This window comes from Hemitrygon akajei, chromosome 4 (genome assembly GCF_048418815.1).
Source record: "Hemitrygon akajei chromosome 4, sHemAka1.3, whole genome shotgun sequence".
Classification (NCBI taxonomy): domain Eukaryota; kingdom Metazoa; phylum Chordata; class Chondrichthyes; order Myliobatiformes; family Dasyatidae; genus Hemitrygon; species Hemitrygon akajei.
In genome coordinates, this window is record NC_133127.1 from 154,797,923 (window position 1) to 155,041,715 (window position 243,793).

Below are 243,793 nucleotides of genomic sequence, written 5' to 3' on the forward strand. Positions count from 1 at the left end.
CAATGCTCTAACCATGTTAGTAACTTTCCTGTAATACCATGGGCTCTTATCTTGGTAAGCAGACTCATGTGTGGCACCTTGTCAAAGGCCTTCTGAAAGTACAAATATACAACATCCACAGCATCCCTTTTATCTATCCTACTTGTAATCTCCTCAAAGAATTCCAACAGGTTCATCAGGCAAAATTTTCCCTTAAAGAAACCATGCTGACTTTGTCCCATCTTGTCCTGTGACACCAACTACTCCATCACCTCATCCTTAACAATTGACTCCAACATCTTCCCAACCACTGAGGTCAGGCTAACTGGTCAATAATTTCCTTCTGCTGCCTTCTTCCTTCCTTATAGAGTGGAGTGACAATTTTACAGTCCTCCGGCACCATACCAGAGTCCAATGATTTTTGAAAGATCATTTCTGATGCCTTCACAATCTTTTCATAACTCTAGGGTGCAGTGCATCTGGTCCGGGTGATTTATGTACCCTTAGGTCTTTCAGCTTTGAGCATCTTCTCCCTTGTAATAGTAACTGCATTCACTTCTCTTCCCTCACACACTTCAACAACTGGCACACAGCTAGTGTCTTCCACAGTGAAGATTGATGCAAAATACTCATTTAATCTGCCACCTCCTTGACCCCATTATTATTTCTCCAACCTCGTTTTCTAGCTGTCCTATATCTACTCTCATCTCTTTTATTTTTTTTTAATATATTACTATCCACTTTGATATTGTTTGCTAGCTTGCTTTCATATTTCATCTTTTCCCCTCCTGATGATTCTTTTAGTTGCTCTCTGTAGGTTTTTTTTTTAAGAAGGTGAGAGAGAGAAACAAGAATGGGGAATGCTGAAGGGGGACTAGTGGTTGGCCATTACAGGAAGTTTGAGAAAATCAATCTTCACGTCAGGTTGGAGACTACACAGATGGAATACCCAGATTTGCTCCTCCAATCTGAGTGTGGCCTCATCCTGACAGTAGAGAAGGCCATGGACTGACATGTTGGAATGGAAATGGGAAGTAGAATTGACATGGGTGGCCACCAGGAGATCTGCTTTTTTTGGGTCAGGAGTGCAGGTGCTCAGCGAAGCAGTCTCCCAATCTACATCAGGTCTCACCAATATACAGGAGGCCACATCAGGTGCACTGAACACAGTAGTTGACCCCAACAGACTCACAGGTGAAGTATCGCCTCACCTGGAAGGACTGTTTGGGGCCCTGAGTGGTAGCAAGAGAGGTGGTGTAGGGGCAGGTGTAGCACTTGTTCAACTGGCAAGGACAAGTGCCAGAAGGGAAATCAGTGGGTAAGGACAAGTGGACAGGTGCAGGGGAGTTACATAGGGCGCGATTCCTGCAGAAAGTGGGGGGGGGGATGGGTGGGGAGGGAAAAATGTGCTTAGTGGTAGGATCCTGTTGGAGATGGCAGAAATTAGACAGGAATATATGCTGGACATGAAGGCTAGTGGGGAGATAGGTGAGGACAAGAGAAATCCTATCCTTAGTGTGACGGTGAGAGGATGGGGTGAGGGCAGATATATGAAAATGGAAGAAATGTAGGTGAGGGCATAATTGATGGTGGAGGAAGGGAAGTCCCTTTCTTTGAAGGAGGACATCTCAGTTGTTCTGGAATGAAAAGCCGCATCCTGAGAGCAGATGCGGCAAAGGCAGGGGAACTGAGAGAAGGGGATGGCATTTTTACAAGTGACAAGTTGGGAAAAGGTATAGTCCAGATAGGTGTGAGAGTCAGTGGGTTTATAGAAGATATCAGTACATAGAGATGGAGACTGAGATCGAGAAAGGGGGAAAGAAATGGACCAAGTAAATTTGAGGCCAGGGTGGAAGTGGAGGCAAAGTTGAAGTTGACGAGGTCAACATGGATGCAGGAAGCAGCACCAATGCAGTCGACATAGCATAGGAAGAGTTGGGGAGCAATGCTGTTGGAGGCTTGGAACATGGACTGTTCCAAGTAGCCAACAAAAGGCAGGCATTGCTGGGACAGATGCAAGTGCCACGACTACACCTTCTGTTTGAAGGCAGCGGGAGGAGCCAAAGGAAAAATTATTGAGTGAGGACCAGTTCTGACATACAGAGGAGAGTGGTGGTGGAGGGGAACTAGCAGCGTCTGATGACCAGAAAGAAATGGATAGCTTTGAAGCCTTCTTGATGGGGGATAGAGATGTATAGGGACTGAATATCCATAATGAAAATAAATGATCGGGGCCAGAGAATTTAGTCATTGAAAAGTTCAAGAGCCTGTGAAGTATCATTGATGTAGGTGGGAAAGGACTGAACTGGGGTGGGGGGTGATAAAACAGAGTCAATGTATGCAGGCACAAGTTCAGTGAGGCAGGAACAGGCAGAAGCAATGAGCCTACCTGGACTATCAGGTTTATAGATTTTGGGTAGGATGTAGAAATGGGAGATGTGGGGTAAAGGAACTATGAGGTTGGTGGCAGTGGATAGAAGATCCCCAGAGTCAATAAGGTCAGTGATGGTGTGGGAGGCAATAGCCTAATGCTCCTTAGTGGGGTCCTGTTCAAGGAGTAAGTAAGAGGTGGTGTCTGAGAATTGTCATCTAGCCTCAGCAAGGTAGAGGTTCTGACAGCCAGTATAGATTCAATAGGCCGAAAGGCTTCTATGTTGCAAGAAAATAGGATAAATATAAATGCAATAAATACAAGACTGACTAATAATGTAGCACTTTCTTTCTAATTTGTAACTTTCCCGCAAAACATCTATATACCTTTACATGCTGTTATTTGAACAGTTTAAAAGATATCTGGTAAATAGAGTGAGGGAAGAGACAACAGCTAGTCTAGTCAAGTCACTTTTATTGTCATTTCGACCATAACTGATGGTACAGTACATAGTAAAAATGAGACAATGTTTTTTGAGGACCATGGTGTTACTTGACACAGTACAAAAACTAGACTGAACTACGTAAAAAAACACAGAAAAAAACTACACCAGACTATAGACCTACCCAGGACTGCATAAAATGCACAAAACAGTGCAGGCATTACAATAAATAATAAACAAGACAATCGGGCAGTAAGGTGTCAGTCTAGGCTCTGGGTATCGAGGAGTCTGATAGCCTGGGGGAAGAAACTGTTACATAGTCTGGTCAAGAGAGCCCAAATGCTTCAGTGCCTTTTCCCAGACGGCAGGAGTGAGAAGAGTTTGTATGAGGGGTGCGTGAGGTCCTTCATAATTCTATTTGCTTTGCAGATGCAGCATGTAGTGCAAATGTCCGTAATGGCGGGAAGAGAGACCCCGATGATCTTCTCAGCTGACCTCACTATCCGCTGCAGGGTCTTGCGATCCAAGATGGTGCATTTTCCAAACCAGGCAGTGATGCAGCTGCTCAGGATACTCTCAATACAACCCCTGTAGAATGTGATGAGGATGGGGGGGGGGGGGGGGGGGGGGGAGGGAGGGAGAGACGGACTTTCCTCAGACTTCACAGAAAATAGAGACATGACTTGGCTTTCTTTGCTATGGAGCTGGTGTTGAGGGACCAGGTGAGATTCTCCACCAGGTGAACACCAAGAAATTTGGTGCTCTGAACGATCTCTACCGAGGAGCCATCGATGTTCAGCGGGGAGTGGTTGCTCTGTGCCCTCCTGAAGTCAACAACCATCTCTTTTGTTTTGTTCACATTCAGAGACAGGTTGTTGGCTCTGCACCAGTCCGTTAGCCGCTGCACCTCCTCTCTGTAAGCTGACTCGTCGTTCTTGCCGATGAGACCCACCACGGTCGTGTCATCGGTGAACTTGATGCTGTGGTTCGAGCTGTGTGTTGCAGCACAGTCATGGGTCAGCAGAGTGAACAGCAGTGGACTGAGCACACAACCCTGGGGAGCCCCCGTGCTCAGTGTGATGGTGTTGGAGATGCTGCTCCCGATCCAGACTGACTGAGGTCTCCCAGTCAGGAAGTCTAGGATCCAGTTGCAGAGGGAGGTATTCAGGCCCAGTAGGCTCAGCTTTCCAATCAGTTTCTGAGGGATGATTCTGTTGAATGCTGAACTGAAGTCTATGAACAGCATTTGAATGTACGTGTCTTTTTTGTCCAGGTGGGTTGGGGCCAGGTTGAGGGTGATGGTAATGGCGTCATCTGTTGAGCATTTGGGACAGTACGCAAACTGCGGGGGTCCAGTGAGGGGGGCAGCAGGGTCTTGATATGCCTCATGACAAGCTTCTCAAAACACTTCTTGATGATGGATGTGAGTGCAATGGGACAATAGTCATTTAGGCAAGACGCTGAAGACTTCTTCGGCATGGGGATGATGGTGGCGGCCTTGCAGCACGTTGGAATGGCAGCGCTGCTCAGGGAGATGTTGAAGTTGTCAGTGAGAACATCTGCTAGCTGGTCTGCACATCCTCTAAGCACTCTACCAGGAATGTTGTCTGGTCCAGCAGCCTTCCGTGGGTTGACCCTGCACAGGGTTCTTCTCACATCGGCCATGGTGAGATACAGCATTTGGACATTTGTAGGAGGGGTGGACTTCCTCGCCGCCACATCAGTTTCCGCCTCAAAATGCGCATAGAAGTTACTCAGCACATCTGGGAGGGAGGCATCACCCGCACAGTCAGGTGATCTTGTCCTGTAATTGGTGATGTCCTGGATGCCCTTCCTCATGTGCCGCGTGTCGCTGCTGTCCTGGAAGTGGCTGTGGATTCACTGGGCATGTGCACACTTTGCCCCTCTGATGGCCCGGGACAGTTTGGCCCTTGCTGTTGATAGGGCTGCCTTGTCGCCTGCTCTGAAGGTGCAGTCACGGGTCCTCAGCAGCGCACGCACCTCCGTGGTCATCCATGGCTAAACAACATTTTTACTATTGCTTTCACCAGCTAAATATTTTTACTATTACTAATTTATTGTTTAGAAAACTTTTTACATTTCTACTGCCTATTTCAAGTTCCTAGATATGAACTTTTAATAAGCTCATTAAATAAGCAGCAGCTCAGGGAAGAGGTACAGGAGCCAAAAGGTACACACTCAAAGTTTTAGGAACAGTTTCTTCCCCTCTGCCATCAGATTTCTGAACGGTCAATGAACCCATGAATACTACCTCACCATTTTGTTTTCTAGTCACATTCCACACACAATTTATAGTACATTTTATGTATTACACTGTACTGCTGCCACAAATTTCATGACATAGCTTGTCCTGGCTTAACCACATTGATATCATGGCTAAGAAAACTCCTCAATGCTTAACATCCTCAGGAGGCTAAAGGAACATGGCATGCCCCTATCGAATTTTACAAATTTTTATTAATGCACCATAGAAAGCATTCTGTCTGGATGCATGATGGCTCTGTATGTGACAGCATGAACCTGCAGAATTGTGGACACACCTCAGCACATCACAGGACCCAGCCTCCCTCCATGAACTCTGTCTACACTTCTCGCTGCCTCAGTAAAGCAGCCAACATAATCAAAGACCCCACCTACCTTGGACATTTTGTCTTCTCCCCTCTCTCATCCAGCTGAAAATACAGAAGACTGAACACACGTACCACCATGCTGATGAACAGCTTCTATCTCACTGTTATCATAGAAACACAGAATACCCACAGCACAATACAGGCCCTTCGGCCCACAAAACTGTGCCGAACATGTCCTTACCTTAGAAATTACCTAGGGTTACCAATAGCCCTCTATTTTTCTGAGCTCCATGTCTCTGTCCAGGAGTCTCTCAAAAGACCCTTTCGTATCTGCCTCCACCACCGTCGCCAACAGCCCATTCCGTGCACTCACCACTCACAGCGTAAAATACTTATCCCAACATCTCCTGTGTACCTACTTCCAAGCACCTTAAAACTGTGCCCTCTTGCGCTAGCCATTCCAGCCCTGGGGAAAAGCCTCTGACTGTCCACATGATCAATGCCTCTCATCATCTTATACACCCCTATCAGGTCACCTCTCATCCTCTGTCACTCCAAGGTAAAACGGCCAAGTTCACTCAACTTATTCTCATAAGGAATGCTCCCCAATCCAGGCAACATCCTTGTAAATTTTTTCTCCACCCTTTGTATGGTTTCCACATCCTTCCTATAGTGAGGCGACCAGAACTGAGCACAGTACTCCAAGTGGGGTCTGACCAGGGTTCTGTATAGCTGCAACATTACCTCTCGGCTCCTAAACTCAATCCTACGATTTATAAAGGCCAATGCACCGTATGCTTTCTTAACCACAGAGTAAACCTGTGTAGCAGCTTTGAGTGTCCTATGGACTCAGACCACAAGATCCCTCTGATCCTCCACACTGCCAAAGTCTTACCATTAATACTATATTCTGCCATCATATTTAACCTACCACAATGAACCACCTCACACTTAAGGGTTGAACTCCATCTGCCACTTCTCAGTCCAGTTTTGGATCCTATCAATGTTCCACTGAAACCTCTGACAGCCCTCCACACTATCCATAACACCTCCAACCTTTGTGTCATCAGAAAATTTACTAACCCATCTCTCCACTTCCTCATCCAGGTCATTTATAAAAAATCACAAAGAGTAGGGGTCCCAGAACAGATCCCTGAGGCACACCACTGGTGACCAACCTCCATGCAGAATATGAACCATCCACAACCACTCTTTGCCTTCTGTGGGCAAGCCAATTCTGGATTCATAGAACAAGGTCCCCTTGGATCCCATGCCCCCTTACTTTCTCAATAAGCCTTTCATGGGGTACCCTGTCAAATGCCTTGCTGAAATCCATATACACTACATCTACTGCTCTACCTTCATCAATGTGTTTAATCACATCCTCAAAAAATTCAATCAGGTTCCTAAGGCACGACCTGCCTTTGACAAAGCCATGCCTAATCATATTATGCCTCTCCAAATGTTCATAAATCCTGCCTCTTGGGATCTTCTCCATCAACTTACCAACCACTGAAGTAAGACTCACTGGTCTATAATTTCCTGGGCTATCTCTACTCCCTTTCTTGAATAATGGAACAACATCCGCAACTCTCCAATCCTCCAGAACCTCTCATGCCCCCATTGATGATGCAAAGATCATTGTCAGAGGCTCAGTACTCTCCTCCCTCGCCTCCCACAATAGCCTGGGGTACATCTCGTCCAGTCCTGGTGACTTATCAAACTTGATGCTTTCCAAAAGTTCCAGCACATCCTCTTTCTTAATATCTACATGCTCAAACTTTTCAGTCCGCTGTAAGTCATCCCTACAATCGCCAAGATCCCTTTCTGTAGTGAATACTGAAGCAAAGTACTCACTAAGTACCTCTGCTATCTCCTCCGGTTCCATACACACTTTTCTTCTGTCACAATTGATTGGTCCCATTCTCTCACGTCTTATCTTCTTGCTCTTCACATACTTGTAGAATGCCTTGGGGTTTTCCTTAATCCTGTCCACCAAGGCCTTCTCATGGCCCCTCCTGGCTCTCCTAATTTCTTCAAGCTCCTTCCTGTTAACCTTAAAAATCTTCTAGATCTCTATCATTACCTAGTTTTTTTTTTAACCTTTCATAAACTCTTCTTTTCTTGACTAGATTTACAACAGCCTTTGTACACACTGGTTCCTGTACCCTACCATCCTTTCTGCCTCATTGGAATGTACCTACGCAGAACTCCATGCAAATATCCCCTGAACATTTGCCATATTTCTTTCATATATTTCCCTGAGAACATCTGTTTCCAATTTATGCTTCCAAGTTCTTACCTGATAGCCTCATATTTCCACTTACTCCAATTAAACGCTTTCCTAACTCTTCTGTTCTTATCCTTCTCCAATGATATTGTAAAGGAGATAGAATTATGATTACTGTCTCCAAAATGCTCTCCCACTGAGATCTGACACCTGACCAGGTTTATTTCCCAATACCAAATCAAGGGCAGATTCTCCTCTTGTAGGCTAATCTACATATTGTGTCAGGAAACCTTCTTGAACACACCTAACAAACTCCACCCCACCCAAACCCCTCACTCTAGGGACATGCAAATCGATATTTGAGAAGTTAAAATCTCCCACCACAACAACCCTGTTATTATTACACCTTTCCAGAATCTGTCTCCCTATCTGCTCCTCGATGTTCCTGATACTATTGGGTGGTCTATAAAAAAACACCCAGTAGAGTTATTGACCTCTTCCTGTTCCTAACTTCCACCCGCAGAGACTCCGTAGACAATCCCACCATATCTTCATTCTTATCTGCAGCCGTGACACTATCTCTGATCAACACTGGCACTTGAAGTAATCATTCCTGCCCCTGAGCCATCCAAGTCTCTGTAATGACCACAACATCATAGCTCCAAGTACTGATCCACGCTCTAAGCTCATCCGCTTTGTTCATAATACTCCTTGCATTAAAATAGACACACCTCAAACCATCAGTCTGAGCGCATCCCTTCTTTATCACCTGCCTATCCTCCCTCTTGCACTGTCTCTAAGTTTTCTCTATTTGTGAGTCAACTGCCTCTTCCTCCATCTCTTCAGTTTGGTTCCCACCCCCCCCCCCCCCCCAGCAGTTTAAACTCCCTCCAATACCCTTAGCAAACCTCCCCGCCAAGATATTGGTCCCCCGGGATTCAAATGCAACCTGTCCTTATTGTACAGGTTACTACTGCCCCAAAAGAAGTCTCAATGATCCAGAAATCTGAATCCCTGCCCCCTGTTCCAATCCCTCAGCCACGCATTTATCCTCTACCCAACTCTATTCCTATACTCATTGTCACATGGCACAGGCAGTAATCCCAAGATGACTACCTTTGTGGTCCTGCTTCTCAACTTCCTTCCTAACTCCCTGTAGTCTGCTTTCAGGACCTCCTCCCTTTTCCTGCCTATGTCTTTGGTACCAATACGTACTTCCCACTTCAGGACATCGTGGACTCGATCAGAAACATCCTGGACCCTGGCACCTGGGAGGCAAACTACCATCCATACTTCTTTCCTGTGTCCACAGAATCACTTGTCTGACCCTCTAACTATAGAGTCCCCTATCACTGCTGCTATCCTCATCCTTTCCCTATCCTTCTGAGCCACAGGGCCAGACTCTGTGCCAGAAGCGCAGCAACTATTGCTTCCCCCAGTTAGGCCATCGCCCCCCCCCCACCCCCAACAGTACTCAAGCAGGAGTACTTATTGTCAAGGGGTACAGCCATTGGAGTGCTCTCTAGCCTCTGACTCTTGCCCTTCCCTCTCCTGACTGTTACCCACTTATCTGTCTCCCTTCCCGATAGCTCCTATCTATCACCTCCTCACTTTCCCTGACCAGACGAAGGTCGACGAGCTGCATCTCTGGTTCCCTAACAGTTCCCAAGGAGCCAGGGACTCTTGAATGGATGTCTTATACAATAAGATGGATTCTTGGCCTCACAATCTAATTTCTTATGATCTTACACTTTTATCATTTATCTGCATTGCACTTTATCGATAACTTTTACACATTGTTCTGCTTTTTATTGTTTTACTTGATTCTAGCTCAATGCACTATGTAATGATTGATCTGTATAAACAGTGTGCACAACAAGCTTTTCATTGTATCTTGGTACATACGCTGTTAATAAACCAAAACCAATACATATGGATATTATAGCTCAGATTGCTCAGTTTTGCTGGGTGTTCTGCTTGACTTACTTTGTTTACCTTTTTAACCACTTTCAATTGTGATTACTCACCTGAATACGGATCTTAAGCTCTTCAGGTAATATTATGGCTGTGCTCCAATTCTGGGCTCCACACATACTCTAACGGAGAACCAGGAGTATTTTGGAATTCTCCAGCATTTTGTTCAAATTTATTGCCATTCAACTGTGCGCATATACACTGCAAATGAAACAAAATTCCTTCAGACCAAGGTGCACAACTCAGTACCCTTAACTCACACACAAGTAATATCACCACAAATAAATTAACAAATAATAAAACTGCCATTTAGATGTGTCATAAATGCACTTTGTACTAAATGACAAAGCCCAAAAGAAAACAATATAATGCTCTGGTACTTCAGAAATGATGACCTGAGCGGTGGCAGGAAGTTCAGTAATCTCACTGCCTGGGGAGGAAGTTATTTCCCATCCTAACAGTCCTTGTCCTAATGCTGCAGTACCTCCTGCCTGATTGTAGGGGGTCAAAAAGACTTTGGGACAGATGGGAGGAATCAGTGACAATGCTAAGGGCCCTGCATATGAAGTGCTCTAGATAAATATCTCAGATGGGTGGACGAGAGACACCGATGATCCTTTCAGCTGTGCTCACAATCCTTTGTAGTGTCTTGCTGTCAGGTGCCTTGCAATTCCTGTACCAGATAGTCATACAGCTGATTGGGACATTCTCAATGGTACTCCTGTAAAAATTGGTTTGAAGGGAGGTGGGAGAAGCCTCGTTCATCTCTATCTGTTCAGGAAGTGGAAGTAGAAACTGGAAATTTGCTGCAGGATCAGGAATCAGGTTATACACAAGCCAGTTAACTGATTATAAAGTTATAGCTGCAGGGAATAAGGTTAGTAAACTTACAGAATTTTTTGGGTTACTTTAAATTTTTAATGACTTAAAATTGATTTGATAACTTTTAAAATAACTATACCATTTCTCTGCCATCCAATTTCTAAATGACCATTAAACTCATGAACACTACCTCACTACCTTTTTTTAAAAAATCTGCTTTTTGAAATACTCGTCTTAATTTAACAATTTATATACTGCACACACTGCAATTCAGTTTTTATTTTATCCTTTGCTACTGCAAAGTTAACAAATTTCATGACATATGCCGGTGATATTAAACCCGATTCTGAACCAAAATTTTAATTATTCAGTTAACATTTTATAGTTTTTGGAAGCTTCAGAAAATCTTTGAAACTCTGATAGTTGACAATGTCAGGAGCCATTTTATGGCCTCAGGCAATGATCTTCCAGGATAATTTCACGAACAGTTATTTTACTTGTCTCGGTTACATTGCAAGGGTCTACTGATGTCAAGGGCAGTGTCACTCAGCTCCGGAGCAGTTCAGATAGCAAGATTATTGTTAATGATGCTGACAAGGTTAAGTGTGGAATACTAATGTACCTCCGTGGCAAGTACAGACTATGGATCGAATGCTGGAAAATCTATGGCCATTGCAGCATTGCATTAATTGCAGCACAGAAATAATTTCCTTTGTTCATTTCATGCCTTGCTGATCTCACTGGGAAAAATGAAATATGTTCTCATAAGGAAAAATTAAACACTAGAGGATAGGTTACTGCTGGAAAATGGCACACGCACACAAAATGACAGTATCATCTATTTCACTAGGTGATGTGTGTTGTGGCAAAGCTCTGCAGAGAAATAAATTAAACTTGAGAAACCATTAAATTTAAATTTCTAATAACTGCAAGATTCCTTTGGTAAGCTTTGCACTTCATTGCTCAAGACTTAACTTGTTAATTGCACCTTCCGTTCAAACTGCTAAATAAATGGATCATAATGCATTAAAATAGATCATGCAAAAAAGTCCTGTGAACATTAATATGCTATTTGGAAATTTTTAGGCTATCTAAATGATGGATAAGACTATTCAATCAGGCAAAAGAAACCTAATAGCTGATACAAAATCTACTTTTTAAAAATCGTTTTCAGTTTGGACTCTGAAATACAGATAATTCTTATTTTCACACCAGGTATTTAACAAATGCAATGATTTATTGGAGGTCAGTGAAGCTTTCTACATGTTCACATTCAAAGATAAGAACAGATTTCTTTTTAAAAAAAGTTATTTGTGCTGTAAATATGGTAATACCTCCACCCTGAGGGTGGCCTCATCTTGGCACAAGAGGACCCATGGACTGATATGTCATCTCTACTTAGAGCCCCAAACAGTTCTTCCAGGTGAGACAACACTTCACCTGAGAATCTGCTGGTGTTGTCTATTGTATCCGGTACTCCCGATCCAGCCTCCTCTACATAGGAGAGACCCATCGTATATTGGAGGACTGTGTTCTCAAGTGACCTTCGCTCCATCCACCAAAAGTGGAACTTCCTTATTTCCAGGGCAAAGAGACAATTTCGAATGAGGTTGGAAGGAACATTGGACGCATTGACAACTGTAGCGGGGCTTGCAAAACATTACTTTCTACAAAGTGAAACCCAATATCATGAATGGCAGCGATGCTTCACTATCAGGTGAACTCAATACCTTCTATGCCCACTTTGAAAGGGAGAATATGACTACAGCTGTGAAGAAATCTGCTGCACCTGATGACCCTGTGACCTCTGTCTCAGAAGCCGATGTTAGGCTATCTTTAAAGAGAGTGAACCCTCGCAAGGCGAAAGGTCCCGATGGAGTACCTGGTAAGGCTCTGAAAACCTGTGCCAACCAACTGGCAGGAGTATTCAAGGACATTTTCAAACTCTCACTGCTATGGGTGGAAGTTCCCACCTGCTTCAAAAAGGCAACAAATTTACCATTGCCGAAGAAGAATAACGTGAGCTGCCTTAATGACCAGGGCCCGGTACCACTCACATCTACAGTGATGAAATACTTTGAGGGTTGGTCATGACTAGACTGAATTCCTGCCTCAGTAAGCACCTGGACCCACTGCAATTTGCCTATCACCACAATAGGTCAATGGCAGACGCAATCTCAATGGCTCTCCACAGAGCTTTAGACCACCTGGACAACACAAACATCTATTTCAGGATGATGCTCATTGACTATAGCTGAGCATTTAATACCATCATTCCCACAATCCTGATTGAGAAGTTCCAGAACCTGGGCCTCTGTACCTCCCTCTGCAATTGGATCCTCGACTTCCTAACCGGAAGACCACAATCTGTGCGGATTGGTGATAACATCCCCTCCTCCCTGATGATCAACACTGGTGCACCTCAGGTGTGTGTGCCTAGCCCACTGCTCTACTCTCTATATACCCATGACTATGTGACTAAGTATAGCTCAAATACATGAGGATACAACCATTGTTGGCAGAATCTCAGATGGTGATGAGAGGACATACAGGAGTGAGATATGCCAACTAGTGGAGTGGTGCCACAGCAACAACCTGGCACTCAACGTCAGTAAGACCAAAGAGCTGATTGTGGACTTCTGGAAGGGTAAGACAAAGGAATCCTCATAGAGGGATCAGAAGTGGAGAGAGTGATCAGTTTTAAGTTCCTGGCTGTCAAGATCTCTGAGGATTTAACCTGGTCCCAACATACTGATGCAGTTATAAAGAAGGCAAGATAGTGGCTATACTTTATTAGGAGTTTGAAGAGTTTTGTCATGTCAACAAAAACTCTCAAAAATTTCTCTAGGTGTACCATGGAGAGCATTCTGACAGGCTGCATCACTGTGTGATATAGGAGGGGGGCTACTGCACAGGACCAAAAGGAACTGAAGAGGGTTGTAAATCTAGTCAGCTCCACCTTGGGCACTAGCCAGGGCATCTTCAAGGAGCAGTGTCTCAGAAAGGCAGCGTCCATTATTAAGGACCTCTAGCACGCAGGGCATGCCCTTTTCTCACTGTTACCATCAGGTAGGAGGTACAGAAGCTTGAAGGCACACACTCAGCAATTCAGGAACAGCTTCTTCCCCCTGCCATCTGATTCCTGAGCGGACATTGAGCCCTTGGACACTACCTCACTTTTTTTTAAAGTATGTTTTTTGCATGATTTTTGATCTATTTAATATATGTATACTGTATAAAGTATACTGAATAAGATTTACTTATTTATTATCATCTTCTATATTATGTATCGCATTGAACTGCTGCTACTAAGTTAACAAATTTCATGTCACATGCTATTGATAATAAACCTGATTCCGACTGTAGCCAAAACATTTTAATTCTGATTCCCATTCCTGAAATGACATATCAGTCCACAGCACCCTCTTGTGCCAAGATGAGGCCCCCCAGAAGGATAGAGGAGCAACACTTTATAATCTGTCTAGGTAGCCTCCTATCTAATGGCATTAACACCGAGTTCTCCTCCCAGTTAAAAAAAAAAATTCCCCTCGCCCTACCCTCTTCTTCTATTCCCCAGTCTGGCCTCTTAACTCTTATCACCTGCCTATCACTTCTCCCTGGGTGCCCGCCTCCTCCCCTTTCTCCTAGGGTACACCTTCCTCTTACATCAGATTCCTTCTTCTCCAGCCTTTATCTTTCCAACCCACCTGGTTTCACCCTTCACTTTCTAGCTATCCTCTATCCACTTCCCCGGCTTTTTATTCAGGCATCTTCCTCATTACTTTCCAGTTATGAAGAGTTTTGGCCTAAGACATTGTCTGTTTATTCATTTCCATAGATACTACCTGACCTGCTGAGTCCTTCCAGCATTTTGTGTGCAGTGATTTTACTCGTCTCTTCAATTGGGAAATCTAAGCGGATGGAGCGTTTGGCTACTCTGTTACATGTTCCTTTGGCCCTCCAAGGAGAATTGTTTGAGACACTTTAAAAGTTAATCACAATTGATGGGTCACCCACTAAGACTTCTGATGGTCATCTTAAAACCTGTTCTGCCTGTGCATATTTCAAACAGAATGAGGATGTTTCCTTCAAGTGTGGCCATAACCATTATCTCTCACATTATGAATGTGGACAACACCATTCAAGTGACATTTGCCATCCATGTAACCAATACATTTTCCAGTTGTGAAATTGGAAAACACAATAACATACAGCTCCTTTATCATAGTTTTGTACAGTGTCTTCCTGTCACTCAAAAGTGTTAGACTGAAGAGACTCCAGTTCATGAATAATTTAAGCATTTAATTTTCTCCTAAGTTCCCTAAACACCTATCAATCTTTTCTTTCTCATTTGATTTTAAATTCACTTTACTAATCTTATCAATGCTTAATCTGTAGCAATTATATAGAACTTTGTCCAATGTCAGAGAATTTAAGCAATAAATGCCATGAGATCTAACCTACAAAATATGATTGATCAAGAGCAGAGCTGATTTTACTCAAGCAGCACACAAAAACTTTTGAAAGTGATGCATAATGATAAAAGGAAGGCAATCACAATTAAAGTAATGCAAGAGAACTTTACTGTCCACATCTTCAAATATAATATTAACAAACAGACAAGCTAAATTGCAGTTTTTGCTTCTGCCACAGTTTTTATTGGCGGAGGGGAAGGGGAGTTGGTGGTAATTGGGGTGGAAATTCCAATTAATTATGATCCTTGATCAAAGGTTGGGCCAGGTCAACCCTATACAGCAGCCTGGTTAGGTAATCCAATAACTGAGTCAGGCAAGTCCCAGGCCCAAGACATTGATGATGATTGATGAACTACAATTGTTTATTAATAGACAATGCACCAGTAGACCTAAACACAATGGCCAAGTTTATATTGCCAGTCAGTGCCTTAATGACCAAATTGAACCAAGCCAAAACAAGTAGAAAATTATGCAGTTGAGTTTTACCAAGATAGCCGGATAAAATCTAGCCATATTCCTGCTGACATTTTATGTTTCAAGTACTGTTTTTTCAGCCTTGCTTGTGTACCCTTTCCACTATGTCCTCTCGGGAAGAAAGCATGCACTTCATTTTCCTCATATAGTTATCAGGCCTCTTGTTAGTATTTTTGAAACCATAAACATCTGTATATCAGTCATCAGGTCATTAAGTAAAAAATAAGAATATAATTATACTTAGTTCTGAAATACTATTCAAAGATATTCTGGATATGTGGTGGTAAGAGTAATGAAGTTTCATAATACTGCCATCTTGTGGCTAATCATTCCTAACAGACTAACTTGCCTTCATCCTGGAAGTACACAATAAAATAGAGACTGGAATAGGCCACTTGCCCTCAAGCATACCTCACCATTCAGTGTGATCATGCCTGACCTACGCTGGAATCAACTCCTCTTCTATGCCAGGTTAATTCTTTGATCTTTCAAATATTTATCTCCATTTGGATCCTTCCATAACAACATGAAAGGGACTGTGCAGTACAACAGCAGCTCTTTGGAGTCCTTTAACATAAGCAGTGCTGCCAAGCAAGGCTGTGTTCTTGTCCCAACCTTCTCCTGAGGCACACATTCAGCTTTGCAACAGAGGCAGGCTTTTAAACCTCACCCGCCTAAGAGCCAGAACCAAAGTGTGTGAGGCTATGATGAGGCGTGCAGTTTGCTGATCATACAGCATTCATAACCCACAATCTGCAACTCTTCCAGTGCTTGAGGAATCACCTCCCAGGCTTGCAAGGAATTTGGTCTGACTATCAGCCTGATAAAACAAACATTGAGGCAAGATCTGGTGGCAACACCAGGCTTTACCACTGATAACTACAAACCGGATGTTGTTCTTCAGCTCACATACCTGGAGTCCATCATCAGTGACAACCTTTCCTTGGATACAGAAATTGACAAGCACTTCAGGAGGGCTGCATCAACTCTTGTCCATCTCACCATGCGAGTTTGGGAAAACAAACTCTGTCAAAACAAAGATGGCAATGTTCAACGCTTGCATCACCAGCACACTGCTGTATGACAGTGAAATCTGGAAAACATACACTAAGCAGGAGAGAAGGCCCAATACCTTCTATTTAAGGTGCCTTCGTCCTGTCTTGGGATCTCCTGGAGAGACAAATGCTGAGGTTCTCTCTTGTCCGGCCCCTCTAGCATGTACGTCCTTGCTCAGGTAGCGTAGGCTGTGCTGGCTGGGCCACATCCCATAAGACATCCTCTACGGTGAGCTGGCTTCAGACAACTATACTACAAGGATATCTGCCAATGGGACATGAGGGTGCTGAACATCAACATTAAGTCCTGGGAGGAACTTGCAGCCAGCTGCACCAGGTGGAGAATCACCCTGAAACAACACCTTAAGTCAGGCAAAGAAAAATTCCTGAAAATAGCAGAAGACAAACAGGCCCAAAGAAAGGAACACTGCAGCTCCAGAGTTGAAACCACTTATAGTTGCGACCTTTGTAATGGAGACTGCCATTCTCGCATTGGTCTGGTCAACCACAGACAACGCTCCAGCAACAATGTAAGCAGCTATAATGCAAAATTCATGGTCATCTCAACCAACAGATGGCCATTCCAGGAATGATCAGACCTGCATAAGTGTCGACAACAGAGAATCCCTGAGATGCAGTATAACTGAGAAAATAAATTTCTATGCATCTTCCTTTGTAACCATGTCCTCTTGTTTGTGACTCTCCTACTAGAGAAAATATCTCAACATCTATCCCTTCAAACCACTTTGGCATTTCAAGTTTGAACTAGGTCACACTTCATTCTTCAGAACTTCATGGAATACAAACTCAAACCATCTAACTCCTCTCCTTCAAGGAATTAACCTTTGAACTGTCCCCAATGTTACCAAATGCTTTGTTTTAGGTAAGGGAACCAAAACCATATATAGTTCAAAGTAAATTTATTATCAAAGTACATATACAGTACGTTGCCATAAAAATGCTACCACGAAATTCATTTTCCTGCAAATATTTACAGGAAAAGATATACAAAAGAATTTATGAAAAATTATACATAAACAGATAAACCCTAACTACCAATGTTCAAAAGACAAACTATTTTTTTTTTTAAATGAGAACACGGGTTGCAAGTAGTCCTTCAAAATGAGTCTGAAGGTTGTAGAATCAGTTCAGAATAGTGGGAATTAAAGTTATCCACCCTGGTTTAGGAGCCTGATGGTTGTAGGTTCATAACTGTTTCTGAACTTGGAGATGTAGGACCTAAACTTTCTGTATCTCCTGCTCGAAGGGAGAAGGGAAGAGGATATTGACAGGATGCTGGGGGTCTTTGATGATGGATGGTGCTTTCTTGTGACTGCACTCCATGTAAATGCATTCAATGGTGGGGAAGGATTTGCCCGTGATGAACTGGGACGTAATACCACTTTCTGTAGCCTTTTTCATTCTGGGCATTCGTGCTTCCATGGGAAGCAGCGATGTAACCAATTCAGACACTGAACACTGCACAATTTATATATTCAGTGGATTCCAGTTAATTAGAACACATCAGAACCAGTACATTTTGGCCCAATTAAGCAACTGTCCCAATTAGCTGAAGTTTCATGGAAATAGTTAAAAAGACAAACTGTCATTTAAATTAGTAAACAATTATGTAATTAAACAAAATGCAGAACAAATTAGAACACTATCAATACTAAGTTCAAACTAAATTATCATTCAACCATACAATACTTGAATACCTGTGAATACAGTCAACCAAAATAGCTACAAGAGTCCTACAAAGCCATCTATTAGTTCCTAATAATTATTGAAAGAGAAGTTTATCCAGTCCACACTGCCATGCATGTGGTGTCCAGGGAGGGATAGCACTTCGGGTGAAGGAGTTTGTCTTGTCCATTCTATGTCAGCTCATTCAGCTTTGGTCTCCACTTGACACTCAGCTCTGATCTGTGGCTCCAAGTATCTGTTTGCATGAGACAGTGTCCAAGACCCCGGAACACAGCTTAGACTTGCAGGCTAAACCAGGTGAGGATAGCCATCCCGTCTGTCCTCGCATGTAAGTTAAGCTCCGGCAGACTGGCCAGATGAGATCAACAGTAAAATCCAATGGTCAAGAAGGCAGTTCTGCAACACCTCTTGGACAGCGAAAGGCATGATAAGGCACAGAAGTACTTATGGTTATCCACTGCAACCAGGGAAGACCTCAGTTTATGATGACCACTTGTACCACTGGACCTGGACTTCCAAGTTCAAAAGAGTGGAACTGTCCCAGTGCAATGGCCTTAAAAACTCTCCCTCACGTTCCACTGTCATTGTTGGATAAGATGGACAACTAACATACTACCATGTTCTTTTGACTGACTGTAAATGAACAAAATTAGGGCAAACACCTAGTGCAAATAATGGACTGGCTTCATACAATGCTTTCAACGATTGCATACTCCAGATCTTCATTTTTATTGTAGCATTCAAGATAGTGTCAATCTTCAAATTCTTCGTGGTTCCCAACTTGAAGTAGTGAAATAGTTTCATTTTAATTCCCAGCCATTTCTGGCATCTCCAAGCCTGAATGCTTGAAATTACAGTGAGCAAAACAAATCAGAATTGTCTTCCTGCTATTTCTCACCAACTATCACTGCTTTGTGGACACAAACACACAAAAATGATGCTATTTAAAAACTGTTCTCTCTAAGCACTGTGTAGTGTCGAATGGCCACAAACATTCATGTGACTGACACTAGTTAGAAGCTGTTTGCTATATATAGTTCTGTCTGATCTGTGCCTATCACAATGATGTTGTTGAGTTAAGCAGCAACACCATCAATACCTCTCAGCATGGTGTCTATAAGCTGCTGGAAAATTGAAGAAGCTGCCTTCATCTCAAAAGACAGGCGGAGGAATGAAAACAAGCCCTTGAAATGGTGAGAAGCTCCTGTGAATTTTCTGTCACTTCTACTTGGAAGTAGGCTTCAGGTAAGTCAAGCTTCGCAAAATAGTGGCCTCCATTCAATTTTGCAAAAAGATCTGCTGGTACTGGTATTGGGAACCAGTATGTCTCCAGAGCCGCATTGAGACCAGTTGAGAAGTCTGGACACAACCTCATTGTACTATTGGTTTTCTTGATAGTGACTATTGGAGCTGCCCAATGCGAGTAGTTGATGGCTTTGTTCACACCTGCTCATTGCAGCTGATCTAACTCTTGCTCCATGATTGGTAAGGCTGTGTATGGTACTGGTCTTCTGGGACAGAAGACTGGCTTTGCAGCTGGATGGAGATGGAATTTTGCTTGCAGTTTGGTACAGCAGCCTAAACCTTCAAGAAACTCTGCTGCATAGAATTGTTGCAGTATCTCACATACTGATGGTGTTATGATATCAACTCGCACGATTTGAATAGCCTATGTCTTTTATACAGACTTCATTCAAAGGGATGCTCCAGAGATCAACCTTATCCATCCAGTCAATTCCAAGGACATTCAGACTTGTCTGGCTGTTAGATAGCACACACCATTGACTTGATTACTGTTCAGCATCACCATGCAATGCAGTTCGCCATTTAGCTGAAGGTTCCACCAGATGCACTATAGGTGGAATGATGAGTTGATCTGGCCCAAGTTTCCACCACTTGCAATTGGAGATAATGGTGATGTCTTACACCATGTTGAGTCGGACATTGACCAACTGATTGTCGATAAATATGCTGACGCAATGTCTCTTGGAAGCAAAGTCCACGGTAAATGTGACCATTAAATTCTTTGTAAAATCTGATTGCTTTTGAAACTTCTTGTCCTTGTGTTCCACTGGCCTTGGACATAGTGAAGGGCAGCAAGCGCCTTCTTTGTGACTATGTCAATGGCATTTGCTGCAAATATGTTTCTTGTATTGGCTGTTTCTTGCTTAATGCCATGGACCACAGTTCCAATAAGCTGTGGTTGGCTGCTTGGAGACCTGCTAAGTGATAATATCTGGCTCATCAGACACTGAATCGACCTCCATCTGTTCAACCAAGCTTCAGGTTGATCAAACACTGGTGTTCTTGAGTGATAGCTTGTTGAGTCATATCAGGGTCTTGCTCCAGTCTGGCCAGGAGCCGTTTGCTGATATCTGCATCGCCAGGTGCCAGAAGTTAACAAATATCAGACATTTGAACTGTTATTCAGTCATGGTACCCAGCTTGAACTGTTCACATTTGTGATTTGGTGAATCTGGAATTTGTGATAAAGTCACCAGCATCTTGTTTAATGAGTTTTAGGCAATGGTAGTGAATGCTGAAGAGAGAGGACTGCTCTCCAAAAATGCTTGTTAGCTGTTGGACAGATTCATCAAATTGTAAGCCCTGCAGGTTCGTAGGCAGAATGAAGTTGAAATAGCACTCATGTTCAACAGTACCCAATTTTCAAATGCAACTCCTGAAGCAGAAACTAACTAGAAGTTGGAAATGAACACAACAACTGACTAACAGGAGTTCTGTTGAGTGAGTGACACTGACAACCTACTAGTTAAGATTTCGATTAACTTCAGGTGTGCTGCCTCAAATTGAGCTAGCTGCTGTTATAGAATTGCACACAAGTCTTCTGCTGAAATTGTCATGTCACTATAACACAGTGCCTCGGTGCCAATTTTTTGAGCTCACTCACCGATAGCTATTGATGAGACCCAAAGCCAGACAAGCTGGAATTCAAAATAACCCTTTATTCAGTAAAACACCAGTTGCAAAACTCAACACAAACTCACTTCTCTTGACTTTTAATGGCAGTCAGGAGTCCAACTTAAAGGTGCATTACTGCCACCAACTGGACTGGAGTGTGGTGTAGAGAAATGGGAAATAAAACCCTTACTACTACTTTTTCAAATGAAAGCTAAATTACCCCAAAAGCTCTATAGATTGTAAGTAGTGGAAGACTATGCTGCGAATTAAATTAAAGTCACTCCCAAAACTTACTTTTTAAATGAAAATTATCAAACCCCAAAAATTGTAATGAAGCCTGCATTTGACCTCTTTTAACCTTATATGCTCCACACTAATAATACATGTTCAATTATTTCACACTGATGACAAAACTTAGACTACACAGAATTATGCTTTCCAACAAGATACAAAGAATAATTAAGCATAGCTTGTCCAGTTCTAAGTCAACATAATTCCTTCCCTTCTTGTTTACCCCCTTCTCCTATGAACACAACAGCTTTATGTATTTTAATGAAGGTGTCTCCCCTTATGTCTATTATCCCACAAGTCTTGCCATCACCCTCCTAATTCTTAACCCTACCAACCCCCTTAGTTTCTGATTTCCTAAGTGGAAGATTTATATACACAGTTGAACTTTAACAGCTTTTTCAGCTAAACAATCAACCTGCTCATTTCCCTAAACACCTCTATGTGCAGGGACCCATAAGGACCAGATGTGCAAACCAATACTTTGAATATGAAATAAAATTTGATGAGCTTCTAACAATATATTTGACTTACTGCTGGAATGACCTGTTTTAAGACTCAGCAAAACTGAAAAGGAGTCTGAACAAATTACAACTTTGCAAGGATATATTTCAGATTCAGATTATTGTCATTTAGAAACCACAAATGCAATGCAGTTAAAAAATGAGACAACATTCCTCCAGAATGATATCACAAAAGCACATGACAAAACAGACTACACCAGAAAATCCACATAACGTTTGGCAATCCCCAATCCAGAGTCCGGAGAGGCTGCTGCGTATTAATATCGCGCTGCCATCTTAGCGCATTCCCCGGAAAGGAGCTCCAGTCCCACCAGACAAAACAAGACCAAAAACTAAAGCTACAAGACCTGCACAAAACCACATAGTTACAACAGTGAAAACAATAGCATAATTGATTAAAAAAAAAGACCTTTCTTCTTTTCGGTCCCTTGCTTTCAGCTCCCTTTTTCTTTTTTTTTCTGGTAGTAGGCATTATTATCCTCTGTTACTAAGTGTATTCACAGTCTGGGAGTTTGACTGTCCTGACTTATACTCGCTATATTGTGTTGTGGTTGGTCTGGAGTTGTTGTTGTTTTTTTCTTGTGCTGTGGGGATTGGGGAGGACACTAAGCTCACTTGTCTTTAATTTAGGTGCTTTTTTGTTAAATTCTCTTCGTTTGTAGCATATTGTTATTGTATGTTTAATCTTGCACTGTATTAATGCTCCCCACTGGGATTTGGGGCTTTTAATTTTGTAAAATGTTTTGAAAAACTAATTTTAAAAATTTTTTTTAAAAAAGACCATGGGCACAGTGAAAATAGTCCAAAGATGTTAAAAGACTATAAGTTCAAAAGAAACCACCACACTGTTTCCATAAGTCCTCAGGGTCCCGATAGACTCATCACCCCACGCAGGAGGCAGAAGGGAATACCCCCGCTATGGACTTCCACGGCGCCGCCCAACTCAGCCTCGCAGACGCAGCATACAATGAAAGCTCCGTCGAACCCAGCCTCGCAGACACAGCACACACTGAAAGCGACCTGACCGCACTGGACTCCGAATCCATCGAACCTCCGAGCCTCCGACCATCCCTTCCAGCACAGCTTCTCTGAGCACCATCCTCTGCCGAGCGCATTAAGACACCCCCACCAACGGCCATCGGCAATGCGACCTCGAGGACGGGGGGCCTGTTCTTCCCAGCAGAGAACCGGACCTCACAGCAGCAGCAATGAAGAAGGTCTTCCTGGAGATTTACAGATGTTCCTCCGTGCTCCCACGTCCGTTTTTCATCCGATTATGATTGCACACAGCACCCCACTTCACAAATAACAGATAATCAGCTCCGGAGTGGCCGCTGCAAGCTGCGTCGCGCCGCCACCCACTGTAAATCCAAAACGATGGAAACCAATTCTGCTATATACTGTATACTGACAAATGGTTAGTAAGACATTTCTTTATTGTTACCTGTAATTCAGGCACACCAACATTTCCAGTTAAATTATCTTTTGATCCATCAGTAAAAATGGTTAACATATCATAAAAATTTTCCTTAATATATTGATGGACCAACAGTCTCTCAGGCATAACAGAATCCTTAGACTTTATTAATGCATGTAACCTAAAATCAACTAAAGTTATTGGGGAAAAAAACAAGGTTGGGTTAACAAGAAAGCTACAGTAGGACATATTGCATAAATCAAAAAAAATTAGCATAAGAACCCAGCTATCCAAAACTAAAAACACTCTCTTGGGATGCTCCCAACAATCCTGCAAGACACCTTTAACAGGATGATCATTTCTATGCCCAGTTTCAAAACTCAACACAAACTCACTTCTTCTTCTTGTTTTACGGCAGTTGGCACCCAGCTTAATGGTGCATTACTGCCATCTTCTGCTCCAGAGTGTGGATCAGACGATAGACTTACATTCTAAATCCCTTCACCCATTCACACACACATACCCTAATCTACACTTTATCCTTCCTTCTTTGGCCATCCTAGTACCCTATTCCCACTTATCCATCATATCCTATAAAAAACCCCTGTATCCCTTAAGAAAGCTAGAAGTACCCTGACCTGTGCCCTCTCACCAATGCCCAGTAACTCTTTTAATGTGAATTCCTGCACCCCCAATTCCCTTAGATTAATTCTCATCATCTCTCTGTATCCCATACTTCCTGCAACTCAGAATTACATGTTCTACTGACTCTTCTTCCTGACATTCCTCACACAATCCTGTCTGGTGCTTCCCTATCATTTTCAATGTTTTGTTTAGTGCACTGTGCCCCAGCCTTAACCTAGTCCACACAGTTTCCACTCTTCTGTATCCACTGCCTACCCTAGTACCTGTAACACTCTTTTGTATTTGATATAAATGCCTCCCTTTCCCCTCTCTGTCCCATCTTTCTTGCCACATTTGGATGATTTCTTTCTCCAGATTACATACTTAGCCTCTACTTTACTGATACTAATGTGCATTTCTATATTTTCTTTCTTTAACATCCTCTTTACCAACTCATCCACCCTCTCATTTCCCTTCACCCCTACATGAGCTGGAACCCCTAGAAATTTTACCCAACCTCCGTGATTTGCAACTCTTGTGACTGACTGATGTACTTCATAAAGTACATCTTGCCGGCTGTTTGAGTGAAAAGACCTTAAACTTGCTAGAACAGAGGATGAATCTGAGCATATCAACACTTTGATTTGTCTCGCTTTCTCCACCCATTGCAACACAACCAACACTGCCAGCATCTCCACTGTATACACCCCCCTAACTTATTAGATGTTCTTCTGCTGATTCCAATTTCTTTTGCTGGTATAGCCACCCCAAACCCCGTCACTCCTGTTTCAGATTCCTTAGCACCATCCGTATAAACCCAAGTATAATCACTATACTTTTCCATCACATGATAGTTAAATGCACTTACCAAATCAGTTTTATATTTTTCTTTCCTTTTTACCTCTAACAAATGCCAGTCTATGTCAGGCCATACAATTTTCCATGGAGCTACAACCAGATAAACTACTGAAGGACTTATCCTTAGATCAAACACTCCATATTCTTTAGCAATATCATTCCCTACCTGACTAAAGTTTTCTCTCTGAAACCTCCCGTTCTCCCAGCATTCCTGCAACACTCCTCTTGCAGGGTGAGAATCATTGTGCCCCTGCAAATTAGCCCAGTAGTTTGCCATCAATTGCATCCTTCTTAGTTCCGAAGGCATTACTCCCAATTCTACCTGTAGGGCTGATACTGGCGATGTTTTAAAAGCCCCACTCAAAGCTTGAGCCTGAATCACATCCAGTTTCCTTACAAGAGACTTAGCTGCTGATCCATATGCTATATTTCTATAGTCCAACACAGATCTTACTAAAGCCACATACATTCTCTTCAATACTGAACAACTTGCTCCCCATTCCCTGCCAGTCAAACATCTCATCACGTTTATTACTTTTTTACATTTCTCCTCAACTTTCCTGATATGGTCTGCCCATGTTAACCATGAATCAAATATAACTCCCAGAAATTTAAATGATCCAACCCTTTCTAATTCTATCCCATACGTCCTTAACTTCTTCCCTACTTCAGTTCTTTTCCTGATGAAACAGTCTGTTTTTTCTACTGAAAATCTACATCCCCAATCATAACCCCACTCCACCAATTGCTCCTTGTAGCTTCCTGATTATATGCTCCATGTTCCTACCTCTTTTCCACAAGGCCCCATCATCCGCAAATAGTGACCTACCTATATCCACTGGTACCTTTGTGAAGACATCATTGATCATAATGATGAAAAGTAACACGCTAATCACACTACCTTGAGGTGTGCCATTTCCCACTATGTACTGATTTGATAACTGATCCAATCCGAACTTGAATTTTCCTACCAAACAAAAAATCTTTTATTCAATTAAAAACTCTCCCACCAACCCCCATCATGTGCAGTTTAATTAACAATCCTTCCTTCCACATCATGTCATAGGCTTTTTTCTATGTCAAAAAACACTGCAACTACTGACTCTTTATTTGCCTGGGCTTTTCTTATTTCAGTCTCTAACCTTATCACTGAGTTCATGGAATTCCTTCCCTTCCTAAAACCACTCTGATAACTTGCATGCATTCCCCTCTTCTCAAGCTCATACGATAACCTTTCTGTTATCATCCTTTCCATTATCTTGCATATATTTGATGTTAATGCTATTGGCCTGTAACTAGTGGGTTTTGACACATCCTTGCCAGGTTTCCTAATTGGAATTACTACTGCTTCTTTTCATGCACTTGGTAATCTTCCCTCCTCCCACACTCTGTTGTAAAGATGCAGCAACTTCAAGAGCGCTCCTTCTCCTAGATTTTTTAGCATAACGTAGCATATCAGATCCTTCCCTAGGAAGGTTGGTCTCGATCTCTTTATTGCTCTTACCACCTCTGCTGATGTAAATGGTTCATCAATTATATCATCAATTTCTTCCTTCCTGTTTAACACACCTAGGTGTTGACTCATTGTTCTTTCCCTTCTCCTCCATTCTTCAGCCAAATTTTCTGAGCTATGCATCTTTACCAATGACTTGGCCATGATCTCAGCCTTATCCCTACTGGAGACTGCTGTTTCCTCCTCAGATATCATTACTGGATATTCCCATTCCCTTCTAACTCCTCTCATCCTCTTAATCATTCCCCATACCTCTCCCACAGGTGCTGTTCTTCCTATTTTGTTGCAAAAACTCTTCCAACTTGCCCTTTTAGCTTGACGTATAATTCTTCTCACCACTGCCTGTGCCTTCTTGTATTGAATCAAATGCTGCATATTATGGGTTCTTTTAACTAGTCTGAATGCTCCATTTCTGTTTTTTTACAACCTGACAACATTCCTCTGTCCACCATGATACTAGTTTTCTATTCATCCTATTTTTACCCCTGGGTATAGATCCTTCTGTTGCCATAATAATTGAAGTCACCTGACTGTTTAATTCATCTATATTTCCAGAAATGTCAGTCCTTGTCAATGCTTCTTCACTCAACTTCTGGAACTTACCCCAATCTGCTTTTCCAAACACCCACTTTGGGATCCCACCACCTGATCTTACTTCAACTCTTTCACCCACTGAACATGAAACTGGGTAGTGATCTCTGCCTACTGTTGAAGCAGTCCAAACTCCCCAGTTACTAACCCTAGCCAAGGTATTAGACACTAACGTAATATCTAATACCGACTCAGTTCCTGTTGTTATGTTTATCCTTGTTCCTCTACCATCATTCATACACACCAAATCCTTTTCTTCCATCAAATCTTCAATTACCTTTCCATTTGAATCTGTAAACAAATCCCCCCCCCCCATATTGTACTGTGAGCATTGAAATCTGCACAACACACTACTTTATGAATGTTTTGTCCTTGTATCCTTAGTAGGCTGTCCAAATCCAACCTTTTACATGGATTATAGTAGTTAATTATAACCACTTCCTCCTCTCTCTCCCACACTTCCACCACTATGTATTCCTGATCATCTCCCTTTTCCAGTACCCCACATGGTATACCTTGTTTGATTAACATAACACAACCCCCTCCTTCCCCTAGATTTCTATATTTCCTGATTATTGTATATCCATATACCACAAAGTCTAAAGTTGGTTTCAACCAAGTCTCCTGAATACACACTACATCCAGTTTTACAAGTATTTCTTTAATAAACTGCCTGAATTCCTGGCTATTGGCCAGGAAGCTCCTTGCATTCCATTGCAAAATAATCACTATAATTAGTATTAACCAACCCATGACACTTCCTGGTTTGACTGATTAGTGAGGTTCTCCCTCACTTCTTCCCATGTCAATCCTACTAACCTTAAATGGTTCATTGCTGTTTTAACATCCAGCTGAATTTTTTCACTTTTTTACTTTATCTCAGCCATACTATTAATCACTCCTGCAATGAATGTTACTAGAGCCTTTTTGTCTACATACATCCTGTCATTTGTTCTTTGTTGCATCTCTCTTGTTCCCTGTTCATGAGGAGCATTATTCTGTTCTCTTGACATTTGTACAGCTTCTGCATCTTTCTTTTCACTCTTATTTCTTGAATTTTATTCTCCCATCTCATAACCTCACACCCCCTATATGCCACATTATGAGCTCCTCCACAATTACAGCATTTTGGTTGCACTCCTGTTCCACACTTTCCATCACCCCCACATCTAGCACATTTCCTCTGCCAATTACAGTTTTTAGCTATGTGTCCAAACCTTTGACAATTATAGCACCTCGATGGCTTTGGCACATACACTCTTACTGGGAAACTCATGAAACCAAGGAACACCTTCCCTAGCACTCTTTCTTCTTCAAATTCAATCAATATTATTTCACTCCCTCTTTTGTTGTTTTCAGTCTTTGAACATTCATTATTTTTCCCGCTGATATTCCTCTTTAACTCCTCCATATTTATACTCTTGGTACCCCTGTGAACACCCCTTTACATCCACCACCATTTCATGCTCCCACCCTCCCTGTGTATTCCACCTTACATTTTCCTATCTCTCTTAATTTGAGTGCTTTCTCAAGCTGTTCCTCATTTGCACATCTTACCAATAGGTTGCCACCATTAAGGACTTTTGCAAATACTATTTCCCCTATCTTATTTGCCATTGTTGTTGTTAGCACAAACAGGTTAATTTTCTTCACATTTCCTTGATCCTTCTCATTAAACCTTATTATGACAACACCTTCTCTCTGAACTTGTTCATCTTCCTCACTTTCAGATCGCTCTCCAATATCATTTCTTATTCTTTTACTCCCTTTGTCTCAGTTTTCATTCATCCATCTCCTCACTATCTCCTCATTCCCTTTATTTCCCCCTTCATAACCATCCATTTCTCCCCAGCTACTTACCTCTGATCCATTCACCTCTCCACCCCCAGTAGTTCAGCCACAAATCCTCAGGCCTCCTCAGGGCACTGCTCTCAGTTCCAACTAATGCAACCCCCCGCCCGAGGCTCCAGCCCAGTACCCTAACCTCTTTGGTCATTGTTGATTGCTTAACCTCCACAGACCAAGACAAACTCACACTCCCCAGTATGACTATTTAAATGGGTTATGCCAGAACAATTGAATCGTTGATGAGAATGGCAACCAATCAGTGAAAGTCAGCCTGAGATTGGTTTCAGCTGACCATTAGGTACTGAGTGTTTTAACTCAATGAAACATTATGATAATAAACTATTTACAGCTTTGGCATAATTATCAGCCAGGCAGCACTAAAGTCCAAGCAAATTATCATGTAATTGGATTAATGTTTATGGTGTGAATGCTCTCTTTATCAGGTATATTCAATCTGACACAAGAGGAGATAATATGGCTCATTTGCCTGTGCTCAGTCTTCTAAAAAAAAACACTTACATTGTTGTTGCTACTTATGCTTAATCTGTAACCCTGTAAATTTCTCATGTTCATTTGCTTACAAATCTTTTCTAAAATTATGAAATTACTTCTTCAGATTGAGTTTTCCACATTTAAGCAAAGCTGAATGTATGGTGTCTTCCATGAGAGCGGAGTCAGCTTCCATCCACTCACTTTTGGATGGCATTCTCAACAGAGTGTCTGGTGTTGTGAAAGATTTGATGGGGCCATGTTCAATGTCATAACTGTCGCATAAGCATCATATTGAATCTTGGCAGACGTGGAAGTAAGTCAATCAAGAGCTTTGAGCTGAGAAGGCTGACAAAAGGTCTGTTTCAGGTCGGAATTTAGTGTCTATCAAGCAGCAGCTGAAGCGTTCACCAGCCCATATGAGAGCCAACATCTCCTTTTCGATTTGGGCATAATGCTGTTCAGTAGGAGTCAGTTCTCTTGATGCATATGCCACCGGTTTCCATACAGCACTGCAGTATTTCATGTGCACTCCACTAGGCCAAAGGAAGAAACATTTGCTGAAACCTTGGATGTTTTGTTCAGATCAAAGAATGCCAACATTGGCAGAAAGATAAGCTCCGCTTTAAGTGATGAGAATGACTTCTCTGGTGGTGCATCCCAGGACCAAAAGTTTTTCTGAGAGAGGAGGTCATGTAGTGGCTTTGCTTTTGCTGTCAAAACTGGAACGAACATTCCAGCTATTTTACCGTGCCAAGGAAAGTGCGAATCTCCGATACATTCGTAGGTTGTGCCATGTTCTGAACTCCTGCCAGTTTGCTTGAATCTGGTTGCACTCCTTCTGAGGACAGTTGGTGGCCTAAGAATCTCACCTCCAATTTCGCAAATACAGATTTTTTTGTGTTCAGTGTGATTCCAGCCAGTTTCAGTTTCTCCAAGGCAGCTTCCACTCTTTTGTCATGTTCCTCACTTGAGCCTCAACAGATGAGTGTATTGTCCATGTGGCAGTCTACTTCTTCCAGTCCCTCCAAAATCTGGTTCATCCTCATCTGAAAGAGTTCTAGAGCTGATGAGATGCTAAAAGGAAGTCTCTTGAAGGCCTAGCGTCCATGTGGTAAAAGTTGTGAGTTTCTGTGACTCAGGTGTTAAACAGATCTGCAAGAACCCTGAGCTTACATCCAGTTTGGTGAAGAACTGTGCTCTACCAAGTATACCCACTGTGTGCTCAACAGAGGGCAAAATACATTTCTCCTGCCTCACAGTATTATTCAGTTTTGTTAGGTCAACACAGATACTCACTGTGCCATCTGGCTTGGGAAGAGGAATAATGCCTGCACACCAATCAGTAGGTCCATTCGCTCTTGTTATGATGTTTAGAGCTTCCATTCTCTCATGCTCAACTTTGACTTTGTTCATCAATGGGATTGGTGTATGCCTCCCTGTGGTCACAGAGCAGACTGTCACTCCTGGCTTCAGTTGGATAAGGTATTCTTCTTTCAGTATCCCCAGGCCTGCGAACAACTCCAGGCACTTCTCCTGTCACTGAACATTGTTTAGTGAATCCAACCTTGCAATAGGTTCAGCTTCTCACTGGCATATCATCCCAGAAGTGGTGGGAAGAGATTCTGAACAACATAGACATCATCGTGTAACTGTTTCTCAGTTTTAGATGTTTATCTGGCCCCATGAGGATTTCCTCTGTTGAGCTTGGCCTAATGCCTGTTTTCTTCACTAGTTTTGGTGAACAGACATCCGGGGATGGCTGTGACATCTGCCACAGTGTCCTTTTTGAACGCTACTGCCTTATTTTGCAACTGAACCGCAGTACACTAGCCTTGTTTACTTGAATCTAGAGCCCCAAGGAAAGCTCTCTCTTCATCTGCATCTGGTCTTCTTTGACCTCCTGAAGACTCCTGAGTGACACTGGCTTTGATAATGGCCAACTCGATTGCATTGGTGGCATTTAGCTTCTTTTGCTGGACAGAGCTTTGACTTGGAATGGAGACTTGCCGCATCTCCTGCAGTTGGACATTTTACCTGCTCTTTGTTCTGCTCATCTGTTTTGTGTGAGCTGAGCTTTGCTGTCACCTCTTTCTGACTGCACCTTGTTAGTACCTTTCTTTTTGTACAGCTTCTAGCTTTACCTCAGCATCATTTTCATGCCCGAGTTCGGCCTCTTGCTGACAAACATTCTCACTCTGCCTGACCATAGTAAGAGCTTTCTCTCGTATGAGATTTGCCTGCAACTGAACTTCCTCTGACAATTTGGTGTCCAGTAGCCCAACAACAATCCTGTCTAATAACTCCATCTCAGATTTCCATATGTATAGTTGTCTGACAGGACATTCAATGCTGTGATGAAGTCACTTACACTTTCATCCGGCTCCTGTTTTCTAGAGTTGAACTTTGCTCTCTCATATATCACATTTTGCTTTCCTGTGAAATATCCTTTGAATTTGTCTCACTCTGTTTTGCACTTCTTTTTCTGAGCATCTGTCAGTCCTTATCCACCCGTGATGTCATCTGCTTTGTCACCCTTGCAGTATGTCAGTGTGCTTGCTTGATGCTCTTCTGTTGCCTGATTGAAACTGTATATGAGCCATTTCTCAAAGTCCCCTGGTTTAGAGAATTCAAATGTCTTGGGGGAGGGGGGCTTTATTAGGTAAGCAGATTAGGTACAAGTATTTGCTCTATTTTACTGTTTGTTTATATATTATTTTATTTATTTGGACTACAAGAATCTCTTTTTCCCTCTCTCTCTCCCTGAGAGTTTGACTGACTTCTCTGCTGTGTATGTGTCTCTGTGCCCTTGCCCAGGCTAGTGACCCACAGGTAATTACAATGTATCCACTTTCAGGTGTTGCCCAGTAACCCGGGCCCTTTCTCAGCTCTGTGCCTCATGGTGCATACAGTTAACACAGGCAGTTCAGGTTGATAAGTCTCTGGATATTTCTCATAGATATATGCAAAAAAGAACACACTTACTGTAAATTCTTTTTTGTGGGGGATCTCACTTGGTCCATGGCATCAATTACAGTCGACCCTCCATATCAGCGGGTTCCACATTCGCCGATTCAACCAATCACGGATCGGGATTGAAAAAAAAACCCGGATGTTCTCTATCTTTCTTCTTATTCCCTAAACAATACAGTGTAACAATTATTTACATAGCATTTCCATTGTACAGGCTCCTCCCGCTATCCGAAAGTAGAGCGTTTTTAAGCGTTCCCAGACCCAAAAAGTAACCTACCAAATCATACCAAATAACACATAAAACCTAAAATAACACTAACATATAGTAAAAGCAGGAAAGATATGATAAATAGCAGACTATATAAAGTAGAAATAATGTATGTACAGTGTAGTTTCACTTACCAGAATCGGGAAGACAGTGAGCACACTGGAAGGGTCGCGCATTTTTCTATCATACAGTTCTTTGTAAGCACTCAAAACATCCTGCAAACGTCCCCTTTCAAAATTAAAGTCATACTTCTCTACAATCATTGCAGCACTGTCAATTGTAGTGAAAATCTCACGCAGTTCAAAGCTATGGCGGCTTGATGCCGAGATACTGAGTGTTTGTTTTGCTGAGAGCAAAACAAATGTTGAATGCTATTTTCGCTTTTCTCCACTCTCGCTGCTCAGGGAGTGCGCTGCTTCTATAACGGCTCGCTGCAAAACAAACGCTGAACGCTGTTTTCACTTTTCACTCTCGTTGCTCAGGGTGCGCAGAAGAGCTACGATGGTTGCGTCTGTACTGAACATGTACAGACCTTTTTTCCTTGTCATTATTCCCTAAACAATACAGTATAACAACTATTTACATAGCATTTACATTGTATTAGGTATTATAAGTAATCTAGAGATGATTTAAAGCATACGGGAGGAAGTGTGTAGGTTATATGCAAATACTACACAATTTTATTCGAGGACCTGAGCATCCTCGAATTTTGGTATCTGCGGGGGGTCCTGGAACCAAACCCCCGCGGGTACAGAAGGCCAACTGTAATTGACAATCAACCACTGCAGACACCAAGTTGTGATTGATTTTGACGAATGGTGCAGAGCACACCAGGACACCAGCCTTGCAGGATATTCAACTGAGCTTTATTGATAAAAACACAAAATGCTGGCAAAACTCAGCAGGCCAGACAGCATCTATGGGAGGAGGTAGCTTATTGATAACCCTGTTTGGACAGCATGTGAACTCCTCCTGTGTGGGAGTGGCTGAGTGGCATAGGAACACTACTATTAGCTACCACAAAGCATCATTAGTTTTATTGTGCACTACTTTGATGTACTATGTAATGATTTGATCTGTATGAACAGTGCTCATTTCAAAGTTTTTCACAGTATCTCACTACACATTACAATAATAAGCTAATGTATCATTAACTGCCTCAATAAACACGTTCCCTTGATAATATGAATGATTTTCTTCTTCTGTCTAGTACACTTATAAGAGTCCAAATGCAAATTAAAAGAGATACATCAGACATAGTTCCTATTCTTCTTGTAAAGTTTACTAGCAGTGGGCAGACCAACTTAATATGCTTTACCGCCACCTATTGAGTTGGAGTGTGGAGCAAAGAGGCAGGAAGTATACCCCAAAAATCCCAAATAATATCTTAAAGTATCTATGCTTTTTACAAATACACAATTATATACATTACGATGGCAGTGATAGCCTGACAAACTTTCCATGTTAAACTGTGTCTCTCCTAAAGTTCTTAATTTAGCAATTACGGTAGATGTTTCCCTTGCACCTCATAGGAAATGCATTCAAATATATGCTGCAGTTTCTTGACAAGTGCATGCATATTAATTCTGAACAAGGAATTATTCAACTTAGTATGTCCAATACGTAAACATGCAAGTATAACTTTGTCCTCCTTTTATACCCAGTTGAGTTCCCATCATCTTCTGAGTTTTGTATAAATGCTATCTTTTCCTTATCCCAACTTTGTTGCTGCAGTGATTGAGTAGACTTATTTAGTTATTGCTTTCATCCCTTTATGCAAAAGGCACCACTACATTTATTATCTTTAATTTTAAGTGATTGCTTTGGAGGAATGTCTGCCACCTCATTTTCTTCAACCTCAACATGGGCAGGAACCCACATGAAATGTACACACAGACTCGACCCTGCAGCCTCGATAGACATAGTCCAATCTCAAGAAGAATGTCTGGCCTACAATTTGAAATACCTGTTTTAATAGATGTCGAGACCGGGATCGAATCAGAGCACAGAAGCGCACAATCAGGGTGTACTTCTACAGTTACCTCGCGACTGCCAACTTTCTCTCCACAAACAAAATCGGGAAGTGTTCTAAACTCGCCCCCTCCCCAATTTTCTGTATCGTACCTGGATCTCTTCCGCAACGCCATCACAGTAAGTTCATTGCCCTTCTCACTATAGCTTGAGTTCTTTTATATTGTATGAAAGATGAAGCACTGCCTAGAATTTCTAAAAGCTTTGTTCCGCTCCTTCACAGTTCTTTTACAGTCGTCCGACCTCAAATTTAATTTAAAAAAACAAACTGAGATTTATGACTGAACACTAACGGGCGAGTCTGGAGGGGCGGCGGCGCGCGAACGGGCGGGAATAACTTGCCACGTGGTGTCAGTGTGCAAACGAAATGGCGGAGGGCCGTGAAGGCAGTGCGAGGGCCGCCGCTTGCTCATTGTGTCAGAGACGGTTTCAGCTGCTTGGTATGTACCACAGACAACGGCTTGAACTAGGTTTTAGTTTTTAAAAAGTGTACTTATTTCTTTGAGATCTCTTTTGCCAAAGTGTGTCATGGTCATCTTTGCGCAGATGGGTCGGGGGCTTCAGCTGATTGTAGGTTTGCAAACGTTCTCAAGGGTCCGAATGTAGCACCCTGATGCAACCCGTTTCGTCAATTGATTGATCAGAGAGTTTTGTTTAACACTAAATAACAAAGTGGATGAGTTCCGGCACGATTATCCTTCTCCGTTCAATTTAGCAGGTGATTGACAGACTACCAAGCTCAATGTTCTCAACTACCTCGGTTAAAAGCGCATAAATACAAAGCAAATGGGACATTGCTTGGGAAAAAAACAAATAAAGTTGTGATTTAGGTAAATAAAATTTAGGGCAAAGAAAGAATTTGCTTTATTGGTCTATCGGTCGTTATTCCCTAACTCATAAATATGGCTTCGCCGAAGAGGGGTATAATAGCTCCGTTGTCCTTTCTGCTGCCAACAATTCCTGTTAACACAAAACCTTCTGTAATGTTTGGTGACCCAATCGAATGCGTATTTAAGGGGAAACTGAACAACAGGCTGCAACGCATTTCATCCAGTTGCGTTGCGTTTCTGCATTTTATGGTAGTTCCCAAATATATAAAATAGCCCATGTGTAGACAGGACGCCTGCAAAACGTAACCCTACTTGTGTAAGCTGTGCAGGAAAAACTATGCATTTGTCTTGGCTTTTCGCCACTAGTGGTTTTTACTTTGTTTCGCTGTGGTTCTCTTGAGTTGTTTTGCCTCGAAGGAATGTGTTTAAAACAGCTTTGTAATGGCAAAAATTCATCTTTTGACCTTTGTCAGTCTCTCCATGGGTATTTGATACTGAGCTTATAGATGTGATTTTGGGCTTTTTTTTATTGAGGAGGCACTCAGACAATTGACAACTTTATTCATTATTTGCACGCACACAGATGGGGAGCCCAAGTTACAATTCCTACACAGCTTTTGCCAAGCTATATGCGATTTTGAAATTATTTCACTTAAATAATGACTTCTAAAAACAAATTGATGTGTAAAATAGCATCTGAGGAGAGAAGAAAAGATGTTAACCTGTTGGGTCAGAGACCCTTCAACTAATGAAGGGTAATTGACTTGAAATATTAACTTTCTCTCTCAGCAGATCCTGGCTCTTTTACTGGATATCCCCAGCATTTTCAGTTTTTATTAGATTTCCAGTATCTGCAGTTTTTAGTGTGTCTCAGTAGAAGTCCTTCAAGAATCAGTTGTAGGGAATGCCTGAAAATTACCTTATGTACAGTGATCAATTACATAATCTGTTCACAAACCTGTTTGTATGTTCTATTGCTAAGTAAGATCAGGGCTAAAAGTTTATTGTCTTCATTTTTCTGCTTATTCCCTCGAATAACTTCACCCAAACTGAATAAGGATCAGGGTTAATATCACCAGCATACCTGGTGAAATTTGTTGACTTAGTGGCAGCAGTATGATGCATTACATGATAATATAGAAAAAATAATAAAGGTCATTCATTACAGTAATTATATTTGTACATTAAACAGTTAAATTAAAAATAGTGCAAAAGCAGAAATAATATTTTAAAAAGTGAGGTAGTGTTTATGGGTTCAACATCCATTTAGGAATCGTGTGGCAGAGGGGAAGAAGCTGTTCCTGAATTACTGAGTGTGTGCCTTCAGGTTTCTGTACCTCTTACCTGATGGTAACAATGAGACGAGGGCATGTCTTTCTGAGGTGCCACTCCTTGAAGATATCTTGGATACTACAGAGGCAAGTACCTAAGATAGGACTGGCTGATTTTACAACTTTCTGGAGCTTCTTTTGATCCTGTGCTGTACCCCCCCCCCCCCAGCCCCACCCATACCAGATAGTGATGCAGCCTGTCAGAATGCTCTCCACGGTACATTCGTAGAAGTTTGAATGTTTTAGTTGACAACCAAATCTCCTCAAAGCCTTAATGAAATATAGCTGCTGTGTTGCCTTCTTTATAGCTGCATCAACATGTTGGGACCAGTTAGATTCTCAGAGATCTTGACACCTGGAACTTGAAAGTGCTTGTTCTCTCCACTTCTGATCCCTCTATGAGAATCAATTCGTGTTCCCTCATCTTACTCATTCTGAAGTCCACAATCAGCTCTTTCATCTTTGTGACATTGAGTGCAAGATTATTGCTGCAGTACCACTCGACTAGCTGGTATGTCTTGTTCCTGTATGCCCTCTTGCCCTCCATCTGAGTTTCTGCCAACAATGGTTGTATCATCAGCAAATTACCGTAGATGTCGGATTATAAGCCGCTACTTTTTTCCCACATTTTGAACAGCTTTGAACACTGCGGCCTTTACTACGGTGCGGCTAATACATGATTTTTTTTCATGCCGCCAAAAACATTTTGCCTGGTAACAGTAGACCAATAAAATTGATGAGTAGTTCACAGAGGTCCAATGAAATTGTACGATAAATCAAGCGCACTTTCACAATTAAATTATTGTAAATCAGTCATTTGTACTCACCCTCATCAACATGGAAAACACTCGAAGAAAAGCATTGTGCTGCCTTTATGGCAGTTATTTAGTTTATAATATTTTCGCTTAGTAATTCATTTTCTAGTTAAAGTTAGAAGTGTTTTAACTATATTTGTTTTCTGTACTACATCGCGGGATGCTATGGCGTCACACCCGGTTTCGCCGCGTCTTGTGGGAAATACCGGTTTGCGATAAACGGGAAGGAGGGGGCGAGCGCATTACGCGAGCGGCATTAGATCTGAGCGAACGCTGCTTTTAAGTTAAAGGCGATCAATAACTTTTCCTGGTAGGCTGCAGTATATATATTTTTTACCAGTCGTTAGGAGATATTGGAATGTTGTTCAGTAAAAAAGTATACGCAACGTATATTTAAAAGTAGCCGCGTTACAGGCACGGTTCGAAAAAAAAGCATTTGCAATATGTATTTGTTTATGTTACCATATGGATTTAATTAAAAGTTAAAAAATCCTCACGTGTAATATCTTTCTGTGTAAATATCTCATATTACAATGTGGGACACCTGCGGCCGAAAATCCGGTGCGGCCTGTACAAGTACAAAATTGATTTTCTTTCTAAAATTAGAGCCAGCGGCTTTTAATCAGGTGCGCTCTGTAGTGCGAAATCTACGGTAATAAATGGCATTGGAGCTATTCCTGGCCATACAGTCATGGGTATAGAGAGTGTAGAACAGTGGGCTAAGCACACACCCCTGAGGTGCACCAGTGTTCATTGTCAGCGAAGAGGGGATATCATTACCAATCCATACAGATTGTGGTCTTCCGGTTAGGAAGTTGACGTTCCAATTGCAGAGGAAGGTACAGAGACCCAGGTTCTGTAGTTTATTGATCAGGACTGTGGGAATGATGGTGTTAAGCGCTGAACTATAGTCAATGAACAGCATCCTTACATAGGCCTTTGTATTGTCCAGGTGATCTAAGGCCGTGTGAAGAGCCTTTGAAATACTGTCTGCTGTAGACTTGTTGTGGCGATAGGCAAATTGTAGTGGGTCCAGGTTCTTGCTGAGGCATGAGTTGGTTCTAGCCATGACCAACCTCTGAAAGCATTTCATCACACTGTGGATGTGAATGCTACTGGAGAATAGTCATTAAGGTAGCTCACACTACTCTTCTTGGGCACTGGTATAATTGTTCCCCTTTTGAAGCAGTTGGGAACTTCTGACCATAGCAGTAAGGTTGAAAATGTCCTTGAATGCTCTCACCAGTTGGTTGGCACAAGTTTTCAGAGCCTTACCAGATACTCCATCAGGTCTTGCCATGTTGCGAGGCTTCATCCTCCTGGTAGACAACCTGATATCTGGCGAAGAGCTTTAAAAACCTAGTCTCTATGAAAGAGTGGTACCACCTAGCTTAGCGATCATCATTGGAGTAGTCTAAGTCAGAGTAGTAAGGCTTTGGCTCAACGAGGCTTCGTTGAGAACAGGCAGAGTCAAGGTAAGTTCATTCCTTATTTCTTATTTCTTTTTCTTATTTAACTCAAGAGAATAGGGGGTATGTTTACGGAGCGAGTGTTCTGTTCTGGATGTCAGATGTGGGATGTCCCGGAGACTTCCAGCCTCTCCGATGGCCACATCTGCACCAGATATATAGAGATACAGCTCCTTAGAAAATGTGTTAGGGTACTGGAGCTGCAGCTCGATGATCTCTGGCTTGTTAGGGAACGTGAAGCATTGATGGACAGGAGCTACAGGGAGGTAGTCACCCCAAGACTACAGGAGACAGATACATGGGTGACCCTCAGGAGAGAGAAGGAAAAACGTCAGATAGTGGAGAGCACCCCACTCAACAATAAGTACTCCATTTTGAGTACTGTTCGGGGGGGAATGATCTACCTGGGGGGAAGCAACAATGGCCGTGCTTTTGGCACTGAGTCTGGTCCTGTGACTCAGAAGGGTTGTAACTGGTGAGGATTGCAGCAGTTATAAGGGACTCTGTAACCAAGGAGACAGATAGGAGATTCTGTGGATGCAAAAATGAAACACAGATGGTAGTTTGCCTCCCAGGTGCCAGGGTCCATGCTGTTTCTGAATGTGTCCACTATTCCTGAAAAGGGAGGGTGAGCAGCCAGAAGTCGTGGTACATTTTGGTACCAATGACATAGGTAGAAAAGGGGGGGGGGGGGGGAGGTCCTGAAAACAGACTACAGGGAGTTAGGAAGGAAGCTGAGAAGCAGGACCTCAGGTGTAGTAATCTCGAGATTGCTGCCTGTGCCATGTGACAGTGAAGATAGGAATAGAATGAGGAGGCAGATAAAGATGTGGCTGAAGAATGGGAGCAGGGGACAGGGATTCAGAATAAGGGTTTCTGGATCATTGGGACCTCTTCTGGGGCAGATGTGACTCATTCAAAAGGGAACGGTTGCACTTGAATCCGAGGGGGACCAATATTCTTGTGGGCAGGTTTACTAGAGCTGTTGGGTGTGGTTTGATCTAATGTGGCATAGGGATGGCAACCAGTATTTTAGAGCTGAGGATGAGCCAGCAGGTTTAAAAGTAGATGATGGATGTAACATGAATGTAAGAAGGACAAGTCAATGATCAGGTAGAACTGCAGACAACACAGAGTTAAATTGTACAAGAGGCAAAATTGAAAAGGGTGAAGAATGCAAGACTGCAAGTGCTGTATTTAAGTGCACGTAGCATTTGGAATAAGGTGAATGTGGGCATCACTGAATCATAGCTGAAAGAAGTCTATGGGGGGGTAGCTTAACATCAGTGGATATACTTTGTATCAAAAGGACAGGCTGGAAGGCATAGGCAGTGGTGTGGCTCTGTTGGTAAGAGATGGAATTACATCTTTAGAAAGAGGTGACATTGGGTCAAAGAATGTTGAAATCTTTGTGGGTGGAATTAAGAAATTGCAAGGGTTAAAAAAAAAACCTATATATCATATATAGGCCTCCAGATAATGGCCTAGATGTAGGGTTGAGATTGAAAAGGGTAATGACACAATTGTAATGTGAGACATCAATAAGCAAGGAGATAAAGTCAGAAAGAGAGTGAGATTGAATGCCCACAAGATAGCTTTTTAGAGTAGCTTGTGCTTGAGCCTTCTCAGGGAAAGACTATCTTAGATTGAGTGTTGTGTAATAACCCAAATCTTATTAGGGAGCTTAATGTAAAGGAACTGTTCGGAGTCAGTGATCATAATATGATTGAATTCATACTGCAATATGAGAGGGAGAAGCATAAGTCGCATGTATCGGTATTGCAGTGGAGTAAAGGGAATTACAGAGGCATGAGAGAAGAACTTGCTCAGGTGGATTGGAGTGGGATTCTGGCAGAAATGACAGCAGGACAGAGATGGCTGAAGTTTCTGGGAATAGTTCGCAAGGTGCAGGATAGATATGTCCCACAGAAGAACTTCTCAAATGGCAGGAGCAGGCAACCGTGGCTGACAAGGGAAGTTAAGGACTGCGTAAAAGCTAAAGAAAAGTGGGTGGGAAGTTGGATGATTGGAAAGCTTTTAAAATCCAACAAAAGTCAATTAAAAAGCTACATGAAAGGAATAGATGGAATATGAGAGTAAACTAGTCAATAATATGAAGCAAGATACTATAAGTTTTTTCATTTGTATAAAGAATAAAAAAGAGGTGAGGGTTGATACTGGACCAATGGAAAATGATACTGGTGAGGTAGTAATGAAGGACAGAAAAATAGCAGATGAACTTAATAGGTACTTTGCATCAGTCATCACTGTGGAAGTCATGAGCAGTGTGCCAGAGGTCTGTGAGTGTCAGGGAGCAGGAGTGAGTGCCATTGCTATTACAAAGGAAAAAGTGTGAGGCAAACTCAAAGGTCTTAAGGTGGATAAGTCACTTGGACCAGATGCACTACATCCCAGAGCCCTGAGAGAGGTTGATTAAGAGATAATGGATGCATTGATCATGATCTTTCAAGAATCACTTGGCTCTGGCATGGTCCCGGAGGACTGGAAGATTGCAAGTGGAAATTGTCACTCTACTCTATCAGAAGAGGAAGGCAAAAGAAAGAAAATTATAGGTCAGCTTAACCTCAGTGGTTGGGAAAGTGTTAGAGTCTATTATTAAGGATGAGGTTTCAGGGTACTTGGAGACTAATGATAAAATAAGTCAAAGTCAGCTTGATTTTTGTAAAGCTAAATCTTGCCTGACAAGTCTGTTAGAGCTCTTTGAGGAAGTAACAATCAGAGTAAATTAAAGGAGAGACAGTGGATGCCAATTATGTGGATTTTCAGAAGGCATTTGATAAGATGCCACACATGAGGCTGCTTAACAAGAGAAAATCCTATGGTGTTACAGGAAAGATACTGGCATGGATAGATGAATAGTTGACAGGTAAGAGGCAGTGGGTGGGAATAAAGGGGGCCTTTTTGGCTGCCAGTGACTAGTGGTGTTCCTCAGGTGTCACTGTTTGACCTGATACTTTTCACATTGCTTGTTAATGATTGAGGTAATGGAATTAATGGCTTTGTGGCAAAGTTTGTGGATGATACGAAGATAGGCGGAGGGGTAGGTAGTGCTGAGAAAGCAATGTGATTGCAGCAGGACTTAGACAAATTGGAAGAATGGGCAAAAAGTAGCAGATGGAATACAGCATTGGGAAATGTACGATAATGCATTTTGGTAAAGGGAACAATAGTGCAGACTATTATCTAAATAGGGAGATGGTTCAAGCATCAGAGATGCAGAAGGACTTGGAAGTCTTCATGCAAGACTCCCAGAAGGTTAATTTACAGGTTGAGTCTGTGGTAAAGAGGTAAGTGCGATGTTGACACTCCTCTGTTTTCGGGGATGTTAGTGAAGAAAAATATTTTCAGGATATATAGTGTATATATTTCTCTGACATTAAAAGTACCTATTGTACCTATTTCAAGGGAAATAGAAGGAAAAACAAGGGAAAACGAGATAATGCTAAGGCGTCATAAGACACTAGTCAGGCCACACTTGAAGTATTGTCAACAGTTTTGGGCCCCATATTTCAGAAAGGATGTGTAATTGGAGATCGTCTAGAGGAGGTTCACGACAATGATTTTGGGAATGAAGGGCTTAACATGAGTGTTTGGCAGCTTTGGGCCTGTACTCACTGTAATTTGGAAGAATGTAGGGGGATCTCATTGAAACTTAACAAATGTTGAAAGAACTAGATTGGGTGGATGTGGAGAGGATGTTTTCAGTGGTGAGGCTATCCAGAACTAGAGGGCTCAGCTTCAAAATTGAAGAGTGACCTTTTAGAACAGACGTGAGGAGGTATTTTTTTATATAGCCAGAGAGTGGTGAATCTGTGGAATGCTCTGCCACAGACTGCGGTAGAGGCCAAGTCTGTGGGTATAGTTAAAGCCTGATTGGCCGGGACATCAAAGGATATGGCGAGAAGGCAGGTGTTTGGGGTTGAGTGAGGATCTTCACAGATGTAGTTATGTTCACCCTTTCAAAGAAGGCATTGAGCTTCTTTGGTAGTGAAGCATCACTGCCATTCATGCTATTGTGTTTCGTTTTGTAGCGAGTAATGTCCTGCAAACCCTGCCTGAGTTGATGTGCATCGGATGTCGTCTTCACCTCACTCAGAATTGTTTCTTCACTCTTGAAGTAGCCCTCCGCAAATCATATCTGGTTTTCTTGTACATACCTGGGTTACGGAACTTAAATGCCACAGATCTAGCCTTCAGCAGACAACGTACCTCCTGGTTCATCCACGGTTTTTGGTTTGGGAATGTACAGCAAGTTTTCGTAGGTACACACTCATCCACACAGGCTTTAATTAAGTTGGTAACAACTGCTGCATACTCATCCAGATCTGAAGATGAATTCTTTAATGCAGTCCTGTAAGCGCTCCTGTGCTTCCCTTTTCCATACCTTCTTGGTCCTCACTATTGGTGCTGCAGTCTTCGGTCTCTGCCTATACTCAAGAGTAGAAATACAACCAGATGATCAGACTTTCTGAAGTGTGGGCATAGAATAGCATTGGTAAGCACTCTGGGGGTGTAACAGTGGTTCAGTGTGTTGTTTCCTCTAGATTTGTTGATAATTATTTGGTAACATTCTCAAGTTGGCCTGGTTAAAGTCCCTCAAAATGATGGTGGAGGTGTCAGGGTGTGCTGTTTCGTGTACGTTGATCACATTGCTCAGGTCATCTAGAGCAGGGTTTCTCAATCGGGGTTCCATGAGAAATCATGATTTTTTTTTAAAGCAAATTTTTGTTTGAACTTTGCACTACGCATGATGTTGGCACTCACAGTGGTGGGCAGTGACTGAGCAGGCCCATTCACAATCTCATTAGAGGTCTCTCAGCCCAGTATATCAGTGCGCAGTAGGACCAGGTTTATTCTCAGTTTTTGATGTGAGATGGGAAAAGCCGTTCATATTTGGTCAGCACTGTATTGCACAGAGGGGAAGTTGGAAAGCCAATGGTGAGCGCTGTATTGCATGGAGGGAAGGACAGTAGGCTGATGAGGAGTATGTTTTCAAAGCATTGAATGGACTTGCCCAACTTAGGCTGTGATGTCAGCCTCTCCCTCCAGACTTAGCTGTTGTAAATGTTGCAAAAGGTATATTGTGTATGTTAGAAGTGAATTGTATTGTGAAGTTTTTGTATTTTTTTGCAGTTTTCTCTTTCAGTTATTTTTTATGCCGTTCTTTTTTTTTGTATTTAATTAACCCCGTTCCGTTGTGCCTAGTCTGGCATAACAAATTATAAATACAGCAATGACTCCAGAAACAACAAACAAGAGAAAATCTGCAGATGCTGGAACTCCAAGCAACACACACACAATTCTGGAGGAACTCAGCAGGCCAGGCAGCATCTAAAGAAAAAAAGTACAATCAGAGTTTCAGGCCATAACCCTTGCGTGTGTTGAATGGCTCCAGCAAAATTGAAGAGATAGTTAACTGCAAATCACCACCATATGACACATAGAAGTGCTGATTATTTTAATCTGTTATTGGAATCTCAAAACGAGCAGTAAAGCTTTTAATTAAAATCAAACTGTAAGCTTTATTTAAATTAAATCTGCCAAGCCTACCTTTAGAAAAATTAAATCCCATTTTGGCTTAAGCCAGTTATTTAACAGAAATTTATGTTTGCCTAATGAATTTTTAATATTTATGAAAGGGGAAAAAATAGTTTAATTTCAAGAATGGTAAGCTAAGCTTGACTACCTGTTTTTTTTCTTCAAGAAAGGTTGGCTAAAAATTCATTCTCTTAAAAGAATATTGACAATCATTTTTAGATTATTATATCTACAACTTACTGATCACACTAACATATCATGAGCTGTCAATGTAATAATTTTTACGCAGGGTTTCCCTGAGACCTGAAAATTATTTCAAAGGCTCCTCCAGGGTAAAAAGGTTAAGAAAGACTGATCTAGAGCCTGTTTGACATTGGCCTGAAGTGTAATGTACACTGCTACCGAAATGATCACTGAAATTTCCTGTGGCAGGTAAAATGGCCAACACTTCATTGCAAGGTTTTCCAGGTCTGATGAGCAGAATCAGGACATCACTGACACATTTGTGCACCAAGGAGTCAATCGTGAGATATTCATCTCCACCTCTTCTTTTGAGAGCCTTAACAGCCCTATCCTGACGGTGTATAGTGAACCTGTCAATCTGAATCACTGCGTCTGGTAGGGAAGGAGTTAACCAGGATTCAATGAAGCAGAGGACATAAGCATTCCTAATGTCCATTTGATACAGCACCCCAACTCAGATCATCAGTTTTCTATGCTAGAGACTGTATGTCTGCCTGCAATGTAATTGGTACTGAGAGTTGAAAGCCCCAAGCAACAGCCATGTTTCCTTTGAGGAATCCAGTGGCGAGAAGTATGGCTACAAGAGGCATTCTTTCCATCGGTTTTAAGCAGCAATAGGTTGTTCAATCACATTAAAACATCTTTACTAACCATACAGACCTTGAATGCAGTTGTGATTCTCAGCTGTAGTAGGCTGAAATGGGAATATTTTAAATTGCATCCATCAAGTTGTGCCACAACGAGTTCACTTCGGATTCAACTGAGGAATGAAAGGTTCTTGTCTCAACTGTTTACCTCCTGACTATCCTTTTGGGCTATTATCATTTCATGCAATCATACTCCGTTATTTAAATGCACACACAGTTTTGACAAACTTACCTGCCTAATTTGATCAGAGCATTGAGGTATATCTGAAAGTCACGACCAGTTGCTAAAGTGCAGTGACGCTGTGGCAGTTAATGAAAGTAAACTAGCACTGTAGTGGGGGTGGGGGAAGAGGATGAAATTCTTCACTGAACAATGATTATTTTACACATTCTCTATCTTGGTGTTGAAACGTGTATTCAAGACTGAGATGGATAGATGGGGTATGAAAAGTTATGGAGATCTGGCTGGAACGTGGAGACGATCTAGATGGCTAAGCAGACGTGAATGCCCTACTCCTATTTGTTATGTCATCTTAATTATTTATGCTGTCAGCCTCAAATTATTTAATCAAGGAAAATATTGATGTGATTTAAAGAGCTGTTACATTGCTTCAAAAGCTTCATGATACCAATATTAGTTTGGCCTTATGGCAAGGATGACCAGTTAGGGTTGGACTTGGCTTAATAAAACAAATTTAAAGTTAAAATATGATCATAAAATATAGGAGCAGAATTAAGCAATTCAGCCCACCAAGTCTGCTGTGTTATTTATTCATTCCATTTATTATCCCTTTCAAAACCATACTTATGTCTTCTCCCATAACCTTTGACGATTTACTAATGAATCTATCAACTTCCGCTTTATATATACCCAATGACTTGGCCTTTACAGCCCTCTAGTAATGAATTTCACAGATACACCGCCTTCTGATTAAAGGAAATCCTCCTCTTTTCTAAAGGAACGTCCTTCAATTTTGTACTCTTTGGTCCCAGACCTCTCCACAATAATTTGGGATTCTTGCAACTGTTAAAGAATAACAAAAATAAAACTGAAGAGTACTCTAAGAATATGAATCGCTCATGGTATGTGTGTGTTTGTAAAAACCTGTAGTGCCCCACCCTGCTATGGTCACTTTTTTGGGTGGCAGCACTGGATAAGTATTGGCCAGTCCAAATGCTAAATAAATATAGTTATTTCAATAATATGTGAAAACCTTTTCCTCAACCATCTACATTTGTATTTCTCTCGTTGGAGTGCAAAAATAATACAAGTTCTTTTCCTGTATCACTTATGTGAATGAATACCATTAATAAACGAAAATTGTTAAAATGTCATGGATCCAGAATAGTTAACTGTGTCACTTTCCAGGATGCTGCATGCTTTTTCTTTTTAAAATTTCTGATTGCCTTAAGTATATTAAGAATTAGTAAAAATATTAACAGTTGCTTAAAATTTTTAATTTTTAGAAACAAAGTTACAGCAGAAATGCAAGAATACAACAGAGGAGTTAGGTGCTATCTTCTTTGAATGGGTAAGATATTTATGACTGAACGTATCTTTTCAGTCCCCGTACGTTAATTGTAGCTGTTGAATAGTACTGTTTACATTAAATTGAAGATTATTATAGTTGAATGCTGAGATGAGTCAAGTTCTATTTCAATTGGAAAAACATCTAGATCCTGAGATTTTCTTTAGCTTCTTGAAATGTTGTTTTCTTAGTGACTGCATTTGAATGCAGTTTATATTAATGCATAAGCACATTAAATTTGAAGTGTTAGTTTTAGAATCGGAATTCCACAGCACAAAAACAGAATTTTTAGCTGACTTACTAATTATCAAGTACTCACCTATGCTAGCTGCAATGAAATCCCACCACCAGCCATATCATCTCCCCACCCTTTTCTCTCTTCTGCAGGGACCACTCCTGTGATCCACTGTTCTGCTGTTTCTCTCCACAGTTATCCCTCCCTTATCCTTGACACTTTCCCTTGCCCCTGTAGTAGATGTTGACATTTGGTCGTGCACCAGCACCCTTGCCATGATCCGGGGGCTTAAACAGTCTTTCCAGGTGAGTCAAAGGTTCACATGCATCTCCCCACATATCCCCCTTCTCCAAGTCTGGTTTTAAATGTCATTCATTTCTCCCAGTGTCTCCCATCTTCCCTTCTTATCCAAATCCAACTCTGATAGTACTTCCATGTTCCCGCTTGTCTCCTTCCAGCAGTGGTCTCCTATCTTCATACTCCCCTCACCCCACCTGCTGCAGAACTCCAACTCTACCCCCACTCATCTCCCCTACCCAGCACTATCTGCCTGTCATCTTACACCTTTCCTCAGTCCACCAGTTCCTTAGAATCCTTTCTCACCACTCTTTTCATTATGTTGGCAATCTTGCCTCTCCACTCTCTCCTGATGCAGGGTTTCAGTTTCTTTCCACTCACATGTTGCGTGACTTGCTGTTAACAACTGTATTACTTCCATTACCATCGTGTGGTCTATGTCATCTTGTGCTGTGGTAGTCAAGGGCTCATCTAGATACTTCAATATTGAGAGCACCCACCTCCACCACACACTCAACATCCTGAATTGTGGATTCCAGCCAATCTCTGAGTGGAAAATTTACTTTTAATCCTTCTGCCCTTTAAATTTACATCTTCTAGTTTTAGAGGCCTGTTAAGATATTCAACCTATCAATGCTCCTCATAACTTTGTATATTTTTCTCCAATCCCTTCGGTCCTCTGTCACAAGTAAAGAAATTAAACCTATCTAGTCTCATAATTGAAACGCTGCAACCCAGGCAACATTCTGGTGAATTTCCGGCATACACTGCCAAGCATTTTCTTCGTGTAGCAACCAAAACTCTACACAGTAGTCCAGTGTGTACCATGGCATCCTTGTTCTTGCATTCTGTGCAGGATTAAATCTCATCTGCCACTTCTCTGCTAATTTTACCAAATTGTATTGCATCTGTAATTATCCTTCACATGATCAACAGTACCAATATTTTGTCTAAAAAATGGATGTGTGTGTGTAATATGGATTATTAATCCCTGTAGATTACCACTGGTATACCACCATTAGAATACAATCTTCTAATCTCAAGCTTCAGTATTTCACCGTCATTCTTAATAAGCCAATTTTGGATCCAGTTTGCCAACTTGTATCTGATCCTGTGAAGTCTAATCTCTTGAACTCGCTTTCCACTGGTACCTTGTCAGACACCTTACTGAAGTCCAGACTGCATCATCACCATTACCATTATCAATACATTTTGTTACCTGTTCAAAAAACTTGCAAAGCAATTGGTCAGACTGGATTTCTTTATTAATGAGGCTAGCTTAATATCTTTAATCCCTGCCTTTCTAAGTGTGGTTTAGACTTTTTCCAATGATTTTTTTCAGTAGTAATGTTAGGCTTACATGCCTGTAATTATTTGGCTCATCCCTGCTGTCGTTCTTAAATGAAAGTACCAATTTTCTCTTTTTCAATCATCTGGTATTTTTCTCCCTAATGTGCCCCAATCTTTCCTAGACTACTATTGCTCTTACTAATATAATACAGTCTGAGATCACTTTCTTTTGTTTTTGTACTCCTTTTATTCCTGGAACTCATACAAAGCCATGCTTACTCTATCTAATCAGACCATGCTTCTCCAAATGCTTGTGAATTCTGTTTTAAAAAATCCTCTCCAGTAGTTTGTCCACCACTGATGTAAGACTCACCGGTTCATCTCTCTTGACAACTCTCTTTACCATCCTTGTCTCAGTGGGACAAACTTATCAAGAATCCCATACGAGTGGTCCCTAAGCAATGTCCACATTTCTCCAGTGGCATTTTCCTGAGCCCATCACCAATTAAATACTTTCCTATATTGTCTGCTTGTCTTTGGCTAAATGTTGGTGTTATGTGGTCTCTACCTTTGAAGTGCTGTCCTACTAAGAGATCTATCATCTGACCAGGTTCATTGCTCAGTACTGGATCCTGTATGGCCTTTCCTTGAACTGACCTGTCCACATACTATGTCAGGAACACACAATAAATTCTGCCCCATCTAAATCTTTTGTACTAAGGAGGTGCCAATCAGTGTAGGAAAGTTGAAGTCACCCATGACAACAAAACTTATTTTCGGACCTTTGCAAAATCTGTTTACTTACCCACTCCTCAGTGTCCTGGTAGCTTTTAGGGAGATTATAGAATACTCCCAATAGAGTGATTGCTCCCTTCCTGTTTCTGACTTCTAACACTAACTCAGTAGATGATCTTTCCATGGTTTCTTCCCTTTCTGCAGTTATGATACTATCCCTGATTTGCAAAGTCATTCCCTTTCCCCACCCTTTTCACCTGCGCCCTGACACTTTTGAAACATCTAAACCACTGAATATCAAGCAGCCAGTCCTGCCATTGCATCAGTCAATTCTCTGTAATGGCCATAACTTCATAATTCTATTTCCTGAGGTTCTTTACTCTTATTAATACTGCTTGCATTGAAGTAAATACATTTCAACCCATCCAACTAACTGCATGTATGCCCTACCTACTGCCTGTCCTTGCTCACAGTTTCTTTGCATATTGTAACCTAACACTCTGTTCCCCATCCCTCTGCTGACCTGGTTTAAACCGTCCCTTAGAGTTCTAGCAAACATGCCCATAAGAACATTGGCCCCTTTTGAGTTTGGTGCAACCTGGTCCTTTTGTTCAGGGCATACCTTTTCCAGAAGAGATCTCAATGATCCATAAATCTGGAACTCTATCCCGTGCACCAACTTTTCAGCCACATGTTCATCTTCCTATTCTTACCCTCACTGGAATGTGGCAAATGCAGCAATCCAGAGATTACTACCCTGGGGTTTTGCTTTTTAAATTGATTTTTTAACTCCCTATATTCATTTTTCAGGATCCCCTTAAGAATGCCTACCACCTAGGAGTCTCATTCTCATCCACAGAATCTCCACTTTGTTCCTGTGGGTCAATTAATCACTCTCACACTCTCCCCCCCCCCCCCCCCCCACCCGAGTCACAGAAACAAACTCCGTGCCAGAGACCTGGCTCTTGTGCCTTCCCTTTTAGGTTGTACCCCCCTCCCCACATCAAGTATCCAAAGTGGTATACTTGTTATTTGAAGGGAATGGCCACAGGATACACTACACTGACTATCTATTCAATTTCTCTCTCCTGATGGTCATCCAGGTACTTGCATCTTGCAAACTAAGTATGATTGCTACCCTATAACTCTTGTCTATCAACCTTCAGCCTCCCAAAAGATCCATAGTCAAAGTTATTAATATATCTGAACAAAGGGTCCTAGCACTGATTCCTACAGTACACCACTGTTCAGACTTCCTAATCAACCTTCTATGGCTTGCTGACACAGAGCTAATTTTGTGAGCTTAATCACCAAAATCAGAACAATAAGTTTGAGTTTAAAATGCAGTATTTGAAGGCAGAAGAATTAATGGCATAAATTGATCTGGTAGATATTACTGAGATGACCAAGTTTGTGAACAAAATATTCCAGTGAAGTGGCAGTGGAAAAAGAGAGAGAATCTTGCCTTAAATTCAAATGTTTGATTGGCATGAGTGGAGTTGTAAAATAATTGTGGAGAACAATGATAAAAAAGTAAAATGGTATTGATGTTGGAAATTTGAAATAAAGTGCAGGAAGAACAGCATGTGTGAAGAGAGGACAAATCAGCTTTGTAAATTTAAGTTTTTATTGTTATGAATGAGGAGCAACTCTGATGGGCAGAAGGGTGCAAAGTCACCCCCCCCCCCTTTCTGGAGAATCGCAAATGGCTACTATTCCGATGCTGTTATCAAGGGAGATGAGAGAGACACAGGAAAGCTGCCAAGACAGTTATTATTGATAAACACTCATGTCAGTTAATGAGAGAGAGACAACTCAGAGATACACAAAATGGAATGTCTCCTCCTAACAAAAGCGGAACGGAACCACTGATTACTGCTATTGTCTCTTGGAGAAGGATTGTTTATTGAGTACTGTTCTATTCATTGAAACCCCTCAGGGGGCAACTAGAGTGGGCTGGTTTGATGGGTTGCATCATCCCAACCTGATTGACACCTGAGACCCCGTGAGTGGGGATAAAAGTAGGGTCTGGGGCAACACCCCTCAGATGCACCAGGAGAGACGCTACGAGACCGGTGGGGGCTTGTGTGTGTGTCCACCCTTGCCTGGGTGACGAGTCCGCCACGGAAGAACGGTCTAGCTAAAGGATGGAGGGGTCATACATGAATGGCCACAGCAACAACGCATCGACGGATCAAGATCATAAAGGAAAGTTGGCAAGTCAATAGCTGTTACTTCTCTCTCTCGCTCTCTCTCTCTCTCTTCAACAATTGAAACACTGCGACCAACAACTACCGCAGCCTGCATGAACTGAACTGAACTTTATATTTCCATCTGACAATTCATTATCCCCTAGACAACGATAGAGCTTATTTCTTATTGATTATTATTATACCCGCACTTTTAGGTTTAGTATTGATGACGTATATTATCTGTATATTTGCATTGATACTATTTTTGTGTATTTTTACTAATAAATACTGTTGAAAATAGTATCACCAGACTCCAACGGACACTTCTATCTTTGCTGGTAAGACACCCAGTTACGGGGTTCGTAACATTATCATGTAAGAGGTAGAACCTCCCATGTATAATACCCTGTTTCTCTGAAGAATCCAATAATTGATATACTTGTAATGCATCCAATTTATTAATTGCATTAGGTGCTCATATTGTGATCTCTCCACATTGGAGAAACAATGCAGGTAGGGTGACAGCTTTGTGGAACACCTTTGTGTGCCCCCAGCTGTCTGTCATATTAATTCTTCATCCCACTTTGACTTCTTTCTTCTCTTCCCCACCCCTTTGGTCCCCTCTTCCCCTTATCCCCCCCACCCCCACTCCTACTTAGCCCCTCATTAATTGCTATATTTCTGTTTTTTTCTCAGTCCTGATAAAAGATCATTGTTGAAATTTTAGCTTGTTCTATTCACAAATTCTGCTGAATATTTTCAATTATTTCAGATTTTCAGATTCTATAATATTTTAGTCCTGGACAAATAACTTATACCAGCTTCCTATTGATTTATTATTTGATCAAGTTTAAAAACTTAAACAAATATACATTTAGTTTTTTTTGTCCAGATGGTATTCTTAAAATTGTGGTATATTGTTAATTTAATTTGAAGAATGGTTACTCTTATTAAGTATTTGGATTTTTCTTTCTCAGGAAAGCGGTGGAATTAATGATGGACTTTGTAAAGTGTGTGAACGAGACCAGTTGAATAACTTACTTCAGGTAAGTTATGTTTCTTTATATGTTGTATCACTATTGTAAATTATATTTTGTTTAACCAAGAAATAAAATTTAAATAACGCACAAGATGTTGGAGGAACTCAGCAGGCCAAGAGGCATCTATGGAAAAGAGTAAATGGTCAACATTTCAGGCCGAGACCGCAGGCCTGATTAAGGACCTCAGCGCAAAACGTCAACTGTTTACTCTTTTCCATTGACGCTGCCTGGCCTGCTGAGTTCCTCCAACATTTTGTGTGTTGCTTGGATTTTCAGACAGAGATTGATAGATTCTTGATTTGTCAGGGCATGAAGGTATTTGGGGAGAAGGCAAGAGATTGGGGCTGAGAGGAAAATTGGATCTGCCATGATGAGATGGTTGAGCAGACTAGATGGGCCAAATGGCCTAATTCTGCTGCTATGTCTTATGGTCTTGTGGTATAATTAAGATGTTTTATAATATGCAAAGTGCTGCAAGTAAGCATATATGTAGACAGTTTTTTGAGAATTATGCTGCAGATTTGCTGTGCTTTTTAAAGAGTTCAAGTTTCAATGCAATTGATCTGAAGGTGTGTATATGATTAGACAATTTAAAAACCTATAGTGTTTTTTATTTCTATTTTAGCTTTTTAACATTAGACATTTAATACGTTAAAATTATAATAAAATACAGTGGCAGCTTTACTGTCTAAAGGATGCTGCTTTTCATGCTCCTTTCTGATCCCCCTGAGGCACTTGCCCAAAGCAGAATTTTAGCAAAATAATGGCAGAGTATGGCAGAAATACTCAACAGGTCAAGCAGCATCTGTTAAGGGACAAATAGTGATGATGTTAGTGTTCGCAGCATTTTCTGTTTTCTATTGCCATTTGGGTTTCTTTGTTTTCTCTTCATCCCACCCATCTTCACCTCAGTGTATTACATTTTAATATTCTGTTGACCTTGAGGGTACACCAAGTCTGATATTCAAGTCTATATTTTGGATATGAGGGAGAAATTGCATTAATGTAGTATCTGGGAAAAGGATCTAGTGCATTCCCAGCATATATGACGAATGAACTCTTCGTGGGCTTCCAGCGATTTTATCCATGGCCTCTATTGTCAAAATGAATCCAAACTCAGGTTGGAGGAACAACACCTTATATACCGGCTGGGTAGCCTCCAACCTGATGGCATGAACATTGACTTCTCTAACTTCCAATAATGCCCTTCCTCCCCTTCTTACCCCATCCCTGACATATTTAGTTGTTTGCCTGTTCTCCATCTCCCTCTGGTGCTCCCCCCCCCCCCCCCACTTTCTTTCTCTTGAGGCTTCCCATCCCATGATCCTTTCCCTTCTCCAGCTCTGTATCACTTTCGCCAATCACCTTTCCAGCCCCTAGCTTCATCCCACCCCCTCCGGTCTTCTCCTATCATTTCACATTTCCCCCTCCCCCCACTACTTTCAAATCTCTTACTATCTTTCCTTTCAGTTAGTCCTGACAAAGGGTCTTGGCCCGAAACATCGACAGCGCTTCTCCCTATAGATGCTGCCTGGCCTGCTGTGTCCTACCAGCATTTTGTGTGTGTTGTTCAGCGATTTTAACCATTGTTTTGATGACAAACTCTGCTATGTTCATCAGGGATGTTCCCTAGGCATGTCTAGTCCAGTGGTATGTATACCCCTGTCGTTCGTCCCTCCTGATTGTTTAGTTCTCAACCAATCAGGTTTCCACTGTCCCACCTTGTCTACAATTGAATTCCAGTTCTTAGAGCAAGATCTTCATCTTTGTTAAAATTCATTTTCTCTAGTTTTATTTCAATGGCTTCCTTCACCAAGTAGTCCCAAAAGCCATTGGTGCTTCAAGCATAGGAAGTGTATCCGTTTGAGTTACCCAGAGAAATCAACGATAGCAGGTGTGCATTCACAATGTCCATAGTCTTGACCTCGCCACAAAACTACAGTGTTTTGTCAATATCTTTCAGGACTGCCTAGTGAAAGAAGCCATTTGAATAAAACTAGAGAAAAAGGATTTTAACAAATGGTTTAAGAAAGAACTGGAATTCATTTGTAAACAAGATGGCACAGCGGAAACCTGATTGGTTGAGGACTAATCAATCAGGAGCGACGAACAACAGGACCATTATACTATTGGACTAGTAGACATGCCTAGGCAGTCAATGTTATGGGCAAGATCCTTCAGTAGGAAAGGAAAGGGGCAGAAATAGAATAAGATGGGGGGAGAGGAGGAGGAGTACAAGCTGGCAGGTGAAGGGAAGGTGTGGTGGGGAAAGGGATGCTGTAAGAAGCTGAGAAAATAGGTGGACAAGCTAAAAGGTTGAAGAAGAAGAACCAAAGGAAGTTGATTGTCAAGTAATGAGGGTGGAGGAGAAGGAGGAGGTGAAAAGGTAGTAGGAATGGGGGATGGAAAGGTGGGGGGTGGTGAAAACAAATTACTGGAAGTGGGAGAAATTGAAGTTCGTGCATCAGGTTGGAGGCTACCTAGATGAAATATGAGGTGTTGCTCTTTCAGCCTGAGTTTGGTTTCATCGTGGCAATAGAAGAGAAATATCAGTATTGAAATGGGAAGTTGAATTAAAATGGGTGGCCACTGAGAAATCCATTTGCTGCAAAAGGCAGTAGTATGTTGACAGGTTTGGTATGTGTGGTGGAGAGTATATTGACTAGTTGCAAACACAGCCTGGTATGGAAACACAAATACCCTTGAATGGAAGACACTGCAAAAAGAAGTGGATACAGCTCAGTCTTTCCACAGGTAGAGCTCTCCCCACCATTGGTCACATCTAACAGAACATTGTTGTAAGAAGATGTATCTGTCATCAGGGACCCCCACCACCCAGGCCATGCTGTTTTCTCACTGCTCCCATCAAGAAGAAGGTACATGGGCCTCAGGACCCACGCCACCAGGTTCAGGAACAGTTATTTTCCCTCAACCATCAGGCTCTTGAACCAGAGGGGATAACTTCACTCACCCCATCTCTGAACTGGTCCCACAACCTATGAACTAACTTTAAAGGACTTGATATTTCATGTTCTTGATTATTTGTTGCTTGCTTGCTTATTTATCTTTTTGTATTTGCACATTTTATTGTCTTTTGCATATTGCATGGGAGTGGTCATTCTTGGATTCTGTTGTGTTTCCTGTATTCACTGTGAATGTCTTCAGGAAAATGAATCTCAGAGTTGTACATGGTGACGTGTGTATTTTGTTAATAAACTTATTTTGACTTCTAAGTGTACAATGTCCTGTGTGTGTTACTAAAAAGGGCTTCTTTGGTTTGTTACGAGTAGGAATGCTTCTTTGTCTGTTAAAAGTTTCTCTTGCCGTTGTTTCGCTTTAGAATAGCTGATATGGTAATTGTATTCATTTGTTAATCAATGGGGAATGTTATTGTGTTTTGTGAGGCTGGGAACTTGGGGGAGGGGTTGCGCGGGCTTGGGGTGTGAGGGGAGTCCGGAGGAAGACGCCAAGGAAGGAGGACGTGCGCTCGGACGACCACCGGGAAGTCCGAAGTGGGAGTTTCGGGAGGACGACCACAGAGGAGTCGAATGGTTCGCTGGATGAGCTCCACCGATGTGCACTAAACTGACTGAACTTTGATAAGTTGGCGCCTTTTGTTTTTTTCTTGTATATTGTTACGTACTCGTGACACGTGACAGTGGTACCCTTGTCACGTGACTGGGGTTGAAGTTATACTGGACATGAGGTAATGGTGGAGTGATGTCATTTTCCCGCCAGTAGAGGTCATGTGACAGGTTTTTTCTACAGGGTATAAAAGGAAGACCCACCCTGTCAGGTGGGGCAGTTCGTGGCAGGATTTGCCAAGATGACTTCATGTTGCTGCGTGATTTAATGTGATGACGCAGTTTAGTTAAAAATGAAGTTTTATATAATGCCTAAAGTTTAAAAGGTCAGAGCCAACGGTTTCTTTGCTAATGGAGAGTGAAGTTTGGAAGACAAATCGAGAAAAAATCGATTTTCGATGGATTGACTTCGACCTTGTGTGATCCTCATTCGGAAGGATTTCGTTTACTATTCTCACGATAGTCTCCGCGGGAAAAAGCGGGAGATTGAGAATATTGTGGAAGGAAGGTCAGTCACTTTAAGCTGTTATATTTAATAAAATTCGACGTGGGAGTTCGACGCTGGGAATCGAAGGACATCGACGTGGAAGAGAATTTAAATCGCTTTAAAAAGTCTCTCCTTTTAAAAGTACCGTGAGCTTTTGAACTGTCGGCATACCGTTCTTTGAACTGTTTTCATTCGGCAATTCGCTTTAGAGAACTGAGTTTTTTTCAATACTACTTTAAAGACTGTTTGAGACTGCAAAGCTATTAAGAACTGTCTGAGCAGCTGCCAGCAGCTGAGCTCGGACCATTGTTTGGGTTTGTTTACTTTTGAAGGGGGTTTGTTATCTGTGTTTAATAAACGTGTTATTCGTTATAAAACCCCTTGCCTAACTCATCTATATTATTGTTGCCCGAATACGTAACATAATTATGGGGGCTACGTTCGGGATTGAATTATTTGATTTTAAAAAGTTTTTTGAATTTTGAATCGGTGTTTTGGTAACGGGGATTGCTCTTTTTTTTTGTTTGATTGGCTTGTGAGTGGTATTCGGCAACGATGAATATTGATGAGTTTCTGGATTCGCCAGACGCGGACTTGTTAGCGAAGGCGAAAAAAACTGAAGTGTCTGAGATCGCTAATCGGTTGCATCTTAAAGGGATTTTGCAAACTACATCAAAAGCTGTAATACAGAGAAAAATCGCGTCTCACTATGTGGCTTCGGGTCATTTTGAAGAATCGATTTTAGAATCGTTTCCAATAAGTAATCTGGAGATGCAGTTGCAAATTGAACAAATGATGTTAGAAAGGTGTAAAATGGAAGCTGAACAAAAGCAGAGAGATTTTGAATATGCAATGGCTAAATTAAGGTTTGTAGAACAGTCTGCTGATTCTAAAAAACCGTTTGTTGCTAGCCAAGAAATTAAATTGGTCCCTCCATTTAGTGAAACAGAAGTGGAAAGATATTTTCAACATTTTGAAACTATTGCTCGGATGTCAGAGTGGCCGAAAGATAAATGGTCAGTGTTATTACAGAGTGTGATTAAAGGCAAGGCACGACACGTTTACACAGCTTTAACTGCTGCGCAAGCATTAGATTATGATATTGTGAAAGAAAATATTCTCAAATCGTATGAATTGGTCCCAGAAGAGTATAGGGAAAGATTCAGGAGTTTGAAAAAGTCTGCGGAAAAGACTTATGTGGAATTTGCCTATGATAAAGCTATGTGTTTTGAGAGATGGGTTTCTTCTAAAAATGTAAATGGGGACTATGAGACATTGAGAGAGCTGATTTTAATGGAGGAATTTAAAAGAAGCATTCCTGTTGAAGTAAGGACCTACTTAAATGAGAGGGATACTGATAAATTGCAGGACTGTGCTAGATTAGCTGATGAGTATGTTTTAATCCATAAGAATAAATTTCCTCAGGGTAGAATTTTTAAGAGGAAAAATAATATGGAGACTCAAGGTAAATCAGAAATTAAATCAGAGGTTAATGAGAGAGGTAAGGAGGAAGGAAAACCTGTGAAGGAAAGACAGTTTGGTCTTATTTGTAACTATTGTAAGAAGCCTGGCCATGTAATAGCTAACTGTTTCAAATTGAAAAAGAAAGAGAAGAAAGCAGTTCCGGATGTTTGTGTGCAACATACTGAAGCACCTGCAAAGTTACAGGGTTTGGTAAACACAAATGAGGATTTGTTAGAGTCTGACAAAGTTAGAAAGGGATATGATCATTTTATAACTGAAGGGTTTGTATCCTTGAAAGAAGGATCTACTCTGGTGCCAATAAAGATTCTTAGGGATACTGGAGCTTCTCAATCACTGATGTTAGATAGTGTGTTGAAGTTTAATGAAGAGAGTGATACTGGTGAGGTAAATTACATAAGAGGTGTTGGAAGTGATTTTATGCCTGTACATTTACATGAAGTAAATTTAAAGTCAGGGTTAGTTACAGGATTTGTTAAGGTAGGATTACAGCATAGCTTACCTGTGAAGGGTATTTCTTTATTGTTAGGTAATGACTTGGCAGGTGGACAAGTTTTTCCTGAAGTGCATTTGACAATGGAATCAGAGGAACCAGAGGTGAATTCTAACACAGATTTTTCTTGTGTTGTGACTAGAGCTATGGCTAAAAAAATTGATGTGCAGAATGAGGTTGTTACTCATGACTGTTCAACTCAGGATTTGAGTTTTGAGGATGTGTCAGAAACTTTCTTACCTTCGTTGTTTGAACAAGGTTCTGGGAGTAAGTCTGACTATGAAGATTTATCTTTGTCTCGGAAGGAGATGATAGCAGAGCAGAATAGAGATCCTGAGATTGTAAAATTAAGGGAACAAGCTTTACTAGGTAGTGAAATTGAGAAGGTGTCAGTAGGATATTACTTGGAAAAAGGAGTGTTGATGAGGAAGTGGAGGTCGCCTACAATTCCTGCAAGTGAGGAATGGAATGTTGTTTATCAGGTAGTTGTTCCTAAAGTTTATCGGAATGAGATTTTGACTTTAGCTCATAGTGTGCCTTTAGGTGGACATCAAGGGGTAAGGAAAACTGTGGACAAGATTTTAAAACATTTTTACTGGCCTGGTTTAAGAAAAGATGTGGCGATGTTTTGTAAGACGTGCCATACTTGTCAAATTGTGGGTAAACCAAATCAGGTTACACCAGTAGCTCCATTACAACCTATTCCAGCATTCGGTGAACCGTTTTCTAAAGTTATTGTAGATTGTGTTGGTCCATTACCAAAGACAAAAACTGGTTATCAGTATTTGTTGACTATCATGTGTACTTCGTCTAGGTTTCCAGAGGCAGTACCACTTAGGAATATAAAAGCTAAAACTGTGACGAAGGCTCTTATAAAATTCTTTACTTATTTTGGATTGCCTAAGGAAATACAAACTGATCAAGGTAGTAATTTTATGTCTGGATTGTTTCAACAGATAGTTTATAAATTGGGAGCTAAGCAAATTACTTCGTCTGCATACCATCCAGAATCGCAAGGTGCCTTGGAGAGGTTTCATTCTACTCTCAAGAATATGATTAGGACATATTGTGTGGAGAATGAAAGTGACTGGGATGAGAGTATAAACTTACTTTTATTTGCAGTAAGGGAATCGGTACAGGAATCTTTAGGTTTTAGTCCATTTGAACTTGTGTTTGGACATAGAGTTAGAGGACCTTTAGCTTTATTGAAGGAACAATGGATTAGTAAGGAAGTGCATACTAATTTGTTGGACTATGTTTTGAAATTTAAGGACAGGTTACATAGAGCTTGTAGCTTAGCCAAGGAAAATTTAAAGTTGGCTCAGGAGAAAATGAAGACTTGGTATGATAAGGAAGCTAGGATGAGGATGTTTAAGCCTGGAGATAAGGTGTTGGTTCTTTTCCCAGTGCAGACAAATCCTTTACAAGCTAGATTTCATGGACCTTATGAAATTGTGTCTAGAGTTAATGATGTGGATTATGTAATAAAAACTCCAGATCATAGAAGGTCAACACAACTTTGCCACATAAATATGATTAAACCATATTTTGAGAAACAATCTGATACTGTGACTGTTGTGGTTAGGGAGAATGAGTTGGATTTAACTGGGAACATGATAGATGATTCATCTGACTTTCATTCTAAATCTAACATTGTTTCTGTTAGGTTACCTAATTCGACTATTTTGGAAAATATGGATGAGAAATTAGCACATTTACAGCTAGAGCAGAAACAACAGATGAAGGAATTGATTTTTAAGTATAAGGATTTGTTTCCAGATGTTCCGAGAAGGACTACTATAGCTTCACATGATGTAGATGTTGGAGATGCCAAACCTATTAAACAACATCCATATAGGATGAACATGGAAAAATGTGAACTTGCTGAGAAAGAAATTGAATACATGTTAGAGAATGATATTATTAGACATTCTAACTCGAATTGGAGTTCGCCATGTGTAATGGTGCCAAAACCTGATGGTAGTATTAGGTTTTGTACGGACTATAGAAAGGTGAATGCTGTAACGAAAACAGATGCATATCCAATTCCTAGAGTAGATGATTGTGTAGATAAGGTTGGAAAAGCAAAGTTCCTTACAAAGATTGATTTATTGAAAGGGTATTGGTGTGTTCCATTAACGGACAAAGGTAGAGAGATTTCTGCATTTGTAACTCCATCTGGGTTATATGAGTATAATGTTCTTCCATTTGGGATGAAGAATGCCCCAGGTACTTTTCAGAGGATGATTAATTCTGTGATTCAGGGTTTGAAAGATACTGATGCTTATATTGATGATTTAGTGACAGGAAATGATACTTGGGAAGCACACATTATTGCGGTGGAGAAATTGTTTGAAAAGCTTTCAAAAGCTAACTTGACTATTAATTTAGCCAAGAGTGAATTTGGACATGCTACTGTGACTTACCTTGGTTATGTTGTAGGTCAAGGTAAGGTAGCTCCTGTTCAGGCAAAAGTTCAGGCAATTTTGGAAATTCCCACTCCGACGGGGAAAAAAACTCTCAGAAGGTTTTTGGGAATGGTAGGATATTATCGAAAATTTTGTAAGAATTTTGCTAATGTTGCCCTTCCATTAACTAACCTTCTGCAGAAGAATGTGAAGTTTGTATGGACAGTGTTTTGTCAGGAAGCATTTGAAAAATTGAAAACAATGATATGTGAACAACCTGTGCTTAAGGCACCTGCCTTTGAAAAACCTTTTTCATTAGCTGTGGATGCTAGTGATGAAGCTGCGGGAGCAGTATTGATGCAAAGGAATGAGGGTGATGAGGTTGATCATCCGGTAGCATACTTTTCTAAGAAATTTAATAAGCATCAAAGAAACTATTCAACAATAGAGAAAGAATTGTTATCTCTTGTTTTGGCTTTGGAATATTTTGAGGTATATGTTGGTACAACTCAAAAACCACTTATTGTTTACACTGATCATAATCCGTTAGTTTTTTTGAGTAAGATGAAAAACAAAAACAGAAGATTGTTAAATTGGAGTTTGATGTTACAAGAGTACAATATTGTGATAACTCATATTAAAGGTAAAGATAATGTGGTTGCTGATTGTCTATCTCGATGTTGAATGTACAATGTTTTTTTTTGGAGTGGTTTTTTTTTATTGTAACACTCCTACTGTATTGTATATTGTGTATGTTATATAATTTATACATTTGTTTTTCTTGTAAGTAATTGTTAAAAATTTTTGTTCTTGACAGACCAAAAATGTTTTTTTTGGAGGGAGGTGTTACGTACTCGTGACACGTGACAGTGGTACCCTTGTCACGTGACTGGGGTTGAAGTTATACTGGACATGAGGTAATGGTGGAGTGATGTCATTTTCCCGCCAGTAGAGGTCATGTGACAGGTTTTTTCTACAGGGTATAAAAGGAAGACCCACCCTGTCAGGTGGGGCAGTTCGTGGCAGGATTTGCCAAGATGACTTCATGTTGCTGCGTGATTTAATGTGATGACGCAGTTTAGTTAAAAATGAAGTTTTATATAATGCCTAAAGTTTAAAAGGTCAGAGCCAACGGTTTCTTTGCTAATGGAGAGTGAAGTTTGGAAGACAAATCGAGAAAAAATCGATTTTCGATGGATTGACTTCGACCTTGTGTGATCCTCATTCGGAAGGATTTCGTTTACTATTCTCACGATAGTCTCCGCGGGAAAAAGCGGGAGATTGAGAATATTGTGGAAGGAAGGTCAGTCACTTTAAGCTGTTATATTTAATAAAATTCGACGTGGGAGTTCGACGCTGGGAATCGAAGGACATCGACGTGGAAGAGAATTTAAATCGCTTTAAAAAGTCTCTCCTTTTAAAAGTACCGTGAGCTTTTGAACTGTCGGCATACCGTTCTTTGAACTGTTTTCATTCGGCAATTCGCTTTAGAGAACTGAGTTTTTTTCAATACTACTTTAAAGACTGTTTGAGACTGCAAAGCTATTAAGAACTGTCTGAGCAGCTGCCAGCAGCTGAGCTCGGACCATTGTTTGGGTTTGTTTACTTTTGAAGGGGGTTTGTTATCTGTGTTTAATAAACGTGTTATTCGTTATAAAACCCCTTGCCTAACTCATCTATATTATTGTTGCCCGAATACGTAACAATATATATAAGTGTATTGCCTAATACTCTTTTAATTTTAGTAAACTCTTTAAAGTGTATTTCATACCGGTATTTGTTGTGGGTTTGATACTGTTGGCGGGCGCGAGGCATAAACGCGATTCTCACAGCACCTGCATGTATGGGAGGTGGGTTGGTGTGTGGCTGGATCTCTTTTTCCTTTAGACATATACCAGCCTGTTGGGTAAGTGTTACATAAGGTTTGGAGTAAGCTTGTAGTTGGATGGAAATGGCCCTCAGCTGAATATTTAAGTGCTTGTCTTAGTTTTCCATTAGCTTTTAGTCTTAATTTCTATGATAAAGTAGAATGCATTCTTTATGGAAGTGAGGGTGAAAAGTGAAAAAAAAACAACTAGGTTATGTTATACCACAAAAGCTAAGTCCTTATTTGTAGATGATACTGGCAAGCAATAGGAGGTAAATGAATAGAGTTCTGGGCTAGCCTGGCAATCACTATAAAAGGAAATCCATTGTAGATTTTGGTCACATAAAAATAGAACTGTGTGCTGAATTGTGGTTGAATGTTCAGCTTGTATTATACTTCACAGTGAAGTCCAGCAGGTGAAGGGTGCCATAATGACAGTAAAGAAAATAGGTGGATCAAGAGTTTTCTGAGTTTAAAGTAATGCATTTTGTGTATGAATTTACGCCTATCTGGACAATGAAATAATTCAGGTGTGCTGAATGGAGTGGTGCTGCTGAATAGAATGGAATAATGTGCCATGAATTCAAATGGAGCTGCACAATACTTGGGAATCGGAGCCTGTTTCTTCCGAAGCTTGTATTGGTTCTGAATGTTTACACTGCATGGGTAGGATATTATGTCTATTGAGGTATCATTATTATTGTCTATTAGTATTGAGTTTTGAGATAAAGGCTCAGGCTCCAGAAACTTTGCAAAATCTTCGCTACCACTTTAGTGCAAGTTTAAGAGAAATTTACATTGCCAAGGATACAACTTTTCAAAAACAAGTTAAGATTGCTCAGTAAGATGTATGTAAAAGATTCTGATGCAGTATTTTGAAAGAGAAGGAAAATTATTCCTGGTGACTGATGAATTTTTATCCCTTATTAACATTTCCAAGTGAAACTGACTTGACATAATGATGTTGCTGTTTGCATTCCCTACAAGAAGAACAATACTTTAGATGTATCTTATTGGCATTTTAAATGTGTCCGAAAATAATGTGAAAGATGCTGTTTAAATGCAAGTTTTTAAAATTAAATGTTTGAGATGGGGAAGAAGCTTCAACATCATTATCTTAATTATTGCCTGTCATGAGGGTAAAGGAAGAACATTTAGGATAAAGGAAGCAATGTTTGTTAAAGTGAAATTAATTTTGAGTTGCAAATTTATTGTTTGTGATGAGAAGAAAATCTGAAACAAAAATAAAAGAAGTTAATATTGGGTGCCAAGCAAGCTTATTTTGTAATGAATTTGTGTTGTGGTTAAAATTAGTGATTTACTTATTTAGAGATGCGTTCAGATTCCCCCCCCCCCCAAAGTTCATTAATGATTTGCTATTTGCCTTGTACTATATTCTACTAAAAACAGTTATGTTTCATTTTTTAAGGATTATATGTGTCAGCACAACATGGAGGGCTGAAGGGCCTGTACTGTTCTATGGTTCTATGATTCATTTACTTTAGTAAGATAAATGAATATTGGGTTAAATTCAAGGTGTGATTAAGCATGTCTTTTTATCTCATGGACCAGGTTTAGGTGAACATAAAATAATTTTGACAGTATAATCTTATTTTGTATTGTGTGCAATAGTGATATTTGAGCAATAATGAACTGTTGTAGTATTTGTTCTTGTCATTGCTTTGACTAACAGATTAGTAATTTATTTGTATAATGTTCAATAGGTTTACATAAAAGTTACCAAATGCTTTATATGTATAGAAATTGTATATAATCTTCTGTCTCCTTGGTAGTGGCCTGAATTTTATTCTTCTGTGACTCATCAGTTGCTTCATTGCTTATAGTTTAAATCATACTTTTCTTTTGTGCAGAGATTGGAACACATTGGCATTTCAATTGACAAAGAACACAAAGGAATTAGAAGTGAAATTCATGAAGGTTTTGGAAAAATAGAGCAGCTTGCTAAGAACAGGTAATCTTTGAGATAACTGTGCAATGGTTTCTTTAAAATTAAATAAAATGGAAGTGTAGCTTTGATTAATTATACAGTTTTAAGAAAAAGATCTGGATGTTTATTTAAAATTTATAAAAATCAAGTCCCAGTTTTCTGTTTTCATCCAAATACTGTTTGCTTGTACAAAGTTATTTTCCACTGTACAAAATTACAGTAACAACATTTAGCTCTGTCATTATTATCATTCTTGGCTCCCTCCATTTGTCACTAAATTGTTTATCAACAGGCAGAAAGGTTCTCAAACTAAACGGGGGGACTGAAGCCATCATCCCTGTATCTCTGTGGTGAACTACATATACCTGTCTGGACACGCCCATTCCCTAAACACTGATTTCCATCTCTTTCACTTGCAGTTGAACCATGTCTTTGTGACATGATGAGTTTTGATCCATATATCCTTGCCTGTTTCCCATCCTGTGACAACTCTCTCTTTCTCAACTCATCTTTTAAAATCTCATCATCATGGTTGTTAACCATTGGCCAGCATTTTCACATTCTGCCTTTAAGTATGGCATTAAGTCATCAGTTACTCATGCCCTGGGATCTGTAGATACCTAGTTAAGCAATGCCTTAATTTTAAAATGCTCATCCTTTTTAGACCCTTGTTTGTCCTCCTCCTGGCTTTACATCCTCTATGATTGGTCACCCCCAGATTCAATTGCTTCATCTTTGGCAATATCAAAACCCTAAACCTTGGGATCCTTTACCTAAACCTTGTTGCCTTTCTAAAGCACCTTCTTCTAAGATTCTCATTGAAATGTTTAAAGAGGATGTTTCGAGTATTTACATATTGTTAATACACAACCAACAAAATGGCAGATGATTAGTTGGGTAGACCCAGATCATTTTGTCAGAAGATCATGTTTTTTTTGCTATCTAAGCCAACTGTATAGTAGCAATCTTTGGTTTTGCTTCAGATCCAACTCCAGTGATGTGAATACATTATTTAAAATGAATATACATATAAGTATTGTGTAACAGAGAAAATACTGCACTGTCAAAGACCTTTTGAGTGATGATAGTAAACTGTGGTGCTCATTTACTTCTTCCTTCCTATAGATGTACAAGATTCTTTGCCGCTTCAGAGCATAACTCGAGTTCTTTTTGAACTCTTGTTGGAGGAAAAGTTTCCCTCCATGAAAATATTATTGGGTGTTAGCTCATTGGTGTTCCTAAGCAAATTGTTTGTCGAGTTTTCTATATTTTAACTTTGGTGCTTTTAAGACTACTTGTAGAAACTTTACACTACCAAAAGGCTTCTTGAATCCATAACCATGCAGATTGGTGGGTAAATCTGTACCTACTGCTCCTTTAACCAGTGAATTTCAGACCCATGCCACAGCATCAAGGGAAAAAATCCTAAATTCCCTTAATTTTTCTGTATTTTATATCAATAGTCCCTGATTTTAGGCTCGACGCTAGGGATATCAGTCTTGTCAATTTATTCACCTCAATTAATTCACTCCCTCCTCCCCCCCCCCCCCCCCCGTCTTATTTGTTCCAATTTAAACAACCCCAGCATATCTGGTCTTGCTGCTATATTTTTCCAATCTTGGCTTGTCACTGTAAATATCCTTTGCACTGCCTCCCTTACAGTGACTGTATTTGGGGAAGCATAAAATTATGAAAGCTCTAGAGATAAAAGGTATTTTTATTTACAAGCAAATGGTTATAGAAAATGTTTATAAATTTGTTGATGTAGATAATGTGTGGGTTTAGAATTTAATTAACTTTTGATTAAAGAAAAGGGTTGGTAGTTTTCTGAAACAAAGAAAGCATATTCTTTTGGTGGGTTCATGGTTTTATGGTTGTTGCAAAATGAACCTAACAAATCTAAATAAGTTGAAAGCTAGGATGTCCCACTGTGTAATCAAGATTACCATAATCCTGGCATGTATAATTCAGGATATGTAGAATTTCTTTGGATTACAGACCAAATTTTAACTATTGACCTTGCATTTTATAAAATATATTTCTTGGGTCAAAGTAGAATGAAGCAATTTTACTAAGTGATATATTGAGTATACTGAGCAGTTGTTGTATTTTGGTAGATTTCTGTAAACATTGGTTTTCTTATGTCTACGTGGTCAAATTGCCTTGTACTAAGTTCACAAACCTTCATTTGCATTCTTTGCTTTCTCTTGTGTTACTTTCTCAGTACATTTTCCTTCATTTTTCAGGACTTTCCTGAGTGATTGCTGCTACAAAGCAATACCTGAAGCTGTTAAGGACCATAAAGCTATCGTAAAACTCTAATAATCTGGCATCTTTTGAGATTTGGAATTAGGCTAGCATATATTACAGACCATTGGATTTTATACTATTATTTTCAACAGGCTCTTCAGTCACTTTCTTAAAAATGTTAAAGGAGTGTTAGAAATTTTCCAGCAAGTTTAAAGAGCATGGGAAATGGGAGCCCAGGAATTTCAAAGGAAGAGCATTAATCCAACAAGATGGTGCCAATGACATGGGTGATATCCTGCAGATAGCTCTCATACTAGATACTTATTCTAAATATGCTTCTGAACTATGATCAATTGCAATCTGTAATATCCCTTTTAAAGATATATTTTTGAGCCAACTAAATATCTGGCAGTTCTCTGATCTTTTGGGGGATTTGGTGTGGCTGAGAGCAGAGAGTGCAGCTATGGCCATGGCTGGGGTGTATGCCATGTTGATTACTAATGGTGGAACACAACCTGTGGTCAGCTCCATTACTCTGTGATGTTTAAAGCATCAAGGCAAGATTAAAATCATTGAGGTTGAGAGTGGAAAACAAGCAGGTGTTCAGCACGGTGTACCTGCGTTTTGACTAGTCTCCTCCCTGCTGCTGGTGGGTGGAAGACGCAGGAAGGTGAAGGTCCCACTCTGCTGGGTTCGGGAGCAGCTGCTGCCCCACAGCCATCAGACTGGATGGGTTTTACTCACTTCAGTGCTACACACGCTCTGTGGCTGTGGACTGCCTTTTGGGGGCTCTACAATTCATGTTCCTTGGGTTTTTGTTTACTTTTTTATTCCTTGCGTGATTTGATTAGGGCGCTTTAGTGCGGAACTGACTCTACAGCTATTGGCCCAGCACTGAACTGATTCTGCAGACCTGGCATGAAGCCATTCGCCTCTGTAGCTGTGGACTCACTTTCGGCGACTCTGTGGTTAATGTTATTTGTTCACTTTTTATTGTTTACACCATTTTTTTCACACATCGGATGTTTGATGGTCTTGTGTGGCTTCTTTCTTTAAACGAGTTCTTTTGTGCTTTGTTTTGTGGGTGCCTGCAAGAAGACAAATCTCAAGGTTGTATACTGTATACATTCTTCGATAATAAATGTATTTTGAACTCCGAATTTTACCCCAATGTTCAAAGATCCTGATAGCTGGCATCTGGCTCACTCAATTTAACTATACTAGGTTCAGCAATGCTTTCTTGGTGTCTTGCCTGACTTTCCTTTGTAGAATTGATGAAGGAAGAGGTGAGAATATATTAGTCATTTAAACACAAGACTTTTGTCTTTTTAATGAGAAGATTTTTTTTAAAACTACTGTTGATTCGGATCTGCACATTAGCAGATTAAGTGAGTTGATTGAAGTGAAAACATTGGTTGACAATTGGAATTCCAAATCTATGATGTAGGAAGGTCTTCACAATTCTCTTCAATGTGTTCCCTTTTTGGCAGCTTTAAATGATGTCCAGATGACCCTCACATAACAGAGTGTGTAGTTCTGTCTGTAGAAAATGGTCGGTAAGGCAATCATCCATATTGCAAAGCTGCATCATCTGTGCATGCTTTAAGAACTTGAGTTGGGGAAAAAATACATTGTGTTGATGTATTTACATTTTACATACATTCTGTGATAACTGGGGGTCTCAAGTTTTTGAATAAACTGAACAGTTGTAATGTGGAAGATGCCTATACTGAAAATACAAAAATAGTTGTGACTTAACAAAAATCTATTTTGGTGTCTTTACATTTTTTTAGGAAAGATGAATTGTTAGAAGAGCTAGAATTCATAGTTCAAGAATATCTTGTTGCAATTGGTAAAGTACAAAAGATACTTGAAGAGAAGATCAGTGCTTTAGACTCTGCCATGCAAAACGAAGTGGAGACTAAACATGAATTTCTCTCAGCGTATTGTAATAAACAGCAGGTAAAATTTTAATCTACTGTGGCATGTAGACTGCAAAACAAAAAGTATTTTTGAAATCAGCTGAAATATTTTACGAAGTGTTTCTGATTAGCCTATCATTGATTTTGCATTTAGTTTGAATAATTGCCAACTGCGGTACGAGTCACTACTTTGAATAACGTATTTTGCTTTTTTTTTTATCTGTTACTGGAGTGATTGTTAAGATTTCTTGAAGGAACATTTATTTAAGTAAATGATTTGATTTTAATTTAATCTAACTGCCTCATGTGGAGAAGTGTTTTAATAGCTTGGGTAAAAATTCATGATACAGATTAATTGTAGAAGATCCATTTTTAGAATATGAATATTATTAAAGAGTGAAAATGGCTATCATACAAGTGTTATGAAATTTCCTTTTGTCATGGATCTCTGAAGCATCTCTGGTCAAAGCACCATAAACCTTCCCCCACTCACTCTCCCACCTTCACCCCTCACCTATCACCTACCAACTTTTACTCCCTTCCTTCCCTTTCTCCTTTTTATTCTTGCTTCTGCCCACTTCCTTTCCAGTCCTGGTGAAATGGTCTTGGGTCTTGGCCTGAAATGTTGAATTTTTTTTAAATTTTAATTTTATTTCTCTCCATAAGTTGCCTGATCTGAATTCCTCCAACATTTTCTGCCAGTTGCTCAGGATTTCCAGCGTCTGAAGAATCTCTTGTGTTCATAACCTACATTTTTGTGTAGTATTACAAATTGTCATGTTCATTCCCAGCATTTTTCCCCTTGTTTTTAACTTCAGGGAATTGAAAATTTGAAAAGCTTGGACCAAGCAAAACATATGGTTGAAATGTTAGAGTCTAGAATTAGTCTCAGGTGGGTATTTTAATTGTTCTTAAATTTTTTTGATCTGAAGCATATTTCTATTTCAGTATGGCAATCTTAGAGGCTTCTGCAGTCAGGCTTATGAACAACCTTCTGACTCCATCCATAGTTAGATCTTAGGGTTGTCTCTTACAGTATGTGTTACAAGTACTGAAAACTCATCTTGATACAAGCGCTGTCTTTGCCTCTGACTTTCCAGCTGGATGGCTGAAATTTAAAATTACTGTCATCTTCAAATTTCACATGCATTCTTGTAGCACTTTTAAAATATGATACATTTATTGTTTACAATTATAAAACATGACTAGCAAGAAGAAACATGTTCAATGTCTTGACTCCGAATGCTGTACATTCATGTCAATATATAGTGTATGTATGCTTTTGTAGAAGAGGTCACTTGTCAAAAGTTGAGTTACGTCGTAATACTTAACTTTCATCTGAGAGTAGAGGAAAATAATTGTTTCAGATTCACTCTATTTTTCTATTTTTACTTCAGGTTTCAATTCCAGCCTGCACCTTTAATAATGTCTCTTGAAAACTTAGGAAAAGTTGAAACGGGAACAGAAAAGTAAGATGTTCAATTGTTTTTGAATATATTTGTTCATTTCTTATTGTGTGCCATGAATCTAATGTAATTGTAGAGTTGTAGAGCACAAACAGGCTCTGTGGTCCAATAATCCAGGTCATATAAGATTCCCATCAAAGCTAATCCCATTTGCTGGATTGTGGCCCATATCCCTCAATTTTTCCTATCCATGTTAATGTACCAGCTTTATCCACTTCCTTTGGCAGCTGTGCCCTGTAGTCCACTCTTTGGGTGAAAAAATTACCCTTCATGTTTGGATTAAATCTCCTCTGTCATTCTAAACCTACTCCATGTCCTCTATTTCTTGATTTCCCCAATCCGAGGAGTGAGACTGTGTGCTATCTCTCTTTCGCTGCCTCTGTGTGTGTATGTGTCTGTCTCCCCCCCCCCCCTGTTCTCCCCCTCCCCTCCCCATCTGCCCCCCCTCCATCTCTTCCTTGCCCACTCTCTCTCGCTCTGTGTGTGTCTCTGTAGCTGCAATGTGAATACACCAGTTAAAGCCGTTTCCTGCATGCGTGCTTTTAATTGATATGTAGTTGCACAGACACAACAGTAGTTTTTGACATTGGGAATGTGTTAAGATAAATCAGTTTAAACTTTTGTATATTGATTATTTATGTTGCTTTAAGGTTGTGTTTTAAATTTGCTATCTGTAAACCATAGTTCCCAGGACCCCCTCCCCCCCACCCCCCCTATTGTCATTTACTTTGCCTGATTGAACTAGATTTGAACTTTGGTCTTTACTTGTAAATAATGGAAATTATTGACAACCATATTGGAAGAGTATAGTTCCCAGCACGAAAGTGGATGCAAACCAATTCTGATTTTAAACAGCAGCTCTTGACTAACAATTTAAAAGGATTAACAGCCAGCAGAAAAAGAAAATAATATAATACTCCTATATCTTGGAAAATTTTGGAGGAACATATGTGCTTTATAATTTCCCTTTATACAGGGCCAATTGCATTGTTAATGCAGGTTTGTACAAAGAGAAACCCCACAATATTGGTAAGTACTGTGATGCAGCAAGTGGTGCTGTGCCTCATGGATACGAGTCATGGGCTTGATCTTAACCTCAGCTGCTGTCTGTGTGGAATTTGTACATTCTCCTTGTGCTCATGAGGGTTTCTACTTGGTGCTGTGGTTTACACCAAGTATATGTTGATGTAAGTTAATTGACTGATGTAAATTACCCTTTCACAAGAGGTGCTACCTCTCCCTGGTCACTCCATTCAGCCTTTACATTTACATTTACAGTTGCTCTAAAAACAGGTTTAAATACATAATTTGCTACTCAAATGGTGATTTGTCTTTTTTATACCTATTTAATTGTTTAAATTAGACATCTGTAATGCATTTTTTTCAAGACTGCCTAAGAAATTGATTTCTGTAATTATTTGAAAACACAATAAAAAAAGTTTTTAAAAAAAAGACTGCCTAAGAAAGATATAAATCAGCTACAACTCATTCAAAATGAATCAAGAATCTTAATTTTAAAAATCTAGCACATTTCACCAGTTTTGGCATCATTATACTGGCTACATGTGTCCTTTAGGATCAATTTTAAAGTATTCTTTATGTATATAAGGATCTGAATAATCTAATTCCTCCGAATATTTTGGAGTGTATTCCCTTACAACCCTAATGATAATCTTAGATCCACTATCACTGGTTTACCTGTTGTTCCTAGAGCCAAACATACAAGGACTGGTGATGCCAGCCTTTTACTTTTATACACCAATAATTTGGAATACTCTGCTGACTGTGATATGCCAAGCTAGTATTGTGAAATGTTTCAAAACAATTCTAAAAAACCTTTTTTAAATGTGGCCTACTTATAGCATTACTTTTATGTCTGCTGATGATTACATTTATACAATTTAGTGTATTTCATTACATTTTATTGTCTATAATGTTTGTCTTATTTTTAATTTTGCCTCTTATTTTTATGACTATATTGATTTATCTTTACAATATATGTGAAGCACTTTGACCTTGCATCTTGATGTATTTTTTTTAACAATACATCTCGTGTTACTCGGAACACCTCATCAGTGATGTAACTTGGGGTCATTGGCTGTTCAGGTCTTTCAACATCAGACACCCTCGACCAGACAACCCACCTGGGGTTGATCAAGCTGTGACTTGTGTTAAGGTAGAGTGTACTGTGGATTCCCATGATCTTGCCCTCTTCATTCAGAACCATCTTGAGGCTTTCTCTGCTGCCTAAGTGATATTGCAGATGGCTCTCTGCCTTGTACCAGCAATACCCAGTGTGCTGAGGGCTCTGTGAAGAGACTGTCCCGCGAAGACCTGGCAGCCACTTCAGTGGGCATGCACTTTCCTGTCCATCTGCCTCTGACAGTCACTGACCAGTTCCTCATATCTGACAAGCTTCCTCTCATGGGTCTCTTCCAGGTGCTCCTCCTGCAGCTCTGTCAGTTCCAGTAGGATGATGTGTTTTGCTGCCTCTGAGAGCAGGAGGATGTCTGGTCTCGGCTCCAGCAGGATGATGTGTTTTGCTGCCTCTGAGAGCAGGAGGATGTCTGGTCTCGAGGTGTTGGCAATGTGCTTTCGAAGCTTTAGTTGTTTCTTCAGGTTCATTGTGTCTGAGTGCCAAAATCCCTGTGGATGGCTTTACTTTTGCTTCTGGTTGCTCTCCAGCTCTCACAAACATTATGGTTCAGTTGCAGGGTTGAGCTTGTTTGCTATTACTTAAGAAGATTGCTTCTGCAAGGGTCCTTAATACTTGGTCATGTCTTCAGTGGTATCAGCCCTCTCCAAGAGTTTTTGGGCAGCGACTCAGGATGTGCTCCAAGGTTCCTCTTCTGGAACACAACAGACAATCTAAGGCATCAACCTTCCCCAGCTATGCAGGTTCGATGGGCTGGGCAAGATGTCATACAGCACCTGGACAAGGAACTTGATTTGATGTGGCTCTACATACTCTCTCAGTACAAGAGGACATGGCTTTAAGGTAAGGGGAGGGAAGTTCAAGGGGGATATTAGAGGAAGGCTTTTCACTCAGAGAGTGGTTGGTGCGTGGAATGCACTGCCTGAGTCAGTGGTGGAGGCAGATACACTAGTGAAATTTCAGAGACTACTAGACAGGTATATGGAGGAATTTAAGGTGGGGGGGGTTATATGGGAGGCAGGGTTTGAGGGTCGGCACAATATTGTGGGCCGAAGCACCTGTAATGTGCTGTACTATTCTATGTTCTATATACCAGAGATCAGCCCATGCTACTCTTCTTTCCATGGCCTGGTCCAAGCTTCATGCTGACTACTTTAATGGATCTGTGTGTACCTGGGGACTGAGAAGCCTCCCAGGCCAGGTCTTCCTTGAGTCATCATTTCCACCAGGACATGGTGGCCCAACGAGATTCAACATTCTACACGGCCTCTTCCGTTCTCTATTTCCTCCTGGTCTTCACAGTGACTCCTGTCTGTGGCCACCTTTGGGTCACTGGACTCCCTATACTGCATCACCTCTCTAGCTCTTGTCACCTTGAACTCTTTCTGCAAGGGTTTCAAGGGCAGCCGCAATTTGGTGTTCTTTCCATAGAGGGTGATACTGCTGAGAGTCCTGGTCGATCCCAGCCAGCTCTGGTGAAAGCTGACCTTTCTCTCTAGGTTCTCAACTATGGAAATTGGAAATTCATAGATGAGCAGTGGCCAAAGAGTCCTTGGTAGGATGCCGTGCTGGGGTATCCATGCCTTGAACTTGCAAAGTAGTTGCCAACCTGCTTTCAATCAGCCCTTCAGCTCTTGAATTGATGGTGCGTCTTTTAGGCTACTATTGAACCCTTTGCCAAGACTCTTAACTGATTTTTCAGAGGTGATTGGAGTGAGTGGCCCTGCAATGTTAAAGTGGAATCTGTCAGTGATACTGGCCTTCCTCAATGTCAGTGATTTGTTTTTGTGCGCTTGAAACTTATCCTTGTATGAAAGATGCTAAGTAACTAAAGATATTGTTACTTCCATGAAACTGGCTAATTGGGGCAATGGTTTAATGCAGCCAAAATGTACTGGTCCCAATTAACTGGAATCCTCTGTATATCCTATCCCTCGGATTGTTAAGTCTATAGTTCATAAGTGAGTAAAGACAGAACATTGGCCACCCTCCAGTATTCCAGCAATATTACTCGTTACTAACAATGATGCCTATATCTCAGCCAGTGTTCTTGAATATACCTGATCAGACCTTTGAGACTTAGCCGTCTTCATACATTTAAGGACATCCAGCACTTCTGCTGTAATATGACTTTCCCAAAGATGCCCCCATTATCTGTCTCAAGTTCCAAAGTTTTCATGTATTTCTCCATGATTTAAAAACAATAAATATTCATTGAGGACCTCTGCCATCTCCTGTATCTCCACACAGACATGTCCACTTTGTCTAAGCAGCCCTTTTGTTTCTGTAGTTACTCTTATTTCCTTAATGTACTTCAAAATATCTCTTTGGATTCTCTGTATGTATGAAGGTATATGAAATATTTCAGTTAAAGCTATTTCATGCCCCCCCCCTTTTCCCCTTTGATTTCCTTAAGTATATTACTGCATCCCTTGTACTATCGGAATTCACTTGATTCCAGCTGCCTATGACTTTTTTTTTCATGACCATTTCTTCAGTAACCTTCAATATTTAGTGGTCCTTGCTACTGTCAGCCTTGCTTTTCACTCTGTGGGAAGATGCAGACCTTGAACTCATTCCTACTTTGAAAAGCCTCCCACTTGCCAGAAGTCCGGTTGCCTGCAAGCAGCCTACTCCAATCAACTTCTACAACTTTTTGTTCAACGCTGTCAAAATTTGCCTTGCCCCAGTTTAAATTTGTAACTTGTGGGCCAGATCTGCTCCTTTTATGACTAATTTGTCCTGCCCTTTTTCCCAAGAGTAGGTCAAGCTTTACACTCTCCCTAGTAGGGCACTCTATATATAGCCTGAGGAAACTTTCCAAACCACACTTAAATTCCACCCCATATAAACCCGAGTACCATATCAGTCTCTATATATATTTGGAAATTTAAAATTTCCTACGGAGGCGGAGTTAAGATGGAGCTAAATGGCAACTCCTTTGCTTGCATCTTCAGAAACAGCTCTATTTCCATCTTTAATATCTCTATTTTTCCCTTTCAGGGTTCTTTTGAAGACCCTGACCTGGAGTTACACGCTGACTTCAGTTCTTTGCAGGAATGGGACCCATTCTTGGGGTTTCAGGACCGGCCGTTGTTCGGCATGCCAAGGATTTGGCCTGTGACCCCGGCTTGAATTCAGAAGCTTAAGATCTCGGGGCTCTGGAGATGGGCAGATCAAGGGTCCGTGTTATGACAATAGACCCACGTGTCGTCAAGGGAATCAGGATATCTGCTGTGGTCCCGAAGACCTGAGATCTTTGCAATCTTCGGGCACAGAACTCAAAAAAAGCGACGTAATGGACTTCTTAACATCGTAAATCAGCAAGTGGTTTGTTATGTCTCCCCGCTCGCTGGATTAATAGAAACACCTTTTTCTCCCTTATTAGGAAGAGAGAATCTGCAGTATGTGGAATGCCAGGTGTAATGCGAAGCCTTTGGGGTAACTGCAAGTCTGTGTCTTTGCTATTGCTTTGCTCACACTTGAGTGCTTGGTGATGGTGCTGATGCCTGCTTTTTTTTACCGGTGGGCGCGGGAGAGATTGTTGCTAGCTGCCACTTACACATGGGAGGACCTTAGGGTTCTATCGTTTATCTGTTATTCATTTTTTGGGGCACTTCTCTGTTTTTGTGGATGATTGCAAAGGAAAAAGCATTTCAGAAAGTATATTGTATACATTGTCATTAAATTGGACCTTCGAACCTTTGATAACAACCCTATTGTTCTTGCAACCTTCTGCAATCCCTCTGCATATTTGTTTTTCTAATTCCCATTGAGTATTAGGGGACCAATAGTACAATTGTAGCAAGGTGATCGGAGAGGCCCTCTGTTGACTGGGGTCTATCATGGATGTTGCGTCCTAGCTGTCTACATTGTTGGTGCTGTCAATATGCAGGGCAGTACGATATGGAGAGCAAGCTGTTGCCCATGCAGCAGGCTCCCCCTCTCCACAGCTGATGAATCCAAAGGAACAGCAGAAACCGATACAGTTTGGCACCAGTGTCATCACAGTAGTTGCCATTCAGCGTTGAACTCTACATAGCACTGCCTTAAGGACTCCAGCTCTGGCCTTTTCTTCTGGGTTTACTCCCAACAGATTCCCCATGAGTGGGTACAGCTGCAAGGCAGCGGAGGTTTGTGAGCAGAGCTTACCTTTTCCTAGATGAACTGCCAACCACAGATGACAAGCCTTGTCTGCCCAGACTGACTAGATTTAAGGCATCAGTAACCCATCTTTTCCCTTTCTCCTATCAGCAGAAATGGTTCTGCTAGGCTTCGTAGTTAAGTCACATGTAAAGGCCAGAAGCTGGACTTGGGTGTTAGAGGCTATTTGAGACATGCCATTAATACAGGGTAAAATACAGCCTCTGTATTTTTCATAATGTGTGAAGTTTATGGACATCAGAAAGATAAAGATTAGAGTTTTGAAGAAAATAATGTCAGTTGGGAAAAGGGTTTTCAACTGTGATGGATTAACTACGTAGATCTAGTCGATACTGCGTGAGCGTCTTAAATGGTCAGGTGAGTGAGTGTGAGGTGGGATTTAAAATTGCATTGCAGCTTTTTTTTCAGGGATGCCAGAGAAGAATATTGAAAGTTCAAGTGCCACTCCAGGAATTTAACACGTTGTTAAGTTGTCCATTCTTTAAATAAGATAAATCTGTTCTGGTAGTCTTCATATAGATAAAAGGTTTTATGATGCTAAGGAAAAGCTGTGAATTACATCTATTATTCTTCTCAAGATGGCGGCTGCATACAACACTCCTTCAGTCAACATCTTTTAGATAGATCATGAAACCATATACAAGGGGTGATTGATAAGTTGGTGGCCTAAGGTAGACGGAGGCAATTTTAGAAAACCTAGCACATTTATTTTTCACATAGTCCCCTCCTACATGTATGCACTTAATCCAGTGGTTGTGGAGCATATGGATCCCTTCTTTGTAGAAGTAGTCCACAGCAGGGGCGATTGATAACTTCATGGCCTAAGGTAGAAGGAGATGAGTTATACATCTCTTGATACATGCACGTGCAGTTCAACTCTGAATGAAAATGCAGAAAGTTTGAAGTTAACAACTCATCTCCTTCTATCTTAGGCCACAAACTTATCAATCACCCCTGCTGTGGACCTCCTCTGGAGATCCAAGATGCTGACTTCTACAAAGAAGGGATCCATATACTCCATGACAGCTGGACTAAGTGTGTAAATGTAGAAAAAATAATAGTGCTAGGTTTTCTAAAATTGACTCCTGCCTTAGGCCATGGACTTATCAATCACCCCTCGTGCTTCACTTCTTTTGTGTCTTTCATGTTTGTTTTTCATCTTGAATGTGATTCTGGAGCTGTTAGAGTCTGTGATTTGCTATTGGAGATTGTGCTGCCTTTATGGCAGTTATTTAGTTTATAATATTTTCGCGTAGTAATTTGTTAGCATTTTTTAGTTAAAGTTAGGATTGTTTAAATCAATTGATTTGTCTGTAATACATCGCGGCTGCGATGACGTCACATCCGGGTTCGCCGCGTCTTGTGGGGAATTACCGGTTTGAGATTCACGCAAGGGTGGGGGTCACTCACATGTGCGACCATAACGCTGACTAGGGTCTCTCTATGCACCAAAGACACAGTGAAAGCAACGCTGTAAGTCATTAGATAATCGGTATTTTGAGTTAAAATGTTAACGCCGATTCTGTTAAAAGTAACGACGGTCGGTAAGGTTTACCTTTTCGTCAGTTAAAGAGTCGGGATAGTTTGTATTGAAGTGTATCTAAAGCAGCCAATGGAGCAGCTAGATTCTGACTGTATGCTGCACTTTAATGTAATGTAGTTATTGTAGTTTTACCTTTGCAAGTATTCACAATGTAAATGTGATATTTAGAAGGGAACAAACACTGTACCAATCTTGTATTGTTTTTCAACAGTTTTCACCATGCGTTAATGTGAAGAGTGAACAGTAAATGGTTAATCTTACTGCGGTCTCGTTTGCATTGATTCTGGTTTATCTCGACGTTTACCTCGGCGTTACTTCACACCCGAGCGAGAACGTTACAGTGAAAAAGCGGCATTATCAGGTGTTTAAAGTGCAGCCATGTCAACCCGATCCAGCATCAAGTCGTTGTCAAAGTCATCGTCATCCTGCGATAGGGGCAGTAGGGCATCAAGTAAGGCCACCCAAGCAAGAGCGAAAGCAGAAGCCGCCAAGGTGCGAGCGCGCTTTGCCAAAGAAGAATTAGAAGTAAAGATGAAAGCGGCTGCCAGAGAAGCCGAAAACCAGAAGGAAAAGGCTGCCAGAGAAGCTGAAAACCAGAAGGAAAAGGCTGCCAGAGAAGCCGAAGCGGCTGCCAGAGAAGCCGAAAACCAGAAGGAAGCGGCTGCCAGAGAAGCCGAAAACGAATTGGAAAGGAAAAGGGTAGAGGCACGGTTAGAAGCGCTGAAGCTAGAACGAGAAGCAGCAGCTGCCGAGGTGAAAGCAGAGTTAATAGAAGACGCCGAAGAAATGCATGATCCGAAGGACGGAAAATCTACCTCAGAAAAGATCGGATTGGAACGTACAAGGGACTATGTCCAATCTCAAATGGAATGGAAGACTCTTTCTTCCTCTCCTTACTTATTCGATAACGTCCCACTTCACGAGGAGTCTTGGAGAGGCCCGACGGCATCACGTCCATCCGAGGAAGATAATTTACCCTCGCAACTCCGCGATGAACCCAGGAATGCAAGGGCTCACGACAAGTACTTCTCGACACCGAACTTACCGGATTTGGGGAGAAGAGAGGCAAAGACTGAGTCCAGACCAGCAAATCCCATAACAGATGTACGCCCTCAGTCATGTACCTGTGGACATGTTCCCTCAGCCCGCACGCCACCTGCAGACGAATCCGCAGCACGGTATTTCGCACGACGGGATCTCGTCACTTCAGGACTATACCGGTTCGACGATAAACCTGAAAATTACCGTGCATGGTATTCCACTTTCACCAACGCTATCGACGGATTCCAGCTCAGAGCAACCCAGGAGTTGGATCTTATGGCAAAATGGCTGGGAAAAGAATCATGCGAACAGGTGAGACGCATGCGTTCAGTGTACATCAACAAACCCGAGCTAGCATTGAAGAAAGCATGGGAGAGACTTCAGGAGGGCTACGGAGCCCCCGAAATTATTGAGGCGGCGCTATGCCAACGTTTGGGAAATTTTCCTAAGGTGTCAGCCAAGGACCACACCAAGCTAAGAGAATTCGGAGATTTACTCATGGAGATTCAAGGCGCCAAAGAAGATGGCCACTCAGCTGGTCTAGTATACCTAGAAACTCCAACCGGGATTAGACAACTCGTGGACAAACTTCCATTTGGGCTGCAGGACAGGTGGTTGTCCGTTGCCTCAGATTACAAGGAAGAACACGAAGGTCAATTCCCTCCCTTCGAGTATTTCACCAGGTTCGTGTGCAAGGAGGCGAAGAAGCGAAACGATCCTAGCCTCATAGGTCCAGGAAGCAGTACAATTTACACCAAGCCAGATAAATCCACTTCGAATAATTCCAACATTACTAAACCAGTCTCAGCGCTTAAGACTGAAGTCCTTACAACTAACAACGACTCTAGCAAGAATTGTCCATTGCATAACAAACCCCACCCCCTCAAAAGATGCAGAACGTTTAGGGAAAAACCCCTTGAAGAGAAGAAGGCCCTCCTCGAGGAGAAAGGAATATGCTTTAGATGCTGTTCCTCGACCTCTCACTGTGCGAGAGAGTGTACGATCGCCGTGAAGTGCCTGGAATGTGATAGCACTAATCACGACTGGGCCATGCATCCTGGCCCGTCACCGCAAACCGACAACGCTCCTTCACCCCCACAACAGGACGGCGGGGAGGGAGAAGCTCACTCCAGGACAACTGTTGTCAGCTCGAGCTGTACGGAAGTTTGCGGTCAAGCTCAGGCAAGCCGTTCTTGTTCAAAGATCTGTCTCACTAAGGTGTACCCTAAGGGAGCCAAAGACAAGGCCATCAAAGCCTACGTAATTCTGGACGATCAGAGCAACCGCTCGCTAGTCAGTCCAAAGTTCTTTAACTTGTTCAACATTGAGAGTGAGCAGTTCCCATACTACCTTAGAACTTGCTCAGGCAACATGAAAACTTACGGAAGGAGGGCCGAAGGCTTCCAGATCGAGTCCCTGGATGGTAAAGTCCTCATCTGTCTCCCCCCACTCGTAGAGTGCGAGAAAATCTTGAATAACCGCACTGAGATCCCGACGCCAAGTGCGGTGCTACACCAACCACATCTCCACCACATCGCCAAACACATCCCAGAGCTGGATCCAGAAGCAGAAATACTCCTGCTATTAGGGAGGGATGTTCTCCGGGTACACAAGGTTAGGCAGCAGGTCAATGGACCACACGACGCCCCCTTTGCCCAACGCCTGGATCTGGGCTGGGTGGTGATAGGAGAGGTGTGCCCTGGCAACGAACACAAATCAACGGCTAACACACTCAAGACCAATGTGCTAGAGAGTAGCCGCCATATGATTCTTCAACCCCGCACAAGTTCCATGTGCGTCCAGGAAGCACCACAAGGCTTTAACAAGCGCAAAGTAACTGACGAGACGCTCGGTCAGTCTGTCTTTGCTCAAAAGGAGCATGATAATAAACTCGCTCCATCGGCTCAAGACGCCACCATCTTAAAAACGGAGGACACCAAGGTCTTCAGAGACAAAGCAAATAGTGGGGTCGCCCCACTAGCTTTCAGAGAACCACGCCAGTGCTTGCCAAACAACAAAGAGCAGGCAGTCAAGCGGTTCACGCCCTTGCAAAAAACCACGAAAAGGAGACCTGAGATGCAGCAAAGCATCCGATCGACCCACGAGGTACTGGGCACACCAATGGCAGAGGTCACAGCCATTATGAATGCACGACCACTCCTACCCGTGTCTCCTGACCCGGAAAACCCCTTCATACTGTCGCCATCAATGCTCCTTACGCAGAAGGCAGGAGCTGCCCCTCCACCAGGGGACTTCTCCGATAAGGACCTGTACACAAAGCAATGGAGAAGGGACCTTCAAGTTGGAGATTTAGTCCTGCACAAGGGCAAGCAAATCGCCGGCAACTGCTGGCCAATGGCCAGAATCACTGCCACATTCCCTAGTAGGGATGGACATGTCAGGGAAGTCGAGTTGAAAACTACCGACCAAGGCGATGGGAAAATTTACCAAAGGCCTGTTACAGAAGTCATTCTACTTCTACCTAACGACTGATTTAGAGGCTGAAGTTCGTATTATGTTCATTGTGACCTTACCAAGGCCAAGCGGGGAGTGTGCTGCCTTTATGGCAGTTATTTAGTTTATAATATTTTCGCATAGTAATTTGTTAGCATTTTTTAGTTAAAGTTAGGATTGTTTAAATCAATTGATTTGTCTGTAATACATCGCGGCTGCGATGACGTCACATCCGGGTTCGCCGCGTCTTGTGGGGAATTACCGGTTTGAGATTCACGCAAGGGTGGGGGTCACTCACATGTGCGACCATAACGCTGACTAGGGTCTCTCTATGCACCAAAGACACAGTGAAAGCAACGCTGTAAGTCATTAGATAATCGGTATTTTGAGTTAAAATGTTAACGCCGATTCTGTTAAAAGTAACGACGGTCGGTAAGGTTTACCTTTTCGTCAGTTAAAGAGTCGGGATAGTTTGTATTGAAGTGTATCTAAAGCAGCCAATGGAGCAGCTAGATTCTGACTGTATGCTGCACTTTAATGTAATGTAGTTATTGTAGTTTTACCTTTGCAAGTATTCACAATGTAAATGTGATATTTAGAAGGGAACAAACACTGTACCAATCTTGTATTGTTTTTCAACAGTTTTCACCATGCGTTAATGTGAAGAGTGAACAGTAAATGGTTAATCTTACTGCGGTCTCGTTTGCATTGATTCTGGTTTATCTCGACGTTTACCTCGGCGTTACTTCACACCCGAGCGAGAACGTTACAGAGATCATTTGGTGTTCCAGCACTCTGTGTGCTGCTATGCCTGGAGAATGTTGTCCTGGTTTTCTGCATTTTGAATATGGACTTGAACTACAGAGTTTTTTCAGTGTTGGCTTTTCTTTATATTGTGTTTATTTTGGCCGATCTTATTTTTTTGTGTGGGGAGGTGCGATTTGGAGGTTGACGATTGTGCTGCCTCTCTTTTCTTTCTTAGTTTCATGGCTACCCAGAGAAGAATTTCAGAATTGTATATTTTGATAATAAATGAATCTTTGTACCTTAAGTAACTCTGCCAGAAACAGGTTATCAAACAGTTTATCCAATTTACTGCCTATATAATCATGAGCCCTTCCAGTTAGTTAAAGGGCTGAAGCTATCGCTGGGATCTAGTGAGATGCTACAATAAATGCAAGGTTTTACTTTGTTTTGTGGCTAAAGCATATAACTGAATGTATAGTATTTTTGCCAATTTATCATTGGTAAGCATAACATCTTTGTAGCGTCAACAAGGACAATAAAATAGTTTCAGTTATCTACAGTTTGATCTCTCCACAATCCTCCCAGAGCTGGAGCTTCACGAGAAGGGCAAATGGATAATTTTATAGAAATGAACAGAAAGCCCTCATTCCTGACAGTTTACTGAAGTTTGACTAAATATTTTGCATGCGCACTGTGCAGTCATAAATGCTCTGTTTCTGTTTAGTAATGAAATGTTTTAAGGAGCATATGGTTATTGTTGTTGCATTTGTGAACTTTAACTTTTTTAAATCCCAGTTGCAAGAATGGTTTAACCTCCTTTAGAGCAGAATATATCATATGGCTCCTTAAGTCTGTAAGGGTCATAGCTAAATGGTCACATTATTTCTCTTTCTTACTTGATCCTGACATCCCTCGATCCTCTCAAAAATATTCAAAAATCTGTCAATCTCTGATTCGAATATATTTGACAGCTGAGCACCCAGAATCCTAGATAAATTAACTATCCTCCAAGTTAAGAAATTTCTTACCAGTTCTAAACACCCAACACTTTACCCTATGAAATTGGCCTAATTCTTGATTCTCTACTTGGGTATAGTTGTTCAGTGCTAGCCCTACCAAGCTCAGTGGTAAGGAAGGCAAATACAATATTTGCATTCATTTCAAGAGGTCTAGAATGCAAAAACAAGGATATGATGTTGAGGCTCTATAAGGCATTGGCCAGACCACACTTGGAGTGTGCAGTGTTGGCCCCTTATTTAAGAAAAGATGTTGGAGATGGTCCAGGGGAGGTTTATGATAATGATCCCAGGAATTATGGGTAGTGTGTGAGGAGTATTTGAGCTTGTACTTGCTGGAGTTTAGAAGAATGAGGGGTGGATCTCATTGAAACCCATCGAATATTGAAAGGCCTAGATAGAGTGGATGTGGAGAGGATCTTTCTTATAGTGGGGAAGTCTAGGACCTGACAGCACATCTTCAGAATTGAGGAACATCCATTTAGAACAGAGATGAGGAAAACGTCTTCAGCCAGAGGATAGTGAATTTGTGGAATTCATTGCCATTGACAGCTGTGTCGACCAGTTCATTGGGTATATAGAAAGCAGAAGCTGATAGTTTCTTGATTAATCAGGGCATCAAAGGCTATGGGGAGAAGGAATGTGAATGGGGTTGAGAGGGATACTTAATCAGCCATGATGGAATGGAGGAACAGACTTGATGTGCAGAATGGCCTAATTCTGCTCCTATGTCTTGCAGTCTAAACTTTCTAAAATGTGTATATTGTATTCTAAACTGAGAAATCATGCCCTTTTTAATCTTTTTTTCATGACAACCCTTTCATTCTAATAACTAGTAAATTTTCATTATATCCTTGAGACAGATGCAACCCTCCTTAATAAATGTTATTTGATATTTTTACATAACAGGTCTCTTGCTTCACAGACAGAAAATGGTGTTATTGAAAAAATTGTACAACAACCCTGTCATCTTGGAGAAGGACAGAATCTTGCAAGTTATAAAAATGAAGCGTCTGAAATAAAGATGGATTCTGTAATGGACTGTAATGTGAATGAACGAGCCGTAGTTGTTTCTCAGCTGGTAAATGGTGATTCTGTGATAGGCTGTAATGTGAATGAATTAAGCATGGTTTCATCTCAGCTGGGAAATGGCTCAATATTCGAGGAAAAGTCTTTATTAAGCAATCAAAGCAAATTATGCCTTACAAGAGGTACAGACATTGATGGCAAATTTGAAGATTACACACCAAGTATGTATACTGCTGTTTATTTTTTAAATCGTCTTAAGAAACTACATCAATTTCCTTTCACTGGACCTTTAGTAAAATATGGGGAAATTGGTCCTGAAATTGATTTATTTTTGTGCGAACAGAACTTTGAGCTGCCTTCACTGGATTATGAATAAGGGTTTCTTGTATACAAATAGAAACATGACAACACTGGATTGATTTGAAGTTTCAATATGTCAGGGTAGTGGCAAGCTTTTTTAAATAATTAAAACAGGAGGATATAGTTAAATGTAAACAAAATTGAATTGTAGATCTCCAGTTTTATACTGCCTAACTCTATTAAATATAAGTATTAATCAATATAACCAAATTAAAGGCTAAACTATACTGCCCGGCAACTGAAGTTGCAATTGTTCCAATTTTTAAGAATGGGGTTTACCGTAAAGGATGGTAGCTCTGGTAACTGGAATGGAATGAAACTGGAAGTAGGAATGCTGGTACAGACTGTTTGTTATTTCTTCTCTCTAGATCCCTTGTCAAATTTCTAATCCATATAAGTGGTTAACATTTAAAGAGTGATAATCTCAAGAAATCATTTAAATTTCTTTACATTAATTTAGGGGAAAATAGGACTAACGTTGTTCTTGGCAAGACTTCAGATGCTTTAGAAATAATTATTTGCAAAATTTGAGATATCTGGCAGAGACCAAGTGCCAATAGCAAGATTACATGAGACATGTAGGAGAATCAGCTTTGTGGTGTACAAATGTTGGTATGAACAATTTTGCAAACTCTACATCTAGCAATATCTTGAAGAGTAAAGGAACACCATAAGATTGAAGATAGTTAAAATTACTGTGAAAACATGTTTCAGAACTCAGCTACTGTTGTCATGATGTAGGTTGTGAGTATGTGTACTCCTTATTTGCTTCATTAAAATGTTTATTTGGCTTTGTATTCAATTTTCTTCAATCTATGGCACTTCAGGTTTTCAGGGATTGGTTTCAGTCAGTCATGTGGTAAATCCATGTCACTTCTATGTGCAAAAATCTTCAGAGAAAAAGATGGCTGCTCTTTTGGCTGCAGAAGCTGATAGCCTCTACAGTAGTTTGGATATGAAAATATGCCCCACAGCTGTTCTGGAACTCGGTAACTGATCTATTGTTCTTTATAATTCAAAACATTTTCTTAAACTTATAAGATAGCTAGTAAACATTTATGTTGGATATCACAGCTGGATCTTAGAATCCTGCCTGTATAGCGGAAGTTGCTTGTGCTACATATGAAGCTGAGTAGCAGTTGGATAATGTTTCATTGCTTTAAATTTTGCAAACCCTGAGGTAAAGAGGATCCATAAACTTTTTGTTACGAACAAGAATTCTGTATGGTATCAGTGGAAAAGTCGTGATTAGTCAACTTCTGACTAGATAATTGGAAGGCATTTCTTCTAGGGTTACTAAATATTGGTTGCTCATAAGTGTCTTAATATAAAACCTAGTTAGTTTTTTCTTTGCAAAAATATAATGCATTGCAAATCTATTTAATAAGAATGATTACAGTTACTTAATTTCCATTTTTAAAATCTACTAATTTTAATATTTTTTTAAAGATACTCTTGTAGAGAACAGTTTGATTAGAGAACAGTTCACTCTGCCTTTTCAATCATATACTTCGAACAATTTGGAATAAATTTATTGAATGTTGACAGTGTACTAAATGTGAAAATACTTGTAGATTTAAACATTAGGTCTGACTATAGAGCGAGTGCCACATTTTTTAAATTATTTAACAGACAAGTCTCTGGCAATTTAGTTTTCTCAAATTCACCTGCTTTTTAAACAGCAAGTTATTGAATCAGTGATAATTACAAGGGAGCGGTTAGAGTTCTATTCCATTGTATGATTTACTTCTGGTCCAATTTTTTTTGGCATTGGCTACTATGGCTTTTGATATGTTTTATTAACTATAAGTGATTAGCTTTCATTTTGTTTACTCTACCAGATATTATTGCTCTATATTAAATTTTATTGCCTGTAACATTTTCCTTTCTCATGCAGGTGAAAGAATTATTGTTAAAAGCAATATTTTTCATGCATGGCGCAGAGGAACTATCACAAAACTGGTTCCATCAGGAGAAAAAAAAATATTTGATAGTTCTACAAATTACAAAATAACTGACCTTGTAATGATCCAAGTGTTTTTATTGGACTTTGGACATACGGAAATCCTTTTACTTCTGGGGTATTGTTTTATGTCTTCATTTGGCCATGAGTTTCCTGCATTTCTTTTTGTTTTTTTTTAAAGTGAATGCCAGATACCCTCAGATTTTCCCTTGGTGGCCATGTGAATGTAGATCTGTAGGGTACCAGCAACCCTTTGTAGATCATTTGCAAGCTTGGATCAGAATGTTGGCAACATCAAAGATAAGATTAACAAGCCCAGCCCATTTGTACAATGGTTATTATTTATTTCTATATATTTTGCAGTGAAAGTTACAAGTTACCTATCCATTAGTTTTGATACTTTCCAGCACTGGCATCTCAGTCTTTTTTTTTGGTGGTGTCTCAAATCTGTTAACTTGGCACAGAACTAGGAGCAAACCTGATTTTTGATGTTTTGTAATACAGTTTTATTGTAAAAACTACCAAATAGTGCATTGCAGATAAATGATAAAATGCAAGATCATAATGAAGTAGATGGAGGCCAAGAGACCATCTTATCATACCATAGGTTCATTCAAGTGCATGGTAACTGGTAACACTGGGATAGAAGCTGTTCTACTTACTGGGAGCACTGTTTAAGAGCTCACTTTAAACTTCACTATAAAATGTAATACTGCCTAGCATCTGAAAATGAATTCAAGTTCCATTAGAGTATTAATAGAAATAAAAGCTAATAATCCTGAAAATCTGCTAGTCTGGAAAAAACTATTAAATTCTCAACATGCCAGAATATCATTTTACTTAGGTGGGCTTTTCCTAGACAATGAAACAGAATAACTTCTGAAAAATTCAAAAGTTAAATGCTGAAAATACTCAAAATGTGAAAATGGAACAGGAAATGCTGACCATCTAATGAAGAGGAAACGAGAGTTAATGTTTCAGGGCATTGTCATTTCAGATGCTGCTCCACTGAAGTATTTCCAGCATTTTGTATTTTCATTTGCATCCTTCCATTCACTGAAACTATAGTGGGGAATCTTAGTGTACAAGTTTGTAGCTCCTAAAAGTGACAGCACAGGTGGGTAAGGTGGTGAAGAAAGCATATGGGATACTTGTTTTTGTTGGCCTTGATATAGAGTAAGAGCTGGAACATCATGGGGAAGGTGGGCAGGCAGAGGTTGTGATCCATATAAGTACCAATGACATAGTCAGAAGCCAGAATGAGGTCCTGTAAAATTATTTCAGCAAACTAATTTGAAAGTTGAAAAGCACAACTTCCAGTGATGTAATCTCAGTGGCATGTGCTAGTGATGTGAAAAATCGGTGCATTTCAATTTCCAGCTAAGGAGCTGGTGAAGGAAGGAATGTTTGGATTTGTGGATCATTGGGCTCACTTCCTGGGCAGGTGGGATCTGTATAAACAACTGAACTGAAGGGAACCAATATCCTCACCAGGAAGTTTTCTAGCACTACTCGGGAGGATTTAAATTAGAGTGGCCAGAGCAACAGAGTTGAGGGCAAAAAAGATGGTATGATAAATCAGACTGAAAGAAAGGACACCCAGGAGCAGGCGAATAAACATGCTGGGGCTGTTGGGCTGAAATGTGTTCATCCCAATACTAGGAGTTTTATAGGTAAGGAGAATGAACTTGGAGCCTGGATCAATGTTGCCATTACTGGAATGTAGGGACAAGACTGGCTGTTCAGTGTTCCTGGGTGTTACTGTTCTACACATGATAGAGAAAGTATTAAGAGGGAGAGGGGTTGCACTACTGGTAAAGGAGAACGTCACAGCAGTACTCGGAGAGGACGTGCTGGAGGGCTCATCCGTAATGCAGTTTAGTAGAACTCAGAAATGGGAAAAGTGCAATACACTGATGGGATTAGATAGATAGATAGATAGATAGATAGATACTTTATTCATCCCCATGGGGAAATTCAACTTTTTTTCCAATGTCCCATACACTTGTTGTAGCAAAACTAATTACTTACAATACTTAACTCAGTAAAAAAAATATGATATGCATCTAAATCACCGTCTCAAAAAGCATTAATAATAGCTTTTAAAAAGTTCTTAAGTCCTGGCGGTAGAATTGTAAAGCCTAATGGCATTGGGGAGTATTGACCTCTTCATCCTGTCTGAGGAGCATTGCATCGATAGTAACCTGTCACTGAAACTGCTTCTCTGTCTCTGGATGGTGCTATGTAGAGGATGTTCAGAGTTTTCCATAATTGACCGTAGCCTACTCAGCGCCCTTCGCTCAGCTACCGATGTTAAACTCTCCAGTACTTTGCCCACGACAGAGCCCGCCTTCCTTACCAGCTTATTAAGACGTGAGGCGTCCCTCTTCTTAATGCTTCCTCCCCAACACGCCACCACAAAGAAGAGGGCGCTCTCCACAACTGACCTATAGAACATCTTCAGCATCTCACTACAGATATTGAATGACGCCAACCTTCTTAGGAAGTACATTCAACTCTGTGCCTTCCTGCACAAGGCATCTGTGTTGGCAGTCCAGTCAAGCTTCTCGTCTAACTGTACTCCCAGATACTTGTAGGTCTTAACCTGCTCCACACGTTCTCCATTAATGATCACTGGCTCCATATGGGGCCTAGATCTCCTAAAGTCCACCACCATCTCCTTGGTCTTGGTGATATTGAGACGCAGGTAGTTTGAGTTGCACCATATCACAAAGTCCTGTATCAGTTTCCTATACTCCTCCTCCTGTCCATTCCTGACACACCCCACTATATACTATAGGCCTCCCAATAGCCATCAAGAGGTGGACAAAGAGATATTGGACACCCCATGAAAAGGTGCAGAAACAACAGAGTGGTCATTTTACTGGACTTTAAACTTATCCAGGATTGACTGGAATATCCTTAATATAAGAAACTTAGTTGGGGTGGGATTTCTACAGTGCATCCAATAGAGGTTATTCAAACAATATGTGGAGAGTCCAATTAAGGACAGAACATACTAGGTCTAATTTTGGGAAATGAGCTAGGCCAAGTGACAGACCTGATGATGAATATTTTGGGAATAGTGACCACCACTCATTGTATTTTAAGATAGCTATGAGTAATAATAAAACTGGACCTTTTGGGAATGTACTAAATTGGGAGAGGACCTGTCACTACAGGATTAGTCAGGAACTAAGAGGAATTGATTGGGAGCAGCTGCTGTAGGACATGTTTACATCTGACGGAGGAGTTGTTTAAAGACTAAGATCAGGATTGCCTTGTTCTTATAATGATTAAGGACTTGAATGGTAAAATAATGGATCCTTGGATGACCTCTGAGAGGTCCTAAGTTTAGTCAGGAAGCTGAAGCATATCTAAGCTTATGTGCTGAAGTCAGACTAGGCCTTTCTTTAATATAAACATGCAATAAAGTGCTCAAGCAGGTGATTATTTTAGCCAAAAGAGGCTGTGAAATGTCCTTGGTGAACAGTCAAAGATGATCCCAGGTACTTTAGACTCGCACTAAGGAAAAGAATGGTACTAAGGAGAGGATAGGTCCACTTGTGCTTGGGGTCGGAGCAAGTGGCTGAGATACTAAATAAATACTTTGTGTTGGTATTTACTGAGGGAAAAAAATTGGACAATAGTACAATTAGAATGGGACATGTTAATGTGCTGAGACATCTTGACAAAGAGGGGTAGTGTTTGTCTTTGGAAAAGTATTAAGGTGGATAAGACCCCAGGGCCTGATGACATATAGCCCAGAATATTGAAAAAAGCTAGTGAGGGGATTGCTTGGTCTTTAACAAGGATCTTTGTGTTCTCACTGGCTATAGGTTGTTCTTTTTTTCAAGAATGGAAATGGAGCCAGTGAACATCACATTAGTGGGATGAAAATTATTGGAGAGGATATTAAAGTATAGGAATAATACACATTTGGAAACAAATTGCCTGCTTAGGGACAGTTGGCATGATTTTGTGTGGGTCAGGCCTTACAAACTTAATTTGAGTTTTTGAGGTGACAAAATACCTTGATGAGGGTAAGGCAGTGGACATTATCTGGTACATGGACTTCAGTAAGACATCTGATGTTCCCTTACAGTGGGCTGATTTCATAGGATAAAGGTGCATCAGATCTAGGGTAAATTAGAAGGTTTGGATTTGGAGCTCTTTCCCACACACTTGAGATTAGGGGTGGAAGGCTGCTATTCTAGCACAGGGATCAATGCTCTTTGTGATGTATACCAATGATTTTGTTGAAAAGGTAAATGCAAACTTACTAATCCACCCAGTGACACCAAGGTTGGTAAAGTTGTAGACACTATAAAGGACTAAAAAAAATACAGTGGAATATAGGTTAGTTACAGACATGGGCAGAGAATGACAATGGAGTTTAATCTGGGCAAATGTGAGGTTTTGTACTTTGGGAAGCCAAATGGAAGAAGATAGTATACAATTACTGTTAGTTACCTTAATACATATATGTCAAACTCAAGGCCCACGGGCCAAATCCAGCCCGTGGTGGAATTATCTTTGGCCCGCGAGATAATATCTAATTACTATTAAAGCTGGCCCCAGTAATCGAAGCGCCTATGGCGTATGATATGGCTAATGCTGAGTTTATTCAGGTACCAGGTTTTCAGGGTTTTTAGTGTTTATTCGGCAGTCTTGCTGGGCAGTCTTCTTCATAAGAAACGGAATTTGTAAAGTGAAACACTTTGTAGTTATAGCAGAGACTGAGACACATGAGAGCAGGCTGAAAAAACGGAGGCAACGAAAGCTGCGTTTGCACGCGTCCGACTGATCCGGCCCGCATGAAGCTGCATTTTGCTCAATCTGGCCCGTGACCTAAAATGAGTTTGACACCCCTGCCTTAATAGGACCGAGTTACAGAGGGATCTTGAGGTCCAGGTCCATAGTTGACTGAAAGTGACTACACAAATGGATAAGATGGTAGAGGTGCATGACATGCTTGCCTTCAGCAGTAGAGGTGTTGAGTATAAGAGTAAGGTAGTCATGCTGCTATATTAAACTCCTGTCAGTCCACACTGAGTATTACATTCGGAAGGATGTTGAGATTGTGGAAAGGGTACTGAAGGGGTTTACCAGGGTGCTGCCGGATTAGAGGGTATGAGCTATAAGAACAGGCTGGGCAAATGGTTTATTCTCCTTTGAGTGCTGGAAGGAGACCTGAGTGTTTTTTTTAATGAGAGGTATATATAGAGTAGACAACCAGAATGTTTCTCCCCAGTGTAGAAACATCAAAGACCAGAGGATGCATTTTTAAGGTAGGGGTGGGAAGGTGTAGTTTAAAGGTGATGAGCAAGTTTTTTTTAAACAGGTAGGTACCTGGAGTGGGTTACCAAGGGTAGTAGTGGAATCGGGCAGTTTGATGGAGTTTGATTTTAGGTAGACACCTATATATGAAGTGAGTGGAGGGATTAAGATAATAAACAGGATGAGAACATGGTATAAATTGGCATCAAGAATGACTCAACATTGTGAGCTGAAAGCCTTACCTTTTGCTGTAATGTTCTATGTCCATGCTACTGCGTTATAAAACCATGCTTTCTGGGGGTGAAGAAAACCTATTTGTGACTCCAGACCAGGGGTTCCCAACCTTTTTATGCTTGGACTTCTGCCATTAACTGAGGGGTCCATGGACCCCAGGTTGGGAACCCCTGCTCCTGGCCTACCAACATGGTTGAGACTTAACTGCCTTCTCAACTCGGGCTGTAAGGAATGGACAATGACTGTAGGTCATCCCAGTGAAATGAATGTCCTGTGATGGGATAAATTGAAAACATATTTATGGGTCCTGATGAGCCAGTACTTTCATTATTTAATCAAAGAGTATCAATATTTTAATATGTACAGGAAAGACTCAATCAAACCATGTTTATTACTGCTTTACAGCCAAGGTTAAATTTAAACCTTCAACTCTGTGGGCTTCCCACATTGTCCAATAAGGTGATGCCTAGTTAAACCATACATACCATCTCTGTTCTGTGCTGAGTTTTCTGATTTGTGGGAGGAAAAAATATCTTTATTCTTCTTGAAAGGAAAATTAGCCGAAATATCTAATTACTTATTCAGTAAGTCCTTCTGGTACTCAGCATGTAATTGGCTGCCACCATATCCCTTTCCAACAATGATCTGTGGTTCTTCTCTTTGTATTCTCTGAATACAGGTTTGTGAGTAACTGAAAATCAAATAAAATATTAGAGGGTATCTGGTATTTGTAGAGCTATAAGAAGCAGAATATTTTTCTTTCCAATTAAGAGTGATGCTTTTCTTAAGCTAAAATGTGGGGCTAGTGGTCTGTGGTGTTGTTCAGAAATCTATTCAGAAATCTCTGCACTTACATTCTCACTCAAATTATTCATGTACACTAGACAAATGGATGTTTCAGCAATGGTCCCTGTGGGACACCACCTATTACAGACATCACATCAGAAAAATAGCCCTCCTCCATTGCTGTCTGCCTCCTATCACCAAGTCAAATTTTGATCCACTTTTCAACACAACATGGATTCTGTGTGCTTTAACCTTCTGGGACCATCTACTGGTAGGACCTTGTCAAAAGCCCGGTGAAAGTCTATGTCTACTGTCCTGCCTCCATCAATGTCCTTAAAATTTCCTTTAAAAAAAACTCAGATTTTTTGAGACAGGATCTCTCCATTCTTTTGCTATGTCCTCCTAATCACGTCCTACCTTTCCAACTGAACATCAATCTTAGACCATAAGACATTGGAGCAGAATTAGGCCATTCAGCCCATCAAATCTGCTCCGCCATTCCGTCATGGCTGATTCCAGATCCCACTCAATCCCTTTTCGCCATATCCTATGATGCCCTGACCGATCAGGAAACAATCCACTTATGCTTTTAATATATGCATGGACTTGACCTCCACCACAATCTGTGGCAGAGCATTCCACAAATTTACTACTTCCTGGTTTAAAAAAAAATTCCTCCTCCCTTCTGTTCTAAGGGTCGCCCCTCAATTTTGACCTTCTAGTTCTTAATAACCCCACCTATAGTTCTTAATAACCCATAGGAAACATCCACCCTATCTAGTCCTTTTTTAACATTCAGTAGGTTTCAGTGAGATCCCTCCGCCCCCCCCCCCCCCCACATTCTTCTAAATTCTAGTGAGTACAGGCCCAAAGCTGTCAAATGCTCCTCGCTTGTTAACCCCTTCATCCCCAGAATAATTGCTGTGAACCACCTCTGGACTCTCTCCAATGGCAACATATCCTTTCTGAGATAGGGGCCCTAAACTGTTGACAATATTCTTAAGTGCAGCCTGACCAATGTCTTATAAAGGCTCAGCATTATCTCATTGTTTTTATATTCTATTCCCATAACCTTATAATCTTGCCCCTAAGTATTTGAAATGTATTATCAAATAAATAGTTTTACTTCTGTTATTTGCAGGGCTGACTGTCCTGTGAAGAAGTTGGAGGATGGTGAGCATGTTTGCATATACGTCAGTGACTTCAGCTTGCACGTACGAAAATTAAACCCTCAACTGAAAGGACCATTAAATAATATACCTCCATTAGCAATCAAATGCTCATTGAAAGATATTGTGCCAGCAAATTTTGTAAGTCATGTGTTCTTAAACCAGCTGTATTGCAGATGAATTTTTATAAACTGCTCCTTTTTAACTTGCCTTTACAAGATGAACAATTTTGCTTTGACCTGTTCATTTGGAGCTTTTAAGTGCTGTTTAATGTAAAATATACGTAACTATAATCAATATACGGTAGATGAGCAGGCATATTTCTTTGGATTAAAGGACATTTGATCTTACTGGCTTTTCCTTGTGTAATGTAAATTTTCCTTATTTTGTCCTCTTAAATATTAGCTGTGCAACTAATCTTTTCATTTTTAATTTTGATTTCCTTTTTGGGAGAATTGTGTTCTGTAGTTACATTGCAACTTCATACAGGATAGTTTTATTTAGTTGATAGTTGTCATGTCATTGTATGTTAAGTGCACTTGGAAAAATATCCCAGAGATAACCCATGGTAAAAAGTGAAAAGTACTTTTGAGTTTTGCTTTCTCATCAGTCTGGTTCTTGCCTTTGGGAATAAATTTCTGAAATTGGCTCCATGGTGACTTTTTTGTTAGCTCCTTCAAGATGATTTTGAGGATATTAACTTAGCATTCCCATATACAGCTTTTCAGAAAATATGGGTGGGAGTAGCAGAATAACTTGGAAAGTTGGTTTATGAGTCGGAACTCATTTCGGATAGTTTACAGTAGACCTTAAATAGAAAATTAAAAAGTAAGACCTTGAAAATGATACTTACTGAGCTATTAACCAATGTTATATGCAACTACAGAAAAAGAGCAATGTGTGGCTGGAGAGAGAGAGAGCAGGAGTGAAATGATTTTTGAGGCAGTAAGCCCAATTTTGGAGAGGTAAGATCTGTGCAACTTAGCAAAATCAAATATTGTTGTTATGAGATTTGCCAGTGCTCTGGATAATCAAGTTAATGGGAACATAAGCATGGTGTCAGAAAGGAGATTGGCTGGTTGACAATGTAAGTGAATTTGGGAGACAATGAAGTCTGGAAAAACAGAAACAGCACTAAAGTAGAAAGTATTTCAATGTAATGAATATAGGCTGAGACAGATGAACTTGATGGCAAAGTTGTATATGTCAGCTTTTCCTGAAAATCAAATTACTTTTCACTGTAAGTACACCAGGTCAGCTTTCCCCTTTATTGATTTTCAGGCAATAGTGAGCCTCAATACAATTTAGAAAATGTTTTAATTGGAATGTGAACAGCAAAGTTCATACCTAAAAATTCAGTAAAAAGGCAACATTTTTAGATATTTAACATTTAAAACAGAACAGAAACTGCTGGAGATATTCAGCAGGTCAAGCAGAGCCTGTTGAGGGAAGCAGTTAATAGTTTGGATCAAAAACCCTTTAGACCTTGAAAAACAGAAAACTGATGTTGAGAACAAAGTGGCTAAATGGGGGAAGATGGTTCCTATAGATGTAGGAAGAGGTAGGGAAATTGTGTTAGTGTTGGAATTTCATTAAATATGTGAAAATTATAAATGATGTTCTGTTGAATATGGAGCTGTTGGGATGGAACATGAGGATCAGGAGAAACACCTATCCTTGTTCTCTGGGAGGAGAGCAGTAATGATCACAAGTTCAGCATGTAGCTCTGACATAGTTGAATTCCTTGCCAGCTCTGGTAAAGGAAAAGCCATACCTTTGGTGACGCCCAGTGTTAGCTTGAGGAACCACACTTTATCTTCTGTTTAGGAATGTTTGAGATAACCAGCCTTTCCTTTGTGTCAGAACTTGACAAATCTGATACATGATCCTCCACTTTTAACAACACCTCAATATTTTTTCTTTCTATAGAAGCTTCCTGATTTGGGAATTTCCAGCATTTTCTTTTATTTCACGCCTTTATGACTTGTAATGTTCTGCATCTCATAGTTTTAGTATGATGTTTTCTTGCTTTCTTCAACTTCACTCATTCATCTATTAATTAGCATCAAAAACAATGTCACCCAGACAGCTCCTCTTCATCCTATCACAGATTCGCCCTTTGTTCACTCTGCAGCTTAATGTCTAGCATTTTTTTCAATTTCCAGCATTTACGATTTTTTGCATCAAAAGTTTATGATAACCTAAATTAATCAGTTTTTGTTAATCACTTTGATAGAGTAACATTTGGAACGTGGAAGTTAAGAATCAGTTTATTCGAATTGTGTATAATAAGACTGTACAGATGATTGTTTTGGGAGAGGATGGAGACAGACTACTCGTGGATTTGAAAAAGCCTCCACTGGATAATATGGAGAATGATTTTCCTGTATCGTTGAGGGATGCTCTCGTATTCTTAAAACTGGCCTGGTATGCCTTTGAGAATATATATCTAAATGCCTTTGATTTTTTAAAAAATTGGTTATTAAAGCCTATTTGCTATTTTGCAAGAATGTTAAGCAGATTTACTACAATGTTACCATTATCTTCCTGATGCAGTACTGTATTATAAACTAATGTAATTAATAGCAAAATAAGTAGATATAAACATTCTATTTTCTGTGTTGAAGACAGTATGAACCTCCTGTAACTAAACTTACAAACAGCAGTCAATACCTAAACAAGTGCTTTGTATTCTTCTGATCATTGCAAAATTGTAGTAATTCCCTTAATTGCAGATTGATTGATGAATCATTTTTGTGTCTAGTCTTGGCATAATGTTGGCAAAGGGCAGTGGAATGAGATCTCATTTAAACATAAATCTACTAGCAAGATCAGTGCAAGGATCAATGGTTTGTCACTCTTGGTGCATAGTAGTCCTTAGCATAATAATTTACCTGCATTTGAGATGAAGAAAACAAGGGCATAGTTTTAATGGCATTACTCTGACCTGGTCATGCCACCAGGACTAAATACCACTTTAATCGTGTAGTCTCAGACCCATTCATAAAACTGTGGTTATTCTGGCCACAAGGTGCAGCTCTGTGTTTTTAAAAAGAAAAAAGAAAAATTGTAGATACAAAGTAGAACTTGGAATGCCACACATAAGCCCATACTCCATCTCCCTTGATCCGAATATTCACAATCCCCCCCCCATATTATTTAACATTAATCGGAAGAACACAGGTATCGACTGCTGAATGTAAGTTTAATTTCCAAAAGGTCCGTACTGTCTTCAACATGGGAAGTAGAATATTTATATTTCATTGCTAATTGCCCTCAGGAAAGTGGAGTTGGCCACTAGCTTGACTGCACTCTGGCGTATTTCCTTTGTTGGATAGAAGGTTGTAGGATTTTGACCAAGCATAATGGAATTAATGATATATTTCAAAGTTTGGATTATGTGCAGAGCTTGGCGGATCTTGGAATTTGCAAGAATGTCAAGCTGAGCAAGTGCTGTTCTTGTCCTGGGTAGTAGAGTTTCTGTGTTTGCAAGAACAGAAGTATTGTCAAATATCTTTAAGGGATTCTTTCATCACAGCCAGTTTTTGCCTAAAGTGATTTAGTATGTGACCCCCTAAATTGTTGAACTCAGAGTCTTGGCCAATACAGTTTTGTTGAATGTTGAACAGGTGGGAGATCATTGTTGCCCTTTGTTTGTATGATGGCAGCCCAACTCTGGTCAAGCTACATTTTCTGAAAGGTTGTGATTGAAATTATGCAGTCAGTAGTGAAAATACCTGCTTCCATTAGAGGGGAGGTAATTTAAGCAATTGAAATTAGTTGGGTCTAGGACACTCCTTCAGGGATATCCTTTGGCATTTGACCACAGAATGTAATGAGAAACTGAGATTCACTAAATATACAAAAGCAAAATAGTTTGAAAGCTGAAACAAAAATAATGGAAATAGAAGAGAGAAATAGTTAATGTTTCAGATTAATGACCTTTCATCAAAACTGATGAAACATTAGATATGGCCCTTGTGGCTAAAGGGATCGGGGGTATGGAGAGAAAGCAGGTACAGGGTTCTGAGTTGGATGATAAGCTATGATCATACTGAATGGCGGTGCAGGCTCGAAGGGCCGAAGGGCCTACTCCTGCACCTATTTTCTATGTTTCTATTCATTGTGAAATATTATCAAATTCTAATAATATTATTGATGTTATTAGAGACTTTTATTGGTGAGTTTCACTTGATGGTCCTGTCATTGATACTTCCAGTTATTGATGATGGTTAGAGTAAATTTGTCCTGCTTGTAGGCAATTTTCCAATTGATTAGTAAGTGCTTTAACTAGTCCAAATGCTTGATTAAATTGTGCTTGTTATGGAGTGCTGATCTTCAGCTCTACAACATTTTTGGTACATACTGCCCTTTATTTTGTGATTACGACGTGGAGGGGTTTGACTTGGTTGGAAACTGGCTTCTAAGATATTGAGGCTGCAGTGGATGGTTAAAATTCCTTTAGCTCTGTTGTCTTACTGCCATTGTTATGGATGGAAACATTCTTTATATTGCCACAAAATGCAGCCTCAATAAAGTTTTTTGCTCCTGTGCTTGTGAGATCACTTGGTCTGTCTTTATGTTATTACATGCTGCTTACCTGCCATGAAGTCCTAGATTATTGTTTCACTAGATGGGTACCTCTTTAGCTGTTTCTAGATGCTGTTATTGGTATGTTGTCCACAGTCATTTATACAGTCTGAGCCTCTTGCTTGATGGTATAGATAGCGGGAGTGACATGTTGGACTATGAGGTTGGAAATTGTGTTGGACAGTTTCCATTTTGTATATCCTGTCCTTTGGACCCATACTGTTAGTCTCAGTGTTTCATTTTATGTAAAACCCTTGCAATCAACAGATTATTAACGTCCCAACTAAACTATCTTAAAATTCAGTCAGACCGGTTTGTTAACTGATTGCATTGCTAAATTGGCACCACTTAGGTGTTGTTAAAGTAGCTGTAACCATGCTGATAATGTCATAGCTGCAAAAACTGTCTAGTTTCAAGCATTGGCATTGCTGTCTATTGTGTAATTACAGAGGCATGCATAAGTTTTGGCACCCCTAGTCAAAAATTCTGTTACTGTGAATAGTTAAGTGAGTAGAAGTTGAACTGATCTCCAAAAGTCATAAAGTTAAAGATGAAACATACTTTTCAACATTTTAAGCAAGATTAATGTATTATTTTTGTTTTGTACAATTTTAGAGTGGGAGATAAAAGGAAAGGAGCATCATGCAAAAGTTTGGGCATCCCAAGAAATTTGAGCTCTCAGATAACTTTTACCGAGGTCTCAGACCTTAATTAGCTTGTAGGGCTATGGCTTGTTCACAGTCATCATTAGGAAAGGCCAGGTAATGCAAATTTCAAAGCTTTATAAATACCTTGTCCCAACAATCAGCAGCCATGGGCTCCTCTAAGCAGCTGCCTAGCACTCTGAGAATTAAAATAAATGATGCCCACAAAGCAGGAGAAGGCTATAAGAAGATAGCAAAGTGTTTTCAGGTAGCCATTTCCTCTGTTCATAATGTAATTAAGAAATGGCAGTTAACAGGAACGGCGGAGGTCAAGTTGAGGTCTGGAAGACCAAGAAAACTTTCCAAGAGAACTGCTCGTAGGATTGCTAGAAAGGCAAATCAAAACCCCTAATTGACTGCAAAAGACCTTCAGGAAGATTTAGCAGACTCTGGAGTGGTGGTGCACTGTTCTACTGTGCAGCGACACCTGCACAAATATGACCTTCATAAAAAAGTCATCAGAATAAAACCTTACCCGCATCCACACCACAAAATTCAGCGTCAGAAGTTTGCAAAGGAACATCTAAACAAGCCTGATGTATTTTGGAAACAAGTCCTGTGGACTGATGAAGTTAAAATAGAAATTTTTGGCCACAATGAGCAAAGAAATGTTTGGAGAAAAAAGGGTGCAGAATTTCATGAAAAGAACACCTCTCCAACTGTTAAGAATGGGGGTGGATCGATCATGCTTCGGGCTTGTGTTGCAGCCAGTGGCACAAGGAACATTTCACTGGTAGAAGGAAGAATGAATTCAATTAAATACCAGCAAATTCTGGAAGCAAATGTCACACTTTTTTTAAAAATGCTGAAGATGAAAAGAGGATGGCTTCTACAACAGGATAATGATCCTAAACATACCTCAAAATCTACAATGGACTACCTCAAGAGGCACAAGCTGAAGGTTTTGCCATGGCCTTCACAGTCCCCGGACCTAAACATCATCGAAAATCTGTGGATAGACCTCAAAGGAGCAGTGCATGCAAAACGGCCCAAGAATCTCACAGAACTAGAAGCCTTTTGCAAGGAAGAATGGGCGAAAATCCCCCAAACAAGAATTGAAAGATTCTTAGCTGGCTACAGAAGGCATTTACAAGCTGCGATACTTGCCAATGATGGTGTTACTAAGTACTAAGGGTACACAAACTTTTGCTTCGGGTCCTTTTCCTTATTTGTTATTTTGAAACTGTAAAAGATAGAAATAAAAAAGTAATCTTGCTTAAAATATTAAAGAAATGTGTCATCTTTAACTTTATGCCTTTTGGAAATCAGGTAATCTTTTACTCACTTAGCTATTCGCAGTAACAGAAATTTTGACCAAAGGTGCCCAAACTTTTGCATGCCACTGTATATGTATATTGCATAGGATTCTAAGCATATATGCCAGCATTCTCCACAGTGAGAAAATTGTATCAAAAATGTGTCAGATAAATCTGAGTTGTTAATATGCAATAGATTATTCCCAAATTTGAGTAGTTAACACGTCAAATGCCTGAATTTGCTGAAATATCTTAAAACAAAATCAATTACCTGCCTTGGATGAGATGGTGAATATTTTAAGATAAGTAGCATTCTTTCTTCCTAGGTTTGTTGGTGAATGTTCTGTTACATCAACATTGGAAACCAACCCATTATCAATGCAGTATTATCCACCGGTTATACCACCCTTCTTAAAAGAGATTCCGATAGTGGTAACTCATATCAATAGTCCACTGGATTTCTACATTCAGTTGGTAAATATAAAATGTTTTGTATATTTCTCAACTCTGTGCAGTTTCTTGTGGTCATGGGCAGAGCTTTTTACATACCAACTATGATCCAGCTGAATAAGATGCTTCTGGGGAGCATTGATGAAAATTGGTGAGGATCCAATAATCATGGCAAATTTCTGCAGCTTCCTAAGCAGATTTCTTGGTGAGCTTTCTTGGCCAAGGTATCAATGTGTTTGGACTAGGACAGGCTATTGGTAATGTCAACTCCTTGGAACTTGAAATTTTCAACCCTTTAGACCTTAGCATTGTTCATGTCAGATTCAGATTAAGATTCAGTTTATTTGTCATTTAGAAACCACAAATGCAATGCAGTTTAAAAAATGAGACAACGTTCCTCCAGAATGATATCACAAAAGCATATGACAAAACAGACTACACCAGAAAATCCACATAACGTTTGGCAATCCCCAATCCAGAGTATATGGGAGTAAGTGCAACACCTCCTTTCCTGAAGTCAATGACCAGCTCTTGTTTTGCTGACATTGAAAGAAAGATTGTTGTTTTGACACCATGTCGCAAGGCTCGCTATCCACTGGGCAGAATCTGTCATGCAGTTGTGAGTAAGGGGCTCAGGACACAGCCTTGGTATACCAGCATTGAGGATATTTATAGAAACAGAAAACTTACAAAGGAATACAGGCCCTTTGGCCCACCAAGCCAAACATGTCCCTACGTTAGAAATTACTAGGCTTACCTATAGCCCTTTATTAAGCTCCATGTACCTGTCTAAAAGTCTCTTAAAAGACCCTGTCGTATCCACCTCCACCACAGTTGCCGGCAGCCTATTCCACGCATTCACCATTCTCTGAGTAAAAAACTTACACCTGACATCTTCTCTGTACCTACTCCCCAGCACCTTAAACCTGTGTCCTCTTGTGGCAACCATTTCAGCCCTGGGGAAAAGCCTCTGACTATCCACACGATCAGTGCCTCTCATCATTTTATACACCTCTATCAGGTCACCTCTCATCCTCCGTCGCTCCAAAGTGAAAAGGCCGAGTTCACTCAACCTGTTCTCATAAGGCATGCTCCCCAATCCAGGCAACGTCCTTATAAATCTCGCCTGCACCTTTTCTATAGCTTCCACATCCTTCCTGTAGTGAGGTGACCAGAACTAAGCACAATACTCCAAGTGGAGTCTGACCTGGGTCCTATATAGCTGCAACATTACCTCTCAGCTTGTAAATTCAGTTCCACAATTGATGAAGGACAATACTCCGTACGCCTTCTTAACCACAGAGTCAACCTGCATGGCTGCTTTGAGCATCCTATGGACTGGGAACCCAAGATCCCTCTGATCTTCCACACTGCCAAGAGTCTTACCATTAATATTATATTCTACCATCATATTTGGCCTACCAAAATGAATCACTTCACACTTATCTGGGTTGAATTCCATCTGCCACTTCTCAGCCCAGTTTTGCATCCTATCAATGTCCCGCTGTAACCTCTGACAGCCCTCCACACTTTCCACAACACCTCCAACCTTTGTGTCATCAGCAAACTTACTAACCCATCCCTCCACTTCCTCATCCAGGTCATTTATAAAAATCACAAAGAGTAAGGGTCCCAGAACAGATCCTTGAGGCACCCCACTGGTGACTGACCTCCATGCAGAATATGACCCGTCTACAACCACACTTTGCCTTCTGTGGGCATGCCGGTTCTGGATCCACAAAGCAATGTCCCTTTGGATCCCATGCCTCCTTACTTTCTCAATAAGCCTGGCATGGGGTACCTTGTCAAATGCCTTGCTGAAATCCATATACACTACATCTACTGCTCTTCCTTCATCTATATGTTTAGTCACATCCTCAAAAATTTCAATCAGGCTGGTAAGACATGACCTGCCCTTGACAAACATGCTGACTACTCCTAATCATATTATACCTCTCCAAATGCTCATAAATCCTGCCTCTCAGGATCTTCTCCATCAACTTACCAACTACTGAAGTAAGACTCACTGGTCTATAATTTCCTGGTCTATCTCTACTCCCTTTTTTGAATAAAGGAACAACATTTGCAACCCTCCAATCCTCCAGAACCTCTCCCGTCCCCATTGATGCAAAGATCATCGCCAGAGGCTCAGCAGTCTCCTCCCTCGCCTCCCACAGTACCCTGGGATACATCTCATCCGGTCCTGGCGACTTATCCAAATTGATGCTTTACAAAAGCTCCAGCACATCCTCTTTCTTAATATCTACATGTTCGAGCTTTTCAGTCTGCTGAAAGTCATCACTACAATCACCAGGATCCTTTTCCATAGTGAATACTGAATTAAAGTATTCATTAAGTACCTCTGCTATTTCCTTTGGTTCCATACACACTTTCTCACTGTCACACTTGATAAGTCCTATTCTTTCACATCTTATCCTCTTGCTCTTCACATATTTGTAGAATGCCTTGGTGTTTTCCTTAAATCTGCCCACCAAGGCCTTCTCGTGGCCCCTTCTGGCTCTCCTTCTTAAGCTCCTTTCAATTAGCCTTATAATCTTCTAGATCTCTAACATTACCTAGCTCGCTAAACCTTTTGTAAGCTTTTCTTCTTGACTAGATTTATTACAGCCTTTGTACACCACAGTTCCTGTACCCTACCATAACTTCCCTGTCTCATTGGAACGTACCTATGGAGCACACCACACAAATCTCCCCTGAATATTTGCCACATTTCTTCTGTACTTTTCCCTGAGAACATTTGTTTCCAATTTAAGCCTCCAATTTCCTTCCTGGTAGCCTGATAATTCCCTAAGAGATCTGACACCTGACCAGGTTCATATTTGTGGTGGAAGTGTTGCTGTCTATCCTTGATTGCCATCTGTTGGTCAGGAAGTCGAGGATTTAGTTGCAAAGGGAGATGTTGAGTCCCAGGTGAAGAAGTTTGTAGATGAGTTTACTTGGAGTTGTACTGTCCAGGTGTTCCAGTGATGGATGTCCAGGGAAATGCCATTTGCAGCAAGCCTGATTTGGTGGAAGGCAAATTGCAGTGTGTTAAGGTTATCTGGGAGGCTGAAGTGAATCCGTGCCATGACCAGGCTCTCAAAGCACTTCATTTTGGTAGATGTCAGAACCACTAGGGGGTAGTCATTAAGGCTTGTTACCTTGATTTTCTTAGGTTCTGGGCTGATAGTAGTCTTCTTAAAGAAGGTGGGGACCTCATCTTGAAGCAGGAGACCATTAAAAATGACAGCCTGTTTTTCTTATTGACATCTGTGTGACCAGGATAAATTTGTTACCACCAATGCTGTATGGACTGTTTACTATTTTGAATGCCAGTGTGTGAACTTGTTCATTAAAGATCATATCTGAATGGTCAATGTATCTTCATGAGGGTATTTTTGTAGTTGATATTTTCTGTTCTCATTTCCAGGTGGATAATGAGGATCTTCTCACTCTTACAAAAAACATGGTTGAATTGTACGAAAGAAATGATGTTAATTTGGAGATATTGTGCCCAGTAGTAGGACAAGCATGTGCAGCTCTATTTGATGATGGAGGCTGGTACAGATGTCAGATTAATGGTCGGTATAATCTGAAGTAACTATTTAAGGAATTGTTCATTACCGTATGTTTTTTCCTGCTACATCAAACAAGAAACATTTTTCTTTAAATTGAATGTTTATTAGGCATGCAATATAAGTCAAAGAGTAACATAAAATATTGTGCTTATTGTCTCTGGGTGTTGTGCAGATAATAACAGTTAACTCAGTAACATCCATAATTGGGAATCTTCCATGTGCCCAGAATTTCCATTACTGTTTTTTAAGAAACTGATTAATTTCTCATGATATTGTCACTGCTACTTAAATATGCACTCAGGACCAGAATCAAGAATATAGCTAGATTATGTTTCAACCGAGTTTAGGAAGCTCAAAAACAGTATTTTCTTTACTTCTGAAGCCAGAATTTCTAATTTTGGAAGAGAATGTGTACCTGAGAGTGTCGGTTCTTTATGTTTTAGGTTATTAGTAGTTATATGACCGAATGAAAAGATCCAATGGCCACTCCAGGCAATCTTTTCAATGTATATATGACACTCCACTTGAAAGTTGTGAAATATCTTGAGAAAGGCAGGAATAAGCTAGGCCAAATGGAAAATCTATTTGCACACTGATACCTGTGGTGGATGCAGGTTTGATTGCAGCATTTAAGAGAAGTTTGGATAAGTACATGGATTGAGGGGTATGGAGGTGCTAGTCGATGTGATGGGACCTCCTTTCATTCTCCTATGTTTCAGGGAATGAAGATCTAATCTTGGGTCTCGTGACTTATGCAAAACTGTACTCAGAACATTCCTTACTCCTGGTAGAATCAGTTTTTCTCCAGTTATATGGGGCTTTCGAGATTTAGCAGAGAGCAAAGAAATGTTGTATGAAGCATGCAGACCATCACTATTTCATTGTGAAGTGCTGGCAAATGTTTTGCAGTGTTTTTAGTTTCTGAAAGCTTTCGTGAAGTGATTGGAAAATAAGCTATGTTCTTGTTTGCTTTATCAGAGTGTATTCTTTTCAAATGTTCAAGAGTCTGGATGGTTTCATTGCTTCATTTGAAAAAGCCTTCTCACCCAACAGACACATTGGTTGCTTGGTGCTGGTATAAACCCATATTTCAGAAGCTCCACACTATACTGTCTAGTTTTTCATTTGGTCTGCTTCTTCCATTTTCCTCGTGGATTAATGACCACGATCAATCAATCACCTGTTGTTTAAGTCCATCCTCAAGCACTGTGATCAATAAAGGGGAAAGTTATGATGTCATCGTAGCTCAGACAAAACCTGACTCTCTGCATTTAAATATATAAAGTAGGGCAGTGATATCTTGGTTAGGTCATGAGCTAGAGAAATGTGGTCAAGACCATTCAAAAGGGCAGATTCTGAACTTTACCCCATTGAACGCTGTGCCCTAATTCACGGGAATTTCATCACTGTATGGATTAGAGTATGAGAATCATACTAGCTAACATTGTACTACAGGAGTGAACAGCATTAATGCATGGGCCAGGCCCAGAAATAACACTATTTATTTAGTCCATGTTTCTCATGACATGCCAAATACAGAAGTGTCACTTTGCTTTTCATCAACTATAATGTCAAACAGAATATTTAGTTAGCAAGAGATTAATCATTGTGAGGCACGTAGGATAAATGCTTGTTTTAAGTAATTAATTTCTTAAATTAAGCCTGTACTCTCTCAGCTGCCCTCCTTGCTACTGAGCACCCTTCCACTGCCCCCTTTATCTTTATTGCCACCTTAGAAACTCCCACTGCCCTCTGGGGGTAGGGGAGTAATTTTGCTCACCTTGGGAACCATTGATCTTAATCATAGATGATAAACAAAATGGAGTCCATAGGCACACTACTAGTCACTTGAAGCCAAATATCCTCAGCTGAAAAATTTCTTTAACTCTTAAACCTACGATGGTGGAAATCTCCCTCAAGCTAAGTCAAATATCATCTGTCAACCTTTCTAGATGTCATTTCTAAGTTAGGTGCCACCATCGCGCTCCTTGCCTGTCTCGACTGAAATTTGGTATCAAAATTCTTTCTCACAACTCATTTTTATCTTCCATATTCAATTTTTACCATATTAAGACTCATCTGTTTGCCAGCTATCCACATTTCATATACACTTAGAATGTTACAATTTTTGCCCTTGCTCACACTTTTCCACATTACTGAGCTCTGCTATTACTCCCCCATCTGTTGAGAATTGATTTGGGGTCCCTTTTGTTTTCATGTCTACTTGGTACTCTTCTCCATTTACACAACTGAAAATTTGGTGTACTGTACTTCTGCAGATTAATCTAATTCGTTTTTACCCTTGCTAAAGAATGAGCTCTCCCAGCTATTTCATTCTATTTTCTCCAGTTCCTTCTCATAAATAGCCACCTTGCTTCTTAATTTTTCTTTTGGTTTCTCTGACCTCAGGTTTTTTTAAATTTTAAAACAAACATGCTAACTTTATACCGCATTTTTCTTATGTAAAGTACTGAATTGATGGTATGTAATTGAATGCTAATTTTTATTTTTTTAAAAAGTCCAAAAATTTGCTTTTGAAATGTTTTGGTATTTTAGCTACACTTTAATTTGTTACTCTAGTAACAACTTTTGTCTTGTTTTTTGAAGGCATCTCAAAATTTAGAAGACTTAGTTTATTTTTTCAGGATTGCCTGGACCTAGAGAAGTTGATGTCATATATGTAGATTATGGAAACACTGAGAGAATACCAGTGACAAAAATACGAAAATTAAAACAGAACTTCCTGACTTTACCGATACAGGTATGTGCTGCCTTTAATGTACTAATTTTTAAGGTAGGTTGTTTAGCAAAGCATCCCAAAAAGTTTCAGACTCTAGGTTGCAATTTCTTTTAGTCTTTACTCAACAATTATAAATAGCATTTTGAAAAGCAAGGAGCCAAAAATTAGAGACAAACTCACAGAAATTAATCTTTCAGTGTCGTTGGATGATGAGATTTAATGACTTAGATATGGATGGAAAACTCTGGATTAATGAAGTACCTGATATAAAATGATTGGCTGGCAAAAACGTGGTAATTAAGGCTGATCCTTTCCCTCTGTTTGGATGTGAAAAGCTTAATAAAAAGTTAGGCTTAAGCAGAATGGCCATTGTGAGAATAGCTATAGTGTGAATGGTCAAGAGTTAGAGTGGGGAACTGAAGCTTTGGCTAAATAGCCTAATGCAAGAAGGCTGACGCTAGGTGAGGTTTCTGTTTCTTTTACAGTGCCCAAATAATGCCACGAGAATGGACCCCTAGGCAGTGGTGTGCCCCTCTTGCAAGATGTGAGAGATGCTGGAGACCTCCAGTCTCCCTGATTGCTACATTTGGGTGCAGTTCCTTTCTGAGCATGTTAGGGAACTGGAGCTACTCAGTCATTCTGGAGAATTGAGAAGCAATAGATTGGAACTACAAGGAGGCAGTCATACCTAATTTGTAGGAGGCAATAGCTGATTGTCAGAGAGGGAAAGGAAACAGGCAGATAGTGCAGAGTATACCTGTGGCTGTTCCACTCAGCCATTTTACAGCTTTGGATACTGTTGTGAGGGGGGAGGTATTGCAATCTACTAGGGGAAAGCTGCAGTGACTCAGAAGGGGAAGGGAGGAGAAGAGGAGAGTGGGGGTGATAGGGTATTCAGTAGACTGAGATTAGACAGAAGGTTATTGAGACATGAAAGAGACTCTCAGTATGTTGACTCCCAGGTGTCTGGGTCAGGAACATGTTCTGTCAGGTCCACAGCATTCTTAAAGGGAGGGTGAGCATCCAGAAGTGGTGGTACATATTGGTAGCTATAGCTCTTGCATTACAACGGCAGTGTGCTGGGACACAACTGCCTCTCTGGGTCCAGCTAATGGTGTGATTGTTTGCCCTTTACATTTCCACAATTCCAAGACTGCTGGTTATCGAGGACATCAAGTACTGCAGGTCTACCCACTAGTGAGTTGCTGATACTGATGGAGCTGGACTTGTCAGTAGGGTATTCCGAGTATCTTGGAGAACTTGCCGCAGTTCTTCTAAAGATTTTGGGTGTCTCATTTGCTTCTGTCTGTCCAGGTTATCCTAGACAACGTCAGTGATGTTGATATGTCGAGGCCATGCTGTCTGTTGCAGAACTCTTTGTTCTTTTCACTGAAAATAGTTCTTTATGGCCCTGGTCATGGGTTTGGGGTCATTATCCTGAGGCAGAATGAAGTTGGGACTGATCAGATGCCTCCCTGATGGTATTGCGTGATGGATGAGAATCTCAGCATTGAGGATTCCATTAATTCTGACCAGGTCACCAACTCCATTTGTAAAAATGCAGTCCCAAACCTGTAGGGAATTTCTGCTGTACTTCACTGTTAGCTGCAGACACTCACCCATGTAGTGCTGTACAGCTCTTCTATGCCTCCTCCTTGAGCTAAAAATGTCAAATCTTGACTCATCAGTCCAGAACACTTGCTGCAATTCTTCAGCACCCCAGTCCTTATGTTTTTGTGTGTAGGTGAGTCTCATGGCTCTGTTTCCACATCAAAGGAATGGTTTTTAGGCAACTGCTTTTCCATGAAGACCACCTCTGACATGACTTCACCAGACTGTAGAGGTGCTGAACGACTTCCAGTTTAGAAGGGACGTCAGTTTGATATATCTCATCTGCTGCATTCAGTTTTCGTGGCTGACTGCTGCATTTTTGGTCCTCAGTCTTGCCTGTTTCATTGTGCTTCTTCAGAAGAGCTTGAACAGCACATTTAGAAACTTCTGTTCACAGTGAAATTTCAGCTTGGGAGAGATCTTACTGATGCAGGGTGACCAGCTTGTACCTTGTTGGTGTAAGAATTAATGATTTGAAGTTTAAACTATCACATCTGCCACCCTCTCACCTTTAGTTTGGTTGTCCTGTTTCTGTTTCAGTTAATTAGTTAGTTCATTCATTCAACTCATTGTGTCATTGATCATTAGCACCTGTTTGTTATCTTTGTTTAATCATGCACTGGGCTGTATACCTACAAAGTAATCAAGTTTTTATTTGAAAGCTGGTCCATTACTAATGTTACTTACTTTAACAAAATATTAAAAATTCTTATAACATTTAATTTTTTAGAAAATGACTGTTTAGAAATCTACAATTTGCTCATTTCTACTGACACACCAATGCAGAAGACAAAAATAAACATCTGAAACAAAATTTATATTAAAGAATCTACAGTGCCTAAGACTTTTACACAATGCTGTGGGTAGGGAAAGGGATGAGATCCTGAAGAGAAAATACAGGGAACAAGCTTAGGAAGCTGAAAAGTAGAAACTCAAAGGTAGTAATCTCTGGTGCCAGTGAGGGTAAGTTTACTACCTTAATTCATGGCTGAAGAGTTGGTGCAGGAGGCAGTATTTCACATTTGTGGATTATTGGGATGTCTTCTAAGGAAGGTATGACCTGTACAAAAGGGGTGGGTTACATTTGAACTTGGGGGACCAATACCTTCATGGGCAGGTTTACTAGAGTTATTGTGGAGGGTTTAAACTGTGTTGGCAGGTGGATGGGAACCAGAGTGATAGGTCAGAGGTTGGTGTAAAGGTAGATGCAACATTTAGAGAAACTGTAAGGAAAAATAGAGAATGGATAAGGTATAATAGCAATCAGTTGGATGGGTTGAAGTGTGTTTGTTTTAAACAAGAAGTGTCAGAAACAAGGGTGATGAACTTGGAGCATGTGTCCAGTACATGGGACTTGGACATTATGCCCATTACAGAGACTCAGCTGTTTCGAGGGGAGGAATGGCTGCTGGATAACCCATTGTTCCGATGCTTCAAAAGGGATGGGGAGGGAAGTAAAAGAGGATGAGGAAAGGCATAATATCACAGCTGTAGAAAGGGAGGATCTCAGGAGGACAGCAGAAAGGGATGTTAGGGTGAATGGTTGTTAAGAGATGTAGAACATCTAGTCAAGACAAAGAAAAGAACACTTAAAATTCAGGGAGCGTTGATCAGACAGGGCTCTGGAGAGTTAAAGTAGCCAAGAAGAAGCTTAAGAAGAGAGCTAGAAGGGGATATGACAAGGCCTTAGCAAGTAGGATTAAGGAAAATCTCAACTGTTCTACATGTACACAAAGAACAGGAGTATGACTAGAGTGAAGGTGGGATGACTTAATAAAACTGAAATTGTGCCTAGAGTTGGAGGATGTCGGGCAAGTCCTTAATGAATACTTTGCTTCAGTATTCAGTAGTGAGAGGGACCTTAACACAAAGTACACTGCAGATGCTGTGGTCAAATCAACACGCCGGAGGAACTCAGCAGGTCGGGCAGCATCCGTGGAAATGAGCAGTCAACGTTTCCGGCTGAAACCCTTCGTCAGGACTGAAGAAGGAGGGGGCAGGGACCCTATAAAGAAGGTGGGGGTGGGGGTGGGAAGGAGAAGGCTGGTAGGTGCCAGGTGAAAAACCAATCAGAGGAAAGATCAAGGGGTGGGGGAGGGGAAACAGGGAGAGGGTAGGCAGGAAAGGTGAAGAAGGGGAACGTAAGGGGAAAGCACTATGGGTAGTACAAGAAGGCAGAAGCATGAAAGAGGTAATAGGCAGCTGGAAGAGGAGGCAGAGTGAAAGTGGGATGGGAGAAGGGAGAGGGTGGGAATTACCGGAAGTTGGAGCATTCGATGTTCATACTAAGGGGCTGGAGACTACCCAGATAGTATATGAGGTGTTGCTCCTCCAACCTGAGTTTGGCTTCATCATGGCAGTAGAGGAGGCCATGTATGGACATATCCAAATGGGAATGTGAAGCAGAATTGAAGTGGGTGGCAACGGGGAGATCCTGTCTGTTGCGGACGGAGTGGAGATGCTCGACGAAGCGGTCCCCCAATCAGCGTCAGGTCTCGCCGATGTAGAGGAGGCAGCATCAGATGCAATAGATGACCCCCAACAGACTCACAAGTGAAGTGTTGCCTCACCTGGAAGGATTGTTTGGGGCCCTGAATGGTGGTAAGAGAGGAGGTGTAGGGATAGGTGTAGCACTTACACTTGCAGAGATAAGTACCAGGTGGGAGATCTGTGGGGAAGGACGTATGGACCAGGCAGTCACAGAGGGAATGATCCCTGCAAAAAGCGGAGGGGGTAGAGAGGGAAAGATGTGCTTAGACCTTGTTATAAGAATAACATAAAGCAGGCTGAAATGCTGGACAAGTTGATGTTAAGAACGAGGATATGCTGGATCTTTTGAAAAACATTAGGATGATAAGTTTCCAGGGCCAGACTGGATATACCCCAAGGTTACTTTAGGAACAAAAGAAGAGATTGCTGCAGCTTTGTGCCCTCCTTAGCCACAGGAGTAGATTGGAGGATGGCCAGTATTATTCCGTTGCTCAAGAAGGTAACAAAGATAATCCTGGGAATTGCAGGCTAGTGACTCTTGAGTCAGTGGTAAGTAAACTATTGGAGTGGATTAAAAAATAAGATTGAGCTTTTGGAAGAGTATTTATTTAGAGACACAGTGTGGAATAGGCCCTTCCAACCAACTGAGACGCGCCACCCAGCAACCCACTGACTTAACCCTAGCTTAATCACAGGGCAATTTACAATGACCAACTAACCTACCAGGCAGTACATCTTTGGACTTTGGTGGGGGGAGGGGAGAGACCAGAGCACCTGAAGGAAATCCACACAGTCACGGGGAGAACATACAAACTCCTCAAACTGATACTGTAAAGTGTTGTGCTAACCCCTAGCCTGCCATGCCGCCCCCAAAGTTGTGGGTTACGGACTTTTAATATTAACATAATACATACCAACAGTTATTTCAGGCACTCAAAAGGGTTTCCTCTCTTAGACACTTAATAGGGTTTGGATGTATTTGATGTTGTATTATAGATTTCATTTTAGTGACACTTGATTTTAAGCAACAAAACTTGGATAATACACTAGTTCCTGTCTTTGTGTGCTTTTTGTTAGTAAAGATTAATTATGTTTATTAAGTGACCTATCCTCTTTGGGAAACCTTAAACTCCTGCTTGGGTGTTAAGGTTTTCAAATTTTGAACAAGGTAGTGAAATATAAACTTTAGAAGTTACCATACAGCTCAGTTTAATCCATTTTTGTTCATAATTTTGGCTTGTACCTTGAGATCTGTGTTTAAGACTGAATGGCAAGGGTCGATTTAAAAATATCAGTTACAATATATATCATTTGGTGATGGAAAATTGGCATAAGTAGACTAGACCATGCTGGCAAATTTCTTCAGCTTTCTCAGGAAGTAAAGGTGCTGGTGGGCCTTCTTGGCAGTGCACTCTGCTTGGTTAGACCAAGTCAGGTCATTTGTGATATTGACCCCGAGGAACTCAAAGCTTTAGACCCGTTCCACCTGCGCACCACCGATATAGATGGGGTTGTGCGGACTGCTACTCCTTCTGAAGTCAACACCCAATTCCTTCGTCTTGCTGACATTGAGGGATAGGTTATTGTCTTCACACCATGCCACCAGGTTCTTAATTTCCTCTCTGTACTCAAACTCATCATTACCCGAGATACGGCCTACAATTGTGGTGTCATCAGCAAACTTAATATATTGAGTTCGATGGAAACTTGGCTACACAATCGTGGGTGTACAGTGAGTACAGCAGGGGGCTGAGTACACAGCCTTGTGGGGCACTAGTGCTCAGAGTGATTGAAGAGGAGAGCTTGTCCCCTATTTTTACAGCCTGGGTCCTGTCTGTGAGGAAGTTGAAGATTCAGCTGCAGATCTGAATGCTAAGACCCAGGTTCTGGAGCTTAGGAATCAGTTTATTTGGAATGATGGTATTAAAGGCAGAGCTGTAGTCAGTGAAAAGGAGCCTTACATATGTGTCTTTATTCTCCAGGTGTTCTAAGGAGGAATGTAGTGCCAGAGAGATGGCATCTGCCGTTGACCTGTTGCTCCAGTAGGCGAATTGCAAAGCATCGAGGTTGACCGGTAGGCTGTGGTTGATGTGTACCATAACCAATCGCTCGAAGCACTTCATAGCAATTGATGTCAGAGCCACAGGTCGATAGTCATTCAGGCATGCCACCTTACTCTTCTTTGGCACCAGGATTATCGTTGCCTTCTTAAAACACGAGGGGATCTTAGACTGAAGCAGGGAGCAGTTGAAGATGTCAGCAAACACTCCAGCTAGCTCGCTTGCACAGGCCCGGAGAACCCGTCCCAGGATGCCATCTGGGCCCGTCGCCTTCCTTGGATTTATCTTCAGGAAGGCTCTTCTAACGTCTTCCTCAGTGATGATGAATCTCAATGCCACCAGGTCCGGTTCATCCGGAGGGGATGGGACGCCCCTCTTCTGTTCGAATCTTGCCTAGAATACGTTAAGTTCGTCAGGAAGAGAAGCACGACAGTTATTGATGTTCCCAGCCTTTTCTTTACACCCAGTGATCTCATTTAGACCCTGCCATAGTTTACTGGCATCCCTGTGGTTAGCCTGGGCTTCCAACACTTGGTTCGATATTGCCTCTTGGTGCCCTTAATGGCTTTCCTGGACCTAAAAACCGCAGCTCTAGCCTTCAAATGGAACTGGAGCTCATAATTCATTCAAGGTTTCCGGTTAGGGAATACCCGGATCGTCTTGCGAGACACACGTTCTCTGTGCATTTCCAGATAAAGTCCATGACAGCTGAGGCATATTCATTGAGGTTAGCTGCCAAGCCCTTGAATACTAACCTGTGTGTTGGTGTGTCTGCGTCGCTCTGCAACTCGCCGCCAAAACGCTAGTTGGCGGTAGGGTTTCTATGCCACTGTGTAGAGTTTCTTCGTGTACTGAGCGCATCATGTTGGAGTTGGAACTAATAAATGTTGAACAAGGGTTACTTTTATTGAAATTACTGCAATGCAGAAAAGAGAGAAGACGTCGGAGGAGATGGTATGTATGACCATTGAACAGATTGAGGCAGAAGGAGGGTGAATTTCCTGTGCTTGGCCGGCCACTGAGAGACATGGATGAGGAAATGCATTTCAAATATTTTCATATGTCGGCAGGTAGATTTGATGATTTGGTTCATCATTTCCAACCATTTACTTCGGATCAGTGTACGCACAGTATGCCCATAGACAGGAGGAAATGTGATGCTACCAAGTGGACCAATCACAGTTGTTGGGGTCTGCGTCGCCGCAACGCACAGTTACATTTTTGGAGAGGCGCATGTCATGCTATGGCATAGGGTACAGCATAGGTTACACAGCTATGCCGTACTTACGCCGTTCATTTAATGCAGAAGTATAAATCAGCCTTAAGGTTTAGTTGAAATGGTGGAGAGAATTGTGTATAAGTAATTATCACCTCAGTTTTGGGTGACTTTGTGACATGGATAAGGAAATGGGAGTCATAAGTTAGAAATTAGAATGATAAAAGCCTATTAACCTGAAGTACAGGTAGACCCCGAGTTACGAACATCCAACTTATGAACAACTCGTGCTTACGAACGGAGGAAGGAGAATGCTGTCCGCCAATTTAAGTCGGATTGCGACGCCTTCCACCATTTTAAGTCATCGTCGTTGACACTGCGTTGAGTGTGTAACTTTGTATTTGGCTTAAATTTTTCTTAGCAAGATTAACCCTGATCCCCCCCCCCCCCCCCAAACTTTTCCAGTTGGCTGGTGGCGCAGTGAGATCAGCGCTGGGCTTGAGGACGGAGGTTCCTGAGTTCAATCCAGTGACAGACCGCTCCTGAGCGCGCCAGGTTGATGTCGAGCTCACAACTCGACCTCATTAAAAAAAAACTGCTAAGTCCAGTTTAAATTCCCACGCGGAATATTGAGGAGGATCAAATACCCAAACCCAGCACAGCCCCCACTTGTCCCATTTAACCTGGCTCAGTGCGGTGGACTTTAGGACCCAGGGAATTCAATGCAGTGGTCCTTAGGACCCAGCAGACCTCAGGAGCTGGCGTAGTGTTTCTGTTCCGTTGATGGGAAGCAATCACGATTGAAAATAAAGTGGAAATAAAAAGCGTTTGGAAAGAGGTGAAACATCATCGGTCATTGGAAAAGCATTAGGCTACAGTCGGTCAACAATAGGAACAATTTTAAAGGATAAAATGAGAATAATGGAGCATGTGAAAGGCCCTGCCCCAATAAAAGCTACAATTATTACTAAGCAACGCAGTGGTTTGATTATTGGAATACGTACATTTCTTGTGTTTTATATGCATAGAAAGGTAAAATATACTATATACTATGACAAAAGTTTGACTAACTGATGCTAAATAATACCGGATGTACGTGTTCCGACTTATGTACAAATCCGACTTGGGAATGGAACTCGCTCATAACTTGGGAAATGCCTGTGTGCTGTTTGATCCTTGAAATCTATGGGAAAGTGTTGTATTTATGTTAGTGTTAACAATGGTGCATTCTTGGCTCCTATCATTTGAGTTTTCATCTTCAGTTTATGGTGAAATTGTTTATTTTGGAGTATAACTCACAACTAGATAAATAGATTTGCATTTTAGTTCAGTACTGTGTGGCTTATTACAGATGATGAAAGCAAGTCTGGAATATCTATTAAAGTAGCCATTGAAATCTTGTAGTGCTTTGAACTTGTTGGAGTCTTCTTTCATCAGAAGAAGTAATCAATATCTAGTCACTTGATGTCCTTGGCTGCTTTTTAAGATTTTTCTAAAGCTTTATATCAGTCATCATTTCATCCTTTGAATTTATTCCATTTTAAATTGTGTTTCTTAAACTGTCTCTGAATGTCATGGCTTTCTTATCATGAATAATTATCCATAACAAGATAGTCATTTAATTAAAGTTTGACTTTAGTATCTCAATATTAATGATGAATGGTATTGTTAAAGATGTCAGGATCAGTATGAGGATGTGGTAATTTAAATATGCAAGGAATATGTTCATTGCTGCCATTGTTTAGTTTTCAGAAACTGAAATAATGTCACATTTATTGTATTTCAGGCTTTGCACTGTAAGCTGTCTAATATTGAACCTGTGAATACCACAGAAGATTGGAATGATAGTGCAAAAGAAAGATTTGAACATTTGACACTGAACAAATGCATGTGGTGTATAACTTGTAAGTGATCTCCTAAGAAAAATGTTTTCTTGTGTTAGAGCATTGGCTCTCTGCTGCTTCCTGATCTGCTCCAACAAATTCATCTTCCACATATGATTAATTGCCTGCTTCCATGGTCAGTGTCATACTTAATTACTGACTATCAAAATCTAATACGTACATACTCCCCACACTGCCCCTTATCCAGCTGCTTATTGGCCTTTGGTTTTTGAAGGTACTTCCACAACATGGTAAAGCGTATTGTACTGAGCAAGTTGCACCATAATTGAGATGATTTTTAGTTAAAGGTTTGACTTATTTCAAACACCAAAGATCTACTACAATAGATAAGCCAAAAGTTTTAGAAATTATTTTAACATGTAAAGAAGATAATTTCAAATATTAAACATCAAACTTGTACAATATTTGATCTTGGCTCTAGATGCATTATTATGTTTGTCTCCCTTAGATGAGTCTATAGGAAACATGTTACTAGTTCACTTATTTGATTCAACAATGCAAGCCAATGGAATTAAACGCTCTATAAACGGTATCTTGGTTGAAGAAAACCTGGCAAGCTTTGTAAAGAAGTAAGCATCTTTGATTATTTTTAAACACATATTTGTACATTTATATTGTTAACTAGTAGTTATTTTGAACTTGACGGTTCGCTTTGAAATTGAAAATGGTTGTTGCGTTTTAAAAAGTTAGATGGGTGTTGGACCTGTACTAAATTGAGTATTGGATTATATTCAGTAGTTTCTACTTGAAAGCAGAAAATTAATCAGGTGCCTAGAAATATATAATAATGCATATTTTGGTGTGATGAGCAATTGATTCTTTTTTTTTGAGGGGTAGGTTTGTTGCAAGCTATTTGATCTGCTTTTTCCTTTGGAAACTTGCATGGTGTTGAATGGGACAATGCACAGAGAAGCCTGACTTGAACTGTGCTGCCAAGTGAGATGCAATACATGCTTGGATGTCCAAGTTTGTTCCAGTACATAATGTCTGGTAGAAACCTCCCAATGGTAATTCTTAAGTAATTTGCATGACTCATTTCGCTGAGGGGTAGCAAGTGGTTGTAGGAGGAATATTCATGCATCTAGGAGCTCATAATCCTCATTTGACTACTCTTTCTCCCCTGCCAAGTTACCCTTGAAAAATAAAGGAATGGCCATCTCTCGCCCTTACCAACTCCGTACACTGTATACTTTTGACCACTTTTATTCCAGTCTAGCAATCATGTTTTTAGTCACTGGCCCCAAATTTTCCCAACTTTGCAATATCAGGCCAACCAAAGCAAAGATAATTTTCTGGTGCAAATCTTTTTTGAAAATAGACTATCCTTTGGGGTTGGTTTGACTAAATTTCCCAGCAGTTGATCAAAATATTCAGTATCCTGCTGTGCACTAAACTTTAATGTATCTAAACTGGTGACATTTAATTTCTAGAAAACAATCCCTCCAAAATGTGCATCAAGTATATGCATTCTGATTCTTGGGTTTTCAGGTCCAATAGGCATTAGACATTAACAAGATAAATAATGATGTTCCTTCTATGAAGGGTGACTTGCAAAATGTTATTTTGAAAGAACAGTGCTGTGATCCTCCAATGTTTCGGAGGTTCCTCAGTGCTATTGCCTTAATTTCTGCAACTGGTGTTTACCATTGACTTTAAAATATTTGTTGTGGGTTTTCTATGTTTTTATTAAACAAAGAACTTTTTTACCATTTTGATGTTTTCAAAGCTGTTCCACAGATACTGTTGAAGCGCACAATAACAGCAATCTGAATTTCAAACAAATACATGAACGTAAAGAACTAGATATTTGTCAGGATGTCATGAAATCTCAGCTGTTTGAAGGGACAGATTTGCTAGTGAAAAGACCAAGTAACAGTATTCCTGATTTGGGTCAGCATGTTGATGTGCAGGTCACATTCGTGGCATCTCCCAGCAGCATATTTGTTCAAACAGTACGGTCTCAGCATCTACTGAAAGAGTAAGTGTTTTAATATTTTTTTACCTTTTTGTCCCTGTTGCATTGTCTCAAGACCATTTGGGGATGAACTAGAAATATTGGTACATATGACATGCCAATCCATAATTTAAAACATATTCAGCTTTATTTTAATCCTCAGAGGTAATTTCCATGGTTAATGAAGGTCTGTTGTAGTCCTGTCTGCAAGTGTGGTCATTGTTATAAGGCTATGCATTTGAGATCTCAATTACACAAGGACTCTATTTTCCACAGGTATTAAGGTGGGGATATTTTGCCCATGTGAAGCCAGGGTTTGTTGGATATTAGCCCATTCCTGGATTTCTGACACTTATTGCATCATTTTGTATAGCTCAAAATCATAATTCAAGAATCACCTGGTTAAATATTTTGGTGCTCTTCATTCCATATTTTAGCCACTCCATCTTGCATTCAAGTTGTTCCAAAAGTCTTGATCCTAGTTTGTTGCTGTAATGGCCCTGAATGTGGAATTCTGAAAGCATAAGCATCCCACGTCCACTTTGAAAGCTTGGTAACTTATAGAACGGGAGCAGGCCCCCCATTTCATTATTTCTACACTGACCATAATGCCAATCTAAACTAAACCCATCTGCTGATATGTGGTTCATATTCCTCTGTTCCCTGCCTGGTATTTATAGCAACAAAATCTGCAGAAGAAACACAAGCATTATGTCAGCACATGAAACAAAAAAAATGTAAAATTGATGGAATAACGATATGTTTCAGTTTGCAGAAGGAAATGAAAGATGTGTATTCATCATCTGAACCCGATACAGTTGAGTGGGAGGAAAATAGGGACTGTGTGCTCTTGAGTTCTGAAACCAAAGAGTGGCGAAGGGCAAAAGTCACCAAGGTGATTACAGACAAGATGGTGGAGGTAATTATTTGTGATGACACTGTACAGGGACCTTTTAATATATTTTTTAGCATCAGTTGACATTGCATATTGCTGGAAGGCTTGAAACCTTGGACAGTTTGGATAAATCAACCTGCTGGACATGAATTTCTGGTCTGCATTGACTCTAATATATGAGTAAAATATTTGGGTTTTTAAGGAGTTGTAGGTTAAAACTACAGCAGCCTGGAAACTTATATTGTTTTTCAAAGACTGCCATTTAGAGCTAATGCTTTTGATTCTGTCCACAGTCAATCATATATGCTATCTATTTCATAAACTTTTGAGGTTTGCTGTATAAAACCTGTCTGAAAGACTACAGAAAATAATGGTTATAGCCCAGTCAATCACAGGCAAAGCCATTACCAACATTGAGTATATTTATATGGAGCATTGCCACAAGAAAGCAGCATTCTTCATCAGAAACACCCACCATCCAAACAATGCTCCTTTCTAGCTGCTATTATTACCAGGAGGTACAAAAGCCTCAAGCCCGACACCACCAGCTTCAGGAACAGATATTATCCCGTAACTATCAGGATTCTGAACTTGCGTGAATGACTTCACTTACCACAGCTCAACAGATTCTACAACCTAGACTCACTGTCAGTATTACAGCTCATATTCTCAGTATTAATTTTTTATTTGTGCTGTTTGTCATCTTTTGCACATTGATTATAATTATTTCCTGTCCTTGTGTATGTATGATTTTTTTGTAAATCTGAATCGGGTTTAGTCTCACTGACGTGTTGTGAAATTAGTTGTTTTACACAGCATTGCAGTGCAAAATACTATAAGTTACAATAAGAAAAATATATTCTGTATTTTTTTAATTAATGCAGAAATAGTGAGCTAGTATTCATGGGTTGGTTCATTGCTCATTCAGAAATCTGATGCCAAAGGGAAAGAAGTTTTTACTAAAATAGTGTGTGTCTTCAGGCTCCTGTACCTCCTCTCTGATGCTAGTACTACGAAGAGATCATGTCTTGAGTGATGGGGAGGGGGAGGGGGTTGTCCCTTAATGATGGATGCTGCTTTTTTGATATATCATCCTTTGAAGATGTTCTTGATGCTGGATAAGCTGGTGTCAGACAGTTATGCAACTCACTTAGAATCCACTCCACGATAAATATTTAGAAATTTACTAGTCTTTGGTGACATACCAAATCTCCTTTAACTCCTAATGGAACATAGCTGCTGGCCTGCCTTCTTCGTAATTGCATCAATATGTTGGGCTCAGGATAGATTTTCAAAGACATTGACAACTTCGAAACTGCTCACCCTGTCCAATGCTGACCCCTTGATGAAGGCTGTGTTCCCTTGCTTTCCCCTTCCTGAAGTCCACGATCTGTTACCTCATCTTATGTTATGTGAGTACAAGGTTGTTGCTGAGACACCACTCTACCAGTCGATCTATCTCGCTCATATATCCTCCTTTGCATTTCTATTCTATTTCTATTGTATTTCCCTTGCTTTCCCCTTCCTGAAGTCCACGATCTGTTACCTCATCTTACGTTAGGTGAGTACAAGGTTGTTGCTGAGACACCACTCTACCAGCCAATCTATCTCACTCCTGTATCCTCCTTTGCATTTCTATTGTATTTCTTTATTTTTCCTGTAAGAAAATGAATCTCATAATATATGATTACACATATGCACTTTGATAATAAATTTACTTTGAACTTTGAAAGTTCTAGAATTTAAAGCCAGTTTCATACTTTGTTATCTAAAATGCACAAATTGTTTTCAACATCACATAAAATGTCTGGAAGCTGAGAATTAAAAGATTTATTTTTCTAGAAATTAATAAATCTTGCTTTGAAATATTTCTTTAATGTAGCTTGAAGTGAAACTTTTCATGTTGGCCAGTCTAAGACTAAATAATTATTTAGTACAATTGATTATTCTGCAAACCAGCTCTGGCGAACAATGGCAGATATTTGTGCTTTGACTTTTGAAAGAAAATACTTAGTTTGGTATAATAAAATAATATGCATTAGCTTTCACCAGGAATGCCAATGTATGAATTTTATTTTTAATGAATGTGCAGCAGCATTGAAACTTGCATCAGTCCTTTAGGGTGGACGTTTTACTCTCTTTGTATCCAGCATGGTGTTGACTTGACACATACACTGAGGATGTAATTTTAAAAGATTATCCCATATGAGACCACAAAATTAGTCGAGTGGCTCCTTCTTTAGTTATGGGGAAAGAATTAGAAATACTGTCTTTTTTGAATGTACTGTACCTTTTATAATCTGTGGTGGCATTCCATGCGCAGGTTCCATTTTTACAAACGTCCATAATTCAATTTGGTCCTTAAGTCAGAAAATACATGATCACTCTATGTTAACTCTAACCTCCACAATATTGTAATAAACAGTGTTGATAAAAGCAAATTAACACAGTCATTTATTTATTTTCTTCCCCAACCTAATTGCAGTGGTGCATAGCGGTAGAGAAATGACCTAGCAGAGGAAAGCCACAATGGTCAGGTCTCTGGCACTGAATCTGTCTCTGGCTCAGAAGGAAAGGGGGGGGGGGGGGGGGAGAGAAGAGATGAGCTGTAGTGATAGAGGATTTAATGGCTAGAGGAACAGACAGAGGTTCTGTGGACGAGCACAAAATTCCCAGGTGGTATATGGCTTCCCAGGTATCTGTGTCAGGGATATCCCAGATTGAGCCGACATATTCTTAATGGGACGGTGAACAATTAGGGGTTGTGGTCCACGTTGATACCATTGATATGGGTAGGAAGGATGAGAAGATGCAGCAAAGTGAGTTCAAGAAGTTAGGTGTTAAGTTAAAGGACTGGACCTCCAAAGTTGCTACCCATGCCACCGCTAGTGAGTCCAGAAATAGGAAGATGATACTGTTTAACACATGGCTAAGGAGAGGGTTCCAATTTTTGAATCATTGGGCTCTCTTCAAGGAAGGTGGGACCTATACAGGCAGGATGGTTTGCAACTGAACTAGAAGGGTTCTAATATCCTTGAGGGAAGGTTTGCTAGTCGTGTGTGGATGCGGTTTAAAGTAGAGTTGTGGGGGGATGGGAGCCAGAGCAGATAGTAGATTAGTTTTTGGGCAAGGATGTTGTTAAACATACATACAAAGTCAGAAATGAAAAGGTTGAGCAGAGTGAGAATAATGTCCTAAGGTGTGTATTATTTCAATCCAAGGAATATTGTAGGAAAGGCAGATAAACTGGGGCCATGGATCAGCAAATGGAATTATGACATTGTAGCCATTAGTGAAACTTGGTTGTAGGAGGGGCAGGACTGGCAGCTCAATCTTCCAGGATTCTATTGTTTTAGATGCAGTAGAGCAGGGTGGGGGGAGGGAAGGCATTACTTAGACAGGGGTAATATCACAGTGAATCTCAGACAGGACAGACTGAAGAGCTTGTTTACTGAAGCTATATGGGTGGAATTGAGAAATAAGAAAGGGAGTACTACATTAATGGGTTGATGCACCATCAATAACTCTAGGAGACTGGAAGTGAATGATAGGTTTTTATTAATAGCGAAAAGGGAGCACGACATGTCGAAGACTGAGGGAGGAGCAGTGTCCCAGTCGCCTTTATACAGGGGTCTGTGGGAGGAGCCACAAGAGCAGTCAGCAGAGGGGCGTGTCCAGACAGGTATACATAGTTTACCACATGAGTTTATATTATAGACTACCCAATAGTCAGCAGCATTTAGAGGAGCAAATTTGTAGAGAGGTCGATCACAGACTATTGCAAGAGTGTAAGGTGTGATAATCTCTGATTTTAACTTGCCACATATTGATTAGGATTTCCAACCTATAAAAGGGCTGGATGGGATAGAGTTTGTCAAATGTGTTCAGGAAAGTTTCCTTAATCAGTATAGAGGTCTCAACTAGAGGGAATGTGTACTGTATCTCCTGTTAGGGAATGAGACAGGGTAGATGACAAAAGTTTGACTAGGGGAACACTTTACATCTGGTGATCATAGCTATCAAGATAATTATGAAGAAGGATAGATCTGGTCCTTTGTTTGAGATTCTAAGTTGAAGAAAGACCAATTTTGATGGTATCGGAAAGAATCTGGCAAGTGTGGATTGGGACAGGTTATTTTAAGGCAAAGATGTGTCTTCAAAAGTAAAACTTTGAGAGTATAGAGTTTATGTTCCTGTCACATTAAAAAGCAAGGATAACAGGTTTAGGGAACTTTGGTTTCTGAGAGATGTTGAGGCCCTGGTTAAGAAAAAGGAGGAACATAGAGGGTATGGGCAAGAAGGAACAAATGATGTATTTGAGGAGTACCAGAAATGCAAGAGAACACTTTAGGAAATCAAGAGGGCTAAAAGAAGATATGAGGTTGCTCTAGTAGATGAGGTGAAGGAGAAGGTGAGGTCGTAGACTGTATTCAGATTACTAAGGTAGAGATGTTTTCTATTTGAGGCAAATTAGGGTGGATAAATCCCCAGGACCTGACAAGGTATTCCCTTAGACCCTGTGGTAGGCTAATACAGAAGTTGCAGAGGCTCCAGCGGAGATATTTAAAATGTTCTTAGCAATGGGTGAAGTGTCGGAGGATGGAAGATAGCTGACGGTGTGACATTGATTAAGAAGGGCTCTATATAAGCGAGGATACGATAGGCCAGTGAGCCTGACATCAGCAGTGGTAAGTTATTTGAAGGTATTCTAAGAAACCAGGTATGCAAGTATTTGGAAAGGCAGGGGCTGGTTAGGGATAGTCAACATGGCTTTGTGCATGATAGGTCATGTCTAATCAGTCTTGGAGTTTTTCAAGGAATTTACCTTGAAAGTTGATGAAGGCAAAGCAGTGGATGTTTGTATCATGGACTTTAGCAAGGCATTTAACAAAGTCCCACTTAGGAGAGTGGTCAAGGAGGTTCAGTCGCTTGGCATTCAGGATGAGGTTAGTAAATTGGATTGGACTTTGGCTTTATGGGACAAGTCAGCGAGTGGTAGTAGATGGTTGCCTGTCTGACTGAAGGCCTGTGACGAGTGGTGTGCCACTAGGATTGTGCTCGGTCCATTATTGTTTGTCATTTTTATCAACAATCTGGTAAACTGGATTAGTAAATTTGCAGATGGCACTAAGATTGGGGGCATAGTGGACAGCAAGGAAGTCTATCATAGCTTGCAGTAGGTTCTGGAGCAGCTGGAAAAATGGGCTGAAAAATAGATGGAATTTATGCTTACATAATGCTTACGAAAGGTTCAAAAAACCAGGTAATGATAGAGATCTAGGAGATTATAAGGCTCACAGGAAGGAGTTTAAGAATGAAATTAGGAGAGCCAGAAGGGGCCATGAGAAGGCCTTGGTGAGCAGGATTAAAGAAAACCCCAAGGTATTCTACAAGTATGTGAAAAGCAAGAAGATAAGACATGGGAGAATAGGACAAATCAAGTGTGACAGTGGAAAAGTGTATATGGAAATGGAGGAGATAGCAGAGGTACTCAATGAGTACCTTGCTTCAGTATTCACTACGGAAAAGGATCTTGGTGATTGTAGGGATGGTTTACAGTGGATTGAAACGGATTTACAGCAGATTATGGGTAACCCTAGGTAATTTCTAAAGTAAGTACATGTTCGGAACAGCATTGTGGGCCGAAGGGCCTGTAATAGGTTTTCTATGTTTCTGTGTTCTAAGTGTGCAGTGTTACACATTGGGAAGACAAACCAGGATAGCTTTTACACAGTGAACAGTGAGGAGTATGATAGAACACAGGGATCTGGGACCATAATTCATTGAAAGTGACATCACAGGTAGAGACGGTTGTAAAGAGATCTTTTGGCATATTGGCCTTCATAAGTCAAAGTATTGAGAACAGAAGATGGGATCTTATGTTGAAGTTGTATAAGGTTTTGGTGAGGCCTAATTTGGAGTATTGTGTGGAGTTCTGGTCACCTACCTACAGGAAAGATGTCAATAAGATTGAAAGAGTGTAGAGAAAATTTACAAGGATGTTGCCAAGACTTCTGGGCCTGAGTAGTAGTATGAGAGGTATAGATAGTGTAAATGCAGGCAGGTATTTTCCACTAAAGTTGGGGAAAGCTAGAACTAGAGATTATTAGCTTAGGGTAGAAGACAAATGTTTAAGGGGACCTTGAGGGGGAGCATTTTCACTCTATGGTGAGAGTGAATGAGCTGCCAGTGGAAGTGGTGGATTTGGGCTCAATTTCAACATTTAAGAGAAATTTAGATAGGTACGTGGATGGGAAGGGTATGGAGGGTTATGAACTGGGTACAGGTCAATGGACTAGGTGGATTAATAGTTTGGAATGGACTAGATGGGCCAAAGGGCCAGTTTCTGAACTATAGTGTTTTATGATTCTATGATTAATAATAGGGATGTCCCATGCCCAATGGCTTGTTTCAGTGGGCTAGAAGTATCAGTGGAAAACGTGCACAAATATCAATAGAAGTGATTGCTTGTCAATTTTCAAAGCAACTCTTAAGACTTCCTATGGTGAAAATGGCAACCTGCATTCTTAAAAGGCAACAAAGCTCATTCATGTCTCCTGAAGTTGGGCATTTGTATACCAGGGTGGACCTGTATTTGATTTTTGGCTGTTTCTTAGAGGAGAATTATTGTACTTGGGGTGTAATATTTATAAAATCCTGGTTTATTGCTTCATGCATTATAATTGGTACATTCACTTGAAGCAAGTTGTTTTTACCCAGGTGTTCTGCTATGACTTTGGGAATAAAGAAAGGGTAAACAGATGCGAGTTAAAGCACCTAAAAGAAGAATTTCAGTTTGAACCTCTGGCACTTGAATGTTGTTTATCATCCATCAGGTAAATTTAAGATCCTGTGACTATTACCATTTTGTTATTTGGGTGAATGTTCAAATTCTTTTGGAGTTTTTAATGTTTTGTGTGTATGTCATTGCAGAACATGTAATCATTTCTATTTTTAAACCATGAAGTTGTACCTTTGTAAAAAAAATATTAAGTGCCCATCCCAATGCTGAAAATAATGTTTAATTTTATTATTCTAGACCAGCTGGAGGGAGCTTAAAGTGGGCAGCAACATCATGTGATTTCTTGGAAGATACTTTGATTGGAAGTTCAGTTCTTATCAAAATCGAGGTCAGTTCATCCATAAAAAATGATCAGTTCAATGTTTTTGAATGTAGTGTATGTGCACTACTGAAGACAGTTTATGTTCAAGTCAACCTGCAATGTAATAATTTAGTTTTGAATAATTTGCTGTGTGCCTTTGCTGGTATAAGGTTAAAATTGTAATTATGAAAAACTACTAATTTGGTACTTGTGTTGAATATATGAAACCAATAAAGATAATTCTTTCAGGCAGTAGATTTTAAAATTCCCTTATTAGTCCTTCTAGGTGAGGCAATACTTCACAACTGAATCTTATCAGTGTCACTTATTCCATCTGGTGCTCTCAGTGTGGCCTCCTCTGCATTGACGCCCAACACGATTTAGGTACTGGTTGCCAAACATTTTAAGCCCAAGATCCCCTACCTTGGCCTTAGTGAAAGGCAAGATCGACCTACTAAATCACTTAGACACACGCCTGTGCGCCGGGCAGGCGGGACCGGAAGTGGAGCCCTGCAGCTCTGGAAGCAGTCTCTCTTTGCAGGAGGCTTTCCATAGTGGGAATGTTGCTATGTTACCATTATCTTAATTGGTAGTACTTATTTTTATAATGCTCACATTACAACACCTTCAATTCTATGTTTCATTATTTAATTTTTTTTCAACACAAAAAATAAATGAATAAAAATTGACTGCTGTGCTCAGTGTGATGACTGGGGCTGAATACTTTCTGCTAGTTCCCTGAAATTTAGCTCATAACTACAGACAGCCAGTCTGAGACGGTCTGTGAGGTGTCTGTCAGTAAGACAGCTCCTGTACTTAGATTTAACAATTTTCATCTGTTGCAGCACAGTGCCCTCGCAAACCTCCTGACAGACTGAATATTTGAATGGACAGTTTCCTTTGTTAGACTGAATGTTGAACCTGCCACGTTTTTCAGATGTTTTGTATTGGGAAACTGTTACTGAGACACTAGTATATGTTTCAGAGGTACACAAGCTAATGACACCACTGTTTTTTGTTTCCCAGTTCTTTTACATTTGGGGAATGTTGGAATTTAAAGGGGGAGAAGTGTTGTAATGTGAGCATTATAAAGATAAGTTGATGCCGATTAGGATAATGGTGATGTAGCGGTGCTCCTGCTGCGGAGTGCTGTTTGTGGGGAGAGGTTGTTTCCGGGTTGCAGGGTTTTGCTTCTGGTCTTTTCTGCCCGGTGTGCATTTTTCATTTTTTTTGGGGGGTGGGGGGATCTACTGGGGAAGTCTCAAAGATCGACCGGTCAATCGCGATCAAGTGGGCTAATTAGACCACTAATTTAGGTGATCACTTTGTCAAGCATCTTTGCTCTGCCTGACCTAACAGCCAGGATCTCATGGAAGCTAGCCATTTTAATTCCACTTCCCATTCCTACATCAACATGTCCGTCCATACTTTTTCTACTGCTAAGTTGAAGCTAGACGCAGATTAAAGTAACGACGCCACCGTTAGGCTGGATGGGCACGCCTTGTTTCGAGCGGACAGGGACGCAGCTCTTTCCAGTAAGACTCGCGGTGGTGGCTTGTGTGTGTACATAAATACGGAATGGTGCAAGAACTCTGTGCTGGTTTCCAGATACTGCTCATCACCAGTGGAGTTTGTGACTGTTCGATGTAGACCATTTTATTTACCACAGGAATTCACTACTGTCCTCATAGTCGGTGTCTACATTCCCCCCAGCGCTAATGAGGGGGGAGAACGCATTGGACCTGGTTTACACAAATATTCCCGATGCGTACCAGGCGGAGCCCCACCCCCACCTCGGATACTCAGACCACATCTCTGTTATGCTAATCCCAGCATACAGACCGCTCGTCAGGCGCTCCAGATCAGTTCAGAAGCAGGTGAAAACCTGGCCAGCAGGAGCCATCTCTGCTCTTCAAGACTGCTTTGAGCACACTGACTGGCACATGTTCAGGGAGGCTGCAACTGATGGTGACTCTACCAACTTAGATGAGTACACAATATCAGTGACTAGCTACATCAGCAAGTGCATCAATGACGTCACCGTGTCCAAGACCATCACTACACGCGCTAACCAGAGGCCATGGATGACAGCGGAGGTGCGTGCGCTGCTGAGGACCCATGACTGTGCCTTCAGAGCAGGCGACGAGGCAGCCCTAACAACAGCAAGGGCCAAACTGTCCCAGGCCATCAGAGGGGCAAAGCGTGCACACACCCAGCAAATCCATAGCCACTTCCAGGACAGTGGCGACATGCGGCGGATATGGAAGGGCATTCAGGACATCACCAACTATAGGACAACATCACCTGACTGTGCGGGGGATGCCTCCCTCCCAGATGCGCTGAATAACTTCTACGCTCATTTTGAGGTGGAAAATTATGTGGTGGCGAGGAAGTCCACCGCTCCTCCAAATGACCAGGTGCTGTGTCTCACCGTGGCCGATGTGAGAAGAACCCTGTGTGGGGTCAACCCACGGAAGGCTTGTGGACCAGACAATATTCCTGGTAGAGTGCTTAGAGGATGTGCAGACCAGCTAGCAGATGTTCTCACTGACATCTTCTTCATCTCCCTGAGCAGCACCACCATTCCAACGTGCTTCAAGGCCGCCACTATCGTCCCCGTGCCGAAGAAGTTTTCAGTGTCCTGCCTCAATGACTACCATCCCGTTGCACTCACATCCATCATCATGAAGTGTTTTCAAGAGGCTCGTCATGAGACACGTCAAGACCCTGCAGTTTGCGTACTGTCCCAAACACTCAACAGACGACGCCATTGCCATCACCCTCCACCTGGCTCTAACCCACCTGGACAAAAAAGACACGTACGTTGGAATGCTGTTCATAGACTTCAGTTCAGCATTCAACACAATCATCCCTCAGAAACTGTTTGGAAAGCTGAGCCTACTGGGCCTGAACACCTCCCTCTGCAACTGGATCCTAGACTTCCTGACTGGGAGACCTTAGTCAGTCCGGATCGGAGGCAGTATCTTCAACACCATCACACTGAGCACGGGGGCACCCAGAGCTGCATGCTCAGTCCACTGCCGTTCACTCTGCTGACCCATGACTGCTGCAACACACAGCTTGAACCACATCACCAAGTTCACCGATGACACGACCTTGGTGGGTCTCATCAGCAAGAACGATGAGTCAGCTTACAGAGAGGAGGTGCTGCGGCTAAAGGACTGGTGCAAAGCCAACAACCTGTCTCTGAATGTGAACAAAAGAGATGGTTGTTGACTTCAGGAGAGCATGGAGTGACCACTCCCCGCTGAACATCGATGGCTCCTTGGTAGAGATCGTTAAGAGCACCAAATTTCTTGGTGTTCACCTGGCGGAGAATCTCACCTGGTCCCTCAACACCAGATCCATAGCAAAGAAAGCCCAGCAGCGTCTCTACTTTCTGTGAAGGCTGAGGAAAGTCCATCTTCCACCCCCCCCCCCCCCCATCCTCATTACATTCTACAATGGTTGTGTTGAGAGCCAGTACAAGCTTCCCCCAAGCTATCAGACTCCTCAATACCCAGAAACTGGACTGACACCAACTTACTGCCCTCTACTGTGTCTTGTCTTGTCTATTATTTTTTGTAATGCCTGCACTGTTTTGTGCACTTTATACAGTCCTGGGTAGGTCTGTAGTCTAGTGTAGTTTCTTTTTTTCGGTGTTGTTTTCACGTAGTTCAGTGTAGTTTTTGTACTGTTTCATGTAGCACCATGGTCCTGAAAAACGTCTCATTTTTAACTGTGTACTGTACCAGCAGTTATGGTCAAAATGACAATAAAAAGTGACTTGACTTGAACACTTAAATAGTGATGAAATCAACATCAAATTTTCTAATTTCCAGTAATTACTTCCTTATTTCTGTTTACCTCTTACTTCTTAATATTTCCTTATTTTTCTGACCCATTACTCCTTTACCATCTTCTCCCCTTATGACCTGCCCATCACTTGCACCTTCTTTTCTCTGGTTCCCACTTCCTTCCCTTGATTCCACAGTCCACTGTTCTTTACATCAGATTCTATAATTTTCAGCCCTTTGCCTCTTCCACCTTTCACTCCATTTTCTCGCATTAGTCCTACTCCTGCTCTGTACCACCTACTCACCAGGATTCACCTGTCTCCAGCACGTGCTCTTTCTACCACCCCCACCCTTTTATTCTGGCTTATTTCCTCTTTCTTTCAAGTCTTTGCCAAAACATCAGCTTTTAATTTCCCTCTACTGATGCTGCCTGAACTGCAGAGTCCCTCCAGCATTTTGTGTGTGTTGAGCCATTCCATCGTCTGTAGTCTTTCTTGTGGCTCTACTTGGATTAGCACTATTTTAAACCCTTTCCGCCAACATAAAAGTAGCAATAAATTTAAAAATGCAAACACGAGGAAATCTGCAGATGCTGGAAATTCAAGCAACAACACACAAAATGCTGGTGGAACGCAACAGGCCAGACAGCATCTACAAGAAGAAGTACAGTCGACGTTTTGGGCCGAGACCCTTCATCAAGGCCAACTGAAAGAAAAGATGGTAAGAGATTTGAAAGTGGGAGAGGGAGGGGGAAATCCAAAATGATAGGAGAAGACAGGAGGGTGAGGGGTGAAGCTAAGAGCTGGAAAGGTGATTGGCAAAAGGGATACACAGCTGGAGAAGGGAAAGGATCATGGGACGGGAGGCCTAGGGAGAAAGAAAGGGGGAACCCCTTTCCGATCCTCTGCTAGAGAAAGCAGGAATCTCCCAGTGGCCACACATTAATTCCACGTCCCATTCCCATTCTGATATGTCTATCCATGGCCTCCTCTACTGTCAAGATGAAGCCACACTTAGGTTGGAGGAACAACACCTTATATTCCATCTGGGTAGCCTCCAACCTGATGGCATGAACATTGATTTCTCTAACTTCTGTTAATGACCCTCCTCCCCTTCTTACCCCATCCCTTATCTATCTATTTATTTATTTATTTCCCCTCCTCCTCCTCCTCCTCCTCTTCCTCTTCCTCTTCCTCTTCCTCCTCCTCCTCCTCTTCCTCTTCCTCCTCCTCTTCCTCCTCCTCCTCCTCCTCTTCCTCTTCCTCTTCCTCTTCCTCTTCCTCTTCCTCTTCCTCTTCCTCTTCCTCCTCTTCCTCCTCCTCTTCCTCCTCCTCTTCCTCCTCCTCTTCCTCCTCCTCTTCCTCCTCCTCTTCCTCCTCCTCTTCCTCCTCCTCCTCCTCCTCCTCCTCCTCCTCTTCCTCCTCCTCCTCCCTCCTCCTCCTCTTCTTCCTCCTCCTCTTCCTCCTCCTCTTCCTCCTCCTCTTCCTCCTCCTCTTCCTCCTCCTCTTCCTCCTCCTCTTCCTCCTCCTCCTCCTCCTCCTCCTCCTCCTCCTCCTCTTCCTCCTCCTCCCTCCTCCTCTTCCTCCTCCTCTTCCTCCTCCTCTTCCTCTTCCTCCTCCTCTTCCTCCTCCTCCTCTTCCTCCTCCTCCTCTTCCTCCTCCTCCTCTTCCTCCTCCTCCTCCTCCTCCTCCTCCTCCTCCTCCTCTTCCTCCTCCTCCTCTTCCTCCTCCTCCTCTTCCTCCTCCTCCTCTTCCTCCTCCTCCTCTTCCTCCTCCTCCTCTTCCTCCTCCTCCTCTTCCTCCTCCTCCTCTTCCTCCTCCTCCTCTTCCTCCTCCTCCTCTTCCTCCTCCTCCTCTTCCTCCTCCTCCTCTTCCTCCTCCTCCTCTTCCTCCTCCTCCTCTTCCTCCTCCTCCTCCTCCTCCTCTTCCTCCTCCTCTTCCTCCTCCTCTTCCTCCTCCTCTTCCTCCTCCTCTTCCTCCTCCTCTTCCTCCTCCTCTTCCTCCTCCTCTTCCTCCTCTTCCTCCTCTTCCTCCTCCTCTTCCTCCTCTTCCTCCTCCTCTTCCTCCTCTTCCTCCTCCTCTTCCTCCTCCCCCTTTTCTCTCTTTTTTCTCTCTCTGCCCCTCTCACAATCACTCTTTGCCTCTTCTCCATCTCCCTCTGGTGCTGTCCTCCCCCTTTCTTTCTCCCTAAGCCTCCCATCCAATGATCCTTTCACCTCCAGCGGTGTAAGTCATTGGGTATATTTAAAATGAAGGTTTATAGGTTCTTAATTAGTTAGGACTTTACAGGTTATGGGGAAAAGGTAGGTCAGTGGTTTGAGGGGGTTAATAAATTGAATTGATTGAATTGACTTTATTACTTGCATCCTTCATATACACGAGGAGTGAAAATCTTTGTTATGTCTCCGTCTAAATGTGCAATTTATAATAAATAGTATGTACAACAGGATAGTCAATATAACATAGAAACACAGTTGTGTCAGCATGAGTTAATCAGTCTGATAGCCTGGTGGAAGAAGCTGCCCCGGAGCCTGTTGGTCCTGGCTTTTATGCTGCAGTACCGTTTCCCGGATGTTAGCAGCTGGAACAGTTTGTGGTTGCGGTGACTCGGGTCCACAGTGATCCTTCGGGCCCTTTTTACCTGATGGAGTGGTGGAGCAGGCTCAATGGGCCAAAAGGCCTAATTTTAAAAGGCTCGCATGTCATACGGTAACACCAAGGACTGCCAAGTATATGAGAATTTATTTTATGTAATCAGGAGAAATGTATTCAGTATTTGGAAAAGAGAACTGGGTTATTTCACTGGTAGTTAGTGAAAAATCGGCTGATTTGGTGCACTTACATTATAACCTTTAAGAGTGCCAGACAGTTTTGAAATACGTGCTGTAAGTGCGCCCTAGGTTACATATCCCTTCATATCAAGCACTGTTTATATCTTCCCTCTTACCAGTCTTTTTTCCCATAAGGGAAGGGAAATTCAGCTACTCTGGATTATTAGGAAGATTTGTTTTTTGTATAATTGTCATGGGCAGGGATGAGCAGTCTCCAGATGGAGCTTTTTCTGGCCTGGGACAATAGGAGACTCCAAATGGGCTATTGCCTGCTGCCATGCCCAGAAATGAGACAAATGAGGTAAGTAATACTCATAAAATGTGGTCATCACAGGGATTAAACAAACATTTTATAGAGGCATTTTTATGGAGACTGAAGAACATTTTACCTAATATGGTCAGATTTGACTGCTAAGATTTCTTGGTTGAAGTGGTACACTCTTCACTCAGTCTGTTAACTTTAAACTCCTGAAGCTGGTACTGACTGACAGTAGAAGCCAATAATTATCGCAGTTATACATCAACATAGTATTGTGCTCTTCTGTATTACAGTATGCCACGTAAGATTTCAAAAATATGTTTTAATCAACTATAAAGATGCTAATTCTAAATGATGTATGCTGTAGTATGTTGGAGTGTTGTACTATTGGTGGTAATTACAGGACCTCTATCTTTGCACTCTACTCAGTAAATTCAGCATTAATTCCATCAACTGTTATCATTTGAGACAAATAGCAATAACAAACAAGATGGCAACTTTTGATCTTGATGTGGGGGGAGGGAGAAGCTTGATTATTAGCTAATGCTTTTGATTAATTGGCACTAAGCTCTAGAGCTGTGCCCAACTATATCAACTTATGTGACAGCCATGAAATTGAACCAGCAGCTATGATACTACTTTATCAATTCATAGTAATTTTATGTAAAATTATCACTTTTAGGAATCGTCTTCCAAGTTGCCTCTGCCAGTGAAACTGTATAGAAAGGATGAAATTGGACAGTTTATCAACGTAGCACAGTACTTGATCAAGAAAGGCCTGGCCTTGCCTCAGAAAATGTAATTACCCTTCATTAATTATATTTTTACATGAATGTTTTGTCTACAAGAATAATTAGCCTTGATTTCAATTTCCCCCAATGCATAAAATGGTATAAAACAATAAGTTGGTATTTTAATTCAAAATGATGGGGGGGGGAAATACTTAACAAAAAATGTTTCATCTGGTATTGCTGATGCAACATCTGGTAGATTTTGAAATCACTAGAGGTGTTTTGTTTTAATTTATTCATGATCTGGCAGGATGAGTATTCATCACCCTTGAAATTGATAGTGAGCTACTTTCTTGAAATGCCAGACCTTCTAGTGAAGTTACTCTAGAACTATTGTCATATATACTGCCCCACTGTCAATGTATTTCCAAATAAGGATTGACTGCATCTAGGGGATTAGCTGCAGGCAGTAATCTTGCTGTTCCTTTGTCCTTCTTGGCTATTGCGATTGCAGATTTGAGAGATGCAGTTGGAGAGGTTGGGTAAGCAGCTCCAAATAATTTACAGATGGAACAGCAACTACAGCATGATCGGGATAGATATAATGGAAGTTTAGGATGGTTTTGGGTTACCAGTCAGGAAAGCTGCTTTTTCATGGATAATGCTGAACATTTTGAGAGTTTGTGGTACTGCACTCTTCTAGGCAAGTGGAGAGCCTTCCAACAAGCTGCTGACTTGGATGTTTTGGATAAGAGATTCCCAACCATTTTTTATGTCATGGACCCCTACCATTAACCAAGGGGCCTGTGGGCACCAGGTTTGGGAACCCCTGCTTTAGATAGTGAAAAGTCTTTAGAATATCAGGGGGCAAGTCATGCTAGAGGTTATTCAGCCTCTGATCTGCTCTTGTAGCCATGGTACTTATTCGGCTGCTTTAGTTGAATTTTTGGAGATTTAAGGATAATTTCATTGAATGCCAAGGATAACCCAATATTTGTTTGACATGATCATTTTTGCCACTTGTTAACCCATGATTGAATAGGTGTGCATGGACTGGTTCATTTTCTGAGGACTTTTAAATGGAATTACATGTGTACAGCCACTGGCAAACATTCCTGGTGGAAGTAAGGTCTTTGATCCAACACCTGAGGATCGTGAGATACACAACACTGGGCATAGGGATGTTGCAGTGGATTATTGGGGTTGAAATTAACCATGAACATCTGCTGGAAATAAAGTTTATAACCATTAAAGTGTTTATTTTTATTTCCTTCAGTTGTGCCAGTGTTCCTTGATGCCAAGCTTGGCAAATGCTACATTGATGCCAAGGGTATAGAGGATCTATCCTGGGCCTAACATATTGCTGCAGTGACAAGTTCAAAGTAACATTTGTTATCAAAGTACATACATGCCACCACATACAACCCTGAGATTATTTTTCTGTGGGCATGCTTTACAAATCTATAGAAATGTAACTAAACAGAATCTGTAAACTTTAAACATCAGGAACTGTAAACTAATTGCAAAGGCAGATAATAAATAAATAGCAATAAACAATTAGCATGAAATTACAAGAATCCTTAAATGAATTTAGTTATCTCCTTTTGTTCAAAAAAAAGGTTGAGTGGTACTAACTGTTCTTGAATCTGGTGGTGTGATCCCTGAGGCACCTGTACCTTCTAACTAATGGCAGCAGCAAGGAAAAGAGCATGGCCTGGGTGGTGAGGATCTTTGATAGATTTTTTTACAGCAACATTCTACGTAGATGTGCTCAATGGTTGGGAAGGTTATACCATGATGTACTGGGCTGAATCCACTACCTTTTTGTAGGGTTTTCCGCTCAAAGGCATTGGTGTTCCTGTATCAGACCGGGGCTATGTACTTTATTAGGATTGGTTGCATCTCCACCTGGTATGAAGGGTCCAATTCATGGGACTGAAAGAGGCTGCAGAGGGTTGCAGACTCAGTTAGCTATATCATGGACACACCTCCCCACCACTGAGGACAGCTTCAAAGGGTGATGCATCAAGGAGGCATCAATCATCATTAAGGCCCCTCACCATCCGGGTCATGCCCCCTTCTCATTACTACCATCGAGGAAAAGGTGCATATCCTGAGGATGCACACTCAACATTTTAGGATTTCTGAGCAGTCCATGATCCCATGAACACCACCGCACTACGAACACTACCTTACTATTGCTCTTTCGCATTATTTATTTATTTTTATTTTTAATTATAGTTTACGGTCAATTTTTTGTCTCACACTTCACTGCTGCCACAAAACAAAAAAAAACAGAAGATATATCAGTGATAATAAACCCAATTCTGAATTCAGCTCATTTGTCCGTGACTACAATGAGACCTGAAAATACAATGGATTCCATTTACCGGTAATTGGACCAGTGCACTTTGATTCAATTAAGTGACTGTCCCAATTAGCCAAAGTTTCATGAAAATAGTTTAAAAGGTATTAATAAAGGCAGACTACCTTTTAACTGGGTAACAATTTATGTATTTAAATGAAGTACACAATAAATCAAACACTATTGATACTACTACTACTGTACTGTAAAACTATAAACGTTCCTAATAATTACCATTAGAAGAATTCATTTGCCATGTTCTTTAGATTGTAAATGAACAATCAGCACCTAGTGCAGACAATGGACAGCTTTCCAACAACGCTAGATGATTGTATCCTCCAAAACTTCACTTTCATTGTAACATTAAAGATGATTGTCAGTACCTTTTTAATTCCTAATTTGAAGTAGTGAAATCATTTCATGTTCACTCCTGGCTGTTTCCGGCATCTCCAAGCCTGAATGCTTGAAACTGCGGTGAGCATAACATTTCTAAATTGTCTTGCTGCTTGTATCTTACCAGCTATCAGTGACAAAAATCACTGCTTCTTGAACACAAACACACTCAAATGATGTTACTTAGAAACTGTTTGCTCTAAGTATGGTGTATTGTCTAATGGCTACGCAAGTGCGCACAACTGACGCAAATTAGAAACTGTTCGGCAACAGTCTCCTGCCCTAGTTAAGTGGCATAATGTCCTAAACAAATGAAGGGAATCATGGCTATTTTTTTGACTTAGTTTTTGTTCTTAACAAGTTGTCCCAATTAACTGGAATCCACTATATGATTATGGCAAAATCCAAACCAAGCAACAGTGAGCAAGCTTTATAGGTGGCACCGTTCATCACTTAAATTAAAAGTAGCCTGTTTAGGCAGAAGTCAAGTCAAGTCACTTTTATTGTCATTTTGACCATTACTGCTGGTACAGTGTATAGTAAAAATGAGACATTTTTCAGGACCATGGTGTTACATGACACAGTACAAAAACTAGACTGAACTGTGTAAAAAAGCAACACGGGGAAAAAAAAAACACAACACACAACAACTACACTAGACTACAGACCTACCCAGGACTGCATAAAGTGCAGAAAACAGTGCAGGCATTACAATAAATAATAAACAGGACAATAGGGCAAGGTGTCAGTCCAGGCTCTGAGTATTGAGGAGTCTGATAGCTTGGGGGAAGAAACTGTTACATAGTCTGGTCGCGAAAGCCCGAATGCTTCAGTGCCTTTTCCCGCACAGCAGGAGGGAGAAGAGATTGTATGAGGGGTGCATGGGGTCCTTCATAATGCTGTTTGCTTTGTGGATGCAGCCTGTAGTGTAAATGTCCATAATGATGGGAAGAGAGACCACGATGATCTTCTCAGCTGACCTCACTATCCGCTGCAGGGTCTTGCGATCTGAGATGGTGCAATTTCCGAACCAGGTAGTGATGCAGCTGCTCAGGATGCTCTCAATACAACCCCTGTAGAATGTGGTGAGGATGGGGGGTGGGAGATGGACTTTCCTCAGCCTTTGCAGAAAGTAGAGACGCTGCTGGGCTTTCTTTGCTATGGAGCTGGTGTTGAGGGACCAGGTGAGATTCCCCGCCAGGTGAACACCAAGAAATTTGGTACTCTGAACAATCTCTACCGAGGAGCCATCTATGTTCAGCGGGGAGTGGTCGCTCTGTGCCCTCCTGAAGTCAACAACCATCTCTTTTGTTTTGTTCACATTTAGAGAAAGGTTGTTGGCTCTGCACCAGTCCGTTAGCCACTGCACCTCCTCTCTGTAAGCTGACTCGTCGTTCTTGCTGATGAGACCCACCAAGGTCGTGTCGTCGGCAAACTTGATGATGTGGTTCGAGCTGTGTGTTGCAGCACAGTCGTGGGCCAGCAGAGTGAACAGCAGTGGACTGAGCACACAGCCCTGGGGGGCCCCCGTGCTCAGTGTGATGGTTTTGGAGATGCTACCTCCGATCCGGACTGACTAAGGTCTCCCAGTCAGGAAGTCTAGGATCCAGTTGCAGAGGGAAGTGTCCAGGCCCAGTAGACTCAGCTTTCCAATCAGTTTCTGAGGGATGATTGTGTTGAATGCTGAGCTGAAGTCTTTGAACAGCATCCAAACGTATGTGTGTTGTGAATTAGATGTGTTGGGTTTGTCTTGCCTTTTTTTTTATGGACTGGAATTATATAAGCATTAATGCGAGTTGGCCACTCAGCTTCTCAGACCTGCACTTCAGTTTAGTAGGATCATGGCAGATGAACTGTAACCTTAAATCTGCATTTCTGCATGCACCTAGTAATCTTCCATTCCTTGTTTATTGGGAAAATGGGATTATTCTGAGAGCTGACACAGACTCAATGCACTGGATAGCCTGTGGGGTGGGGGGGCGGGGGGGTTGGTATATGAAGAATTCAGTACATTCACCAGTAACTTTTTTTTTAAACTTCATAGATTCTGCTTCTACTTTTCTCTGAGGAAGAGTTTCAAAGCGTTGCAAATCTTGAAGGAATAATGTCATCTTATTACAACTTAGTTTTGACTGAAGAAGTATCGGGATGATGTTCCACATTGTCAGATGGATGCTTATGTTCCAGTGTCATTTCAACACCTTGGGTAGATTCGCAGCAACATCTGAAGGTGCAATCTTTCAAAATTGTAGCTGGAATGGTGATTACAACTTCACTGTCTTGTGCAATTCGCTATTTCTTTTAATCACATGGAATAATTTGAATTAGCTAAAGACTGGCTTCAGAAGGAAGCTGAAATGGAGCATCTTTTTGATGGATCTGGCTGATGTTTGCAAGATCTTGTTTTTAGCACTTGCTTTGGATGGGATTCACCTCAGAAAATGGATCTTAGAGCCTTCTCACTATTCCCAAACCCATCCAGTTTTTAGTTAATGACCAATTCTGAAATATGTACTGAGTCAATCTCATGTATATCATGAGTAGCTGAAGCATGTAGACTGATGCCTGTGGTAGCTGGAAATGGTTCATCTATTTCTGCTCTTTGTTTGGCTTGATGACATTGAGTACGGAAAGATGGAATGTTACTCACACTTCACAAGTGCGAACAAAACTCTTGATTTTAAACACATGGATAGCAGTAACCATGCACCATTCCACAGCTGGTCCCTGATTAACTTGGGCTACTTATTGATTCATCATATGTGATCCTTGATTGATCTGGAGATTTTAGATTAACTGGAGAAGGAGTTCTCCAGACAATTCATTCTTGGTAATGGGTGTGTTGGTACTTATACAGGGATCTTTTATCCCCTTTTAATTTCCTGTTCCATTATATGGACTGATGGTTATGAAGAATGTGGAATGAAGAAATCACCATTAAATATTTAACTGGGGTTCATTCTTTGTGCATCTTGCACACTTTAATCCTGCCCTTCTCTCCTTCTGACATCGCTTTGTGAAAGATAGTTAATCTGTTTTGTTTTAGTTTTTAAAAGCATGATAACATTCATAACATAGAGCTTAGGAACCATCTGACATAATGTATTGAAATATTTTCTTGTCTTCCTAACATGCATAATTTCTCCACAACCTGCTAAATAAACATAGCTTGAGGACAATGCATTTCAGCTGAAAGCAAGGCTGTTAACAAGTAGATGATCTCTTAAGGTTTCTGTCCAAAAGTACAGGTCTTTTTGTATGTTTTTGCCAAATGCTCCATTTAGTCTAAAGTTGTAGCTCTTTGATTTCAACTCCAATGGTTCTTTTGTATTAATTGGTGCTTGCTAAGATCTAATCTTAGAATACTTGAAATTAATTGTATTTATTAGATTTTATGATTGGCAAAACATACCAACGACATCTGAAGGCACTTGAAAAGTTCCATCAACGCTGTCTTCAAAACATCTTAAATATCAGCTGGGAAGATAGAAGAACCAATGTCAGCATGCTAAATGAAGCAAAAACAACAAGCATTGAAGCCTACGTCATCAAGAATCAACTAAGATGGAGCGGTCATGTTGTTTGGATGAAAGACGAACATCTGCCGAAACAAATCTTCTGCTCCCAGTTTAAAGAAGGCAAACATAAAAGAGGTGGACAACAGAAGAGATTCAAAGAGGTCTTAAAAGCCAACATGAAGAAATGTAACATCGACATCAACAACTGGGAAACCAATGCCAAGGACAGGAAACTCTGGCAAGCCATCATCTGAGAAGGAACAGCAACTTTCGAAGCCAACAGATGTGCAGAATTAGAAGAAAAGAGAAGAAAATGGAAAGAGACAGCAACAACCAAAGCCCGATCTGCCATCTGGAACTGCCTGTCCTGAATGCGGAAGAACTTTCAAAGCCAAGATTGGACTCCTAAGCCACTTGAGAGCCCATAAATAGATCAACGGAATGAAGACCATCATCCTCGACCTCGAGGGATAGCCACGACGATGATTGGCAAGCATCAATAGTACATATATAAGTTTAATCTCTGAAGCATTAGCCTTTCCTGATATTTTACTGGTTTTACTTTTCCATTTGTTTGAAGTATTTAAAGTTGTAAGGTAGATGCAAAATCAAACCACAGCAATGAGGCAACACATAATTATATATAGAGTAGTTTTATGGATGATGAATGTGAATGAACTGGGTTCAGCACTCTCTGCACTGCTACCTGAAATCACTGTCTGTGTACATTTATTGTATAGGATATGAAGGTTAGTTTTTGGCTCTCAGTAGCCTGGAATCGGGTAGCTGAGCCACTGACTTTGAAATTCTCCTTATGGTGTTTGACAGGAGGCAGGAGGTGGGTGAGGGGTAGCTTTCTTTAAAATAGCTTTTAAATGTCTCTGACATTAAAATGTTCTGCAGGTATTGAAAATATTATTATTCAACTTTTAAAGAAATCAATGTACACATTCAGATAAAGTAATTCACCTTACTCACCCCAATTTTGAGGATTGAAATTAATGAAGTCTCTGATCTGCTGACGGGAGTGATCTAGCAAAGGATTAGAGAGATGAATTTCCCCATTCATGCTAGGAGAACTAAACGTAACTGATTACTGTTTCTGTGAAATGCTGCAGTGGATTAGAATGTCATTTGTCACACCACATTCCTTTCTTACAGTGCGGCCATGTAAATTTGAGACTTGCTTTGCAAAGGATAAACATCACCGTGTCTCTTTAGAATCAAAAGCCCTAGCCAAAATAATTTCATTCACTTGGCCAGAAGGCCTAAATGACTGTTTTCATTTATAAGAAGGGGAAAAAAACCTGTTAACTGGATAGGTTTCGGTAAATGAACACTTTTTTAAATGTACTGCGATACTTTGAATTGATAAATATGTGCTTATTTTAGGTATGCTTGTAGGTGGATGTAGCTGCATGTTTGCAAAATAGGTTTGAACTCTGGTCCAGCATTCTGTGGTCCAGTATGCTTTGAATCTGTTTTGAGACCTGTACTGATTAAGTAATTTCCAATCTGGAGTCTAAAACTAAAGCCTATACTAAACTCTGCAACTTTTGCACTATCAGCCAACTGAGTTCTTATTTGACAGCATTTTCAACTTGCAGGTTACTAGTAGTTCTTGGAATCCTTACATAACCAGGGACTGTTTGTACTGCTGGGCTGGTCAGAGGAAGATGATCAGAGGGAAATTCCTGTGGTCCAGATTTTCTAAGTGTCAAGTTCCAGACCAGAGAATTTCAACCATTAGTTAATAGTTACTAATTTGGAGGCTATACATGTACATGTTTCCCCTGTAAGTTTTGCATTGATTTTTAGATCTTAACATTTGACCAATAAATTGCTTATTTTATGTTTAACTGCTCCTGTTTATAGAGATAAACAGAATGGGCTGAAGCAAAATGATAGGCATGAATCAATGGGCCCAGCACCTGAGTATTTGGCACACAGTCGTGAATATTGCCAATCCAAAGAAGTGTACAAATCACCTATTATACCAAATGTGAATGTTTTCAATGTTGAAGTAACTGGTGTTGGTGATGATGGAACCATCTATGGGATGCCAATATCATTGAGTAAGTAAAAGACCATCAGATTTACACACAAAAATGTTACAACTTGATAGAATTTTCTAGTTGCTGTTTTGTACATTTTTTGTGACAGTTTACTTACATTTTTAATGTTTTAATTTTGAATAAAGTATTGTACATATATCAGGCTTTAGGTTTCAGTAAGCCAGCAATGATGTGGAGAATAGCAGATATGCAAGTGCTAATATGAAACCCCTCAGGTTACATTCACTTGGTAATGATTTTTTTTTTAAGAGAAGCCAAAAGGGGAATAACTCAACAATTATAAAGATGGCTGAGTTCAAAGGTATGAGTAGCAGAAGTCAAAGGAGCTGATGATGGGAACAGTCTTTTGTTGTGACTCTTCCAAAGTAGCTGAATAGTTCTTTTACAGTTCATACTATTTTGGAGTCGATGGTCCTAAGATTAGTACAAAATTGATGCTGCTAAATGTTGGTTAAATTGCTGAAGGACGTCATGATCAAAACCATTACAAACTGTTAATTAAGTATAGTCAAGTACAGGGATCAGTTGCTGGATATTTCACTATCTCAAATTTTTGTGCACCTTTTGCAATTGCTAAAGATGGACTCTGTCATGGGCAAATGCTTACATTAAAATTTTGGTGAAAATGTAGTTGACTTTTCTGCACTGAATCTACTGGTAGCATCTGAGTTTTTGCTTTGATAGATCACTTGAGGTTCATTTTTCCATTTTAAAGTGATGCCCACAGTCCTAGCAGTCTGGGTTCAATTCTGACTTTAGCTGCTCTCTGAAGTTTGTGGATTCTTCCTATGATTCCATGAGTTTCCCTTGTGTACCTTGGTATCTTTTAATGTCCTAAAGATATGCTGCTGGTTTAATTGGCAACTGTAAATTGCCCTTTGTATAGGAGTATGGTGTGAGAATCAGGCACAATGTGTGGGAATCATATGTAGGGAGATAACAACAGGGTGCGGAGGGAGAATATGATTTTATGTGCTCTGAGATCCTGGAAAGATTGCAGTCTGAATAGTCTGCTTCTGTGTTCCAATGTAATGTGAGAAATGCCACGATTTTGTAGCTCAAGTATTCAGTCTTGTGAAGCTTTTTATAAGCTATATGCAAATTGACAATTAACTATTGTAATATTTTGAATACAGAAGATCAATTCACCATGTTGACTAATGCCATGCAGACTAGTTTTAAAGCTTTACCATTTCTGAAGCCATATTGCTACAGCAAAGGTGAAGGCTGTATTGTTAAGGGCTCTGATACACTCTGGTATAGAGGAAGGATTTTGAAAGTGCTCGGGGGATCTGTCAAGGTAAGATGCACTCAATATTTGCCTATGCAATAAGTATTTACTTCCAAAGGCAGACATAAATTAATATTGGAAATTAGACTCGTTTTTACTGAAACACTGTAACCTAGTGATGCTTTTAATAGTATGTGGGGAAAGAATAGTAATTTGTTACTAAGTTAATATTGCTGGGGTTTTCCAGAGCTATTCATCTCAGCAAAGCTCTACAAGGTTGTAGAAATACACAAAATACTTGAGAGGTTTAGCATCTATAGAGGGAAGTACACAGTTAATATTTCAGGCTGCAAGTATTTATCACTGCCCAAAATGATAACTGGTACCAGTAGAAAACAGAGGAGCAATTCACTGAGATATTAGCTAAAATGGAGAGCTATAGTTAAGAGAGATTGGATGGGATGGATTTATTCTCACTGGAATGCAGGAGGCTGAGGAGTGCCCTCAAGAGATTTATAAAATTATGAGGAACATAGACTAGTCAGAGTCTTTTTCTCTATGGGGAGATCAGGAACTTAATGGCATGAGTTTAAGGTGAGAGTGGAGAAATTTAAGGGTGATCTGAGGCGCAAGTTTTCACACACAGGTTGGTAGCTATCTGTAATAAGTTGGCTGAGCAGCTGATAAAGGCAAATATAAATCAAGTCAAGTTTTTTGTTATTTATCTATATGTAGTGCCTATAAAAAGTGTTCTACCCCCCCCCCCCTCCCCGAAGTTTTCATGTTTTATTGTTTTACCACATTGAAACACAGTGGATTTAATTTGGCTTTTTTGACACCGATCAACAGAACAGACTCTTTCATGTTAAAGTGAAAACAAATATCTATAAATTTGTCTAAATTTATTACAGTTATTAACACAAAATAATTGATTGCATCATTACTCACCCCCTTCGAGTCTGTATTTAGCAATTACAGCTTTGAGTCTGTGTGGATAGGTCTCTATCAGCTTTGCACATCTGGACACTGCAACTTCTACCCATTCTTCTTTACAAAACTGCTCAAGCTTTGTCATGTAGCATGGAGATCGTGAGTGAACAGCCCTTTTCAAATCCGGTCACAAATTCTCAATTGGATTGAGTCTGGACTCTGATTTGGCCACTCCAGGACATTAACTTTGTTGTTTTTAAAGCCATTCCTGTGTAGCTTTGGTGTTATGGTTGGGGTTATTGTCTTGCTAGGAAACAAATCTCCCAAGTTGCAGTTTTCTTGCAGACTGCATCAGGTTTTCCTCCAGGATTTCCCTGTATTTTGCTGCATTCATTTTACACTCTACCTTCACAAGCCTTCCAGAGCACAAGCACCCCCACAGCATGATGCAGACGCCATCATATTTTAAGGTAAGGATGGTGTGTTTCTGATGTGTGGTGTTTGGCTTATGCCAAACATAACATTTAGTTTAATGGCCAAAAATCTCAATTTTGGCTTCATCAGACCATAGAACCTTCTTCCAGCTGACTTCAGAATCTCCCACGTGCCTCTGACAAACTCTAGCCGAGATGTCATGTGAGGTTTTTTTTCAGCAGTGGTTTTCTCTTTGCCTGTCTCCCATAAAGCTGTGACTGGTGAAGCACCCAGGCAATAGATGTATGCATAGTCTCTCCCATCTCAGCCACTGAAGCTTGTAACTCTTCCTGGGTTGTCATAGTGCCTCCCTCGCTAGTCCTCTTCTTGCATGGTTACTCAGTTTTTGAGGATGGCCTGCTCTAGGCAGATTTACAGCTGAGCCATATTCTTTCCATTTCTTGATGATTGACTTAGCTGTACTCCAAGGGGTAATCAATGACTTGGAAAATTTCTTGTATCCATCTCCTGACTTGTACAGTACTCTTCAATAAAATTTTCATGGAGTTGCTTAGAATGTTCTTTTGTCTTCATGGTGCAGTTTTTGACAAGATACTGACTCACCAGCAATTGGACCTTCCAGGTACAGGTGTGTTTTTACTACAATCATGATCCCCATTTAACTAATCATGTAACTTCTAAAACCAATTGGCTGTACCAGTTATGATTTGGTGCATCATATTAAAGGGGTGAATACTTATGCAATCAATTGCTTTGCATTTTATATTTGTAATTAACAGATCACTTTGTAGAGATCTGTTTTCACCTTGACATGAAAGTCTTTTTCTGTTGATCAGTGTTTAAAAAAAAAAAAAAAATCCAAATTAAATCCACTGTGATTCAATATTGTAAAACAGTAAAATGTAGAAACTTCCAAAGGGAGTGGTGGATACTTTTTAAAGGCACTCTACATGTATATAGAAAAGAGACAATGTTTCTTCGAACCAGGGTGTAAAGCACACTAGTACACATAACACATGATAACTTGTGAAGGTAGAGATAAAATCTACAGCTGAATCACACATAAATACAGGTAGTCCCTGAGTTACGAACGTCCGACTTACAAACCGAGGAAGGAGAACACTGTCCGCCATTTTAAGTTGGATCGCAATGCCATCCGCCATTTTAAGTCGGATCGCGAAGCTGTCTGCCATTTTAAGTCGTTGCCCTTGACACTATTGAGTGTGTAACTTTGTATTTGGCTTAACTTTTTCTTAGCAAGATTCACCCTGACCCTGCCCCCCCCCCCCTTTCCAGTCAGCTGGTGGCGCAGTGAGATCAGCGCCAGGCTTGAGAACAGAGGTTCCTGAGTTCAATCCAGTGACAGACCGCTCCTGAGCAGCGCCAGATTGATGTTGAGCTCGCAACTCGACCTCGTAAAAAAAACACTGCCACCTCCAGTTTAAATTCCCATGCAGAATATTGTGGAGGATCAAATACCCAAACCCAGCATAGCCCCCACTTGTCCCATTTAACCTGTCTCAGTGCGGTGGACTTTAGGACCTGGGGAATTCAGTGCGGTGGTCCTTAGGACCTGGTTTAGCTTGGGACCCGCCGCCTGCGGTGTTTCTGTTCCGTTGACGGGAAGCGATCACGATTGAAAATAAAGTGGAAATAGTAAAGCGTTTGGAAAGAGGTGAAACGTCATTGGAAAAGCGTTAGGCTATAGTCGGTCAATGATTGGAACAATTTTAAAGGATAAAGGGTAAAGTGAGAATAATGGAGCATGCGAAAGGCCCTGCCTCAATGAAAGCTACAAATATTACTAAGCAATGCAGTTGTTTAATTATTGGAATACATACGTTTCTTAAGTGTTTTATATGCATAGAAAGGTAACATATATACTATATACTAAAACAAACATTTGATTAACTGACTCTAAATAATACTGGATGTACTTGTTCCGACTTATGTACAAATCCGACTAAAAGACGGACTCAGGAACAGAACTCGTTCATAATCCGGGGGCTGCCTGTAACAAACTAAACTGCATTAATATTAAATATTGCTAAGTACAGGACAGATTAACCAGTGACGCTTCAAATACAATGCAGCAGGGAGTTCAGAAGCCTAATGACTTGGGGAAAGAAACTGTTCCCATCCTATCCATTCTTGTTTTTATGCATCATAGTCTCCTGCCTGACGGTAGAAAGTGAAAGCGGATGCTGGATGGATAGGTTGGCGGGGGGTTGTCCTTAATAATACTAAAAGTCCTGCATGTGCAGCACTCCTGATAAATGTCCCTTATGGATGCCAGGGAGACCCCTATGATCCTCTCAGCTGTTCTCACATTCCTTCGTAGGGACCTTGAGGCCGATACTCAACTGCTCCCGTACCAGATGGAGATGGTGAACAGCGGTGGCTTAGCACACAGCCTTGGGGAGCACCAGTGCTCAGTGTAATAGAACTAGAGACGTTGCTGCCCACATGGACTGACTGGCCTTGCTGTTAAGAAATCCAGTATCCAATTGCAGAGGGAGGTGTTCAGACCCAGCGAGGACAGATTCCCCACCAGTTTCTGCAGTATGATGGTGCTAAATGCCAAACTGAAGTCTATAACCAGCAATCTGGCATATGAGACCCTATTTTCCAGGTGGGACAGGACAGAGTGGAGGACAGAGGCTATTGCATTGTCGGTGGATCGACTTGAGCAATCAGCAAACTAGAAAGGGTGCAATGTAGCTGGAAGAAAGGCTTTAATGTGTTCCGTAACCAGCCACTCAAAGCATTTCATAATAGTTGATGTTAATGCCACCAGAAGATAGTCATTTAGGCAGGTTACTGTTGCCTTGGCAATGGAATGATGGTTGCCAGGGGACAGTGGGCTGTTCTAGAGAGATGTTGAATATATCAGTCAGCTGTACTGTGCAGTCTTTCAGAACCTGACCTGGTATATTATCAGGCCCCACAACTTTGCGTGGGTTGACTCTGGCCAGGGTCTTCCTCACCTCAGCATCAGCCAGGCGAAGTATCTGCTCCCCTGTTGGAAGGGGTGACTTCATCACCAGCACTTTGTTCTGCGCATCAAACTGGCTGTAAAAGACATTCAACCTCAGGAGTGAAGCATCATGGTCACTGACACGTAGGGTAGACTTGTAGTCTGTAATCCTCTAAATTCCCTGTCACATGCGCCTCATCTCTCTGGTAGTGCAGAAGAGGCTGTAAATTCTTTGAGTGTGCTTCCATTTGTGTTCCTGATGGAACAGGAAAGCACGGTTCTTGCTTTCGCGAGAGCTGTCGCATCCTCGATCTAAAGGCAGCATCACAATCCCTCAGCCAAGCACAAACCTCTGCAGTAAGCCATGGCTTCTGATTTGCCCTTATCCGGCTGTGTTTCGTGACAGTTACCTCTGCAGTACACTTCTCTGTATAGCTGGTTACAGAATCCACATATTCCTTGATGTTAACATGGTTGCCATAAGTAATAGCTTCCCTGAACATTCTACAGTTCATATCAAATGCAGTATTTAAATTGTATTTGCACAGGTACTTGGACAGGAAAGATATTAAAGGATATAGGTTCAATGTGCAGATAGGATTTCCACAGATAGGATTCAGGGTTGAATGGGCCAAAGGGCCTGTTTCCTGGTGTACAATGCTATGATTGTAAAATGTTTTTTTAATGATGTCCCAATATTTTATGCTCTTTTCTCTAGTAGGCATTGCAATTCTCACGTCCTGTCTATTTACCTAACTAAGCAGCAGCACTGCATGTTCAATATTTCATGGTTGAAAGTAAATGATCTAAGTACATGTCATCATATACTACCCCGACTTTCATTTTCTTGTGCGCATTCACAGTAGATCAAAGAAACACAATAGAATCAATGAAAAGTTACAAAGATGGACAGACAACCAATGTGGAAATTGTGCAAATATAAAAAGAAAAAATGTAATAATAATGAGACCATGTATTTAAAATGTTGAGGGCTTTCTTGGAATAATTTTAATAGAATAGAATTTATCTACTTCTACCTATTTTTGTAACCTCTTTGGTTGAATTTGTGATAAATACAAAATCATAACTTCAGAATGATCCATTACCCTTAAGAGTTTTCCATTGATCGTGATGTCAAACCATTTGCTGTGAAATGTATACTACAACTATTGTTTTGATCCTAGGTGCACTATGTTGACCGTGGATATTCTGAAACAATCCCACAGTGCCATGTTTATCCTGTGCTTATGTACCATGATATTCCAGAGTTTTGCCTACCGTTTCAGCTTTATGGAGTGACACCGGTAAGTTTCCAATGTTACATTGACTGTGTGGCTCTCAGCTGAAGTTACACAACTATAAAACTTGAAATGATAAAACAGGAAATGCTGGAAATATTCAGCAGGCCATGCAGCATCTGCAGGGTGTGGGGGCGTTAGTATTTCAAGTTGATGACCAATCATCGGAGCAGTCTAAGTGCCAAATGACATTTTATACTACTAAACTGTAAACAGTGCAGTCTCCAACAAAACAGTATAACATTTGACGTTCAGTGATATTGCCATTGCCAAGTCCCTCTGCTATCAGCATCTTGGAGTGACTTGGCTGGACCAGCAACAAATGCTTGGGCTCCAAGAGCACATTAGAAACCAATATCTGTGGTAAGAGTCCTCTTGAAGCCTCAAAATATTTCTGTTATCTCAATAATGCTCGAAGTTCAGCACTATTTAAGACAAAGCAATCCACGTAAATATGCATCTCCCCCAAAGACACTGACACCCCAAATCTTGCAAAACGAATAAGTTTTTAAAACTTAATTGATGGTCAGCACATAATGCAAAGAATGCTGCAGTGCTAGAATGTTGTAATACCAGTTACACCAGGATGTTGCCAGGAATGGAAGGCTTTAGTTACAAGGATAGTTTGGAGAGATCGGGAGTGTTCTCACTGGAGAATAGGAGGCTGGGGGTGACCTTGTAGAGGTTAATACAATTATGAAGGACATAGAAAGAGTAGACAGGGTAGATGAGCCTAAAACTAGATGAAATAGATTTAAGGTGAGAGGGGAAAGGAGATCTGAGGGGCATGTTTTTCACCCAAAGAATGATGGACATATGGAGCAAGATGTTAGAGGAGTGGTAGCGCAGGTACAATCAGTGTTTATAAAGCATTTTGACTTGTACCTGGAGGAAAGGTGAAAGAGGAATATGGGCCACATGCAGGAAAATGTGATCAGCATAGATAGGCCCCTTGGTCAATGTTGCTGAAGTGCCTGTTACTATGCTGTTCAACTCTTGACAGTATTTTGCATTTGGTGATGGTGGAACAATGCCTGCCATTCACTGTCTACATAGTTTTTATGAGCATTAGAATGGAGATTTGTGTTTTCAACGACACCTTTTCTGCAAGGTGGCCTCCTTTAGAAGATCCATGGTGTCTGAGCAAGTCAAGGCCAAGCTTTGACCATTCAGATTGAAGAAATATTGCTGAGATGCTCAAAAACAGTAACTATAAGATAAAATATATCCTAAATAATATTTTGAAGTGAAATCAAAATCAGAAAATAAATATAAAAACACTTTATAAACACAATAGCTTTTGCAGATTCTGGAAATCCAGAACAACGCACAAAAAAATGCTAGAGGAACTCAGCAGATCAAGCAGCATCTATGGAAAGGAATAAGCAGTAAATGTTTCATTAAAAGTAAAAGACCATTCTTCAGGACTGGAAATGAAGGGGGAGGATGCCAGAATAAGAAAGTGGGGGAGAGGAAGGATAGGTGAAGCCAGGTGTGTGGGGAAGGGAGATGAAGTAAGAAGTTGTGAGGTGACAGGTGGAAAAGGTAAAGGGTCAGAAAAGAAGGAATCTGGTAGGAGAGGAGAGCGGACCATTGGAGAAAGGGGTGGAGGGATATTGGACAGGAGAGAAGAGATAAGATAGAGAGCCAGAGTGTGGAGATGAAGTAAGGGAATGGGGGTTGGAGATTACTGGAAATTGGAGAAATCAGTGTCATCCCTTCAAGTTGGAGGCTACCTAGATGGAGAAGAAGGTGTTGTTCTCCAACCTGAGAATGGCCTCATCGTGACAGAGTAGCAGGCCATGGTCTAACATGTCAGAATGGGAATGGGGACTGGAAATGAAATGGCTGACCACTGGGAAATCCTGCTTTTTGTGGGCGGAGTGAGGGTGCTTGTCAAAGCAGTCCCCCAGTCTACATTGGGTCTTACCAATGTAGAGTAGGCCACCCTGTGAGCACCAAATACAGTAGACACCGCCCATAGATTCAAGTGTTGCCTCAGCTGGAAGAATTGTTTGGGACCCTGAATGGAGATGAGGGAGGAAGTGAATGGTCAGGTGTAACACTTACATTTTTAGAGATAAGTGCCGGGAAGGAGATTAGTGGAGAGGGATGAATAGAGAGATGAATCTTGGAGGGAGTGATCTGTGCAGAAAGGAGAGTGTGGGGGAGGGGGTGGTAAAGAAGTGTTTGATGGTCAACTCTTTGATAGAAACACTTCGTTTTTTCCTGTTTAATTAAGCATTTTCCAAAGATAAACCGAATGGAAAGAGTAAAAATGTGCACTTTAGAGGATATATTTTAAAAATAACAAAATTAAAGGAAATGCTTGCTATTTTAGAATTGCAGACAAATGGATTAAACTGTGCTTTGACATTTTAATTGTCTTTGTTTGCAGGTAGGAAACAACTGGCAGGACGATGCTATTGATACTTTGATAGAGCTACTTGTACAAAGAATATTAGAGGTGGAAATCATGGTAATTATGTTGTAGCCGAATAGAACAGTTTTGTGCAAACACCCTTATTGAAGCTAAGAGTTTGGTATCGTAATTTTTATATATGATGACATAATCTTCAAAGATGTAAATGGATGTGAAGTTGAACTTGCTTACATTTGAGAAATACTAATAGTATTTCAATCAAATGAAAGATGTAGGAATCTGATGCAATTTTGAAGTGGCATTGTGCTTGTACTTCGCTGCAAAGGATCTCTTACATTTAATAGACTTTATCCTGTTGTGTTTCTATAACACTAGAATGTTTTTTTTGCAATGAAGCCAGATGGGCTCCAGGTATCATGGACACTTTAAGTTTCTTAAACTTTCATTGTATTGGCTCTTTTGGTGAAGACAGTGATTAAATTCTTTTAAATGTATCTCCTAGATCAAATTTATAATCTTTTGTCTCTTCATTTGGTTACTTAATGTGCATGAGTTGAACAGTTAAGAAAATTAACTGATTATAAAATATCCTGTTAGACTTAATTAAAGAAAAATATTTATAAGGGATGATAAAGGTTGATCCAGGTGAGTATTTCTAAATGAGAAAGATGTGCATCTTAATGTAGGCTGATTTCTGAATCCTGTGGTAAAGAAATTAGAATGTGTCAAACTGTATTTTTCTCATCAGTGGAAGAGCAAATTTGTCAGAACAGTGGAGGTTCAGAGAGTGGTGTTACAATAGATTGCATAAATATTGGTTGTATGTTCTCTTAAATTTAATAGGTTGAGAAGTGATTTGTACAAAATTGTTTCCTAGGAATGTTCAGAAAATAGCACACAAGTGCTATCAGTTGATCTTCGCTTGGACGGAATGTCTGTTTCCTCCTTTATGATACATCATAACTATGCTGTTCGAACTAAAAAAGCTGCTTTAACATTAAAGGTAAAACTACAAATTTAACCAAGTCTCATTGTTTTGTTAGATTCCCAAAATAGCTGTGCAAAATTCTGATCTTCAACTCAATCAGTCATTTCTTTTAATCATCATGTATGTTCATTAGTTCTTGGTGTAGAAGCATGTTTTTGAAATTCTCAGTCAAGTTCCTCTCAATCATCTGCACCCCAGTGGACACAAGCTTAGCATGACCAGACTTCTCACATAAGGTAACCCTCTCATTCCAGCTTTTGGTCTAGTAACTTTTCACTGAAGTGCTCCCAGTACATTAACATTTGTGAATAGAGAGACTACTATTGTACACGGTACTTCAGAATATGGCTCATCAATGCACATACTTTAGCATCTGCTTGTAATAAATAATAAAATTCGGTTTGTTGTTCAGTCGTTGAGTCTGACACTTCGTGACCTCGTGGGACCATAGTGTTTTCATGGCAAGATAACTGAAGTAGATTGACAGGCCTTTCTTCCGCCCAGATACTGCTGCTGCCCAGGTTAGGACCTGGCTGGGTATGAACTCAGAACCATCTGCCTTGAAGTCCAGTGCTGATGCCACTACACCACCAGTCAGTCCAAAATTCAGTTAGTTTTCCTAATTACTTGCTGCTCCTGCATATTTGCCTTTTGCAAATCATACTCTAGGCCATCCAGATCTCTCTGCATCTCAAAGTTCTGGTTTATCAATTAGATAACTTTTTTTAAAAAATGTTTCCTGCAAAATGATTAATTTCATACTTTTCCACATAGTTCTCCACTTGTTTATCTTAACCACACACTTAACCCATCTATGCTTTTTTGTGGTTTCCTAATATTTGTAGGAAAGGCGGATGAATTTAGAGAATGGATCAGCATGTGGAATTATGACATTGTCGCCATTAGTGAGACTTTGCACAGGAGTGGCAGGCCAGGCAGCTCAAACGTTCCAGGGTTCTGTTTTTAGACATGGTAGAGTAGGAAAGACTAAGGTGGGGGGGGGGGGGTGGCATTATTAGGGAAGATGTCACAACCATGCTCAGGCAGGGCAGACTGTCGTCAGGGCAGCTCGTCTACTGAGGCTATGTGGGTGGATCTGAGGAATAAGAAAGGGATGACCACGTTAATGGGATTATTATTGTTTCTTCTTCATAACCCTTAGAATTCATTCTCTTGTGGGCATACTCAATGTTTACAGAATAATAATGATAACAGAATCAATGAAAGACCACACACATTGGGCTTTCAACCAGAGTGCAGAAGACAACAAACTGTGCAAATACAGAAAGAAATAATAATAAATAAGCAATAAGTATCAGGAACATAAGATGAAGAATCCTTGAAAGTAAGTCCATAGGTTGTGGGAACAGTTCAATGATGGGGCAAATAAGTTGTGAAGTTATCCCCTTTTGTTCAGGAGCCTGATGGTTGAGGGTAGTAACTTCTGAACCTGGTAGTACAATTCCTGAGGCTCTTCATACCTTCTTCCTGATGGCAGCAGTGAGAAGAGAGCATCTCCTGTATGGTGGGGGTATCCAGCATCATGATGATGGATGCTGCTTTTCTGTGATAGAGTTTCATGTAGATGTGCTCAGTGGTTGGGAGGGCTTTACCCATGAATGCTGGGCCGTATCCTCCAAGTATTGTAGGATATTTCCTTTCGAGGGCATTGTTTTTTTCATATCAGGCTGTGATGCAGCCAGTGAATATAACCTTCACCACACATCTATAGAAGTTTGTTAAAGTTTTAGATGTCATGCTGAATCTCTGCCACCTGCTGAGGAAGTAGAAGCACTGCCATGCTTTCTTCATAATTCCACATGGGGGTTGAGGCCTAAGACAAGACTTCCGAAGTAATAACACCTAGAATTTAAAGTTGCTCACGCTCTCCACCTCTGATCCTCCTATGAGGATGGTTCATGAACCTCTGGTTTCCTTCTCCTGAAGTTGATAATCAGTTCCTTAGTCTTGCTGACATTGAGTGAGAGGTTGTTGTTATGACACCACTTAGCCAGATTCTCAATCTTCCTCCTATATGCTGATTCCTCACTACCTTTGATTCAGCCAATGACAGTGGTGTCATCAGCAAACTTGAATATGCCATTAGAGCTGTGCTTAACCATACTCTCATAGGCATAAAGAAAGTAGAACAGGGGACTAAGCACACAGTCTTGTGATGCACCTGTTCTGATGGAGATTGTGGAGGAGATGTTGTTGCCAATCTAAACTGATTGGCATATGCAAGTGAGGAAATCCAGGATCCAGTTGTGGCCAGGTCTTGGAGCTTGTTGATTAGCTTTGAGGGGATGATATTGAATGCTGAGTTGTAGGCAATAAAGAGCATCCTAATGTATGCATTTTTACTGTCCGCATGTTTCAGGGTTGAGAGAAGAGCCAATGAGATGGCATTTGCTGTTGCTCTGGTAGGCAATTTAGAGCAGATCAAAGTTACTTCTCAGGCAGGAGTTGGTACAGTTCATCACCAACTTCTCAAAATACTTCATCAATGTGGGTGTAAGTGCTACTGTGCGATAGTCTTTGAGGCAGATCACCGTGCTCTTCTTGGGCACTGGTATAATTGAAGCCTGCTTGAAATAGGTAGGTTCCACACACTGCCGAAGCAAAAGGTTAAAGGTCTCAGTGAACACTTGAAGAATGTCTTGAAGAAGATGAGGAATGCGGTAGTCATAGTGGATTCCATAGTGAGGGGAACAGATAAGAGGTTCTGTCAGCCTGATAGAGATACCCACATAGTGTGTTGTCTCCCAGGTGCCAGGGTACAGAATGCCTCAGATCAGATAGAGTATTCTGAAGGGTTGGTACCAGTGACATGGGTCGAAAAAGGGAGTAGGTCCTGAAGATAGAATTTAGGGAGTTGGGTAGGAAGCTGAAAAGCAGGCCCTCCAGGGTAGTAATTTCATGATTGCTGCCTGTGCCACGTGCTACTGAGCGCAAGAATAGCACGATCAGGCATATTAATGCGTAGCTGAGAGACTGGTGTAGGGGTCAGGGCTTCAGATTTCTGGATCACTGGGTCCTCTTCTGGTGGAGGTATAACCTGTACAAAAAGGACTGGTTACACCTGAACCCAAAGGGGTACAAAATCCTAGCAGGCAGGCTTAATAGAGCTGTTAAGGTTAAAACTAATTTGGTAGGGGGGTGGGAACCGGAAGTGATAGGGCTGAGGAAGGGGAAAACAGAAATAAATCAAAGATAGCGTACAACAGATGATAGAAAGAGCAAGCAGGAGATGAGGCATAATCACAGCCAGTGGGATGAGTTACAGGGCAGTAGAGGCGTGGTGCAGTTAAAACAGAAAGCAACAAATACTGGCCTAAAATGTTATATTTGAATGCACGCAGCATAAGAAATAAAATAGATGTTCTTCAAATTCAGCTATAGACTGGCAAGTATGGCGTTGTGGCCATCTCTGAAATTTGGCTAAAGGATGGCTGCCATTGGGAGCTGAATGTTCAAGGATATACAGTGTATCAGAAAGATAGGTTAGTAGGCAGAGGGGGTGGTGTGACCCTGTGTATAAGAAATAATATTAAATCATTAGGAAGAGATGACATAGGATTGGAAGGTGTAGAGTCTCTATGGATTGAGTTAAGAAATGACAAGGGTAAAAGGACCCTAATGGCAGTTGTATACAGGCCTCCAAACAGCAGCCGGGATATGGATTACAGATTACAGCAGGAGATAGAAAAGGCATGTCAGAAAGACAATGTCATGATAATCATTGGAGATTTTAACATGAAAGTGGGATTGGGAAAACCAGGCCAATACTGGACCTTGGGGTGGCTATTTAGAACACCTTGTTGCTGAGCCCACTAGGGGATCAGCTGTGCTGGATTGGGTGTTGTGCAATGATCCAGAGGAGATAAGAGAGCTTAAGGTTAAGGAACACTTAGAGAACAGTGATCACAATATGATCGAGTTCACTTTGAAATTTGAGAATGAGAAACTAAATTCCAATGTGTCGGTATTTCAGTGGAATAAAGGAAATTACAATGGCATGAGAGGGGAACTGGGCAAGGTTGACTGGAAAAGGACACTTGTAGGAAGGACAGTAGAGCAGCAGTGGCTGGGGTTTCTGCGAAAAATGAGAGAATTGAAAGACAGATATATTCCAAATAAGAAGAAATTTTCAAATGGAAGGATACTACCATGGCTGACAAGCAAAGTCAGAGCCAAAGTAAAAGCAAAATAGAGGGCATGCAAGGAAGCCATAGCTAGTGGGAAGATAGAGGATTGGGAAGGTTTTAAAAACTTGCAGAAGGAAACTTAAGGTTATTAGGAACAAAAAGATGAATTATGAAAGGAAGCTAACGACTAATATCAAAGAAGATACTAAAAGCTTTTTTAAGTATATAAAGGGTAAAATAGAGTTGAGGGTAGATATAGGCCCAATAGAAAATGATGTTGAAGATATTATAAAGAGACACACAAAGATGGCAGAAGAACTGAATGCATATTTTGCATCAGTCTTCACAGTGGAAGACATCTGCAGTATACCGGACATTCAAGAGTGTCTGAGAAGTGAAGTATGTGCAATGAAAGTTACGACTGAGAAGGTGATCATGAAACTTAATGGTCTGAGGATGCATAAATCTCCTGGACCTGATGGAATGCACCCTCGGGTTCTGAAGAAAGTAGCTGGAGAGATTGCGGAGGCATTAACAATGATCTTTCAAGAATCGATACATTCTGGCATTGTACCAGATGACTAGAAAATTGCAAATGTTACTCTGCTATTTAAGAAGGTTAGGAGGCAACAGAAAGGAAACTATAGACCTGTTAGCCTGACATCAGTGGTTGGGAAGTTGTTGGAATCAATTGCTAGGGATGAGATTACGGAGTACCTGGAGGCACATGACAAGATAGGCCAAAGCCAGCAAGGTTTCCTGAAAGGAAAATCCTGCCTGACTAACCTACTGCAATTTTTTGAGGAAATTACAAGCAGAGTAGAAAAAGGAGACGCAGTAGATGTGGTGTACTTGGATTTTCAGAAGGCCTTTGTCAAGGTACCGCACATGAGGCTGTTTAGCAAGATATATCATGGAATTACAGGGGAGTCACTAGCATAGGTGGAGCATTGGTTGGTCAGCAGAAAACAGAGAATGGGAATAAAGGGATCCTATTCCGGCTGGCTGCCGGTTACCAGTGAAGTTCCACGGGGTCAGTGTTGGGACCGCTGCTTTTTTACGAAGTATGGCAACGATTTGGACTATGGGATTAATGGATTTGTGGCTAACTTTGCCAATGATACAAAGATAGGTGGAGGAGCAGGTAGTGTTGAGGAAACAGAGCCTGCAGAGATACTTAGATAGTTTAGGGGAATGGGCAAAGATGTGGCAAATGAAATACAATGTTGGAAAATGTATGGTCATGCACTTTGGTGGAAGAAATAAATAGGCAGACTATTATTTAGATGGGGAGAGAATTCAAAATGCAGAGGTGCAAAAGGACTTGGGAGTCCTAGTGCAGGATACCCTAAAGGTTAACCTCCAAGTTGAGTCGGTGGTGAAGAAAGTGAATGCAATGTTGGCATTCATTTCTAGAGGTATAGTATATAAGAGCAGGGAGGTGACGTTGAGGCTCTATAAGGCACTTGTGAGACCACACTTGGAGTATTGTGTGCAGTTTTGGACTACATAAATTTAGAAAGGATATAATGACATTGGAGAGGGTTCAGAGAAGATTAACGAGAATGATTTCAGGAATGAAAGGTTACCGTATGAGGAACATCTGGTAGCTCTTGGGCAGTATTCCTGGAGATCAGGGGAATGAGGGGGATCTCATAGAAACATTCCAAATGTTAGAAGGCCTGAATAGATTAGATATGGCAAAGTTACTTCCCTTGGTAGGGGAATCTAGGTCAAGAGGGTACGACTTCAGGACTGAAGGATGTCCATTTAGAACAGAGATGCAGAGAAATTACTTTAGTCAGAGGGTGGTAAATCTGTGGAATTTGTTACCACAAGCGGCTGTGGAGGCCAAGTCATTGGGTGCATTTAAGGCAGAGATAGATAGGTTCTTGATTAGCCAGGGCATCAAAGGGTATGAGGAGAAGGCAGGGGAGTGGAGATGACTGGAAGAATTGGATCAGCCCATGATTGAATGGCGGAGCAGACTCGATGGGCTGAATGGCCTACTTCTGCTCCTGTATCTGATGGTCTTATATCTGCAGAGCACGAGGTTGCAAAGTGAAATCATAAGATCATCAGGGTATGTGGGTGTTCATTATGGTTCCCCCATGTTTTGACGGCCTAACCAAGCATAAAAACCATTGAACTCATCTGGAAGTGAAGCCTGCAGTCTCTTGTGTTGCCTGACACTTTTAAGAGTTGATGGTATTCAAGTCCTGCCACAACTGTCAAGCATCCTTGTTGATACAAGTTTAGTCTGGAATTGCCATTTCACCTATGAAATGGCTTTCTGGAGATAATACCTGAACCTCTTGTAACTTGGTCACCAGACTTGAATATCTCTGATCTGGCTGGAAGCAGATTTCAGATCTCATGGTTCATCCAGAGCTTCTGACTGGGGAAGACTCTGAATGATTTTGTATGGACACCCTCATCTACCACTCTTTTAATAAAATCTGTTAGAACCATGGGTTGTTCACTCAGATCTCTAGATGAGTCCTTTGAACATGGTCTTGTCCAGTGACGCAAAACAATCCCATAACTGCTCCTCTGCCTCCTGTGATAGTATTTAATTCAAATAAGCCTGGTTGAAGTCTACACTATGATTTGAAATATGTTGGGATGGACCATTTCTTGGTTGCATCATGCAGTATTGTGAGCGCTTAATTATAGTCATCCATTGGTGGTATGTAAACTGGTCAGGATCCCAGATGAGAACTTCCTAGGTAAGTAGAACGGATGGCATTTGACCATAAAATGTTCAAAGTCATGGGAACATGAGTTTGTGAAAACAGCCAAGAGTTTATCATGAAACACACACCATCTCCTTTTGCCTTTTCCCAATCAGCAGTTTGATCCTTTATATAAATTGAAAAACCTTTGGGTCTAATTGGTGTTTCTGATGTGCTGGGACAAAGCTGTGTCTCGGTCAGACATAGAATAAAACAGACTCTCATTTTGAGCTGATACATCAATCTTGCCCTCAGGTCCTCAGTTTTGTTCTCTGGCGACTGCACATTTCCCAAGAAGATGCTAGGTGCAAGAGACCTCATTACTCTTCGTCTGTGTTTCAGCCTGGCTTGGACTCTTCCCCTTCCCCCCACCTCTCTTCTGGTCATAAGTGATGAACCTTGGTCTTCTTAAAAGTGCCATACCTGTCTGGTCTGCTGAGTCCTTCTGATGATCATGAGATCTGTAGATCATTAAGTTGATTTAAAAGTACATTGCTCAAAGGGAAGTTGCATGCTGCAGATTGCAATGAGAGTAATTCAAGAGATATATTTAGAATTATTACCTGCAGCCCACAGAATGTTGCCAACAACCACTGGTGCCATTTGACTCTTAACAGGTCTTGGGTACCATGGTTTTTAAGAGATATTGTGTCCCTGGTTAAGAAAAAGAAGATGGTGTAAATGGGTATAGATAGGAAGGAGCAAATAAGGTACTTAAATTATAAGGAATGCAAGAGAACACTTAAGAAAAATAATCGGGGCTAAAGAAGGCATGAGGTTACTCCAACGAACAAGGTGAAGGAGAATACCAAGGGATTCTACAGATATATTGAGAGTAAAAGGATAGCAAGGGACAAAATTGTAACATTTATGCATGGGACCAAAAGAAATGGGGGAGATCTTTAAATGTTTTTTTTTTGCGTCTGTATTTACTCAAAGAACAGGCACAGTATAGAAGTAAGGCAAAATAGCGAAGTTGAGAACTGTATAAGATTACAGAAAAGGAGGTGTTTGCTGTCTTGAGGCAAATTAGGGTGGATAAATCCCCAGGGTCTGACAATATCACCTCAGACCCTATGGATGCTAGTGCAGAAATTGCAAGGGTCCCAGCAGAGATGCTTAAAACGTCCTTAGCCACGACTGAAGTGCCAGAGGATTGGAGAACAGCTAATATTGTTCTGTTGTTAAAAAGTCTCTAAGAATTATAGGCTGGTGAGCCTGACATCAGTAGTGGGTATGTTATTGGAAGGTATTCTAAGGGACTGGACATATAAGTATTTGGATAGACAGGGATTAATTAGAGAAAACCAACAAGGATTTCTGTGTGGAAGGTCATGTCTGATGAGTCTTGTGGAGTTTTTTGAGGAAGTTGCCAGGAAAGTTAGAGAAAGGCAGTGGATGGTTATATAATGGACTTTAGCAAGGCCTTTGACAAGGTCCCACATGGAAGGTTGATGCAAAAGGTTCAATCACTTTGCATTCAGGATGAGGTGGTAAATTGGATTAGACATTGCTTTCATGAGAGAAGCCAGAGAGTTGTAGTATATGGCTACATCTCTGATTGGAGTGTAACAAAGATCAGTGATGGGTCCGTTATTCTTTATCATCTATATCAGTGATCTGGATGATGTAAACTAGATCTGCAAATTTGTGAATGACACCAAGATTGGGGATGCAGTGGAACTTGAGGTGGTGAGTGCATGAAATGAGCTGCCAGCAGAAGTTGTGGATCTGGATTCGATGTCAACATTTAAGAGAAATTTGGTAGGTATGTGGATGGAAGGCTATGGTCCGGTGTAGGCAGATTAATAGTTTGGCTTGGACTAGATGAGCTGAAGGGTCTGTTTCTGTGCTGCAGTGTCTTTTAACATAAAGTGTGCTGAAAGTTTACACTGAATAGATTTTAAAAACTGCCGAAAATAATTTCACCCAAAGTGTGATGCTTGTACATTTCTGTAACCAAGATCTTTTACATATTATAAAACTAGACTCTCTAGTTCAAAATTGCATTTGTCATAATGAGAAGACTGATGACTTATTTCTGGAAGCTCACTAATGCTAGATTTTGCAAATGTTTTTAAAATCCAAGTCATAGACTTTTATAGTTTGTAATCTAGAAAGTGGAAGGATTAAAGAAAGAGCCAGAAGTAAAAATTTGTAGAGCCAGTTGAAGAGATCTACTTGTTCCTGGGCACACTCACTGACTATCAGCAAGGAACTGTTACCTCAAGCTTAAATTCAGTTTATTCCTGTGTTGTATTTATATTGTTTGTTATTATTTACAGTAAAGAAAAGTTTGAAGGTTATTTTATATGTACTTAATAACTTAACACACTATATAATATTTCATTCCTCCACAGAAAGATTCATCTGGTTTAAATAATGAAAATATTTCTGAAGAGAACTGGGATTTGACGTTTAAAGTAAGAAGTTACTGAATATCAATGAAATATTGAGTAGTTGTCCTTTTTGACTATGTTCTTTGTCACTGCTATTCAATTGCAGCCCAGCAGAAGTTATTTAAGGCTTACCTTTAAATGTGTAATAACTGGGGTAACTATTTTGAGTTTGGAAATTGACCTCCGACCTTTGGAGCTCTAGTACATGGACTAGTCTTCCCCAAAAGCAAGATGATGTGTCTAGAAAATGCTCAGTATAATGGGAATCTCGTAGGAGGAAAGGAATAATCTTAATGTATTGGAAATCTGTTTTCATAGGGTTTACTGTCTTCACAGTTTGAAACAAATATGTTACTGGAATATGATTATCCACAATTGCCATTGCCTGGAAAGATTTTCCCAGTAACTGTAAAGCACATAGAAACTCCCATTCAGGTATGTGAGCACTTTTCATTGAATCAGCTTTTCAAAATAAATTTCCTGGCTTCCACAGAATAAACTTGAATTGCACAAAGATGAACCATTTTTAAAAAGCACAAGCACTATTTTCTTACTTGAAGGCAACAGGTTTAATACTTTTTAATTGAAAAAATATTTTGTTTTCCTTTATCATTCATACCATTAAAAGATGTATGGGAACACAAAGCTTGATAAGAGCCAATTTAATTGACAGAAAGCCTACAGGAGAGAGATATATCAGCTAGTTGAGTGGTGTCACAGCAACAACCTTGCACTCAACATCAGTAAGACCAAAGAACTGATGGTAGACTTCAGAAAGGGTAAAATGAAGGAACATATGGTGCAGCAGATCAAAGGTGGCAGCAGTTGGCACCATTGAGTTCTCTTTTTTTTCTTTTTAAATCTTTTTATTAATTTTCAAACAGAACATAGAGAAAAAAACAACAAATACAGAGAGCTTAAGAGTACATAATTAATAAGGTTGGAATACAAATACAAACAGTTGATAACACGGATATAATAACTTCCCAAACTCATACTGTATTTACAAAAACAAAAAACCCCAAAAACAACTAACAACAACTAACCTAGCCAACATGGGCTAATGTATCATATCAGGTATACACAGTAGTGTCAATAACTTCACACCTTTATCCAAATAGCTAAAGGCGATAAGAGAAAGGTTCGGGAAAGGTCAGTTTAACTCATATGAAAATGTTGAATAAATGGTCTCCAGGTTTCTTCAAATTTGACTGAAGGGTCAAAAATGACGCTTCTGATTTTTTTCTAAACTCAGACAAGATATAGTTTGGGAAAACCGTTGAAATGTAGTTGGGGGATTAAATTATTTCCAGTTCAATAGACTGGATCTTCTAGCCATTAATGTAACAAATGCAATCATCCACCAAGCTGAAGGGGATAAATAACTATCTTCCACCATTGGTAAGCCAAAAATTGCAGTAATAGGATGAGGTTGCAAATTAATACTCAAAACTGTTGAAATTATATCAAAAATATCTTTCCAGTATTTCTGCAAGCAAGGACAAGACCAAAACATGTGGGTCAAAGAGGCTACTTCAGACTGGCATCTATCACAGATTGGATTAACGTGGGAATAAAATCAAGCAAGTTTGTCCTTAGACATATGGGCCCTATTTACCACCTTGAATTGTATTAGGGCGTGTTTGGCACATAGAGAAGAGCAGTTAACTAACTGTAAAATTTTCTCCCATTGCTCTGTAGGTAAGAGAAATCAGAGTTTTTCCCATTCATTCTTAATTTTATCTGATATCCCTGGCTGTATTTTCATGATCACATTATAAATGACGACTATTAAACCCTTCTGATAGGGATTTAAACCTAAAATATTTTCCGTAATATCAATTGGGCATGAATTCGGAAAGGACTGTAACATATTAATCAAAAGATTTTAATTTGTAAATATCTAAAAAAAAAAAGGCTCTAGGCAAATTATATTTATTAGAAAGCTTTTCAAAGGACATGAAACAATTATCTAAAACATTAAGTCACGAAAACATGTTATACCCCTCGTTTTCCATAACACAGAGGCTTGGTCCAGAGGGCTGAAAAAGAAAGTTAGATATAATAGGGCTTGATAAAATGAACTTATTCAAACCAAAAAATTTACAGAATTGAAACCATATTCATAATGTATATTTAACTATAGGGTAGTCATTTGTTTATTCAGTTTAGAGAGGACAAAGGGGAGCGAAGACCCTAAGATAGAGACCAATGAAAAACCTTGTATGGATTTACACACCAGATTTACTCATTTGTATTGCCACCAAGTCCTGTGTCCAAAATATTAAATATCGATTATTAATTGCCCAATAATAAAGTCTTAGGTTTGGCAAAGCCAAACCACCTTCCTCCTTAGACTTCTGTAAATATTTTTTACTTAATCTAGGATTTTTATTCTGCCATACACACGAAGATATTTTAGTGTCAATAATGTCAAAGAAGGATTTAGAAATAAAAATTGGTAATGCTTGAAATAAGTATAAAAATTCAGGTAGAACTATCATCTTAATATCATTGATTCGACCGACCAATGACAAAGACAATGGGGACCATCTAGTAACGAGTTGCTTAATCTGGTCAATTAAAGGTAAAACAAAATTAACTTTGAATAAATCCTTGTTTCTTGGTAATTTTAATACCCAAATAAATAAAGTTATCTATAACTACTTTAAATGGCAGATGTTTATAAATTGAAACTTGTGTATTTAATGGGAATAATTCACTCTTATTCAGATTCAGTTTATAGCCAGAAAAGCTACTAAACTGAGCAAGCAGAAATAAAACAGCAGGAATAGATCTCTCAGGGTCAGAGATATATAGTAACAAATCATCGGCATATAATGATAGCTTATATGTCCCTTCCCCACGGGTAATACCAAAAATATGAGGTGAATCACGAATAGCAATGGCTAAGGGTTCCAAAACAATGTCAAATAGTAGAGGACTTAGAGGACAGCCTTGCCTTGTGCCACGAAACAACTGGAAAAAAAGATCTTTGATTATTGGTAAGAACCGAAGCCAAAGGCGTATAATATATTAATTTAATCCACGATATGAATGTTGGGCTAAAATTAAAATTCTGAAACGTATTAAATAAATATGGCCATTTAACTCTGTCAAACGCTTTCTCAGTGTCCAAAGAAATAACACATTCTGGGATTCTAGATGAAGGAGTATAAACTATATTACTTAATTTTCTAATGTTAAAAGATGAATAACAATTTTTAATAAATCCAGTCTGATCCTCAAATGATTTGAGGTAGTATCTTTTCTAATCTGGTGGCCAAAATTTTGGTAAAAATCTTGGAATCCACATTCAGCAAAGATATAGGCCAATACAATACACATTCAATAGGATCTTTGTCTTTTTTAAGAATTAGAGAAATGGAAGCCTCATAAAAAGGTTGTGGTAATTTACCTACAATTAATGCGTCCTTAAAAATTTTACATAACCAAGGAGAAAGTATAGAAGAAAAAGATTTTAAAAATTTAGCAGTGTAACCATCCGGACCAGGGGCTTTACCTGAATTCATTGAAAAAAATAGCCTCTTTTATTTCAGCTTCCATAATGGGTGCGTCTAATGATACACAATCCTTGGCTGATAACTTAGGAATATTCAGTTTCCTTAAGAATTCATTCATTATGGAAGAATCGTCAGAAAATTCTGATTGATATAAAGAGTTATACAAACTTGTAAAATTCTTGAAAGACTTTGTTTATCTCTTTCTGATCAACCGTCAGAGTACCATCTCATTTACAGATCTTAATGATCTGACATTTAACCGAAGCAGTTTTCAATTGATTAGCCAATAATTTACCAGATCTATCCCCATGTATGTAAAACTGAGTCCTAGTTTTAATTAACTTATTTTCAATCATAGAGGATAATAGCAAACTGCTCCATTTGAAGTCCAACTCTCTTTTTATAAAGCTCCTTACTAGGAGTCACAGAGTATGTCTTATCAATTTCTTTAATCTTATCAACCAACATAAGTATTTCAGTGTTAATTCATTTTCTGACTCCAGCAGAGTATGAAATAATTTGTCCATAGATAAATGTTTTAAAGGTGTCCCATAATATTCCACTAGAAATCTCTTCTGTAGAGTTTTTTGAAAAGAACAAATCAATTTGTTGTCTAATAAAGTTGAGAAAGTCTGAATCCTGAAGTAGAGTAGAGTTGAACCGCCATGGTTTAACACTTGAGGATGAATCCGTTGTCTTGATAGTTTCAAAGGTGCATGGTCAGAGATAGTAATAGAATCATAGTTACAGTCAATAACAGCTGTAAGTAAACAATGATCAATAAAGAAATAGTCAATTCTTGAGTAATTATGATAAACATGAGAGAAATACGAAAATTCTTTATCCTTAGGATGTAAAAATCGCCAAATTTCAGAAATTCCAGAATCAGCCATAAAGGAGTTAATGAGAGAGGCTGATTTATTCGGAAGAACCTGGTTAGACTTAGATCTATCCATCAAGGGATTTAAACAACAATTAAAATCCCCACCCATTATCAGCATTTACACATTTAAATTAGGAAGGGATGTGAATAAACACTTAAAAAAAATTCGGGACAATCAATATTCGGGGCATAAACATTAACCAAAACAACTTTTTCGTTAAAAAAGTAGGCCAGTAAGGAGCAAAAATCTACCTTGTGGGTCGGAAATTGTTTCATAATGAATGAAAGAGGTTGAAGAGTCTATAAAAATAGAAACACCTCTCACTTTAGCTTGGGAATTTGAATGGTACTGTTGTCCCTTCCAAAACCTAAAAAAACATTGACTATCCTCTTTCCTCACGAGTCTCTTGTGCAAAAATATTATTAGCATTCATTCTATGGAATACTTTAAATAATTTTTTCCGTTTAATCGGATGGTTTAGACCATTTGTATTCCAAGAGACAAAGTTATCCATATTGCTAATGTTTATCGTAATGAACGCACAAGGTTAAACAGAAAGTAAACTCATGAATCCGGAAGAGGAGAGCAGGTTCAAAGTGGAACCAGAAGTTACGACACTTCAGATATTTTGGTAGTTTCAAGTCAGCCCATGAAGGAAAAACTAAGCAAAAAGAAAAAGAGAAACCCCCTCCCCCCACCCGTGAAAACCCAAGCCAGAGAGGGGCCAGCAAGCAGACTAATACTAAATTTACCCCCATCTCTCAAGATGGCAGCTCAAAAAAAATGTAAAAAAAAACGACACAAACCACCCATATTCGAAAACAAAGGATTACTGTAACGAGAAGAAGACTGTAGTAATTAATATAAAAAAGAGGGCAAATATTAGAAAAGAGACAAAAGAAAACTAGACCGTTAAAGCATGAAATGGTAGCATTATATTAATGTTTCGATAAAACAACAGCGCTGTTGTACAGACACACCCAAACGGATGTGACATGTCCAAGAAATTAAGGTCTTACGGGAAGAAGAAATTACATCTTGAAAAAAAGAAGTTTAAAAAAACTGAATGCTCCAGCATAAAAGATATAAAATAAAAGTAAATCCAAACTTAAAACATTTAATTAGTAACTTTCAGAATCAAAAGATTATTAATTTAAAAAGTCTTAAAAAGAAACCAAAATCGAACGTTTACTTGGACATGTAAAAAGTAGCTGCACTATCAATCAACACACACGGATCTTCAAATTATGAAAGGTCCAAGTCTATAAGCTAATTGTTAGCTTAAAAAAAAGAGCAAAAACAAAAAGAAACTGTTAAAAACAGATAATAAAAATATGATACGTTAATCAGTTCGTAGCAGAAGGATGATGTTCCTCGAGAAACCTTTGGGCATCAGCTGGAGATTTAACCAGCCGGCGAGATTTATTGGGAAGAACGACTCTCAGATGCGCTGGGAATAACAGCGCTTGTTTGAAGCCTTTCTGAAAGAATTCTGACATCACCGATTTAAAAGCCATTCTTTCCCTCAAAACTTCAGGACTAAAATCTTCCACGATACAAATTTTGAATTCTTGAAAGTTGATCATGCCCTTCTGTCAGGCAACTCGAATCAGACGATCTTTAATATGAGCATAGTGAAGACAGAGGATAATTGTCCTTGGTTTTATGCCTGGAGCTGGTTTTAAGCGAGAAATGTGATGCGCGCAGTCGATTACTGGAGGGGTATCCAGTACCTTTGAGCCGAACACCTCCATTAAGAATTTAGAGAAAAATTCAACAGGATCGCCCTTCTCGACATCTTCCGGAAGCCCGATTATCCACAGGTTCTGTCTTCGAGATCGATTTTCAAGATAAATAATTTTGGATTTGTAGCGTTCCAACACTTGAGAAGTCGAAGATAACTTTTCCAAAGTTTCAATTCTACGATCCCTCTGACGAGTGGCTTCATCGAGATCTGAAATTCTTGCTTCTTGTTGTTGGATTTCCAACTTAAGCGATTGGAGACTTACGTCAACGGTCTTTAAAGTTTCATCAAGCAGGGAAAATTTTGGGTTAAGTTCTTCCTCCAGTCTCTCATCCAGAAGTTTCCCGATTGCATCCAGAGTTAATGGCTCTTTAGTTGCTTTGGCTTCTTTAGTTTCTAGTGCTCTCCCAGCCATTTTAACAAATTTAAAGTAAAACTCAAAAAGTCCAAAAGTATATCTTTAAATGTCAACCTCTTTAGTGTAGGTATAAGTAGGTCAGTTAGGGGGTGATTGGAGCAAAGCCTAATTCAGCTTCACACCATGAGCACCATCTTGAGGGTCTCACCATTGAGTTCTCTGACAGCCCCAGCGGTGTTGGTCAGTAAGAAAGATGAGTCATGACAGTTCTGTGTAGACTACTGCTGCATCACTGCCTACCCGCTGTCCTGAATTTATGATGTCCTGGACTGTCTTGTGGGTTCAACCTCGTTCAGCTCTCTCGATCTTCCGAGTGGCTACTGGCTGGTTGAACTGGCCCAAGGCTGCCTTCACCATTGGTCAAGGGCTGTGACAGTTCTGGGTAATGGCATTTGGCCTGAGTAACACCCTGGCCATATTCAAAAGACTGATGGAGAGGATGCTGGCTCACGTTCCATAGAGCCATTGTGTCAACTACTTGTATGATCTCTGGAACTTGGAAGAGGTCCTCACCACCTTCTGCCAGATAAACCTGTGCTTCAACCCCACAAAATGCTGTCTACTGTGCCACCTGACACGTTCCTGGGGCACTTGGTGAGTACAGAAGGAGTGGTGATACACCCTGAGACGATAGCAGCAGTCAGGGAGTGGCCCATCCCCTTGCGATGACTCCAAGCTTCTCAGCTTCCTGAGGCTGGCATCATCCTACTGCCGGTTTAATAAGGACTTCGCCACCATCGGCAGTTCCCTGCACCAGCTCACCAAGAAGGGGAAACTCTTCACCTGAATTGACACCTGCGCTGCCGCCTTCAACCAGCTCACCCAGGCCCCAGTGCTGGCATATCTCCCCTGATCCAGCACACCCCTTCATTGTTGACACAGATGCCAGCAGCAGGGAATTTGGCACAGTGCGGTCACAAGAAGGGGACCAAGGAGAACACGTTCTGGCATACTTAAGCTGCACCCTGAGCCGCCCTAAACAGAACTATTATGTCACCCGCCAGTAGCCTTCCAGGCCCTCCCCGACATCAGCCCCATCTCTTCGGCCGACAGTCCCTGCTTCACATGGACCATGCGATACTGACCTGATTATTGAGCTTCCGCAGTACCAAGGGACAGCTGGCGCCGTGGCTGCAGTCTCTCCAGGACTATGTTTTCAAGATACAGCACCTCTCAGGAAGGCATCATGGCATTACTGATGCCCTCTCTCGCCGTCCCTGTGAGGCGACCAAGTGTCACTACTGTTGCCACCTCAAGGTTCAGAGCCTGGGGCAAGCGCGTAGTGGCAACGCTTCAAGTAACAGCCGGTGGCAACTCCCCAACATTGACCACCAGCAGCTGTGCAGCGAGCAGGTGAGTGATCCCGTGCTGGCCCGGAGAGGGGACAGTGGCTGGAGTGGGCAGAGGTTTCCGTCCTGGATCCAGAGACCAAAACCCTATTCTCTCAGTGGGGCACTCTGGTGATGAGCGATGGGTTGCTGTTCCAGCGGTGGAAGTTTTCCGATGACGGTAGACATCTGAAGCTGGTGGTCAAAGACATTGAGCAAGCTGCTGTGCAAACACTTCTATTGGCCTGCCTGCAGGCAGGATGTGGAGCTATTCGTGCACCACTGCGAACAGAAAGGACCAGGCGGCCAATCTAGGGCACCAATGCAGTGTGTAGGGGAGGACATCCTGGGCCCCTTCAGCCGCTTCAGTGGCGGGAACCACTATACTCTCATGGCCATGGATTACTTCACAAAGTGGCCAGAGGCCAAAAGAATAGTGAGGGATAAAATTGGTCCCTTGGAGAATCAGAGTGGACAGCTATGTGTGGAGCCAAAAGAGATGGGGGAGATTTTGAACAATTTCTTTTCTTCAGTATTCACTAAGGAGAAGGATATTGAATTGTATAAGGTAAGGGAAACAAGTAGGGAAGTTATGGAAACTATGATGATTAAAGAGGAGGAAGTACTGGCACTTTTAAGGATAAAAGAGGCTAAATCTCCGGGTCCTGACAGGATATTCCCTAGGACCTTGAGGGAAGTTAGTGTAGAAATAGCAGGGGCTCTGACAGAAATATTTCAAATGTCATTAGAAACGGGGATGGTGCCAGAGGATTGGCGTATTGCTCATGTGGTTCCATTGTTTAAAAAGCGTTCTAAGAGTAAACCTAGCAATTATAGGCTTGTAAGTTTGACATCAGTGGTGGGTAAATTAATGGAAAGTATTCTTAGAGATGGTATATATAATTATCTGGATAGACAGGGTCTAGAAATCGTGGACGCATTGGTAATCATTTTCCAATGTTCTATAGATTCAGGAACAGTTCCTGCTGATTGGAGGGTGGCTAATGTTGTCCCACTTTTCAAGAAAGGAGAGAGAGAGAGAAAACAGGGAATTATAGACCAGTTAGCCTGACGTCAGTGGTGGAAAAGATGCTGGAGTCAATTATAAAAGAGGAAATTATGACACATTTGGATAGCAGTAGAAGGATCAGTCCGAGTCAGCATGGATTTATGAAGGGAAAATCATGCTTGACTAATCATCTGGAGATTTTTGAGGATGTAACTATGAAAATGGACAAGGGAGAGCCAGTGGATGTAGTGTACCTGGACTTCCAGAAAGCTTTTGATAAAGTCCCACATAGGAGATTAGTGGGCAAAATTAGGGCACATGGTATTGTGGACAGAGTACTGACATGGATTGAAAATTGGCTGGCTGACAGGAAACAAAGAGTAGCGATTAACAGGTCCCTTTCGGAATGGCAGGCTGTGACCAGGGGGGTACCGCAAGGTTCGATGCTGGGACCGCAGCTGTTTACAATATACATTAATGATTTAGATGAAGGGATTAAAAGTAACATTAGCAAATTTGCCGATGACACAAAGCTGGGTGGCAGTGTGAAATGTCAGGAGGATGTTATGAGAATGCAGGGTGACTTGGACAGGTTGGGTGAGTGGGCAAATGTATGGCAGATGCAGTTTAATGTGGATAAATGTGAGGTTATCCACTTTGGTGGCAAGAACAGGAAGGCAGATTACTATCTAAATGGACTCAAGTTAGGAAAAGGGGAAGTACAACAAGATCTAGGTGTTCTTGTACATCAGTCAATGAAAGCAAGCATGCAGGTACAGCAGGCAGTGAAGAAAGCCAATGGCATGCTGGCCTTTATAACAAGAGGAATTGAGTATAGGTCCTTCTGCAGCTGTACAGGGCCCTGGTGAGACCCCACCTGGAGTATTGTGTGCAGTTTTGGTCTCCAAATTTGAGGAAGGACATTCTTGCTATTGAGGGAGTGCAGCGTAGGTTCACAAGGTTAATGCCCGGGATGGCGGGACTGTCATATGTTGCAAGATTGAAGCGACTGGGCTTGTATACACTGAAATTTAGAAGGATGAGAGGGGATCTGATTGAAACATATAAGATTATTAAGGGATTGGACACGCTGAAGGCAGGAAGCATGTTCCCGCTGATGGGTGAGTCCAGAACTAGAGGCCACAGTTTAAGAATAAGGGGTAGGCCATTTAGAACAGAGATGCGGAAAAACTTTTTCACCCAGAGAGTGGTGGATATGTGGAATGCTCTGCCCCAGAAGGCAGTGGAGGCCAAGTCTCTGGATGCATTCAAGAGAGAGTTAGATAGAGCTCTTATAGATAGCGGGGTCAAGGGATATGGGGAGAGGGCAGGAACGGGGTACTGATTGTGTATGATCAGCCATGATCACAGTGAATGGCGGTGCTGGCTAGAAGGGTCGAATGGCCTACTCCTGCACCTATTGTCTATTGATTAGGAACAGTCAACATGGATTTGTGCATGGAAGGTCACGTTTGACAAATCTTACTGAATTTTTTGAAGAGGTTACTAGGAAAGTTGAGGGTAAAGCAGTGGTTGTTGTCTATATGGACTTCAGTAAGGCCTTTGACAAGGTTCCACACTGAAGGTTAATTAGGAAGGTTCAATCGTTAGGTATTAATAGTGAAGTAGTAAAATGGATTCAACAGTGGCTGGATGGGAGATGCCAGAGATTAGTGGTGGATAACTGTTTGTCAGGTTGGAGGCTGGTGACTAGTGGTGTGCCTCAGGGATCTGTACTGGGTCCAATGTTGTATGTCATATACATTAATGATCTGGATGATGGGGTGGTAAATTGGATTAGTAAGTATGCAGATGATACGAAGTTAATTGGCGTTGTGGATAATGAAGTAGGTTTTCAAAGCTTGCAGAGAGATTTAGGCCAGTTAGAAGAGTGGGCTGAACGATGGCAGATGGAGTTTAATGCTGATAAGTGTGAGGTGCTACATTTTGGTAGGAATAATCCAAATAGGACATACATGGTAAATGGTAGGGCATTGAAGAATGCAGTAGAACAGAGTGATCTAGGAATAATGGTGCATAGTTCCCTGAAGGTGGAATCTCATGTGGATAGGGTGGTGAAGAAAGCTTTTGGTATGCTGGCCTTTATAAATCAGAGCATTGAGTATAGGAGTTGGGATGTAATGTTAAAATTGTACAAGGCATTGGTGAGGCCGAATTTGGAGTATTGTGTCCAGTTCTGGTCACTGAATTACAGGAAAGATGTCAACAAAATAGAGAGAGTACAGAGAAGATTTACTAGAATGTTACCTGGGTTTCAGCACCTAAGTTACAGAGAAAGGTTGAACAAGTTAGGTCTTTATTCTTTGGAGCGTAGAAGGTTGAGGGGGGACTTGATAGAAGTATTTATAATTATGAGGGGGATAGATAGAGTTGACGTGGATAGGCTTTTTCTATTGAGAGTAGGGGAGATTCAAGCAAGAGGACATGAGTGTTAGGGGGCAAAAGTTTAGAGGTAACATGAGGGGGAATTTCTTTACTCAGAGAGTGGTAACTGTTTGGAACGAGCTTCCAGCAGAAGTGGTAGAGGCAGGTTCAATATTGTCATTTAAAGTAAAATTGGAAAGGTATATGGACAGGAAAGGAATGGAGGGTTATGGGCTGAGCGCAGGTCAGTGGGACTAAGTGAGAGTAAGCGTTCAGCATGGACTAGAAGGGCCGAAATGGCCTGTTTCCATGCTGTAATTGTTATATGGTTATATGGGCGTATGCAGTCCCGGATCAAAGTGCTACCACCATTGATGAGAGAATCGTGGAAGGGTTCTTCTGCCACTTTTGCACCCCTGAGGAAGTCCACAGCGACCAGGGGCACAACTTTGAGGTACAGGTGGACCACCCCCTTCACCCACAAAGTGATGGGCTGGTGGAGCACTTCAACAACACCCTGACTACGTAGCTTGCCATCCTCGTTAGCCAGCACCAGTACGAATGGGATTGCCACCTACCCTGGTATTGTGAACATACCAGACAGCAGTTCAGGGCAGCACCAGGTGTACGCCAACTGTGTTCATGTTCAAGCAGGAGCTGCACACGCTGGAGGATCTGGTGTTTGGCCCTCCTCTCAAGCCAGAGATTCCTGGGGAGGCCAGGTTTGAGTACCTGCAGCACCTCAGGGCCCCTGCAGGCTGTTCACTATATGGCTTGGCAAAACCAAAGCACAGCTGGGGCGGGGCTTTACTGTGTGGTACCAAATATGGGTCTACTGTGCCACCCAGAAGATGGGAGTATCCCCCAGGCTTGGAAGCCACCTGAAGGGGCTAGGAAGAGATGCTTAACCGCACCTCCAATGTGGTATGTCTGGTGTGGTTGCCTGAGCAGTGGAAGGTAGTTGTGCTGCACTGGGACAAGCTAGCACCTTATCAGCTCCTGGCCACCACTGACCCAGCGAGGCTGAAGGAAGGAAGTGTCCCTCTGGGTGCCTTACCAAACAGTTTCTCCCCTTGGGGGGGAAGGGGGTCCAGACACCCCTCCCAGTGCCCTTGTTAGCGACGTTGACCACCACGAGGAGTTTTGGACTTTATGGACTCTGGGGTTGCAGAGAATGGCTGACCCCTCAAGTGGGGGCAGTGTGGTTGTCCAGGGACGTGATTGACAGCTTACCCCAGCGTTCCTAGCAGCCAGCGCTTCCTGTTCTTATTTTAAAATGTGTTCATGGATTACAGTGAGATGTTCAAGTTCATTCATTGTTACATTTTAGCTCGGGCTATACAGTTGTTCACTTGGGTGTTTGTGAGTCGCCCTGAGTGTAACTGGGGTTTGTAATAATCAACTTCCCCGTCTGTGTGTGACTGAGTAGTTCTCTCCCTGGGTCATTGCGCTCAGTATGTTGTGCTTGTTCCAATAAAAACTACATTGGAGATAATGAACTTTTCTCGTCTGTCATCATGAACCAAAGGCTTGCCACTACATACATAGATACGTAGAATAAATATATATAAATGGCCAAGGACTCTAATATTCCTACTACTTACTTTTAGTTAAGTATTACAAAATATGCTGCTTTGATGTTTTATAATCCTTGTCACTGATGAAGCATTCAATAATGAATTGAGGTTTGTATTTTGAATATACTTATGATATTTCTACTTGCCACTTTCCAAAATTCCTATCAGTTAAGACTTGTGTGATTTTCTTCTGTGCAGTAGACAATTGACATTGCTAGTTTAATCCCAGGCTCCTCTTCTAAAGGTCCAGCTGCCTCTTTCAACTACCCACCCCACTTCTCAATTTTCAGCGTTGCTTGTGAAAATATTGTGGGCTGTTTCTGTCAGAAATGTTGAGATAATCTACATAGTCACATTTGTCAGTCCATGATTAGCATTAAATAAAACTGCAATTAATCTACATCCCTGCATGTAGCCTGCTAGGAATGTGCTAAAAATACCGGAATAGCTCATATCTATCTTGTGCTTATCATGTCCTTTCATTACTCCATGCAAAATCCTGGCTTTTTCTATAATGGCTTTCTTTCTATAGCACTCTATCCTCTTTCTTCCCCACCTCCCCAACTCCTGAAAACAAAACTTTGGGACTAGTTCACCTGCAGAATAAACGTCAAGCTAGCATGATTTTGAGTTCTAATTTTATGCATTTTTTAAAATAAAGGTGTATATCTCTCTTGGTGCAAGGAAGGACGTTGGATCAGATAGTGATACTGATGATAGTGGCATAAACTCTGAATCCAAAGATGACCTTCAGCAATCTCTGAGAGAGCTTAATCCAAATGCAGAAGCACTTCCTTTACTCACAGATTTCAAATCAGGTATAGACAACTAGGTTAATTTCATTTGGTGCTCTGATAAAATATAAGTTTAGCTTGATATTCAAATAAGACCATAAGACAGGAGCAAAAAAATGGCCATTTGGCCCCTCGAGTCTGCTCTGCCATTTCAACATGGCGGATTTATTATCCCTCTCAACCTCATTCTCCTCCCTTCTCCCCGTAAGCTTTGATGCCCTGACTAATCAAGAAACTATCAACTTCCACTTTAAATATATTCAATGACTTGGCCTACACAGCAATGATTTCCACAGATTCACCACCCTCTGGCTAAAGAAATTCCTGCTCATCTCATTTCTAAATGGACATTTCTCTATTCTGAGGCTGTACTCCCTAGTCTTAGACTCACCCGCTACAGGAAACATCCTCTCCACATTTACTCCATCTAAGCCTTTCAATATTTGACAGGTTTCAATGGGATGCCCCTTCATTCTTCTAAACTCCAGCGAGTACAGGCCCTGAGTCATCGAACACTCTTCATACATGAACCCTTTCACTCCCAGAATCATTTGTCATATGTAAACACAGAAACGTTCTCATGAACCTTTTCTGGGCCCTCTCCAATGCCACCACATCTTTTCAAAAATAAGAGGCCCAAAACTGCCAACAGTACTCAGTGTGGTCTGTCCAATGCCTTATAAAGCCTCAGCATTATATCCTTGCTTTTATATTCTGGTCTCCTGGAAGTGAATGCTAACATTGCATTTGCCTTCCTTACCACCAACTCAAACTGCAAATTAACCTGCACAAGGACTCCCAATTCTGTTTGATTTTTGAATTTTCTCTGTTTAGAAAATAATCTAGGTCTTCATCCCTTCTACCAAAGCGCATGATCATACATTTCACTATATTTCATGTGCCACTTCTTTGCCAATTCTTCCAATCTGTTCAATTCCTTCTGCAACCTCTCTGCTTCCTCAGCACTACCTGCTCCTCCACCTATCCTCATATTGTCTGCAAACTTGGTCATAAGGCCATCAGTTCCATCGTCCAGATCATTAAAATATGATGTGAAAAGAACCGGTCCCAACACCGACCCCTGCAGCACACCACTAGTCATTGACAGCCAACAGAAAGAGGCCCCCTTTATTCCCACTCTTTGCTTGCTGCCAATCAGCCAATGCTCTATCCATGCTAGTGTCATTCCTGTAATACACTTAGCTCTTATTTTGTTAAGTAGCCCCATGTGCAGCACCTTGACAAAGGCCTTCTGAAAATCCAAGTAAACGACATCTAATGACTCTCCTTTGTCTATCCTGCCTGTTATTTCCTCAAAGAATTGCAACAGATTTGACAGGCAAGGATTTTCCCTCAAGGAAATCATGTTGACTTTGGCCTTCTTTACCATGTGCCTCCAAATATCTCAAAAGCTCATCCTTAATAATGGACTCCCAACATCTTCCCAACCACTAAAGTCAGGCTAACTGGCTTATAATTTTTTTCTTCTGCCTCCCTCCCTCCTTGAAGAGTGGAGTGACTTTTGCAATTTTCTAGCTCTCAGGAACCATTCCAGAATCTATTGATTCTTGAAGGATCATTACTAATGCCTCCATAATCTCTTTAGGTACCTCTTTTCAGAACTCTGGGATACAGTCCATCTGGTCCAGGTGACTTTTTAGCTTCCCAAGCACCTTCTCTTTAAATATTGCAACTACACTCACTTCTGCACACTGACTCGAACATCTGGCATATTGCTAGTGTCTTCCAGTGAAGACTTGCAAAATACTTACTAACTTGATCCACCATTTCTTTGTCCCTAATGACTACCTCCCCAGCATCATTTTGCAGTGCTTCATTATCCACTTTTGCCTCTCTTCTGCTCTTTAATACAGTACATCTGAAAAAACTTGTTATCCTCTTATTATTGACCAGCTTACCTTTATATTTCATCTTTTATCTCTACATGGCTTTATTTAGTTGCTTTCTGTTCATATTTAAAAGCTTCCCAACTCATTAGTAACTTTTCTTTTGCTTGATTATATGCAGTCTTTTTTGCTTTTATGTTGTCTTTGACTTCCATTGTTAGTTATGGTTGTGTCATCCTCCCTTTAGAATAATTTATCTTTGGGATGTTTCTATCTTGCATCTTCTGAATTGCTCCCAGAAACTGCAGCTATTGCTTTCTGCCTTCATCCTTTCCAATCAACTTTGGCCAACTCCTCTCAATTTCCTTTACTCCACTATAATGCTGATACATCTGATTTTAGCTTCTCCCCTCTCGAACTACAGGTGAATTTTATATTATGACAGAAATCCCACCTCTCCCGGAAGTTCTGGGAGTCTCCCGCATATTGATAGTGGCTCCCTGACACCCGCAAATTATATACAATATATCATTTCTATTGCCCGTGGAGGGTTAAAATGTAAAAGACAAGTTGAGGTGAGTTTAACAGGTGTCAGCTAATGTTATTTAAACTAGCTGCTAAAGAGCTACTCTATTGCAGACATCCCACCTCTCCCGGGAGTCTCCCGCAAAATGATGGTGCTACCTCCCTGAAATGAGTTTTTGCAGGGTGGGATGTCTGTTATGATGACTGTCTCCTAAGGGTTCCTTTACCTTGAGCTCCCTAAATCTCTTCTAATTCATTAAACAACCCCCAAACCAGAATTGCCTTTTCCCTAGTGGGCTTAACCACAAGCTGCTCTGAAAAAAACATCTTGTGGGCATTCTACAAGATACCTTTTTGGAATCTGCACCAACTTGATTTTTCAGATCTATCTGCATGTTGAAATCTCCTATGACTATTGTAGAATTACCCTTATTACTTGCCTTGTCTGTCCCCTCTGTAATTTGTATCCCATACCTTGGAAGCCTGTATATAACTCCCATCATGGGTTTTTTTTGGTATCCTTGTAATTTCTTAACTCTATCCACAAGAGTTCCACATCTTCCAAACCTAAATCACCTCTTTCTAAGGCTTTTTTTTTTAACCCACAGAGCCACCTCTCCACCCCCGCTCTGCCTACCTGCCTGTCCTTTCAATACAAACTGTATCCTTGGATGTTAAGCTCCCATCTATGATCTTCTTTCAACCACATCTCTGATGCCCACAGTATCATACCTGCCAATCTACCTGAACTACAAGATCATCTACCTTATTCTGTATAGTGTGTGCATTCAAATTTTAACACCTTCAGTCCCGTTTGCATCGCCCTTTTTGATTTTCCCACCACATTATATTTCAGCTCATTCCACTGCAATTTTGCCCTGTCATCTGCCTGTCTTTCCTCACAGTCTCACTACACACTAACTCCTGGTATACCAACTGGCCAATCCTCAGCCCTATCACTCCTGCTTCCATCCCCCTGCCAGATTAGTTTAAAGGTTCCCAAACACCTCTAGTAAACCTGTATGCAAGGATATCGGTGAGTATACAATACTGCAATGTTGTAGAAATCTACAATAACATGCATTTTAATAGCAAGCTCTACAATGTGCTATATAGGAATTTCTTGATTTACAAATATCTGATTTAAGAATTTTTGTCTTTGACTCTTTGGAGTAATTTGACTTACTGATGTTTTTTGCCATAAGAAGTAGCACCTTAACCAAATGTGTTGTAGCCATTTTGGTCATATTCTTAAGACAAATTTCATCTTACAGAATGTGTTTTCCATGAATTCATCTCCTTTCTTTAATTAATAAATAAACCATCTTCAACAGATCCACAGTAAGGGGAACATATTAAGTTTAGCCCAATAATATTAAGGGTCTGTGTACCCTTTAAAGCAAATGGATTTTAAATTCCTGCCCATATTCCTGATTACTGTCAATTTGGCCTTGTTGATAATTGCAATATTTTCTCACTACTTGAATTGCTTAAATAGTCAAACCATAACCAGACTGCAGTTACCAAACACATAATACACTTTATTTGTATGTTCAGCTTACCACCAAGGAGTTGTTAGTAAACCTGAACTGAGTTAGGATATAGGAAATGAGCGCAGGAAATCTCAATGTCATTGTATCTCATAAACCATTCAAGAGGGACATAATTGCATGGGGGGGGGGGGGTGAGGGAATCGTGGTGGCCTTAAATGCACTGTGGGGGAGGGGCACAATATGCAGAGGAGGTTTGCCAGAATGTTGCCTGGGACGTGTTCACATTACGAAGAGGAACTGGGAAGGTTTTCCTTACTGCAGAGGGACCTGATAGAGGGTTTTGCTTCCCCACCCCTCCCTCCACTCCCCCTGCCAACAAATGCTTTTTGACCCACTAAGTTCCATCACAATCCTTTTTCATGTTCTTTGCTGAAGTTGCTGTTGGATTTTAAGATCATAGACTAGGCACATTAATGCTGACTTTCCAAAAATAATGTTAAGGTAGCAGTGAGCCTTTGCTTTAAATACTTCAGAAATTTGTTGATGTCTAGAGCTACTGATCACCCACAAGATCCATGACTCACTTTTACAGACTAGCATTGAAAAACTGTACCATCTAAATCAGAATTCCATACCTATGTTTCTACAAGACGAAGAATAACCTTCATACTTGAGGCCCTGACATGAGTATTCTTGTGGCACAATTGATAAAATCCAATTGCAATAAAAAGCTAGAATTTTTTTCCAATGTTGTTTGTTAAATCTGCCTATTGGTTTAAAACATGAAATTTTCTTCACAGAAATGCCTTGCCTTGCTGAATATAATGATGGACAATGGTACAGAGCAAAAGTACTATCAGTAGATAAACTTCATCCATTGATGATTCTTGTACAGCATGTTGATTTTGGCTCCACTGCTTTGCTTCCACATACTAGGTAACTAAACTTAAGTGTAAGATTTTATGTACATCTATAATTTCTTATTAAATATTCTTCTTCTACCCCTATCCAAATAAAGGAGCATTTGAAATTACTGTGAGTTCTTGTATAGAACTGACAGTGACCATGGTTCAAAGGTTTTGGAGGCAAGCCAAAATGGAATCTTGACTTTCCCAGTTATGTATGTAGATCTATTAAAATCTTGTGCTGTCCTCTTCTCACTCTCCTGCACAGTGAGATAAAAGTACATATATAATCCAATATAGTGCTGAGATTACTGCAGGGAGATGTACTATAACCATAACATGTGCTTCATTTTCCTCCACCTGGAAGTTTTTAAAATGAGAATAGCTTTCATGTTTAATATTCAGTTGATCTAGACACAAAAGTCCATGGGTCTCTTGAAATTATGATTTGTGCTATCAGCCCTTTAAAGGGATTAGCTTTTTTTGTCACATGTACATCAAAATATAGAGTAGTGAAATGTGTTTTGTGTCAACAATCAACATAGTCTGAGTAGTGTGCTGGTGGCAGCCCAGCGGGAACTGGAATTAGGCCATTTGTCCCATCACCATACTTCTAGTGCCAACATAGCATACTGGCAACACAGTAACATTTGGAATGTAGAAAACTGGAGCACCCAGGGGAAACCTCTACAGTCATGGGGAGAGTTTGCAACCTCTTCACAGACAGTGACAGGAATCACACCCTGATCAGTGATTGCTGGTGCTGTAAAGCGATTGCATTAACTTCTACACTACAGTGGCACCGCCCCCTCCTGCACCCACCTACAATTATTAGAATCTGTGCTGTCATATTAAGGTGGAGATCCACATAACTATTGCAATAGTAGATCCTCAGGACTTACACTGCTAATGGAAGAAAGGTGTAAGCATTCTGAGAGGTCTCTGAAACTTCTCATTAACTAAAACAAATACTGGAAGCAAGAACTAAGACAGCAATTTCTGGCTGCAAGTCTTGTCTCTAGAGTCCATCTTGATTCAACCCTAGTGATTCATTTCTTCATAGTTTCTGTTCTGCTTATAAAATGGAAAGACCTTGATTTCCATCCTTTGGTGTTGCATATAGGCACTGAATAATCTAATTTCTTAAAATGCCAGGCTTCGCCAGATCCCTGCACACTTGGTGAAGCATCCTGCACGAGCCATCAAAGTAAAGTTGGCAGGATTTAAACCGCCAGCTATAATAAATGATGAGGACCGACTTCCTTACAGCCCAGAGTGGTCCATGCAAGCTGTATGGAGAATGGTTGACATGGCAAAAAGGAATCAACTTACAGCATTCTTGGTGGTAAGTAGTTTATTTAAAGTATAAGGAGTACTTTATAATTCACGAAGCATTTCATGTTCTGCCCACTATAGTTAAACTGGCAAGATAAGCTTGCACGTACAGGTTTCCCCTGCTATCCGAAGGTAGAGCGTTCCTATGAAACTGTTTGTAAGCTGAAATGTCATAAAGCGAAGAAGCAATTACCATTAATTTATATGGGAAAATTTTTTGAATGTTCCCAGACCCAAAAAATAACCTACCAAATAACACATAAAACCTAAAAATGACACAAACATGTAGTAAAAGCAGAAATGATATGATAAATATACAGCCTATATAAAGTAGAAATATTGTATGTACAGGGTAGTTTCACTTAACAAAATCGGGAAGACAACAAGCCAAAATCGATTTGGAGAAAAAAAATCGGCACATACACGCATACGCACACAACTGCCCGCATAAGGCTTCACGGTCATGGTAGTCTTTCTCGGGGTAAACACACATATAAAGCAGGTGTCTTTTCATAACAGCGAGCTGTCGTAAAGCGAACGTTCGAAAAACGGGGGGCCACCTGTATATAATTTCTTTGGGAGGGAAAGTAGGTGATTTATTTGAAGAATGTGCAGAACCATATACACGAGTCTCATAGAGTGAAGCTGTGGTTTCAATTGCCTTTATCATTTCTGGTATCATTGTCATAAACCTCCTCTGAACCCCCTTCAATGCCAACACATCTTGCCTTAGATCAGGGACCTAAAACTGGTCACAAGTCTCCAAATATGGTCTGACTATTGCATTCTAAAGCCTCTGCTTTACATCCTTGCTTTTGTATGTTGCATTTACCTTTCTTACTAACAACTTAACCTGCAAGTTGATCTTTAGAGAAGCCTGCACTAGGACTCCCAAATCCCTTTGCACCTGATTTCTAAACTTGCTCTTTTATTTAAAATAGTCTATGCCCTTATTCCTTCTGCTAAAATACATGACCATACACTTCCCTACACTGTATTACATCTGCCACTTCTTTGCCCATTCTCCTAATCTATCCTCTGCAATTTCCCTGTTTCCTGAACACTACCTGCCCCTCCTTTGTATCATTTCCAAATTTGCCTACAAAGCTATCAGTTCCATCATCCAGATCAGCATTGTAATTTAAGCAGCAGACCCATACTGACCCCTATGAAACACAACCTGCAGCCATCCAGGAAAAGCCCTGTTTATTTCAACTCTTTGACTTCTGCCAGTCAGCCAATCTTCTATCCATGTTAGTATCTTTCCTGTAATACCATGGGCTCTTATATCAAGCAGTACTAAATCAAGGCAACTGGACTTGCTTTTTGTCTGGTACACATTTTGCCACTCATCTGAGAGGCTTCTTCAGTTCGAATCCATGGTGCGTAGTTTCCAGCTTATAAATTCTTGAGTTGTTTAAAGGTATAGCAACATGACTTGCTGCTGCTGAAACCCTTCCATGTAGCACAAATAAATTTCCCTGCAAAGATATGGATGGAGTCTCAATACCAATGGTCCAAGAACTTTAATCCCTAGCCCTGCACCTGCTTCTCAGGCAGATTCATCTGGCCTATTTTTGTATTTCTGACATTGCTAGCATTGGAAGTAATCTAACTTCCTATACTCATTCTGTAGGGCCTCCTTCCCTTTTTCTACCTATGTTTGGATCAATGCGTACAACAACTTTTAGCTGTTCACCCTCCCCATCATGAATGTTCCTGCAACCATTCATTGACCAATCAACACATCACCTGGTATTTCACAGTATAAAAGATAGTAGACAAATGAAACTCTGTTCAAAAAGATCTACATTGGAAATTCAAATGCATAAAAAACTCCCAAACTAGAGAAAATGTGTCTCGTTTAATCTAATGTATTTAGTGTCTCTAGTTCTTTTTCAGTGTGAATGATTTACAATTTTATCCATAATGTGAATAAAACTGCAGTAGCATTTTAACATTGTTTAAGCTAAATTGTTTTGTTTTTATCATTCTTCAGTAACTAATTTTTGACATTTAAAATATTCTTCAGAGTTTACATCCAGAAGTCTCAGTATTCTTGTATGGAGAAGGATCTTTGATTCATCTTCCTCTTGTGGAAAGTGGTTTGGCAGACTTAGATATGTAAGACTTAGTTTTCTGTTAAATTATTGAATATTATGTTAGTTCATCTCTGTCTCTGTCCCTTGTTTAAGTTAATTTAATCATTGTGCTATAATGAAACTTGGACCCTCTTACTGAGCCATGAATTTGGTTGAGTAAAGATAAAAACCCTTGTCAGTATGTTCAATCTAAAACCCTTTCCCAGTGTTCCAGAAAATAAATAAGACCATAAGACATAGGAACAGAATTAGACCACTCAGCTAATCAGGTCTGCTCTGACATTCTATCTTGGCTGATTCATTATCCCTCTAAACCACATCCTCATGCCTTCTCCACACAACTTTTGACGCCCTGACTAACCAAGAACCTATCAAAATCTGCTTTGAATATACTCAATGACTTGACTTCCACAGTAGTCCATGTCAATGAATCCCACAGATTCACCATCCTCTGGCTAAAGAAATTCCTTCTAATCTTTATTTTAAATGGATATCCCTCTATTCTGAGGCTGTGGCATCTGGTGCTAGAAATACCCACTATAGGAAACATCCTCTCCACATCCAGTCTGGGTCTTTCAATATTCAATAGGTTTGTGAGATTTCTTCCCCCCCTCCCCCCCCCCCAGCTAATTAACCTTTTCATTCCTGGAATCATTCTTGCGAACATCCTCTGGGCCTGCTCCAATGCCTGCATATCTTTTTAGATTATGGGGCCCATAACTGCTCACAATACCCCAACTGTGGTCTGATCAATGCTTGATAAAGTCTCAGAATCTGATCCTGGCATTTATATTGAAGTCCCCTTGAAAGGAATGCTAACATTGCAATTGCCTTCCTTACCACTGACTCAAGCTGCAAGTTAATCTTTAGGGAATCCTGCACGAGGACTCCCAAGTCCATCTGCACTCTGATTTTTGAATTTTCTCCCCATTTAGAAAATAGTCTACCCCTTTATTCCTTTTACCAAAATTCATAACTATACACTTCCCTACACTATTTTCCATCTGCCACATCTTTGCCTTTTCTCCTGATCTAATTCCTTCTTCAGACTCCCTGCTTCATCAACACGATCTGCTCCTCCATCTATCTTCATATCATTCAAAAACTTGACCACAGAGCCATTGATTCTATTATCCAAATTATTGACATATAATGTGAAAAGAAGCAGTCCCAATATTGACCCTTGTGGAACACCACTAGTCACTGGCGGCCAAACAGAAAAAGCCCCTTTATTCCCACTCTGTGCTCCACCAATCAGCCAATAATCTATCCATGGTAGCCTTTCCTGTAATACCATTGGCTGTTAATTTGTTAAGCAGCTTCATGTCACCTTGTCAAAAGCCTTCTGAAAATCCAAGTGAACAACATCCACTGACTCTTTGTCTATCCTGCCTGTAATTTCATTTAAAAATTCTAACAGATTTGTCAGGCATAATTTCCCCTGAAAGCAGGAGTTTCCAACCTTCTTATGCCAAGGACCGTTACCATTTACCGAGGAATCCACGAACCCCAGACTGGGAACTCCTGCCTTAAAGTAACCATGCAGACTTCAGCCTATTTCTCACGTGCCTCCAAGAACCCCTAACTTTGTTAACAATGGACTCCAACATGTTTGCAACCACTAAGTTAGGCTAACTGGCCTTTAAATTCCTTTCTTCTGTCTCCCTTAAAGTGTAGAATGATATTTGTGAGTTTCTAGTCCTCCGAAAACATTACAGAATCCAGTGATTCTTGAAATATCATTATTAATGTCTCCACAATCTCTTCAGTTACCTCTTTCAGAACCCTGGGGTGTGGTCCATCTGGTCCAGGTGACTTAGCTACTTTCAGCTTCCTTAGTAGTAGCAATTCACTAATTTCTACCCTGACACTCATTTCTGGCACACAGCTAGTGTCTTCCACAGTGAAGACTGGCGCAAAATACTTGTTCGTCTGACATTTCTTTGTACCCCGTTAGATCTCCAATATCATTTTCCAGTGGTCTAATATCCACTCTCACCTCTTTACTGTTTATATATCTGAAAAAACTTGTTATCCTTTACTTTTGACTAGCTTCCTATTTCATCATTTCTCATGATTCTTTTAGTTGTCTTTTTAAAAGCTTTCCAATCCTCTAACTTCTCACTAATTTTTGCTATATTATATGCCCTCGCTTTTGTTTTTACGCTTTTTAATTCCCTTATTGCCCACGGTTCCCTCATCCTCCCTTTAGAATACTTCATCATTGGGATGTATCTATCCTGCACCTTCCAGGTTGCTCCCCAGAACCTCCAGACATTGTTGTAATGCAGTCATCCCTGCGAGTTTCCCCTTCCAGTTAATTTTCGCTAGCTCCTCTTGTGCTTCTTTAATTCCCTCCCTAATCAAATCTGATTTATTATGCAAAACCCAATCCGGAATTGCCTATCCGCTAGTGGGCTCAAAAAAGCCATCTTGTAGGCATTCTGCAAATTCCCTCTCTCGGGATCCAGTACCAACTGGATTTCCCAATCTATCTGTATTGAAATCCCCCATGACTATTGTAACGTTGCCCTTATTACATGCCTTTTCTGTCTTCTCTTTTAATTTGTATCCCACATCGTGGCTACTCTTCAGTGGATTGTATATAACTCCCATCAAGGTCTTCTTACCTGTGCAGTTTCTTAACTCTATATACAAGGATTCTACCTCTTTTGATCCTATGTCACCTCTTTCTAATTATTTGATTTTATTTTTTAACCACCAGAACCATCCCACACCCTTTGCCTACCTGCCTGTCCTTTCAGTATAACTTGTATCCTCGGCTGCTAAGCTCACATCTATAATCCTTTTAGCCACAACTTAAGTGATGCCCACAACATCATACCTACCAGTTCTAACTGCGCTACAAGATCTACCTTTTTCCTGTATACTGCATGTATTCAAATATAACGCTTTCAGTCCTGTATTCAGCCTTTTCGATTTTGCCCCATTACACTTTAACTCATCCCACTGGCTGTCCACCCGCAGCCTCACTACTCACTGCCTTGACATCATAGAACCATAGAACACTACAGCACAGTACAGGCCCTTCAGCCCTCCATGTTGTGCTGACCCATATAATCCTTTAAAAAAAAAGGATTATTGGACTTGTATACAATCTGCCCCATCCTCAGCCCTTTCACTCTGGTTCCCATGCTCCTGCCAACCTAGCTTAACACCCCTCTCCCCAACTGCTCTAGCAAACCTGCCTGCAAGGATATTGGGAACCCCCCAGGTTTGAGTGTAACCAATCCTTTCTGTACAGGCCATGCCTTTCTCAGAAGAGAACCCAATGATACAGAAATCTGAATCCCTGTCACTCACACCATTTCCTTAACCACTCATTCATCTGTACCATCATCCTGTTCCTGCCGTGACTAGCATGTGGCACTATTTCCTTGGAGGTCTCATTCTTAAGCATTTTCCCTAACTTACTGTGCAGGTTCTCTTCCCCCTTTCTACCCATGTCTGCAGACATCCCAATAGGTCCTGATCACTTTTTAAAACTGGTTCATAAAGGCCACAAGGAACTGTCTACAATTCACTTTGTGACCTATTGCTCTGCAGATATAAGATCATAAGATATAGGAGCAGAAGTAGGCCATTTGGCCCATTGAGTCTGCTCTGCCATTCAATCATGGGCTGAACCAATTCTTCCAGTCATCCCCTCTCCCCTGCCTTCACCACCTACCCTTTGATGCCCTGGCTAATCAAGAACCTGTCTATCTTTGCCTTAAATGCACTCAATGACTTGGCCTCCACAGCCGCTCATGGCAACAAATTCCACAGATCCACCACCCTCTGACTAAAGTAATTTCTCTGTATCTCAGTTCTAAATTGACATCCTTCAATCCTGAAGTCGTGCCCTCTTGTCCTAGAATCCCCTACCATGGGAAATAACTTTGCCATAACTAATCTGTTCAGGCCTTCTAACATTCAGAATGTTTCTATGAGATCCCCCCCTCATTCTCCTGAACTCCAGGGAATACAGCCCAAGAGCTGCCAGACATTCCTCATACAGTAACCTTTTCATTCCTGGAATCATTCTCGTGAATCTTCTCTGAACCCTCTCCAATATCAGTATATTCTTTCTAAAATGAGGAGCCCAAAACTGCACACAATACTCCAGGCGTGGTCTCACGAGTGCCTTATAAAGCCTCAACATCACATCCTTGCTGTTATATTCTGTACCTATAGAAATGAATGCCAACATTGCATTTGTCTTCACAACTGACTCAACCTGGAGGTTAACCTTTAAGGTATCCTGCGCAAGAACTCCCAAGTCCCTTTGTATCTCTACATTTTGAATACTCTCCCCATCTAAATGATAGTCTGCCCATTTATTTCTTCCACAAAGGTGCATGACCATACACTTTCCAACATTGTATTTCATTTGCCACTTCTTTGCCTATTCCCCTAAACTATCTAAGTCTCTCTACAGGCTCTCTGTTTCCTCAACACTACCCGGTCTTCCACCTATCTTTGTATCATTGGTAAATTTAGCCACAAATTAATACTGTAGTCCAAATCATTGACATACATCGTAAAAAGCAGTGGTCCCAACACTGACTCCTGTGGAACTTCACTGGTAACCAGCAGCCAGCCAGAATAGGATCCCTTTATTCCTACTCTGTTTTCTGCTGACTAGCCAATGTTCCACCCATGCTAGTAACTTATCTGTAATTCCATGGGCTCTTATCTTGCTAAGCAGCCTCATGTGTGGCAACTTGTCAAAGGCCTTCTGAAATTCCAAGTATATCATGTCTACTGCATCTCCTTTGTCTACCCTGCTTGTAATTTCCTCAAAAAATTGCAATAGGCTTGTCAGGCAGGATTTTCCTTTCAGGAAACCATGCTGGCTTTGGCCTGTCTTGTCATGTGCCCCTAGGTACTCCGTAATCTCATCCCTAACAATAGATTCCAACAGCATCCCAACCACTGATGTCAGGCTAACAGGTCTATAGTTTCCTTTCTGCTGCCTTCCATCCTCGTTAAATGGCAGAGTAACATTTGCAATTTTCCAGTCATCCGGTACAATACCAGAATCTATTGATTCTTGAAAGTTCATCATTAATGCCTCCGGCTCTCCAGATACTTCCTTCAGAACAGAAGGATGCATTCCATCAGGTCCAGGAGATTTATCCACCCTCAGATCATTAAGGTTCCTGAGCACCTTCTCAGGCATAATTTTCATTGCACAAACTTCAATTCCCTGACACTCTTTGAGTGTCCAGTATACTGCAGACATTTTCCCACTGTGAAGACATGCAAAATACGCATTCAGTTCCTCGGCCATCTCTGCTTCTCTCATTACAAAATCTCCAGCATCATTTTCTATTGGTCCTATATCTGCCCTCAACTCTTTTACCCTTTATATACTACTTTTTAAAAAAGCTTTTAGTATCTACTTTGATATTAGTCGCCAGCTTCCTTTCATAATTCATCTTTTCCTTCCTATTGACCTTCTTAAGTTTCCTTATCCAAGGTTTTAAAAGCTTCCCAATCCTCTGTCTTCCCATTAGCTCTGGCTTTCTTGTATGCCCTCCCTTTTGCTTTTACTTTGGCTCTGACTTCACTTATCAGCCATGGTAATGACCTATTTCCCTTTGAAAATTTCTTATTTGGAATAATCTGTCTTGCACTTCCCTCATTTTTTGCAGAAACTCCAGGATTGCTGATCTGCTGTCCTTCCTGTCAACTTCGGCCAGTTCATTACCTTGTCACTGAGATCTAAATTTACATAATTCTATACTTTTGCAAAATATATTAGAGAACTGTATATTAGAAACAATTCTGAAATGTTTCTTCATAAATATGACTGTAGCATGTTTGCAAATTTGAGGGGAATATAATTTACAGTGAATCTCTATGTAACAGGTGCCAACAAGATACTGAACAGATTTGAAACTACAGTCGACAACCTGCAGTTTGATTATGTTTGTACTTTTTTTGCTAACTTTGTTAATTGTAAACTGTTTTTGGTTGAAGCAAAATTGATGTATCAAACTTTCTGAAATGTTGCTGAGTATGTTCCTTAAGTGTTGATACTTATCTAAATCTGCAAATTGTTCATGGTAAATTGACTAAATTTGCCTTTCAGTTATTATTGGAAAGTGTTACATTGATAACATTTTGCTTAAAATACTACAAAATTATCGAACTATTGCTGAAAGCTTTCAGTTGTAATTTTTGTTTATTTCATTGTTTCAACAAAAGTGTATCTTTCCAATAAAATTTTGTTCCTGAAGCATTACAACAGTATTTTATTCAGACCTTTGGGTATGTCCCAAAACACAGAACAGTGAGTTAAATATTTTTAATAATGTGGATGCACAAGTTGAACAAACCAAGTTGATTGACAGCTATTAGCCATTAAAATAGAGAGGAGCCTTTCAGAATATAATATAAACAACTTGCACTCAGCTGATAGGGCAAAAGGTCTTGGTATTGCACTGGCACAGAATTAAACATGTGGCAAGAAAAAAGTGGAAGCTCTTCAGCTAACAAAAATTCCAGAGTTGAGGTAATTACTATTGGAACTCGCAACCAAACCAAGAGGCTAGTGTGTGATTCAGAACTACACTCCACATATCAGTGAACAGGAATGAGGCAAGGATGGTGGAAATAGACAAATCTAAAGTCTTTGATATTGCCATATGGTTGCAGGAATGGAGGTGGCCAGTTTGTGAATTGTATGGTGTATTGATTCCTGCTCAGGGCTAGCTTAATCAGAGCAATTGAATATGGACACAGTTTCTACTAATGATCTGCTAAACTTGAGACCGTTCTCAGATAAATTGCTTATTATGTAAAATAGCAGACCTGCAGAAGACCAGTCTGTGATATGTGATATTTTCCATTCGGATATGTCCATACATGGCCTCCTCTGCTGCCATGATGAGGCCAAACTTCGGTTGGAGGAACAACATTTCATATACCGTCTGGGTAGTTCCCAGCCCCTTGGTATGAACATCGAATTCGCCAATTTCTGGTAATTCCCTTGCTCTCCCTTCCCCCATCCCACCTTCACTCTTTCTCCTCTTCTAGCTGCCAATCACCTCTCGTGACTCTACCTTCTACTACCCATAGTGCTTTCCCCTTAGATTCCTTCCTCACCTCTCCTGCCTATCCCCTCCCTGCTTCCCCTCCCCCACCCCTTGATCTTTCTTCTAATTGGTTTTCCACTCTCCCCCCACCTTCTTCATAGGGCCCCTGCCCCCTCCTCCTTTAGTCCTGACGAAGAGTCTCGACCCGAAACGTTGACTGCTTCTTTCAACGGATACTGCCCAACCTGTTGAGTTCATCCAGCTTTTTTGTACGTCTTGATATGACCACAGCATCTGCAGTGTACTTTGTGTTTACTGTGATATGGTCATGAGGCCAGGGTTTGGTTGGACTTGGGCAGAACAAAAGTTACCTTGGGCACAAGGCTAGAGGAAAGATCCATAAAGCCTTGATCCACTTCCAATGAGAAGCTGACATGGATTAGTCAAGTAACCGTATGAAATAGATTGATTTAATAAGGAAAAGAATGGGAAAGGAGGATTTTGGGAGCACAGGCAGTGATAATTTTGCAGACCAGCTATTGCAGAAGTAGAAGACCCCATGTCAGAAATGTGGAGATTATATCGGCATCAAATACACCTGGCCAGTGTAGACTCCCTTTCTTAGGTACAGTCGGCCCTCCTTATCCACGGATTCAACCAACTGCGGATTGGGAAAACCCGGAAGTTCGCTCTCCAGCACTTGTTATTTGAGCATGTACAGACTCTTTTTCTTGTCATTATTCCCTAAACAATACAGTATAACAATTATTTACATTGTATTAGGTACTAAGTAATCTAGAAATGACTTAAAATTTCAGGCAGTCCCCGGCTTATGAACAAGTTCCGTTCCCGAGTCCGTCTTAAGTTGGATTTGAAGCCAGAACAGGTACATCCGGTATTATTTAGCGTCAGTCAAACGTTTGTCTTAGTATATAGTATACATTTTACCTTTCTGTGCATAAAACACTTAAGAAACATACGTATTTCAATAACTAAACCACTGTTGCTTAGTAATAATTGCAGCTTTCATCGGGGCAGGGCCTTTCACATGCTCCATTAAAATTGTTCCGATCGTTGACTGACTGTAGCCTAACACTTTTCCAATGACCAATGGCATTTCACCTCTTTCCGATCGCTTTATTACTTCCACTTTATTTTCAATCGTGATTATTTTCGTGAACAGAAACACCACGGATTCAGAGCTGCACCTGCTCCTAATGTCCACCCCACTGCTCAGGCTAAATAAGGGACTTGAGCATCTGCGTTTTTTGGTATCCGCAGGGGGTCCCGGAACCAATCCTCCGCAGATAAGGAGGGGTGACTGTATTACCTTTTCTCTGAATGTTCATGGAGGGTCAGGGAAACATAGTGGCTCTGCACACAGGTACTTAATTGTGTAATTCCATATGCTTGTGAATTGAGCCAATACAGTAAAATTCAGGTTCTCTCTGTGCCTGATTATTGTTGAATGTTAATCCTTGTGATAATCCCAGTTAAATAACAATGCATCAAAGCTACAACATGACTTAATTCACAACTATGCATAGCTTGTTTTTTCTAGAGAGGAAGAACAAGCTATTTGTGGCCTCAAAGTCAGAGTACTTGCAGCACAAACAGTCCCTTTGGCCCATCTAGTCTGAATTGTCATTCTGCATAGCCCCATCAACCTGCACCATAGCCTTCCGTACCCCTCCCCTCCATGTATTTATCAAAACATCTCTTAAATGTCGAAATCAAACCCACAATACTACTTCCTCTAACAACTCTTTCCACCCTCTCACCACCCTGAGTGAGGTTTCCTCATATTCCTCTTAAAACGTTTCACCCTTAGTCAATGATCTCTAATTCTAGTCTCACCCAACCTCAGGGTAAATGTAGGGAGGCTTTTTCTTCTTCTGCTTCTATTTACCCTATCGATACCTCTCAATCTCTTGCACTCTCAAGAATACAGTCCTAACCTATTTGACCGTTCCCTATAACTCAGGTCCTCAAGTCCTGGCACCATCCTTGTAAATTTCTCTGTTCTCTTTCAATCTTATATCTTTCCTGTAGATAGGTGACTAGAACTGCATACAAAACTCCAAATCAGGCCCCACCAATTTCTTATTCAACTTCAACAAAATATCACAACTCCTGTAAACAATACTTTGATTTATGAAGGCCAGTGTGTCCAAAATTCACTTTACAACCCATCTAATTGTGATGCCACTTTCAGGGAATTATGGATCTGTGTTCCTAGATCCCTCTGTTCCACACTCAAAGCCCTACTGTACAAGTTCTACCCTGGTTAGTCCTTCCAAAGTGTAAAACTTCCTCAATTGTCTGCATTAAATTCCCCTGCCACACCCCACTGCAAGCTTTGACAGCCTTCCTTGCTCTCAATCTTGGTGTCAGCCATTAATTTGCTGATCCAGTTTACCACATCAGCTAGATTGCTGAATTAGATGACAAACAACTATCAGACCATACTTCACATATCAGACAGCCTATCACACACACATGCTATAACACTAAGGATGCAACAACTGGAAAATGTGCCAATACAAAATTGTTAGAAATAATAAATGCACATTTTTATTATGCACATTTAATAATTTAAATGCACATTTTTTGTTCTGGTATTAAAATCAAAAGACCATAGCTTTTTAAAAGTTGTTAGTGTAAAATTATGTCTTAGTAGACACTGAATGCTCTTCAAGATTACTGCAGACTCCAAATATTTGGTTCATTTTATCATTTAATGTTTTACCTTAATTAAGTAACATAAATAATTCAACAAATCCATTTTATAAACATTTAAACACCAAGTTCATGGTTGACATTTTCATAGAAGTATTTACAAGAAAATACTAGCAGTCAAATTCTTTACAATAACTGATTGTAATTTTAAGTGTTGAGTACATTTATAATGATAGTTAATCAGTGGGGTTTACTGTCCATGATTACATTGCCTTCCTTATCTTTTATTCTTACTCTTCCAGAGCTGTACTTTGTTTCTTGCTGTCCATTTAGATGTACTGTTTTAACAGTTCCATCAGGATACTCACGTCTTTTGTAGCTTGGTGTGTGTATTTCCCTTTGTCCATTATTAAATTCAATTATCTTGGTACCATCACTGCATAAGAGGGAAAATCTTGGTTTTAAAATAACATTTACTTATATGCTTAATTTTCAAACAGACACTCACCATAGCATGCACAAAAATATGGTAAACAATCTCCAAATGACCAAAATTTGGCTTTGAATTGATTGATAGGCACTAGGATAGAGGAAAATTGTGTTTTTGAGCTATTACAGCTCACTCGAAAGACAGCACTTTCATCATTGGAATACTATGAAACACTAAGCAGAAGAACAAGTACAGAAGTTGTTGACTTTCTGATCCACACTAAGATAAATCTAATCCTTCAGTTCCACCCTCCATTTTTTTCCATCCATGTGCCTATCCAAGTCTCTTAAATGTCCCACCATCACCCCTGGCAGCACATTCCACACACCTACCACTATATTAAAAAATATCTACCTCTGGAGGAAAGTATGGGGGTGTGGGGGAGAAAAATGTCAAACACCTTAAAATTATGTTCCTAGTATTAGCCATTTCCACTCTGGGAAAAAGTAGCTGCCTATCCACAATCAATGCCTCTTATCATCTTGTACACGTCCATCAAGTCACATCTATCCCCCTTCACTCTAAAGAGAAAAGTCCTAGCTCGCTCAACCTTTCCTCACAACATACTTTCTAACATAGACAGCATCCTGGCAAATCTCCACTACATCCTTTCTAAAGGCTTCCGCACCCTTCATATGATGAGTGGATGAGAACTCACAATACTTAAGAGTAGCCTAACCAAAGTTAAATAGAGCTACACAACCTTGCAGATCTTGAACTCAATCCCCCAACTAATGAAAGTGAACACACCATATGACTTATTAACCACCCTATCAGCTTGTGCACCTTACACAAACTGTTGGTGGAATGTGGCAGGCCAGGCAGCATCTATGGAACTGAATAAACAGTTGACATTTTGGGACAAGACCCTTCTATAGGATTTGCACAGCAACTTAGAGAGATCTGGGCATAGACCCCCAAATCCCTGTATGCTAACCCCGTATTCTGCCTTCACACCTGACCTCCCCCCGAATCCCATGCCTTCTGAATGAGCCTACCATAATGAACCTTATGAAATGCCTTACTAAAATAAATACACAACATATCCATTGCTCTACCTTCAATTTGGTTTGTGACTTCCTCAAAAGAATCCAATCAGGCTCCTGAGGAACAGCCTGCCCCTCACAAAGCCATGCTGACTATTGCTAATCAGACTATGCTGGAAATTTGTTACAACAAAGTGAAGAGTGCATTCAGGGGAAAATAACAACAAACAGTTCAGAAAATCTGCTAATCCAGCACCACCAATATCCCAAATGTGCTAGATTAACAGTTCTATTATATTTTAGTCTTTGTGTCTTCAAGTACAGCTTGAAGCCAGATCATTTATAGGTTGAGTGTACAACTGTTAATCAAAGTCAGAATAGAATTAGACATTCAGTAAATTGCCAAATTTGTAGAACTCACTGAAGATTTCTTATCCTTTGGGGGAAGGCGGGGGAGAGAATAAACTGCTTGTATTCACAAGGAATTATTAGCCTTCTGCTCAGCGGAAATCAGGTGATTTCACATTTTAAAATTCGTACCAGTTTACTTATCCATCCTGGGAGTTGCTGACATTCAGCTGAATATTAAAATTTTCAATACTGTTTAGAAAAGGTGGTGATATTTATCTGGGTTTACACCTGTTAACATTGTTAGTGCGTGCATCCTTGGTAATAACCTGTTAAATTGTGCAAGAACAATCAAAAGCTAGGAAGAAAGTTTTTTTTAATGTAAGTTCATTACTGGTAACCTAGGAAGTGCTGTTAGATTACAATGTAAAAAAAAAATCCTAAATTGGTATTTAGATGAATAGTTGAAATTGATGCAGATTACTTAAAGTAATTTACTTACAGCTGCATGCGTATTATTGTTCCATCAGGAAACACGTTCTCCTCATGACCATCTGCAAACAAGTATTTAATGGTCTGGTCTGGAAAGGTGATTTCTTTTCTGCCATCTGGATAATGTTTCTCTAAAATACACATGTCAATATCGATAAAATGCTTTAGAATTTCAATTCATTGAAATAATTTGACTACAATAATTTTCAACATATATTTCACTGTTGATTTTCTAATCCCCAGGAACTCTGTTCTTTCACATTTCATTATAGTACTCAACCGGTACTATATCTATCTAAGCAGTACTCAATATCTTGCTTTCAATTCTTCATTCGCCACCCATTTTTCAACTGACTGAAATTGTTATAAGTGGAAGCTAAAATCCCTCAACTAGACAAAATATTGTACATAAAACACAAATTGTAAATCATGCAAATATGTGTCAAATGGTTAGAGCACCAAAATAGTTGGGACAGGGGTACTAATTTCAGTAGTAACTGCAAAATTCAATTATTTCCCAAGGTAAGCAGGGAGAATATAGTTTCTTCTGATGTTTGCTAAAGAAATAAGCACTGCAGAGTACATTACCCCTCAGGAAAAAAATGATATGATGTAGTAAAGAATGAATCATACTCTTTAATCTTTTTTCCCCAAATTATGTTTATATCGGTGCTTGTATTGACTTCAGCAGGAGCATTGCAAGGTGCTTCATGGACAACTCAACATTACAAACAATTTCAATATTATGAAAATTTTTAATTATAAAACAAAGTTGAAGGGCATGTTTTGGACTAGTGGATGGCATATTAAATGTGAAAGTAAAAATACTTTGTTCTTGGAAATCTGTGGTCTTTACAGCTAAGCTTTTGTTTGAACATCCATGCCATCATTGACCACCTATTTCCAGCTTTGTACTGGTCTGCTTCAGACTCTGCTTCCACTAGAGCAGTGGTTCCCAACCTGCTGTCCACAGACTACTTGCTTAATGGTATTGGTCCATGGCATAAAAAACGTTGGCACCCCTGCATTAAAGTACATCTTGCTTAAAATCTAAGCAGTCAGTGTCACTCACCTAGTTGATTATTTGGGAACTGCAAAACCTCAAGACCATCAGGGTAAGTTGTGTGTGTTGTCTGGGCATCTGCATAATAGTATATCTGTTTAAAAAATATTAATATGTTATTAATATTAATAGGTTATGGAAAAGCTGAAAAATATTCAGTTTCTCTCCCTTCTTGAAGAGTGGAGTAAAATTTGCAATTTTCCAGTCCGCCAGAACTATGCCAGAATCTATTGATTTTTGAAAATCATTACTAATGCCTCCACAATCTCTTCAACTACCTCTTCTAGAACCCTGTGATGTACTCTATTAGGTCCAGGTGGCTTCTCTACCTTGACACCTTTCAGTTTCCCCAAGCACCATCACCCTAGTAATAACAATTGCACTCACTTCTGCCATTGACACTCTCAAACTTCTGACATGCTACAAGTAGTCTTCCACAGTGAAGAATGATGCAAAATACTTATTCAGTTCATCCATCAATTCCTTATCTCTCGTTACTATCTCTCCACTGTCATTTTCCAAGAGTCAACCATCTACTCTCATTTCTCTTTTACTCTATATATCTGAAAAATCTTTTGGTATTACTTGTGACATTATTGGCTAGCTTACCTTTAATAACTCCTCCCCTGCCATAGTTCTTTTAGTTGTCTTCTGTTGGTTTTTAAAAAGCTTCCCAATCCTCTAACTTCCCACAAATATTTGCTATTATATGCCCTTTCTTGGGCTTTTATGTTGGCTTTGACTTCCTTTCTCAGCCACGGTTACATCATGCTGTATTTAGAATTCTATTTCTTTGTGAAGTATCTATCCTGTGCCTTCTGAATTGCTCTCAGAAACTCCAACCTTTGCCTCTCTTCCATCATCCCTGCTAGTGTCCCCTTCCAATCAACTTTGGCTGGCTCCTCTCTCATGCCTCTGTAATTCCCTTTATTCCACTATAATACTGATATACCTTTCTTTAGCTTCTCCCTCAAATTGCAGGGCAAATTCTATCGTATTAAGACCACTGTTTCCTCACAGTTAAAATTTATAAATCTTGCAGTTGAGACATTGTACCATAGTCAATTTAATCAACATCAGAAAAAATTAAGAAACTTAAGGGCAACACCAAATTGTAAATCTTGGAAAAAGGAACAGTGGAAACAATTTGTTTAAAATTAAAGTCTTGTTTTTGGATATATTCATCCTTTATAAACAGATAAAGATTTGATCTTATTAGAATGTAAACACCAGGACCTTTAAATATTATATTTAAAATCAATAAGGTCTACATTTGTACCCGATGTTTATTTATGCTGTGGTATTTGGAATACCATCTTTTAAAAGTATAGATCATAATGAATTGGACACTAATGCACAATTCTTCATGAGTAAGCTTGTGGATGACACAAAATTACTAGATGGTATTCATAATGAAAATTATTGTAGATTGAGGGGATCTTGATCAGTTAAGGAAGTGGGCCAAGCAGCTGCAAATGGATTTCAATATAGCCAAGTCTGAACTGATGCCTTTTTGACTTAACACTATGAACAATGGTGGGAAAAGGCACTTAGCAGGCTGGCCTTCATCAGTCAATGTATACAGTATGGAATTTGGGACATTATGTTGCAGTTGTACAAGTGGTTGGTGAGGCTGCACCTGGTGTACAGTGTACTGTTTTGGTTTCCCTGTTATAGGAAAGTCCAGAAAATATTTGAGGATGTTGCCAGCATTAGAGGTCTCAATTTAAAGGGAGAGATTGGCTAGGGTAGGCTTTTGTTCCTTGGAACAGAGGAGAATAAGGAATAAACTTACAGAAATGTTTAAAATTATGAGAGGCATCTATAATGGATGGTAACACCAAGACTCCAACACTAGGGGTTATAGATTTAAGGAGTGAGGAGAAAGGGTTAAAAGGATCCTGAGGGCAACTCCCTCCCCAAACACACATAGTGATAAGTTTATAGAATGAGCTGTCAGAAATGGTTGAGGCAGGTACAATAGTATCTTTTGGATAGAAGCACTTGGATGGGGCTTAGAGGGATATGGGCCAAAAACCGGAAATTGGGACTAGCTAGATGGGCACAATAGTTGGCATAAACTTGTTGGGCCAAAAGGCCTGTATCCAGAATGTAATGCTCCTGAACTTTAACAACATGGGTAATTTAAAATTCACGTTGCAACAACTTTTTTAAAATGCTACCAGCAGAAAACAATTGTTTACAAACTTTAAACTTTTTCCAAAATGTTCAATTTTATATAATTTCTGAAAATGATATTGCTTACTACAGTCTGGTCTGACATAATCTGCTTTATGTCTCCATTGAAGAAGGTTACTTTAATGGTCTTCCCATCAGCACTAACTTCTTTCCTTGTACCATTACAGAAAATGATTACATGATGTCCACTTCTCAGCACTTGCTCAACCTATAAAATTCATTCAAATAAAACAATTTTAATAAGAATAGGAAATAACAACGTGGGATTTGTAAAGAGCAATAGATTTTTTAAAATTCTTAAAATATTCTAGCTTTCTGAATCTCCAGGATAACTTGGGAGCTTCAACAATGCCACCATGATAAAAATGCAAGTTTCTTTGATTATACACAAGTCTGTCACCCTTCATTATATACATATTTATCAGTCAAATCAAATATGATTAAAGAGGATTTAATTACTGGATCTTGCAGGATAGTAAGTTTAATGTTATGCGATGGACAATTAAACAGACGAAAAACACCAGTTCTAAATGTATTCCCATCATCCACAATGGACTTGCTCAGCATTCAAATACTACTTTTAAAAATCAGCATGAAACAGTCATAACCACATTCAGTCAGAAGTGGGAAGTAGTTGATCCACCTTAAGTAAACGTAGAAATGGTTAGCATGCAGGCGTTAGTAGTGCATGTTGTTTGTACACACAAGCCCAAGTTGAAACTTTTAAAATTCATCTTAAATATGACTGATAGAGCTGGCATGCCCTTTTGCACTCTTTATTGAACCAGGATGGATATTCTGGTCTGATTTTAATGATAGAGTGCAGATTCCCCAGGTCTGAGCACATCATGGGTGGGCAGTATTGAGCTGCCAAATTTGTTAAGAAATTAGAAGTTGTGCTCAATCACACTGGACAGCCAACTGCACTACCCTCTGTGGGGCAGCAATGTGGACACCAGTCATCATACTTAGGGATCTGATTTTGCCGAATCTAAACTTCATAACTAGGTCAACATCAGGTGATCCATTTAGCTCTTTGAAAGTGCAGCAGTAATGGTAAAACAGATAACTTGCTGAGCCATTTCAGGGGGCACTTAAGAGTATTCTACATAGGGTGGCTGATAAGAGTAGCTGAGGATGTTGTGACACCTTAAGTTTTGTGATTACTGTTTCCAAATTTTGATTTATTTCCTTCCCCCCCACCAATTCTAGATAATTAACTGCTGCGCTTCAGTTTGTCTCTGGTGAGCACCCTGCTAATGGTTGGGGCTGACATCAAAAGACTTCATGGGATCTACTGTCAATAGATTATCGCATAACAGTCTTCCACTGTGCCACCACCTCTGGGTTTTGTTACAATTGCACATTCCCAAGAATAGCTGAACAGATACAAGTTTGACTGTTAGGCAAATTTCATCTGGCCTGCAGGACATCTCTCCCTATTTAAGCATCCTAGAAGTTCAGAGGGAAGTCATTGTATGATTAACTGTGGTGGATGTGGCCTCACCATAGTGACTAGGCTAGTTAGATCGAGGTCACCAGAAAACTGATCTAATACAGCTGCATTTGTTGCGTATTGAGATACACTGGAATTGTTTTTGATTGTCACATGTACTGAGGTACAGTGAAAAGCTTGTCCTGCACACTATTCATACAGATTAATTCATTACACAATGCATTGAGGTAGTACAAGGTAAACAATAACAATGCAAAACAAACAACTATAGAGGAAGTATAGTGCATGTAGACAACAAGGTGCAAGATCATAACAGCATAGATTGCAAGCTCAAAAGTCCCATTTTATAGTACTACATAACTATTCAATAATCTTATAATAACATGGTAGAAGTTGTCATTGATCCTGGTGGTACGAACTTTCAAGCTTTCGTATCTTCTATGCGATGGGACAGATGATAAGAGAAAATGCACTGGGTGGGTGGAATCTTTGATTACGCTGGCTGCTTGACAGCTTTACAAAAATAAATCAATTCTAATGCTGACTGATTACAATCTGGACTGCATTAAACTTTGAACCCATAATTGAATGGATGGTCTTCAAAAATATTTCATTTATTCAATGCATGGCTTGTTAGAAAGGGAAAAAAATGATAATAATAGGAAGTACAAAAACTGATAAATGGAAAGAATGAAATCTCACCTTTCCATCTGGGTATTTAATTTCCTCTTGAATTTCATCCTTGGCCCCATTAAACTCGAGACACTTTAAAATTTCAGATAAACAATCAAATTATAATGTATTTACTCAAGCGAAGTCTACTTACAGATTCCTCAAAGTACAAATTAGCTGAGTCAACATATCTGCATGTTTGAAATGGTCACAAATCTACAAGATGTCCCAACAGTTTTGCACATGGAAAGACCAAATGTATTTTTTAAGTCAGTGACAAGGGGAAGGAAAGCAGACTAGGTTGTTTTTCCAATGAGTTCGTAAACTTCTTTATTGAATATTAGCACAATTTTAAGGAAGTCTGTTATTTGTACACAATGAAGTAAAATTAATAACAACTCGCCATTACAAAGATAGCACAAGTACAAGTCTGGGTACTGTTAAACATCCTATGCTGGGAGAAGGACTTGCAAGATTCCAATTCACTCTATTGCTTCCCACACAACTCATACTTTCCATTCATCATTGTTTACCCTTCTTCTCAGCTTTCTACCAAGAAATTGCTCACAGAAGTTGTGGGGAAAGGTTGCCAATCACAAACAAGAGAAAATCTGCAGATGCTGGAAACCCAAGCAACACACACACAAAATGCTAGAGGAACTCGGCAGGCCAGGTAACATTTATGGAAAAGAGCACAAACTCTTTTCTTCCGACCAGTCCTGCTGAAGGGTCTCAGCCCAAATCGTCGACTGCACCCTTTTCCATAGATGCTGCCTGGCCTGCTGAGTTCCTCCAGCATCTTATGTGTTGCATGGGGAAAGATTGAATAGGTTAGTACTTTTTTTTCCCATTGAAGCACAGGAGAATGAAGGAAATTCTTAGAAGGATACAAAATTATGAGAGATTAGATAAAGTGAATGCTCACAGGCTTTTTCCCCTCAGGTTGGGTGAGAATCGAACTACATGTCATAGGTTTGGGGTGAAAGGTGAAATATTTTAAGAGGAATCTGAGGTGGAACCTCTTCATTCAGAGGGTGGTGCAAGTGTGAAACAGAGTGGTAGATGCAAGGTCAATTGTAACATTTAAGAGAAGTGTGGATAGGTACATGGATGAGAGCTAAGATGGTCTATGTGAAGGTAAATGGGACTAGGCAGAAGAACAGGCTTGCATGGACTAGATGGCCCAAAGGCTCGACAACTTTAAAACCACCCAAGATATTTCCAAAATTAAGTTATATATATCTTCATTAACTAATATCCAGAATTCTAAAGTACTCTTTCCTTAAAATATTGAAACTGGATAGGAGATAGTAAAGCTAAAATGTCCCAGTCTGAGTGCAAAAATAGAGATGGAATACAAAGAACTATTTATACAAAACCTAGTACATCATGTGGGGTTCCGTGAACTGCTCAGGAACGTGGAAAAAGTACGACATAATATAAACTTTGAGGTAAATTATCATTCTGGTAAATCCAAGAGGTCAAACCCAAATCATAATCCTACATAGTTAGTAAGTCACAGCTGAATTTGTTTACATAATATTAAAATAGATCTCATAGAACGGGTTGAGAGAAACCATTACCACTGGTTGGCAAGTCTAGTAAAAAGGTATGGTTTAAACCAGAGTTAGGTGATTTACAAATCAAGATTCCAGTTTAAGATGGGTCAGGTGAAGCACAAAACAAACAAAATTTAAATTACTTTATTAATCCCACTTTTTCTTGTATACAATCATTGCAATCAATAGAAACATAGAAAACATACAGGACAAAACAGGCCCTTCAGCCAACAAAGCTGTGCCGAACATGTCCCCACCTTAGAACTACCTAGGCTTTACCCATAGCCCTCTATTTTTCTAAGCTCCATGTAGCCATCCAGGAGTCTCTTAAAAGACCCTATCGTATCCGCCTCCACCACCGCTGACAGCAGCCCATTCCACACACTCACCACTCTCTGCGTAAAAAACTTACCCCTGACATCTCCTCTGTACCTACTTCCAAGCACTTTAAAACTGTGCCCTCTTGTGCTAGCCATTTCAGCCCTGGGGAAAAGCCTCTGACTATCCACACGATCAATGCCTTTCATTATCTTGTACACCTCTATCAAGTCACCTCTCATTCTCTGTCGCTCCAAGGAGAAAAGGATGAGTTCACTCAACCTATTCTCTATTCCTAATCGTATTATGCCTCTCCAAATGTTCATAACTCCTGCCTCCCAGGATCTTCTCCATCAACTTACCAACCACCAAAGTAAGACTCACTGGTCTCTAATTTCCTGGGCTATCTCTACCCCCTTTCTTGAATAAGGGAAAAACATCCGCAACCCTCCAATCCTCCGGAACCTCTCCCGTCCTCATTGATCCTCCCTCGCTTCCCACAGTACCCTGGGGTACATCCCGTCCGGTCCCAGTGACTTATCCAACTTGATGCTTTCCAAAAGCTCAACACATCCTCTTTCTTAATATCTACATTCTCAAGTTTTTCCAGTCCACTGCAAGTCATCCCTACAATCGCCCAGATCCTTTTCCCTAGTGAATACTGAAGCAAAGTATTCATTAAGTATCTCCAAAATTTCCTCCAGTTCCATACACACACTTCCATTGTCACACTTAATTGGTCCTATTCTCTCACATTTGATCCTCTTGCTCTTCATATACTTGTAGAATGCCTTGGGATTTTCCTTACTCCTTTCTGCCAAGATCTTCTCATGGCCCCTTCTGGCTCTCCTAAATTCATTCTTAAGCTCCTTCCTGATAGCCTTATAATCTTCTACATTCATATCATTACCTAGTTTTTTGAACCTTTCGTAAGCTCTTCTTTTCTTCTTGACTAGATGTACAACAGCCTTTGTGCACCATGGATCTTGTACACTACCATCCTTTCCACGTCTCATTGGAACGTACCTACTCAAAACCCCACGCAAATATCCCTTGAACATATGCCACATTTCTTCGGTACATCTGTTTCCAATTTATGCTTCCAAGTTCCTGCCTGATAGCCTCATAGTTCCCCTTACTCCAATTAAATGTTTCCCTAACTTGTCTGTTCTTGTCTCTCTCCAATACTATGGCAAGGGAGATAGAATTGTGATCACTATCTCCTGCAACTTCCTTTTCAGAGTTAACCTTTTGAACTACCTGCATGACCTGACATTTTGTGGTATGAACTGAAATCTTGAAGGTGCAGGACGACTGCAGTGTGGCGTGTATGAGCCAAATTGAGGCAGTGGAGCCCAGGCCTAAGAGCAGAGAATGAGCCATCGGCCATTGCTCGAGCAGACTTGGAGGCAATTCGAAGCGTCGGAATCGACGTGAGGCAGAGTCAAGGTGGCAGGGCCCAGATCTGGGTTCGAGAGCGAGGAGAGACCCAAGGTTTAATTGATTAAAGCACTAAACTGAATTGGAAAGGTAGGGTACAGGCTGAATCAAGGCAATGGGGCTCAGGCCTAACAGCATATTGAAGCAGCAGGGCCCAGTTCTGAGAGCAAGGAATGACTCCAAGGTCTGACCAGTTTAAGTGCCAGAATGAATTGAAAAGGTCAAGTACGGGCTGAATTGAGGTGGTGGGCCCAGGTCAGAGAGCGAGGAATGGAAAGGTGTGGATGTCGAGGCCAGAAGTGGGGGCTCAGCTCGCTGCTATATGAGGAGTACTCATCTCTGCACTGAACTGAGGCTGTGACCTGCAACTAATGGGCTTTTGAATCGGCTGCAGTGATGAACTGGCTTCGCTGTGGACTCACCTTTGTGAACTTTAGTTCTGAATGTTATTTGCTCATTTTTGTTGGTTGCATGGTTTAGGTTTTTTTCCTACAAACTGGGTGTTTGACGGTCTTTTTTTTTAAAGATGCCTTCTATTGGGTTTCTTTTCTCGTGGCTGCCAGCAAGGAGACAAATCTCAAGGTTGTATATAGTATACATACTGTGAAAATAAATATTCTTTGCACTTTGATATTAAGCATTTGTATACATGGGTTGAAGTTTTCAATTTTTCCACAAATTACAACAAATGTTATATTACTCCCTCCTGGCACTTATTCTTGCAAGCATGACAAGTAATACACCTGCACCTAACCTCCTCCTTCACCACCAATTAAGGCCTCAAACAGTCCTTCCAAGTAAGGCAACACTTCCCCTGGGAGTTTGTCAGCACATCCAGTGCAGTCTCCTCTCCATCTGTGAGCCCCAACATAGATTGGTGGACTGCTTCATTGAGCACCTTTGCTACATCCAGTGCAAAGGTGGGATTTCCTGGTGGCCACCCATTTCAATTTGGCTTCGCATTCCTATTCCAATCTGTCAGTCCACGTCCTCCTCCACTGCCATGAGACCACACTCAGCTTGGAGAAGCAACACCTCATTCTATCCAAGTTGCCTCAACCTGACAGCACGAACAATATCTCTATCTTCTGGTAATTTCTCCCCATCCCTTCTCTCTTTTTCCATTCCCCATTCTTGTGTCCCTCCTCCTTCCCTTTTTTCATGGTCCACTATCCTCTCCCATCAGATTCTCTCTTTTTCAGCCCTTTACCTCTTCCACCTATCATCTCCCACTTTCATATTTCATCCCCCTCCCCTTACTTTCTTATCCTGGCTTCTTCCCCCTTCTTTTCCAGTCCTGATGAAAGGCTTCGGCCCGAAATGTCAAGTGTTGATTCCCCTCCATAGATGCCGCTTGACTTGCTGAGCTCCTCCAGCATTTTGTGTGTTATTTACTTGTTTATTTTTAAGCCTTGAATGATTTGTGCAGCTCAAAGGTTTTTTGAACAGGTTGCATTTAAGCAGTAATGGATTTCATTCACTGAATGAACCAGGAAACAGCCACGAGCAGTCTCTCCACTAGTCCTTCACAGCAACCTCTGCGCATTGAGCTGAGGACTATAGCTAGCAGTGTGTTAGTGGAGTACTGGGATTCAAGCTAAGCTCCCAATTGAGCAATGTATAACAGCGGGAAAGACTTGAGTTTGCACCCAATTCCCTGGAGAATACTATGCAGCAGAAGTAGATTTCTCTATAGAAGTAGAGTGTGATACCTACATGTAAGTGTAAGTGTGACCGGAGCATCAATGTAGCCGAAACAAATCAAGCAGTGTACTAGTTTACAGAGTTAGATATTAATCATTATCTCAGTGAAATAAAGCTCTAAACTAAATTTTCCATCTCCTGCAGCTGAATGGGAAAGTGGCATAGGAAGGGAATGACTAGAGATGGCTGGAGAGCTGTGAAGAGAATGGTATTTCAGAATACTGAAAGGGGATTTGAAGGAAAGCTAAAATCCACCAGGATAATTTGTAAAGGATGATCTATTTGAATGCAGTCTGTTAGGAGGGGATTGTTTAGGCCAGGAGGCAAAGGGGTGAGGGCAGGTTGAAGCCTTCTCCCCTACAAAAGGCGCTGGAGAAACCCAGAAAGTGAAAGTCAAAGAACTGGCTACATGAAAATGAGATAAGGGTAGACATTGTCAGCAAATATAATGAAATCTGAAAATAGAACAGAAAATGCTGTAAAGACTTTGGTCAGGCATCATCTGTGGAAAGCGAAACAGATAAATGCTTCTGGCCAGAGGCTCTTCATCAGAACTGAGAAAAAAGGATAAAGCAGATTAGTGTAGGTAGCAGAGGTCTGGGAAGTCAATGGGTGGCATAAAAGGAAATTATGTAATAGGGTAAATTAATGTAGTCATTAAATGAACAGTTGAGTTCCTTAGTTGGTGTAACATTTTGCTAATGCTGTGAAGCTTGGTGCTGTTGTATAGTCTGTCTGCTGGGCACTTAGGCAAGTGATATGGATAACAGGCTGACTGCCTGAATGACAGAATCAAAGGGGGGCAGGGGAAATCAGACCCAAGCCCTGATGCTTGCAAATAGGTAGCAACAGGCAGGATGAAAACTGGGTTGAATCACTAAGCTGGAATACTCATGGCTCATTACAATATTCCTCCGGCTACTTCAGCCATGGACAACTTAGGCCAAATTACCTACCTTGGAATTTTTAAAGCTTAGTAGTTTGGTGACTCACTGGAAAAAGTCAATTGTGTGATTGTGCAGGTGAACAATATCAAATTACAATGTTATTTTGGTTCCTTAAAAGTATCAAAGCTCCACAATCTAAGAATTACTGTTTAGTTGCTTTGAAATTTTAGCATTATATATAATTTATTAAATACAACACTTCATTACAGACTTACTGAACTAGCTGGCGATGAGACCTGCTCTTCATTTAGAACATTTTCATAAGACATTGAAAGATTCATTCCAGGCACTGCAGTAGTATTCATTTTAGTGTTTTCAACATTATTCACTAAAGACAGTGAACCTGCATCAATAAACAAAACGGTCATTATATTTTTATTGTAGTATTAAAACAATAACACTGCTATTCCTACAAGTTCAATGATTCTCCAGCATCTGGGGAAGGGCAATTCCCTTTGAAAACATTTTAGGTGTTTACTGGAATTCCAGACCAATTAAATCTGCCTGCATTTCTCCACCAGGCTTTTGTATTCTTTTGTAGTACAATAAAGTTCCAAAAGTTGAAAGTAAACAGCATCGTGCACAGCACCAAACTATCATCGAAGTTTGACTTTTAATCAATTTTCAAAATCTGGGCACTACGGCATAGGTATAGTCTTGAAATAAATTGCAGAGTTCCTTTCATTAGCTTTTCGCCACAAGACACAAGAGCAGAATTAGGCCTTTCAGCCCATCAAGCCTGCTACACCATACCATCATGGCTGATCCCAGATCCCGCTCAATTCACATCAGTTTATTTTAAAATAAATAACACACAAGGGGGAATTCCTCCACCCCAAAGTTGGTACAACTTGGATGACACACAGCAATTACCTTTAGCATTTAAATCAATAAAATATTCTATTGTTACTAGACTGGGTGAATGCTTAGCATGTGGCCTGAATATCAACAGCAGTGAACGTTGTCATTTTGGCACATAGAATTCAGAATTTGTTCTTTAAAATTAAAGTTTAAAATTCAACTATGTTGTGTTGTGGCTTTACAGATCATCTTGATAACACAGCACATGATAAAAATGACTAATTCATCCAAACTCACTTTCCTTTGCGCCATTTCTGGTCATTCCAGGAGCTGAGAGTTTCACAGCATGGCTTACTTTAATATTTCTTGGGGAAGACTGCAATAATAAACAGCATGTTATTACTCCAAAATTAAATGAACAACAATCAATACTATAAAAGTGGCTCAATCAGCATATCAGAATCAGAATTAAATTTAAGATATACTAACAATTAATCTCTCTGTACTATTCTAGTATTGTTACATCAGTATGTAACTGATGAGAGGAATGCTGATAGGGTCATTATTGACAAGGTTGGATCTATTCTTATTACCCTTGCATACTGATGGTAGATGCCAGTTTGAACACATCTAGTCTAGAACACAGGGTTTAAGTACTGCAGTCATATTGTTGAAGACTAAAGCTGTTGTACTCCCCATGCGTAGCTTTAATTGAACCAGTTTGTCTGGGATTAGTCATGTCAGATTTAGCAAACTTGCAGTTTCATAGTCTGAGCATTATGAACTACTTTTAAAGAGTAATTTTATGAATGAAAGAAGTGGGGCAGTCGATTTCCGTAGAATCTCCAGTAACAAGCAGTATCAGTGAAATGATATTAATTCGCTCATCTCCTCAATTTTTGTTACTCCTACTGTAAGCTCCATGAAGTCCAGTGCACAGATCAACATCCAAAGATCAACTTTATTTGCCATATACTGTTACATGTATGTATTAGGAACTTGCTGTGGTGTGTTTGAATGACATGCAACAAAAAACATTCAATAATTATAAAGAATAAAGAATATTAAAAAAGTTAGAGGTTAAAGTACAGATATGGAATAAAATGTGCATGAATATAAAAATACCAGCATGTATTTCCAATGTAAACAACATTATAAAATGTAGTTTATAGTGTATATGATGCAGTGTCTGAGGTAGAGGGGGATGGGCAACTAACTATAATGGTTGATCAGATTAACTGCCTGGGAAGAAACATTAAGATGGACTGAAGTTGTTTTGTTTTAATAGCCCTATAGCACTTCCCAGAAGGGAGCTTTTGGAAAAAGCAGTTTACAAGGTAGGTAGCGTGCACAATGAATTTCCTGCCCACTTCTTTGTCCTGGATTCGTACAAGTCCGCAATGTTAGCAAATTGCAGCCAATTACTTTTTCTGCTGACCCGACTGTTCAGTCTTCACGTGTTGTGAGACAATGCTGCACCAAACAAGAGGGCACCAAGTATTCTACTAATGCAGCTCTACACTGCCGTCCTCACATCAGCAGCTTAAGGAATGGCACTATATTTTCTAAGTAGGCATGTTACAACCCTCAGTATATTCAATACTGAATTCAAGAGTTTCAGATAACCAGGATTTTCAGGTTGTCAGACCTTGCCATTTTTGATTAAAGGTAATCAATTTTTAATATTAACTGCATTTCTTCACATTTCTATCTTCAATTGCACCACTACCATTTGAATACAGGATTCCCCCCCGCTATCCGAAGGTAGAGCGTTCCTATGAGACCGTTTGTAAGCCAAAATGGCATAAAGTGAAAAAACAATTACCATTAATTTATATGGGAAAAATTCGAGCGTTCCCAGACCAAAAAATAACCTACCAAATCATACCAAATAACACATAAAACCTAAAATAACACTAACATATAGTAAAAGCAGAAATGATATAATAAATACACAGCCTATGTAGTCATACTTTTCTGCAATCATTGCAGCACTGTCAATCGTAGCGAAAATCTCACACAAGTGCTTCACCTTCAGTTCCTGGACAACTTTTCACTTTCGGGCCATTAGCTATTGCGTTCGGTTTCGATTCGTATCCTTTCCTCTTGCAATTGCATCAGTATTGATGAAATTGATGCAATCAGTAATTGCATCAATTTCAACAAAAGGACTAACGTATGTACTCGGGGAAAAAAATCACTTGGGTAGTCCAACCACTTGGATGTGAATGTAACACAACAGGAAGTGTTCACCACGATCGAAACTCTTAATTATGTGCAGTTTTACACTAAGCGTAACACCCTTACGAGCTCTCTTAGGCTTTTCTGATACCTTAGGACACATCTTGCTAACCGATGCACAAAACAAATCGAGATAAAGCACAGATGCTCACAGACACAGTTCAAAGCTATGGTGGCTTGATGCTGAGTGTGGTTCCCAGGGAAGGAGCTTGTTCCAAAACAAACGCCGAACGCTATTTTCGCTTTTTGCCTTTTTTCGTAAAAGCGAAAATCCTCTTCGGATTTCTTTTGGTTAGCGAAAATCAGTACTAATGTAGGTCTTTCGTAAAAGAGAAGTGGTGTAAAACCAACTTTCGAAAAGCAGAGATACCTGTATACACTTTCACTATATCATAACCATTCTCTTTGTTCTCCCTGCCCTTCTGCAGCTTAAAATGTGCTGACTTTCTATCTTTTTGTAATTTATATAGGAAGTCATCAAACTGAAATGTTAACTCTCTCCATAGATGCTGAAAATATCCTGAATGTTCTCAAACTGTTAACTGATGGAATGGCCAAGCCACAAATAATACTGGATCTTCGACATCAACATTCATTTTCTATTAAGATAAACTAGATATCAGAATTAAGTGTAAATGCTTTTCATGATTGACAAAATTAAAAAGGCATACAAGATGAAAACAAAAGATTCGTTGACAAAGCTTTGAATCTTAAAAGAAGGCAATCTTAGTGAGGCACTTCCAGAGCAACTCAAGTTACAACCATCAATGATAGAGTGATTTGAATTAAGAATACTCAAAGACCAGAATGAGGAGCAAATATCTTGTTGATCTATAAAACTACATATAAGCTTCTTGGTGGAATCTGAAAACAAAGGATGTTAAATCTGAATTGAAAGGGAAATGGATACCAATACAGGTCGAAGGGTGATGGGCAAAACATGGCTTGACATGAATAAACATATAATACAGATACAAGCTCATCAGGAATTGAGTAAGGTCACATAACAGTTCTCTACATGTCTAGTTCAGTCTCAGACAATTGCTAAGGAAAGAAATGGATTCAGAGGTAAGTAATATCCATGCCTTCTCTGGGCAAAAATGGCCCTGAAGTATTTGAGAAACTTGGCCATTATTGGGTCTATTCATAATTCAGTTATATCACATTTAATTTATATTCATTTCCATTTAAATGTCTTAACTCCACATTACTGAAGACCAAAATGGTAAATCAATAAAGAGTCCTTCTCATATAACCCAACCAGGATACCAAAAAATCCAATAAAACATTCATACCACAGAAGTATCATTTTCACTTATCAACCTTCCTAAAATAGAGGCCCACGTTCCATTTGCTGTTTTTTTGGAGCTAAGTGCTAGCCCAAATAAGTAGAAGATTTGTAAGTGAGAGTGATGCATACCAAACCCAAAACAAACATAATTTCCACTAATATACTCCACTATCTCCTTAACAACTGAAAAAAGTTTATTACCTGTTCAATTCTGTATGAACTTTTATTTCCTGATGCTTGTGGATTTTTGCCTCCACTTCTGTCTTTGGACAAGGAATCAGTTTCCTTTTTCCTAGCATCTAATGGAATCTATTACAAATAACAATTGTAAAATCAAGATGCACATGTCCCTTGGGTAATTACAGGAATGTTGCCATCACATAAAAATATAAATTACAAAGGACTTACCCCATCAGTTTTCATAAGCTGTGGAAGTGAGTTTTCAGTTTTCTTCTCAGTTGCCATCTCAGCTTTCTTCCAGGTTTCTAATCGAAGTCTTTCCATTACTTTAACTTCATCTCGAAGCTCTTGATTTTCCTTGGTAAGCGCATCGATCTGATTTCGAAGCCTTGTGTAAGTACTTGACCACCTTAATTCCTTCCGTTTCAATTCTTCTTGCAAGTCTATTATCTGCTGCTTAAGAACCTAAGCACAAAAAAACAAAAATAATTCTGAAGTTCTTTGAATGAGCATGATAATAGCCAAAACATTATTATATACAAACATTTGTAGAAATCAAAGCACAGAAACAACTCATTGAACCTTACTAATCCATGCTGGCATTTAAGCTCATTAACACTTCTCAAAACACATTTTCACAATGTAACTTCCACTATTTTTCAGCTTCCAGTTAGATATCACAGTTGTAGACCAATAATTAAGACCATCAAGTGGTCACTCCATGTGGAAGTGGCTTCCTGACATTGGGTCCCAAATTCCTCAAGTTATAGAACATAGAAAACCTACAGCACAATATAGGCCCTTCAGCTCACAAAGATGTTGCCGAACATGTCCTTAACTTGGAAATTACCTAGGGTTACCTCTATTTTTCTAAGCTCCATGTATCTAGCCAGGAGTCTCTTAAAAGACCCTATTGTATCCACCTCCACCACCTTCACTCAACCTATTCTCATAAGGCATGCTCCCCAATCCAGGCAACATCCTTGTAAATCTCCTCTGCACACTTTCTATGGTTTCCATATCCTTCCAGTAGTGAGGTGACCAGAACTGAGCACAGTACTCCAAGTGGGGTCTGACCAAGGTCCTATATAGCTGCATCATAACCTCTCTGCTCCTAAACTCAACCCCCACGATTGATGAAGGCCAATGCACCATATGCCCTCTTAACCACAGAGTCAACCTGCGCAGCAACTTTGAGTGTCCTATGGCCTCAGACCCCAAGATCCCTCTGATCTTCCACACTGCCAAGAGTCTTACCATTATTACTATATTCTGACATCATATTTGACCTACCAAAATAAACCACCTCACACTTACCTGAGTTGAACTCCATCTGCCACTTCTCAGCCCAGTTTTGCATCCTATCAATGTCCCACTGTAACCTCTGACTGCCCTCCACACTATCCACAACACCCCCAACCTTTGTGTCATCAACAAATTTATTAACCCATCCCTCCACTTCCTCATCCAGGTCATTTATAAAAATCACAAAGAGTAGGGGTCCCAGAACAGATCCCTGAGGCACACCACTGGTCATCGACCTCCATGAAGAATATGACCAGTCTACAACCACTCTTTGCCTTCTGTGGACAAGCCAATTCTGGATCGACAAAGCAACGTCCCATGCCTCCTTACTTTCTCAATAAGCCTTGCATGGGGTATCTTATCAAATGCCTTGCTGAAATCCATATACACATCTACTGCTCTTCCTTCATCAATGTGTTTAGTCACATCCTCAAAAAATTCAATCAGGCTCATTAAGGCATGACCTGCTTTTGACAAAGCCATGCTGGCTATTCCTAATCATCCTGATGTTGAATTTAAACAATTTTGCATATAGTTTAAAATCACGCAGTCATTAAACAACTTGATAAATTTACTTCCAGTAAATATAAAATATTTAATACAGACAAGATGCCCACTATGTGATCACCATTCATCCAGGTATGTCCCATTAACCATTTTGCCGTTAATTTTTAACTCTACTACATTTCTCAGAAGATTATTTCAAGTATTGAGCAATCCATATTTGTTATTAATAACACCTGCTCATTATTTACTTTTCTTGTGTTTAAATCATTCATAACCCATTTCATTCTTGCATCCTTGGGTCTTTTAAGTAGATTTCAAATGAAAACTTACCTGAATTCCACTACCCCTCAAATATTTCATTTTAAAACATTTATTTTTTTAATAAAAGCCAGTAACTTAATGCCAATGTGGTCAAAATGTTATTCTTAAAATCAAGGGTATTAATTTATTTTTGGATAACGGCATTCTTTATTCTACCAGGGGGCTGCAAACTCCAGGACTTGAAAGATGTTTTTTCAAGCAACGTAACTCCACATCAATTCTAAATCAGAGCACTGTACAACTGTAGCATTAAAGCCTGCTTATTTGTTTTTAATTACTGATGTCTGACCCCTTTCCAATTCATACTTAGATATCACGACATCATGTTAGTTTGTAAAATATAATGTATTTCCCCCATCTGTAGTTAATTTCTATAGTTTTTCTTGGTTCATGGGCAAGGTTTCTACAGGAAATCCTATCCTTACACTTGGCAGTATATAGCAAATACAAATACACTTAAGCTCTTAGAAAACTGATCAAAGGAAGAGGACAAATAATTTTTTTTTACTGCAAATTTCTTAAGAGGCAAATCATAGGGTATTCACCAAGCAGAACTCAGTAAAATCAACCTATACATTGAAAAGTGCATCTGAATTTGCAACAAAGGGTTAACAATGTCAAAGAGAAAATGTCACCTTTATCTCTTCTCTTTCCTTTTTGTCCGGAATGGCTCTTGCTACTACAGCGTATTTTTCAAAAACCATTCGCTCCTTTTGTAGTCGTTTTAATTCCTCTTTTTTGTATTCTTCTAATTGAGTCAGCTCCTCAGCTTTCTTACGTTCAAAGTCTGCAATTTCTTTCCTACAAATGAAATAATATCTTCAGCATATTTTTTAAATTTAGTATCATAGACTTCAAAATGGATAAGAACAGTCAATGGAAATCTGACTTTGAACCTTATACTACAAATTAATTTGCCAGATTCTTATTTTTAATCTGGATCTCTGTGAAATTTTCAAAACGTGGAGAAGGTTTGAGTGACACGGTATTGTATTGCTATTACAGCACTAACAACCCAGATTTTATGTACAGACTAGAGGCAATATAGAGCGGCCAATTAACCTAGCAGCTTACACTTCAATGAGATGTGGGAGGAAACCAGAGCACCCAGAGAATACCCATATAACATGGAGAAGATAGAAACTTCACACAAACAGTACCAGAAGTCAGAATTGAAAATGCTCATTAGCACTCTTCAAAATGTACAAATGTGCTTTCATATAGGCAGGTCACAAGTGTTCTACTTAGAAAAGAATCCTGGATCTAATAATATTTTCAATCTGATTTGGATACAGGTCAGTATCAAAACTTACTGCTAACAAAACATAAGTTAGCAAAAAAACTTCAGAAGAATGGTTTGACTGATGGAAGATGCAATTCAATGAAGTGCTACATTAAGCATTTTGGTAAAAACGTAGGCGAATTCCCTTAACACAGCAAAATATCATAAAGTGCTTAATATGAGTCGTATCTAACTAAATTTGATACCAGTCCACAAAGTGTTGGGTAATGAAAAGCATCGTCAGGTAGGTTTTAAGAAAAACTTGAGAGAGCATATACAGAGGTTAAGAAGAAAGTGTTGACTACAGGAGTTCCAGACCCCAAGGTTAAGGCACCAATGATATGACCATTAACAGTGAAAAATATATCTATTTAACATTGTGCTGGCATCAGAGACCTAAAGTCAGCAACATATAAAAGGAAGGTAGGGTCAAGCGGAGCAGTCATTGACAGAGTGTGCTAGTGATGGAATGGGAAAACTTTGACCTAACAGGCTTCTGCGAGAACAGGCAAAGGCACAGATAAAAAGAGGCAACCTTTTTTTTAGTGCAAACTAGTCAGCATGGAATGCTCCTCCTTTCAGATGTGGGAATTCAGGATTCCTTACGGTTTTCCTGATGATTACATCTGTGGGAAGTGCACCGAACTTCAGCTCTTGATTGACCAGGTCAAGGAGTTGGAGCTGAAGTTGTATGTATTCAGGATCATCTGGGAGGCTGAAGAAGTTATAGATGAGACTTTTGAAGAGGTATTGATTTAAGAAGCCCTCCTATATATACTTAACAAATACTGCCCCATCTAAACCCCTTGCACTATGAATGTCCTAGTTTATATTAGGGAAGTTGAAATTCTCCATGACATTTTTACATGTTTCCTTAATCTGTAGGACTAAATCCTTAACAGTGTTCCTGAGCAGAGAGATCTTGGGGACCAAGTTCATAGCTCCATGGAAATGGCTACACAGGTCGATAGGGTGGTTAATACTTATGGAATACTTGCTTTTATTTGTCAAGAGATTATGTTGCAACATGATTAAAAACCACTCCAGTTAGGCCACCATCTGGAGTATTACATACAGTTCTGGTCCCCCCACTATAGGAAAGATGTTGAGACTTTGGAGAGGCCCTGTACCATCATGAGGCTGGACAAACTTGGGTTGGTTTCTTTGGAGCGGCAGAGGCTGAAGGGAGATCTGATAGAGGGGTATAAGATTATAAGGAAGTATCTTTTCCCCAGGATCTAATACCACAGGACATGTATTGAAGGTGGGTGAGGGGAGTGGGGTAGTTTTAAAGGGGGTGTGAGGGGCAAGGTGGTGGATGCCTGGAATGTGCTGCCTGGCTTGCGGGTAGAGGTGAATACATTACAGGCTTTTAAGAGACTTTTAGATAGGCACATGAATGTGAGGAAGATGAAGGGATATGGACGTCGTGTAGATAGGAGGAATTAATTTAGAGTTTGTTTTTTTAAATTCACTTCTTACCTGGTTCAGCACAACATTGTAGGCTGAAGGGGCTGTTCCTGTGCTGTACTGTTTCATGTTTGATGTTCTATCATTGATGTTTAAAAGACCAGAATTGGATGACTACAGAGATCTTTTAGAGAAACTGTTCAAGGGCTGGAGAAAGTTGCAAAGAAGGGCAAGGGCATGGCTTCAGGGGAACTGATATACAATGAGAATTTTAAATAGTTGTGTTATTGAAATGGAAGACAGGGGATGCCGCCGAGACCAGAAGGATAATATGCAAATAAACCTTGATGAGAATTAGAATGCAAATAGTAGAGATTTGGATCTTATGGTAACATGCTCCACAAAGCATCACAACGTTAGCAAACAAGATTCAAGTTTAACGAGGTTTCAAAAACAAAGAGAATTACAATATTTACACAAGTTGCTGGGCTACAAATGTAGTGCAAATGCTCTTCCCATTTTGGGAAGGATACTGGAACTATAGCATGCATTGAAATATGGTGCAGGATTATGACCATAACTAAAAGCAAAATTGATATTTTGAGATTACTTTCACTACAGTAGAAAAAGCAAAAAGCAGTTTAGTGCAAAATAATGAAGGATTTATAAGAAAGAAAAAGAATTTACTATTTAAAAGTTCCTTACAAAATTTGAGAGAATTGTGATCAATGCATCTTTTAAAATATTATAAAAACTTGAATAATAGAGCACGAGGGAAAGAGCAGGGGAATATGGTTGATTTTATGCAGTTGAATGAATGGATTCAAGTAAATTATTCTACTATCCATGAACAGTTTATTCAGATCCTCTGAGTTACGTACCATAATTGCAGTTCTGAGACGATCATGCCAAAAAAAATTATGTTACCCACATTGGTGTTTTCATTATTTTCATCCAGAAAATACTGAAGTAATAGCTCTAAACAAAATGATCAGGCTAACAAACGTCAGAGCCACATTCGAGATCCCCATGATTAGTAATTTTTTTTTAAACTGTCTTCTTATAAGTCCATCTAGATAAAAGCTTGACTAAAATGTCATTTTGGGTATTTTCATTTCAAAATTCATTTATCAAGTCTAGAAATATCCAGACCAGTGGCAGAACAGGAAAAAGTTTATATACTGTATTTATACATAAAGATAATTGATAACTATAAAACATGTTAGAATATGGATTTTTGAGTAACTTTTTTCATAATATTGTGTTTGTGATTAGATAGATAGATAGATACTTTATTCATCCCCATGGGGAAATTCAACTTTTTTTTTCCAATGTCCCATACACTTGTTGTAGCAAAACTAATTACATACAATACTTAACTCAGTAAAAAATATGATATGCATCTAAATCACTATCTCAAAAAGCATTAATAATAGCTTTTAAAAAGTTCTTAAGTCCTGGCGGTTGAATTGTAAAGCCTAATGGCATTGGGGCGTATTGACCTCTTCATCCTGTCTGAGGAGCATTGCATCGATAGTAACCTGTCGCTGAAACTGCTTCTCTGTCTCTGGATTAAGCTTTGTTAATTAGGGATTAACACCGAATTAGAATCATAGAATGGACTTTTCCTGTAAATTTATGCCATAAATAGTATTAAAAATAAATGGTAAAAAAAAACTTGTCAATCTGCTTTTAAAATTCAAATACTCATGCTTTAGACTTTCAAGCCATCCACTGTAAGATAAAGCTATTAACAGAAGAACATTATTTTCCCTGCAATAACATGCAATACATGCATGGTCGGAAGAGGTAAATAAACCCACACAAAAAAACTAAGTGTAAAACAGAGAGAAAAATGAAGGTGAGTCCAAATATGGAATATATTAAGTAACTAGAGAGATTTTGGGGTTATAAAAATAAAGGTGGTGACAGACATCAAGAACTTATTTAGAGATTACCAAGAAATTCTCTTTGCCAGAAAACTATAGGACTCACAGGAATATGATAAATTAAAACATACAAAATCATGTAGCGCAAGTAAGAAAGAGGAATTGACAATAGCTCATTATTAAACAGAGTTTGAATCTCAAAATTTTGGGTAGTTTAGTGGGTTGCAGCTCAAAAGGACACAGTTGATGGGACAGTGATGGAAGTGGTTCAGCTGCTGCGACACAGCTGCAGCATTCCAGGTTCAGTGATCTTGTGAAATTTGCACCTTCTTTCTGTGTACTCTGGTTTCCTCTCTAATACTACATATGCGTAGGTTGGTAAGTACATTGCCCTGATGGTAACTTTATGTTGATAGCAACGTAACATAGGATTAGTGTAGGTGCATATTTAATGGTCAGCACAAACTCATCAGCAGCCCATTTCCATGTTGAACAAAGGCCTTAAGGTAACCAGAAATAGGGACAGTAGTTTGTACAGGCGCCAAGCATCTTATGTCATTCAATAAGATAATGGCTAATTTGATCAGTTCAATGCATCTTCAAATTCTCACTACAGCTCCATAAATAAATATTGGAAACCGTTAGATCAAAAGTTGTACATGGTAGACTCACAGCTTTAAGAGGGTTATAAATATTTCAGCCTAAACGTTGGGCCTCTGTTAACCTGTGGAGTTCTTTCTAAGTGCAGACCTGAACAAAAATGGGGTTCTTAAAGAGGAATCACAAAAGAAAATCAGACACACAATCACTAGCCAGTCAAGTAGTACTATATTTGTCACATGTAACAGAACTTGTAACAAATTGATTCAAATTAGTTTGAATTCTTTGAACTTTTGATGTAGCATGGCAAAAGAGCTTTATTTCAGTTAGGACTTAGAAAAAGATGGCCTCAGTGCTTCCACTAAAAAGAACCATGTATGCTTACCTAAATTCCATCATAGCTTTTTCCTTATCATCTCGGAGTTTAGCCAGTGTAGAATTTTCTGCTCGAAATTTGTTAATTTCAGATTCCAATTCTAATAGCTTATCCTTCATCAACTTGGACTGGATACCATTACCTAGCAAGCAGCACAATGTGTTTAATAATTTTATATGTTCAATGTCTAATTTGAAAAACTTCAACCTCAATGTTGACAAAGACCTATAATGTGTGACCTACGCAAGCAGGAAACTTCATTTCCATTTCAATCCTATCAAATGTTTTTTGCAAGCTGAATTTTAAATCAGCAGGGTAAAGACATGTGGCATCTTCCTATGTACATATACATGTTGCTAAATGTTGTATAGTATCACTCATATACATAACAGTTACTAATAAAAAGTAGATTTCCTTTGTGACTGGTTAAGATTTTTGTTACTTTTAACTAACCAAAGATACACAGCACTGTTTTAAATGACGGTTGAGAAAACAACAACATCCAACAATGTACTATAACAATATATATATATATATATTTAGTCTCCCATATTTCCATAAAAGTTCAGTAAAACTCATTCCAATAATTTGACCCAACACATTTTGCTATGCAGAAAAGAAATAAAAGTTTGAAATTTGTAGAAGAATAAAAGCAAAATGGATGTGTATAGCTTAGCTGTGGCCTCTGGCAAAGAAATATCTGGCGACACAAGGCAAAATTTTTTTTTTCCAGCAATCTTCCATGGTCAAAACTGAGCTCCAAGTATTGTAGACTGTAGCGGAATAAAATAGCCAAAGTCATTCAAACTCATCTCTGCTCTACCATTCAATAAAATCATGGTTGCCACCTTCCTGCACCAATCTTTTCTCTCTCAATATCCTTTTTATTAAAATATGTATCCAAATTGAATGTGGTAAACAACATCACCTCTTGGTTAGAGAAATCAAAAAATTCAATACCATCCCTGCCAGAGAAAAATAACCATGTATCTAGCCCAGAAGTTCCCAACCATGGTCCACAGTTAACAGTAAAGCTCCACTGCAATACTAAAAAGGTTGGGAACCCCTAATCTAGCCCATCTAACTTATCTGCATAAGATTTGCAATTACTTTTTTCCATTCCATTCATTAGACCCAATATTCTTCACTATTCTGGAGGTTTTCCAAGCTGCCTTCTGAGAAGACAAAGAATTCTTGTTTAATTTCTCTGCTACTTTATTATTCCCTATCATAATTACTTCTTATTATGTGTAAGATCCATATCAGCTTTTACCAATCTTTTTTGTGCATATCTATAAAAGCTGTACTGTCATTTTTTAAATTTTGCTAATTTCTGAAATTTTCCTAATCCTTATGCTTACATGTTCATTTTGGCTGTGCAATCGTAATCAGATCCAAATAAAAGCTGCTTTCAATTGGAAAGGCTGACATAATGATTACTGCCAAGCTACATTACTAGTCAGCAATAATCTCACATCCAAAGTATCCTCCGTTTTTCAACCCAATCTCTTAACAGCCCAGAGGATTCACCTTCATCATCTTCCAATACACTGATACAAGCTGCATGCAACTCGATATGATTAAGATGGGCAATACTAGGTTTTTAAACTATCCATCTCGACATATCTGTTTCTGCTGTCTTTTGTTTGACGCTTTCTAACCTGTTCTGAGTGCACAGATTTTGTACACGTCTTATTTTCTATATTCACCTCATTCATATTCTTCACTTTTAGATGAGTGATAGTAGAGTACTCAGTCAAACTACTGCATGCATTTCTAGTTACTACTCTGTAAGAAAGTGTTAGTGATGGTGAAGTGCAGAGAAGATTAAACAAGATGTTGATTAGGATGCAACATTTAAGTAATGATGAGACAATGGAGAGAAAGTTAAGAAGGTACTTTATTGAGATATAAAATTATGAGGTATATAGTTAAATAGACAGCAGGAAACTTTTCCCATTTTAGAAATGAACAAAACTAGAGGACATTGATTTAAGGTATTGAGATAGAGATTGAGGGGAACTGTTTTCAATGGCAAATACCTGGAATGCACTGCCAGAGAGTGTGGTGGAAGTAGAGTTCCTGACAGAATTTGAGAAATGATTAGATGAGTACCCAAGATATAGAAGGCTACAGGCCAAATACTGGAAGATGGGATTAATGTAAGATGGTGCCTAAATCCATTGGCCAAATGGCTTATTTCGATGCATACAACAATAACTTGCTAGGAGACATGACTGAAAGAACTGCAACCAGTGAATATCAAGAAAAATAAAGATTCAATTACTGGCAGATCCTTATTAAATCATAATCAAATAAACATAATGGCTTATCATTCACAGCTTTAAATGTTTATTCTATCCCTTACGCCATCACCTTTGACTAACTGTATCCTCAAAGAGTACAGATCATTAAGTTCTTAAGCAAAATAAACAGCATTTTCCCTCTAACTATTAAAAGGGAATTGAACAAGATGAGCAACATTTAAAACCAGTGGCAGTTAGGAAATGATTTTTCAATCCAGTCTTGACAGTTGAAGATCAAAAAAATTTTCTCTGAATCTGATATGCCTGGAAGGGCATAGTTTTTGACAAGTTTCTCAAACAGTGATAACATGCTAATTAACATATCAAAATAAAAATAGACATATGTACCATACCTAAGGATTTTTCATTCACAGTTTTAGATTTCTGTTCCAGCCCTTGAAGCAATGCAGGCTTTGCCTTGGGTTTCAGTGAAGGAAATAATCTTGCTATTAGATCAGATGTAGGTGGTGGTTCTCCAAACTTGTTCAGTTTTCTTTCACCTTCAACATCTCCTTTCTTGGCAGAAGCAGTTTTTCTTCTCAAACATTTCTCCTCAGTAACTTCACCAGAAGAGAATTTTTGAGTCACTAATACAGAAGTATGAACAGGTTCTATTGAGATATCTTCAAGTTTATTAAATCCACCTTCTTCTTGGTCAGTCCATGTTTGGTCATCATCAAACTCAACATTTTCTTGCTGCAGTGGCAAGTTTCCTTCTGAAGTAAACAGAGAGGAATCTTCTTTCTGGCTCAAATCAAGTTTATCATTCTCTATCACAGTCAACATTTTGACATCATCATCATCATCATCATCATCAGATGACAAGTCAAGATCAATGTCCATTTTCTTATCTTTATTAAGACTGTCTGCTGGTTGTTTTCCACACACAGAATTAGGATCATCTTCCTTGTTACTTTTACAAATCACTGACTGCTTCTCTGATTCATTTGTCAGTGTAGAATCAAGATCCTCCTTTGAATCTGAAGTGGTATCACAAACACTACACTGATCTTCTTGAGAATCACATTTAACACTTTGAGCTACAGCTTCATTGCTGATCAGTGGGTCAAAAACACTTGTAAACTTTTCCTCTGCTTCAACATAATTACTTTTCAGATAAATGCTCTTTTTATCACTATCATTCACATTTCTGTTATTTTTTGGGTCATTTGAATTTTCAAACATTTGGTTATGTTGAGCAAATTTTATTGGTGTGGAGGACAATCTACGATCTTTATTGTATTGCCAATCTTGGTGTGCCATTTTTAACACAAAGGAAGAATTACTAGAGAAGGAAAGCTCTTCAGCTGCCTGCTCCAAAAATTCAAATTCATTCAATTCGACAATTTCCTTCTCATTTTCCTTATTCCAGTTCTCCACCTTTTTCTGAAATGATATCTCAAATGAGTTCTCAATTTCATTTGAGGCTCCATCAATTGGGCAAGTGGGAAGTATATTTCCTGATTTTTTCTGCAATCTTTCAGCTTTACATGGTGATGCAAGTTCATGCAAAAGTTCACTGCCCAGTTTGATTTGTTTTTTTGTTTGTTCATAATCCTGAACCACATTAATAGTTCCAGTTTTATGGGCATTGTGAACATGACCTTCTGAAGCTTCTGTTATCTCCTCAGTTTGATGAAGTGACTGGAAGACAGCATCTTCACTACAAGTTCCTAAGGCAGCTACTTTTTTAAGACACAATGCAGAGTTGCTCTTTCCTTTACTAATTGTCTTTGGTTTGTTGACAAGCCAGGAAGAGCTAGTATTATGGTTTTCCTTGCTTAATAGTGTCAACTTCCGCTGCATCTGTTGACAATTCGCCTTCTTTAAACTTACAGAATCCTGATTGGTTAGGTTTCTTTCCTTATCAGCTTTGACTCTTACAAGATTACTCGACTTGATTTTTGAAAATCTTGCTAGTCCTTCACCGCACTTCAAAAACTTTCTTTTCTGGTTGCCTTTATCCTCAGCGAAGACAGGAGATAACTATAATAACAATACATGTAAAACAATACTAATTAAGAATGTGAGCAACACACACAAAATGCTGGAGGAGCTCAGGCCAGGCTGCCTGGTGTGCTGAGTTTCTCCAGCATTTTGTGTGTTGCTTGGATTTCCAGCATCTACAGATTTTCTCGTTTCTAATTAAGAATGTAATGATTGTTTCAAGAATCAGTTTCTCCCCCACCACAACAATGACATTTCCTGATTATAACAATTTTCATATATCAAGTGGCTTTCAAAACACAGAACACATTTCTAGATCTTTCCTCAGCTGTGAGAAGATTTCAAAAATGTTATAGAAAAAGAAAAACACAAGGGTCAGACCAGAATGACTGAAGAAGGGTATCTGCAGCACAGCTTATCTGTTGGATTCTTCCACCATGTACTTTTCAATTTGCAAAACATCTGTGCCACTTCAGTTACTGGAAATATGAGTTAATGGGGACAATGATACTCCATGTCTCACCATCATCCATCTAACAAATAAATTTTAGAAATAAGGAAAAACAACAATGAAACAATCTATTTTAAAAGTTACTACAAATTTTGGAAACCTGAAAAGAAAGAAAATGCTGTAGTTATCCAGCACATTAGGCAGTATCTGTGGAAATAGATTCAAACAGAGAGAGGAGAAATGGGCTAAAAATTCAATAATCTGAATGCATGAAGTGTCAGAAATAAGGCGGATGAGCTTGAAGCTCAGGTGCGAATGGGTAACTATGATGTTGTTGGGATAACGGAGACATGGCTGCAGGGAGATCAGACCTGGGAAATGAATGTACAAGGGTATACATGCTATCGTAGGGACAGAAATGTGGGCAGAGGGGGTGGGGTGGCCCTGTTGGTGAGGAATGAGATTCAGTCCTTTGCAAGGGGGGACATAGGATCAGGAGAAGTGGAGTCTGTGGATAGAATTGAGGAACAGTAAGGGCAAAAGGACCCTAATGGGTGTTGTCTATAGGCCACCAAACAGTAGCATGGATATTGGGTGCAAGTTGAATAGGGAGTTAACATTGGCATGTGGCAAAGGTAATGTCACAGTAGTTATGGGGGATTTCAACATGCAGGTGAACTGGGAGAATCAGGTTGGTGCTGGACCCCAGGATAGGGAGCTTGTAGAGTGCCTACAGGATGCATTCTTGGAACAGCTTGTACGAGAGCCAACCAGGGACAAGGCTATTCTGGATTTAGTGTTATGTAATGAACAGGATTTGATAAGCGATCTTGAAGTAAAGGAGCCATTAGGAGGTAGTGATCATAATATGATAAGTTTTTATCTGCAATTTAAGAAGGATAAGGGCAGCTCGGAGGTGTCAGTGTTGCAGTTGAACAAAGGAGACTATGGAGCCATAAGGGAGGAGCTGGCCAAAGTTAACTGGACGGATATCCTAGCAGAAAAGACAGTGGAACAGCAATGGCAGGTATTCTTGGGAATAATGCACAAGGTGCAAAATCAGTTCATCCCCCAGAGAAGGAAGGATTCAAAGGGGGGAAAGGGGCCACAGTGGTTGACAAAGGAAGTCAGAGATTGCATAGCATTAAAAAAAAGGAAGTATGACAGAGCTAAGGTGAGTGGGAGGACAGATGATTGGGAAATTTTTAAGGAACAACAGAACTTAACTAAAAAGGCAATACAGGGAGAAAAAATGAGGTACGAACGCAAGCTAGCCAGGAATATAAAGGAGGATAGCAAAAGCTTTTTTAGGTATGTGAAGAGAAAGAAGATAGTTAAGAACAATGTTGGACCCTTGAAGAATGAATTGGGTGAAATTGTTATGGGAAACAGAGAAATGGCAGAAGAATTTAATAAGTACTTTAGATCTGTCTTCACTAAGGAAGACACAAGCAATCTCCCAGATGTATGGATGGGCCAAAGACATAGGGTAACAGAGGAAATGAAACAGATTGACATTAGGAAGGAAACGGTGATGAGTAGACTGATGGGACTGAAGGCTGACAAATCCCCAGGTCCAGATGGTCTGCATCCTGGGGTACTAAAGGAGGTGGCCCTGGAAATTGCGGATGCATTGGTAATCATTTTCCAATGTTCCTTAGATTCAGGATCAGTTCCTGAGGATTGGAGAATGGCTAATGTTATCCCACTTTTTAAGAAAGGAGGGAGGGAGAAAACAGAGAACTATCGACCTGTCAGCCTAACATCAGTAGTGGGGAAGATGCTAGAGTCCATTATTAAAGATGAAATAGTGGCATATCTAAATAGCAGTGATAGGATTGGGCCGAGCCAGCATGGATTTACCAAGGGTAAATCATGCTTGACTAATCTATTGGGAGTTTTTTGAGGATGTAACCAGGAAGCTAGACAAGGAAGATCCAGTGGATGTAGTGTACCTCGATTTTCAGAAGGCATTTGATAAGGTCCCACATAGGAGATTGGTGGGTAAAATCAAAGCTCATGGCATTGGGGGGAAGACATTGACATGGGTAGAAAACTGGTTGGCAGATAGAAAGCAAAGGGTAGCGGTGAATGGGTGTTTCTCGGAATGGCAGGTGGTGACTAGTGGGGTGCCACAGGGCTCGGTATTGGGACCACAGCTGTTTACAATTTACATCAATGATTTAGATGAAGGCATTAAGAATAACATCAGCATGTTTGCTGATGATACTAAGCTGGGTGGCAGTGTGACATGTAATGAGGATGTTAGGAGAATTCAGGGTGACTTGGATAGGCTGGGTGAGAGGGCAGATACTTGGCAGATGACGTTTAATGTGAATAAGTGTGAGGTTATCCACTTTGGGAGTAAGAACAGGAAGGCAGATTATTATCTGAACGATGTAGAGTTAGGTAAGGGAGAAATACAAAGAGATCTAGGAGTCCTTGTTCATCAGTCACTGAAGGTGAATGAGCAAGTGCAGCAGGCAGTGAAGAAGGCTAATGGAATGTTGGCCTTTATTACAAAGGGAATTGAGTACAAGAGCAAGGAAATCCTCTTACATTTGTACAGGGCCCTGGTGAGACCACACCTGGAGTACTGTGTACAGTTTTGGTCTCCAGGGTTAAGGAAGGACATCCTGGCTGTAGAGGAAGTGCAGCATAGATTCACAAGGTTAATTCCTGGGATGTCAGGACTGTCTTATGCAGAGAGGTTAGAGAGACTGGGCTTGTACACGTTGGAATTAAGGAGATTGAGAGGGGATCTGATTGCGACATATAAGATTATTGAGGGATTGGACAAGATAGAGGCAGGAAATATGTTCCAGATGCTGGGAGAGTCCAGTACCAGAGGGCATGGTTTGAGAATAAGGGGTAGGTCATTTAGGACAGAGTTAAGGAAAAACTTCTCCCAGAGAGTTGTGGGGGTCTGGAATGCACTGCCTCGGAAGGCAGTGGAGGCCAATTCTCTGAATGCTTTCAAGAAGGAGCTAGATAGGTATCTTATGGATAGGGGAATCAAGGGATATGGGGACAAGGCAGGAACCGGGTATTGATAGTAGATGATCAGCCATGATCTCAAAATGGCGGTGCAGGCTCGAAGGACCGAATGGTCTACTTCTGCACCTATTGTCTATAGAAACAGAATTACTGTTGCTTACACTGAAATGATGCTTGTGCTCCACAGATACTGGCTGAACTGAATATTTCTGGCACTTTCTGTTTTTAAACCAGTCAAATTATGTAGAGAAAGAGAAATTAAAGGGAAATATAATATTGGATTAAGAAATAAAGATAAAGGAAAAATAAGCAATAAAATCTTGAATTTTACAATCAATCAAATAATTTACTTTCTGCTGAAATATGGTTTCACATTTTCATGTGCAGCTTCTCAGGAGTAGAAAGGTTAAGTAGATTAAGCAAAAACATTACATCTAATTTTAAAATAAATCAATTAATTTAAACATCAGACAACTTTCTACAGCAGGATTAACTCATCTTCGAGTTCTCCAACCTGAAAAGTCACCTTGTCTATTTTTTTTACTCCAGGTTGACAGTAGTTAGGAGGGCATCTCCAAGAGTTTAGTCCTTCATATCTTATCTATAAAAGTGTACAATTTTTGAACTTTTAAGCTAAATTGAAGTACTCTTCCATTTTAACAGACAGACACTATATCAAAATACCACAATACCACTGCTCCTTAATAAATTCTCACAGCTTCCTGGCAAACATTCCTCTCAAATGAATATAGTAAGATTAGTTTAACAGATGATTCATCTTTGCTGTTTCCTGTATGATGACTTCAAAATAGTCCATCATTTGTAAAGCTGTTTAATAAGTGGGAGAAAGAAAATAACAAAGTCCAACCTGATTAACATGGTAGGCTTCCGTGAGACATTATGAAAACCTATTTTTAACATTCTATCTGCTTCTTTGTCATTTCACATACATCAACATTTGTCTAATTTTAATATTTTACATTCAAGAGATGAAGGTACCACCAGAAAGATCAGGATTTATTTGGGCATTCTGAATTGCCTTTGATGAGACAGCACTAAGCTGACAACCTGAAAGTTCCTGACAGTGCTGCAACTATTCCACTTTACTTTGAACTTTAATTCAGCAAAAAAGAAAGGAACAACAAAGTATTTCAAAGTCATGGGTTTGGAAGGGGCTGTCTAAACTGCCTAAGGGAAAACATTGGCTGAAGCTCTTCAGGAAAGCCAGTCTATGTTCCTTAAATACCAGCACAATAATGATCAGATAACCTTATCACCTAGGCTTAAATGTTAGCATGGACATTGAAAGAAGCACACAAATGTTTTTCACTGATATATGGTCAGCTTGTGTTCAATGGTGACCCGAGAATCAATTGGGTTTTAGGTTTAACATTTTTAATCATGAAAGATGATGTCTCTAATTGTGCTATATTCACCTACTGGACACTGCAACTTGAACCCAAATTTTCTAGTAAAAGGCAAGTTTTTAAGCAAAGAAGCATAACAAGTTTCCCAATCTAATCGCTTGGACAGTTTAAAGCTGCATGTGGTGACAAGTGAAAGCAAAACTGATTGAAAGTAATCATGTCCCTATCAATCAAGTTTTGTGATTATTTTTCTGTAAATATCTGTTGAGCTCCGTGAATGTAATATATTAACTACCCAAAAACTGCTTAATTTTCTGGGGAAGTTACTCTGCATTCATTGAGACATTGCTATGATATCCCATTCTCTAAATAGTTTCCTGAGTAAGTGAACTGAATCTGCGGCACAATAGCTTGCCAAGCTTACTAAAAACCTTTTGCAGAATTATGTGATAATCAGAGTGCATCTAACTTTGAAATAATAATAAATTATTCAAGATTCAGCTGTTGTTCCTGTGACATTAATTATGGTATCACAAAAATTACATTTTATGAATGCTAAATTTATTGTTTCAAACACAAACCGATAACTGTTTCTGTTCAAGTTGTTGTTGCAGTCTCTGTTCTTCTATTTTCATCTGCTTCTCCAGGAATTCTTCAAAGGTTTCCTTTTCTCCAGTTACACCAGGCTTGATGGGTCTAGTAGAGAGAAATAATATTCATAGAATTGTTGCATTTTCAAATTTAAAAAGCGAGGTTCATAATTTGGAGAGGTTTTATGTCTGCTTACGATACTGAAAATAGTTTAATTATGCTCCTCAAATAATGCACAACTATTAATAATTTTATATTTGCATTGAAAACTAAGCTTAGGGCAGGCAGTTTGTTAACATGACTAACAATATTGTTTTTCATTTTAAACTTGGCAGGTTCTCTCAAGTTTTCATTTACCTTTCTTCTAGAGTTGTAAACGATGGTGCATCATAAGAATAAGATTTTTCAGGTGGGCTTTGAACAGATGTTGTCCTTGTAGAATCTTTATTATTTTGATGTTCATTTAAAGGTTCTGTTGAACATGTTGATGCAGCACTGTCTTCGATGTGAACTCCAGTCTCACCTTCAAAAAAATTTATACAAATGTATTTGGTGAGTATATGCAATGTTAGTTTTTTTTAAAAACCATGTACTTGTACTTAAATGTTAGTATTAAGCATCATGTATTTATTCTTAAGGCAGAAATACCATTCTAACTTAATTACCAACATTTTGAACCAATTGACGAGTACCAAGTACGCAAGAAGATAAATTACACATCTTGGGGCAATAAGTATTTATTGCCAAACTTTAAGGCTAATGATTGGTATACTTGCTTACCCTCAAGGACAGGATTCTCTTGTGCCACATGTCCATCTTGTTGCAGAACTACTTTAACTGGATTTTTTTTTTCAACGTCATCTAAGCTACTTAAAGTTTCTAAAATAAAAAGAGCAAGAAGGTTAAGTAATGTTTATTCTGATTATAACACTCAAAGAACAGAAGATTAGAAATTTAGATATTTTTTCTCACTACGTTTTGATTTTTAAATTACATGAACATGATCTTTAATGTGCTGTCCAACTGTAATTTATGTATTCCATCTGTTGCTTGCCTTCACTTAAATCAAACAAAGATTATGAAAAATTTAAGTTAACAAGAATTATTTGAACAGAAGTATGCACCATCATCACCTCAGCTTTCCAATAGAATTCAATGCTTCTCTACATTACCTACTGCCAGTGCAAACAGAAAAACTTAAAAAGAATCCATAATACAAATTATACAAGATATCTGGAAAATCTAGAAATATTGTGTTTAATAAATTGGTTAAAGGATTCTGTTTTTTTTCCATTATTCAAGGGATTGAGCCTTAGGAAAGTAATGACTGAACAGCAAGAACTTAAGTCAGTCTACTAGAAAAGCTAATCAGCAAACATCAATTTGCAAATCATCATCATATATTTAGACGCTAGTGCTTAATGCACTAAATGAAGAAGGATCTCTATTATTTGCATCACTTGGCTTAATAGATCTATTTCATAGGTAGATAATACCCTATAAAATAGATTAACTGAAATGCTAACACTTCGAAATAGTAGAGCTATTCATTCCAGATCTACCTCATTCAAATTACCCATGCAGTGGATTATTTATCTATTTCCAGTCACATCTAAGATGAATTCAAAAGGCTACGGCAAGCACCAAATAGAAAGATGTATAGATAATTGGACATCACATGAAAGATCATGCAATTCAAACATCAGAACAGATAACAATAAAAAGAACTATGAATTTGCTGTTGTGGAGACAGTGTTCAAGATCTGTTATAAAAAACAGAAGTTTCATCTAAAGAAAAATGCTATCTTATTCTTGAGAATTACTTTTACTATAGATTCAAATGTGAACTTATCACTTCTAAAGGCGAGAAGACTAAAATAATTGCAACTAATTATAATAGTTAAACCAGTAATCATCATTGAGCTCACTTTTGGGTGCTTACAAATGTATAGTAATACTTTAAGAACATTACTAAGCTTTTTTTTGCTCATTTTGGGATATGTTAGGCCCAAAGGAGAAGTGCTAATTGTTACCCATGGCCCCATTCCTCAAAGATAACAAAACTTAACGTACACTCGGTTCTCTTTTGATTCTGCATTCAATTTGGAATTACACTTATTCTATTAAGTTTCCTCAGACCTCACTCAAAACTGAATTGTATTAAATTTTATACTACTCATTCCACCAATCTACCTATCTCATCTTGGTGATCACAGACTTCATTGTTTACAACATTGAAATTTTGAAATAGTGCTCTTTACCAATTAAGGTACATTAATAAAGTACATAATAAATACTTCATCCTTTCTCCAGCTGAAAACCACCATCATCTCCACCCTTCAATAATGCCAAATCTATTTTGTAATCCTGATGCCACTATAGCATTTATTCAATTTTGCTGGCATTCAAAACAAGAAAGTCTAATTGTTAAAGAATATTAGCTTCCTTTACAAATTGCAAATGTTTACCAAAACAAGAATATTAGTACTCACTGTTATAATGGGAATATTCAAGCACTTTCTGAAAAAATATATTAACAGTTAAATCATCCTAGTGATGTTAGATTTAAATCATTGCTAGAATTATTGGTTGTGATCCTAAAAAGAACACTTGTGCAGCTAGGGACAACTTCATCACAACAGAGGAAGGGTTTTGTTTGCTCCAGCTCATATTGCGTACAGATGTTCGTTGGCTTAAAATACTGGGTTTTCGTTAAAATAGGTTGTTTTCCCCAAATATCTTAGTATCTTAGATTTCAGTCAGTGGTTTAACAGCAATCTGATTAGAAGATTTGTAGGTGTTTATAGTCCAGCAGTACTAAAAATAACAGGCCTGCAACATTGTCTCAGCTGATTGAATATGCCAGCTGCAATGGTTTTATGAAATAGACATATTGCTCAACAGCTTCCAATCACTAATTGTATAGTATTTTTGTTGCCCAGGTTGAATACCCCTCATCTGAAACTCCAAAATCCGAAAACCTCTGAAATCTTTTTTTTTTTTAAATGCTGACAAGTCACAAATGGAAAACTCCACAAGGTGCTGGTAGGGTTCCCAGGTGATGCGCAGATCTCTGGGCACTGCAGATAGTTCTGAGAAGAGACCTCACATATGTAACAAACAGAAGGTGATGAAAAATAGAAAAACACTGCATAAAGTGAAAAATGAATATCCCAAATATATACTGAATGAGTCAGCTCATCAGTATTGGACTATCTATTTCAGAGGATCTGTCCTTGACCCAGCACCTAAGTGCAATTGAGAAGAAAGCATCTAAAACTTTGACAAACTTCTATAGATGTGTACTGGAGAGTGTATTGACTGGCTGCATCACGGCACTTTGAAGGGAAGATCCTACAAAAGGTAGTGGACTCGGCCCAGCACATCACAAGTAAAGCCCTCCCAACCATTGAGCACATTTACACAAAGCATTGTCACTGGAAAGCAGCATCCATCAGAGATCCCCACCACCCAGGCCATGCTCTCTTCTCGTTGCTGCCATCAGGTAGAAAGTACAAGACACTCTGGACTTGCACCACCAGGTACAAGAACAGTTAAAACCCTGCAACCAACAGGCCTTTGAATAAAAGGGGATACACACTTGCCCCATTATTGAGGTGTTCTCACAACCAATGATCTCACTTTACGGACTCTTTATCTCATGTTCTCGTTATTTATTGCTATTCATTTATACTCGTATTTGTACAGCTTGTCTTCTGCACTCTGGTTGATCTTTCATTGATCCTGTTAGTTACTATTCTACAGATTTGCTGAGTATGCCCATAGAAAAATGAAGCTCAGGGTTGTATATGGTGACAGACATGTGCTTTGATAAAAAAATTTACATTGAACTTATGAACTTTGAACATATGCCGGTATGAATAACGGCATGTTGATCATGAAATAAGCAGAGATCTATCACAAAGAACTGAAAATTGAAGGTAATTGTGATCAGCAGATGCTTTAAAAATTTAATGCCATGCCTTTTCTTAAATTCCTGCAACCAGCCTGCTGAATGTTCACAAAGAAGAAAAATACATTGATGAGTTTGCCGAGATTGGCACTGATCAAAATCTAACATGTCCACAATGCTGATTGTTTTTATACCATGCATAAAACTGAAAAAACATAAAATACAGATACAGTCTACTGAAACCTTTTAATCAAAATATGACATTGTAGGTGGAAACTGAAAGCCTGCCATTGTTTATTGTTGTTCAACAGCGAATTCAGGTACCTAGATAAACACTCAAATCAAATCCACTAATGAATACAAAAATTTTTGATCCAGTCTTTGCCTTAACATCTTTTGGCCACCACCCATATTACCCAGTTCCTTTGTTTAAATGTCAGACAATCTCCACCTTGATGTAGTCAGTAACTCCACCTCTATAACACTTTATGATGAAGAATTCCAAACACCTGCACCCTATGAAATTTCTCTTAATCATCATTTTGTATAGTGGATTATTAACTATTACCATATATACTGATTTTATTGAACATTAGGTTCATTCTTTCCATTGTAATATTTATTTTGTTAACGGTAAATTCCAGAGTTAATTGCAATGCAGATTCAAAGCTGAGTAATCAAATGATGTTTCTGAAAACAATCAATATTATTAACCAAGGAAAACATACCTAAAAATAAACATAATAAGGTGAAAACTTTTTTTCCCTACCTGCATATCCTTGTGTACCAATAAGACCCAGTAGTGTTTGTTGCTCATTTACCAGTTGCTGGAGCTGCTCTAGATGTTGCTTCTTCAGTTGCTCTTGCCTTTCCTGTTGCCACTCTTTTAACTTCAAAGAATTACAAATTAGCATCTAATTACCATTGTTTGAAATATTGAAGGCACAAGAAATTTATTGCTATTAACTTTAAATAATTGACTGCCTATGATTGTAGTAATCTGGTTGAAGATTGTCCTAAAAGATTAGGAAATTAAATTTAATTGAGTGAAAAGCAAGGAAAGAAATTAAAAGAGCAGAAAAGCAGAATTGTCAGAAAATATGAAATAGATCACTTGCTCCAACAAATATTGATTAATACATATGAATTAATAATAGTGCAATCGGCATCCAGCACACTTATTTCCAATACCACCACCTTCAGACTGCTTGTAACCTGAATATTTACTGGAAAATAGATTTAGTAAGTGCTGGATTTCATAATGACTTTGCACTGCGCTGTAAAGTTCTTTGGATCAACTGAGCATTTCTTTTGTTCCATTTTCCTTTCACTCTTTACTTCGACAAATTTCAATACTCTTAACAATATGAATAAATATAATGGTTAATTAAGAGAGCTGTTGGATAACTACCGTAAATAGGATTACTTGCCATGATCATATGTTAACAGAAATTGTTCCAGAGAAACAGAAAAAGAACATGAAAAAAGCACCTTTTGTGACAAGTTACACCAAAATTCTTTATGGACAACATTTTACAGACAGCACTTGCTGTAGTACAGAATATTTGACAGCTAATTTGCATACATATACCAATCAGATAAATAATCACTCATTTTAGTTACACCAGTTGTGAGACAATCATTGACTTAGATGTTGATGGGATCTTCTAGCATTGTCAGAGTTTTTCAATAATCACGACACTGGACAGGACCTTCACTGGGTATCAACAGAAAAATGGCATCACAATGTCACACTTTCAGTATGGGATTTTTAAGCATGAGCAACAATGACTCATACTTCAAAGTTATAGCTAAAGAGGACAGAGCTACAGAAAGTCATTTCCTAACATAATATGTTCATCTTTGTTCCTGTGCTATACTGCATTTCTGTGCATTGTAGGATATAGACCATAATGCCAAATTAAACTGCACATCTGCCTGCGTGTGGTCTATATCCCTCCATTCCCTGCCTTCTCATGTATCCAAATACCTTCCCCCAGCAGTGTGTTTCAGCCACCTACCACTCTCTGCACAAAAAAAACTTGCCACTTAAATCTCCTTTAAACTTTCCCCTCTCACCTTAAAGTTATGCACTCTAATATTTGACATTTCCACCATGGAGAAAGGGCTGACTATCTACCTTGTCTATGTTTCTCATAACCATATGTACTTCTATCAGGTTACCCATCAGCTCTTGGCACGCTCAAGAAATAACACTCCGAGTTTATGTCACCTCCCGGCAATTTTCTTATGCACCCTTTCCAGAGCCTCTTCATACTTCCTGCAATCCAGTGAGCAGAACTGCACACAATACTCCAAAGCAACACATGCAAAATGCTGGAGGTCAGACAGCATTCTGTGAAAGGGAATAGACAATGCTTCAGGCCAAGATCCTTTATCAGGCCAGTTCTGCAGAGTTCCTCCAGCATTTTGTGTCAATATGGTGTCTGACTTTTTAAACTAAACACCCTGATCAGTGAAGACAAGCATGCCATATGCCTTCTTTGCCACTCAGTCTACTTATGTTGCCTCCTTCAGGGAGCTATGGACTTGCAATCCGAGTACATCAATGCTCTAATGCTTCTTACTGCAAGACTCTCCTTTTATATCTGATACCTCAAGTGCCACACCTCACTCATTCAGATTAAATTCCAACTGATATTTCTCTGCCCACATTTTCCAGCAATGTACAGCTATGGATTAAATAGATTTTAATGTACAAACCTGTTCAAGTCTTTGCACAAGTGCAATGTTATAAACAATTTTCTCAGTGGCTTGCTTCCCTGCCACATTGTTACACGATAATAAACCATTTTGGGAAGAATCTGAGTGAAGATCTGAAGACAATGAACCATTCTTATCAAAACCAGGTTGTTCAGATCCTTTCTGTGTGTCTGCCTCCAAAAGGGAATCTAAGCTGAAGCAGCTGCTGTTGTTTGAGTATTGAAGTGGAGCAAACTCAGTACTGAATGAGTCATTTGTACTTCTGCACTCCTGAAGAGAGCTGTACACATCACTGAAGCAAAATGGAGGATTCAATATTACTCCTGCACGAGTAACATTTGTTGTCCACTCAGCCAAGAAATTTTGCCCCGGATTATTAACAATCGTAGACATTTCAGAAGTCTCCATCAAACTACCCGGATCATGCAGAAAACTTCAGATCTTCCTTTGAAGCATTTCACTATTTTGCACAAGGAGAAATAATTACCTGCAAAAGTTAAAGTATACTCATCAATCCAAAATTAAAATCCAAACCAAGCTTCAAAAACCATTCTGAAAATTTCAGACAAGTAACTTAGATGTTTTATCTCATGCTGAATAAAGAACAGATTTATTATCATGGACTTGTATGATGTGAAATATGTTGTTTTGTGCAAGCAGAAGTGTGCAAAAACATTACTGTAAACACAAAAAATAGTGCAAAGAATAATGAGGTAAAAAAGCACTACAGATCTTTTAAAAATACAGAAATTACATTAACCTGAAACATTGTTTCATTCTTAATAAATGCTGCAACTATATTTGATAGAGCTTCCAGTAGCAGTGGTAGGGGCAGGTTCAGTATTGTCATTTAAAGTAAAATTGAATAAGTATATGGACAGGAAAGGAATGGAGCATTATGGTCTGAGTGCGGGCCAGTGGGACTAGGTGAGAGTAAGCATTTGGCACGGACTAGAAGGGCCGAGATGGCCTGTTTCTGTACTGTAATTGTTATATGGTTATATGATGTTTCTTGGAGAGGAACTAGTTAATAGCAGTTCTGTATAAGGCACTTACCTGATAGACCCACACCCCTCACTATTCACTACCTACTTCCTCAAGCCCCAAGAAATCCAGTTCCCAAGAGCTCACAAAACCAACTTCATAACCCATTCTTATTCACCAGCATGCCCCTGTTAGCACTGAAGTTGAGGATTTGAAATTGTTAATCATTTGAGATAGACTCCTCAACCAGACTAAATTATCTTTCTCTGGTCATTCTCAAAACACACTAGATTTAGAAAATCTAATTTAAAAAAACACTTGTCAATTTCTTAAAGAAACTGAAAAAGCACTAGTGGTATAGCAGTGAATTCTCTCTTATACTGTATATACATGCCTTGAAAAACAACCAGGGATTTTGATCAATTTAACTGAGAATTTGTATTTGCAAATCACATGCTCCTTTCCCCCCTCACAGTAGAGCCCAAAAAACAGCGAAAATTGTAAAGTGTGAAAAATTCAAGAAGTGATATGTCAGCACTTCAATAATATTGATCCCATTTGCTCAGTACTGACCAGTTGGTGGTGTAGTGGCATCAGCACTGGACTTCGGAGCGAAGGCTCCCGAGTTTGAATCCAGCCAGCTCTCTTGCATGCTTTCTATCCGTGCTGGATTGAGCATCAAGCTAGCATCTCAGCCTCGTAAAAGCCTGCTAAAAAAAAAAAACGCCATCGCAACGGCATCCCGATGACTCCACTCAGAGTTACGGGCTTTCTTCTTCTTGTTCAGTTAAACTACCCCTCGCAGCTATTACAGGCAGGAGTTTTTCTGAATAAGTCTCTATTGGCTTTGCACAACGTGGTGGAGCAAGATTTGCCCATTCCTCCTTGCAAAATTGCTCAAGCTAGGCCAAGTTAGTTGGCGAGCGGCAGTGGACAGCAATCTTATGGTATTGCCAAAGATGTTCAATCAGGTTAGGTCAGGCCTCTTACTGAGCTACTGAGAGGTATCAATTTTCTTCATTTGAAGCCAGTCCACGGTTGCTCTGGCAGTGTGCTTTGAGCAGCTGTCCTGCTGGAAGATGAACTTCCTCCCCAGTTTAAGCTTTCTGGCAGAGGGTAGCAGGTTTTTATCCAGGATTGATCTCTCTGTATTTAGCAGCATTCATCTTCCCAACAATCCTGACCAGATTTCCAGTCCCTGCTGCTGAAAAGCATCCCCAGAACATGACCTACCTCTACCATACTTTACAGTAGGGATGGTATTAACTGGCTGATGCACAGTATTAGATTTACACAAGTACTACTTTTAAAAAAGTATATCCTTGCCTATATATATTTTACAAAATATTGCTTAGAGGATACTGTAAAGATGTGGACGAAGGTCTTGTGGTTGGATGAGAGAAAAGTGGGAATTTTTGGCTTCAATACTAATGGTACGTGGTATAAATTTAATACTGCACACCAGCCAGGTAACACCATCCCTACTGTAAAGTATAGTGGGGATTACATCATGCTCTGAGGATGCTTTTCAGCAGCAGGGACTGGAAATCTGGTCTGGATTGATGAGAAGATGAATGCTGCTAAATACAGTCGGCCCTCGTTATCCACGAGGGATTGGTTCCAGGACCCCTCGCTGATACCAAAATTTGTGGATGTTCAAGTCCCTTATTCAACCTGTCTCAATGTGGTGGATCTTAGGACCCAGCGGAACCTCAGACCTTATTTAACCTGACTCAGTGCGGTGGACATTAGGACCCAGCGGCAGAGATCTGAATCCACAGTGTTTCTGTTCACGAAAATAATCACGATCGCGATTGAAAATAAAGTGGAAATAATAAAGCAATCGGAAAGAGGTGAAACACCATTGGTCATTGGAAAAGAGTTAGGCTACAGCTGGTCAACGATCGGAACAATTTTAATGGATAAAGTGAGAAAGGCTGTGTCCCGATGAAAGCTACAATTATTACTAAGCAACGCAGTGGTTTAATTATTGGGTTTTGGGTTTTTGCTCCTCACATCAACCCAGCACGGTGGAGAACACACTCAATAGCAGTCTGTCACTGGACTGAGCTCCGGAAGACGTTCCCGAGCCCAGCGCTGAAACATACATTCTTAAGTGTTTTATATGCATAGAAAGGTAAAACATATACTATATACTAAGACAAACGTTTGACTAACTAACGCTAAATAATACCAGATGTACCTGTTCCGACTTATTGAATAAGAGAACTTCCAATTTTTTTCGATCCCAATCCACGATAACCCATGCACATCCTCCTGTATACTTTAAATCATCTCTAGATTACTTATAATACCTAATACAATGTAAATGCTATGTAAAATAGTTGTTATACTGCATTGTTTAGGGAATAATGACAAGAAATAAAAGTCTGTACATGCTCAAACAACAAGTGCTGGAAGAGCACTCCGGGTTTTTGCGATTCGCGGTTGGTTGAATTCATGCATGCGGAATTCGCAGATAAGGAGGGCCAACTGTACAGAAAGATCCTGGATAAAAACCTGATAGCCTGTGGCAGATAGCTTAAACTGGGGAGGAAGTGTGTCTTTTAACAGGGCAATGACCCTAAGCAGTCTGCCAGAACAACCATGAAGTGGCTTCAAATGAGGAAAATTGATGTCCTTAAGTGGCCCAGGTCCTGACCTTCCCAACCTAACCAAACATCTCTGGCAAGACCGCAAGATGCTGTCCACTGCCGCTCTCCAATAAACCTAGTACAGCCTGAGCAAAAAGGAATGGGCAAATCTTGCCTCATCAATTTGTGCAAAGCCAATAGAGACTTATCTGTAACAGCTGCGAGAGATGGTTCAACTAAATACCGAGCAAAAGGGGATGAGTACTTTTGAAATGCTTACATTTCAGTTTTTGAATTTGTAGTTTTAACATGCTTTACAATTTTCCCTGTTTTTTTGGGCTCCACTGTGGAAAAAAAAGAGCATGTGGCACACAAATAAAAATTTATATTATATATGTAAATATTTTTTAATCAAATTTACCCTTTAACTCTTCCAATATGAATTATTCTAGCTTCTAATCTTTCTAGATTTTTTTTATAAATCTCTTGTGCCATTTTAGTAATTTCCTTATAAATAACCCATATATCATACAACAGCAAAAATCCATGCTAGCCTCAGGGAAGAAGTCCCATGATTTTCATTCCCCCCTCTGCTGATTTCCCTGAACCCCTGTTAATTGTTTCTGGCAAAGTGCTGCCCAACAGGACCACTATGCTCCAGCTCCAATGATTTAATAAGAGTTAGCTTGACTTGTTTTTTTTTTAATCCTGAATATATCTTTTTAGAAAGTCATAGATCTCATTCATAGTTTTATAAAACAGCCTTCATCTCCACTTATGATGGCTAACCACGGTATCTCTAGCAGGTGCTATTTCATACAAAAACATAGACCATTAAGTTTGTTGTGCTTTAGTAAGATCACAAGTACTGTGACTGTGACATTAATTTCATATTTAAAAAAGTGCTGGGGAAACTTAGCAGGTCGGGCAGCATCTATGGAAAGGAATAAACAGTCAACATTTCAGGCCAAGATCCTTCATCAGGACTGGAAAGGAAAGGGAAAGAGTACAAGGAGGTGATAGGTAAAGCCAGGCAGGTGAGGAACAGATGTTGAAGAGATAAGCTGGGAGGTGATAGGAGGAAGAAGGAAGCTGATAGGAGAGGAGACTGGAGCATGAGAGAAAGGGAAGGAGGAAGGGCACCAGGAGGTGACAAACACAAGAAAATCTGCAGATTCTGGAAATCCAAATCAACACACACTAAATGCTGAAGGAACTCAGCAGGTCAGGCAGCATCTGTGGAAAAGAATAAACAGTCGACGTTTCGGCCCGAGACCTTTCATCAGGACTATGAAGGGTCTCAGCCCAAAGAAGGTAACAGGTAAGTGAGGAGAATAGATGAGGTAACAGAGGAGCCAGACTAGGGAGTGGAAGAGGGAAGGGGGAGGGGAAAATTAGTAGATGTTAGAGAAATCAATGTTCATGCCTTCAGATTGGATGGAATATGAGGCGTTGTTCCTCTAACATGAGAGTGGCCTCATTGTGCAGTAGAGGCTGCCATAGACTGACATATCAGAATGGGAATGGGGAGTGGAATTAAAACGAATGGCCACTGGGAAAGCTTGCTTGTTATGGATGGAGTGAAGATGCTCGACAAATCAGTCCCCCCAATCTATACTCCAATGTAAAGGAGGCCACACTGCGAGCACCAGATACAATAGCCAACCCGAATAGATTAGCAGGTGTAGAGGCGAGGGGGGAAGTGAATGGGTAGGTTTTCAGACCAGAAACTTCGATTGTTTATTCCTTTCCACAGATGCTGTCTGACCTGCTGAGTTCCTCCAGCACTTTGTATGCGTTATTCTGGAATCACTTGTGATTCTCAACTTCATATTCCTGCTTACATTTCCCCACCCAAAAAGACTTGCATTTCTTCACTTTAATATTGAAAAACTCAAATTCCTCCTCCCCCTTTAAAAAAGCTCTTAGGACTCTAAAACCTCACTGGGGGGAAAAAAACTTTTTAAAAAGTGACCCTAGTCCTAGCTTCGCCTACAAGGAAATTCTCTCCATATTTCCCCCCTTCAAAACCTGTCTTGAGCAGGATTTCTACAACCATGGTGTTTTGCTTTTCTAGTCCTTAAGCAACCCAACACACCATTTCAAAACATTCATGAAAGGAAGTTTTTTTAAAAAAAATACGTCTACATAAATAACGTCAGTAACAAAGGATCCCAATCTGCAAATCGTATTTAAAAACTGAACCGCTGGAAGTAATGAAGTCGGACCTGTTCCCAATCTTAGTATTTCCAGCAATCTTTCTCATAGTTTAGACTTCCAGCAGTCGTAAACTTGTTTGACGTGTGTGGGTTTTTGGTTTTTTTTTTGCCTTTTTTGCAATGTTGTAGTTATATCTGGCCATCAAATATTTTTCAGCAGTGAAGTTTTTGGTCTTTCACAGATGGCCGGCTCTGATTGTCCAGCTTTTCCATCCAACTTGTTACATAAACACACAACTTCAAGATCTCTCTCCGGTCTAAAATCTGCGAATATTCCTCATGACATCAACAAATATCAACTAAACTTCAAGGCTGGAATATTTAGAAAATACAGTTAACAAAAATTACTATCAATCAGGGTAAAAAGAAACAAAAAGAGACATTTTCATCATCAAAACAAACCTATTTGCACTACCACATTCCATGCTTAATACAATTTGAGCATTAAATCATTACCCTTAATTCTCCGTAACTTTTCTGATGCGAGCCCGTAGCCGCCACCTAACCAGCAGGCACTCGGAAAGGCGTTTAACGATTTTCCCAACCCTCCTAAACCTTTCTCAAAACTACCGCCATTTTGAAGCGTTAACCCGCGGTCATCAGTCCGCATGCGCAAGGACTATGAGCATTCTGGGATTGTAGTTCAAACGCTGGACGAACTATAGTCTTTATGAGAACAGCATTTTCCGAAAAGTGAATTCTTTGCCTCTGTTACATACATTGAAAATATTCAGATGACTTTTTATTAATTAGAATCACGATAAAATAATCGAAGTCAGTATGGTTTCCTTAATTCTGTTGGAATTCTTTGAGTTAATAACAGGCAGGATAGACAAAGGAGAGTTAATGGATGTTGTTTACCTGATTTTCACGTAAGGCCCCGAAACTAGATTTTGTAAAAAACCATGTTATATTATAGGAAAGATACTATCACGGACAGAAGATTGGCTGACTGGCAGGAACCAGAGTGGGAGTAAAGGGGTGGCCTTTTCCGTTTGGCTGCTGGTTCATCCAGGCGTTCCATAGGAATCGGTGCTTCTTGTCACGTTCTATACCACCAGTGATGTGAATAATGGAATTCCTTCCCTGAAGAAGTTTAAATCGTCCCTTCGTCAAGAGTTCAGTGAAACTTTCTCTTACTGCACCTATCACCTGCAACCCCACGCAACCACCACCTTTTAAATCTACTCCTCAGCTTTTTATCCCCCAGTCCTGCCGAAAGGTTTTGGTCCGAAATGTCGACTGTACTTTGTTTCCATAGATGCTACCTGGCTGCTGAGTTCCTCCGGCATTTTGTGTGTGTTACTCGGATTTCCGGCATCCGCAGATTTTCTCTTGCTTGTGAATGACGGAATTGATGGCTTTGTGGACAAGTTTCCAGGGAATACGAAGATGGATAAAGGGGCAGGTAGTGTTGAGAAACCAGAGAGTCTGTAGAGGGATTTGGACAGGCTAGAAAGATAAGCAAATAAATGGCAGATTGAATGCAGTATAGGGAAGTGTTGTGGCGACCCACTTCCCAGCGCACTCGAACCGGCTCACAAAGCGGCGCGCGCCGGCACTGAGGCAGGGCCCAAAGAGGGCGCCAAGCCTGCTTCACCAGCAAGGGGAAAAGCCCGTGCGCGGGACGGGACTGTGAATACGCGCCCCTTACAGCATTCC

General features: G+C 40.2%; 3 protein-coding genes across 4 annotated transcripts; 2 read left to right on the forward strand and 1 right to left on the reverse strand.

Moving 5' to 3' along the window:
• Positions 1-34,830: 34,830 nt before the first annotated feature.
• LOC140726032 (RING finger protein 17-like) lies at positions 34,831-86,088 on the forward strand. The gene is made up of 9 exons (XM_073041928.1): positions 34,831-34,903; positions 46,825-46,889; positions 52,613-52,681; positions 64,868-64,968; positions 68,988-69,156; positions 69,935-70,008; positions 70,514-70,585; positions 84,612-84,952; positions 85,919-86,088. Exons 1-9 carry the CDS (start codon positions 34,831-34,833, stop codon positions 86,086-86,088), a joined length of 1,134 nt encoding a protein of 377 aa, XP_072898029.1.
• A 10,737-nt stretch (positions 86,089-96,825) lies between these two features.
• Positions 96,826-190,272, forward strand: rnf17 (ring finger protein 17). The gene is made up of 23 exons (XM_073041929.1): positions 96,826-96,950; positions 101,400-101,547; positions 104,954-105,104; positions 107,747-107,862; positions 117,005-117,122; positions 117,571-117,691; positions 118,849-119,100; positions 119,845-119,995; positions 126,692-126,807; positions 127,011-127,101; positions 134,643-134,758; positions 142,843-143,042; positions 144,179-144,342; positions 149,800-149,919; positions 152,312-152,392; positions 153,174-153,299; positions 162,528-162,590; positions 162,885-163,001; positions 176,097-176,253; positions 180,895-181,030; positions 182,155-182,344; positions 184,367-184,458; positions 190,097-190,272. Exons 1-23 carry the CDS (start codon positions 96,826-96,828, stop codon positions 190,161-190,163), a joined length of 3,018 nt encoding a protein of 1,005 aa, XP_072898030.1. The 3' UTR covers positions 190,164-190,272.
• Positions 190,273-194,201: 3,929 nt separating this feature from the next.
• Positions 194,202-242,719, reverse strand: cpap (centrosome assembly and centriole elongation protein). 2 transcript variants are annotated; one of them, XM_073043672.1, is made up of 19 exons: positions 242,588-242,719; positions 237,892-238,028; positions 236,335-236,821; positions 234,380-234,500; positions 230,478-230,576; positions 230,055-230,220; positions 229,688-229,802; positions 222,698-224,330; positions 220,048-220,180; positions 215,117-215,282; positions 212,577-212,813; positions 212,370-212,477; positions 208,934-209,012; positions 208,051-208,178; positions 201,898-201,960; positions 199,807-199,947; positions 197,550-197,634; positions 196,488-196,608; positions 194,202-194,597 (listed from the first exon to the last, which is right to left on the reverse strand). In XM_073043672.1, exons 3-19 carry the CDS (start codon positions 236,740-236,742, stop codon positions 194,402-194,404), a joined length of 3,999 nt encoding a protein of 1,332 aa, XP_072899773.1. In that variant the 5' UTR covers positions 236,743-236,821; positions 237,892-238,028; positions 242,588-242,719; the 3' UTR covers positions 194,202-194,401. The 2 variants fall into 2 exon arrangements, with proteins under 2 accessions (XP_072899773.1, XP_072899772.1); XM_073043671.1 differs by lacking the exon at positions 237,892-238,028.
• Between the last annotated feature and the right edge of the window lie 1,074 nt (positions 242,720-243,793).

Coding starts and splice junctions, on each gene's coding strand:
- LOC140726032 (XM_073041928.1), top strand. CDS start 34,831: ATGGCGGAGGGCCGTGAAGGCAGTGCGAGGGCCGCCGCTTGCTCATTG. Junction 46,890..52,612: donor GTGCTATCTTCTTTGAATGG/GTAAGATATTTA, acceptor TTTCTTTCTCAG/GAAAGCGGTGGAATTAATGA. Junction 64,969..68,987: donor GAGCAGCTTGCTAAGAACAG/GTAATCTTTGAG, acceptor ACATTTTTTTAG/GAAAGATGAATTGTTAGAAG.
- rnf17 (XM_073041929.1), top strand. CDS start 96,826: ATGATTGTTTTGGGAGAGGATGGAGACAGACTACTCGTGGATTTGAAA. Junction 119,996..126,691: donor TTACAGACAAGATGGTGGAG/GTAATTATTTGT, acceptor GTTTTTACCCAG/GTGTTCTGCTATGACTTTGG. Junction 181,031..182,154: donor GCTTTGCTTCCACATACTAG/GTAACTAAACTT, acceptor TTAAAATGCCAG/GCTTCGCCAGATCCCTGCAC.
- cpap (XM_073043671.1), bottom strand. CDS start 236,742: ATGGAGACTTCTGAAATGTCTACGATTGTTAATAATCCGGGGCAAAAT. Junction 224,331..229,687: donor TTGAACAGAAACAGTTATCG/GTTTGTGTTTGA, acceptor TTGTTATTATAG/TTATCTCCTGTCTTCGCTGA. Junction 197,635..199,806: donor TTATGTCAGACCAGACTGTA/GTAAGCAATATC, acceptor TTTTTTAAACAG/ATATACTATTATGCAGATGC.